General features: G+C 34.2%; 5 protein-coding genes and 3 long non-coding RNA genes across 17 annotated transcripts; 4 read left to right on the forward strand and 4 right to left on the reverse strand.

Annotated features, from left to right (window-relative positions):
• Positions 1-1,850: 1,850 nt before the first annotated feature.
• On the reverse strand, positions 1,851-128,722 carry LOC128206092 (uncharacterized). 3 transcript variants are annotated; one of them, XM_052908259.1, is made up of 20 exons: positions 128,276-128,722; positions 121,673-121,934; positions 78,394-78,537; positions 68,669-68,756; positions 65,865-65,936; positions 64,546-64,789; positions 63,049-63,396; positions 61,227-61,302; positions 60,748-60,854; positions 59,830-59,922; positions 39,209-39,265; positions 37,194-37,339; positions 33,309-33,333; positions 32,921-33,030; positions 29,682-29,841; positions 28,576-28,898; positions 28,145-28,338; positions 26,594-26,756; positions 4,485-4,653; positions 1,851-4,322 (listed from the first exon to the last, which is right to left on the reverse strand). In XM_052908259.1, exons 1-20 carry the CDS (start codon positions 128,283-128,285, stop codon positions 4,099-4,101), a joined length of 3,015 nt encoding a protein of 1,004 aa, XP_052764219.1. In that variant the 5' UTR covers positions 128,286-128,722; the 3' UTR covers positions 1,851-4,098. The 3 variants fall into 3 exon arrangements, with proteins under 3 accessions (XP_052764219.1, XP_052764220.1, XP_052764221.1); XM_052908260.1 differs by lacking the exon at positions 65,865-65,936; XM_052908261.1 differs by lacking the exons at positions 78,394-78,537; positions 121,673-121,934.
• LOC128206095 (uncharacterized) lies at positions 8,188-22,814 on the reverse strand. The gene is made up of 3 exons (XR_008256386.1): positions 22,684-22,814; positions 11,954-12,060; positions 8,188-11,051 (listed from the first exon to the last, which is right to left on the reverse strand). It is a non-coding gene; the product is annotated as an uncharacterized LOC128206095 (long non-coding RNA).
• On the reverse strand, positions 42,675-56,236 carry LOC128206094 (uncharacterized). Of its 3 annotated transcripts, none has more exons than XR_008256383.1 (7): positions 55,706-56,236; positions 50,911-50,997; positions 50,026-50,169; positions 47,782-47,892; positions 46,688-46,765; positions 45,584-45,686; positions 42,675-44,784 (listed from the first exon to the last, which is right to left on the reverse strand). It is a non-coding gene; the product is annotated as an uncharacterized LOC128206094 (long non-coding RNA). The 3 variants fall into 3 exon arrangements; XR_008256384.1 differs by lacking the exon at positions 55,706-56,236 and adding an exon at positions 55,471-55,681; XR_008256385.1 differs by lacking the exon at positions 55,706-56,236 and adding an exon at positions 51,199-51,236.
• Positions 101,210-114,775, forward strand: LOC128206093 (uncharacterized). Of its 2 annotated transcripts, none has more exons than XR_008256382.1 (7): positions 101,210-101,974; positions 106,451-106,537; positions 107,279-107,422; positions 109,557-109,667; positions 110,686-110,763; positions 111,765-111,867; positions 112,667-114,775. It is a non-coding gene; the product is annotated as an uncharacterized LOC128206093 (long non-coding RNA). The 2 variants fall into 2 exon arrangements; XR_008256381.1 differs by having other exon boundaries at positions 101,210-101,740.
• A 47,020-nt stretch (positions 128,723-175,742) lies between the features above and the next one.
• Positions 175,743-194,660, forward strand: LOC128204475 (F-box only protein 9-like). Its single transcript, XM_052905888.1, has 15 exons — positions 175,743-175,814; positions 176,066-176,184; positions 176,436-176,488; positions 176,652-176,659; positions 177,475-177,532; positions 179,453-179,564; positions 180,708-180,804; positions 181,587-181,688; positions 184,391-184,452; positions 185,169-185,254; positions 185,641-185,754; positions 186,233-186,351; positions 193,006-193,113; positions 193,988-194,067; positions 194,525-194,660. The coding sequence occupies exons 1-15, from the start codon at positions 175,743-175,745 to the stop codon at positions 194,637-194,639; spliced, it is 1,305 nt and encodes a 434-aa protein (XP_052761848.1). The 3' UTR covers positions 194,640-194,660.
• A 7,308-nt stretch (positions 194,661-201,968) lies between these two features.
• On the reverse strand, positions 201,969-210,845 carry LOC128207041 (kelch-like ECH-associated protein 1). Its single transcript, XM_052909851.1, has 6 exons — positions 209,990-210,845; positions 208,668-209,173; positions 207,859-208,087; positions 207,021-207,161; positions 206,200-206,392; positions 201,969-206,028 (listed from the first exon to the last, which is right to left on the reverse strand). Exons 1-6 carry the CDS (start codon positions 210,387-210,389, stop codon positions 205,806-205,808), a joined length of 1,692 nt encoding a protein of 563 aa, XP_052765811.1. The 5' UTR covers positions 210,390-210,845; the 3' UTR covers positions 201,969-205,805.
• A 5,804-nt stretch (positions 210,846-216,649) lies between these two features.
• Positions 216,650-257,335, forward strand: LOC128205113 (multiple epidermal growth factor-like domains protein 10). 5 transcript variants are annotated; one of them, XM_052906549.1, is made up of 25 exons: positions 216,709-216,734; positions 217,553-217,606; positions 232,126-232,263; positions 238,393-238,476; positions 238,796-239,042; positions 243,591-243,705; positions 244,060-246,198; positions 246,426-246,558; positions 247,207-247,256; positions 247,459-247,590; positions 247,875-248,167; positions 248,780-248,867; positions 249,063-249,127; positions 249,371-249,407; positions 249,994-250,097; positions 250,285-250,410; positions 251,580-251,728; positions 252,184-252,319; positions 253,378-253,509; positions 253,816-253,915; positions 254,199-254,272; positions 254,558-254,803; positions 254,964-255,112; positions 255,946-256,081; positions 256,344-257,335. In XM_052906549.1, the coding sequence occupies exons 6-25, from the start codon at positions 243,654-243,656 to the stop codon at positions 256,416-256,418; spliced, it is 4,416 nt and encodes a 1,471-aa protein (XP_052762509.1). In that variant the 5' UTR covers positions 216,709-216,734; positions 217,553-217,606; positions 232,126-232,263; positions 238,393-238,476; positions 238,796-239,042; positions 243,591-243,653; the 3' UTR covers positions 256,419-257,335. The 5 variants fall into 5 exon arrangements, with proteins under 5 accessions (XP_052762508.1, XP_052762510.1, XP_052762511.1 ...); XM_052906548.1 differs by lacking the exon at positions 232,126-232,263 and having other exon boundaries at positions 216,650-216,734; XM_052906550.1 differs by lacking the exons at positions 217,553-217,606; positions 232,126-232,263 and having other exon boundaries at positions 216,676-216,734.
• A 12,806-nt stretch (positions 257,336-270,141) lies between these two features.
• LOC128204476 (receptor-type tyrosine-protein phosphatase kappa-like) lies at positions 270,142-279,601 on the forward strand. Its single transcript, XM_052905889.1, has 14 exons — positions 270,142-270,330; positions 270,484-270,603; positions 270,785-270,981; positions 271,321-271,373; positions 272,267-272,541; positions 273,689-273,778; positions 274,115-274,240; positions 274,677-274,825; positions 275,389-275,524; positions 277,112-277,243; positions 278,225-278,470; positions 278,637-278,785; positions 279,069-279,204; positions 279,527-279,601. The coding sequence occupies exons 1-14, from the start codon at positions 270,142-270,144 to the stop codon at positions 279,599-279,601; spliced, it is 2,073 nt and encodes a 690-aa protein (XP_052761849.1).
• The last annotated feature ends 8,757 nt before the right edge of the window (positions 279,602-288,358 follow it).

The following is a 288,358-nucleotide window of genomic DNA, read 5'->3' on the forward strand; positions in this document are numbered from 1 at the left end:
GAGGACTATTGGCCCTAGCGTTCTTTTAGTTATTTTGATATTAAACGTCACAGTGACCTCATAACTTATAGGGACCATGAGTAACTTATCAACAAAGATTAAGGCCAAACCTTAAGTAATTGATCGGATGTTTGGTCTACAGTCTGACCGACGAACACGTGCAAAGCGACATACCCCTGATTCTTTGTTGGGGGGGGGGGGGTGATAATTAAAGTGAAGTTGGGCAAGATTTTAGTTGAATCAAAGTTTCACGTTGTTTTGATACAAATCGGAGGCCGTACTCTTTTCCAAATTCATCCATACAGGAATTGATGGAAAATTCATAAGAGTGGTACGTATTACATATTACAAAGTCCTGCGTCCTATTCCAAGGTCGAACATACTCTTTTTATGTTTCAAACTGTGATGAGTTATAAGGAGAAAGCGAGAACATGTAATATGGCTGTTTTGGGTGAAATAGGTAGACACCAATTATAAGTAAATATATATGCTAGAATTATAAATTTGGTCTATTCCTTCAGACAACATTACCATAAATAAGTTATGTTAGAAAGTCTTGATAAGCGTAATAATTGGGCAAATAATGTAAAAACCTTGTTAAATTTGTATTGTGATTGTGCGGATACATCCAAACTAATTTAAATAAGTTACATAATGTGTTTAAAAAGTGCTCGATATATTAAACATTAAAGTCGTGGTATGAAAAAGTTAACAAAATACCTTAAATAAGCATAACAACATTAAGGAATGATTTGACATTGATATATCTAGATGATTTACCAAAATAATGAAGAATGCTTTGTCGAAGCTAAGATTGTCGTCTAATACATTAGCACGTGATGTTATCATTGTATTGTAAAAAGGTCAAAATATTCATCGACTGTTGATTATGTCTTATGTCCTAGTGGTTAAGGCTTCGTTTTTTCAAATTTTCTATTGACTTAACCGGCATAGTTTGGCACCCCACTAAAACCACAATATATTTTTATACTTAAAATACTTACTCTGTTTGCAATTTCGGTATTATAGAGTAACATAATTATACAAGAAGTGTGTTCAGATGTATGATCGGGAAAACTTATTGTTGGTTCAAAACCTAAGCGAGTCCCTTTAAACATATGGTTCACTATTTATGCGTGCTGTTACTAGTATGTACATGCTTTTGATATGAACTGGCACAAATAAGTAGCTCATCCAACTTATCTGCTTACTACAGTTTCTGTTTTCATATGTTGAACATGAAACTTTTTCAGCTAACCCAAACACAAAACGTTCAAAGTAAACTTTAAGTAGGTTGCCTATTACCCGTGCATACATGCTCTGGATTGAAAATGACCATAAGAGCTATGCCAGTAGAGCAGATAAAGACAGAAAAGAAAATAATTTATTTGTCGTATACCCACATTGTACATAAGTACTTTTATGTAAGGGGAATACAACATGCCGCAGAGTATTAGATTAGATAAATGCAATGTCAATATGTATACATAAATCATTTTTCATACGTGAATAAAATATATGTACTTGCAAAATAAAGCTGATAAAAATTAATCACTTTATGTAATGGAAGTTCTATGTTCAAGAGATTTTTTATGATATGTATTTGGATAATTAAAATACAGAATTTTAGCAGTTCGATTATTTTATACATGCTTGGTGTAGCATAGAAATATTCTTAAGTTATTTCCTATTTATTTAAGCTTATTTACAGGAATGTTGTTATTTGCATATCTACCAGAGTGGAATCTTAATGAATAAGCAGACACTCTTGATCTAGTAATATAACATCGTAAGTTAAAAGTCCTCATGGTTGATTGTTGCGATATAAAGAAACGAATATCTGAACATAATTTGCTGTTTTTTTATTAAACTGATATAAACATCAAGAAGAAAGTTATGTATATGTTTAAAAATGTTTTGCCCAATCGAAGTGAACTTAATTGAAAAACGCTGTTTTTTTTGTAGCAAATAACCATAACAAAGCTTGTGACTTTCATCCATTGAGACAGCATTAAACCAACATAACATGTCTGCTATGCATTTAAGAAAACATTTAAGATTTGGAAAAACATACTAACATAAAAACATGGACAAACATTGACTTTAACATACCAGATGTAGTGTGGAACTCGTCATATTAATTTTGTCAACACAATTATACTTTAAAATAGTTAACTCAAACAGATATGAATTATATTATTACATTTTAAGAAACATATTCTTGGAAACAAATCTGGTTTGACTAATGAAAATAGCAATTTACAACCACATTTGTAGACAGTAAAGGCATAGATGATTTAAGCAAAATAGTTAAATAAGTGACAGATAAACTCTGATTTAAAACACTTGCGTGAATAAACTAGTTTGGTTTTCACAGTAAGAAATAGAATTTGTCCATAATCTAACACATGCCTAGAAATGGAACAAAACAGTACATGAAGAATAAAGCTAAAGTAGACTATAGTCTAGACAAGCTTCATAATTTGTTCACATTTGTCAAGATTTTAAAACCAGGAGGCTGAGGTTCACAAAAGTCCTGCATTCATGAAGGGTCACCTCAGTGTCAATATGGAAGAAATAACTAATAAATTGCAACTCGATGAACACTTTTGCTGAAATTATGAACACTATAACAATTCCTATAAATATCTGTTTTACACATAGTAAACCATGCAATGTAAAACAAATCGATGCGGCTAAATCTACACAACCCAAGATAGTCACTATTCTTACCTTAAATAACAGCTAAATGCTGGTGGCTTTGTATGCATTGATGTAAATCAAGTGTTCACACATTATTTACAATACTAATGTATTTGATTTTCAACATGTCTTGAGTATTCCGTGTATTCTTGAGCATTATATGATGTTGAGTTATTGATTTCTTAAGTTGATCCATCTTTATAATATCCAATAAAATACTTTATACTCTGTCAGACTGACCATGCAATACAATAGGGTTATTACTACTGCGCTTTGATCCTTGAGGTTATATTCGGCTCGAGTGGATTCCACGAGGCGAAAGCCAAGGGATATCAAAATCTGCAAAATTCCACGCGAGTCGAACATGACATCCGTATCAAAACGCATAAGTAATAACCCCTTCAACTATACTTTACTGGTTTAAATCACTGAAGACACATGATATCACGATAAATGATTTTTTATGACGCTCTCTTTTTTATGACGTCAATTTAAAACGCGCAATGATACGTGTTATGACTTTACTTAATCGGAGTTGAATACAGGCGTATTGCAATGGAGTTGAATACACTAGATGTCTAAGGGTTGAAAAATCTTTGTTTTTAGACGGGTTTGAACTATTATGGGGTTGAAAAGTCCTGCTCCCAATACGAGTTACTTTATGTGCGATATGTATTGGGTTTGGATTTATGATGAATATATAATGAAACATTATATTATACACAGTCAACAATATAACTGTAGCTTGTTTTTTTATATTTCATGTGGAAATGTACTGAAAATGGCAAGATATTGTAATTACTTCATCATTCTAATGCATTTGATTCGAATACGAGTCTGTGTTTAATTTTAGCGTCAGCTGGGACGTAGAATAAAACAATACAACAAATGCCGAATACAGAATAGGTCAATACATGTATATAAAAATATGAATTTTGAAGTTTCAAATCTGTACATTTAATTCTAATTGAATAAATTTTCTGATGATATTGTAAAACAATTACAATATACTCTACCCTGTACCACGTAGCAACTCCAAAACACCGTCTGTGCTTAATAAATAAACAAAACATGACACCATCGTTATATCATTTAAACTTGAAAAGAAAAAGGTATGCAATCGGTGGGTTAACAAATGAAAATGCTTAACCATCGAGGTAAATTTTCGAAGTCCTGAACCATTTATTTTCAACTAATTTTGCATTTAAATATATCTGGATTTTATCAAGAAGACAAATCATTATGATAAAGTCAATTGTTTTCGATTTCTGTTGACAGGCAAATGGGTGAAAGATTTTGCAACGTGAAACTTTCAGCACTCGTAACTATTTGGGTGAACATTCTTTTAATTCGAGCACTCCAACACTGAAATAACCAATAGTTCTCTTTGTCATATCAATCAACTTTAAACAGTGGCACAATGTGATTCATTCTTCCACTGACTCCCTTTAAACTATCTAAACTAGTCCAAAATATATGAAGCTGTTGTTCATTTGTTTGTTGGCCTTCAATGATGGGGATCCATGGTATGAAGCTTGTTGTAGGGACTAAATCGATTTGGTAGAAGGACTTGATATCCCTTTTCAATGCGCCACACAAGAAATCCACTTGGAAAGGACCTAAATAAAAAACATTAAATTGATAAGTATGAAATATTTCATGTTGTTGCAACATGCAACTTGTTTTTACCGATAAATGCATGTCATTAACGTAAAATTTCAAGTTCTGTCATTTCATGCAAGGCATTAAAGTTACTGAATACATCATCATAATGTTCTTACTACTATCGCATCCTAGTTGCGCAGTTTGCTGTACTAAAACGTTCAATCCGTGAGTTATTCCTTCGGCGATGTTCGAAAAGTTTGATGACTTTATATCAATATCACTTTGCAGGAAGTTGGTAACAACCTGCAGTTCTTTTTCTGCATCCATCATGCCGTACTTTATTACCTATATAGTGAAAAACAAGCATATTTTAACATACTTTGAATGCAATTGAATACATAATTCGACTTGATCTTTCTGTGTATAGCAATCCGCAATATGCGCTGCCGCATCAACAATTTACTTATGATAAGGCCAAATCAAAAATAATATATATGCAAAAAGCTAAGTTGCATTCCACGCAATTACCATTCCTATTTTTCAGAAAATGAAACAATACTTTTCAAACCAAAATCAGAAAAATGTCAAACAACGTTTATATTGGAACATGGAAATTAAGATATTGTATTTATTATATATCCGGTAGACTGAAACAGGTAAAAGAAATGAATAGTTTGTGGAGTATTTCGTGAAGCTTACACTCATAATGGTGAATAAGGTTGTTATTGTTCAGTATTAACAGCATCCGGTATAAGTTTGCAAATCCGGTTTACTTGCAAACTTAGTTTTTTTATTATCTTAGATATCAACTTCAAAAGCGACACATAGAAAGTTTGTCCATTAAATTAGAAATATTTTAAGTAAAATTAAAAAAAAAGTTTTAAGAAATATGAAAATTTTAATTCCAAAATTGATTTCTCCCGTTGGCCACCAATTGGATTTTAGGTCCCCCGCGGGGTTTTGGCAAACTCCAATTGGAGAATTTTCCATATGAGCCGAAACGGGGGAAAAAATCAGCAATTTGAAAAAAATCAAATATTACAATTTGGAACAGAAAATTACATTTCTATTTATGTTTTGAGTACTAGAGTTATTAACTTTATTAAAATCTAAAAAAAAATCAAAAATTATGATTTTGTAAAAACGGTTCTCCAATTGGAGAAATTTCCAATTGGAGAATTCCACAGTCAATTTCTATTGATAAAATTCACCAATTGGAGAATACAGAAGTTGGAGAACACAGAAGTTGGAGAAATCACCAGTTGGAGATTTCCACAGTATTACAGCTGCTGGGTTAAAAAAAGTTGGGATATATACATGTCATCATATAATTGCTAATTAATTTAATATTGATAGAATATTCAAGAAAATAACAAATGCAAGATGTTAGTTGTTACCTGATTTCGCGTATACCATCGGCATTTTCAACTTGTGTGTAATCTAAAGCAGTTTTATTATATACAACTGCGTCAGATGTGTAGTTTTATTATTCCTTTTCAGAAAACTGTTTTATCAAAATGCATATATTTCACTAATAAATCTAAAAAATCAAACTGTTTGCTTAATTTTGCATTTTCCAAAGATACTTCCTGGTGGTACTTGGTTATAATATTGAAATTTTAATCGACTTTAAGGTTAGAGAACACTGAATGTATTCCTTAAGACCACTCGGTCAAGGATTACCCGTGAAAGCGCAAGCACTTGCTTCAAACAGGGTCCTTTAATTATTTTTCAAAGCACCGATGAATGGGTACAACTTTCATTGGTTAAATCTAACTAAAATAAACAAGCTCGATTTTGCTAAAGGTGATTAGCTGATAAAATCACTCTCTAGTCCGTTTCCTGGCTAGAAACTGTTACTGTGTCATTTTTGAGAGGCCATCCATGAGATAGTAGCCCTGGTAGGGATCGAACCCACATAGTCATGGGTAAGAAGCAGAAACCTACACCACTAAACCACTTTCATCCTTAAAGTACCGAGAGGCAGGCATCACGCGGCAAAGGGATCGAGCTAAATGGACCATGGAATGAACCCACGACTACGACTTCAATAGGCTACGTCTTAACCAATAGGCTACGGAGACGGTATTAATGCATGTACTCAATTGCAGATTCAGTGGGGGGGGGTCAGTCGTCCGTTTATACATTCTTAGTCAATATCGGGGAAAATACAATATGAAGATAAAAATGCCCTATTTCGGACTATAAATTAGAGGAGTACACCTACCCCGGCCCAACATTTTAAGCCATTCAATTTCTGTTCTGAAGGAGTGGCGGATGTGGAAAGATTGAGCCAATGCGTTTCTGTAATCAGAATTGTTGTTTCATAATGTTATAGTTCCTCGAACAGTTTAAACGTTTTAGGACATCGAAATAAACAGACGCATGTTCAGTTTAATTATACTCTGTATACAACGTTCTCGTACTCCAGTGCGATGATGCTATGCATTATATTTATCATCCGACCTCTGATGAACAGGAATGACGACGTTTAAAAGCTATTATTTATACAATTATGATCATCTGACTGACTATCTGCCAAAACTTTTCTGTTTAAAGAGACTCTCTCATGTTTTAACACCAGACATATTTTTTTCTCGTAATGCATCTGAACACTTATATTTATTTTACTCCTTGGTACTGAATTTGCAGAAATAATAGTAACCAGGTTGATTTTCTTTTATACTTCAATTGCATTTTTAAAAAAAGATGGGAGCAAGCCCATGCCGGTGCAGATAACACATACTCGAAGATTATGTCAATCAATTGATTGTGCAACAGCCTTTTGTTGAATCGTGTTTGTAACGCATTTCAAAATTTTGGACTTCAAAGACTATATATTTTAGCACATATCAACATTTAGGGTTCCAGCCATCAATAGCTTAGCTTTAACACTTAGTTTGATTCACAATACTTTATTTCGTAATAACAAGCTATAAAATCCAAGTAAAAGATGCATTTTCAAAACCCTGTACGCTTCACTTAAATTCACTCAAATACTCAAGTGAGAAAGATTTAAAAAAGTATGTCATAAACATATCCCTTTAGCGGCTGAGGAAGCCGGTCCAAACCATTCACATACTAAAAAACTGAGTTTCTTAATATATAAATCTCTAATAAATTTGCCAAATAAAATTCAACATGGGTGAACAATTATAAAAAAATAACGTATTTTATGTATTGCAACATATTTATAAAAAGATAAAGTCAATTGAATCAAATGAATATTTTAAATGTACTTTCTTTCCCGCGGTAAGTGGACTTTTCATCTTACTCCAACAAGTGAGGAGTATGGTTGATTCTCTTCGTGACTGAAATCAACATTTTTAAACACTTGGTGTATTTCAAATCTAGTCCATATAAACATCCCCTTTAGATTCTTTGACGATTGCATTTTCCATGGGAGATCACTGCGTAGGATAATCATACAAGTGTTGTTTAGCCACACTGTGGTTTCAATAATGTCAGGGGCGTAGCTACCCCTCTATTCGTGTGGATTCATAAATGTGCTGGGGGGTTCGGGGGCATGCCCCCCTCAGAAAATTTTGAAAACCATGGTGCAATCTAGTGCATTCTGGAAAATAACCAGTTTTTGGATCATGTAGTCAAGTTCGCATACTGCTACTTCAGTTTTTTTTTTTCAGAACCATGTTTTTTTCAGCCGCGTATTCACGTATAGGTGGCTACACGCCTGTATGTTGTGCATATGAATGTATAATTTGGTTTATATGATGCATCCTTAATGTAACACCTCCTTGCTGCTACACCAATAGAAACTTCATTGAATATTAGCAGTAAAAGAACTAGCACTGACGCTCCCAATTTTCGTCTGGGTCATTTAAATAATAGAAAACAAATTACAAGATAAACAAATTTGTTTTGACTTCTTTAATGAATTATATAAACACATTGTACAAACATATCATGACACTTTTAAACAAAAAGTATGGCTGTCAATTAAACAGTATGCTAGCTTTAAAGATTGAGGCAAACCATTGGAATTTTACAGCGGACTTAAAAAGGTGTATTTAAAGCTGCAATCTCACTAATTGATCGTTTTGACTACCGGCACTCTTTTATTGTTGGTCTATAAATAGACCATTTTTTGCATAGACCCAATTTTAAGTGATATAAGACTTCTGAAATAAGATCAGATTGCATTTTGTCATATTTATGGCTAAAATGATGTTTTATGGGTATAGTAGCATTACGAACAATTTAATGTAAATGAACTTTTCGGCAGTCTTACCAAACATTTTTGATTGGTTCTATTGTGAATTATCTAATATGACTGAATTAAAGGAATGATAACCAAATCAGCTTTTGAGACAAAATTTTTAAAGTGTCTAAAATGACAATCTGTGAAAGTGCAGTTTTAAGTTTTGATCATTTACACATTGTTAAATTATAAATAACTGTTTAAAAGGTCTCATGTACAAAATAAGATAATAATTTTCATACAAATATCTAAAATTGATTAAAATAATAAAGTACCATTAACATATTTCTTAATAGTGCTGTTTCTCAACTGACAAAACCATTCAAAGCCATCATTTCAACTATAAGTTATTTTTAACTTTCAACTTTTTTATAGCATATATGCAACAAAATATACCAAAAATACAAGCCATGAACAATATGATTGTTCAACTTGCATTGTCCTTGACCTTTTAAAATGACCATTTTCCTGTTCTGTCTATTTGTAAGTTGTGCCCTGGGGAATGAAGTATGACTGTATGAATCACAAAAAGCAATAAAAACACTAAAAAAAATCCCCCATTACCCCTGTAATTTCTAATACAGCAGTAAAATCAAGCAATGTTCAAGATTGATTGTGCTGCCAAATCAAAAACATGTTTGCCAAAACATTTAGAGCTGCATTCTCACAGATATGCCGTTTTAACAACTTTTGTTTTGTCTTGGAATGAGCAAATTTTTGCGTAAATATCAGCAAACCAATGGTAAAAGATTGCTGACAAAACATCAAATCCCAGATTTCATATTTTCTTCGAAGATTAATGTTACTAACGGTTTAAGAAAAGTGCATAAAACATCAATGTTTTAACTTAAATAAAAAAGTCTGCAATTGAATTTTTTGTCAGTAGTCTTATATTACTGGTTTCCATGCATTTTTCGCAAAGACTGGATGGTACCAATCCAAAACAAACAAGAGGCCCAAAAGGGCCTATGCTCTACTGGCTGGGTTTGTGTGGTCAACATCACTGTTTTCGAAAAGAATCAACCCCTTATGGGTATCTGAATACTCAAAACTGAAGACTGTATCATATTCGCAAGCATTTATTACAAAATAGCATTTTTTATACTATCAAGGCCCATCATCTAATAATTTCAAGGCCAATAAACCAGGAAACATGGGCAGATCAGGTTTTTGAAAGGAACTGAGCTCTAATGGATATACTGGACAAGTTTCATCAAGATACAATCAAAACTGAAGACTGTATCGTGTTACATAGCAATTGTTTACTGACACACTATTTTTTTTTATTATCAAGGCCCATAATCTTGGCATGCATGGGCGGATCTGGCTGGTTTTCGAAAGGAACCGAGCTCATATGGATATGTAGATACTGTACAAGTTTCTTTGAGATACAATCAAAAAGGCTGTATCATGTTAACGAGCAATTGCCTACTGACACACTGATTTTTGTATACTATCAAGGCCCATAAACTAGGCATACATGGGCGGATCTGGCTGGTTTTCGAAAGGAACTGTAGGCTGTATCATGTAAACGAGGATTGTTTACAGACGCACATACTACGTACACATTACCATCGCATTAGCTCTTCTGGCCTTTGGCCAGTAGAGCTAAAAATGAAAACAGTTGTCAAAACATCCAAAGTGTGATAGTGCATCTTTAACATTTGAAAGTAACTCTGTTTGCCTCATGCCCCTAAACAAGGTTTAATCATATTAGCAGATATGAGCAGTGGGCTTGTCCCTGTATTTTTTATTGTATGATTGCAGTAATGGATACTGGTCTCATTACCTTCTGACAATTTTTCATCAATTTTAAGGAAACAGAAAACACATATTAAGCTCATATAACGCTTAATCTATTTCATTACGTTGAGAAATAGTCCCTAAAAATATTAATTGTGGAAACATATCTTATCTAAATACATACAGGAAATGGTGACATCATTTACCAATTTAGTATGAAAAATGCAGTTTCCTGATATTTGAATAGTGGTTCTTTATTTAAGCATCTCAATTCATTCAACATACACATAGTATGTATCAAGTTTCAAAGGAAACCAAATCATTGTAACAATTGTTTTCAAAGCAAATATTCACACTCTTGACAAACTTCTTTTCCTAGTTTCAACTTTGAGACTTTTTGATGAGTCTGCACCTTCCCTCCTCTTATACAGTGGCTTCAAGCAATAAAGCTAAAAGCTCAAGTTGCACAGCTGGTGAACAAGACTGCTGTGTTGATAGTTAGTTGACAAACTGCACACTTGATGCCATAAATCATGTCCATCAACCTCTAGAATAAAGAAATGACGCAGCACAGAATTGATTTCAATTGGACAGGTCTCTGTACTTTCATCCCCTAAGGCCTTGTTGTAGTCAAAGACTATGTCTTAGTGTGCAGTGCCTGATCTTGAGAAGCCTAAATCTGCTCGTCTGAGGAAGTAAGTCTGGCAGAGTGTGAAACTCCTGTCTACTCATATGCTATACGCCTGTGATCTATGTCTTCTTGTTTGTGCCCAACCATCACCTGAAGAGAATTTAGAGGAAGTTAGTGCTTGATTACAAGTTAATGTGACAAAACAAGGTCTTTTATTTATGCCACCAAGATCTAGTATTCCAAGTGTCATATCTTGTATGTTAACTCAAAGCAATTGAGCATAAACTGTTTGGTAATTTATTTTAAGTCACTGCTTCCACTTATACTATCAGTAATATTGAACATGAACCGACTGACCCAAATATTATTCTAAATATTTTTATGTGCAGAAACCATAATCCTATTAACCCAAAAGTAATCCAATTGTATGTCTTCACAAAACATTTTACAACAATATTTGTCAATTTAACTCAAATATTGATTATTGTTTTTTTTGTCAGACAAACACAGAGATGGCCCTATATATATTGCTCACCTGATTTGAGAAAGGATTCTAAATTAGTTATTGTTTGAACACTTACTGGACACTTTCGGTCTGACTTTATAATGCAGCTGGTGAAAATATTAAATGTCCCTTTATAATGGGCTTACAAAAACATAAACAAAAAATGTATTTGTTTAAAAATTACAAAGGGCCATAATTCTTACAAAATAAGTTTGTATTGAGCAGAATAAAAAGGCTTTGCCTAAAATACAACCTCAGAACTATATTTACAAGTAAAACAAAAAAATCTACAACTTGAAATATGTTTGCTATATCTGGTTTTGAGAGAGAATGATCAGAAGAAAACATCACACATTCACAATCATATTAAAAAATAATTTAGTTTTTTTTTTTTAATAAATTCTATTTCAAAAACACTGCAAAAGACAAGACACTTACATTCAATTTCTTGATTTAATACATTGATGATTATCAATTCTCATGAAGCGAGATGGGTCTTACACTCTAACCAGTGCAACTTGCATGTTCTTAGTTGCTCAGTTATTACCTTTTTTAAATTTCTCCTCTTGATCTGAGCCACGCCAAAATGATGGGAGATGCTTTTGTTGTCTTTTCCATCAGAAAGTATAGCACCTCTGTGTTTCTGTTTATCTCCTGAAACAGTAGTAGTTTATTAATAATAATAACAATAATAATAATTAGTGACTTTTATTGGAATTATTTTCACCGTTTGTGCCTTGCCCATTGGGGAACAAAATTGACTCTCGGAAAAATACAAATTGGACAGGCCAACATCGATAATATATTGGTAAAATATACATATTTTATTTATAACAGTATGCAGTTGTTGTTGTTTTCAAATCCTACATAATTATATTATCAATGATATTTCATAATACAATATAATTTATATAAAAATTGAAATAACACGGCATAGTTGTTGACAGAACATGAACAAATAAATGTGTAAGACTACTACTTTATGGGGTGTAAATAACTCAGGGCTATATTTCACTTTAGGGACTTTTGGTGAAGATCCACTACCACACCCACTAATCCCCCCCCCCTTCTGAAACCGTATTTTTTATGGATCACCATATGGTAAAGGAATTTGACAGATGGTAACCTTAGGAACATTTCTGTGACATTATTTTGAAAACAGGCCAGCAGGATCTGAGGAGAAGATTTTTCCATTTAGACATATAGCGAAAAGTAGCTCCGCACCCTACAGCAAGTTTTTTTATGAATCAATATCCGGTGAAGAAAATTCATACAGGGTATTGAAACATTTTTTTTGCTTCATATGAAGATAACTTAACTAGCTCTTCATCATATTAAATAAAAATTAGCACAGTCTATGCCGCACACACAGAGCCCCGCATTTGATCTTTTACCAAAGTTTGATTGAGAGTTTAGTTTCTTGGCACACTATGACAAGTCTTTACAGGTATATTAAAGCTGCACTCTCACAGATTGATCGTTTTTTAAAAAAAAATAATTTTTTATCTTGGAATGAGCCACTTTATGCGAAAATGAATGGAAACCAGTGATATAAGAGTGCTGAAAAAAAATCAGATCACCGATTTTAATTTAAAAAATGGATACTTGTGCATTTTTCTTAAACTGTTAGTAATGCTTTATGCCATTAAAATTAGTTTAGTCAGATCTTATGTCAGCAGTCTTATATCACTTATAGCAGATATTTTGGCAAAAATTGGCTCATTCAAAGACAAAAAAATAAAAGATTTGTCAAAATGGTAAATCCGTGAGAGTGCAGCTTTAAAGTGTTTGAGAAAAGTAATCATCTTATCAACACCGGTAAGAAAACAAATACAGGGCTCTTTGCAGCTGTATAGTCTGTCCTTTAGTTAATTCAAAATGGTGAAGAAAAATAAAAGTTGTCTTCTGTTTTAACTTTTAAGTCATTCAAAGGAATATTGCCTACTGTTGCAGCATTTGTGACTGCACATATCATGTGATATACACACACTGATATATAACAAAACCAAGTTCATTTGTCTCAGTATTTGCCAATTTTGGGCTTTCACTTCTTGAACATGTTTTGAGTTTTAGTGATCTGAATAGGCTAATGTTTTTTTATGACAATGATGCAGGTGATCTAAAACATATTTTTTTCATCAAAAGATCCAGGAATGAACAAATATTTTTTGTGTGAAAAAACAACAGTTCAATTCATTTTTTTATGTAATTTAGTTAAAAACAAAACTTATTTAAAGTAACTATATATATCTCTATATAATTCTATTATTTATTCCACAGAATATATTCCAACAGCAAATTTTAATGATATGCTTTTTTCAACCATTCCAATTTATTTTGTCAATAAGATCATTTAAACTATTAGCAGGCAAATTGACTATATTTAATAAATATCAGTAGGAAAATGGCCAACTAAGATCTTAATTATACACAGTAAAGACAGTTACCATGACAATACTTGGTGCTTTTAGATGAAGGCAAAGATAACAGTCAGAGAGTTGCTACTGAAAAATTTCTTATCAAAATTTGATCAGGGTCAGTAGCCTTCAATGATATATTGTCATGGACCTATAAACTATGGTTTATAGGTCTGTGATTTATGTATATTGAATTAAAAATAAATAAAAATGTACATTAATTCTTCTTTATATCTTAAATTCTGAACAATACAATTTTATTGTTTTATATGTCACTGAATGCATGACTTGTGTTCTTTTTTAGTTGCTAAACTTTTAATACTAACATGCCACACATATATATTAATGTTTTATGCAGTTTTCTTAAATCGTTAGTAAGGCTTAAGTCATTAATTATTAATTTCTGACCGAAATATGCCAATCTTTGATGTTAGCTTTTGTCAGCAATCTTCAATCATTGATTTGCAGATCTATATTTACCAAAAATTTGCTTTTTCCAAGACAAAAATAAAAAAACAGTTGTAATATTGGTAAATCTGAGAGTGCAGCTTTAATTTATTATAATTTGGCGATTAATTCACGTTTACATATCATATATGTGTTTCAAGAAATGGAACTTGATTGGATATTTTAAATATCAAAATATATATTTGATAATCCTATTTGAGTGTCAACAATTATTAAAGTGTGTCAACGTTAATATACCATCCTCCACAGCTCCAACCCTGAAGAACACTCGCACAATATTGTCCCCCACCGCCACTAAGGAAAGTCCCAATAAAATTTAAAACATATTGACCTTAAAACTACTTGTGAATAATAATTTATAATTAATATACTGTCATTTAAACCTTAAAGTTGTTGAAATTATAATAGCTGCATTTTCCACATACTGATAAGTCATTTAAATAGCATAATTCTAGGCACCACCATACTTGTAAGTTTTCTTTTTCTAAGTCTAAATTTAAGTTTCTATGAAATGGCCTTATTTATTGCTTTTCCTATGTATTGAATGACTTCGTTCTTTGAAAAAAGGCCTTTTAATTGTTTTTATGATCCTTGTGGGAAACAGTGACACCATTTTGTGTATATCATAAACTTGTCAGACACTTTTAAATGTCCCCACAGTAGGACTGCAGGAAAAACCTTGACACTACCTAGTACAGAAAAGATGCTACACTAAATATTAAAAGTTGTAAATTTCTGGTTCTCAAGCTCTTCAAATTTGTTTAAATTATTACATATAGCTCGATATTTTTAGAATCATTCAATTTTTAAATTATTATCAAAGTGAAGAGTTTGATAAAGATTTAATTTAATACTTTCAATCAATAGCCTTTTTGATACTATAAAATCTATTACTTTAATTATTTTTCCTCCAGAAACCATTCCCTTATATTATAAGAAATTGTTCAATGAGGGTATGATTAAGTAAAATCTCCTATTATAAAGAGTACCATATATATTCATAAAAGAAACACAACTTTCACTGCACTACAATTAAAAAGACAAAGCATTTGCAAAGCAAAGTAGAACATTAGGTCTCTGACTAACTGATACATTCACTTAATCATATGACTGAAAATTTTCTTTCTAAAATTTCTTTTTCTCAAGTTCTTCAACTTTCTTTAAAAATTCTAAAATGGAAAATATGACATATATATATCTGTACTTCAAGAATAAAAAAATAAATAAATAAAATCTTTTTCAGGTAAAGAGTATGATTTAGATTTGAATTTCAACAACTTTTTTTATGTAAAATGTATTATTTTTCATTGCCTTCATTCTTAAAGCAAACCCCTTAAATTTCCATTTCCAAAATCTCCAATTATAAAGAATTCCATATTCATTACAGAAACAATAAATAAGCAAAGCAATTATTTAAACATAAAATGATATGATGATGTAATAAGAAATGCTAACAGCAATACGGGATTTTATTTACATTTAGAAATGGGATCAAAAATGACACTTGACATTCTAAATGAACGAGAATGCTTAGAAAATATACAGAAATATGGAAGAGTTTTGTTTCTTAATGGCACAAATTCAAAGTAATGTTCCTTTCTTGATTGGGTGGGACTAATTTAGCTCCGCCTAAAAATTGTTTTGTCATCAGATTAGGTATAACACACAATGTGATTGGATCAAAATCCTGATATATAATAAACTCTGAATGGAGGCATCCAATCAAAATCTAGTAATATTTCCATTTGTTTCCAATTGATTGCACCATCAGTGATTTACACAGTCAGTGATTTATGGCCTTTTAACTTGTAATGGTCAAGTGGCAAGTGCATATATGACTTATGTTAAATCATGTTTTAAGAGCTAATTAGAATTTTAAAGTCTAAGCTATGTGACAGAAAATTAATACCAAAATCTTTTTTTTGAATTGTAGTAACTGATTCTTTTGTATTTGATGAGGTCAGACATTTTAAGATATATATATATAATATTCAGTGGATATGTGTTGATCAAGCATTTAATAACATGCCACAAAGCAGAATATTTATGAGGTCATTTTTTTTTTACTTCAGACCCTGGGGCAGGTTTGGAGAGTTGCACAGAATGCTTGAAGAACTAAAGTGTTGGGAATCAGTTCCTGTTTGCAGTGTGTGTAAACCACGTGATAAATTGCGTCATAAATGCTACGTCAGAAGGCAATATTTTGATTTAAAACAAGAGGGCCAAATGGCCCTGAATTGCTCACCTGTCATATATTGCACAGATTTTTTAAGTTTTCACTATAACACATATAGAGAAAACCCATCAGCCCCAGGGTGTGGCCAATTTTGACCCCAGGGCCATAATTTGAACAAACTTTGTAGAGGTCCACTAGACGATGAATCATGCCAAATATCTAAGCTCTTAGCCACGTAAGTTCAGAGGAGATGATTTTTGAAGTTTTCACTATAAACATATAGAGAAAACCCATGACCCCCCAGGGGGCGGGGCCAATTTTGATCTCAGGGCCATAATTTGAACAATCTTTGTAGAGGTCCACTAGACGATGAATCATTCCAAATATCTAAGCTCTAGTCCAAGTAAGTTCAGAGGAAAAGATTTTTGAAGTTCTAACTATAAACATATAGAGAATACCCTAACCCCCCGGGGCGGGGCCAATTTTGACCCCAAGGCCATAATTTGAACAATCTTTGTAGAGGTCCACTAGACGATGAATCATGCCAAATATCTAAGCTCTAAGCAACGTAAGTTCAGAGGAGATTTTTGATTTTTTTTACTATAACCATATAGAGAAAACCCATGACCCCCCAGGGGGCGGGGCCAATTTTGATCTCAGGGCCATAATTTGAACAATCTTTGTAGAGGTCCACTAGACGATGAATCATGCCAAATATCTAAGCTCTAGTCCAAGTAAGTTAAGAGGAGAAGATTTTTGAAGTTTTAACTATAAACATATCGAGTATACCCATGACCCCCCGGGGCGGGGCCAATTTTGACCCCAAGGCCATAATTTGAACAGTCTTTGTATAGGTCCACTAGACAATGAATCATGCCAAATATCTAAGCTCTAGTCCAAGTAAGTTCAAAGGAGAAGATTTTTGAAGTTTTCACTATAAACATATAGAGAAAACCCATGACCCCCCGGGGCGTGGCCAATTTTAACCCCAAGGCCATAATTTGAACAATTTTTGTAAAGGTCCACTAGACGATGAATCATGCCAAATATCTAAGGTCTAGTCCAAGTAAGTCCAAGTAAGTTCAGAGGAGAAGATTTTTGAAGTTTTCACTATAAACATATAGAGAAAACCCATGACCCCCCCGGGGCGTGGCCAATTTTGACCCCAAGGCCATAATTTGAACAATTTTTGTAAAGGTCCACTAGACGATGAATCATGCCAAATATCTAAGCTCTAGTCCAAGTAAGTTCAGAGGAGAAGATTTTTGAAGTTTTAACTATAAACATATAGAAAATACCCATGACCCCCGGGGTGGGGCCAATTTTGACCCCAGGGCCATAATTTGAACAAACTTTGTAGAGGTCCACTAGACGATGAATCATGCCAAATATCTAATCTCTAGACCAAGTAAGTTCAGAGGAGAAGATTTCTTAAGTTTTCACTATAAACATATAGAGAAAACCCATGACCCCCCGGGGCGTGGCCAATTTTGACCCAAGGGCCATAATTTGAACAATCTTGGTAGAGGACTATTTGGTGATCCTAACTACCAAATATCAACGGCCTTAGCTTTGTGGTTTGGGAGAAGAAGATTTTTAAAGTTTTTCCTTTTGGTTGCCATGGCAACCAGAGTTCTGCATGGAATTGAATTCTTTGAACAACTTTGATAGAAGACCACCCAAGGGACATCCCTATGAAGTTTTATTAATATTGGCCAAGCGGTTAAGGAGGAGATGTCTTTTAAGTAAATTGTTGACGGACGACGCACGATGCATGCCGGACAAAAGGCGATCACTAAAGCTCACCTTGTCACAAAGTGACAGGTGAGCTAAAAAGACTTTAAACAAAGATAACTTTACTATTTCTTCACCATTTTAAATGAAAGAAAGCGCAGTCTACGCCACCTACGGAGCCTTGCTTTCGGCCATTTACCAGAGTTTGATTGCGAGTTTAATTGCTTTAAACACTTCGACAAACCTTTTCACAATACGGCCGTCGGACGGAGCACTGTCAAAACATGATTTTGAAAACGGGCGAAGCGTTTGATGAAACTAATGACTTTATCAAATGTCGGTAATAAAACAAATGCGGGGCTCTTTAAGCGGCATAGACTGCCCTTTGTTTCATTTATAATGGTGGTGTAAAAGAAAAGGTATCTTTAATTTAAGTGTTCATTTTAAGCAAAATGTTGCCTTCCGACGTAGCATATGTGACGTAATTTATCACGTGGTATACACACACTGGTTTGACTATTGGTAATCAGTTCCACTCACGTTGCTGTTTATTAATAGAAGAAATATTTTTTGACAATACCTGGTACCGTACTTGTAATTTTATTCTTGTACAAAAACTCATCATCCTTTACTCTACTTATGTTAGGTAAAGGATTGAAAATATCTAGTTAGTGTATTTTATGGAATTATTTTTACCACCTGTACAATACAATTTGGGAAAAAAAGTTGACATTGGGAAAAATACAAAATCAGGCTTAAATATCTAATTTAGATTTTAATGGCAAAATATATCATCGAAATTGGAGTTCGGGATGAACAAGCCTGAATTATTACTCTATTGCTTGGCATATTTTTTTTTTCAAGCCCTGCTATATTAAATTCAGAATTAGAACAAGCCCCGATGACATAATTTTCACCAGTGCATGATTGTGGGCTTGTGCTAAAATATTCTATATACTACATGTTTTAAAGATTTTTATGCATATATTATTTTGTTAATTTATAGTCAGTCTTTTCAAGATTTTTTATTCATTAATGTTATGAAATCTCCACTTATCAAATTTGGAAAACATAAAATATGGTGAAAAATGGACAAGTTTTCACTAGGGAAGAAGGCAGTAAGGCAGTAAATTTCACCAAAAAAACCCACTATTAATGTTGTTGTTGCTTTAGCCATATTGTTAATGATTACAACTGAACAAAATTGACAAGATGAAAGAAGAAAAACTGATTTCAGGAACATACCAGTTATTTTTTCATTATAATTGATCATCAGAACATCACTAATTAGTATAGTCTATCTATATCATTATTAAAAAAAAAGAACATGGAAATTATATTGATATAGTATATGAAAAATATTACTTGAAACTTAATGAAATTTTATCTCAAAACGCTGAAGTATAAGCAATAGTGTTGTGCCGAAGATCAGTTATAATCGACAATTGATCGGAAAGGCCTTCATCAGCGACAATCGATAGTGAAATTTGAACAATCGATTATAGAAACAAGAGACGTAACCACTACCGACTACCAGTTAAAAGATTGTCTTGAAAATATATTTTGTTTCTGGTCAATACATGTTAATGTTGAAATGTTCATGTGGTACTATATTGTGTTATCTAGTCATATTATCATGTCAGTAGCTCACTACAGTACCTTATTACAAATTTTCTTTGTAATTTAACTGCAAAAGGATTGGTTCTCAACATCACACTTTTGTGGTTTTAAAATGTTACCGGTATTGTTTACTTCTTAAATCATGTAATAATTTAGTTTTCTCAGTTTTCTGAAAGAAAATGTTCTTGTAAAACACAGAATATTCAACTGTTTGTTTTACTTGTTACTGACTGATTATCAAAACGAAATTGATATTTTTCTTTGTGTTTACTTTACACATGTATTCAATACCGTACACAAAATTTAGAGCCTGCAGTCTCATGATCTGTAATAGTAACTTGTAAACACTAAAGTATAGTTGCGTTCTGAATAAATAATGTAATTTATACAAATAAATGTACAAATAATATTGTAAGGGAACATTTTTTCTTAAACTGGTTCATGTAGTTTATCTATATGCCTTATATATGATGACCTAAGATAGTTAAATAATGATTAAAACGATTAATAATCGATCATTGATTGTTTTCATAAACCGATTATCTATAGTAATATTTCAGTCCGATTCCCAACACTAATAAGCAATAAAAACAGTCAATTGTATATATATATAATATATATCAACATCTACAGATACTTAGCCATAAGTTTTCAATTTTGGATAAAATTAACAAAATTAGAACTGCATACCTTCTTGTGTACATCTGTTTAATAAAATGAATAATTTTCCTTTATCATTAAGTAAAACAGTTTTTAAAATAACAATTGAAGGATTAAAATTTTGAGCTACTAATTGCATTACCATAGATCTACTCAAATTTTGACACTTTTTAAAGAATAACCAATAATAATTTCCAAATCTTCAAATGTAAAAGATCTACCGCATTCTTCCAAAATGGAAATATTTCATACTTGACTGAGTTCTTATTGAAAAATTGTCCTGAGGTAAAATGGTATTATTAAAACATGTGCTAACAATATTCCCAAATAATTTGGTACAGTATGACAAACAAATAAGCACATGATTGTAAAGAATCACTGTTTCTATGTACAATTGACTGGTGCAATAGTTAGCAATAGACTTGGCGTCAATTGAATTTAGTTTGAAGGATAAACAATAACACTTTTTTAACACTTTTTTACCTTTTTTTTCAAAAAAATGATTGCAGTCAATTGTAACCATGAACTCCCCAGGTCCGGGGAATAGTGGGATTTTCGGTTCAGCCAACCCCGGCTTTATAAAGCTACAATAATTAGCAATCAGCAGACAACGCGAAAACTTTTTCTTCTTCACAGGACATTGCGACAGGTAAACACTGAAAGTTTACCTGTCGCACCAAATTTTTACCTGTCGCAATGTTACAAACAGTATTCAGTTACATCAGCCTAAACCTTGATTTTAAGCCTCTTTTTTAAATAAGTTTTGTAATTTCCCATTATAACAGGTTTAGATCATTTTGGTTAGATTTGTCTTACAGTACAATAATAAATTACAAAAAAAAGCCAAACATAATGTAAAAAAATCAATATTCGGATCTTATAAATGTCATATTTTTTTTCTTCCCTTGCCTCCCAAAAAAAACCTCATCTGGTTCGTCTACCCATGGAACAGCTAGATCTTACTCTTTTTATTCATCTTTAAATTAAAGATACAATACGGTTAAAAAATGTAACGAATTGTACTACAAGTCAAACTCAGGCACACCATTTATGCAAAAACGAAAGTAGAGTTCTTGTTATTGGCAATGTTCAACTGAGCGGAAAGAAAGTCAGCTCGGTATATTAATCATCATATTTAAATTAACACGATTGCCGGGAACCACTACATACGGAATTTTGTAATTTCCGAACATTTCCGTAAAATAAAAGTATAAGAGTACGAGCTGAAATCGGAACCTTACGCCTTTTATCGGCTTTTACGGAAACATGTCGAAACGGGGTTTACAAATAGTGAAACACGGATTAACACGCTGAATAATCATGATATAACTAGAAATGTGTCCATAGGACATGGATGCCCCCACTTCGGTTTTTTGTCACAGAAAATAAGCCATAATGATTTTTGAAGTATTTTTGACAAAAAAGGGCCGTAACTCCTAAATGACTAAAGCGATTTCCATGACTATCGAACTTGATCAAGATATTATGGTCACAAACATGTGTTTAAAGTTTGGTGAGGATTGGACAAACAGTTTTCAAGAATTAGATCGGAAACAATCTTCGGGACGTATTTTTCAAGTCTTTTTTGCAAATAAAGGGCCGTAACTCCTAAATGACAAAAGCGATTTCCATGGCTATCGAACTTGATCAAGATATTATGGTCACAATCATGTATGTAAAGTTTGGTGAGGATTGGACACATACTTTTCAAGAATTAGATTGGAAACATATATTTTTGAAGTATTTTTGGCAAAAAAGGGCCGTAACTCCTAAATGACTAAAGCGATTTCCATGACTATCGAACTTGATCAAGATATTATGGTCACAAACATGTGTTTAAAGTTTGGTGAGGATTGGACAAACGGTTTTCAAGAATTAGATCGGAAACAATCTTCGGGACGTACGTACGTACGTACGGACAGACAGACAGACGTACGTACGGACAAGGGCAACCCTATATGCCGCCACTTTGTGGGGGCATAAAAATAACTCTAAACATTTATTTAGAAACTGAAAGTAAATTTTCCGAAAATTAAACGGTGCTGACTTTAATTTTTCACCGGACATTGTGACCGACCAAAACAAAAGTTTCGTCGGTCAAAATTGAAATATACCGGACATGTCCGACTGTCCGACGGACATTCGCATTGTCTGAATCAGGGATACTTTTTTTTTATTTTGACATTTGTTATTAAAGTTAACCTGGGAGGAAAAGTGCGCCCGGTGTGGGGCTCGAACCCACGACCGCCGGAACACTAGCATGGCGCTCTAACCAACTGGGCTACCCGGGTGGGCGGCTGGTTCTAACCGACACTAACTACATTATGTATCCCAGTCTCGAGTCTGCCATAGTCTAAAAATCTTCAAAAGACTGAAGGCCATTTAGGTGGACTAACCCCCGCTTAAATTCCTTCCCTGCAGGAATGAACTGATGGTAAAATGTCCTCGCACCAAAGGGAACCTAGGTTACGCCCATTCCCGAGGAAATTTTGCGGGAAAAAACAGACAAAGCTTTGCGGAGTAATGTCACTATGTGGGGAGGGGGCATACCTGTGCGTGATCAAAAATAACAAACAATTCTTATCATTTAAACCATCATGAAAACAAACGGCATTTAGACTTACCATACAGTTGTCTTCAATAAGTCCATAGCCCAAAAGTTTATGATTGTCCATTTCAATCCATTTTTTACACGAATGTTCGTCTGAGGTCACCGGAGTAGGTCCTACTTGATTTGACTGCTAAACCGGTTTAAGAAAATGTTCGTCTCCTACGCAGTAACCTCCCCTATTGTACAGTAGCAAATATAAAATCCATCACAAAATCTTCGCCTAACTCTCATAAATGTGATTTAAAAATATGTTAATATTTAATCAACGTGTTTAACGATATTCATCTTTGAAACATTATTACAGTATCTTTATCCTCCATTCACAAACACGTGGACATGATATTGATAAGCAAAGTACATGCGTATATTTGATAAACGAACAAAAACATGCAAACAGGTAGCAGGATGAAACAATATGATTAATATCATTCCTAATGCTTAGAACGTATACTTGATCAAAGATAATGTCATTCAAGACATGAGTTTTTAAACTATCATGAATTGCGTGAAGGGCTATACACTTTTGCAAAAAAAAATACCCCTTGCAATAGTATTTGGATATATTTACTTCTTATTTATCAATGTAAAGCTATCATTCAGTTATGGCAGGTGTTCAATGTAACTGAGCACAATTTAAGAGTGTAAACGAATTTCGTCACTGCTTTTAGCTACAGCTCCTAAACCCTGACAATAAGTGAACCGAGATAATGGCTCCTTTTCAAAGAATCATTTGAAATGGATGAATTCTGAAACAAAGAATGATTGTTGAGCTTATTTTTTTACGAAGTATTAAGTCAATACACAATGTTATAGAACATTTATAAATAATATCACTGACTTATAAATAATTGTTTAACCTATACTGGTAATAGGTTCGTGATAGTGCTATCATACATATATGTACCCATTTCATATGACAAGAAAAATAACATACCGTGAGTGATGGAAACGAAATAATAAAAAGAAGCCACTTTTGCATAGGATAAAAGATACACATCGAAAGGTTTTTTTCTTTAAATTGGAGTGATCAAATTAAGTTTGTCACTAAGTCAACATAGTTTAATGTACCTACTGACAATATAAGATGGTGTTCTCGACCTATTCGATTAACTGAAAGACACAAATTGAGCCCACCAGGAAATGAAAATTAGTAAGTTATTCTTTTTAAAAGTATTTAATATTTTCGAGCATCTAGGACCAGAAGGCTTCAGAAAAGGATAAATAATTCGCAAATCTGACGCAGTTGTATTTAAGATCACTGTTTTAGATTGCACACAACGTCACAAGTGAAAACACCGATGTAATACTCGAAATCAGGTAACATCTTGCAATGTTATTTTCTTGAATAATCTACAATATTAAATTAATGAGCAATAATATCATGACATGTATATATCACAACTTTATTTCTCCCCAGCAGATGTTATACGGTGAAAGTCTCCAACTGGTGATTCCTCCAACTTCTGTGATCACCAACTTCTGTGAACTCCAATTGGTGGCTTTTATCTATAGAAATTGACTGTGGAATTCTCCAATTGGAATTTTCCCCAATTGGAGAGCCGTTTTTACAAAATCATAATTTTTGATTATTTATTAGATTTTAATTATGTTTATGAATCTAGTACTACAGACATACATAGAAATGTAATTTTCTGTTCCAAATTGTAATATTTGATTTTTTTCAAATTGCTGATTTTTTCCCCCGTTTCGGCTCATATGGAAAATTCTCCAATTGGAGTTTGCCAAAACCCCGCGGGGGACCTAAAATCCAATTGGTGGCCAACGGGAGAAATCAATTTTGGAATTAAAATTTTCATATTTCTTAAAACTTTTTTTTTAATTTTACTTAAAATATTTCTTATTTAATGGGCAAACTTTCTATGTGTCGCTTTTGAAGTTGATATCTAAGATAATAAAAAAACTAAGTTTGCAAGTTAACCGGATTTGCAAACTTATACCGGATGCTGTTTATTATCGTTCTTAATATTTATAATATAAAATATATATATGCCTTTACTCACACCTGTTTTTAAACGAAATTTAAAAATTGTATTCTTATTTTTATTTCGCTCGCGCGCTAAAAAAATATAATCGGTAAATATCGTAAAACAAAATACAAAATGGTGTGGATTAAAGTGGTCTATTCTTAGCTTTGTTAAGTTCATTAATTTTGTTCATATCCAGGAATGAGAAAATAAACAAAAGGGCCATGGTGGCTCTAAATCGCTCTCTTGACAGAAGACATTTGCTGCTTATTTGTTGAGTAGTATGCTTTATTGATATGTTGTAGGCATTAGTCGGCATGCTCTTTAAGCATTTAGTTTGATCATTGAGCAGAACAACACTAGCATATTAAAAAAGAAAACACTTTGTATAAAACTTCTGTGATTGAAAATAATAATGATACTCATATGTTTCATTCATATATTTATCAAGCTTAAGTGTCGTAGATAAAAGAAAGTATACACCATTACTTTTTTTGAAAATTAACAACGCAGTTTCTTGATGTTCATTGATCTGTCCTCACACAGTTCATTTGCACAAAGCATTAACACCTGACTTATTTGTACGATTGTAGTAGCTAATTGAATAAATCGGATATATTGAAATTTTCGCAATTTTAAAGAAATCCGACGATTCTTAGGAATAAAACTTACCAAGCATTTAAACAAAAATACATAATAATATTTATGTTTGTATCACGAGTGTAAGTGATAACAACCTATTACGAATTCAATTTTATCTTTGGAAAATATTGTTATTTTTGTCTTACAAATAAATTGTCATTATGAGTTGAAAAAACAATCTTAATGGAAATCTCAACTTTCTAGCAGCTAAGAAATAAATCTTGAACTATCAAACTGGATAAGAAATCGTATTGAAACTGAGATTCTAGTACAAATGTGACCGGTCAAAAGATAAACAAAATACTGCTGTATAACCAAAGGGCATGACCTCAGAAATTTTAGCCGATTTCGTTTCACAATGTAGTTCCCCTATCATAGTTTAACAATATGGAATGTTCTTGCACAATAAAAACATCTAGTGTAAAAGTTTCTCAGAATTGTTTGACCATTAAGAAGGTATAGACATTTATATGCCGTTTTAACCAATACTCGTATTCGTCTTGTGCTGTGTAAAAATAAAATATTGACAATTTTTTCAAGTGTATGAGATATGATGCTTCTGTGATCTCATCTTTTTGATGTGTTTGACAGTTTGTAGTTTTGTGTTGTTTTTCCATGTTTCTCGTTTGTGATTATTTGTTTTTGTGTTACCGTATATGTCTTTGGCGTTGACCCTGTGTCATTAAACGGGGTTAATGTTTAAGATTTCGACTTGTTTCTTTGTTCTTTCATATAAATATAAATCTTTGTACGTAGGAATGTTATGTACACTGAGCTTGTTGGGGTCAAAATCACACATAATATATGGATAAAACAAATGGGCAATTTGCTAAATAATGTGAAGAAATAAAAGCATCAATCTGACATGTCTTACTTGCTGTCTGAAGCTTTTAATATTTTGAAGTATAAAAACAAAGGCTGCCAATCTAAGCCTGCACTGCAGACTTTCATTTCCCTTTAACAAGACACTTATACTCTGGTAAAGGCAGGAGTTCTCGGTACCACTTGACTTGCACGCAACAAACCCATCTGGAACTCTGCGGGGAAAAAATTGACAACGTCTTATATATATAAGTACAAAATAAGTCCATGGAAGCCAATGACAAGTTTATTGAAACTATTGCATGTATAAACTATTTCGGTCATAAACAAGGATGTTCCATCAGTAAGTACATACATAACGTATGGACCAAGCCTTAACACATGGGCATGCATTTAATAAACATTGCAGACAGGCAACAGACAAGGCGAACCTCAATTGCATTTTATTCCAGTACAAGCCCATAAACATGTTATATTTCAAAAATACGGTCCCTGGGTTAGGGTTTGATGTGAACTAACAACTTCGAAAAAAGACAAATCACACTGTGTTCCATCAGTAAGTACATACATAACGTATGGACAAACCCTTAACACATGGTTGTACGTTTAATAAACATTGCAAACAGGCAACAGACAAGGTGAACCTAAATTGCATTTTATCCCAGTACAAGTCAATATACATGTTATACAACAAAAAATACGGTCCCTGTGTTAGGGTTAGATGTGAATTAACAACTTGGAAAGAAGACAAACCACAAGTGATACTATTTATACCGATGTTTGCTAAGGTCTGCCGCTAATATTATGGGTACTTAATGCTCCGTGAGTCTACTGAGAAAAGAAAAGGAGTCCAAGGGCTCTGCTTACCCTGTCACCACGGATAGCAAGTTTACAATCTTCATAAAAGACATAAAGGTGACGCTTCCTTCCAAATAGCTTAGTTCTGTGCTTATTGGTTACAGACAGGTTTACTTGTTGTTTATGTATATATAAAACTATGAGCCTCGGGACGTGATCAGATCATGATCCTAGGGCAATGATTTGAAATATCTAGCTGATACCACATGCCGAATAAACTTTTTGATCTGCTATATAAGTGTATACAGACACAATGAGCAGAGATTTTTATGGACAAATGTATAACTATGAGGCACAAGCCTTGGACAATGTGGACTCCAGGAGCAGTGTTTAAACAATATTTTTGGAAGACCGTAAACTGGTGCTAAATTATCTAATTTGTGTTCTCTCTGATCCTGGATGATTTGGATACATAAACATATGAGCCGCGAACGGGGCAAACGCTGACTAAACGGTCAAGATTTAAACAAACTTGTTAAAAAAATCTTTAGCTTCTAGTTCTACATAACCAAATGTTTCAGCTCTGTGCCTTGTGTCATACAAGCTATATATATATATATAATTGTAAACAGATTCTACCGACAAAATTCCTATCAACAAATAATCGTCCAGCCAATTTATAAACTACAGACTGATTTTTAAAATTTCATTTCATCTAATAAAAAATAAAATTAAGTACCAATTTATGAACCTTAACGCCAGTAACCGATTTGTTTGCAAAGGTGTTCAAATGATAATTTCTTACCCTTCATAATGTTGTTGCTCTTCTTTATGAACTGTAAAAGGAACAGTATCTGTTGGGACTTCGGTCAACTCTGATAATTCCATTCCACGGATATGAGCCATATGTTGCAACGTTTCCAACACTTCAGACCATTTAAATGAAGACACACAAGGCTCCAGTTTGATTTCTTCCAGTAATTCACGTGCAAGATCTTCCTAAAAAAAGTAAGGTATGTATTGTAATGAATAAGGGTAGATTATAACATACACTCATTTCCATTTCAATACCACTTATTCTGAGGACTGGAAAGCTTAGTATAATGGTCAACCATGTATTAGAAAATGTTCAATTCACGCAATGTTTGGCACCATATTTAATTAAAAGGTATTTTTATAAAATTAGGAATCATTGTATAGTAGTTTATAGCATTTCAACGATTTAACGCTTTATACCATAAACTCATCCGTTCTGACATCAGGTTTATCCATTTTAATGCTCCTCTCCTGTGGTATATCGGGTATAGGGGAAACTGTTCTTGACAACCCACTTCCCACCCTGTGCATACCCTCTGTCTCACCAGCAGGAGGCAATCTGTTTTGTTCATTATCTTCACCTTGTTCAGTGACATTTACACCTATATTTTCATCTTCATTTCCACTTTGTTCGCTGGGTATTTTGTCATCCTGTATAGGCCGGGAAATTTGTTTAGGTTGTGCAAAATGTGAACTAAATCTATCTTCACCATTCAAGTCAGACTTCTTGTGTGAAAGTTTTTCTGGAATAGAGAGTCAGAGCATCACATTAATAGAAAGCGTCATTTATTTCCACGAGTCATAACACTAACTTCACTTGCTGCAAGAATGCATGTGTATGATATGCTGAGGGCAAATGAATTATTCCCTGTGAAATGTATAGAAAATGTAATAGCTTTTATAACTGTTCAGCTCTTTACAAAATACATAAGAAATACATGTTATATTAGTTTCTGATGCAAACAACTATTTGTGTTTTAGCATTACCTAGATAATCTTATGGAAATAATAAGTCCTACGATATTTTCATTTTGACGTCTGATGTAGGCATTATGTATGAAACAAGCAATTTTATTGAATTAATATCATCTGCCTAATTAGCAGATGGAATGGAAATTAAGTGTTGGTGAAATATTCCAACCGACACATTCAACATGATGGACCCTCAAGATTAATATGAGTTTGTTTGCAATTGCTTGAAATAAAATAATAATTAATACAGTGTAGCATTAAGATTTGCCCTAGTTACCTAGTTTTTGACCCAACGTTCCCCAATTTCAAACTAATAAAAAACTCATCAAGGCACACTTTCATTAAGTTCCATTTCGATTTGGCAAGAACTATTGCAAAACTATAATCTGTTGAGTGTTCATAAGGATTTTTTTAAGATCTGACCTTGTGATCTAGTTATAAATAACACAAACTTTTTCTTCTAGAACCGACCAGCGGACCAACAGACAGACAAGTGCAAAACAATATAACCCCGATTTTTTTGGTGAGGAACAAAGCAAATAGAAATCCCTTACCCTGCTGATCATTAAGATCATCTCTATCTTTTTCAGGGTTCAGATCTTTCTGGTTCGGCTTATGAAGTGAGCTGGATTGCTTGGTAGGTGGTGACATAAATGGCTCGGCCTCTTCATCATCAGAACAACCTTCATATTTAGCACGGCCTGAAGCCTTACTCTGAAAGATACACAAAAGAAACTATGAATTCAATTGTAATGTAAATGGTATATTGTGTTTAAAACAATCTGACTATTGTAAAGAGCAAGACCTTTGTTGTATAAGCTCTACCTACTCAGCTGTTCCGGCTAGTGAGCAAGAGAGTGAAGAAGAGTTTACTGCATATATTAAATCTCTTGAATTATTTGGGAATACATTTTTCTCCTCTGTTACTAACTTAGTGTAGGCCTCTGATTAGCTGACAGAAACTGGTCACCAAAAATGACATTCTTCAGCTAATCCTATTAAGATCCTAATGACAGATTGCATATTAGGATACAATTGTAATCAAATTTGTGTTCCAAATCATATAAAACAAGAAGATATCGTCACATTCTTTTGAGAACAATTTTAGTTCACGGATAGGAGTGTTGTACCTCTTTTTGAAACGTGAACTAAATTGCATACATTTGAACATGAGATGTATAGGAAAACCAAAACAAAATGAAAAGTGGTGAAACTGACTTAACACAAACCACGTGAGTGATTTTTAAGCGATGTATTGTGTACTTGTCAATAGAGCATTCATGCCAAATACGTCAGCGAGGGGATATCTCCCTCATTGTAACCGGAGAAATAATCAATGATGGACAGGAAATATGTTATTCTGGACTGGAGACAAACCAGCAGTAATCTTTGCAGTTCAGCCTATTCACCCCTATTCAATAGTGAATATAACCATTAAATTTGACCTACTGATTGAAAAATCAATAAAGCTCATCTACTAGAAATGACTAACTGGCATACAAGAATGAAAATCCCTGGTGCAAGAGCTATTGAGAAGAAATAACTTTTCAGCTTTAGGTGACCACCAGCATACGTTTCCACCTGGAGGTCACCGTGACCTTGACCTTTGACAAACTGATTTCAAAAGCTATATGAAGGATGACTATTTCTCCCACCTCAGATAGATAGATCTTAAATTTGGCTATGCTGAAAATTCTTATCTTGCCCAATGGCAAAGAAAGATGAAACAGGTACCCGTATGTAACTCCCATTTTATTGTCATCACACAATAACATTCCTTGTTGAGGACCGTCGTTTATAGCATATTGGAGACCTAGTATTGTGGCAATATTTAAATTCGAACATTCATCATTTCTCGCTTCAAATGGCACCATAAATGTTTTCTTTACGCTGCATTCAAGAAACAATGCTGGACTCTCCTCAGAACAATTACAAGAAAGATTTGACTATATACTATAAGTATCTTCCATGGCCGAGAGTGTAAGATAGATTTATCCCGACCCGAGCGTAGGATGTTTTGCGGAAACGAGGTTCGGGATGAACCTGTCTTACACGAGCGGCTATGGTAGATGCTTTTTCTCCCACCTCAGTTAAACAAAATTAAGAAAAGATGTATTTTTAGCTAGAACTTTTTTGTGCGTAGTGATTTTAAATGCGTATCGATATTTGATAATTCGTGTTTGTCATGGATATGCGCGCAGTGATTCAGTTTATGTTAATAGTCAAATCGGTCTTTAAATAACTCTGATGAGAGAGAAGCATTATTTCTTGAAAGGTGCGTGAAAACTGTTTTATGGTGACATTTGAAGCGAGAAATAATTAGTTAGCGTTTTTAATATTGACACAAGACAAGGTTCCATGATGCTTACAGACGACAGTCTTCGACAAGGGAGGTAATAACAATGTGGTGACAATTAAAAAGGAGTTGCATACTCGCATTTTATCTTCGCCCGTGGGCAAGATAAGAATTTCTAGCATGGTTAAATTATTGGATCTACTTATCTAAGGTGGGAGAAATAATCTGAACCACTGCGCGCATATCCATGACAACCACGAATCATCACATATCCATACACATTTATTTTCACTACGCAAGAACAGTTCCAGTGAAAACATTCATTTTGGCATTGTTTTGATTAACCGAGATTGGAGAAAAGGCATCTACCATTACCACTTGTGTTAGAATCATCCAAACCGTCAAGCAGGCTGTTTTGCGAAACTCGGTAAACATCGTTTCCGTTTAAAACTCTACGCTCGGGTTGGGATGAACCTATCTTACACTCTCGGCCATGGAAGTTGTTATAATATCTTTTGGTTATGATCAACCTGCATACAAGGTATTATGTTCCTTGGTCCAAGTGTTCTATAGTTATTAAGTGAAAACGAAGTGTGGCGTACGGACTAACGGACAGGTCAAAAACAATTATTTACAGAATAAGGTTCGTCATGCTTTGCCTATATTTTTACATACATGCCGTTAACATTTATCCGAAAATGACAAAGTAAAACTGAAACAAAAAGGAAACCTTTTTATGAACTTTTATTAAAATGAACTGATGAATTTACTTCTTAAAATGATCAAATGCAAACAAATCGGGCTATTTGGAAATTGGAAGAAATGAAAAAATTGGTAGTCATACTAATCTCACTATTAATCTCTCTCTATTAGTCTTAAAGTCATCATTCCTGATAGAAGGCGGATTTATTTAATCAACTTAAAAGAAAGATGAGCCGACTAAACTGTCTCTGATATGTATTTGACTATGAACTAATTTTTATGCAAGTGAATCATATTTGAACTGACGTGTAAACAAGAAATGATTTTCAAACATTATTCCCTCCTCAGTCCTGAGACGGCATGTTGTCAGGAATATTTGGACAAATTAATGCATAGACCGAAAAGCCGGCTGATTTGACCTAATGACTTAGAAATTATTTTAGGTCAACCAGAGTTCTACATGTAACCATTTTAGTTTAAGGAATCCGGAAGAGGATCATGCAAGGAACATTCATATGAAATCAGGTTGCAATTAGCCTAGTGTTGAAGGAGTCGAAGTTGTTGGACGGAAAATGTTGGCGACTAAAGCCGGACAACTAACAAGTACTTACAGCCCCCATCACAACAGCTCTTCCTTAAGCTCTTCCTGCTAATAAAGGTTGTTATTGCTGTTGTTACATGGTATAACATTACAAGACAGCATGCAGTCGCAGCCATCTATCACAAATGCAATATTATAACTTCACAAGTGCAATTGATGTTTGCAAAATGTGAACAAAAACTATTCAAACCTACCTGTTGGTTTCGTTTCCTTCTATCTCTCTCAGGAGTGGCATCAGAAGTCTCATCCATCATACTGAAATCACTAAGCTCCATCTCTTCAATGAGTGTCTTTTTCCTTTGTCCTGAATGATTTTAAACATGTTGCGTCTAGGAAAATGTTATGGAATACAGCAAAGGCATAGAATTGCATTAATTTTCTGTTAATTTTGTGATGATAGAGGAGAGAAATGAAACATGGTGTAAAACACTGACTCATGCACACCAATAGCTATAGGCATACATTAGAGAAACAAAGCATATGATCATATCTGTATATACATGTTAACATAGCTATTTAATTTCTAAAAAGAAAACTTGTATCACAATTCATCCTTGTTAATGCTATTAAGATTTCACTCACCATTCCGTCCCCTAGTCCCAGGAGTCTGAAAAAGATTTGTAAAATATATGTTGATAACATAGAATATGCCCCAGTCATTTTAAATTAATTTTGTATAAAATGAAAGGTTAATGATGCTAACAATCAGGGCCCAGTTTGGGCCACATAAGTCATGGTAGTAAATAGGGATGCAAAGGAATGTTTGAATATTTGATCGAGTGTTTGGTATTAGAATGTCAAAATCGTTATATTCGAATTTTCATTTTTTGTTGTTAAATACATGATCAAATAAACCTTGTGTTTGCAGCTTTGTTGCTGCGTATAAATATCTAAAGGCTTAATTTTAGAACGATTGGCACAAATAATGCCAGAGATGACAATATACTGCATGCGCATCATACGTAATAAGGAACCCATCATCGGTTACTATAAATAGTTTTCAAGATAACACTCGAGTCACTGAAATGATAAGACCAATTTTAGGTAATTGCTTTAATTTAAATGAGATAACTCTCGAGTGACTGGATCAATATGGTCTGAGACTGTATGCCTGTACACAATTGGACCAAATTCGGAGATGATCGGTCGACACACTTGACAATAATTTGTCCCATTCTGTGAAGGGGCGTATAAAAATGCTACAAACAAAGAATGCCCAAATTAAAAAAAAATAAATAAAGAAAACTAAGCAAAATTGTTTGGGAAATATTCTGTTTGAAATAAAATGCTGTTAGACATTTTTTGAGAGTATTTCAAAAATCTTGGTATAAAAGTTAGACTGTACAAATGAAGAAGCTCATATTTGTGTGACTTTGATCGAACAAAGGAATCATTCTCAGAAGTATCAGCTTGATTATTGTGAATGAAATCTAAGTGCAGCTAAATCATTTCAATTTAAGGCGAAATGATTGTGGTAAGCATAGATATGTTACCAGCAAATCTATATTATATATTAAATTGTATTTTGAATTGAAATGTAAATAAATGAAACATAATTTTGGATGCAAAATTCGGACGTTGCAAAGGAAGTATACAATAAATGCAAAAGTTATTGCTTTATTAGTTCAAAAATAATACTTATTGAATATGGATGAATTACAGTTTAAAATACAGGTGTGATGTGAAATCCCATGAGATGCTAAGAATAAAAAGCAATATGTACCAAAAAATGTCAAATTTTGTGTAAAACCTTGTTCAATTTAATTAAATTGATGCTTGTGCCTTACACAAAGCTCGCAGGTAATGTCCCTTCTTTAGCCTTCTGTCCTTGTAGGTGACTTCTTGTTGTATTTGCAAAATAATTTTGAATCAGTTTTACAATTAGATCATATAGTCAGTGTTGATATTATTGCTGATCACAGATTGCATGGCAATTGTGGGGAAAAATGCAGAAATAGAACATTAAGAGACATTCTATGATTATTGTTAAACATGGAGACTAAAAATAAAAAGTTCTAAAACTTAAATAATGTTTTTTTCGTAGGTATTAGCTACTGAGAGTTGGACCTACAATGGAAACATTATCAATGTGATGTTTGATTTTAACTATCTTTGAAACGTTTTCACTTATACAGGAAAATTTTCTCTTACTTAAGAGCATAAAATTGTAAAGGTACTTATGGCTATGAATGTTCTCTTATGCATACACAGAGAGTTAAAGACCTTATGGCAAAAACAGTATGTCCATTGTTTGATGCTTTCGTAATGTCTTTATTGAATTATGTCTGTGAAATTTGGGGAAATTCTAAATCTGAAGAAATCTATAGAATACATCTAAAATTTTGTTAAAGATTGTTAAAGGTACAACCAGGGAAATCATAATAATTATTTCTTGAGTGAGTTAAAAATATCAGAATTGATCATTACTATATTCAAATTACTATTATAAAACTTAATTCTATAAAACTGTTTTATTACATGATACCGCATGATATATTATGACGTCATATGCTAAACAGTTTCGGGTCTTTAAACAGACAGGTCAATAGGCATTTTTGAAGTGATTTTCAATGTTATTATGATGCTAAAAGATGAACTGTTTCAGGTCAATAACAAAACAGGTCAACTTAGCGGTATATTTTGTTGACTGAAATTGGCTTTTGTCCAATCATTTGCGATTCATTTAAAGATCATGTTATAATCACATTTATTGATTTTTTTACAAGAATGAAATAAAAAAACAAGAGGCCCAAAAGGGCCTATGCTCTACTGGCATGGCTTTTGTGGTCATATCAATCCAGAGCATGTATGTATGGGTAAAAGGCAACAGACATATAGTTTATGTTTTTTGTTTGGGTTACCTAAAAACGTAGCACGTTCAACATCTGAGCCCAGAAAGTATTGTAAGCAGATTAGTTGCACGAACTATTTTAATATGTGCCAAGTATAGGTCATCTGACAAAAAAAATGCTTTCAAAACTGTACTCATAGTAAAAAATTCTGTAGTTTTAAAAGTTAAAAAAGTTGGTCAAAGTCAAGGGCATCTTAGGACAACAATGATCAATTTGAACAAACATTCACAATCAATTGTGCTGAGATGGATGCACGAACACACAAAAAGATTTTCAAACCTTTCCAGATTTATGATTACCAAACCTGTGAACCCTGGGTGTGGCCAGTAATGACACCAGGTGCATAACTTAAACATTCACAACCAATTTTGTTAAGATGAATGCGCAAACTACAGAACTTAAAGCTAAAAAATGGCCTTTGGGCTTTCAACAAGAACAAGGCAGAGTAATTCACAAAATCAGCTGCAGAAACAAAAAGCAAATTGTCTCTCAAAATCCTAGACTTGCAAATTGTCTCCCTTAACTCTAGACTTGAATTTACATGTACATGTAAACTTGGCTAAAAATAGAATTCGCTCATGCAGACCTGGCTAAAAATAAGAAGCATTTCTTTGAAACTTTCATGGCCCATAATCTAGGCATTCATGGGCGGATCTGGCTGGTTTTCGAAAGGAACCGAGCTCTAATCTATATCTAGATACTGTAAAAGTTTCATTGAGATACAATCAAAACTGAAGACTGTATCGTGTTCACAACCAATTGTTTACACAATAGCATTTTTTTATACTATCAAGGGCCATAATCTAGGCATGCATGGGCGGATCTGGCTAGTTTTCGAAAGGAACCCAGCTCTAATGGATATCTAGATACTGTACAAGTTTCATCAAGATACAATCAAAACTGAAGACTGTATCGTGTTCACAAGCAATTGTTTACAGACGCACGAACGCACGACCGCACGGACGCACGGATGCACATACTACGTACACATTACCATCGCATAAGCTCTTCTGGCCTTTGGCCAGTAGAGCTAAAAATAGAAGAAACAGTTGTAAACAGAAATATTTTGCTGTTGAAAGCTTAAGTTTTAGTTCAACCTCCTATTTAAATGTTGCTGTTGTATTTATATAAACATGGTGTATAAAAAAAACATTTTTGTTAATGGACATGTACTTTGTAAAAGTATTGATATCACTGTTCTATTTCTCTAAAATGATCAATTGAGACTACCGGGTAAGAATGCAGCAATCGTCTTTTATTTCTTGAACACCTATGCAAATAGTAGTTGATACATACAATTTAAATTCAAACACATTACTTCAAGGACGATTTATTTAAAGATCATGTAATAATCACAATTATTGAAATCTTATGACAAGAATGAAATCATTAAACTTTCTTTACATGATAAAAAAGCTCTTGCAACATCCAATATTACTTGACCACTAAAAAAGGCAGCTGACAAAGAGGTATGTCTGTATTTATGCTGAACATCTTCAAACAGTTCCAACCAAATTTCTTTAAGCAACATAAACATTTTAAATCTGGAAGTATGTCATTTTTAATTAAGTTTCAAAATTTGAATTATATGCTTTTAATAATGATGCAAATCTACCTCAATATTGGTAGTGCCACCCTCTATTTGAAAAAAGTGTCCTTTATGAACATGTATCTCTGTTTTATGATGTACTGTCTGCGCTGTTGCGTTAACAGAACCTTGCCCTGTAGTCACCCCACTTTGTAACTGTTCTGCTTCAGGCTCTGAAAATTTGGTAGTGTATGAAGATATGACAAGTGTTTAAACATCTAAATATATATCTATGAGAAAGTTTGTTATAATTCAATGTGCATTACGTAGATATATTTATTCATGCAATGTCATAGCTTATAAAACATACAGAACATAAAGCATAAACATGAGGGCCATGACGGCCCTAAAACGCTCACCTGAGTAAAAGTTTTTTACCTTTGTTACAAATATACAATGTTACACAACTTTATCTTACTTTTTATCTATATATCTCTATTTTTGACACAGGGGTATAATTTCAACAATCTTGGTAGAGGAAAATTAGACAATGCTGCACACCAAATATATAAGCTTGTTTTTGTTCTTAAAATTGAGCGCATGGTCCAAATGTCATAGCTTTAGCTCCAAAAATAAGAAAGTATGTCAAAAGGTCACATGTCAATGTCATTATTGATATTTGTTGGCAAAATCGTTCACATGGTTGAAATGTTATTGTTGTACCTTCAAAACTGTACACATTGTTTAAATTTTACTGCTGTAACTTTCAAGACTAAGTCAAAAGGTTGCAGTCAAGGTCATCCAAGCCAACTATTGATATTTGTTTTACAAGGCTACATATGTTCCAAATTTTATTGTTGTAGCCAAAAATAGGAAACTAGGTCAAAAGGTCAGAGTCAAGGTCATCTGAGTACATCATTGATATTTGTTTTCAAATTTGTAGACATGATCTAAATGTCATTGCTGTACCTTTAACAATAATGAATGTATGTCAAAGGTCATAGGCAAGGTCATCCAAAAGCTACATTGATGATTGTTTTCAAAATTGTACACATGGTCAAAATTTCATTACTGAAATTTTAAAAACAGAAAGTAGGCCAAAATGTCATCTGAGCACATCATTGATATTTTGGCCACAAGGGTATGATTGAAACAAACTGGGTAGAGAACTACTTTATGATGCTAAATACAAAAAATCAAGGGTCTTGGCCTAGCGGTTTCAGACATTCAAGAATATTTTTCTTTTATAAGTCTGTAGGAAGATTGTAACCCCTTGGATTGGGCCAGCTTTGACCCAAGGGGCATGATTTGAACAAAGTTGATAGAGGACTTCTATATGATGCTACATACAAAACATCAAGGGTTTGGGTCTAATGGTTTCAAACAAGATTTCCCTATACATGTATATCTTAATGTTAAACAGGTGACCCCCCCCAATGCATGGTCAATTTTAACCCTAGTGGCTTAATTTGAGCAATGTTTAACGCCAGATATCTATGCTCTCTACTTCTTGTCAAGGTTTTAAAAGGAAAATAAAATTGAGGAAAATGAAAATAAATAAAAATTATACTGGATGTTCTGTTGTGAGGAACTTTAAACAGGTGTTCCAGTCGCCATCCCTAGGGCATCATAGGCAACCCCTGTACTTTATTCACTTCACACAACATTAGTACTGTGGGAAAATTGACTGTCATAACCCTCGTTTCCGTGAATATTAAGGAGGACAGAGATAAAACTCTTCTTCCAATAAAATCACATTTTTCAATTTAATATTCTTTAAAACTTATAACATTAAGCATGACGTCAGAGTTTTATTGGCTTACATTTCGAAGAAGTCCCTGTTCTGCACATCATCAAACTGCCCTATTAATTATTCCCGATTTTGAGATTTTCAGGTAACTATATAAATGTTGGTCACATCTTTGTTTCTAGTGAATCTCTCAAATAAGTTTTCCTTTAAATTCATTTTGATCAATTATCAATAAAATGTCGTCAGATGTACAAAAACTTTCTAACACCAGTGTTTACAGTAAAATATGTTTGATTCAGTAGCATTGTCATTACCTTATGAATATCCTTTTCTAGAAGAAGATTTGACATACCTATATTCTCTTCTGAAAAGTTCCTCTCCCTTCGCTGCCACCATAAAAAACATATTACTGAAATAACAAGTTGTTAATAAAAGCAAAAGTAAAAGAGACTGGATATTCAAGTGTTAATCTGGTAACTATGGAATAACAGCCCAAAAAACCTTCCTTTTTTGTTTGTCTACATACTTTAATGATATATCTGGCTCAATTTTACAATTATTCTTTTTCATTTTTAAGTACTAAAATTCAAGGCTTGTAAATGAAAACAAGCAAATTCGTTGAATTGATATCCCCTGCCTGATTGTGCTAAGTCAAGGAATGGAAATCAATTGTTGATGAAATATATATATATATATATATATATATATATATATATATATATCTACTTAGGGCATTAAGGAGACCGTATGTATTTTACGGCATTAAGGAGACAATTTGTATATTTTTTGTTTTATACTTTATTTTGCTTTTTTGTTGATAATTTAGTATTGAAATGATCATTTATTATGTGTACAAGATTTAGGCTTCTTAAATTAATTAACAAAAAATATACGTAATTTGCGGTCTCCTTAATAATTTGTAAGTATGTTGCAGGTTTTAAGGGGACAGGTATATATGTCGAAGGGTTTATGGAGACCAGTGTATATATTATATTATTTTTGAGGCATTAAGGGGACCATCCATATTTTATGGCATTAGGGGGACAAATTATATATATCTTACTTTTGACAGTGAAGGCTCCCGTAACCTTAAGAGACAACTTTGTAATAGTATTTTTATATAATTGTGTGTAATAAATCCACAAACAATGACCGGTCGAAACGGGAGGACTGCAAATTTCATAGGATATTCATCGGAAATCTTTTACAGACCATCTCATTCATTAAATGAAATTCAGCTTCAGTCACTTGGTATGTGTACCGTTTGATAAACAAAAAATATAATGGCCAGGGGCGGATCCAGGAATTGTCGTTAGAAGGGGGCGTTACTAAGGGGCGTTTGCAGGAGGATTGAGGGTTACTCAATCAAGAAATTTTTAACAATTTGTAGTCGGAAATGATGCATTATGTGCGTATTTATTTTCTTCTCATATATTGACACAAAAAGTAAACTTGGACGATTTTAAAGACAATTGCGCCCCCTTCTCAATCCGCTAGTGAATGGTGACTTAATATTTGATATATTATGGTTAAATAGAACTTTCAGTTGAATTATATAGAAACTGTAAATGCTAAATACAAGTTCTGTGCTTGTAAAAACAATAAAAGTTTCGTCTGCACAGAAATGTGTCTGTTAACGCTTGAACAGTTAGCTCATGATAAAAGAACATTGTTCATTGGGTTCATTGTGACCCATGGAAGTTTTATTTATTAAATTCCAACTTCCCCTTAAATTTTACTTGCCTAAAACTTTAACCGAAGTCAATCAGGGGCCATAACTTGTATTATGGAGTTATGTAACCTCATTGGCTGATGGTCCTGAACAATTGTGTGAAGTGTTTTAAGTCAATTAGATGAAGGGTATAGAACGCCTTAACCAATAGGCTACGGAGACGGTTTTAATGCATGTACTCAATTGTAGATTCAGGGGGGGGGGGGTCGGTCCCAGCGCGCGCGCCGTCCCCCAATCCCTTTGAATCGTCCGTTTATAATACGTTCTCAGTCAATATCGGGAAAAAATACAATATTAAGATAAAAATGCACTATTTCGGACTATAAATTAGGGGAGTCTAACCCCCACCCCGGTCCAACATTTTAAGCCATTCAATTTCTGTTCTGAGGGAGGGGCGGATGTGGAAAGATTAAGCCCATGAGTTTCACGTACCCCTTCTTAAGTCAATTCCTGGTTCTGCCACTGATATCTGTAATCAGATTTGTTGTTTCATAATGTTATAGTTCCTTTAAACAGTTTAAACCTTTTATGGCATCAAAATAAACAGACGCATGTTCAGTAAAAACATTCTCTGTATACAACGTTCTCGTACTCCAGAGCGATGATGCTATGCATTATATTTATCACCATCTGACTGACTGAGTAACTGCCAAAACTTTTCCGTTTAAAAAGACTCTCTCATGTTTTGGCACCAAACATATTTTTCCTCGTAATGCATCTGAAAACACTTACATGTATATTTATTTTACTCCTTGGTACTGAAATTGCAGAAATAATAGTAACCAGGTTGATTTTATTTTATACTTCAATTGCATTTTACAGTAAAGTATTAAAAATTAATCTTGTTCAAGTTGGGAGCAAGCACATGGGGGTGCAGATAACACATAGAATAAAAAACGGAACGCTTATCCACTCGCCCACAGGGACTCATACTAAGGTGTTGAATATTTTAACCTTAATGGAAGTTATTGATTTATCACGTGATTATGTCAATCAACTGATTGTGCAACAGCCTTTTGTTGAATCGGGTTAGTAACGCATTTCAAAATTTTGGACTTCAAAGACTATATTTTAGCACATATCAACATTTATTGAAGGGTTTCAGCCATCAATAGCTTGGCTTTAACACTTCGTTTGATTCGCCATACTTTATTTCGTAATAACAATCTATAAAATCCAAGTAAAAGATGCATTTTCAAAACATTCGCTTATATTCACTCAAAAACTCATGTTCGAAAGATATAAAAAAAAGTATGTCATAATCATATCCTCTTTAGCGGCTGAGTTTCTTAATATATAAATCTCTTATAAATTTGCCAAATAAAATTCAACATGGGTAAACAATTATAACAAATAACGTATTTTATGTATTGCAACATATTTATAAAAAGATAAAGTCAATTGAATCAAATGAACATTTTCAATGTACTTTCTTTCTCGCGGAAAGTGGACATTTCATCTTACTCCAACAAGTGTGGGGTATGGTTGATTCTCTTCGTGACTGAAATCAACTTTTTAAACACTTGGTGCATTTCAAATCTAGTCCATATAAACAGCCCCTTCAGATTCTTTGACGATTGCATTTCCATGGGAGATCACTGCGTATGATAAACATACAAGTGTTGTTTAGCCACACTGTGGTTTCAATTATGTCAGGGGCGTAGCTACCCCTCTATTCATGTGAATTCATAAATGTGCTGGGGGGTTCAGGGGCGTGCCCCCTCAGAAAATTTTGAAAACCATGGTGCAATCTAGTGCATTCTGGACGTTCCGATGTGCATTATTTAGTACTGGAAAATAACCTATTTTAGATTCATGTAGTCAAGTTCGCATACTGCAACTTTGGTTGATTTTTTTGTCAGAATCATGTGGATTCAGTGGCGTATTCACGTATAGGCGGCTACACGCCTGTATGATGTGCATATGAATGTATAATTTGGTTTAAATGATGCATCCTTAATGTAACACCTCCTTGCTGCTACACCAATAGAAACTTCATGGGATGTTAATAGTAAAAGAACTAGCACTGACGTTCCCATTTTTGTCTGAGTCATTTAAATAATAGATAACAAATTACAAGATAAACAAATTTGTATTGACTTCTTTAATGAATTATATAAAAACATTGTACAAAGATATCATGACACTTTTAAACAATAAGTATGGTTGTCAATTAAACAGTATGCTAGCTTTAAAGATTTAGGCAAACCATTGGAATTTTACAGCGGTCTTAAAAGGTGTATTTAAAGCTGCAATCTCACCGATTGATCGTTTTGACTACCGGTACTCTTTTATTGATCGTCTATTAATGGAGTATTTTTTGCAGAAATGTCTAGACCCAATTTTAAGTGATATAAGACTGCTGAAAAAAGATCAGATTGCAGTTCATCATATTTATGTTTAAAAAAATGATGTTTTATGACTAAAAGCATTACGAACAATTTAATGTAAATGAACTTTTCGGCAGTTTTACCAAACATTTTTGATTGGTTCTATTGTGAATAATCTAATATGACTGAATTAAAGGAATGATAACCAAATCAGCCGATTTTGAGACAATTTTGTGTCTAAACTGACAATCTGTAAGAGTGCAGCTTTAAGTGTTGATCTAAAGCTTCATATACACATTGTTATATTGTCAATAACTGTTTAAAAGGTCTCATGTACTAAATAAGATAATAATTTTCATAATATCTAAAATTGATTAAAATAAATAAAGTACCATTATACCTATTTCTTAATAGTGCCGTTTCTCATCTGACAATACCATTCAAAGCCATCATTTCAACTATGAATTTATTTTTAACTTTCAACTTTTCTATAGCATATGCAACAAAATATACCAAAAATACAAGCCATGAACAATATGATTGTTCAACTTGCATTATCTTTGACCTTTTGATATGACCATTTTCCAGTTTTGTCTATTTGTAAGTTGTGCCCTGAAGAATAAAGTATGACTGTATGAATCAAAAACAAGCAATAAAAACACTAAAAATATACCCCAATCCCTGTAATTTCTAATACAGTACTAAAATCAAGCAATTAAACATTTAGAGCTGCACTCTCACAGATATACCGTTTCCACAACTTTTTTTGTCTTGGAATGAGCAAGTTTTTGCGTAATTATCTGCAAACCAATGATAAAAGATTGCTGACAAAAGATCAGATCGCAGATTTCATATTTCCGTTCGAAAATTAATGTTACTAACGGTTTAAGAAAAGTGCATGAAAAACATCAATGTTTTAACTTAAATAGAAAAATCTGGGATTTAATTTTTCGCAAAAATTGGATGGTTCCAATCCAAGACATAAAATGAAAAAGGTTGTCAAAACATCTAAAGTGTGAGAGTGCAGCTTTAACGTTTGAAAGTAACTCTGTTTGCCTCGTGCCCCTAAACAGGGTTTAATTATATTATATGCCCAGTGGGCTTGTCCCTGTATATTTGATTGTATGATTGCAGTAATGGATACTGGTCTAATTATCTTCTGACAATTTTTCACCAATTTTAAAGAATGAGAAAACACATATTAAGCTCATATAACGCTGTACAATTTAATCTCATTCATTAGGTTGAGAAAAATTCCTTAAAAATATTAATTGTGGAGACATATCTTATTTAAATACATACAGGAAATGGCGACATCATTTACCCTTTAGTATGAAAAAGGCAGTTTCCTGATATTTGAATAGCGGTTTTTTATTTAAGCATCTCAATTCATAGTATGTATCAAGTTTCAAAGGAAACCAAATCATTGTAACGATTGTTTTCAAAATAGATTCACACTCTTGATAAACTTCTTTTCCTAGTTTCAACTTTTGAGACTTTTTGATGAGCCTGCACCTTCCCCCTCTTGTGCAGTGGCTTCAAGCAATAAAGCTACCAGCTCAAGTTGCACAGCTGGTGAACAAGACTGCTGATAGTCGGCAAACTGCACACTTTATGCCATGATAAATCACGTCCATCGACTTCCAGAATGAAGAAATGACGCAGCACAGAATTGATTTCAATTGGACCTCTCTGTACTTTCATCACCTTGTTGTAGTCAAAGACTATGTCTTAGTGTGCAGTGCGGGATCTTGAGAAGCTTTCTGCTCGTCTGATGAAGTAAGTTTGGCAGAGTGTGACACTCCTATCTACTCATATGGCTAGACACCTGTGATCTATGTCTTCTTGTGTGTGCCCAATCATCACCTGAAGAGAATTTAGAGGAAGTTAGTGCTTGCTAACAAGTCAATGTGACAAAACAAGGTCTTTCATTTATGCCACCAAGAACTAGTATTCCAAGTTTCATAACTCGTATGTTAACTCAAAGCAATTGAGCAGAAACTGTTTGGTAATTAATTTTAAGTCACTGCTTCCACTTATACTGCAAGTAATATTGAACGTGAACCGACTGACCCAAATGCAATTCTAAATAATTTTTATGTGCAGAAACCTTAATCCTATTGACACAAAAGTAATCCAATTGTATGTCTTCACAAAACATTCTACAACAATATTTGTTCTAACTTATTGTTTGGACACTTACTGAACACTTTTGGTCTGACTTTATAATGCAGCTGGTGAAAATATTAAAAGTCCCTTAATAATGGGCTTACAAAAACATGAAAAAAATGTATTTGTTTAAAAATTACAAAGGGCCATAACTCTTACAATATTTAAGTTTGTATTGAGCAGAATAAAAGGCTTTGCCTAAAATACAACCTTAAAACTATATTTACAAGTAAAACAAAAAAATCTACAAATATGTTTTTAGTATCTGGTTTTTGAGAGTGAATGATCAGAAGAAAACATCACACATTCACAATCATATTAAATAATTTAGTTTTTTTTTAAATTATATTATATTTCAAAAACACTGCAAAAGACAAGACACTTACGTTTCAATTTCTTGATTTAATACAGTGATGATTATCAATTCTTATGAAGGGAGATGGGTCTTACACTCTAACCAGTGCAACTTGCATGTTCTTAGTTGCTCAGTTATTACCTTTCTTAAAATTCTCCTCTTGATCTGAGCCACGCCAAAATGATGGGAGAAGCTTTTGTTTTTCAATCAGAATGTATAGCACCTCTGTGTTTCTGTTTGTCTCCTGAAATAGTAAAAGTTTATTAATAATAATAACAATAATAATAATCAGTGACTTTTATTGAAATTATTTTCACCGATTGTGCCTTGCACATTGGGGAACAAAGTTGACTTCTGAGGAGAAGATTTTTCCATATAGACATATAGCAAAAAATAGCTCCGCACCCTGGAGCAATGTTTTTTTATGAATCAATATCCAGTGAAGAAAATTCATACAGGGTATTGCAACATATTTTGCTTCAAATGAAGACTTTTAACAAAAATAACTTAACTAGCTCTTCATCATATTAAATAAATATTAACACAGTCTATGCCGCACACGGAGCCCCGCATTTGATCTTTTACCAAAGTTTGATTGAGAGTTTAGTTTCACATCGACAAGTCTTTACTGGTCTATTAAAGCTGCACTCTCACAGATTGAACATTTTGAAAAAGGTTATATTTTTTATCTTGGAATGAAACAATGTATGCGAAAATGATGACAAAAAAATGTCTTTAAATTCCCGTCAAACATGTCCGAACCAAATTCAAACTATGGATAATCAATGTCATTCACGATGAAATTCAGCACTTCTTGCCCAGTATATATACCCTTACTTTAAGCAGAAGGCAAATTTAAACACACACATTTGTCCGAAATTTAATCAAACTTTAAATGGTAGTAGGATTGTCATTTGTTCACATAATTTTCAAGAATCAGGAAGTGGGGAACATTATAAAGCCATTTAACGATACAAACAAGACGATTTTCTATTGAATGTACAATAGTAGTACCGGGGTAATATGCAAATAGTTATTATCTCAAGAAAAGGACATCAAGACCAGTTCATTTACCAGTAGCATCAGACAGTCAATAATGGTTCTGAGTTTAAAGAGCATAATTTCCATTTTATTGTTAGTTTAATCATTATATATTTAACACCAGTTGTGAAGAAGGAGTTATCATTATATAAGATTATATTATCTGGCAGTGGTTGAAAATGTAAAGTGAGACCAGTTTTTTACCTGTTATTGAACAAACTGTTATGTTGGCAGGACTGTCCTCCTCAGCAATGAAAAGAACAGCAATGACTGGCTGGCACTCTGTAAAATGGCGATTAAAACATTTTGTCCTATTAAAACTGTCCCTTTCTAAACAATCCATCAGCAATATATATAAATGAGCTGCGCCATGTGGAAATGTATCTTGGGAAGTTTCCATTCCATGTAATGATGTCATAAAGATGAGCAGAAGACATTACTTACTATGCAGTAAAAGTTCTTACTTTAACAGTAAAGATATCTTTCTCTGAGAAAATTTATCAAAGTGAGCTCTTTTATGTCATGTTTCTAAGTCTTGTACACATCTATGTTACATATATAAATAATAAACAGGAATAAAATGAGGAGTTGTGTACACACTTATTCCTCCTTATGTACTGTGTAACTCAAGAAAAACAATCCATAATTCTAGTAAATCTCTAGAATTCCCTTACTTTTCTCGCTGTACAAAAATGAATGAGGAGTTGCAAACAAGCAGGGCCATAAAACTTTTGCTATTTAAACTGTACCGCAACAGCAATTTAAAGACAGTGATACTCATTGATGGAATAGGCACTTAGACAGCTACATTTTCTGAGAAATGGAGATCAGACTAAATTCTCCAGAGATAATTTATAGATTTATTTGAAATAAAAAACATGTTACAGTGTTTGTGTTAAACTTGTTACTTATCCCTGATTTAACACAATCATTACCTTCAAAATGGTGATAAAATAAAAACAAATATACCATATTAAACACTGTTTACTATCACATCTGTACCCCCCCCCTTCTTACATACTTAAGCGGCTGTTACCAAAGTAAAGAATGAAAGGTCCACAAGGCCAATTATAAACCATGAACCACGAGAATCCTGTTTACTAATTTGATTTTAAATCACCCAAAAGGCTTTCTACACATAATGGTTCCTTAATTTAAATCTAGTCTCCAAAGGTGTCACAGTTGTGATTTCATTGAAAGACTTGAGATACGTTATTTAAAAAAATGACGAAAGGAAAGCTTAAACGCAGAAGCCTGGCCGGGTATATGAGCCTGGAAATAAATACGCAAAAGCTCACCATGCTGCTAAGGAGTCTTATATAATTCCCGGCCCCAGTTCAGCTGGAGATGTTGATTCCACACGGCTGGAAAACCGGCCCGGTGCACCCAAGCTTCACCATTGGCAGTATCTGCAAGAGGAGGGTGTAAATCTGGGAAAACGCATTTATAATCAATTTGCGAAAGTTCTTATCCGTCATAAGTAGTGAACATGTATGTGGCTTATAGAACATCTGAAATTAAGTTTAATGAAGGAGACAAAGTTCGGTCTGGGATCTTAACCTGGATTTTGATGCTGAAATTGTAAGGGCCGAAATCAGAACATCCACTCCCACTCACACTCCAACCACATTCCCGTAAGGGACACTCAAATGATCACTTGAGTGGAATATGGGGAGTGACACTCAAGTGATCTGTTCGTATTCACACGCCTCGCTAACACTCCACTTCATCAAGTGAGCAATACAGTATATAATTATACACGTATGTTTACATGATCATATCGGATTATCTGTTTGACTATGGTGATGTTTACATTATACATTGTAAACATATGTTTATTTGAGATTTGAGTACCTTATTGTTAGTTATAGCAACAAACAAATGATAATAAGTGTTATTCTGAAACTGAAATTTACATTTAACAATTGGTTAATAAAAATAAACGTTTTGGGTTGTAAATAACTGTTGCAAAATACGTTTAAATGCATGTTTTTTGTTGTCGTTGTTGTTGCTGTTTTAAATATGTAGCCGTTTTCCATTGTATCACGTAATTTAAATATGTATTCATATATAATCTTGCTTTTGTATTCTACATAAAGCGGTCTTGGGCGTTTGAAAATAATATATGGAAGTTGAAAAAATGGAAGTTGAAAAAAATAGCAGATGGATAGAATTAGCGAATGAATCTACTTCTTATGGGGAAATAACACCTCGGAGTGAAAAACAACTCAAGAAATGTAGGGGAAAATGGATGAAAATGACGATAATAATAATAATAATAATAATAATAATAATAATAATGATGATGTTGATGATGATTTGGTGGTGTTGGTGGTGCTGCTGCTGGTGGTGGTGCTGCTGATGATGTCAGATGATAATGAAAATGATAATAATAATAATAATAATAATAATAATAGTAATAATAATCCAGCTGAATGTAGGCTGGAAAATACATATCAATTCCCTTACCACGCTATGAAATGGCCTAGTGGCGTCAAGTTAGCAGCCTGGCGGCCTAGCCGCCTCATGTGACTAGCGGCCTAAAATTGTTTCCTATTCCAAAGCATTTTATATGCGTTCTTTTCTAAAACAATGATAAATTAAATGTCCTTTTCATAAATCAACATCCTTTAGCCAATATCAGCATTTCCCCCTTTTCCTGGGCTTCTGGATTGAGTTTTGGGGATTTTTAGGCCGCCAGGCCACCAGGCCGCCAAGTTCACGCCGCAAGACCGCTCAAGCGTGATGTATTTTGCATAGGAAAACAATTATTTTAGCATTGATTTAGAAGAAAACTCATATAAAAATGCTCTGAAGTAGAAAACAATTTAAGGCCGCTATCGTACGACTAAAAACATTGATTTATCATATTTCCCATTTAAACCATTGAACCTTGAAATAGATAACAAATTTAGGCCGCTAGTCCGCCAATCTCACGCCACTAGGCCGCTAACTTCATGCCGCTAGGATGCTAACTTCACGTACCTTTAGCTGCCTGTCTTTGCAGCCATTGATGAATTGCAAACATCAACATTGCTGGGGGTTCAAGATCATTGCGAAACAAAACAAATATATGATAGGCGCATCCTTTTGAATTTGTTTTGTTTATAGATGGCCACGTTATTGAATGAACATGTACTTCAATGGATTATCCCATTCTCTTAAATATTGTCTGGGAACGAGCATGTCCCTTATTTGTTCCAAATATTTGATATATTTCATCTTTTCTACTTGCCATGTACTTTTTTCACATACACTCATTCAATTCCTATTCACAACCAATCCTCAAGGGCGGTTCAAATGGCCTAGCCGAGCACTCACAAATGTCCCACTCACGCAAAACACTTGAGTCTCACTCACACCTGTGAATACAGATATACCTTTCACTCGAAAATATCTCGACCGTTATGTGATTACAGAGGATTAACTCATTGAGTGTGAGTGAGAGTGATTGTTCTGAATTCGGCCCTATGTTTTGTTCAAATGAAGTATAAACTTACAGTGAGTACAGAGATATCTTGAAGTCCAGATTTATCGCTTACCTGATGTTCGTAGGGCTACAATTGAGAGCTTTTCTGTAAATTGCAGGAACTGTCCCCATGAGCCTATTGTCTGTTAGGGGAATGGTGGCTTAGGTGATTGGTGGTACCACTCTGCATTTCTTATCCACACAAAACACAGTGTATCTGAAAATGACAGAGAATGGCCATGCACTTATGAAAGCTATGCTAGAAATACGCCGTTATGAGTGTATCAGATGACATTTCCACACAGAAATTGTGAGGCCTCCAATACAGCAGTACTGACATCATTGACGAAAACATATATATCTGTCATGGAGCTATGCTGGTTCTGTGGCGTCAAAACCACTGCAACTGGGCAATTCACTAGAAACATCTTTTCAGAAAAAAGAAACAACCAATACTGGGTAGCCTTTGTCACCCAGTGAACACCCAGAGCATCTAGTTACTTTGAGCATCTATTTAGTTAGAAGTAGCCACATTAAGATCTCAAATTAACAAAAAAGTGTATCCGTAAGCTTTGAAATACTGAACGAAGTGCAACTTTGAGGGGGGCTGCGAGCAAATATTGTCAAGGGCAGAAATCTCGCAGAAGTTTGAAAAAGATTATGCAAAGCTCTAGCTTGATGATTTTGGCCCAATTTCAAATTGTTACTCAGTAACACGGCGGCGTAAATTTAATCTAACATCAATATAGTTACACAGGAAAATAAGAAATAGCTTTAAACTCTCTAACATTCATGGCAGAGTGTCTGAGTATCCAGTATGCCAACCAGGACGGAGAATATGTGAAACATGCACATACACACCTTTACAGCCCAACATTTGGTTATGGTTTCACAGTTATTCATTTACACAAACTCACAATCAATCAATCGATCAATCAATCAATCAATGCACACCCACCTGGAAAGGTACGACATCCTTTGGAAGAGATGAATCTTGCAGTCTGGTAGACGGTTGCTGACTTAACTTTATTGTCCCAAGCAGCAACTGCAATTAGATAAACATGTTGATGTTCGCACTAAAACAAAGCTTAGTATTGAGTAAAATTAAACATGCAGCCTGTTGGCTGGGGTAACATATCTAAATCCCCAAATGGATGATCTGATCCCAGCCAACAGATCAGCGAAACACGAATTGTATTGCGTGTCCAGGGGGGGTGGGTCCCAAGGATATCTTGACGCAACTTACCATAGCCGCCTTGCGTTTTTGTTCACAAAGCCGGCACACACAGTTCATTCTCAGTTTGCATGTTGTGTACTGAAAAGTTCCAGCTTTCCATGACACTCGCAATAAACCTATCCATGAATTAAAACAAATAAACAAATAACTACCAGGTAATTATGGAAATATAAATGTCATTTTTACTTGATTGATAAATACAACTTATATTGCAATCAAACTGGATAAAATATCAGAAAAATGTGTCCTGTTCAAAAAAGTGTGTTTTGAAGTTGCAGACAATAGTCCAAAGACCAAGAATTAAAGTGTTTAGACAGGGGCAGGCAAATCTTAAAAAAAATGTCAAAATTTTAAAATTTAAATAAAACTAAAATTGTACAAACCTTATATAAATCATGTGTACACTTGAAAATACATACAAGGATACAATGTACACATAATCAAACGCTACCTGACAGAATAATTTTTTTTCAAGAACTACTTGAAGGGGTACTGTGACCCGCAAGTATTTCGTTGTGGGCGGACACCTTTAAACCTCTTTCCCGCACATTAATTAAACACATCTTATGTTTTGTCAGTGCCGGTTTTGATGACCAGTATAAATCTAAAAGCAGTTTTTCTGCCAATATTTACCCAAATGATTTGGATGAATGCTTAACAAGAAAGTGCAGTGTACACAATCAAATAAAGTATTTAGTGTTCCAGAAATAATGAGCAATCTGAAATCTGACCCCTTACATTCCTTAAATATTCACAAAGAGTTAAGTTCAAATTTAAGCAACATAAATCACATTCAAGCAGAATAATTTCAAGCAAAAATGAGCAAGAAAATAGAAACCAACTGAATTGTATTTTCAAATGTTCCATCCGTGTTTGTTTGTTATCTTTTTATGATTCAAATGGTAAAAAATGGTGCAAATGTGAGAAGCTCTGAAGAAGAAAACTGATATTTAAATAGAAATAGTGATGAAATCACTGACATTATGTTTACTTAGCATCTAAAGCAACAGACCAACCAGACCTACCAGTATGCTAATCTATATTTAAATGCTAAATTTTAAAAACCCTAAACATACAGATAAGATCTGTGGCGCAGTTGTTTACATTGTGTGATTAAAATGCATATATTTTTGTTGGTGATTAGTTTAAATCCAAGATTTGTTTTCAGAAGATCAGCAATAATGTTTTTTCTTTGTCTCAATGAAAAATGTAATGTTCAAGTTCATAAGCGCTGTTTTATCTGAGAATTTCCCTTGGTGTGAACCGTTTACTGTGTCCAAGTTATCCAAGCTGGATCTAAGACATTACTACAATATGGGCAATTTGCACTGCCATTTTTATAGATAATTGTGTATTCCAAAGGTATTCTTTTGGTACATTGAACTCACAACAATATTTGAACTCCTGACGTCCAGCACCGCTGTCAGATTATCTAATCCAACCACTATGCCATTGCATGCTCTTTACTGAACGAAAGATAAATGAATACTCACAATTTTGAACAGTTTTTTTTTGGTCACACTTTGATAGCAACCTTTTAACCCCACTTAAACCTGTCTTCCCTATTTGGCAAACAGAGAATTTTTAGAAAATTTGTTATCTGATGATCCTGTAAATTTTGTGTGGATAGACTAAATACTGTTCGAATTTAGCAATTCAAAACTAACATTTTGGGTTTATTCAGTGTAGACCCTAAAATATCAATTTTGATTTATAAGTATGTAGGTTTGTTCAAAAGCTCAGTACAGTTTTCTTTACTTGTTAAGTTATCCAATTTCTGTAAATAAATGTTACTAAACTTGACTATAAAATACTGTAGGGGGGCGTGGCGTAAAGTTAAGAAAAAATCCAAATAATGCAACAGTCAATTGCAGCATGGGCCCCCAAGGTCCTGCTTATAGCGGGGACTTTGACTTTCGGTCCAGCCAATCCCAGGTAAAATTCCCGCTCTGCACAGACAAACAGCTGGTAAAAGCCCTGTCAAATGAATTATGGTCATTTCGTAACCGCTCACTGTTGGTCATTTCGTAACCATTGTGTTAGTCAATTCGTAACCGTTAAGAAATCGAATGGTCATATCTTAACCGTTGACTCCTATAATTATGAGGAATTAATTTAATACCATTTGAATTTACAAAATAAGTTTACTGTAAGTATAAAACATAAAAATAACAACATAAACAAAGTTAAATCTAGTAGATGTATTCCTTCTTTATTCCTAATAGTGTAGTGCGATTTGCCAATAAACTCTGAAACTATGACAAATAGAAACATTCACACTAGCTATTTTTTTATGTTGCGAAGGAAATATTATAAGTAGGCTGAATATTAAATGTAATAATTTTTTAATTCATAGATATTCTACCATTGAGAGGAATTGTGACCTTAAGCCAATATTTTTTAAATATATAGACCATATAACTTTAGAATTTCATTTTTTTAAATTGCATAGAAGTATTGTAAAATGTAGTGAGTTTGCCGAATGAGAGTATGCGCTTTTTATATGCTTATTGTATTAAAAATGTGTCGATATGTTTAATTTTGTATCTTGTTATTGGAAATTAATACATTGGAAACTCACTAAACCGGACAAGGTCCGGACTGGGCAAAATTTCCGGTTTAGTGAGGATTCCGGTTTAGTGGGGATTCGATGTACAGAGTAAGTTTACTCAATATATTAACTGAGTTAACCTTTAAAGGCTTTTGTCCTCTAGGGACAGTTCAATTCTCCGACGTTTAGACGGAGGTTGAGACATGATTAAAGCACTTGCAAAAGTGATAAGCATAATTAAACATTTCTGCGTTTTTATAACCATCTTTTTTCCAAGTCTTGAAATAAAACAACTCTCGTAATTTAATGCTTGTTTAGTATGTTTGATAGTTTAATTAAAGCACCGCTCTAATTTGATTCAATCATAGAAGTCTTAAGATAAAACAACCCTTCAAAATGATCACTAAAAAAACGTTTCTAGTTCTTTATTTTCTGCAACAAACAAATAAATGTTTTAATCAATTTTCTTTTCACAAGTTTGATTATCGTTTGATTATCGCGCGACAGTCAATCCACAGCGCAATCATCATTATCGATTATCGTATTAACATAACATCACAGGTGTAATATTTAATGACGTACCGGCTGTCAAAACAAAATGACACGTGATTCGCGAATTCCTAATACACAGAATTATTTTGACACGTAATTTTACTCAAAAATACATCGCGATCAGTCTTAAATTATTGTTTACAAGTAAGCAAAATGTAAGAAAATAATTAACATATTTTGGTAGTATACCTTTTGTCATCTAGGGAACTTCTTTAGCCCTAAAAGGCTAGTAAATCCCTTTAAACTGCTTCGTCTGTAAGTTCTCCGCCTTCGGTATGACTTAATATACTTCAGATGTATCAAATCGTTTGTTTTTCCAAAGTTTATCAAGACCTGCCTTGAAGGCATTCACAGATGTGGTGTTCACTAATTCATGTGGCAAATTATTCCAAGTTGAAACTATACGATTGCTGAAAGAATTTTGACGTAATGACAAATCATTTCTAATTTAGCATGATATATATATATCTAATAACTATTGAGTAACATAAATTATTGGCTTGTTACTAGTGAGAATTTGAGTAATGTCTTCCAATTGGTGTCTTGGTTGCTGTGCCATATACATCCAGGTTCGAACAATACACTTAACGAGGTGCTAAGTGTACTATTTATCACCTTGTTAAATGGTGGTTACCATATGAGCAATTGATTTCTTGACGGTTACGAATTGACTGACAAAATGGTTACGAAATAACCAAGATTCAGCAGTTACGAAATGGTAAGGTTACGAAATGACCAGATCCCCGTCAAATGCCCCTGGGGACATCCTAGGTTAGGCCCATTCCCTGTTTTCAGCGCAAAAACAATAACACGCATTCACTCAGCACTGCCGGTCCACCTGGAACGTAAAAACATGGCCCATTTCCCCTGCTATCCCTGGTATAAACAAGACCTGCCTGGGGGCCATGGTTACAATTGACTGGTGCATAACTGTGGCAGAATAAGGGAAATATTTTATTGTTGCATTTATTATCAAATATGAGAATTTAAGACACATGCAAAAAGCCACAATACGAATTGGTGATAGTGTTCGTTCTGTTCTGCTATTTAAAGGTGGTGAGAATGACTAATGACATGACATTGACGAACAAAATGTAAGGCATTTGTATCATTTCGTCTTTTATTTATTAAAATCTGAGATGTTAAGGGAGCAAATCCCTTTTTAGATTGGAACATACCAAATAATAATAAGCGACGATGTAGTGGTAAACCAAGTTTGTTAGAAATCAATCGAGTTTCTCCAAAATACAAGCAAAAATTACACCGGATGTTGATACTAGTGATTTAGTTTCGGATGAACAAAATCCGGATAAATCATTTGCTTTTCATCCAAAGGGTGGACGATTTATACTACTGTACAAAAGTCATAAAAATAAACGAAAAAAACGTTGAATATGTATTTTAAACACTTACCAAGTTACCATTCTCTTTCCGTAAGAGATGAACGCCATACTGCATAATTGCACGGAGATGGTACCACGGAGATACCCAAAAATTTCCGTTATATTCCGGAAAGTTAAATTTCTGTATACTTGAAAATTTGGATGTTGATGGTACACGAAATATCGAATTTCCTTATTTCTGTATTTTATGGAATGAAACTTCGGGATATTATACAATAGGCTTTAAATAAAGTAAAACAAATAAAAAATGCTTAGTATATAGCTATTTTTGACCAAAATTATGATTTTTTCCCTGGTCGCCTTAATAGCTATTTTTATGGATACACAAATATACACACACAAAAGTTTAAGAATATTTTTTTTAATATTAAAAGATAATAAGATTTAAAACAATGAAATGATCTCGTAAATAAACATTCAAGCTTATCAACTTACTGTCAATGGACATTTTTATTGACATTTGATACATCAAATCTGGACTGAAAATATTAAGGAGACCAATTTTTGTCGCCTTAATCCAGCGGTCCCCATAATGCCTAGATTAATATATATATGGTCACCTTAATATCTGTAGTAGATATATATATATATATATATATATATATATATATATATATATATATATATATATATATATATATATATATATATATATATATATATATGTATGTATATGAGTTTGAGTTTGATTGCAACTGTTTGAAAAAAAAAAAATATTGAATATATATAACACTTAGAATTGACCAAGAAACCTAGTTTATGACTCCATGCTACCCAGTTCCAAACTAATCTAAGATTGCATCAAGGAAAACATTCTGATCAAGTTTCATGAAGATTGGTCCAGATATATGCAAAAAAAATACAGCCTCTAGAGTTTCCACAATTTTTTTTTAAGATTTGACTCGGTGACCTCATTTTTGACTCCACATGACCTACTACTTTTAAACTATTCCAAGATTTCATCGAGGCATTCTGATTAAGTTTCATGGAAAATAGAGCAGATGTATTGCATTGTGTTCCAAAGATTTCTGTAAGATATGACCTAGTGACCTAGTTTTTGAACCAATAAACCACTTTTAAAACGCAGTCGAAATTCAACATAAGGAAACATTCTGACCATGTTTGAACTTAATCAGACCAATCACCACCATAAAATAGTTTCGGACAAGATTTTTGAAAGATTTGACCTAGTGACCTAATTTCTAATCACATGTGACCCAGTTTAAAACATGTCCAAGAGTTCATCGAGGAAAACAGTCTGATCAAGTTTCATGAATATAAGACCATACATATTGCCTCTAATGTGTTTCAAAGATTTTTCTTAAATTTGACCTAGTGACCTAATTTTTGACCCCATATGCCCCACTTTTACAAGCGGTCCATATTTCATCAAGGGTACATCATGACCAAGTTTGAACATAATCCGACCAATCATTTCCATTCCAGACAAACAAATTCTTAGATTTGACCTTGTGACCTAATTTTCAATCATATGTGACCCATTTTAAATAAGTCCAAGATTTCATCAAGGAAAACATTCCCATTAAGTTTTATAAATATTTGATCATGTATAATGCCTCTAGTATGTTCCAAAGATTTTTCTAAGATTTGACCTACTGACCTAGTTTTTGACCCCATGTGACCCACTTTTTTAAGTAGTCCATATTTTTTCAATGGGTACATCATGACCAATTTTGAACATAAATTGACCAATCATTACCATGATATGGTTCTGGACAAGATGTTTCTAAGATTTGACCTAGTGACCTAATTTTCGATCATATGTGAACCAGTTTCATTTACGACCAAGAGTTAATCAAGGAAAACATTCTGATTAAGTTTCATGAATATTTGACAATGTAAAATGCCTCAAGTATGTTCCAAAGATTTTCCTAAGATTTGACTTAGTGACCTAGTTTTTGACCCCATGTGACCCACTTTTAAAATAGGTCGAGATATGATCAAGGGGAACATTCTGACCAAGTTTGAACATTTTCTGATCAATGCCTACCAAGATATGGTACCGGACGGACGGACGGACGGAAGGACGGATGGACAACGCCAAAACAATATCCCCCTCCCGAAATCTTCGATTCGGCGGGGGATAATCAGATAATTCAAATCATAAGGAATGGAGAACTTTCACTTTGAACTTCATATTTAAACTACAGCTATCACTGGATGTGATTAATTCCCCCCCCTCTCCCACTATGCCACCTTCTTGTAATAAGAAGAATCACTTGGAGTGATAAATGTTCCTTGAATGCCCTTTGTCCGTTCAAGGCATCAATTAAGATAATGGTCCTACTATATAGAATAAGAACTTAATACTATTTGTGAAATAATGCATGTAATTTTCTTTTGGTTTTCAAAAGCATACAACAGTTTTTGAGCTGAAGGAATCTTGTGAATTGTGATGATAAGCACTCATTGATATCACTATTTGTAATAAATAAGACTTTAAAACTAGTGTTTAGTGGCCAAGATCCAGTAATCAGATGTTCATCAGATTTGTGAGTACAAAATAATAATTTGTCACTTTTAGGATATTGTTCTTTTGTGCATATTTCATCTTTAATCATTATTTTAACAAAATAATGTTTCTTTGTACAGTTGAAGTTAATTATGATATGGTGGGAAGAAGTATAACAAGAGCTGAGTCACAGACAGCCACATCTACCGACGGGAGAAATTGCTCCCCATATGCCAATTTTCTATGGAAAGGCAGAAATTGAAATACAATTGTGCTGGTAGAAGGTAAATGGTTGTAGCATTAGTATACATAAGTTGGATAGTTCATAACACGTAAGATATGGGCAGGTTTGAGAATTAAATTCTGAAGTAAATTTCAAGAAAAAAAGCAGCAATTGAAATTCACAAATATCCAAGATACGGCCCTTCAAAAGCAATCCAATAAGGGAAGTTTCAGGGAAGATATTTAAAGAAAATGCAAGGAAGGAGTATGGTTCTTGTGAAATGCACTTCCTCTCATTGCCATCTATCGACTTTTTAAGTTTCATTTCAATCCATTTAGAATTTTCAAGATAAGGCCCGGACAAGTACCTTTGTTGGTAAAGGGGATACTACTTAGTAATATGCAGGGCAGGATTATGGTTCTTAGGCACTGCACTTTCTTTCATTGCCATCAATCTATATTTGAAATTTCATTTCAATCATTTAGTATTTTCCAAGATATGGCCCGCAAAAAGCACCAATCATAAACATATGGTTAAGAGGAGAAAACTAACTGTATATGCATGAAAGGATTATGGTTTTTGTGCACTGCCCTTCCTCACATGACCATCTCTCTATATACCAAGTTTTATTTCAATCCCAACAGTAGTGGCCCAGACAAGCACCAATTATTAAACATTTGTTAAAGATGCACTCTTACTCCCAAATAAGATTTACCACAATTAATAATATTGTTTTAATATTCCAAAAAGGATGAATAAATGTCGAAAACAATGGTTCTTACGAAGGATACCGAGTTTAATTTGAAAGAAATGAGTATAAAACACGTTATTTCTACCTCATGAGACTAAAGTAGACCAGAGTATTTATTTTAGCATTCACCAATCATTTATTATTTTAGGGATTTCTGCTTTTAAATACACGGTTAAAATATTGTTATCTGTAATTAATATTTTCCATAAATGTATTAATTAGCAGGTAGTTAAAGGTTTATCAGTCAAAATTGATGCTTGTTATACATGTATATGTATTGATTTGAATAAGAGTGTCACTTTAAGGGGAGATTTCTTAAAAAGTATGCGTGATAGAATTATGGTATATCTCATTGCCATCTACCTATATACCAAGTTTTATTTAAATCCCATCAGTAGTTATGCTCCGGACAATGGTGTGACGGACGTACGGACGGACGGAAAGACAAAGTGGCAACTATATGCTCTCCCTATGAGAACATTAAAAATACTGCAGTTATGGTTCTTTTGCAATGCACTTCTCCTAAATGAAGTCAATACCTCAAAAAGCAAACGGAGAAATGAAGAAAAACAGACTTGTTCCAATGTCTCATGATGAAAGGACAAGGGGAAGGGACTATGTGATTCCTACATAGCCCACACTACCAGGTGGTGGTGGGGGGTATATTAATGGCTTACGTGTACTTACCAACTACTGCGACAATGCATATTGTCGCGACACAGCTTATTATAATAATAAAGGTCTCTTTGTTCGATTGAACTGCAGGCGTTGGTTGTTTGACTGAAATAAAAATGAGTACATGAGACAATTAGATTGAACATGGTCTGTCTGTAAGATCGCCTGCATATCTTGCCATATCTAATAGATCGCCTTCTGGCCTTTAAATGTTGCCTTGCCAGAAATTATTCAATTCAAACAAAAACAAGAGCAAAATTAAGTCTGTATTTATCCCATGTAACTATAGATCTGTTTGTTCCATTAAGCCGTTTACAACACCGCATAAATTTTGAAACCATTGATTTAAGTAAAAATTGACTACTTTTGCATGAAGATGATGGAAGCTTGCAAGCAAGGCTTTCACCAAGGTGCACAATTTTTGTTGCAAATACTCTGACATACAGATCAAGCATATTGTAATGATAGCTCACAGACCAAGAGAATCAGTGGAGACAATTCAACATTAGGCTACTAGAAAAGATCAGCCATTCACATGCAAAGAGTAACAGATAGATCTTAAACAATAATTTAGTTTAAAATCTGTAAGTTTATATTATTTATAAGCATAAACATATACATTCTGTGATATTTCGGCCATTTTGATTTCAGAGCACATCCAGAAATTTCATTGGTTGATGACTGTCAACACATGCTCTTGTTCAGATCGATATAGAAAGAAATGCGCATGCGATGTGAAACATTTATTTTTATTTTAATGATTTACATCGTCTAATATTTAACTTTGGGTTAATAGAGGTACTTTTGCATACATATTTTCGCTTTACGACCTTTGTCAGGATTGCGCAATCAATGTTCTATCCCTTGTCAGTAGAATATATATTATGTACAAAAATCAAGAGAAACCCATAATTATTGTTGAACACCTACCTTCAGTTGTAGAAGGGGAGGTAACTAATAAAGGATGATGGGTGGACTGGCTCGGAGTTTTAACAGTGGTGGTCAGGGTTGTAGGTGCCACAGATGGCATAGGAGGACTAAAAAATATGGATTTATAGCCACACTATCACAATGTTCAAGTGTGTAAATATTTATTTTATTCATCAACATGAAATCGAACCCCGTTGGCCTAAAATCGCTTGTCTGGAATTCCTCGTTGGCTCAAACTACATGTAAAGGACCAATTTATTTATACTGAAGGTGAACAATCCCACCTGGCTCAATGTTTTCGAAATTCGAGGTCTTTTCGCCGGTCCCCAAGAGTTTGAGACACCAGGGTTCGACTTTACAAATAAATAAAGGTAATACATCAGAACTCTGAGTTTCATGATTATTCCAAATCAATTCAGCTTAAGGGTAAACAACCATAGTAGTATTATCATCGCAGTAATTTCAAATCATACACTTACTTTAAAATGGGCACACACTGTCCTGTGGTCTTGTCACGGTAATGCCCTTCTGAACAAACAGGAACACAACTGTAGTCTGTGAATATCAATTACACTTTTTGTAGTTTAATTGATAACTATAACAATATGTTATTGAGGAGTCAAGTTAAAAAACTTTATGTTGTGAAACAAGTTTCACGGATAAAACTAGTTTCTATATAAGAAATTATCAGTGAAAGTAAATTCTACCTGTTTTCTGTGTTACAAATTTCAAGTTTTGAGAATAATGATATATTCATGTGTTTTCTTGACCTTAGGTCACGTGCGTTGCCGATAACTCTGCAAGCCTTTTACAAGCTTATGCATGTGCCCTTGGGTCAGATTTTTCAATCCACACTGGAAACACATGATTGATCTTCTTTCTTGCAAACCTCAATTTATACTTCTGTACATTCACCAAATAGCATGTGCGACAATGTTTGCTGACGTCATAAGGTGTACTTATTTCAGTTCAATGCTGACTTCCAAAATCATCCTTCTTCTAAAATCACATTTTCTGATAAGATTTTTTGATCAGGCTCTATCTTTCCGTAAACTAAGCACTAAAAACAACGATAAGACAGTGATCTTGTGCCCAACTTATCTGGCATTGGGTAGCCAGACTTCTTCTATCTATCATGTGTTTCTTTCTGGATCTCTGGTCTATGTGCACTTGTGTAAGCCAGTGTTAAGTTAAAGGCCACGTAGCATGCCTGAGGGTCGGATTTTTCTATCTCGAGCAAAAGACATGATTGATCTTTATTCTTCCATACCTTGAATGGTATATCAATTTATCAATTGGTGTAAAAGGTTGTTTTTTTTAATATTTCACCAAAATGCGTGTGCAACATTGTTAATCGACATTATGACGGGAACTGATTTATATTTGATGTCAAAAAGATCCTCCAAAAATCATGTTTTTGAGAATAATTTATTTTCATTTTTAAAATAAAAGTGAATTGTATTTAGTCTATTTTGTATGTATTAATTGAGCTTAATCAAAATATCATAATATTATTTCGTGAACCATATAGCAAAAATATGGAAAGTGGCGTGTCATTGCGTGGACTCGTCTGGCATGGAGGTGCTAGATGAAACTTTCTAGCACACCAGAAAAGTATTTCTGGTGAATTTAGCCATGCTAGAAAACTCTATCTAGCACCTCCCATGGTAGATGAGTCACGTGCTATGACGCAATTCTTTTTAATATATATTTTTCTTATTTTAGCATTTATGTAATCATAATAATGATTTTGTAATTATATATGATTTCTATCAACATTAACTTCACAAAAAATACCGCTTAAAAACTTAACAAAATAACCTTTAAAAGACGTGATCTTGACATATGCAGTGAATAAAAAATACTGCAGGTCATGATGACAGTAAATATCATCGCACGCGCGTTTTGGTGAAATGTACAAAAAATGTGTTTTTGTATGTCGTTTATTTCACAAAAAAGTTAATTAAGGTATGCTAGAAAAAATAGCAATCATGTGTGTCCGATCTGGATAGAAAAATTGAACCCTTGGGAAGGCTGCGTAGCTGGTAACTCAGCAAGCGTCGTTAAATGGACATGCAGAACAGGGAACTTGCATTTGTATACATCAAAAAGCAACTTAACATACATTATTATAAGATACAATGTTTTTGTTCTGTTTTTACAGTCGGGCATATGATAACGAAACATGTTGGCTCAATGAGCCATTTTCCGATATGAAAGTTACCCAATTAAAACACATCTATAGATAACAAAATGCATTGAAATTATAAACATTTTTTAATTGGAGTAAAGATGCCTTACTTGATACCAACTCGTTCTCTGATGGACAATTCTTTCTTATACAATTTTCATTTGAGGAAAAGCACATAGGAACATCCACACCAAAAGGTGCATAGCCATGTTCATAGTCACATCTACAGAATCCATCAGATTCTGTTCTGTCCTTCCATGATATGCCACAATTGAGTTTATGGTTGTCAGGAGTGCATAGATTCCATTTCTGAAGCGGACACCTATAATAAGTGTTTGAAGGAGTACTTTCTTTGTTGTTGTAGTACCTAGTGTCATTACACTTGTCACACACTATTTTCCCATTGTTTGGTGGCAACTCTCGTGTATTTTCGTAAAAACTGATGTATGGCTGCTCTCCTATCAAAGATAAAAATAAGATTTGCGCAAAATTACAGTCAAAACCCTTCACAAAAACAGTGTATTAAATGCGCATTAAATGCATTAAAAGCAATGGTATTGGCACCTTAAGGGCATTTAATCCACACTTAAAGCAGATTTTTTTGAAATTTCATTTATGCACTAATCTGCATTTTTTTCTGCATTAAAAACACATTTTGTCTGCGATAAAAAAGCATTTTGTCTGCATTAAAATCGCTTTTTTTCTGCATTTTAAGTGCATTTTGGTAAAAACTGTATCATTTTTTGAGAAGGGAAGTATTCAGAGATGATATATTGCAGTAATAAACGAGAGCATCGCCAGGCAATGGCCAACACTTGTCTGTTCTTTTTCAGTGCATCGAATGGGCATATATCAACATCCATTATAAAGGCCTTCTTATACATGTGTTTAGTCTCTGGTATCATGCGTACCATGTTTCGTTCGAATATCTTGGACTGCTGTCTGAGGGGAAAGTTCAAATTTATCACCACTGCAAATGATGAAGCTGCTGTTGATGACAACAAGGTCTAGGCCAGGATAACCTTTTATTTCAAGATTTACCAGTTTCATTGTACACAGGGTGCAAGTATAAATAAACTTACACACCAATGGGAAATCATAATTTGTTATATTGTTCAAAAAGTTTTTTAAAGAAGTTGACACTGTTCATAACACTTGCTCTATATTTCATACATTGTAGATGCAGTTTTGAAGCTGCACTCTCAAAGATTGACCGTTTTGACATTATATACAGCCAAACCCCACTGGCTCGAACTTCCAGGGACTTGCAAAAATACCTTGAGCCTTGGAAAATTTGAGCAGAGGGAATGCTCACCTTTAGTAAAGGGAAATCAGTCCTTTACATCTAGTTCGAGTCAACGAGAAATTCGAGCCAAGCAAGCTCGAACCAAAAAGGTTCGACTAGATATATATAGCATCTAATAACAATCTTTATGTGTCACAACATTGTTCTAGGGAATCAAGTCCCTTAAGGGCTTGCCGTCCACTATCCAGGGCCAAACATTTAAAAGGGAAGAAAGACAATGTTTTTTAGTTTGATTAAAATTTATGCTTCTTCACTAGGGATGACCTGAATTACTACGAAATATTGAAAATGGAGTACAAACCTTTCGAGCAATTTTGAACCACAGCCCAAGTTTCGTTGTACTCAGTGGGTTTATTGTGATTAAGAGCACAGTGGTATTCGGTTCCATCAGGGAAACCAACCCGGTTAGCGAAGCGTTGGGCGGCGCATTCATAGTCACAGTGGGTTAGTGGGCAATCTCCAATAAAGTTGAAGTCCCTCTGAGCAACACATATATGGGTACAGTTGGGGTCAACTGCTTTGAACACTCCTTTTGTGTGGACACTCTGAAATTGAAAGCAAATAACAAATTCAATAAGCACATGTGTAGAACATACTTATATAAAGAAAATAAGCTAATGTGGTTTTAAGATTATTTAAAAACTAGCAGATGTTTCGAAGACCTGAATACTTATCAATCAGAATTTATTTTATACAATGTAACAATTTCAGGCGCAAACGTTACGGTTGTTTTATAATAATTTATTTTTCAGAGGCTTTAAACACTCATGCCCTTATAAAGCTTACCCTTAACCAGTAAGCGCAGTGTCATTTAATGTGCTAAAGAGCTGAATGTAATTTATTACAGAAATATGATAACTTAAGCCCTTGTCACAGATAGTTTACAACTAACTTAAAAGTGGCCTCCGTCAACAAGAGTTTGCGCCAACCAAATACAAACTCTCGTGATCAAAAACCAGAAAATGCTATGAAAATTTAGTCTGCGACTGGTTGGCAGTGTATTGTATGACCAGTTGATGACTGTCATGCAACTATCAGAGGCTGTCCTAACACTTTTGGCTACTGCTTGGCAGTTATAGATGAAAATTTAAGACCGGTTGGCAAGTGGTTGCCGATGATTGAACAGTGGTCTGATTGTACAGTGGTTGTCAACCTGCACACAATTATTTAAGAACATCCTCTTCACTGCCCTCTCCCTTCTATGACTTTAATCTGCATTTGTGGTAGAATGTTAGCTGGCTGTTGGGTACAAGTATTTAATGAAATGGTGTGATGAAAGCAAATCGGCGATTTGTTGTAAAACGGTTAGTAATCAGTCTGTGACCGATTGGCATTTAATTGCTTATCGTTCAGTTGCTGATAAAAATACTGGTAGGCGACAGTCAGACTGACAGGCAACAGCATGAAGACAACAGAAAACCCTTTAAGACCAGTCTAGGCAACTTAATTATATCATAAAAACCAGTCTAAGATAAAAGAAAATCTGTAAAAGACTTCACATCCATTTCATATAGTTTTTACATGTATATAAAGATTTCTAGCAAACACTGATCATGAGTTGGTCATAAGCTATGTTAAACGATGGTTTTATACAATTAGATAGAAAACCAAACTACTTACATAGAAATTCAGACTAAAGATTAATAAAAATGTCATCCATGTAGAAAGGTTGCATCTAATGCTGCATTTAGCCTGAATAAAAACAAAAAAACTAAAGTGAACAAAGATAAATATGCACATGCTAACGGCTTACTTTAGTCATCAAACTTTATCATATGATTACAATTTAAAGTTTCGCTTCAAACCGTCCAGTACTTTCCTAAATACTATGTACAAGATAAGTGGAGTTTCAGGGGAGATAACAAAAAAGTGCAGGGCAAAATTATGTTTCTTAGGGGTACTACGTTTCCTTTTATTGCCATCTGTCTACATTTCAAGTTTCATTTCAATCCCTTAAGTATTTGGCTATGACAAGAACCCATTTCATAAAATATCAGGTAAAGGGGATAATTAGAAAAATATACAGGGCAGCTGGACGGACAAAGAACACCTATATGGTCTCCCTTACAGGCACATAAAAATGAATGTCACAGAAAACAACATATCTCAATTGAGCAAACTGTTTGTCATATTTACTGTCCTGGAACATGTGTACTGTCCTAGAGCATTGCATGTCTGTACTACTACATTGGGTGTAGTAACTTTATTGGTTACACAGTGATAAATGCCTAGAACCCATGTGCATCTCTTTTTCTATATAAATGGTGTAAACATTGGGGTCGTGAAACCATAAACATAAGTGTTCTTTTGCAAGCAAAATGGTCAGCTCACTGTACAATATATAGCAAAATTTATTTATCAGTTTCTATTTAACCTGCGAAATGAATCAAAATGGCAGCATAATTTTTAAAATGAGTTATGGTCAATTCCTCAATGAGTGCAGTCCACATGGTTTATGAGTTATGGTCAATTCCTCAATGAGTGCAGTCCACATGGTTTATGAGTCATGATCAATTCTTCAATGAGTGCAGCCCACATGGTTTATGAGTCATGGTCAATTCCTCAATGAGTGCAGTCCACATATGGTTTATGAGTCATGGTCAATTCCTCAATGAGTACAGCCCACATATGGTTTATGAGTCATTGTTAATTCCTCAATGAGTGCAGTCCACATATGGTTTATGAGTCATGGCCAATTCCTCAATGAGTGCAGCCCACATATGGTTTATGAGTCATGGTCAATTCCTCAATGAGTGCAGCCCACATGGTTTATGAGTCATGGTCAATTCCTCAATGAGTACAGCCCACATATGGTTTATGAGTTATGGTCAATTCTTCAATGAGTACAAGCCCACATATGGTTTATGAATCATGGTCAATTCCTCAATGAGTGCAGCCCACATGGTTTATGAGTCATGGTCAATTCCTCAATGAGTACAGCCCACATATGGTTTATGAGTTATGGTCAATTCTTCAATGAGTACAACCCACATATGGTTTATGAGTCATGGTCAATTCTTCAATGAGAGCAGCCCACATGGTTTATGAGTCATGGTCAATTCCTCAATGAGTACAGCCCACACATGGTTTATGAGTTATGGTCAATTCCTCAATGAGTACAGCCCACATATGGTTTATGAGTTATGGTCAATTCCTCAATGAGTACAGCCTACATGGTTTATGAGTTATGGTCAATTCCTCAATGAGTACAGTCCACATGGTTAATGAGTTATGGCCAATTACGCAATGAGTACAGTCCACATGGTTTATGAGTTATGGTCAATTCCTCAATGAGTACAGTCCACATGGTTTATGAGTTATGGTCAATTCCTCAATGAGTACAGCCCACATATGGTTTATGAGTTATGGTCAATTCCTCAATGAGTACAGCCCACATATGGTTTATGAGTTATGGTCAATTCCTCAATGAGTACAGCCCACATGTTTAATGAGTCATGGTCAATTCCTCAATGAGTACAGTCCACATGGTTTATGAGTTATGGTCAATTCCTCAATGAGTACAGCCCACATGTTTTATGAGTCATGGTCAATTCCTCAATGAGTACAGTCCACATGGTTTATGAGTTATGGTCAATTTTTCAATTAGTGCAGCCCACATGGTTTATGAGACATGGTCAATTCCTCAATGAGTACAGCCCACATATGGTTTATGAGTTATGGTCAATTCCTCAATGAGTGCAGCCCACATGTTTTATGAGTCATGGTCAATTCCTCAATGAGTACAGCCCACATATGGTTTATGAGTTATGGTCAATTCCTCAATGAGTACAGTCCACATGGTTTATGAGTTATGGTCAATTCTTCAATGAGTGCAGCCCACATGGTTTATGAGGCATGGTCAATTCCTCAATGAGTACAGTCCACATGGTTTATGAGTCATGGTCAATTCCTCAATGAGTACAGCCCACATGGTTTATGAGGCATGGTCAAGTCCTCAATGACTACATCCAACATGGCTTATAATTCATGGTCAATTCCTCAGTGACTACATCCAACATGGCTTATAATTCATGGTCAATTCCTCAGTGACTACATCCCACATGGCTTATAATTCATGGTCAATTCCTCAGTGACTACATCCAACATGGCTTATAATTCATGGTCAATTCCTCAGTGACTACATCCAACATGGCTTATAATTCATGGTCAATTCCTCAGTGACTACATCCCACATGGCTTATATGCCATGGTAAAATCTGCAAAGGCTAAGGTGAATAAGGCATACAAGTCAATGTCAATTCCTAATGATACAATAAGGTAAGACCTTTTCTGAGACAAAATGGAAAATATGTTTCCTGATCTCACAAGTAGGTTGAAAATTCACTGATTAATTCTGTAAATAATTATGTTTATCTCAACAGCCAAATAAATATTTTAGACGCTCAACAGTATTATTTACTTACTGTAACAACTTTTTGGAATACTGGCACATCTACCGGTATATCACAGGCATTGGTATCACAGCCTCTTATCACAGAATTGCACGAGCCGCTGAAAAAAGTGTGTTTGCACATATTATAAAATAATATATATAAATCATGATTTATAATTATCCAATCCTACTTCTGTAAATTTGATCATTAAAAATCATTTTCAAAAACAAACTAAGAATACTATAATCATAAGTAACAAATATTACAAAGCAGTCAATATCATCTACATTTAGGTGAAACTCATAAAAAATTGTCAACCCTTTGTGCTTGTCTGACCGCTTCAAATCAGTTTGATATATCACTATTTTCAATTCATTGTCCCTAATCTTGCAAAGTGCTTTTTTGGACGATATTTTTTAATAATAAATAAATATATAGATAAATGAACAAAAAAGTTATGGCATGTCACCTTATGGCAATGAAGTCTATGGTAACATGTGCAAGTGCATCAATCTTTTACAGAGCATACACAGTCATGAATACCACAAAGTGAAGGATTAGAAATATTATTTTATATATCATATCATATAAATATAACACACAAAATGAATAAACGCATAAATCTTTGGCAACCAATAATAAATTTTTCAAAACTAGAACTATCACTGAATGTGATGAATATCCACATATGTCGGCTTCATAGAAAATGGCAGTGAAATATTTAAAATTCAAACTTATAATTGACAATGCTGTGGATAAAGTTATGGTTCACAACCTCTCATTGTGGTTTACCATTGTATGAAGTTTTATTAGGTTCCATCTTGTAGTTTTCCAGTAATGCTCTGGATAAGAAAAAGTAACACAGGGCAATTACTCTGTAATTAGCTGAAAAAGAGTTATGGTCCTTATACACTGCACTTCCTCATGTTGTTTTTACCATTGTATACAGTGAAATTAAATTCCAACAAGAAGTTTTCCAGTTATGCTTTTTTTAAGAAAAAGTAACAAAGGGCAATTACTCTGTAATTAGCTGAAATAGAGTTTTGGTCCTTTTACACTGCACTTCTTCACATTGTTTTTACCATTGTATAAAGAGAAATTAAATTCCAACAAGAAGTTTTCCAGAAATGCTCTGGAAAAGAAAAAGTAAAAAATGGCAATTACTCTGTAATTAGATGAAATAAAGTTTTGGTCATTGTGCCCTGCACTTCTTAATCTCCTTGTGCTATACAATTGTATGAAATTTAATTTAATTTCATCCAGTTGTTTTCCAGTGATGCTCAGGACAAGAAACAGAGCCAAAGAGTAATAACCCTTTAGCTTAAAAATAGCTTAAAAATAGAGTTATGGTCCTTGTACACACTTTCTCTATTGTGCTTTACCCTTGTATGAAGTTTAGTTAAATTCTTACAAGTTGTTTAAATGTTATTCTCCAGACAAAAAGTAACAATGGCCAATAACTCTGTAATAAGCTGAATAAGAGTTCCTCTCATTTCGCTTTGCCATGGATTTAAATGAAATTTAAAAGAATCCATCCAATAGTTTTAAAATTATGCTCCGGACAAGAATAAGTAACAAAGAGCCAAAGGGCATTTACTTTGCAATTAGCTGAAATTGTGAACTGCACTTCCCTTCATTTCGTTCTACAATTGTAAACAGTTTAATTGAATTCCATCCAGTAGTCCTCAAGTTATACTCTGGACAAGAATAATTTATAATGCTCCGGACAAGAAAAAGTAACAAAGGGCAATAACTATGTAATTAGCCAAAGTAAAGCTATGGTCCTTCTGCACTGCACCATCATCCTCTCATTGTGCATCATCATTGTATGAAGTTTAATTGAATTCCAACAAATTGAATTAGTTTTCAAGCCATGAATTGGCAGTGTATATTATGATACTTACTTTTTCAAAATTGAATAAAAAAAAATTATAACTACATTAAATTTTACAAAATGTTCAAGTTTGTGTACACTGACACTTGACAAAATTACTATGTTCTTCATAGCATTTCGGAAGTAAAATAAAAAATTCAGTTATGGAATACCATACATGCCATATTTCTGAGAGACTTTCCACAGGATTTTGGTCTGAATTCCAGTCGATTTTGATATTACACTAAGAATTTTTACGCAGCCAAATTTAGCGCAATATCTACATTTACAATACAAGACTGAATACCGAAGCACACTCTAATTACAACAATTTTTGGACTTAGTCTACATGGTCTTTGATGGAACAAAATAGCTGCAAATTGTGTGTTCATTGAGCGCAGCAGATTTTTTGGCGCTTTTTTCCCACCTGAACGGTATATATTTTTTCTTGACCCAGGTAAAAAATATCCCCTTATGTTTTTTTAAGGAGCATTGAGCTCTTAACATTTAGCAAATGTCGCTTTTTTGTTCCATTCATGAATATGTTTGATAGGTTTGTTGAATAAAAGGTTGGAAAACAAGTTAAACATTATATGAATCAACTGTTAGTATTTCCCACTTTTTTCCGAAATGATGCTATTTTTGCCATATCGAAGGGCCCAGCCACAATTCCCTTAGAAGTGGAAAATAAAACTGGCGTGAAAAATGATCAGATAATATGAAGACAGGATTAAATTAGAAGGGACCTGTAGTAATGGAATTTAGATATGTACTGGTTGGAGAGCAGTAGCCGGCGGAAAGTAGTAGCCGGCAATCGCTTTTTATTCGTGTTTTTTTTAAATCTTCTTAAAAAAGGTGAGAATGGTAAAAAGAACCGTATCCATGCAACACCATTTGCATCGAATCCAACACAAAGCGTACGTTTAAACATTTTATTTACAAAAAGTATTGGAAATGTCAAAAATTTCGTCAACTTTCTCGTGGGGGATGCTCACGTGAATGTTACTGCGCATGCGCAATTGAATAAATTTGCATATCTAATTATAGCACTAGCATTTACCGACAGTCAAGTGTTGGTTATGAATGATTATTCGTCGATGAATCACAGCACAATGTATTTTTAAAAAAGCCTGTTGAAATGATATTTTCATATTGCCCGTCAATCGCTTTCAAACAATATTGAGACACAATTCAAAATTTTATGTATCCATGGTGTGGTTTTAGACGCGTTGTTAAAGCGAGACTACTCCAGCGATTGGTTACCAGTATTACTTCCCTGTTCAATAGAGGCGCCCCATGGGGAAATTATACTTAATAAGCCGATAAATATCGGTTTTATAGTCAAGGAGCGGTACTGAAATAAAACTGCCGGGTACTGCTTCTCATAATCCGTAAATTGGCACTAATTGATTACCCCCTTTGTGGCCCCAATTAGGCACGCGCTTCGTGACGACACAAACTTTAATATTGTAAGGTTAGTAGACCTTGACCCCTAGTTTAATAAAATGAAAAGATTATTTCCGTTACATTTCGATCTACCGAGAAAATCTTCAAAAACATGCAAAAACTGCCGGTTATTGCTCTCCAACCAGTATAGTGAGATGAACCAGAGATTTTCAATAAGGCAAACTGAGGTGACTATAATTAATTGCTAGATTTTCATCCTCACCCAACCTCTCTTTTTCCACTGCCCCTTAAATTTTATTGACTCAAACAAAAATGTGGATCTAGGGTGTCTTACTTGTGTATCGGTCCGGAACCGCCTGGGAACAGCGTTTATTAATACTTACAGTGTTGATGTATAACATTCCCATGTAAAATAGGGAAATTGTAACAATTGTGTTCGTGGTTCGTCTAGAAACACATGAATGTGGTCCCTGGAGCAATAAGAAAGAGCATGAACCAACATATTCAAGGGTAAAACAGTCATCTAGATTTTACCCCCCCCCACACCCCACCTCCCAATTTAAAAAATAAATGGATGAAAATCTAGCCATTAAGACTAATTTATATAGGCCTTAAATAAATATGTAAATAATATTTCAAACATCTGATACAAAAATACTGAAGGCAACAAGCAATTAGTCAACAGGCAAACATCAACTAAATTCCATGCTGTATTTTATGAGAGGCAACAACAACCATACAACAATAATTAATACCTTTCCAACCAATGTTTTGTGAATATATCTGAAAAAATTCACGAACGGCATTTATGATTCTTTCATAACTGTGTACGGGACTTTAGGGGAGATTTTAAGTATCTTCAATGGCCGAGAGTGTAAATTAGATAGGTTCATCCCGACCCATGCGTAGGGTGTTTAGTGGAAACGAGGTTTTTTAGCGGAAAACAAGGTTTAACTTTTTATGGTGACATTTGCAGCAAGAAATAATTAATAATTTTTAGCATTCTAAATATCGGCACAAGACAAGGTTTCTATGATGCTACAGACGACAGTCTTCAACAAGAAAGATAATTACAATGTGATGACCATTAAAAAAGAGTTCCAAACGGGTACTTGTTTTATCTTTGCCGATGGGCAAGATAAGAATTTCAAGCATGGTTAAATTTTTGGATCTACTTATCTGAGGTGGGAGAAAAAATGGTCTATGTTGGTTCTAAAGGCCTTTTTAAAATCAAAACTTTGTACGAACTAGACCCGAAATCTACGATCACTTTGTACATTGTGTATGAAGATTTCTGCAACTGTTTTATTAACACTTTTAAACATTAATCCATACGCGTCCTTAAAGCTTTTGTAGTATTTTTCATAGATCTACAAAAAACAGGTGCTTGTCAGTATAAAAAAAATCTTTAAAAAACGGTCTGAGGTACTTTGTACAAAGTTTGAACGCCACAAAGACTTCATACAAAGTTGAATGAAACTGGCCCTAAATCTAACATTGCATGTACTGTTATCAAATTTGATATAACCTTTGTAACATAATGGACGTAAGACAAAATTAAACATGCAATTAAATACATGCTCTCGAGCTTGAACTCAAACTGGAAAAGTGATTGGAACCATGTGACTTTATCATGATATGGGTATGCTTTTAAAGGCATACAACAGGGTGTTAAATTGAATTAATTTAAAAATAAATAATTAAAGTTGTATCCATGCACCTTTTAATGATTATATAAAAATCACAATAACAAAACTAGTGTGGGTTTACAAGTGTAAATACGTGTGAAATAACAACATCTTTACATACAAGCTGGATCCGAAATGTTCCATACGCAGTTAGCTAAAATACATCATAGAATTCATGTGCCAATTTCTTGCAACTTCTTAAGTTTAACAGGCTTAATTAGTAGCTAATTTCAATATGCCTTAATAAATACTTCAAATTTTATGTTCATAAATGAAAAATGGTTTATTGTGATTATCATACACCAGTAGATTATTGCTATTTAAAGCCCAAAAACTCTTTAAGATGAAAATATTATGTAAACTATTGAAACACAAAAATATCGAGCTTTAAGCTTAATCTTATTATATGCATCATAGGGTACCCCCGATACACACTATGTTATGCTTCATTGTGTACCGTGGGCAATTTGGCTAGGAAAATCTCGTAATCATGAATAATTAATGGGGCAGTTGCATTGGTTCCGCAAAGTACTTTACAGTTGAAAAATATTCTGGCGATTACCATTCATTGGAGGATGAGTTGTCTTTCCGGCCTCATGCATATTCATTAAAACGAGATTTTGTAAGTCAATTGTCCCACGGTATGTATGAAGTGCAACGGTTAAAAGTACCATGGTTGCCGATGATGATTATAAGGAACTTAAGAAGTTTGGAGAAATTGAAGCCAGGTAAACAACTAATTAGTGAATGGGCAAATCAGCCTAAACATGGCCTATTGAATGTCAGAAAATTAAAAAACGGTGCAGACCAAAAATTTCAAGAATAAGATGGTTGCAATAAATTGCCAATCCAGTAAAAATGTTGTATGAATATGGCGATTTCAATTGAACCGATAAAGATCAATGTTAGCATGGATTTTATTACCTCTAATATTTTTCAAGTTGACATAAAAAATGACCACTTAAAGGTCAAGGTTAATGACTACTTCAAGGTCAAAGGTAGTAACCACTTCAATGTCAAAATTAATGACCACTTCAAGGTCAAAGTTAATGACAACTTCAAGGTCAAGGTTAATGACCACTTCAAGGTCAAAATTAATGACCAATTGAACTAAAGGTACAAAATAATGACCACTTTAAGGTCAAAGTCAATGACCACTTCAAGGTCAAAGTTTATAAGTTAATGACCACTTTAAGGTCAAAGTTAATAACCACTTCAAGGTCAAAGTTAAAAAGGACTATGTCTTTCCTGGTACTTTTCTTTTTAACAGTATATTTTCAGTTGAAATTTATTCATAGCTTTGCAATTATGCTAAATTTTGTATTTTTGATGTAATCTAGAGATCAAGATTGCTTCTTTTTCTGCTTAACTTTACTTCAGTTTTTGCAAGACATCTTTCGAAATTGTTTTATAGTAAAAATGCTGACAAAAGCGACCAGAGTTGCATTAAACAGTGCATATTTTGCCGTAATATTCACTGCATACAATTGATCTGACCAGGGCTTCTTAAAACTGACAATTTGCTTGTTTGGAACGACTTTCATTTGACCTTGACAGACCGATTTCAGTAACAAAAAATGGCTTAAAATTGGTTCAAAACTTGTTCATTTTTTTTCCATTTCGGTCCAAAACTGCTAAGTCAGTAAAAAATGTAGAAATTGTAATACACAAACAGTGACTGTCATTCACACATCCCCAAATACCAGGGGACATCCTTGAGGGCGATAACTTTATTCTTATAATGGTTTGTGCTAATTGACTTTGCTGTTTTTATTTCATCAAAGGGACAGTCGAATTCGTTGTCTTTTTCTCATGTAAACCAGTGATTTTTTTGGAATTATTTTTACCGCCTGTGCCTTGCAAATTGGGAAAAAAGCTGACATTGGGAAAAATACAAAATCAGGCAAAATAGCTAATTTAAGGCCCAAAATAAAAAGTTCTTCTTTCTGGTCACCCGACAGTCCATACTTTTTTTTTGCCCCAAACTCAATTTTTGTAGACCCGAGTCCCGGGAGAACGGTACTGGATACGAAAAATAAACCATGCTATCCGACAAGGATATTTAAACAGGGCTTTCAATCGACCCTTCGTCTTGTGAGATATCATCAATGACCCGAGGTTCGCAAGTAAGTGTCACCTTTGACCTGAGAGAATTTCAGTGCAAGAGTCGTTAGTCCTGAAATGGGGGCTGCAAACCATGTGCTGAATGTTTGTTTATTCAATTAAAGTGTTTTTAAAGTAAACACATGTCAATAGCAATTAACGCTCTAAGTGACAAGTGAACAACCCTGTCCATTCACAGCAGTCAAACTCAATGTCGTGAATAACGCCGCCATTATGTAAATGGATACCTGTGGCAGTTTTAGCCCTACTACGAACAACAATGTTTATATATCAACAATTGAAATGTTATTTAATTCAATTTCATCTATTAGCTAAAAATAAAAGATTAATCTTGGAAGTTTGTAAATGCGTAAAAAAACAAAAACAATTTTCGTCTAGCTCTCCTGCGCATGGTCCAAAAAGCGCGGGAAACAGGTGCTTTTACGTTTACTTCCTGTCAATTTTAATGAAAGTGAAAGAAGAACTATTTGACGTAAATCCTGGTCTATCTACAGTTGAGTTCTATTACATAACATGTTATAAAGGAACAATAAAGGGATATTGGCAATAGGAACGCTGAATGTTTTTGTTTACTTCCGGAAGAATCCCCAGGTGAAAATGAAATTGAAAGTATAAGGCGAGAAAAATGTCATCGCATATTGGATTTTGACAAGGATGCATAGGATTACATAACAAGTAATACATGCATCCTTTTTAACTCAACACTTATATATCGGAACAACTTCGATAACATTGAAATATATTGCCAGTCTTCGTAACAGATTGCTAAGAACATCTAACATATTTGGGTGGCCAGTACAGGATGTTGCTATTTTTAGTAACGAAAGGTATTCCCTCGCTATTTATAGGTTCTACATCATAGTATTTTGAACAAGATGATTAATTTTATATTGTTGTTTATTAAATAACTTAAATAAATAAATTTGGATATTTTTACAACAAACAAGTCTTAAGTCATTTGATCCTACTCAAGGGAGTTTATAGTACTGTGCTAATGCTTACAGACAATACATTTAACATTCCGATTCAAAAGTTTATTAAAAAAAAATATAATAATAATTCCCTACCTACCGACCCTTTCGATTTTGAGACCCGTGACCAGAAACAAGAACTTTTTTTTTTGGCCTAATGGAAAATATAGATGTTTTAACTTTTTTTATGCATACATAACTATGCTTCTTGTCAAGATTTTGTTTATATTTCAAGAAATTCATTGCCTTATTATTCATTAACGTAATCTGCATTTATCAAATTGGGAAAAAATTATGAAATTTTGGGAAAAATGGACAGTTTTTCGCAAGGGGAAACAGCCTTCAGAAGGCAGTAAATTGCACCAAAAACAAGAGCTGTCACAGAGACAGCGCGCTCGACTATTCCGCCACATTTCAGTGTAAGGATTGAAAAGTTTTGGCGGAACATGCATGGATCACTGTTAGATTAGATTTCAATGCAATACATGATGTGTGGAGATATTAGCATAAATGTGGTTACATGCAAAATTTTAACCAAAATTTTGAAGTGTAATAATAAAGGGTCATTATTTTAAAAACACAGTTATCTTACTTGATTATTCAATTAGGTTGGGTGGTTGAATACCATTGAATAAAGTCTCAATGCAATACATCAAGCAGTTGCTGAGATATTATCCTATGTGTGCTAACATGCGAGACCTTAACCAGAATTTCTAAGTAGCTTAATAAAGGGGCAAAACTTATATAATATGAAAGATAGAGTTATCTTACTTGATTAAATAAGAAGGTAAAATGGTTGGGAGCCTGTGTGTAAAGTTTCAATGCAATACATGATGTATTTGCTGAAGCATTGACTTAAAAGTGGTTACATGCAAAACCTTAACCAGAATTTCTATGTTGAATATAAAAGGGGCAATTATTAGAATTTAATGCAAACTAGAGTTATCTTACTTGGTTATTTAAGTAGATTGGATGGTTGAGTACCATTTTATAAAGTCTCAATGCAATTCATCCAGTAGTTGCTGAGATATTAACCTATGTGTGCTTACATGCAAAACCTTAACCAGAATTTCTGAGTCGAATAATAAAGGGCCATTATTTGCATTAAATGCAAACTAGAGTTATCTAACTTGGTTTATTGAGTAGGTTGGATGGTTTAGTACCATTGTATCAAGTCTCAATGCAAAACCTCAAGTAGTTGCTGAGATATTAACCATGTGTGCTTGCACGCAAAACCTTAACCAGAATTTCTAAGTCAAATAATAAAGGCCTATTATTGGCAATAAATGCAAAGTAGAGTTATCAAACTTGGTTAATTAAGTAGGTTGGATGGTGGAGTACCATTGTATAAAGTCTCAATGCAATACCTCAAGTAATTGTTGGAATATTAACATATGTGTGCTTGCACGCAAAACCTTAACCAAGGGATGACGCCGACACCGACGCTTGGGTGAGTAGTATAGCTCTCCTTATTCTTCGAATAGTCGAGCTAAATATCACTGTAAACAGTTGTCACATTTTTACTATGAAGATTATCATTAAAGGATGTTATTATTAATCTGCAAAAGCCATAAAATTTCAATTAATTAAGCTAGTCGTGCCATATTCATCTGACTATATTTCAAATGCATCTTAAGACTGAGTCAAGGAAACTAAAATCAAAATTAAAGCATTAAAACTAATGTAAGTTACCTAGAATTTTTTGATGAAGAAATCTTGGATTTCTGTAGTGGTTGAGATGAACTACTTAGACGCCTGACTGGAGGGTTGGACCCATCAATATATGCATCTGATTTTATAAATGTTGAGTAGAGATCATGGTTCCGTGAGCAATTTCTGAAACAAAAACAACAAGAGTTGTTTACAAAATATCATAAAAATTTATCTTAGAGCTTAAAAGAGATGCATCATTACCCTTACAAATATTTTTGTAAGTATTTAAATAGTAACATGAAAAGAGTAACAGTTAACCTTGCCTTAAAGTACTTTCAGAAAGTTAATCAAATATCAATGAAAACCTGGTTTCGTCGTATTGTGGTGTTTCTTGTTTATTAAATATTTGATTAACTTTCTGAAAGTACTTTAAGGCAAGGTTAACTGTTACTCTTTTCATGTTACTATTTAAATACTTACAAAAATATTTGTAAGGGTAATGATGCATCTCTTTTAAGCTCTAAGATAAATTTTTATGATATTTTGTAAACAACTCTTGTTGTTTTTGTTTCAGAAATTGCTCACGGAACCATGATCTCTACTCAACATTTATAAAATCAGATGCATATATTGATGGGTCCAACCCTCCAGTCAGGCGTCTAAGTAGTTCATCTCAACCACTACAGAAATCCAAGATTTCTTCATCAAAAAATTCTAGGTAACTTACATTAGTTTTTAATGCTTTAATTTTGATTTTAGTTTCCTTGACTCAGTCTTAAGATGCATTTGAAATATAGTCAGATGAATATGGCACGACTAGCTTAATTAATTGAAATTTTATGGCTTTTGCAGATTAATAATAACATCCTTTAATGATAATCTTCATAGTAAAAATGTGACAACTGTTTACAGTGATATTTAGCTCGACTATTCGAAGAATAAGGAGAGCTATACTACTCACCCAAGCGTCGGTGTCGGCGTCATCCCTTGGTTAAGGTTTTGCGTGCAAGCACACATATGTTAATATTCCAACAATTACTTGAGGTATTGCATTGAGACTTTATACAATGGTACTCCACCATCCAACCTACTTAATTAACCAAGTTTGATAACTCTACTTTGCATTTATTGCCAATAATAGGCCTTTATTATTTGACTTAGAAATTCTGGTTAAGGTTTTGCGTGCAAGCACACATGGTTAATATCTCAGCAACTACTTGAGGTTTTGCATTGAGACTTGATACAATGGTACTAAACCATCCAACCTACTCAATAAACCAAGTTAGATAACTCTAGTTTGCATTTAATGCAAATAATGGCCCTTTATTATTCGACTCAGAAATTCTGGTTAAGGTTTTGCATGTAAGCACACATAGGTTAATATCTCAGCAACTACTGGATGAATTGCATTGAGACTTTATAAAATGGTACTCAACCATCCAATCTACTTAAATAACCAAGTAAGATAACTCTAGTTTGCATTAAATTCTAATAATTGCCCCTTTTATATTCAACATAGAAATTCTGGTTAAGGTTTTGCATGTAACCACTTTTAAGTCAATGCTTCAGCAAATACATCATGTATTGCATTGAAACTTTACACACAGGCTCCCAACCATTTTACCTTCTTATTTAATCAAGTAAGATAACTCTATCTTTCATATTATATAAGTTTTGCCCCTTTATTAAGCTACTTAGAAATTCTGGTTAAGGTCTCGCATGTTAGCACACATAGGATAATATCTCAGCAACTGCTTGATGTATTGCATTGAGACTTTATTCAATGGTATTCAACCACCCAACCTAATTGAATAATCAAGTAAGATAACTGTGTTTTTAAAATAATGACCCTTTATTATTACACTTCAAAATTTTGGTTAAAATTTTGCATGTAACCACATTTATGCTAATATCTCCACACATCATGTATTGCATTGAAATCTAATCTAACAGTGATCCATGCATGTTCCGCCAAAACTTTTCAATCCTTACACTGAAATGTGGCGGAATAGTCGAGCGCGCTGTCTCTGTGACAGCTCTTGTTTTTGGTGCAATTTACTGCCTTCTGAAGGCTGTTTCCCCTTGCGAAAAACTGTCCATTTTTCCCAAAATTTCATAATTTTTTCCCAATTTGATAAATGCAGATTACGTTAATGAATAATAAGGCAATGAATTTCTTGAAATATAAACAAAATCTTGACAAGAAGCATAGTTATGTATGCATAAAAAAAGTTAAAACATCTATATTTTCCATTAGGCCAAAAAAAAAAGTTCTTGTTTCTGGTCACGGGTCTCAAAATCGAAAGGGTCGGTAGGTAGGGAATTATTATTATATTTTTTTTTAATAAACTTTTGAATCGGAATGTTAAATGTATTGTCTGTAAGCATTAGCACAGTACTATAAACTCCCTTGAGTAGGATCAAATGACTTAAGACTTGTTTGTTGTAAAAATATCCAAATTTATTTATTTAAGTTATTTAATAAACAACAATATAAAATTAATCATCTTGTTCAAAATACTATGATGTAGAACCTATAAATAGCGAGGGAATACCTTTCGTTACTAAAAATAGCAACATCCTGTACTGGCCACCCAAATATGTTAGATGTTCTTAGCAATCTGTTACGAAGACTGGCAATATATTTCAATGTTATCGAAGTTGTTCCGATATATAAGTGTTGAGTTAAAAAGGATGCATGTATTACTTGTTATGTAATCCTATGCATCCTTGTCAAAATCCAATATGCGATGACATTTTTCTCGCCTTATACTTTCAATTTCATTTTCACCTGGGGATTCTTCCGGAAGTAAACAAAAACATTCAGCGTTCCTATTGCCAATATCCCTTTATTGTTCCTTTATAACATGTTATGTAATAGAACTCAACTGTAGATAGACCAGGATTTACGTCAAATAGTTCTTCTTTCACTTTCATTAAAATTGACAGGAAGTAAACGTAAAAGCACCTGTTTCCCGCGCTTTTTGGACCATGCGCAGGAGAGCTAGACGAAAATTGTTTTTGTTTTTTTACGCATTTACAAACTTCCAAGATTAATCTTTTATTTTTAGCTAATAGATGAAATTGAATTAAATAACATTTCAATTGTTGATATATAAACATTGTTGTTCGTAGTAGGGCTAAAACTGCCACAGGTATCCATTTACATAATGGCGGCGTTATTCACGACATTGAGTTTGACTGCTGTGAATGGACAGGGTTGTTCACTTGTCACTTAGAGCGTTAATTGCTATTGACATGTGTTTACTTTAAAAACACTTTAATTGAATAAACAAACATTCAGCACATGGTTTGCAGCCCCCATTTCAGGACTAACGACTCTTGCACTGAAATTCTCTCAGGTCAAAGGTGACACTTACTTGCGAACCTCGGGTCATTGATGATATCTCACAAGACGAAGGGTCGATTGAAAGCCCTGTTTAAATATCCTTGTCGGATAGCATGGTTTATTTTTCGTATCCAGTACCGTTCTCCCGGGACTCGGGTCTACAAAAATTGAGTTTGGGGCAAAAAAAAAGTATGGACTGTCGGGTGACCAGAAAGAAGAACTTTTTATTTTGGGCCTTAAATTAGCTATTTTGCCTGATTTTGTATTTTTCCCAATGTCAGCTTTTTTCCCAATTTGCAAGGCACAGGCGGTAAAAATAATTCCAAAAAAATCACTGGTTTACATGAGAAAAAGACAACGAATTCGACTGTCCCTTTGATGAAATAAAAACAGCAAAGTCAATTAGCACAAACCATTATAAGAATAAAGTTATCGCCCTCAAGGATGTCCCCTGGTATTTGGGGATGTGTGAATGACAGTCACTGTTTGTGTATTACAATTTCTACATTTTTTACTGACTTAGCAGTTTTGGACCGAAATGGAAAAAAAATGAACAAGTTTTGAACCAATTTTAAGCCATTTTTTGTTACTGAAATCGGTCTGTCAAGGTCAAATGAAAGTCGTTCCAAACAAGCAAATTGTCAGTTTTAAGAAGCCCTGGTCAGATCAATTGTATGCAGTGAATATTACGGCAAAATATGCACTGTTTAATGCAACTCTGGTCGCTTTTGTCAGCATTTTTACTATAAAACAATTTCGAAAGATGTCTTGCAAAAACTGAAGTAAAGTTAAGCAGAAAAAGAAGCAATCTTGATCTCTAGATTACATCAAAAATACAAAATTTAGCATAATTGCAAAGCTATGAATAAATTTCAACTGAAAATATACTGTTAAAAAGAAAAGTACCAGGAAAGACATAGTCCTTTTTAACTTTGACCTTGAAGTGGTTATTAACTTTGACCTTAAAGTGGTCATTAACTTATAAACTTTGACCTTGAAGTGGTCATTGACTTTGACCTTAAAGTGGTCATTATTTTGTACCTTTAGTTCAATTGGTCATTAATTTTGACCTTGAAGTGGTCATTAACCTTGACCTTGAAGTTGTCATTAACTTTGACCTTGAAGTGGTCATTAATTTTGACATTGAAGTGGTTACTACCTTTGACCTTGAAGTAGTCATTAACCTTGACCTTTAAGTGGTCATTTTTTATGTCAACTTGAAAAATATTAGAGGTAATAAAATCCATGCTAACATTGATCTTTATCGGTTCAATTGAAATCGCCATATTCATACAACATTTTTACTGGATTGGCAATTTATTGCAACCATCTTATTCTTGAAATTTTTGGTCTGCACCGTTTTTTAATTTTCTGACATTCAATAGGCCATGTTTAGGCTGATTTGCCCATTCACTAATTAGTTGTTTACCTGGCTTCAATTTCTCCAAACTTCTTAAGTTCCTTATAATCATCATCGGCAACCATGGTACTTTTAACCGTTGCACTTCATACATACCGTGGGACAATTGACTTACAAAATCTCGTTTTAATGAATATGCATGAGGCCGGAAAGACAACTCATCCTCCAATGAATGGTAATCGCCAGAATATTTTTCAACTGTAAAGTACTTTGCGGAACCAATGCAACTGCCCCATTAATTATTCATGATTACGAGATTTTCCTAGCCAAATTGCCCACGGTACACAATGAAGCATAACATAGTGTGTATCGGGGGTACCCTATGATGCATATAATAAGATTAAGCTTAAAGCTCGATATTTTTGTGTTTCAATAGTTTACATTATATTTTCATCTTTAAGAGTTTTTGGGCTTTAAATAGCAATAATTTTTCATTTTTCATTTATGAACATAAAATTTGAAGTATTTATTAAGGCATATTGAAATTAGCTACTAATTAAGCCTGTTAAACTTAAGAAGTTGCAAGAAATTGGCACATGAATTCTATGATGTATTTTAGCTAACTGCGTATGGAACATTTCGGATCCAGCTTGTATGTAAAGATGTTGTTATTTCACACGTATTTACACTTGTAAACCCACACTAGTTTTGTTATTGTGATTTTTATATAATCATTAAAAGGTGCATGGATACAACTTTAATTATTTATTTTTAAATTAATTCAATTTAACACCCTGTTGTATGCCTTTAAAAGCATACCCATATCATGATAAAGTCACATGGTTCCAATCACTTTTCCAGTTTGAGTTCAAGCTCGAGAGCATGTATTTAATTGCATGTTTAATTTTGTCTTACGTCCATTATGTTACAAAGGTTATATCAAATTTGATAACAGTACATGCAATGTTAGATTTAGGGCCAGTTTCATTCAACTTTGTATGAAGTCTTTGTGGCGTTCAAACTTTGTACAAAGTACCTCAGACCGTTTTTTAAAGATTTTTTTTATACTGACAAGCACCTGTTTTTTGTAGATCTATGAAAAATACTACAAAAGCTTTAAGGACGCGTATGGATTAATGTTTAAAAGTGTTAATAAAACAGTTGCAGAAATCTTCATACACAATGTACAAAGTGATCGTAGATTTCGGGTCTAGTTCGTACAAAGTTTTGATTTAAAAAGGCCTTTAGAACCAACATAGACCATTTTTTCTCCCACCTCAGATAAGTAGATCCAAAAATTTAACCATGCTTGAAATTCTTATCTTGCCCATCGGCAAAGATAAAACAAGTACCCGTTTGGAACTCTTTTTTAATGGTCATCACATTGTAATTATCTTTCTTGTTGAAGACTGTCGTCTGTAGCATCATAGAAACCTTGTCTTGTGCCGATATTTAGAATGCTAAAAATTATTAATTATTTCTTGCTGCAAATGTCACCATAAAAAGTTAAACCTTGTTTCCGCTAAAAAACCTCGTTTCCACTAAACACCCTACGCATGGGTCGGGATGAACCTATCTAATTTACACTCTCGGCCATTGAAGATACTTAAAATCTCCCCTAAAGTCCCGTACACAGTTATGAAAGAATCATAAATGCCGTTCGTGAATTTTTTCAGATATATTCACAAAACATTGGTTGGAAAGGTATTAATTATTGTTCTATGGTTGTTGTTGCCTCTCATAAAATACAGCATGGAATTTAGTTGATGTTTGCCTGTTGACTAATTGCTTGTTGCCTTCAGTATTTTTGTATCAGATGTTTGAAATATTATTTACATATTTATTTAAGGCCTATATAAATTAGTCTTAATGGCTAGATTTTCATCCATTTATTTTTTAAATTGGGAGGTGGGGTTGGGGGGGGGGGTAAAATCTAGATGACTGTTTTACCCTTGAATATGTTGGTTCATGCTCTTTCTTATTGCTCCAGGGACCACATTCATGTGTTTCTAGACGAACCACGAACACAATTGTTACAATTTCCCTATTTTACATGGGAATGTTATACATCAACACTGTAAGTATTAATAAACGCTGTTCCCAGGCGGTTCCGGACCGATACACAAGTAAGACACCCTAGATCCACATTTTTGTTTGAGTCAATAAAATTTAAGGGGCAGTGGAAAAAGAGAGGTTGGGTGAGGATGAAAATCTAGCAATTAATTATAGTCACCTCAGTTTGCCTTATTGAAAATCTCTGGTTCATCTCACTATACTGGTTGGAGAGCAATAACCGGCAGTTTTTGCATGTTTTTGAAGATTTTCTCGGTAGATCGAAATGTAACGGAAATAATCTTTTCATTTTATTAAACTAGGGGTCAAGGTCTACTAACCTTACAATATTAAAGTTTGTGTCGTCACGAAGCGCGTGCCTAATTGGGGCCACAAAGGGGGTAATCAATTAGTGCCAATTTACGGATTATGAGAAGCAGTACCCGGCAGTTTTATTTCAGTACCGCTCCTTGACTATAAAACCGATATTTATCGGCTTATTAAGTATAATTTCCCCATGGGGCGCCTCTATTGAACAGGGAAGTAATACTGGTAACCAATCGCTGGAGTAGTCTCGCTTTAACAACGCGTCTAAAACCACACCATGGATACATAAAATTTTGAATTGTGTCTCAATATTGTTTGAAAGCGATTGACGGGCAATATGAAAATATCATTTCAACAGGCTTTTTTAAAAATACATTGTGCTGTGATTCATCGACGAATAATCATTCATAACCAACACTTGACTGTCGGTAAATGCTAGTGCTATAATTAGATATGCAAATTTATTCAATTGCGCATGCGCAGTAACATTCACGTGAGCATCCCCCACGAGAAAGTTGACGAAATTTTTGACATTTCCAATACTTTTTGTAAATAAAATGTTTAAACGTACGCTTTGTGTTGGATTCGATGCAAATGGTGTTGCATGGATACGGTTCTTTTTACCATTCTCACCTTTTTTAAGAAGATTTAAAAAAAACACGAATAAAAAGCGATTGCCGGCTACTACTTTCCGCCGGCTACTGCTCTCCAACCAGTACATATCTAAATTCCATTACTACAGGTCCCTTCTAATTTAATCCTGTCTTCATATTATCTGATCATTTTTCACGCCAGTTTTATTTTCCACTTCTAAGGGAATTGTGGCTGGGCCCTTCGATATGGCAAAAATAGCATCATTTCGGAAAAAAGTGGGAAATACTAACAGTTGATTCATATAATGTTTAACTTGTTTTCCAACCTTTTATTCAACAAACCTATCAAACATATTCATGAATGGAACAAAAAAGCGACATTTGCTAAATGTTAAGAGCTCAATGCTCCTTAAAAAAACATAAGGGGATATTTTTTACCTGGGTCAAGAAAAAATATATACCGTTCAGGTGGGAAAAAAGCGCCAAAAAATCTGCTGCGCTCAATGAACACACAATTTGCAGCTATTTTGTTCCATCAAAGACCATGTAGACTAAGTCCAAAAATTGTTGTAATTAGAGTGTGCTTCGGTATTCAGTCTTGTATTGTAAATGTAGATATTGCACTAAATTTGGCTGCGTTAAAATCCCTTAGTGTAATATCAAAATCGACTGGAATTCAGACCAAAATCCTGTGGAAAGTCTCTCAGAAATATGGCATGTATGGTATTCCATAACTGAATTTTTTATTTTACTTCCGAAATGCTATGAAGAACATAGTAATTTTGTCAAGTGTCAGTGTACACAAACTTGAACATTTTGTAAAATTTAATGTAGTTATAATTTTTTTTATTCAATTTTGAAAAAGTAAGTATCATAATATACACTGCCAATTCATGGCTTGAAAACTAATTCAATTTGTTGGAATTCAATTAAACTTCATACAATGATGATGCACAATGAGAGGATGATGGTGCAGTGCAGAAGGACCATAGCTTTACTTTGGCTAATTACATAGTTATTGCCCTTTGTTACTTTTTCTTGTCCGGAGCATTATAAATTATTCTTGTCCAGAGTATAACTTGAGGACTACTGGATGGAATTCAATTAAACTGTTTACAATTGTAGAACGAAATGAAGGGAAGTGCAGTTCACAATTTCAGCTAATTGCAAAGTAAATGCCCTTTGGCTCTTTGTTACTTATTCTTGTCCGGAGCATAATTTTAAAACTATTGGATGGATTCTTTTAAATTTCATTTAAATCCATGGCAAAGCGAAATGAGAGGAACTCTTATTCAGCTTATTACAGAGTTATTGGCCATTGTTACTTTTTGTCTGGAGAATAACATTTAAACAACTTGTAAGAATTTAACTAAACTTCATACAAGGGTAAAGCACAATAGAGAAAGTGTGTACAAGGACCATAACTCTATTTTTAAGCTATTTTTAAGCTAAAGGGTTATTACTCTTTGGCTCTGTTTCTTGTCCTGAGCATCACTGGAAAACAACTGGATGAAATTAAATTAAATTTCATACAATTGTATAGCACAAGGAGATTAAGAAGTGCAGGGCACAATGACCAAAACTTTATTTCATCTAATTACAGAGTAATTGCCATTTTTTACTTTTTCTTTTCCAGAGCATTTCTGGAAAACTTCTTGTTGGAATTTAATTTCTCTTTATACAATGGTAAAAACAATGTGAAGAAGTGCAGTGTAAAAGGACCAAAACTCTATTTCAGCTAATTACAGAGTAATTGCCCTTTGTTACTTTTTCTTAAAAAAAGCATAACTGGAAAACTTCTTGTTGGAATTTAATTTCACTGTATACAATGGTAAAAACAACATGAGGAAGTGCAGTGTATAAGGACCATAACTCTTTTTCAGCTAATTACAGAGTAATTGCCCTGTGTTACTTTTTCTTATCCAGAGCATTACTGGAAAACTACAAGATGGAACCTAATAAAACTTCATACAATGGTAAACCACAATGAGAGGTTGTGAACCATAACTTTATCCACAGCATTGTCAATTATAAGTTTGAATTTTAAATATTTCACTGCCATTTTCTATGAAGCCGACATATGTGGATATTCATCACATTCAGTGATAGTTCTAGTTTTGAAAAATTTATTATTGGTTGCCAAAGATTTATGCGTTTATTCATTTTGTGTGTTATATTTATATGATATGATATATAAAATAATATTTCTAATCCTTCACTTTGTGGTATTCATGACTGTGTATGCTCTGTAAAAGATTGATGCACTTGCACATGTTACCATAGACTTCATTGCCATAAGGTGACATGCCATAACTTTTTTGTTCATTTATCTATATATTTATTTATTATTAAAAAATATCGTCCAAAAAAGCACTTTGCAAGATTAGGGACAATGAATTGAAAATAGTGATATATCAAACTGATTTGAAGCGGTCAGACAAGCACAAAGGGTTGACAATTTTTTATGAGTTTCACCTAAATGTAGATGATATTGACTGCTTTGTAATATTTGTTACTTATGATTATAGTATTCTTAGTTTGTTTTTGAAAATGATTTTTAATGATCAAATTTACAGAAGTAGGATTGGATAATTATAAATCATGATTTATATATATTATTTTATAATATGTGCAAACACACTCTTTTTTCAGCGGCTCGTGCAATTCTGTGATAAGAGGCTGTGATACCAATGCCTGTGATATACCGGTAGATGTGCCAGTATTCCAAAAAGTTGTTACAGTAAGTAAATAATACTGTTGAGCGTCTAAAATATTTATTTGGCTGTTGAGATAAACATAATTATTTACAGAATTAATCAGTGAATTTTCAACCTACTTGTGAGATCAGGAAACATATTTTCCATTTTGTCTCAGAAAAGGTCTTACCTTATTGTATCATTAGGAATTGACATTGACTTGTATGCCTTATTCACCTTAGCCTTTGCAGATTTTACCATGGCATATAAGCCATGTGGGATGTAGTCACTGAGGAATTGACCATGAATTATAAGCCATGTTGGATGTAGTCACTGAGGAATTGACCATGAATTATAAGCCATGTTGGATGTAGTCACTGAGGAATTGACCATGAATTATAAGCCATGTGGGATGTAGTCACTGAGGAATTGACCATGAATTATAAGCCATGTTGGATGTAGTCACTGAGGAATTGACCATGAATTATAAGCCATGTTGGATGTAGTCATTGAGGACTTGACCATGCCTCATAAACCATGTGGGCTGTACTCATTGAGGAATTGACCATGACTCATAAACCATGTGGACTGTACTCATTGAGGAATTGACCATGCCTCATAAACCATGTGGGCTGCACTCATTGAAGAATTGACCATAACTCATAAACCATGTGGACTGTACTCATTGAGGAATTGACCATAACTCATAAACCATATGTGGGCTGTACTCATTGAGGAATTGACCATGACTCATAAAACATGTGGGCTGCACTCATTGAGGAATTGACCATAACTCATAAACCATATGTGGGCTGTACTCATTGAGGAATTGACCATGTCTCATAAACCATGTGGGCTGCACTAATTGAAAAATTGACCATAACTCATAAACCATGTGGACTGTACTCATTGAGGAATTGACCATGACTCATAAAACATGTGGGCTGTACTCATTGAGGAATTGACCATAACTCATAAACCATGTGGACTGTACTCATTGAGGAATTGACCATGACTCATTAAACATGTGGGCTGTACTCATTGAGGAATTGACCATAACTCATAAACCATATGTGGGCTGTACTCATTGAGGAATTGACCATAACTCATAAACCATATGTGGGCTGTACTCATTGAGGAATTGACCATAACTCATAAACCATGTGGACTGTACTCATTGAGGAATTGACCATAACTCATAAACCATGTGGACTGTACTCATTGCGTAATTGGCCATAACTCATTAACCATGTGGACTGTACTCATTGAGGAATTGACCATAACTCATAAACCATGTAGGCTGTACTCATTGAGGAATTGACCATAACTCATAAACCATATGTGGGCTGTACTCATTGAGGAATTGACCATAACTCATAAACCATGTGTGGGCTGTACTCATTGAGGAATTGACCATGACTCATAAACCATGTGGGCTGCTCTCATTGAAGAATTGACCATGACTCATAAACCATATGTGGGTTGTACTCATTGAAGAATTGACCATAACTCATAAACCATATGTGGGCTGTACTCATTGAGGAATTGACCATGACTCATAAACCATGTGGGCTGCACTCATTGAGGAATTGACCATGATTCATAAACCATATGTGGGCTTGTACTCATTGAAGAATTGACCATAACTCATAAACCATATGTGGGCTGTACTCATTGAGGAATTGACCATGACTCATAAACCATGTGGGCTGCACTCATTGAGGAATTGACCATGACTCATAAACCATATGTGGGCTGCACTCATTGAGGAATTGGCCATGACTCATAAACCATATGTGGACTGCACTCATTGAGGAATTAACAATGACTCATAAACCATATGTGGGCTGTACTCATTGAGGAATTGACCATGACTCATAAACCATATGTGGACTGCACTCATTGAGGAATTGACCATGACTCATAAACCATGTGGGCTGCACTCATTGAAGAATTGATCATGACTCATAAACCATGTGGACTGCACTCATTGAGGAATTGACCATAACTCATAAACCATGTGGACTGCACTCATTGAGGAATTGACCATAACTCATTTTAAAAATTATGCTGCCATTTTGATTCATTTCGCAGGTTAAATAGAAACTGATAAATAAATTTTGCTATATATTGTACAGTGAGCTGACCATTTTGCTTGCAAAAGAACACTTATGTTTATGGTTTCACGACCCCAATGTTTACACCATTTATATAGAAAAAGAGATGCACATGGGTTCTAGGCATTTATCACTGTGTAACCAATAAAGTTACTACACCCAATGTAGTAGTACAGACATGCAATGCTCTAGGACAGTACACATGTTCCAGGACAGTAAATATGACAAACAGTTTGCTCAATTGAGATATGTTGTTTTCTGTGACATTAATTTTAATGTGCCTCTATGGGAGACCATATAGGTGTTCTTTGTCCTCGGCCACCTGCCCTGTATACTTTTCTAATTATCTCCCCTTTACCTGATATTTTTTATAAATGGGTTCTTGTTATAGCCAAATACTAAAATGATTGAAATGAAACTTAAAATGTAGATAGATGGCAATCAAAGGAAACGTAGTACCCCTAAGAAACATAATTTTGCCCTGCACTTTTTTGTTATCTCCCCTGAAACTCCACTTATCTTGTACATAGTATTTAGGAAAGTACTGGACGGTTTGAAGCGAAACTTTAAATTGTAATCATATGATAAAGTTTGATGACTAAAGTAAGCCGTTAGCATGTGCATATTTATCTTTGTTCACTTTAGTTTTTTTGTTTTTATTCAGGCTAAATGCAGCATTAGATGCAACCTTTCTACATGGATGACATTTTTATTAATCTTTAGTCTGAATTTCTATGTAAGTAGTTTGGTTTTCTATCTAATTGTATAAAACCATCGTTTAACATAGCTTATGACCAACTCATGATCAGTGTTTGCTAGAAATCTTTATATACATGTAAAAACTATATGAAATGGATGTGAAGTCTTTTACAGATTTTCTTTTATCTTAGACTGGTTTTTATGATATAATTAAGTTGCCTAGACTGGTCTTAAAGGGTTTTCTGTTGTCTTCATGCTGTTGCCTGTCAGTCTGACTGTCGCCTACCAGTATTTTTATCAGCAACTGAACGATAAGCAATTAAATGCCAATCGGTCACAGACTGATTACTAACCGTTTTACAACAAATCGCCGATTTGCTTTCATCACACCATTTCATTAAATACTTGTACCCAACAGCCAGCTAACATTCTACCACAAATGCAGATTAAAGTCATAGAAGGGAGAGGGCAGTGAAGAGGATGTTCTTAAATAATTGTGTGCAGGTTGACAACCACTGTACAATCAGACCACTGTTCAATCATCGGCAACCACTTGCCAACCGGTCTTAAATTTTCATCTATAACTGCCAAGCAGTAGCCAAAAGTGTTAGGACAGCCTCTGATAGTTGCATGACAGTCATCAACTGGTCATACAATACACTGCCAACCAGTCGCAGACTAAATTTTCATAGCATTTTCTGGTTTTTGATCACGAGAGTTTGTATTTGGTTGGCGCAAACTCTTGTTGACGGAGGCCACTTTTAAGTTAGTTGTAAACTATCTGTGACAAGGGCTTAAGTTATCATATTTCTGTAATAAATTACATTCAGCTCTTTAGCACATTAAATGACACTGCGCTTACTGGTTAAGGGTAAGCTTTATAAGGGCATGAGTGTTTAAAGCCTCTGAAAAATAAATTATTATAAAACAACCGTAACGTTTGCGCCTGAAATTGTTACATTGTATAAAATAAATTCTGATTGATAAGTATTCAGGTCTTCGAAACATCTGCTAGTTTTTAAATAATCTTAAAACCACATTAGCTTATTTTCTTTATATAAGTATGTTCTACACATGTGCTTATTGAATTTGTTATTTGCTTTCAATTTCAGAGTGTCCACACAAAAGGAGTGTTCAAAGCAGTTGACCCCAACTGTACCCATATATGTGTTGCTCAGAGGGACTTCAACTTTATTGGAGATTGCCCACTAACCCACTGTGACTATGAATGCGCCGCCCAACGCTTCGCTAACCGGGTTGGTTTCCCTGATGGAACCGAATACCACTGTGCTCTTAATCACAATAAACCCACTGAGTACAACGAAACTTGGGCTGTGGTTCAAAATTGCTCGAAAGGTTTGTACTCCATTTTCAATATTTCGTAGTAATTCAGGTCATCCCTAGTGAAGAAGCATAAATTTTAATCAAACTAAAAAACATTGTCTTTCTTCCCTTTTAAATGTTTGGCCCTGGATAGTGGACGGCAAGCCCTTAAGGGACTTGATTCCCTAGAACAATGTTGTGACACATAAAGATTGTTATTAGATGCTATATATATCTAGTCGAACCTTTTTGGTTCGAGCTTGCTTGGCTCGAATTTCTCGTTGACTCGAACTAGATGTAAAGGACTGATTTCCCTTTACTAAAGGTGAGCATTCCCTCTGCTCAAATTTTCCAAGGCTCAAGGTATTTTTGCAAGTCCCTGGAAGTTCGAGCCAGTGGGGTTTGGCTGTATATAATGTCAAAACGGTCAATCTTTGAGAGTGCAGCTTCAAAACTGCATCTACAATGTATGAAATATAGAGCAAGTGTTATGAACAGTGTCAACTTCTTTAAAAAACTTTTTGAACAATATAACAAATTATGATTTCCCATTGGTGTGTAAGTTTATTTATACTTGCACCCTGTGTACAATGAAACTGGTAAATCTTGAAATAAAAGGTTATCCTGGCCTAGACCTTGTTGTCATCAACAGCAGCTTCATCATTTGCAGTGGTGATAAATTTGAACTTTCCCCTCAGACAGCAGTCCAAGATATTCGAACGAAACATGGTACGCATGATACCAGAGACTAAACACATGTATAAGAAGGCCTTTATAATGGATGTTGATATATGCCCATTCGATGCACTGAAAAAGAACAGACAAGTGTTGGCCATTGCCTGGCGATGCTCTCGTTTATTACTGCAATATATCATCTCTGAATACTTCCCTTCTCAAAAAATGATACAGTTTTTACCAAAATGCACTTAAAATGCAGAAAAAAAGCGATTTTAATGCAGACAAAATGCTTTTTTATCGCAGACAAAATGTGTTTTTAATGCAGAAAAAAATGCAGATTAGTGCATAAATGAAATTTCAAAAAAATCTGCTTTAAGTGTGGATTAAATGCCCTTAAGGTGCCAATACCATTGCTTTTAATGCATTTAATGCGCATTTAATACACTGTTTTTGTGAAGGGTTTGACTGTAATTTTGCGCAAATCTTATTTTTATCTTTGATAGGAGAGCAGCCATACATCAGTTTTTACGAAAATACACGAGAGTTGCCACCAAACAATGGGAAAATAGTGTGTGACAAGTGTAATGACACTAGGTACTACAACAACAAAGAAAGTACTCCTTCAAACACTTATTATAGGTGTCCGCTTCAGAAATGGAATCTATGCACTCCTGACAACCATAAACTCAATTGTGGCATATCATGGAAGGACAGAACAGAATCTGATGGATTCTGTAGATGTGACTATGAACATGGCTATGCACCTTTTGGTGTGGATGTTCCTATGTGCTTTTCCTCAAATGAAAATTGTATAAGAAAGAATTGTCCATCAGAGAACGAGTTGGTATCAAGTAAGGCATCTTTACTCCAATTAAAAAATGTTTATAATTTCAATGCATTTTGTTATCTATAGATGTGTTTTAATTGGGTAACTTTCATATCGGAAAATGGCTCATTGAGCCAACATGTTTCGTTATCATATGCCCGACTGTAAAAACAGAACAAAAACATTGTATCTTATAATAATGTATGTTAAGTTGCTTTTTGATGTATACAAATGCAAGTTCCCTGTTCTGCATGTCCATTTAACGACGCTTGCTGAGTTACCAGCTACGCAGCCTTCCCAAGGGTTCAATTTTTCTATCCAGATCGGACACACATGATTGCTATTTTTTCTAGCATACCTTAATTAACTTTTTTGTGAAATAAACGACATACAAAAACACATTTTTTGTACATTTCACCAAAACGCGCGTGCGATGATATTTACTGTCATCATGACCTGCAGTATTTTTTATTCACTGCATATGTCAAGATCACGTCTTTTAAAGGTTATTTTGTTAAGTTTTTAAGCGGTATTTTTTGTGAAGTTAATGTTGATAGAAATCATATATAATTACAAAATCATTATTATGATTACATAAATGCTAAAATAAGAAAAATATATATTAAAAAGAATTGCGTCATAGCACGTGACTCATCTACCATGGGAGGTGCTAGATAGAGTTTTCTAGCATGGCTAAATTCACCAGAAATACTTTTCTGGTGTGCTAGAAAGTTTCATCTAGCACCTCCATGCCAGACGAGTCCACGCAATGACACGCCACTTTCCATATTTTTGCTATATGGTTCACGAAAATAATATTATGATATTTTGATTAAGCTCAATTAATACATACAAAATAGACTAAATACAATTCACTTTTATTTTAAAAATGAAAATAAATTATTCTCAAAAACATGATTTTTGGAGGATCTTTTTGACATCAAATATAAATCAGTTCCCGTCATAATGTCGATTAACAATGTTGCACACGCATTTTGGTGAAATATTAAAAAAAACAACCTTTTACACCAATTGATAAATTGATATACCATTCAAGGTATGGAAGAATAAAGATCAATCATGTCTTTTTGCTCGAGATAGAAAAATCCGACCCTCAGGCATGCTACGTGGCCTTTAACTTAACACTGGCTTACACAAGTGCACATAGACCAGAGATCCAGAAAGAAACACATGATAGATAGAAGAAGTCTGGCTACCCAATGCCAGATAAGTTGGGCACAAGATCACTGTCTTATCGTTGTTTTTAGTGCTTAGTTTACGGAAAGATAGAGCCTGATCAAAAAATCTTATCAGAAAATGTGATTTTAGAAGAAGGATGATTTTGGAAGTCAGCATTGAACTGAAATAAGTACACCTTATGACGTCAGCAAACATTGTCGCACATGCTATTTGGTGAATGTACAGAAGTATAAATTGAGGTTTGCAAGAAAGAAGATCAATCATGTGTTTCCAGTGTGGATTGAAAAATCTGACCCAAGGGCACATGCATAAGCTTGTAAAAGGCTTGCAGAGTTATCGGCAACGCACGTGACCTAAGGTCAAGAAACACATGAATATATCATTATTCTCAAAACTTGAAATTTGTAACACAGAAAACAGGTAGAATTTACTTTCACTGATAATTTCTTATATAGAAACTAGTTTTATCCGTGAAACTTGTTTCACAACATAAAGTTTTTTAACTTGACTCCTCAATAACATATTGTTATAGTTATCAATTAAACTACAAAAAGTGTAATTGATATTCACAGACTACAGTTGTGTTCCTGTTTGTTCAGAAGGGCATTACCGTGACAAGACCACAGGACAGTGTGTGCCCATTTTAAAGTAAGTGTATGATTTGAAATTACTGCGATGATAATACTACTATGGTTGTTTACCCTTAAGCTGAATTGATTTGGAATAATCATGAAACTCAGAGTTCTGATGTATTACCTTTATTTATTTGTAAAGTCGAACCCTGGTGTCTCAAACTCTTGGGGACCGGCGAAAAGACCTCGAATTTCGAAAACATTGAGCCAGGTGGGATTGTTCACCTTCAGTATAAATAAATTGGTCCTTTACATGTAGTTTGAGCCAACGAGGAATTCCAGACAAGCGATTTTAGGCCAACGGGGTTCGATTTCATGTTGATGAATAAAATAAATATTTACACACTTGAACATTGTGATAGTGTGGCTATAAATCCATATTTTTTAGTCCTCCTATGCCATCTGTGGCACCTACAACCCTGACCACCACTGTTAAAACTCCGAGCCAGTCCACCCATCATCCTTTATTAGTTACCTCCCCTTCTACAACTGAAGGTAGGTGTTCAACAATAATTATGGGTTTCTCTTGATTTTTGTACATAATATATATTCTACTGACAAGGGATAGAACATTGATTGCGCAATCCTGACAAAGGTCGTAAAGCGAAAATATGTATGCAAAAGTACCTCTATTAACCCAAAGTTAAATATTAGACGATGTAAATCATTAAAATAAAAATAAATGTTTCACATCGCATGCGCATTTCTTTCTATATCGATCTGAACAAGAGCATGTGTTGACAGTCATCAACCAATGAAATTTCTGGATGTGCTCTGAAATCAAAATGGCCGAAATATCACAGAATGTATATGTTTATGCTTATAAATAATATAAACTTACAGATTTTAAACTAAATTATTGTTTAAGATCTATCTGTTACTCTTTGCATGTGAATGGCTGATCTTTTCTAGTAGCCTAATGTTGAATTGTCTCCACTGATTCTCTTGGTCTGTGAGCTATCATTACAATATGCTTGATCTGTATGTCAGAGTATTTGCAACAAAAATTGTGCACCTTGGTGAAAGCCTTGCTTGCAAGCTTCCATCATCTTCATGCAAAAGTAGTCAATTTTTACTTAAATCAATGGTTTCAAAATTTATGCGGTGTTGTAAACGGCTTAATGGAACAAACAGATCTATAGTTACATGGGATAAATACAGACTTAATTTTGCTCTTGTTTTTGTTTGAATTGAATAATTTCTGGCAAGGCAACATTTAAAGGCCAGAAGGCGATCTATTAGATATGGCAAGATATGCAGGCGATCTTACAGACAGACCATGTTCAATCTAATTGTCTCATGTACTCATTTTTATTTCAGTCAAACAACCAACGCCTGCAGTTCAATCGAACAAAGAGACCTTTATTATTATAATAAGCTGTGTCGCGACAATATGCATTGTCGCAGTAGTTGGTAAGTACACGTAAGCCATTAATATACCCCCCACCACCACCTGGTAGTGTGGGCTATGTAGGAATCACATAGTCCCTTCCCCTTGTCCTTTCATCATGAGACATTGGAACAAGTCTGTTTTTCTTCATTTCTCCGTTTGCTTTTTGAGGTATTGACTTCATTTAGGAGAAGTGCATTGCAAAAGAACCATAACTGCAGTATTTTTAATGTTCTCATAGGGAGAGCATATAGTTGCCACTTTGTCTTTCCGTCCGTCCGTACGTCCGTCACACCATTGTCCGGAGCATAACTACTGATGGGATTTAAATAAAACTTGGTATATAGGTAGATGGCAATGAGATATACCATAATTCTATCACGCATACTTTTTAAGAAATCTCCCCTTAAAGTGACACTCTTATTCAAATCAATACATATACATGTATAACAAGCATCAATTTTGACTGATAAACCTTTAACTACCTGCTAATTAATACATTTATGGAAAATATTAATTACAGATAACAATATTTTAACCGTGTATTTAAAAGCAGAAATCCCTAAAATAATAAATGATTGGTGAATGCTAAAATAAATACTCTGGTCTACTTTAGTCTCATGAGGTAGAAATAACGTGTTTTATACTCATTTCTTTCAAATTAAACTCGGTATCCTTCGTAAGAACCATTGTTTTCGACATTTATTCATCCTTTTTGGAATATTAAAACAATATTATTAATTGTGGTAAATCTTATTTGGGAGTAAGAGTGCATCTTTAACAAATGTTTAATAATTGGTGCTTGTCTGGGCCACTACTGTTGGGATTGAAATAAAACTTGGTATATAGAGAGATGGTCATGTGAGGAAGGGCAGTGCACAAAAACCATAATCCTTTCATGCATATACAGTTAGTTTTCTCCTCTTAACCATATGTTTATGATTGGTGCTTTTTGCGGGCCATATCTTGGAAAATACTAAATGATTGAAATGAAATTTCAAATATAGATTGATGGCAATGAAAGAAAGTGCAGTGCCTAAGAACCATAATCCTGCCCTGCATATTACTAAGTAGTATCCCCTTTACCAACAAAGGTACTTGTCCGGGCCTTATCTTGAAAAATTCTAAATGGATTGAAATGAAACTTAAAAAGTCGATAGATGGCAATGAGAGGAAGTGCATTTCACAAGAACCATACTCCTTCCTTGCATTTTCTTTAAATATCTTCCCTGAAACTTCCCTTATTGGATTGCTTTTGAAGGGCCGTATCTTGGATATTTGTGAATTTCAATTGCTGCTTTTTTTCTTGAAATTTACTTCAGAATTTAATTCTCAAACCTGCCCATATCTTACGTGTTATGAACTATCCAACTTATGTATACTAATGCTACAACCATTTACCTTCTACCAGCACAATTGTATTTCAATTTCTGCCTTTCCATAGAAAATTGGCATATGGGGAGCAATTTCTCCCGTCGGTAGATGTGGCTGTCTGTGACTCAGCTCTTGTTATACTTCTTCCCACCATATCATAATTAACTTCAACTGTACAAAGAAACATTATTTTGTTAAAATAATGATTAAAGATGAAATATGCACAAAAGAACAATATCCTAAAAGTGACAAATTATTATTTTGTACTCACAAATCTGATGAACATCTGATTACTGGATCTTGGCCACTAAACACTAGTTTTAAAGTCTTATTTATTACAAATAGTGATATCAATGAGTGCTTATCATCACAATTCACAAGATTCCTTCAGCTCAAAAACTGTTGTATGCTTTTGAAAACCAAAAGAAAATTACATGCATTATTTCACAAATAGTATTAAGTTCTTATTCTATATAGTAGGACCATTATCTTAATTGATGCCTTGAACGGACAAAGGGCATTCAAGGAACATTTATCACTCCAAGTGATTCTTCTTATTACAAGAAGGTGGCATAGTGGGAGAGGGGGGGGAATTAATCACATCCAGTGATAGCTGTAGTTTAAATATGAAGTTCAAAGTGAAAGTTCTCCATTCCTTATGATTTGAATTATCTGATTATCCCCCGCCGAATCGAAGATTTCGGGAGGGGGATATTGTTTTGGCGTTGTCCATCCGTCCTTCCGTCCGTCCGTCCGTCCGGTACCATATCTTGGTAGGCATTGATCAGAAAATGTTCAAACTTGGTCAGAATGTTCCCCTTGATCATATCTCGACCTATTTTAAAAGTGGGTCACATGGGGTCAAAAACTAGGTCACTAAGTCAAATCTTAGGAAAATCTTTGGAACATACTTGAGGCATTTTACATTGTCAAATATTCATGAAACTTAATCAGAATGTTTTCCTTGATTAACTCTTGGTCGTAAATGAAACTGGTTCACATATGATCGAAAATTAGGTCACTAGGTCAAATCTTAGAAACATCTTGTCCAGAACCATATCATGGTAATGATTGGTCAATTTATGTTCAAAATTGGTCATGATGTACCCATTGAAAAAATATGGACTACTTAAAAAAGTGGGTCACATGGGGTCAAAAACTAGGTCAGTAGGTCAAATCTTAGAAAAATCTTTGGAACATACTAGAGGCATTATACATGATCAAATATTTATAAAACTTAATGGGAATGTTTTCCTTGATGAAATCTTGGACTTATTTAAAATGGGTCACATATGATTGAAAATTAGGTCACAAGGTCAAATCTAAGAATTTGTTTGTCTGGAATGGAAATGATTGGTCGGATTATGTTCAAACTTGGTCATGATGTACCCTTGATGAAATATGGACCGCTTGTAAAAGTGGGGCATATGGGGTCAAAAATTAGGTCACTAGGTCAAATTTAAGAAAAATCTTTGAAACACATTAGAGGCAATATGTATGGTCTTATATTCATGAAACTTGATCAGACTGTTTTCCTCGATGAACTCTTGGACATGTTTTAAACTGGGTCACATGTGATTAGAAATTAGGTCACTAGGTCAAATCTTTCAAAAATCTTGTCCGAAACTATTTTATGGTGGTGATTGGTCTGATTAAGTTCAAACATGGTCAGAATGTTTCCTATGTTGAATTTCGACTGCGTTTTAAAAGTGGTTTATTGGTTCAAAAACTAGGTCACTAGGTCATATCTTACAGAAATCTTTGGAACACAATGCAATACATCTGCTCTATTTTCCATGAAACTTAATCAGAATGCCTCGATGAAATCTTGGAATAGTTTAAAAGTAGTAGGTCATGTGGAGTCAAAAATGAGGTCACCGAGTCAAATCTTAAAAAAAAATTGTGGAAACTCTAGAGGCTGTATTTTTTTTGCATATATCTGGACCAATCTTCATGAAACTTGATCAGAATGTTTTCCTTGATGCAATCTTAGATTAGTTTGGAACTGGGTAGCATGGAGTCATAAACTAGGTTTCTTGGTCAATTCTAAGTGTTATATATATTCAATATTTTTTTTTTTCAAACAGTTGCAATCAAACTCAAACTCATATACATACATATATATATATATATATATATATATATATATATATATATATATATATATATATATATATATATATATATATATATATATATATATCTACTACAGATATTAAGGTGACCATATATATATTAATCTAGGCATTATGGGGACCGCTGGATTAAGGCGACAAAAATTGGTCTCCTTAATATTTTCAGTCCAGATTTGATGTATCAAATGTCAATAAAAATGTCCATTGACAGTAAGTTGATAAGCTTGAATGTTTATTTACGAGATCATTTCATTGTTTTAAATCTTATTATCTTTTAATATTAAAAAAAATATTCTTAAACTTTTGTGTGTGTATATTTGTGTATCCATAAAAATAGCTATTAAGGCGACCAGGGAAAAAATCATAATTTTGGTCAAAAATAGCTATATACTAAGCATTTTTTATTTGTTTTACTTTATTTAAAGCCTATTGTATAATATCCCGAAGTTTCATTCCATAAAATACAGAAATAAGGAAATTCGATATTTCGTGTACCATCAACATCCAAATTTTCAAGTATACAGAAATTTAACTTTCCGGAATATAACGGAAATTTTTGGGTATCTCCGTGGTACCATCTCCGTGCAATTATGCAGTATGGCGTTCATCTCTTACGGAAAGAGAATGGTAACTTGGTAAGTGTTTAAAATACATATTCAACGTTTTTTCGTTTATTTTTATGACTTTTGTACAGTAGTATAAATCGTCCACCCTTTGGATGAAAAGCAAATGATTTATCCGGATTTTGTTCATCCGAAACTAAATCACTAGTATCAACATCCGGTGTAATTTTTGCTTGTATTTTGGAGAAACTCGATTGATTTCTAACAAACTTGGTTTACCACTACATCGTCGCTTATTATTATTTGGTATGTTCCAATCTAAAAAGGGATTTGCTCCCTTAACATCTCAGATTTTAATAAATAAAAGACGAAATGATACAAATGCCTTACATTTTGTTCGTCAATGTCATGTCATTAGTCATTCTCACCACCTTTAAATAGCAGAACAGAACGAACACTATCACCAATTCGTATTGTGGCTTTTTGCATGTGTCTTAAATTCTCATATTTGATAATAAATGCAACAATAAAATATTTCCCTTATTCTGCCACAGTTATGCACCAGTCAATTGTAACCATGGCCCCCAGGCAGGTCTTGTTTATACCAGGGATAGCAGGGGAAATGGGCCATGTTTTTACGTTCCAGGTGGACCGGCAGTGCTGAGTGAATGCGTGTTATTGTTTTTGCGCTGAAAACAGGGAATGGGCCTAACCTAGGATGTCCCCAGGGGCATTTGACGGGGATCTGGTCATTTCGTAACCTTACCATTTCGTAACTGCTGAATCTTGGTTATTTCGTAACCATTTTGTCAGTCAATTCGTAACCGTCAAGAAATCAATTGCTCATATGGTAACCACCATTTAACAAGGTGATAAATAGTACACTTAGCACCTCGTTAAGTGTATTGTTCGAACCTGGATGTATATGGCACAGCAACCAAGACACCAATTGGAAGACATTACTCAAATTCTCACTAGTAACAAGCCAATAATTTATGTTACTCAATAGTTATTAGATATATATATATCATGCTAAATTAGAAATGATTTGTCATTACGTCAAAATTCTTTCAGCAATCGTATAGTTTCAACTTGGAATAATTTGCCACATGAATTAGTGAACACCACATCTGTGAATGCCTTCAAGGCAGGTCTTGATAAACTTTGGAAAAACAAACGATTTGATACATTCTGAAGTATATTAAGTCATACCGAAGGCGGAGAACTTACAGACGAAGCAGTTTAAAGGGATTTACTAGCCTTTTAGGGCTAAAGAAGTTCCCTAGATGACAAAAGGTATACTACCAAAATATGTTAATTATTTTCTTACATTTTGCTTACTTGTAAACAATAATTTAAGACTGATCGCGATGTATTTTTGAGTAAAATTACGTGTCAAAATAATTCTGTGTATTAGGAATTCGCGAATCACGTGTCATTTTGTTTTGACAGCCGGTACGTCATTAAATATTACACCTGTGATGTTATGTTAATACGATAATCGATAATGATGATTGCGCTGTGGATTGACTGTCGCGCGATAATCAAACGATAATCAAACTTGTGAAAAGAAAATTGATTAAAACATTTATTTGTTTGTTGCAGAAAATAAAGAACTAGAAACGTTTTTTTAGTGATCATTTTGAAGGGTTGTTTTATCTTAAGACTTCTATGATTGAATCAAATTAGAGCGGTGCTTTAATTAAACTATCAAACATACTAAACAAGCATTAAATTACGAGAGTTGTTTTATTTCAAGACTTGGAAAAAAGATGGTTATAAAAACGCAGAAATGTTTAATTATGCTTATCACTTTTGCAAGTGCTTTAATCATGTCTCAACCTCCGTCTAAACGTCGGAGAATTGAACTGTCCCTAGAGGACAAAAGCCTTTAAAGGTTAACTCAGTTAATATATTGAGTAAACTTACTCTGTACATCGAATCCCCACTAAACCGGAATCCTCACTAAACCGGAAATTTTGCCCAGTCCGGACCTTGTCCGGTTTAGTGAGTTTCCAATGTATTAATTTCCAATAACAAGATACAAAATTAAACATATCGACACATTTTTAATACAATAAGCATATAAAAAGCGCATACTCTCATTCGGCAAACTCACTACATTTTACAATACTTCTATGCAATTTAAAAAAATGAAATTCTAAAGTTATATGGTCTATATATTTAAAAAATATTGGCTTAAGGTCACAATTCCTCTCAATGGTAGAATATCTATGAATTAAAAAATTATTACATTTAATATTCAGCCTACTTATAATATTTCCTTCGCAACATAAAAAAATAGCTAGTGTGAATGTTTCTATTTGTCATAGTTTCAGAGTTTATTGGCAAATCGCACTACACTATTAGGAATAAAGAAGGAATACATCTACTAGATTTAACTTTGTTTATGTTGTTATTTTTATGTTTTATACTTACAGTAAACTTATTTTGTAAATTCAAATGGTATTAAATTAATTCCTCATAATTATAGGAGTCAACGGTTAAGATATGACCATTCGATTTCTTAACGGTTACGAATTGACTAACACAATGGTTACGAAATGACCAACAGTGAGCGGTTACGAAATGACCATAATTCATTTGACAGGGCTTTTACCAGCTGTTTGTCTGTGCAGAGCGGGAATTTTACCTGGGATTGGCTGGACCGAAAGTCAAAGTCCCCGCTATAAGCAGGACCTTGGGGGCCCATGCTGCAATTGACTGTTGCATTATTTGGATTTTTTCTTAACTTTACGCCACGCCCCCCTACAGTATTTTATAGTCAAGTTTAGTAACATTTATTTACAGAAATTGGATAACTTAACAAGTAAAGAAAACTGTACTGAGCTTTTGAACAAACCTACATACTTATAAATCAAAATTGATATTTTAGGGTCTACACTGAATAAACCCAAAATGTTAGTTTTGAATTGCTAAATTCGAACAGTATTTAGTCTATCCACACAAAATTTACAGGATCATCAGATAACAAATTTTCTAAAAATTCTCTGTTTGCCAAATAGGGAAGACAGGTTTAAGTGGGGTTAAAAGGTTGCTATCAAAGTGTGACCAAAAAAAAACTGTTCAAAATTGTGAGTATTCATTTATCTTTCGTTCAGTAAAGAGCATGCAATGGCATAGTGGTTGGATTAGATAATCTGACAGCGGTGCTGGACGTCAGGAGTTCAAATATTGTTGTGAGTTCAATGTACCAAAAGAATACCTTTGGAATACACAATTATCTATAAAAATGGCAGATGCAAATTGCCCATATTGTAGTAATGTCTTAGATCCAGCTTGGATAACTTGGACACAGTAAACGGTTCACACCAAGGGAAATTCTCAGATAAAACAGCGCTTATGAACTTGAACATTACATTTTTCATTGAGACAAAGAAAAAACATTATTGCTGATCTTCTGAAAACAAATCTTGGATTTAAACTAATCACCAACAAAAATATATGCATTTTAATCACACAATGTAAACAACTGCGCCACAGATCTTATCTGTATGTTTAGGGTTTTTAAAATTTAGCATTTAAATATAGATTAGCATACTGGTAGGTCTGGTTGGTCTGTTGCTTTAGATGCTAAGTAAACATAATGTCAGTGATTTCATCACTATTTCTATTTAAATATCAGTTTTCTTCTTCAGAGCTTCTCACATTTGCACCATTTTTTACCATTTGAATCATAAAAAGATAACAAACAAACACGGATGGAACATTTGAAAATACAATTCAGTTGGTTTCTATTTTCTTGCTCATTTTTGCTTGAAATTATTCTGCTTGAATGTGATTTATGTTGCTTAAATTTGAACTTAACTCTTTGTGAATATTTAAGGAATGTAAGGGGTCAGATTTCAGATTGCTCATTATTTCTGGAACACTAAATACTTTATTTGATTGTGTACACTGCACTTTCTTGTTAAGCATTCATCCAAATCATTTGGGTAAATATTGGCAGAAAAACTGCTTTTAGATTTATACTGGTCATCAAAACCGGCACTGACAAAACATAAGATGTGTTTAATTAATGTGCGGGAAAGAGGTTTAAAGGTGTCCGCCCACAACGAAATACTTGCGGGTCACAGTACCCCTTCAAGTAGTTCTTGAAAAAAAATTATTCTGTCAGGTAGCGTTTGATTATGTGTACATTGTATCCTTGTATGTATTTTCAAGTGTACACATGATTTATATAAGGTTTGTACAATTTTAGTTTTATTTAAATTTTAAAATTTTGACATTTTTTTTAAGATTTGCCTGCCCCTGTCTAAACACTTTAATTCTTGGTCTTTGGACTATTGTCTGCAACTTCAAAACACACTTTTTTGAACAGGACACATTTTTCTGATATTTTATCCAGTTTGATTGCAATATAAGTTGTATTTATCAATCAAGTAAAAAATGACATTTATATTTCCATAATTACCTGGTAGTTATTTGTTTATTTGTTTTAATTCATGGATAGGTTTATTGCGAGTGTCATGGAAAGCTGGAACTTTTCAGTACACAACATGCAAACTGAGAATGAACTGTGTGTGCCGGCTTTGTGAACAAAAACGCAAGGCGGCTATGGTAAGTTGCGTCAAGATATCCTTGGGACCCACCCCCCCTGGACACGCAATACAATTCGTGTTTCGCTGATCTGTTGGCTGGGATCAGATCATCCATTTGGGGATTTAGATATGTTACCCCAGCCAACAGGCTGCATGTTTAATTTTACTCAATACTAAGCTTTGTTTTAGTGCGAACATCAACATGTTTATCTAATTGCAGTTGCTGCTTGGGACAATAAAGTTAAGTCAGCAACCGTCTACCAGACTGCAAGATTCATCTCTTCCAAAGGATGTCGTACCTTTCCAGGTGGGTGTGCATTGATTGATTGATTGATCGATTGATTGATTGTGAGTTTGTGTAAATGAATAACTGTGAAACCATAACCAAATGTTGGGCTGTAAAGGTGTGTATGTGCATGTTTCACATATTCTCCGTCCTGGTTGGCATACTGGATACTCAGACACTCTGCCATGAATGTTAGAGAGTTTAAAGCTATTTCTTATTTTCCTGTGTAACTATATTGATGTTAGATTAAATTTACGCCGCCGTGTTACTGAGTAACAATTTGAAATTGGGCCAAAATCATCAAGCTAGAGCTTTGCATAATCTTTTTCAAACTTCTGCGAGATTTCTGCCCTTGACAATATTTGCTCGCAGCCCCCCTCAAAGTTGCACTTCGTTCAGTATTTCAAAGCTTACGGATACACTTTTTTGTTAATTTGAGATCTTAATGTGGCTACTTCTAACTAAATAGATGCTCAAAGTAACTAGATGCTCTGGGTGTTCACTGGGTGACAAAGGCTACCCAGTATTGGTTGTTTCTTTTTTCTGAAAAGATGTTTCTAGTGAATTGCCCAGTTGCAGTGGTTTTGACGCCACAGAACCAGCATAGCTCCATGACAGATATATATGTTTTCGTCAATGATGTCAGTACTGCTGTATTGGAGGCCTCACAATTTCTGTGTGGAAATGTCATCTGATACACTCATAACGGCGTATTTCTAGCATAGCTTTCATAAGTGCATGGCCATTCTCTGTCATTTTCAGATACACTGTGTTTTGTGTGGATAAGAAATGCAGAGTGGTACCACCAATCACCTAAGCCACCATTCCCCTAACAGACAATAGGCTCATGGGGACAGTTCCTGCAATTTACAGAAAAGCTCTCAATTGTAGCCCTACGAACATCAGGTAAGCGATAAATCTGGACTTCAAGATATCTCTGTACTCACTGTAAGTTTATACTTCATTTGAACAAAACATAGGGCCGAATTCAGAACAATCACTCTCACTCACACTCAATGAGTTAATCCTCTGTAATCACATAACGGTCGAGATATTTTCGAGTGAAAGGTATATCTGTATTCACAGGTGTGAGTGAGACTCAAGTGTTTTGCGTGAGTGGGACATTTGTGAGTGCTCGGCTAGGCCACTTGAACCGCCCTTGAGGATTGGTTGTGAATAGGAATTGAATGAGTGTATGTGAAAAAAGTACATGGCAAGTAGAAAAGATGAAATATATCAAATATTTGGAACAAATAAGGGACATGCTCGTTCCCAGACAATATTTAAGAGAATGGGATAATCCATTGAAGTACATGTTCATTCAATAACGTGGCCATCTATAAACAAAACAAATTCAAAAGGATGCGCCTATCATATATTTGTTTTGTTTCGCAATGATCTTGAACCCCCAGCAATGTTGATGTTTGCAATTCATCAATGGCTGCAAAGACAGGCAGCTAAAGGTACGTGAAGTTAGCATCCTAGCGGCATGAAGTTAGCGGCCTAGTGGCGTGAGATTGGCGGACTAGCGGCCTAAATTTGTTATCTATTTCAAGGTTCAATGGTTTAAATGGGAAATATGATAAATCAATGTTTTTAGTCGTACGATAGCGGCCTTAAATTGTTTTCTACTTCAGAGCATTTTTATATGAGTTTTCTTCTAAATCAATGCTAAAATAATTGTTTTCCTATGCAAAATACATCACGCTTGAGCGGTCTTGCGGCGTGAACTTGGCGGCCTGGTGGCCTGGCGGCCTAAAAATCCCCAAAACTCAATCCAGAAGCCCAGGAAAAGGGGGAAATGCTGATATTGGCTAAAGGATGTTGATTTATGAAAAGGACATTTAATTTATCATTGTTTTAGAAAAGAACGCATATAAAATGCTTTGGAATAGGAAACAATTTTAGGCCGCTAGTCACATGAGGCGGCTAGGCCGCCAGGCTGCTAACTTGACGCCAGCTAGGCCATTTCATAGCGTGGTAAGGGAATTGATATGTATTTTCCAGCCTACATTCAGCTGGATTATTATTACTATTATTATTATTATTATTATTATTATTATCATTTTCATTATCATCTGACATCATCAGCAGCACCACCACCAGCAGCAGCACCACCAACACCACCAAATCATCATCAACATCATCATTATTATTATTATTATTATTATTATTATTATTATTATCGTCATTTTCATCCATTTTCCCCTACATTTCTTGAGTTGTTTTTCACTCCGAGGTGTTATTTCCCCATAAGAAGTAGATTCATTCGCTAATTCTATCCATCTGCTATTTTTTTCAACTTCCATTTTTTCAACTTCCATATATTATTTTCAAACGCCCAAGACCGCTTTATGTAGAATACAAAAGCAAGATTATATATGAATACATATTTAAATTACGTGATACAATGGAAAACGGCTACATATTTAAAACAGCAACAACAACGACAACAAAAAACATGCATTTAAACGTATTTTGCAACAGTTATTTACAACCCAAAACGTTTATTTTTATTAACCAATTGTTAAATGTAAATTTCAGTTTCAGAATAACACTTATTATCATTTGTTTGTTGCTATAACTAACAATAAGGTACTCAAATCTCAAATAAACATATGTTTACAATGTATAATGTAAACATCACCATAGTCAAACAGATAATCCGATATGATCATGTAAACATACGTGTATAATTATATACTGTATTGCTCACTTGATGAAGTGGAGTGTTAGCGAGGCGTGTGAATACGAACAGATCACTTGAGTGTCACTCCCCATATTCCACTCAAGTGATCATTTGAGTGTCCCTTACGGGAATGTGGTTGGAGTGTGAGTGGGAGTGGATGTTCTGATTTCGGCCCTTACAATTTCAGCATCAAAATCCAGGTTAAGATCCCAGACCGAACTTTGTCTCCTTCATTAAACTTAATTTCAGATGTTCTATAAGCCACATACATGTTCACTACTTATGACGGATAAGAACTTTCGCAAATTGATTATAAATGCGTTTTCCCAGATTTACACCCTCCTCTTGCAGATACTGCCAATGGTGAAGCTTGGGTGCACCGGGCCGGTTTTCCAGCCGTGTGGAATCAACATCTCCAGCTGAACTGGGGCCGGGAATTATATAAGACTCCTTAGCAGCATGGTGAGCTTTTGCGTATTTATTTCCAGGCTCATATACCCGGCCAGGCTTCTGCGTTTAAGCTTTCCTTTCGTCATTTTTTTAAATAACGTATCTCAAGTCTTTCAATGAAATCACAACTGTGACACCTTTGGAGACTAGATTTAAATTAAGGAACCATTATGTGTAGAAAGCCTTTTGGGTGATTTAAAATCAAATTAGTAAACAGGATTCTCATGGTTCATGGTTTATAATTGGCCTTGTGGACCTTTCATTCTTTACTTTGGTAACAGCCGCTTAAGTATGTAAGAAGGGGGGGGGGGTACAGATGTGATAGTAAACAGTGTTTAATATGGTATATTTGTTTTTATTTTATCACCATTTTGAAGGTAATGATTGTGTTAAATCAGGGATAAGTAACAAGTTTAACACAAACACTGTAACATGTTTTTTATTTCAAATAAATCTATAAATTATCTCTGGAGAATTTAGTCTGATCTCCATTTCTCAGAAAATGTAGCTGTCTAAGTGCCTATTCCATCAATGAGTATCACTGTCTTTAAATTGCTGTTGCGGTACAGTTTAAATAGCAAAAGTTTTATGGCCCTGCTTGTTTGCAACTCCTCATTCATTTTTGTACAGCGAGAAAAGTAAGGGAATTCTAGAGATTTACTAGAATTATGGATTGTTTTTCTTGAGTTACACAGTACATAAGGAGGAATAAGTGTGTACACAACTCCTCATTTTATTCCTGTTTATTATTTATATATGTAACATAGATGTGTACAAGACTTAGAAACATGACATAAAAGAGCTCACTTTGATAAATTTTCTCAGAGAAAGATATCTTTACTGTTAAAGTAAGAACTTTTACTGCATAGTAAGTAATGTCTTCTGCTCATCTTTATGACATCATTACATGGAATGGAAACTTCCCAAGATACATTTCCACATGGCGCAGCTCATTTATATATATTGCTGATGGATTGTTTAGAAAGGGACAGTTTTAATAGGACAAAATGTTTTAATCGCCATTTTACAGAGTGCCAGCCAGTCATTGCTGTTCTTTTCATTGCTGAGGAGGACAGTCCTGCCAACATAACAGTTTGTTCAATAACAGGTAAAAAACTGGTCTCACTTTACATTTTCAACCACTGCCAGATAATATAATCTTATATAATGATAACTCCTTCTTCACAACTGGTGTTAAATATATAATGATTAAACTAACAATAAAATGGAAATTATGCTCTTTAAACTCAGAACCATTATTGACTGTCTGATGCTACTGGTAAATGAACTGGTCTTGATGTCCTTTTCTTGAGATAATAACTATTTGCATATTACCCCGGTACTACTATTGTACATTCAATAGAAAATCGTCTTGTTTGTATCGTTAAATGGCTTTATAATGTTCCCCACTTCCTGATTCTTGAAAATTATGTGAACAAATGACAATCCTACTACCATTTAAAGTTTGATTAAATTTCGGACAAATGTGTGTGTTTAAATTTGCCTTCTGCTTAAAGTAAGGGTATATATACTGGGCAAGAAGTGCTGAATTTCATCGTGAATGACATTGATTATCCATAGTTTGAATTTGGTTCGGACATGTTTGACGGGAATTTAAAGACATTTTTTTGTCATCATTTTCGCATACATTGTTTCATTCCAAGATAAAAAATATAACCTTTTTCAAAATGTTCAATCTGTGAGAGTGCAGCTTTAATAGACCAGTAAAGACTTGTCGATGTGAAACTAAACTCTCAATCAAACTTTGGTAAAAGATCAAATGCGGGGCTCCGTGTGCGGCATAGACTGTGTTAATATTTATTTAATATGATGAAGAGCTAGTTAAGTTATTTTTGTTAAAAGTCTTCATTTGAAGCAAAATATGTTGCAATACCCTGTATGAATTTTCTTCACTGGATATTGATTCATAAAAAAACATTGCTCCAGGGTGCGGAGCTATTTTTTGCTATATGTCTATATGGAAAAATCTTCTCCTCAGAAGTCAACTTTGTTCCCCAATGTGCAAGGCACAATCGGTGAAAATAATTTCAATAAAAGTCACTGATTATTATTATTGTTATTATTATTAATAAACTTTTACTATTTCAGGAGACAAACAGAAACACAGAGGTGCTATACATTCTGATTGAAAAACAAAAGCTTCTCCCATCATTTTGGCGTGGCTCAGATCAAGAGGAGAATTTTAAGAAAGGTAATAACTGAGCAACTAAGAACATGCAAGTTGCACTGGTTAGAGTGTAAGACCCATCTCCCTTCATAAGAATTGATAATCATCACTGTATTAAATCAAGAAATTGAAACGTAAGTGTCTTGTCTTTTGCAGTGTTTTTGAAATATAATATAATTTAAAAAAAAACTAAATTATTTAATATGATTGTGAATGTGTGATGTTTTCTTCTGATCATTCACTCTCAAAAACCAGATACTAAAAACATATTTGTAGATTTTTTTGTTTTACTTGTAAATATAGTTTTAAGGTTGTATTTTAGGCAAAGCCTTTTATTCTGCTCAATACAAACTTAAATATTGTAAGAGTTATGGCCCTTTGTAATTTTTAAACAAATACATTTTTTTCATGTTTTTGTAAGCCCATTATTAAGGGACTTTTAATATTTTCACCAGCTGCATTATAAAGTCAGACCAAAAGTGTTCAGTAAGTGTCCAAACAATAAGTTAGAACAAATATTGTTGTAGAATGTTTTGTGAAGACATACAATTGGATTACTTTTGTGTCAATAGGATTAAGGTTTCTGCACATAAAAATTATTTAGAATTGCATTTGGGTCAGTCGGTTCACGTTCAATATTACTTGCAGTATAAGTGGAAGCAGTGACTTAAAATTAATTACCAAACAGTTTCTGCTCAATTGCTTTGAGTTAACATACGAGTTATGAAACTTGGAATACTAGTTCTTGGTGGCATAAATGAAAGACCTTGTTTTGTCACATTGACTTGTTAGCAAGCACTAACTTCCTCTAAATTCTCTTCAGGTGATGATTGGGCACACACAAGAAGACATAGATCACAGGTGTCTAGCCATATGAGTAGATAGGAGTGTCACACTCTGCCAAACTTACTTCATCAGACGAGCAGAAAGCTTCTCAAGATCCCGCACTGCACACTAAGACATAGTCTTTGACTACAACAAGGTGATGAAAGTACAGAGAGGTCCAATTGAAATCAATTCTGTGCTGCGTCATTTCTTCATTCTGGAAGTCGATGGACGTGATTTATCATGGCATAAAGTGTGCAGTTTGCCGACTATCAGCAGTCTTGTTCACCAGCTGTGCAACTTGAGCTGGTAGCTTTATTGCTTGAAGCCACTGCACAAGAGGGGGAAGGTGCAGGCTCATCAAAAAGTCTCAAAAGTTGAAACTAGGAAAAGAAGTTTATCAAGAGTGTGAATCTATTTTGAAAACAATCGTTACAATGATTTGGTTTCCTTTGAAACTTGATACATACTATGAATTGAGATGCTTAAATAAAAAACCGCTATTCAAATATCAGGAAACTGCCTTTTTCATACTAAAGGGTAAATGATGTCGCCATTTCCTGTATGTATTTAAATAAGATATGTCTCCACAATTAATATTTTTAAGGAATTTTTCTCAACCTAATGAATGAGATTAAATTGTACAGCGTTATATGAGCTTAATATGTGTTTTCTCATTCTTTAAAATTGGTGAAAAATTGTCAGAAGATAATTAGACCAGTATCCATTACTGCAATCATACAATCAAATATACAGGGACAAGCCCACTGGGCATATAATATAATTAAACCCTGTTTAGGGGCACGAGGCAAACAGAGTTACTTTCAAACGTTAAAGCTGCACTCTCACACTTTAGATGTTTTGACAACCTTTTTCATTTTATGTCTTGGATTGGAACCATCCAATTTTTGCGAAAAATTAAATCCCAGATTTTTCTATTTAAGTTAAAACATTGATGTTTTTCATGCACTTTTCTTAAACCGTTAGTAACATTAATTTTCGAACGGAAATATGAAATCTGCGATCTGATCTTTTGTCAGCAATCTTTTATCATTGGTTTGCAGATAATTACGCAAAAACTTGCTCATTCCAAGACAAAAAAAGTTGTGGAAACGGTATATCTGTGAGAGTGCAGCTCTAAATGTTTAATTGCTTGATTTTAGTACTGTATTAGAAATTACAGGGATTGGGGTATATTTTTAGTGTTTTTATTGCTTGTTTTTGATTCATACAGTCATACTTTATTCTTCAGGGCACAACTTACAAATAGACAAAACTGGAAAATGGTCATATCAAAAGGTCAAAGATAATGCAAGTTGAACAATCATATTGTTCATGGCTTGTATTTTTGGTATATTTTGTTGCATATGCTATAGAAAAGTTGAAAGTTAAAAATAAATTCATAGTTGAAATGATGGCTTTGAATGGTATTGTCAGATGAGAAACGGCACTATTAAGAAATAGGTATAATGGTACTTTATTTATTTTAATCAATTTTAGATATTATGAAAATTATTATCTTATTTAGTACATGAGACCTTTTAAACAGTTATTGACAATATAACAATGTGTATATGAAGCTTTAGATCAACACTTAAAGCTGCACTCTTACAGATTGTCAGTTTAGACACAAAATTGTCTCAAAATCGGCTGATTTGGTTATCATTCCTTTAATTCAGTCATATTAGATTATTCACAATAGAACCAATCAAAAATGTTTGGTAAAACTGCCGAAAAGTTCATTTACATTAAATTGTTCGTAATGCTTTTAGTCATAAAACATCATTTTTTTAAACATAAATATGATGAACTGCAATCTGATCTTTTTTCAGCAGTCTTATATCACTTAAAATTGGGTCTAGACATTTCTGCAAAAAATACTCCATTAATAGACGATCAATAAAAGAGTACCGGTAGTCAAAACGATCAATCGGTGAGATTGCAGCTTTAAATACACCTTTTAAGACCGCTGTAAAATTCCAATGGTTTGCCTAAATCTTTAAAGCTAGCATACTGTTTAATTGACAACCATACTTATTGTTTAAAAGTGTCATGATATCTTTGTACAATGTTTTTATATAATTCATTAAAGAAGTCAATACAAATTTGTTTATCTTGTAATTTGTTATCTATTATTTAAATGACTCAGACAAAAATGGGAACGTCAGTGCTAGTTCTTTTACTATTAACATCCCATGAAGTTTCTATTGGTGTAGCAGCAAGGAGGTGTTACATTAAGGATGCATCATTTAAACCAAATTATACATTCATATGCACATCATACAGGCGTGTAGCCGCCTATACGTGAATACGCCACTGAATCCACATGATTCTGACAAAAAAATCAACCAAAGTTGCAGTATGCGAACTTGACTACATGAATCTAAAATAGGTTATTTTCCAGTACTAAATAATGCACATCGGAACGTCCAGAATGCACTAGATTGCACCATGGTTTTCAAAATTTTCTGAGGGGGCACGCCCCTGAACCCCCCAGCACATTTATGAATTCACATGAATAGAGGGGTAGCTACGCCCCTGACATAATTGAAACCACAGTGTGGCTAAACAACACTTGTATGTTTATCATACGCAGTGATCTCCCATGGAAATGCAATCGTCAAAGAATCTGAAGGGGCTGTTTATATGGACTAGATTTGAAATGCACCAAGTGTTTAAAAAGTTGATTTCAGTCACGAAGAGAATCAACCATACCCCACACTTGTTGGAGTAAGATGAAATGTCCACTTTCCGCGAGAAAGAAAGTACATTGAAAATGTTCATTTGATTCAATTGACTTTATCTTTTTATAAATATGTTGCAATACATAAAATACGTTATTTGTTATAATTGTTTACCCATGTTGAATTTTATTTGGCAAATTTATAAGAGATTTATATATTAAGAAACTCAGCCGCTAAAGAGGATATGATTATGACATACTTTTTTTTATATCTTTCGAACATGAGTTTTTGAGTGAATATAAGCGAATGTTTTGAAAATGCATCTTTTACTTGGATTTTATAGATTGTTATTACGAAATAAAGTATGGCGAATCAAACGAAGTGTTAAAGCCAAGCTATTGATGGCTGAAACCCTTCAATAAATGTTGATATGTGCTAAAATATAGTCTTTGAAGTCCAAAATTTTGAAATGCGTTACTAACCCGATTCAACAAAAGGCTGTTGCACAATCAGTTGATTGACATAATCACGTGATAAATCAATAACTTCCATTAAGGTTAAAATATTCAACACCTTAGTATGAGTCCCTGTGGGCGAGTGGATAAGCGTTCCGTTTTTTATTCTATGTGTTATCTGCACCCCCATGTGCTTGCTCCCAACTTGAACAAGATTAATTTTTAATACTTTACTGTAAAATGCAATTGAAGTATAAAATAAAATCAACCTGGTTACTATTATTTCTGCAATTTCAGTACCAAGGAGTAAAATAAATATACATGTAAGTGTTTTCAGATGCATTACGAGGAAAAATATGTTTGGTGCCAAAACATGAGAGAGTCTTTTTAAACGGAAAAGTTTTGGCAGTTACTCAGTCAGTCAGATGGTGATAAATATAATGCATAGCATCATCGCTCTGGAGTACGAGAACGTTGTATACAGAGAATGTTTTTACTGAACATGCGTCTGTTTATTTTGATGCCATAAAAGGTTTAAACTGTTTAAAGGAACTATAACATTATGAAACAACAAATCTGATTACAGATATCAGTGGCAGAACCAGGAATTGACTTAAGAAGGGGTACGTGAAACTCATGGGCTTAATCTTTCCACATCCGCCCCTCCCTCAGAACAGAAATTGAATGGCTTAAAATGTTGGACCGGGGTGGGGGTTAGACTCCCCTAATTTATAGTCCGAAATAGTGCATTTTTATCTTAATATTGTATTTTTTCCCGATATTGACTGAGAACGTATTATAAACGGACGATTCAAAGGGATTGGGGGACGGCGCGCGCGCTGGGACCGACCCCCCCCCCCTGAATCTACAATTGAGTACATGCATTAAAACCGTCTCCGTAGCCTATTGGTTAAGGCGTTCTATACCCTTCATCTAATTGACTTAAAACACTTCACACAATTGTTCAGGACCATCAGCCAATGAGGTTACATAACTCCATAATACAAGTTATGGCCCCTGATTGACTTCGGTTAAAGTTTTAGGCAAGTAAAATTTAAGGGGAAGTTGGAATTTAATAAATAAAACTTCCATGGGTCACAATGAACCCAATGAACAATGTTCTTTTATCATGAGCTAACTGTTCAAGCGTTAACAGACACATTTCTGTGCAGACGAAACTTTTATTGTTTTTACAAGCACAGAACTTGTATTTAGCATTTACAGTTTCTATATAATTCAACTGAAAGTTCTATTTAACCATAATATATCAAATATTAAGTCACCATTCACTAGCGGATTGAGAAGGGGGCGCAATTGTCTTTAAAATCGTCCAAGTTTACTTTTTGTGTCAATATATGAGAAGAAAATAAATACGCACATAATGCATCATTTCCGACTACAAATTGTTAAAAATTTCTTGATTGAGTAACCCTCAATCCTCCTGCAAACGCCCCTTAGTAACGCCCCCTTCTAACGACAATTCCTGGATCCGCCCCTGGCCATTATATTTTTTGTTTATCAAACGGTACACATACCAAGTGACTGAAGCTGAATTTCATTTAATGAATGAGATGGTCTGTAAAAGATTTCCGATGAATATCCTATGAAATTTGCAGTCCTCCCGTTTCGACCGGTCATTGTTTGTGGATTTATTACACACAATTATATAAAAATACTATTACAAAGTTGTCTCTTAAGGTTACGGGAGCCTTCACTGTCAAAAGTAAGATATATATAATTTGTCCCCCTAATGCCATAAAATATGGATGGTCCCCTTAATGCCTCAAAAATAATATAATATATACACTGGTCTCCATAAACCCTTCGACATATATACCTGTCCCCTTAAAACCTGCAACATACTTACAAATTATTAAGGAGACCGCAAATTACGTATATTTTTTGTTAATTAATTTAAGAAGCCTAAATCTTGTACACATAATAAATGATCATTTCAATACTAAATTATCAACAAAAAAGCAAAATAAAGTATAAAACAAAAAATATACAAATTGTCTCCTTAATGCCGTAAAATACATACGGTCTCCTTAATGCCCTAAGTAGATATATATATATATATATATATATATATATATATATATATATTTCATCAACAATTGATTTCCATTCCTTGACTTAGCACAATCAGGCAGGGGATATCAATTCAACGAATTTGCTTGTTTTCATTTACAAGCCTTGAATTTTAGTACTTTAGGGCAAGTTGGGATTTCACTTATAACTCCAATACCCTTAACGTATTAATTAATGATAAAAATTCTTTGTTTTGGTCATTTAAAGCCATTTTTGCATTATAACTATTCCTTCAAGACAGGGCTTTAACTTTCCTGGGTCGCAATTTATTGAATTGCTTGTCATATTAGCTACACCTAGTAGCATGCAAGCATGCTTTAATTGCATTAGGAATCAAATTCGTATTCTTCACCTTTTTAGCTTGACTATTCAAAGAATAAGGAGGGCTATACTACTCGCCCCGGTATCGGTATCGGCATCGGCGTCCGGTTACAGTTTAGGGCAAGTTGGGATTTCACTTATAACTTCAATACCCTTCATTCGATTCACTTAATACTTCACACAGTTGTTAAGGTCTATCACACAATAAGGTTAGATAACTCCAGATTATCCTTTATTCAAATTATGGCCTCTTAAATTGACTGGGGAACTAAGGTTAAAGTTTTAGGGCAGGTTTGGATATTTATTAATAACTTCTATACCCTAATTTCAACTTACTTAATACTTCACACAGTAGTTCAGGGCCATCGCACAAAGATATTAGATAACACCATATTTATTTTAAGACAAGTTATGGCCCCTGATTGACTTTGGAACTTAGGTTAAAGTTTAAGGGCAAGTTTGGATTTTAATAAAAAAACTTCTAAACCCTTCATTCATTGACTTAATACTTTGCAACTTATTATTGACGACCATCTTACATTAAGGTAACATAACTCCATTTTAAATAGAAAAATGGTTAGTACTGAATAACTTTAGTAAGGGTTGACATAGTGTGACTAAACTTGGTATATAGGACAAGATTACGGAGACCTTTCATTGGATTGCCTTCTGCCCCCCCCCCCCCCCAGGGTCATGATCACTGTTCCTAAAAATAGATTACTGTTTGGTACTAAAAAACTTAAGTTATGGTTGACATTCTGTGACCAAACTTGATATGTAGGAAGAGTTTGTAAAGGACTTCCATGGGATTGTGTTTGGGGCCCCTAGGATCAAAGTCACTCATAGTTACAAAAAATAGAAGAAAGCATTTGAAACTGAATCTCTTCTGCCAATCATTAAAAACCTGGTTTTGTCACATCATGGTTCTTGTTTACTTTTTAATGCTTTTGACAGGCACATATTACATCATTATTGTATTCACTTCTACACTCTTTAAGTCGGCTCTTGTTTATGTTGGTCTGGTATTTCACGCTGGCGAGGATGTAAAAGATTCGATGGAAGAACTAGGTGTATAAAGGTGTATAAATATGTATATTTCATTGCAGGATCATACTATTTATTGTAATCAGTTTGTCCAGAGAATGTACATGTAGTCTGACAATGTATTTATGCAGCGAGTGAATAAATTGATAATTTAATTTTCAGAATCAGAACATGCGCCTATAGCAGATCCCCTACTGTGCAGAACAATGGGTGGGGAAAGTGTAGCTGGGTGCCCACAGCGCATGGAAGGAGGAACTGGTGATGATCAATGCCCACAGCGCATGGAAGGAGGAACTGGTGATGATCAATGCCCACAGCGCATGGAAGGAGGAACTGGTGATGATCAATGCCCACAGCGCATGGAAGGAGGAACTCATGGTGATGATCAACGCACCAGTTACTGTACCTGCTTAATTTCTCCAAGGTAAAAACAAACACATACTTGTACACTGTATCATAACAGTTATGGTATATAACTATTTAATTACTATTGTTATATGAGGATTTTTATACTCCATGCAAAACAAAGTTATAAGAGGTGGATAAACTAGATTCAGTTTGTCCATCTGTCTGTAGACACAGTCTTGTGCCTGTTTCATTTTTTTTACAGAGTTACAGTCCTTTGTTGATTTTTATACAATACCTTTAACTCTGACTCTTTTTCACAGAGTTATTGGACTTTTCTTTACAATAAAATGTACAAAGAGATTTTTGTGCTTTTCTTCAGCATCAAAACCTCTGGCCTGATCTTAATAAAAATGTCACAGGAGTGTTTAATATCAAGGATGGAGGTGAAATCATCATTGATCAAGGGTTATGTTTTCAAAGTGTTATGGCCCTTTGTTTTTATACTCCTGTTTTAAAAACAAACAAACTGTGACATATTATAGTTTTACCTGTGGCATATGTACAGGTGGTTGGGCTAAAGAACTTCGGCTTTCATTGTGAGATTCAGTTGCAACTGTTTATTCATTTTGGTAACAGTCACCTTGACCTTGACCATAGGGGCCCTTACTGCAGTCACATGAAAGTACTCTGCAAACACTTCCTTCATATGAAGCTTCGTGGCAATATGTCAACCATAACTTAAGATATTCAGTACCAACCACGTTTCAATTTTTAGAAACAGTGACCTTGACCTTGATCCTAGGGGCCCCATACATGATGATGAAAGGTCTCCATAAAACCTTCCTATATACTATGTTTGGTCGCAATATATCCATCCTTAAATATAACTAAAGTGATTCAGTAAAACCATTTTTTCTACTTTTAGTAACAGTGACCCTGACCATAACCCTTGGGACCCCAAACACAATCCCTTGAAAGGTCTCCATAAACTCTTCCTAAATACCAATTTGGTCACTATATGTCAAACCTAACTAAAATTATAAAAAAAACTATGTACATCATTCTAATAACCACCTTGTGAAAACCTGGTTAATAAACAAGGAAATGACGCCCTTTTTGAATTTAGGACACCAAGTTTGGTGAATATTTTTAAGTGGTTGTACATTGAGCCAAATTTAAAGAGCAGACACTGTAAATAGAGTTTTTGCCACTTCAAGGGTCATAATTCTGGAGCGACTGAGGCTATATCACAGACACTGGTTATCAAACCTGACAAAGATAACCTGAACATTCACATTCTGACAAAATTTGGTGATGATTTGAGAAAGGCTTCAAAATTATTGATCGGACAAGACAGATTTGAGGCAACTCTTGAGTGACTACGTACAGCAATATGACTGGTTATCAAACATGTCCAAGATATAATGCAAATGCACATTCCGCAATTTGTTAATAAGCAGACATGAACAATTTTAGGTAAATTATACAATTAAATAGTGATAACTTTAGAATGATTTGAGCGATATGGTTTGTTATCAAACTGGTCTCAAGTCTTACCAGACGCCCAACCACCTGTACATATGCCACAGGTAAAACTATAATATGTCACAGTTTGTTTGTTTTTAAAACAGGAGTATAAAAACAAAGGGCCATAACACTTTGAAAACATAACCCTTGATCAATGATGATTTCACCTCCATCCTTGATATTAAACACTCCTGTGACATTTTTATTAAGATCAGGCCAGAGGTTTTGATGCTGAAGAAAAGCACAAAAATCTCTTTGTACATTTTATTGTAAAGAAAAGTCCAATAACTCTGTGAAAAAGAGTCAGAGTTAAAGGTATTGTATAAAAATCAACAAAGGACTGTAACTCTGTAAAAAAAATGAAACAGGCACAAGACTGTGTCTACAGACAGATGGACAAACTGAATCTAGTTTATCCACCTCTTATAACTTTGTTTTGCATGGAGTATAAAAATCCTCATATAACAATAGTAATTAAATAGTTATATACCATAACTGTTATGATACAGTGTACAAGTATGTGTTTGTTTTTACCTTGGAGAAATTAAGCAGGTACAGTAACTGGTGCGTTGATCATCACCATGAGTTCCTCCTTCCATGCGCTGTGGGCATTGATCATCACCAGTTCCTCCTTCCATGCGCTGTGGGCATTGATCATCACCAGTTCCTCCTTCCATGCGCTGTGGGCATTGATCATCACCAGTTCCTCCTTCCATGCGCTGTGGGCACCCAGCTACACTTTCCCCACCCATTGTTCTGCACAGTAGGGGATCTGCTATAGGCGCATGTTCTGATTCTGAAAATTAAATTATCAATTTATTCACTCGCTGCATAAATACATTGTCAGACTACATGTACATTCTCTGGACAAACTGATTACAATAAATAGTATGATCCTGCAATGAAATATACATATTTATACACCTTTATACACCTAGTTCTTCCATCGAATCTTTTACATCCTCGCCAGCGTGAAATACCAGACCAACATAAACAAGAGCCGACTTAAAGAGTGTAGAAGTGAATACAATAATGATGTAATATGTGCCTGTCAAAAGCATTAAAAAGTAAACAAGAACCATGATGTGACAAAACCAGGTTTTTAATGATTGGCAGAAGAGATTCAGTTTCAAATGCTTTCTTCTATTTTTTGTAACTATGAGTGACTTTGATCCTAGGGGCCCCAAACACAATCCCATGGAAGTCCTTTACAAACTCTTCCTACATATCAAGTTTGGTCACAGAATGTCAACCATAACTTAAGTTTTTTAGTACCAAACAGTAATCTATTTTTAGGAACAGTGATCATGACCCTGGGGGGGGGGGGGGGGCAGAAGGCAATCCAATGAAAGGTCTCCGTAATCTTGTCCTATATACCAAGTTTAGTCACACTATGTCAACCCTTACTAAAGTTATTCAGTACTAACCATTTTTCTATTTAAAATGGAGTTATGTTACCTTAATGTAAGATGGTCGTCAATAATAAGTTGCAAAGTATTAAGTCAATGAATGAAGGGTTTAGAAGTTTTTTTATTAAAATCCAAACTTGCCCTTAAACTTTAACCTAAGTTCCAAAGTCAATCAGGGGCCATAACTTGTCTTAAAATAAATATGGTGTTATCTAATATCTTTGTGCGATGGCCCTGAACTACTGTGTGAAGTATTAAGTAAGTTGAAATTAGGGTATAGAAGTTATTAATAAATATCCAAACCTGCCCTAAAACTTTAACCTTAGTTCCCCAGTCAATTTAAGAGGCCATAATTTGAATAAAGGATAATCTGGAGTTATCTAACCTTATTGTGTGATAGACCTTAACAACTGTGTGAAGTATTAAGTGAATCGAATGAAGGGTATTGAAGTTATAAGTGAAATCCCAACTTGCCCTAAACTGTAACCGGACGCCGATGCCGATACCGATACCGGGGCGAGTAGTATAGCCCTCCTTATTCTTTGAATAGTCAAGCTAAAAAGGTGAAGAATACGAATTTGATTCCTAATGCAATTAAAGCATGCTTGCATGCTACTAGGTGTAGCTAATATGACAAGCAATTCAATAAATTGCGACCCAGGAAAGTTAAAGCCCTGTCTTGAAGGAATAGTTATAATGCAAAAATGGCTTTAAATGACCAAAACAAAGAATTTTTATCATTAATTAATACGTTAAGGGTATTGGAGTTATAAGTGAAATCCCAACTTGCCCTAAAACTGTAACCGGACGCCGATGCCGACGCCGATACCGACGCCGATACCGGGGCGAGTAGTACAGCCCTCCTCATTCTTTGAATAGTCAAGCTAAAAAGTTGAAGAATACACATTTTGATTCCTAATGCAATTAAAGCATGCTTGCATGCTACTAGGTGTCACTAATATGACAAGCAATTCAATAAATTGCGACCCAGGAAAGTTAAAGCTCTGTCTTTAAGGAATAGCTATAATGCAAAAATGGCTTTCAATGACCAAAACAAAGAATTTTTTCAAAAATGAAGTTTTATCATTAATTAATATGTTATCTAAGTATTTGATCTTATGCAAGCATAAAACATTTCGTACATCTAAAGGTGTTTTAGAGAACTTCATGAAATGTTGTTGTTACAGAATTTAATTTCCAATGCTTCAAGAATAGGGAATATTTTTGAGGTGTGAAAAAGTTTGACACAGTCTCAAAAATAATGTATAAGTGGCTTTGTGATGATTTGATTTTTTTGCATTATAGTAACCAGGAAGTAAATTTAAGTTTTTTTTTTTTTCAATATCCATTTTATTTGAAACATATAATCAAGAGGCCACAATTAATGTATACATTGTTCATTTGGAACAAAAAGATATTGATATATTGTCAAAAGACTTGCCAAATTTGAAAGCAAGCATATTTTCAATTAATTTTTAATAAAATATCCCTTTGTATTCAAAGTTGACTCAACTCCAAAAAATAAATTCTCAACACACCATTACATGAAGCAAACAATATCTGTTTTTACAAACGACTGTGATGACACTTGGCCACCAGTAGGCCATGATCACATTATAAGAAAAAGATTGATGGTTGGTAAGAACACTTTAACATTATCTGCAGTAAAAAGAGCCCAGCTGGGAGGCAATGATAAAGGATCCGGGCCAATGCTTCAAGGCGGATTTCCACTCTGCATGAACACTTTGAAGATGATTGTTGAGTATGGGACACATTTACCAGGTGATATCCAGCAACAAATAACATTGATGGTGTGCTTAAATGCATACGGACAATTTGTCCCGCCCCTACTCATGTTCCCTGTTGAATATTCCCGGGATACTGGCACTCACGAGTTTCCAGAGGCTATTGATGGTAAAACACCAAACAAATGGAAGGATGGTGAACTTTTCATGGTTTTAAACACATTTGTTGCCGAGGAAAGCATCAAGAAACCAGTAATATTGTATGTGGACCGCCATTCCACACACATGTCCCTTGCTGCTGCAACATTATATTGCCATGAAACTGTCATTATAATATACTGTCTTTGTTTGTGAAATGTGTGCTGACCATTAACTAACATGTCATATTTTGTGGTGAATCGATTTACGATAACAAGTACATACAAGTGTAAACACTATCATTTAAAATCATTGGAACTTTTTTGTTTAATGATTAAATTCTGACATGTTGATGGCATGAATATCTGAACACTTCTTCAGTCTTTTGACGATTTGCTAACATTGATATTGATGCTAGTTGATTGATTAAATGATTGATTGTATTGTTTTAATGTGATTTTTTCCAAAAGTTCAAAAGGGTGTAGGGTTTTGACAAAATGTGTAGGGATTGGACGCCACAACTTTTAACACACTTTGCATACACCTTTTACTTATTAGTATAATAAGAGGTACAGTACTGTTAAGACCAAACTTGACATTTAGTGAACTTCTTGTTCACAATCAGTTCACCATCAGTGCACTTCGTAGTGCACTAGGGTAAGACAAGGGGAAGACTAGGGACAGACTAAATGCAGACAAGGGGCTGACCAGATAAGGTTTATTCAGTCTATAATAAAGGCTATCTTTACAGTGAAACTTAGAATGATGGGTGTAGTTTAAACAGATGTTTTAATGTTAATTAATTTATAGAGAATACTTATAATCCATTTGGATCTTTCATGTAAATGATATAGATTTATTAAATTAAAAAACTGATGTTTTGTAAAAAAAGAAATTGTCAAACAAAGATATTTAAATGTTTTTTTTTGTTTTCTTTATTAATATGCATTGCATTAATTTGATAGGTATAATGATATAACTTTGGTTCTGGGTAAAAGGGTTTCATCTTCAAACACTTATTGTACATAATGATGAAATGAATTCATAAGCCTTTATTTTAACAATAACAATACATTTCACAAGGCTATAATAAAGTTGTTCGTTATTTAAAATAGGTAATCATCAAGGTTCATACCTTATTGATCCAAGCTCAAACTGTGAAATTGTTGTGCCATTGTTGATTCATTCAAAGGTTATATAAAACAAGATTTTCTTCCATCTATTCTAAAACTTATAATTTTATGTTTATTTTTGTTTAACAAATGTATTGTGATTTAAGGTGACAGCCTAACAGCAATCATTATCAAATAAGTACAACATTAATTATTATAGTATATTTTCTAAATTGTACCCAGATTTATTGATTGCATTTCTAATTTGAAACACATTAATAGATAAACATATATTTTAGAAGTATTGTATAATTGGTTCTGCTGCTTCATTATTAAATGAAATACTATCCATTGAAGGCTACACTAAGCCTTCTTTAAGCACCCCCACCCCCCATAGTACACAATTCTGTGTATTGATCTTTATCTTTATTGCCTCCTGCTGTCTTTTAAATCTCAGATCTATCAGTGTTTGACTTACCGTTTCATTTTGATAACTTTTTAAATCATATTAAAAGCATTATAACAATGCTTTAGAGTAAGAATAAGAGTATTGTTAGATATTATTAATAATATACCATTTATATGATTTATATCCTACAACATAAATGTAATGTTACTTTATTTGTTTATTATTTACTTCTCATCAGTCAAATTAATACATTGGCTATGCATATATTGTTTATGCAAGAATTGGTTGTGTATTAATAAGACAATGCTATTTTCTACTCTAAATGGTGTCACCTCCAAATGGCCCCTAGCCAATAAACAAATACACAGAAAATTGGCCCCTGCAATGACACTAGTGCAATAAACAAGGGATACACAGCAGAGAATTAACATGACAATCTTCTTAAAACTAGGCAACTCAATATTTTCTTACAAATTTGGTTTTAGAGAAGAGATGTTAACAAATATGTTTTTATAAAAGATGGAAAATAGTTTATATTTATTAATTATATTTTGCAATTGCATTATAAATTTAAAAAACAACAACACTATTTCTTTAGGACACTTTTCATCATTTGTTAATCAAATTGTTAAGAGTAGAGATATTTAATTTTAACCATGCATATCATGTATTTTAACATCAACTAGTAAGTTTAATAGAACTCATATTCATTGTAATGCCTGGTTAATGGTTGAATGCATAGGATAATTCCCTTTATTTGTCATTTTTAAGTTATCACAGCAGGGTCCCTGATACTTCCTGTGTATTGTTTATTGTCCCGACCTATTGGGGCTAACATTGTTACAATGGGTAATCTCGTTACAAAAGTATGAATAAGCATTTTATCATTTTTTAAAATTTCAAATTTAATGCCTAGTTAGTGGGTCATTTGGTAGGATAATTCCCGTTGCTCTTTTTATAGATAAAGATAAATAGATACATTCAGTATCAAATGCTCAAACTAGGCTTTTAAGATGTTTATTTATGAAAAGTAATGAATTAATCATGAATATAGTTACGTAACATCTATACGGGAAAGTTACAGACAATTGCAATATCATCTAGATAAGTATTTATAAACTTTTTGATGAAGTTATAATGTAATGCATATATGAAAAGTCTGTTTCTGAAGAAATAGCCTGAGCTTCTATTTTTAAATCTAATTAAGGCAAGGTATTTTTTTCAACACTGCATGCATTTTTTTTCTACTTTTAAATTACAATTACCTTTTTTATCATAACCATTGGTTTTGCATTCACTGTTTGAATATATAATAGTGCTGTTCACTTATATACTTAGGATTCAGAATTATTATTTTGTAATCACTAATTGACTTTAATTAAATGTCTGAATTACCAAAACAAATGTTTGGATGTTACAATAGTAGCACAATTATATTGATAACACCCCTATTTTCAAATATTGGCTTACAAAGAATATTTATTGGATTTATTTAAGAAATGTTTCATTCTTATTTCACCAACATTAGAATTAAAAAGTTGACAAATATGACCAGTAAATGCTGGGTAGAAACCCCTTGTCTTTAGTTACTGGCCCATTAAATGATGACCATCATAAAGTCATCAATAAATGCAGTATACTAAAATGTTTTATCTCCTAGAGGAAATGATCTTATCAGTTAAATTAAATCAGTATAGTTAAGCCAATCTGAGTGGACCAGGAAAATCTATACTGGCTTATCTAATAAACTACGGACTACATTAGTTTATACATAGTGCACAAATTGTTCACTACTAGTGCACTCCTAGTGAACAAGAGTGTAAAGTTTGGTCTTAACAGTACTGTACCATACATGTTAGGTGTTAAACAATTTTTTGTGTCAGAATTACCAGAAGTTTAACTTTAAAGAACCTGGATTAAAAAAATATATCGGGCACTATGCTGCCCAATACCATAACATTTTACACTTCCACATACATTCTGGTCCAGCTATGCCACCTGTCAAGTACGATGATTATCATCACGGCAACATCACAAAGCAGAGAAAAGGTCATTCGCATTTGAGGAACAAAAGAAGGTTTTAGGCTTTCAAATAACGCATTATACTGTTGATACAATCACAGAAGCCTAGATGTAATAAATAAAAACATTTGTCCTTTAGAATTGGAAACATTGCTTAGACATAGGAAGAAGACAGTTGTTAGTCCAGGTGCCAAACAGTTTTCTCTCAAGAACCAGGCAGTTCTTTTTGACAAATAATGAACATGAAAGACCTACCAGTTATATATATATCGTTCATAATATAACAAAGTAAAACATCTTACCTGAAACCATGTTATCAGTCTCTGTGTGACACTGCTCAAGGTAGGCAAGGGAGTACTGTAGTATTTGTTATTTAAGTCCCAGAGTGTAGTCAATACAAAACTTAAAGTAATTTATATTTGCACAGCCATGGTTCCGCAGTTAATTTGTGACTAGAAGGGAAATAAAGAGTAACTCCGAAATGGTTGGAATGGAAAATGCGCGAAAATGTCTGGCTCAGTTGCTGATACATCGATATATATATACTGGTTTCCCGATCTGATGTCACTCTCGCTGGGAATCCACTGGGATGATGCAAGTACTTAGATAAGTTATATAATTATTAACATAATACGCTAATAACGTATTATAAAATAATAATAAAGATAATTAGACATCTGCAGATTTATATCGGCATCCGCGTCATCAGCTATGTACAATCTGCTATGTACTTTCGTTTTGTTAGCTGGGAAAACCAGATTTGGAAAACGGAAACAGGTACTGGGTATGTATAAAATCCGGCCCTATAGCGCCTCAACTGAGGCATAGGTAAGAAAAACACGGTCCTAGGCCCTAGGGTCTAACTTTTTTTAATTCTTAACCAATTTAATAAAGTTTGGTATTGTTGGAAAGAAAAAACAACCAGCTTTCATAAAATGTTGTGTTGTTTTTATTTCTAACGTGATAAATTATGCTAATATTGTGTAAGTTGTCGTTTAAAATCGCATAATATCGCTCAGAGGCGCAGGTATTGAAAAACACGGCCCTAGGGTCTAGATTATTTAATTTTTAACCAATTTAATTAAGTTTGGTATCGTTTGAAAGAAGAAACAATCTGCTTTTTTCAGAAAAAAATTTGGATTTTAAATTCTAACGAGGTTATTTATGTTAATATTATCTTGAAGTCATCGTTGAAAATCAAGTAATATCGCACTAAGCAGCATGCATGGAAAAGCACGGTCCTAGGGTCTAAATAATTTAATTCTCTATCAATTTAATAATATTTTATATGATTGCAAAGAAGAAACAACCAGGTTTTAGAAAAAAGATATAATTAATTTTCAAGTATGTTAAAATGTAATAAAAGTACCTTAAAGTCGTCGTAGCTATTCGCACTGTACTGCAAAGGGACGCTGGTGTGAACAGCAGGGCCCTATGGATTTAATTATTTTATTCTTTATCATTTAAATAATTAAATGAATGCATAACGTGAAAAGACCACCAGTTTGCGAAAAAAAAGATATTGTATTAAATTTCTATCCTGTTTAATAATACTAAACTCGTCTTGAAATTGCACATAATTGTACAGGAACTGTGGTGCTGTTTTAAAAACACGGCCCTATATAGTCTGATCTGAATTATTAAATCTAAAGATGCAAAAATATACAAGCAGCTTTCATATCTATTTCTATCATGATCAATGATACTATAATTGGTTGGAAATCATCGCTTATACAGTCACAATAACCATAATATGGAGTAGTGAGAAAATCACGGTCTAGTTATATTATTTTTTAATAATAATAATAATAATAATAATAATAATAATAATAATAATAATAATAATAATAATAATAATAACAAAAATAATAACAACAAAAACAACAACAACAAACACAGCAATAACTCAGTTTGTTCCAGTTTGTCAGAATTTTACATGCATATGGTACAATTTACCGAATCCATTCAATCATTACCATGAACACTGTGTACACAGTCATTTGTCTGGACATTTTACATTGTCAGTACAGCTTTGGTGGTGCCACTTGTTCGTACAGTGTTTGTGTTCACATTTGATCATATTGTATATAAGGTCCGGCATTTTACAGGATCTATATAATTTGATAATGGTTGTTTTAGATTCTTGTTGAGGCATTTTGGGCATTTTATTTACTTTGAAACATTCCATTTAGCCCTTATTAATGCAGCAAAGAAGATGGCTTCTCATAGTCGACTGAAGAAATCGCAAATTTGATGCATCTATTTCAAAGTTTTTTAATACAAGTTCAGTTGCAAAGGCAATAGCAAACACTCCGCAGTCAAAACAATTATCTTGCCTCTTTACGTTTAATACATTGACGGGAATATTCTTGTTTAATTTATTTCCATATATTTGAGATATTTGAATGGTACGGTTTGTATTTAGAGTCCCATTCGATTTTAAACAGTCAATTAAAAACACCGGTCCGTTGTCTTCTTTTTGGAATGAAACCACCCAGTGGTTACTTCCATTATAATATATTTGGACGGATGGTGCATCCTGGGCTCGAAGATTTTCATAGATATTCCATTTCACGTTATCGTCGTTAAACACGGGGGCAAATAAAGTATTTTGTAGCCCATTGACGTTTGAAATATTTTTAAAAAGTTTTTGACAACAATTTATTACACGGTCGTTCAGTCACGACTCTTTATTTTCAATGTCTTTTTTGTCTGATTCTGAAATCGTGTCTACGGGCACAGTCAAAGTAGGAACCGCTTCCCTTTTGGGCGAACACACACTGATTTCCTCACATAGCAATTCTTCTGCTATAGTTGAAAGGTTGTTAAGGCTGTCATCAAATTTTATTTTATTTTTGGCCATGGACTACATGCTGGCAGATTAGTTTCCTTGTGCTGGAACTGGATGTTTTCTGGCTTAAAACTACTGAACTAGGAGACCTCTTATTTATTGAGGTTTCGAGCGCGGGTGATGGTGCCATTGATTACATGTATGTTGAACATTTGTTTACTTACACTGAATCTGGAGCGAGATTAACTTCGAAAACTTTTTTTTTTTTTTTGGGGGGGGGGGGGTCTGTCCGGTCTTCTGTGCTACTACGGACTTGCATTATTTCGTAACATTGTTAAGTATTTAACAGTCTTCTTAATCTGATCTGTTTGTAAATTCAATGTTTTCTTTACCGCTTAAATATGATAACAAACGCCCACTGAAGGGCACGTACATTCTTCTTTTGGTGTCAATTTTACCACCCGTTTTTTTGCGCTTTTACCCCTGGACCATGAACGAGTTCAGTGATGACACAAACTTTATCAAAACATTTTCAATTACATAACTGGCTAACATGTCTTGGCTCAAATTAGTTTCCTGTCCTTTAAGTTCACTCTGGCTTTTGCCATCAATGGTTGTAGGGTTTTTATTTTCTAACATGTCAAACATTGATTGGTCATTTCCAGTATTTGAAATAGTTTCATTTAGATTATTTTGCCCTATATCATCGCTTTCTTCGCTTTCATTATTTTTCGGACTTGATTCTGAATTCATCCTTAATGCGTTTATTTTGTTTTAACTGAACATAAAATATCAGAAGGGTTTCCACTGAGTTGAGACAGCTTTATATCGGACGGCTCTAACTTGGCGTAATGATACGCTTCTTTCAGAATAAAATTTCCAAAATTTTCCGGCTCTGCCACATTGAATGTCAGTGTAAATTGATATTTGCAAAAGAAACAGATGCAGAAAGAGAAAATCAACAGGTAATTCTTTATGCTTTTGAATATACTTAATCTATTGATTTGCTGATTATGCGGGGTTGTTTGTTATTCCGCTATATGCATAGAAACATTTTGATTTTTGAAGGATCCACTGGCCTGAACTTTCGAATACACTCTGCTTAATATGTTATGTCCAGCTTTCTTCAAATGTTTCTATTTTCGAAATACACTCTTCTTTTGATGAAGACATCAAGATATATCTGGCATTTGACGAGTCGTAATGTCGTCTTGAGTGTCATTCTGTGTTTAACCCAAACTTTAACATCAGTGTTAATGTGAACCCAACAATGTTAAATAGGAATATATGGGAAAGTATGAGTTTTGCCTTTTTTATTCCTGCCTCTCTGCCGCATATGAATGGCACAGCTGTTAAAAATAAATTTGGAACATGCTCTTCAAGGACCCTAAAATGAGTTCATGAAATTTAGCGTCACGTTTGTCGTTCGGCATAAAAGATACAGGATTGATCTTGTTTCCTTCGAATATAATATGTTGGAAGGATAACACACTGACAAATAATCCTCTTAGCTCATACGTTGTGTCATAGTACATTTATATCTTTTCGTCAGAGTCAAAAACCAGTAAATGGTTGAAATCCTTAATAATTTCGTCATGGTCCGATATACAAACAAATGACGGGTAAATGTCTATTTGCTCTGGGACCATGATTACGAACAATCTTAAGTCGGAGTTCAAACTCAATGGTAGAACTGCAAATCTTCATTCTTAATGAGTTTTTATGATGAAATTTCCTGAATTTTATAACTATTCAAATTTGTACAATTATTTACATTTATTTTCGTAAAACGAATGGAATAAAAACGATCCTTCGAGATTAAATGTATGTCCGAGTCTAGACTTGGACCTGAGACTGTTCGTTATCATGGCCCTGCAAGCACGTGTGCTATCAGCATGGTTTAAAATATGTACGACGCTCCATTTAAATAGTGATTAAGTTGTCATATGGAATTCCAGTATTTGAAGTTTGATCAAATTCATTGATTTATAAGCGTTTCGGCAGACTCTTGACTTCCTGGAGGTGTTGACAGCGAGCCGGCCGGGAATGAGACTACATGAGTTGAAGTTACTGAGGTTAAAACAGGCGGCCAGTGTTGGAGCTACTAGCCTTGGAGCTCTGGCCGTTGCGTTTACACTGCCACTGGACAGTTTATTTTATGAAAAAAAGTGAATGCTTCCTTGTCAGAAATATCCCCCTAACCACCAGTTGTTATCATGATAAAACATTCCAGAAATTAAATAACAGTTATATACGTTGTATTTGTGAGTGTTTTTTCTATATCTCACATAAGTTTTCCATTGTAGGATGTGCAAGTTTCATAGCCATAATTTCATCACCCTAAGTGGGTTCCTAATATATGTGATTTACTTTTACGATGTAACTATTGATATAAAGATAAGATATCTGGATAAATCTACTATTAGGGGCCTAAAATAAGGTGAAAAACAGCTTTTTGATGATTCTGTTGCAATTCCCTTTGTTGTAATTCCTTGGATATTTCCCTTTAATTGTAAACCGCATGTCTGCATTCTTTAGATGTATGATACAATGTCACTTCATGAAAAAAATATACCGTGTTCAATTCTTTTTATTGTCAACTGCAAAATGTATTTAAATGGGAAGGGACAAATTCTGATTTTGCTGATGCTGCATTAAGTGTTATTTTATCATAGAAACAAGCGATGTGGCGATGGTCTTAAATAGCTCTGTATCCACGATATTATGATTTGCAGTTTTGTGTCGTGAATGCTTTGTAACATAAAATCGTTACTTGCAATTTTTAATATCATATTCAATATCATAGCTATTTGTTTGAAATATATCTTAAGACAACCAAAATATAGGAATTAAAGAAAACACTTCTCCCGATACGTTTCGGTGATGAGGTGAACCCACTGATGATATAGAGGATATTTGTTCATCTCAGTGTTAGATCGTATTTTGTTTCACGAGTGTTATTTTGTTATGACTACGAATGAAACAAGAGGCACATCAGTGCCTGTGCTCCACTGGCCAAAAGGTTCAAGCAAAGACCACCTAACAAACATTTTCGTCAAGTTTCATAGAAATACAATCATCAATTTTTGAGGAGAAGTTATTTAAAAAATTTTTTACTTTAATAGCTCTGGCTGCCATGTTGTGCAGTGGACCGAAATGATTTGGGCAATTTGAGTAAAGGAGCACCAAACAAACATTTCTGTCAAGTTTTATCGAAAAAAGGTCATCGGTTTCGACGACAAGTCGTATAAAGTTTTTTTTATTTTTTAGCTCTGGCAGCCATGGTGTGCAGTGGACTGGAACCATTTAACAAATTTTGGTTAATGACCACCCAAGGAACATTTCTGTCAAGTTTCATCAAAATCTGATCATCGGTTTCTGAGGAGAAGTGGTGTAAAGGTTTTTCCTATTTTTAGCTCTGGCTGCCATGTTGTGCAGCAGACCAGAACTGTTTGGGCTATTTTGGTTAAGGACTACCCAAGTAACATTTCTGTCAAGTTTCATTGCAATACGATCATCGGTTTCTGAGGAGAAGTCGTTTAAAGGTTTTTCTATTTTTACCTCTGGGGGCCATCTTGTGCAGTGGACCGAAACCATTGAAGCAAATTTGATAAAGGACCATCCAAGGAACATTTCTGTTAAGTTTCATCAAAATCTGATCATCGGTTTCTGAGAAGATGTTCTTTAAAGGTTTTTCTATTTTTTTGCCCGGGCAGCCATGTTGTGCAGCGGACCGGAACCATTTGAGCAATTTTGGTTAAGGACCACCCAAGGAACAATTCTGTCAAGTTTCATCAAAATCTGCCTATCCGTTTCAGAGGAGATGTCGCTTAAAGATTTTGCTATTTTTAGCTGTGGCGGCCATATTGTGCAATGGACCAGAACCATTTGAGCAATTTTAATAAAGGACCACCCAAGGAACATTACTGTCAAGTTTCATCAAAATCTGCCGAACCGTTTCAGAGGAGATGTCGTTTAAAGATTTTGCTATTTTTAGCTCTGGCGGCCATATTGTGCAATGGACCGGAACCATTTGAGCAATTTTGGTAAAGGACCACCAAAGGAACATTCCTGTGAAGTTTTGTCAAAATCCGCTTATCAGTTTCAGAGGAGATGTCGTTTAAAGTAAAAGTTTACGCACGCACGCACGCACGCACGCACTCACGACGGACAATCTGTGACGACATAAGCTCCATGGCCTTCGGCCAGTGGAGCTAATAAAATGTGATATTGTACTAAAATCAACCATTTTCTGTTTAATGTTTTTTCGAGCTTTTTCACATTTTTTTCTCCGAGGATGTGGTGAATAAATCTCATAAAATACCTCCCTCTCCGGCCAGGAAATAAACACAGCAAAACATTACATTTTAACGTTTTTTATTATATTTATCAAAATCAATAATCCAGGATATAAATGATACTTAAAGCTAACAAAATGATTTTATTTATCCCTAAGTTGACTTTTGAAAGAACACAACAAAAGTTTCACATCAAACTGTAAGGTTTGAATGCAAGTTGTAAGGTTATTGGCAACTGCTGTAGCAGGCATTCTATCTTTGATTAGTATGGCATGACCTCCCTTGACAACTGTATTGGTATTACTTGTCAGAAATGCGTGTTGCTACTGTAGAGCGTGTTCTTACTGAACAGAAGTTAAGAAAGTATGAATTTGATATCTTGATCGGCTGTTATTAACTTAACACGATAAAAAAGTGTGTATGGTCGGACAGACGGACAGAAATCAAACTAGTAGATATTACGAAAACAACAACAAACTGTATCAAAATGATTCAAGGATTTTGCTCAACGGAATATTACAAACAACACAAAATGCTTTCACCAGACATGTAATAGTGTCAAAGGCAAGCAGGCAAGCATGTTCAAAATATAAGTATGTATTTGTTGTATTAACTTCTTAGCAATCTAAACACAAAAACAAAACATTCTCAGCTGTTGCTGAAAACGATTTTCTGGAAAAATGAAAATAATTTTATATCATTTACATGTATCTTTATTAAGAGAATAATCACTCGAGAAAATACAATTCAGTGTTTCAGAAATAGTAAAGAATATGGAAAATGCGTTCAATGGTGTGTTATATATCATAGTTAATTCATAGTATAAAATAATCGATAAATTCATAAACGACCGATTTGAAATCATAACTTATAATATAACACTTTCTGCATTAATTTTTTTAAGAAAGGAAAAAAAATGTCGCATCAAAATCAGAACGTAAAATGTTACATCAGTTGTCAATCGAATAATGTCGTTTCAACTTAAGAATGCAAAGCTAACAATGGAAGAAATTCAATAAAAAAATAAATGAAAAAAAAAGTTTTATTAATCAGAAATGTAAAAATGTATTTTCCATTCAAAATAGAAAATGTCACATCAAATGGCATGGGAGCATCGAATGATAAAAACAGTTGTTACATTAACTTAAGAATGTCAAATAAAAATGTCAAATAAATATAAGGTTGTCACCTAAAAATGAGAATGTGTTATCAATATAAGGTTGCCAGCTAACAATTATAATGTCTCATTACTTTAGAATGTCTCAACAACAAAAAGTTGCCACATCAACATAATCATGTCACATCAAAATTTAAAAGTCAAGATGATATAAGGAAATCACATAAACTTAAGAATGTCCCATTAACATTGGAATCTACATCAAGAACAGCTTGTCACATCAAACATCAATTTAAACCTGTTGTCTCAATCAATGTATTGGAAATTTCCTTTTCAATCGGGTTTCCCTCCAAAAGGCATCCATTTTCTTCTCTAAAAAAAACAATGAAAGTATGTATAATGTATAACAACACATCTTAATTAAAAATTCATTTCTTCTTTTTCTTCCTCTGTCATTATCATCATCATCATCATCATCATCATCATCATCATCATCATCATCATCATCATCATCAACATCAACAACAACAACACCACCACCACAAATACCAGCATCATCACCAGCAGCAGCACACATAACCAGTAACAGAAGCACCATCATCATCATCATCATCATCATCATCAAAATATTCTTCTTCAGCAGCAGACGCATTCTTCTTTTTCAGCCTCATTTTCATCCTTATCCTCATCGCATCATAATAATCATTTTCTTTTTTATCAAGATATATATATGAATAAGGTTTCAGGATCTATTTGACCTCATCCAGTCCCGCTATGAGCCATCTACTCATTTCTGGGTTGCCATCAGTAGCCAACTCCACTGCAAGGGGCATCTCTTCGGGTGGATGGTTGGACCCTCCGGAACAGCAGACGCTGAAACATTTGAACAGAAGCAGCATCATATGTTCCTAAAGAAAGTTTATATATAATTAAATCAAGTACAATAACAATAATAATACAAAATTATATTAAACATATAAATAAAAGTGCTTATGAACTAGTATTATCTAAAAGAATAAAACATCGGGTTTTCTTCAGCCTTTCTATGTGATGAATATATTATTAATAGCATTCAATCTAAGAAACACAATGCCCCATCCAATTTACAATACTATATTTATTCAAATACACGAAAACTAAATAAACATTTTCTACTACACGGGTTCGGTTAAAGAGATCTTGGGAACAATGCTGGTGCCTTTTAGCATGTTCACTGTAAGATTTCAAAAACCAACAGAAAATGCCTATTTATTTATGTCTATTTCTTAAAAAACAAAGTTTGACTTATTGATTGAAATAGATTTTCGGACGTTCAGCAAATTCTAAAAACGCGAGCAAATTAAAACATAACTTTGTTGAAGGTGTTGTCCACAGCAGCAGAGGAAGCGAACTCCAATGCTGGTAAAGCTGCATCCTGCCGCATCCCGCCAACCTGAGTAAATTTTATCAATTAACTTTGAATTGGCAAAACTTGAAAGGAGTAAACGAATCGATTCATCAGACTTTTTTGAAGTATGAAATATCTTTAATGCCCGAGTATGCAATAATCTTTCTTCTTAATGCCCGAGTAAGGAATAATCTTTCTTCTTCTTCTTCTTCTTCTTCTTCTTCTTCTTCTTCTTCTTCTTCTTCTTCTTCTTTTTCTTCTTTTTCTTCTTCTTCTCACCCCTCTCTTCATCCTCATAACTATCATCATCGTCTTCAGCTGTCATCATTTTATATGTCACCATCATCATAAGCAGCAGCACCACCAGCAGTAGTAGCACCAGTAGCAGCAACACCATCATCATCACATGCAGCAACACCAGCAGCACCAGCAGCAGACGCATTCTTCTTTTTCAGCCTCATCTTCATCCTTATCCTCATCGCATCATAATAATCATTTTCTTTTTTACCAATATATATATATATGAATAAGGTTTCAGGATCTATTTTACCTCATCCAGTCCCGCTATGAGCCATCTCCTCATTTCTGGGTTGCCATCAGTAGCCAACTCCACTGCAAGGGGCATCTCTTTGGGTGGATGGTTGGACCCTCCGGTACAGCAGACGCTGAAACATTTGAACAGAAGCACCACCATATGTTCCTAAAGAAAGTTTATATATAATTAAATCAAGTACAATAATAATAATAATACAAAATTATATTAAACATATGAATAAAAGTGCTTATGAACTAGTATTATCTAAAAGAATAAAACATCAGGTTTTCTTCAGCCTTTATATGTGATGAATATATTATTAATAGCATTCAATCTAAGAAACACAATGCCCCATCCAATTTACAATACTATATTCAAATACACGAAAACTAAATAAACATTTTCTACTACACGGGTTCGGTTAAAGAGATCTTGGGAACAATGCTGGTGCCTTTTAGCATGTTCACTGTAAGATTTCAAAAACCAACAGAAAATGCCTATTTATTTATGTGTATTTCTTAAAAAACAAAGTTTGACTTATTGATTGAAACAGATTTTCGGACGTTCAGCAAATTCTAAAACGCGAGCAAATTAAAACATAACTTTGTTGAAGGTGTTGTCCACAGCAGCAGAGGAAGCGAACTCCAATGCTGGTAAAGCTGCATCCTGCCGCATCCCGCCAACCTGAGTAAATTTAATCAATTAACTTTGAATTGGCAAAACTTGAAAGGAGTAAACGAATCGATTCATCAGACTTTTTTGAAGTATGAAATATCTTTAATGCCCGAGTAAGCAATAATCTTTCTTCTTAATGCCCGAGTAAGCAATAATCTTTCTTCTTCTTCTTCTTCTTCTTCTTCTTCTTCTTCTTCTTCTTCTTCTTCTTCTTCTTCTTCTTCTTCTCACCCCTCTCTTCATCCTCATAACTATCATCATCGTCTTCAGCTGTCATCATTTTATCTGTTAAGCAGCACCACCACCAGCAGTAGTAGCACCAGTAGCAGCAACACCATCATCATCACATGCAGCAACACCAACAGAACCAGCAGCAGACGCATTCTTCTTTTTCAGCCTCATCTTCATCCTTATCCTCATCGCATCATAATAATCATTTTCATTTTTACCAATATATATATATATGAATAAGGTTTCAGGATCTATTTTACCTCATCCAGTCCCGCTATGAGCCATCTCCTCATTTCTGGGTTGCCATCAGTAGCCAACTCCACTGCAAGGGGCATCTCTTTGGGTGGATGGTTGGACCCTCCGGTACAGCAGACGCTGAAACATTTGAACAGAAGCAGCACCATATGTTCCTAAAGAAAGTTTATATATAATTAAATCAAGTACAATAATAATAATAATACAAAATTATATTAAACATATGAATAAAAGTGCTTATGAACTAGTATTATCTAAAAGAATAAAACATCAGGTTTTCTTCAGCCTTTCTATGTGATGAATATATTATTAATAGCATTCAATCTAAGAAACACAATGCCCCATCCAATTTACAATACTATATTCAAATACACGAAAACTAAATAAACATTTTCTACTACACGGGTTCGGTTAAAGAGATCTTGGGAACAATGCTGGTGCCTTTTAGCATGTTCACTGTAAGATTTCAAAAACCAACAGAAAATGCCTATTTATTTATGTGTATTTCTTAAAAAACAAAGTTTGACTTATTGATTGAAACAGATTTTCGGACGTTCAGCAAATTCTAAAAACGCGAGCAAATTAAAACATAACTTTGTTGAAGGTGTTGTCCACAGCAGCAGAGGGAGTGAACTCCAATGCTGGTAAAGCTGCATCCTGCCGCATCCCGCCAACCTGAGTAAATTTAATCAATTAACTTTGAATTGGCAAAACTTGAAAGAAGTAAACGAATCGATTCATCAGACTTTTTTGAAGTATGAAATATCTTTAATGCCCGAGTAAGCAATAATCTTTCTTCTTAATGCCCGAGTAAGCAATAATCTTTCTTCTTCTTCTTCTTCTTCTTCTTCTTCTTCTTCTTCTTCTTCTTCTTCTTCTTCTTCTCACCCCTCTCTTCATCCTCATAACTATCATCATCGTCTTCAGCTGTCATCATTTTATCTGTTAAGCAGCAGCACCACCAGCAGTAGTAGCACCAGCAGCAGCAACACCATCATCATCACATGCAGCAACACCAGCAGAACCAGCAGCAGACGCATTCTTCTTTTTCAGCCTCATCTTCATCCTTATCCTCATCGCATCATAATAATCATTTTCATTTTTACCAATATATATATATGAATAAGGTTTCAGGATCTATTTTACCTCATCCAGTCCCGCTATGAGCCATCTCCTTATTTCTGGGTTGCCATCAGTAGCCAACTCCACTGCAAGGGGCATCTCTTTGGGTGGATGGTTGGACCCTCCGGTACAGCAGACGCTGAAACATTTGAACAGAAGCAGCACCATATGTTCCTAAAGAAAGTTTATATATAATTAAATCAAGTACAATAATAATAATAATACAAAATTATATTAAACATATGAATAAAAGTGCTTATGAACTAGTATTATCTAAAAGAATAAAACATCAGGTTTTCTTCAGCCTTTTTATGTGATGAATATATTATTAATAGCATTCAATCTAAGAAACACAATGCCCCATCCAATTTACAATACTATATTCAAATACACGAAAACTAAATAAACATTTTCTACTACACGGGTTCGGTTAAAGAGATCTTGGGAACAATGCTGGTGCCTTTTAGCATGTTCACTGTAAGATTTCAAAAACCAACAGAAAATGCCTATTTATTTATGTGTATTTCTTAAAAAACAAAGTTTGACTTATTGATTGAAACAGATTTTCGGACGTTCAGCAAATTCTAAAAACGCGAGCCAATTAAAACATAACTTTGTTGAAGGTGTTGTCCACAGCAGCAGAGGAAGCGAACTCCAATGCTGGTAAAGCTGCATCCTGCCGCATCCCGCCAACCTGAGTAAATTTAATCAATTAACTTTGAATTGGCAAAACTTGAAAGGAGTAAACGAATCGATTCATCAGACTTTTTTGAAGTATGAAATATCTTTAATGCCCGAGTAAGCAATAATCTTTCTTCTTAATGCCCGAGTAAGCAATAATCTTTCTTCTTCTTCTTCTTCTTCTTCTTCTTCTTCTTCTTCTTCTTCTTCTTCTTCTTCTTCTTCTTCTTCCCCTCTCTTCATCCTCATAACTATCATCATCGTCTTCAGCTGTCATCATTTTATCTGTTAAGCAGCAGCACCACCAGCAGTAGTAGCACCAGCAGCAGCAACACCATCATCATCACATGCAGCAACACCAGCAGAACCAGCAGCAGACGCATTCTTCTTTTTCAGCCTCATCTTCATCCTTATCCTCATCGCATCATAATAATCATTTTCATTTTTACCAATATATATATATGAATAAGGTTTCAGGATCTATTTTACCTCATCCAGTCCCGCTATGAGCCATCTCCTCATTTCTGGGTTGCCATCAGTAGCCAACTCCACTGCAAGGGGCATCTCTTTGGGTGGATGGTTGGACCCTCCGGTACAGCAGACGCTGAAACATTTGAACAGAAGCAGCACCATATGTTCCTAAAGAAAGTTTATATATAATTAAATCAAGTACAATAATAATAATAATACAAAATTATATTAAACATATGAATAAAAGTGCTTATGAACTAGTATTATCTAAAAGAATAAAACATCAGGTTTTCTTCAGCCTTTCTATGTGATAAATATATTATTAATAGCATTCAATCTAAGAAACACAATGCCCCATCCAATTTCCAATACTATATTCAAATACACGAAAACTAAATAAACATTTTCTACTACACGGGTTCGGTTAAAGAGATCTTGGGAACAATGCTGGTGCCTTTTAGCATGTTCACTGTAAGATTTCAAAAACCAACAGAAAATGCCTATTTATTTATGTGTATTTCTTAAAAAACAAAGTTTGACTTATTGATTGAAACAGATTTTCGGACGTTCAGCAAATTCTAAAAACGCGAGCAAATTAAAACATAACTTTGTTGAAGGTGTTGTCCACAGCAGCAGAGGAAGCGAACTCCAATGCTGGTAAAGCTGCATCCTGCCGCATCCCGCCAACCTGAGTAAATTTAATCAATTAACTTTGAATTGGCAAAACTTGAAAGGAGTAAACGAATCGATTCATCAGACTTTTTTGAAGTATGAAATATCTTTAATGCCCGAGTAAGCAATAATCTTTCTTCTTAATGCCCGAGTAAGCAATAATCTTTCTTCTTCTTCTTCTTCTTCTTCTTCTTCTTCTTCTTCTTCTTCTTCTTCTTCTTCTTCTTCTTCTTCTTCTTCCCCTCTCTTCATCCTCATAACTATCATCATCGTCTTCAGCTGTCATCATTTTATCTGTTAAGCAGCAGCACCACCAGCAGTAGTAGCACCAGCAGCAGCAACACCATCATCATCACATGCAGCAACACCAGCAGAACCAGCAGCAGACGCATTCTTCTTTTTCAGCCTCATCTTCATCCTTATCCTCATCGCATCATAATAATCATTTTCATTTTTACCAATATATATATATGAATAAGGTTTCAGGATCTATTTTACCTCATCCAGTCCCGCTATGAGCCATCTCCTTATTTCTGGGTTGCCATCAGTAGCCAACTCCACTGCAAGGGGCATCTCTTTGGGTGGATGGTTGGACCCTCCGGTACAGCAGACGCTGAAACATTTGAACAGAAGCAGCACCATATGTTCCTAAAGAAAGTTTATATATAATTAAATCAAGTACAATAATAATAATAATACAAAATTATATTAAACATATGAATAAAAGTGCTTATGAACTAGTATTATCTAAAAGAATAAAACATCAGGTTTTCTTCAGCCTTTTTATGTGATGAATATATTATTAATAGCATTCAATCTAAGAAACACAATGCCCCATCCAATTTACAATACTATATTCAAATACACGAAAACTAAATAAACATTTTCTACTACACGGGTTCGGTTAAAGAGATCTTGGGAACAATGCTGGTGCCTTTTAGCATGTTCACTGTAAGATTTCAAAAACCAACAGAAAATGCCTATTTATTTATGTGTATTTCTTAAAAAACAAAGTTTGACTTATTGATTGAAACAGATTTTCGGACGTTCAGCAAATTCTAAAAACGCGAGCCAATTAAAACATAACTTTGTTGAAGGTGTTGTCCACAGCAGCAGAGGAAGCGAACTCCAATGCTGGTAAAGCTGCATCCTGCCGCATCCCGCCAACCTGAGTAAATTTAATCAATTAACTTTGAATTGGCAAAACTTGAAAGGAGTAAACGAATCGATTCATCAGACTTTTTTGAAGTATGAAATATCTTTAATGCCCGAGTAAGCAATAATCTTTCTTCTTAATGCCCGAGTAAGCAATAATCTTTCTTCTTCTTCTTCTTCTTCTTCTTCTTCTTCTTCTTCTTCTTCTTCTTCTTCTTCTTCTTCTTCTTCCCCTCTCTTCATCCTCATAACTATCATCATCGTCTTCAGCTGTCATCATTTTATCTGTTAAGCAGCAGCACCACCAGCAGTAGTAGCACCAGCAGCAGCAACACCATCATCATCACATGCAGCAACACCAGCAGAACCAGCAGCAGACGCATTCTTCTTTTTCAGCCTCATCTTCATCCTTATCCTCATCGCATCATAATAATCATTTTCATTTTTACCAATATATATATATGAATAAGGTTTCAGGATCTATTTTACCTCATCCAGTCCCGCTATGAGCCATCTCCTCATTTCTGGGTTGCCATCAGTAGCCAACTCCACTGCAAGGGGCATCTCTTTGGGTGGATGGTTGGACCCTCCGGTACAGCAGACGCTGAAACATTTGAACAGAAGCAGCACCATATGTTCCTAAAGAAAGTTTATATATAATTAAATCAAGTACAATAATAATAATAATACAAAATTATATTAAACATATGAATAAAAGTGCTTATGAACTAGTATTATCTAAAAGAATAAAACATCAGGTTTTCTTCAGCCTTTCTATGTGATAAATATATTATTAATAGCATTCAATCTAAGAAACACAATGCCCCATCCAATTTCCAATACTATATTCAAATACACGAAAACTAAATAAACATTTTCTACTACACGGGTTCGGTTAAAGAGATCTTGGGAACAATGCTGGTGCCTTTTAGCATGTTCACTGTAAGATTTCAAAAACCAACAGAAAATGCCTATTTATTTATGTGTATTTCTTAAAAAACAAAGTTTGACTTATTGATTGAAACAGATTTTCGGACGTTCAGCAAATTCTAAAAACGCGAGCAAATTAAAACATAACTTTGTTGAAGGTGTTGTCCACAGCAGCAGAGGAAGCGAACTCCAATGCTGGTAAAGCTGCATCCTGCCGCATCCCGCCAACCTGAGTAAATTTAATCAATTAACTTTGAATTGGCAAAACTTGAAAGGAGTAAACGAATCGATTCATCAGACTTTTTTGAAGTATGAAATATCTTTAATGCCCGAGTAAGCAATAATCTTTCTTCTTAATGCCCGAGTAAGCAATAATCTTTCTTCTTCTTCTTCTTCTTCTTCTTCTTCTTCTTCTTCTTCTTCTTCTTCTTCTTCTTCTTCTTCTTCTTCTTCTTCTTCTTCTTCCCCTCTCTTCATCCTCATAACTATCATCATCGTCTTCAGCTGTCATCATTTTATCTGTTAAGCAGCAGCACCACCAGCAGTAGTAGCACCAGCAGCAGCAACACCATCATCATCACATGCAGCAACACCAGCAGAACCAGCAGCAGACGCATTCTTCTTTTTCAGCCTCATCTTCATCCTTATCCTCATCGCATCATAATAATCATTTTCATTTTTACCAATATATATATATGAATAAGGTTTCAGGATCTATTTTACCTCATCCAGTCCCGCTATGAGCCATCTCCTCATTTCTGGGTTGCCATCAGTAGCCAACTCCACTGCAAGGGGCATCTCTTTGGGTGGATGGTTGGACCCTCCGGTACAGCAGACGCTGAAACATTTGAACAGAAGCAGCACCATATGTTCCTAAAGAAAGTTTATATATAATTAAATCAAGTACAATAATAATAATAATACAAAATTATATTAAACATATGAATAAAAGTGCTTATGAACTAGTATTATCTAAAAGAATAAAACATCAGGTTTTCTTCAGCCTTTTTATGTAATGAATATATTATTAATAGCATTCAATCTAAGAAACACAATGCCCCATCCAATTTACAATACTATATTCAAATACACGAAAACTAAATAAACATTTTCTACTACACGGGTTCGGTTAAAGAGATCTTGGGAACAATGCTGGTGCCTTTTAGCATGTTCACTGTAAGATTTCAAAAACCAACAGAAAATGCCTATTTATTTATGTGTATTTCTTAAAAAACAAAGTTTGACTTATTGATTGAAACAGATTTTCGGACGTTCAGCAAATTCTAAAAACGCGAGCCAATTAAAACATAACTTTGTTGAAGGTGTTGTCCACAGCAGCAGAGGAAGCGAACTCCAATGCTGGTAAAGCTGCATCCTGCCGCATCCCGCCAACCTGAGTAAATTTAATCAATTAACTTTGAATTGGCAAAACTTGAAAGGAGTAAACGAATCGATTCATCAGACTTTTTTGAAGTATGAAATATCTTTAATGCCCGAGTAAGCAATAATCTTTCTTCTTAATGCCCGAGTAAGCAATAATCTTTCTTCTTCTTCTTCTTCTTCTTCTTCTTCTTCTTCTTCTTCTTCTTCTTCTTCTTCTTCTTCTTCCCCTCTCTTCATCCTCATAACTATCATCATCGTCTTCAGCTGTCATCATTTTATCTGTTAAGCAGCAGCACCACCAGCAGTAGTAGCACCAGCAGCAGCAACACCATCATCATCACATGCAGCAACACCAGCAGAACCAGCAGCAGACGCATTCTTCTTTTTCAGCCTCATCTTCATCCTTATCCTCATCGCATCATAATAATCATTTTCATTTTTACCAATATATATATATGAATAAGGTTTCAGGATCTATTTTACCTCATCCAGTCCCGCTATGAGCCATCTCCTCATTTCTGGGTTGCCATCAGTAGCCAACTCCACTGCAAGGGGCATCTCTTTGGGTGGATGGTTGGACCCTCCGGTACAGCAGACGCTGAAACATTTGAACAGAAGCAGCACCATATGTTCCTAAAGAAAGTTTATATATAATTAAATCAAGTACAATAATAATAATAATACAAAATTATATTAAACATATGAATAAAAGTGCTTATGAACTAGTATTATCTAAAAGAATAAAACATCAGGTTTTCTTCAGCCTTTTTATGTAATGAATATATTATTAATAGCATTCAATCTAAGAAACACAATGCCCCATCCAATTTACAATACTATATTCAAATACACGAAAACTAAATAAACATTTTCTACTACACGGGTTCGGTTAAAGAGATCTTGGGAACAATGCTGGTGCCTTTTAGCATGTTCACTGTAAGATTTCAAAAACCAACAGAAAATGCCTATTTATTTATGTGTATTTCTTAAAAAACAAAGTTTGACTTATTGATTGAAACAGATTTTCGGACGTTCAGCAAATTCTAAAAACGCGAGCCAATTAAAACATAACTTTGTTGAAGGTGTTGTCCACAGCAGCAGAGGAAGCGAACTCCAATGCTGGTAAAGCTGCATCCTGCCGCATCCCGCCAACCTGAGTAAATTTAATCAATTAACTTTGAATTGGCAAAACTTGAAAGGAGTAAACGAATCGATTCATCAGACTTTTTTGAAGTATGAAATATCTTTAATGCCCGAGTAAGCAATAATCTTTCTTCTTAATGCCCGAGTAAGCAATAATCTTTCTTCTTCTTCTTCTTCTTCTTCTTCTTCTTCTTCTTCTTCTTCTTCTTCTTCTTCTTCTTCTTCTTCTTCCCCTCTCTTCATCCTCATAACTATCATCATCGTCTTCAGCTGTCATCATTTTATCTGTTAAGCAGCAGCACCACCAGCAGTAGTAGCACCAGCAGCAGCAACACCATCATCATCACATGCAGCAACACCAGCAGAACCAGCAGCAGACGCATTCTTCTTTTTCAGCCTCATCTTCATCCTTATCCTCATCGCATCATAATAATCATTTTCATTTTTACCAATATATATATATGAATAAGGTTTCAGGATCTATTTTACCTCATCCAGTCCCGCTATGAGCCATCTCCTCATTTCTGGGTTGCCATCAGTAGCCAACTCCACTGCAAGGGGCATCTCTTTGGGTGTAAGGTTGGACCCTCCGGTACAGCAGACGCTGAAACATTTGAACAGAAGCAGCACCATATGTTCCTAAAGAAAGTTTATATATAATTAAATCAAGTACAATAATAATAATAATACAAAATTATATTAAACATATGAATAAAAGTGCTTATGAACTAGTATTATCTAAAAGAATAAAACATCAGGTTTTCTTCAGCCTTTCTATGTGATAAATATATTATTAATAGCATTCAATCTAAGAAACACAATGCCCCATCCAATTTCCAATACTATATTCAAATACACGAAAACTAAATAAACATTTTCTACTACACGGGTTCGGTTAAAGAGATCTTGGGAACAATGCTGGTGCCTTTTAGCATGTTCACTGTAAGATTTCAAAAACCAACAGAAAATGCCTATTTATTTATGTGTATTTCTTAAAAAACAAAGTTTGACTTATTGATTGAAACAGATTTTCGGACGTTCAGCAAATTCTAAAAACGCGAGCAAATTAAAACATAACTTTGTTGAAGGTGTTGTCCACAGCAGCAGAGGAAGCGAACTCCAATGCTGGTAAAGCTGCATCCTGCCGCATCCCGCCAACCTGAGTAAATTTAATCAATTAACTTTGAATTGGCAAAACTTGAAAGGAGTAAACGAATCGATTCATCAGACTTTTTTGAAGTATGAAATATCTTTAATGCCCGAGTAAGCAATAATCTTTCTTCTTAATGCCCGAGTAAGCAATAATCTTTCTTCTTCTTCTTCTTCTTCTTCTTCTTCTTCTTCTTCTTCTTCTTCTTCTTCTTCTTCTTCTTCTTCTTCCCCTCTCTTCATCCTCATAACTATCATCATCGTCTTCAGCTGTCATCATTTTATCTGTTAAGCAGCAGCACCACCAGCAGTAGTAGCACCAGCAGCAGCAACACCATCATCATCACATGCAGCAACACCAGCAGAACCAGCAGCAGACGCATTCTTCTTTTTCAGCCTCATCTTCATCCTTATCCTCATCGCATCATAATAATCATTTTCATTTTTACCAATATATATATATATGAATAAGGTTTCAGGATCTATTTTACCTCATCCAGTCCCGCTATGAGCCATCTCCTCATTTCTGGGTTGCCATCAGTAGCCAACTCCACTGCAAGGGGCATCTCTTTGGGTGTAAGGTTGGACCCTCCGGTACAGCAGACGCTGAAACATTTGAACAGAAGCAGCACCATATGTTCCTAAAGAAAGTTTATATATAATTAAATCAAGTACAATAATAATAATAATACAAAATTATATTAAACATATGAATAAAAGTGCTTATGAACTAGTATTATCTAAAAGAATAAAACATCAGGTTTTCTTCAGCCTTTCTATGTGATAAATATATTATTAATAGCATTCAATCTAAGAAACACAATGCCCCATCCAATTTCCAATACTATATTCAAATACACGAAAACTAAATAAACATTTTCTACTACACGGGTTCGGTTAAAGAGATCTTGGGAACAATGCTGGTGCCTTTTAGCATGTTCACTGTAAGATTTCAAAAACCAACAGAAAATGCCTATTTATTTATGTGTATTTCTTAAAAAACAAAGTTTGACTTATTGATTGAAACAGATTTTCGGACGTTCAGCAAATTCTAAAAACGCGAGCAAATTAAAACATAACTTTGTTGAAGGTGTTGTCCACAGCAGCAGAGGAAGCGAACTCCAATGCTGGTAAAGCTGCATCCTGCCGCATCCCGCCAACCTGAGTAAATTTAATCAATTAACTTTGAATTGGCAAAACTTGAAAGGAGTAAACGAATCGATTCATCAGACTTTTTTGAAGTATGAAATATCTTTAATGCCCGAGTAAGCAATAATCTTTCTTCTTAATGCCCGAGTAAGCAATAATCTTTCTTCTTCTTCTTCTTCTTCTTCTTCTTCTTCTTCTTCTTCTTCTTCTTCTTCTTCTTCTTCTTCTTCTCACCCCTCTCTTCATCCTCATAACTATCATCATCGTCTTCAGCTGTCATCATTTTATCTGTTAAGCAGCAGCACCACCAGCAGTAGTAGCACCAGCAGCAGCAACACCATCATCATCACATGCAGCAACACCAGCAGAACCAGCAGCAGACGCATTCTTCTTTTTCAGCCTCATCTTCATCCTTATCCTCATCGCATCATAATAATCATTTTCATTTTTACCAATATATATATATGAATAAGGTTTCAGGATCTATTTTACCTCATCCAGTCCCGCTATGAGCCATCTCCTCATTTCTGGGTTGCCATCAGTAGCCAACTCCACTGCAAGGGGCATCTCTTTGGGTGGATGATTGGACCCTCCGGTACAGCAGACGCTGAAACATTTGAACAGAAGCAGCACCATATGTTCCTAAAGAAAGTTTATATATAATTAAATCAAGTACAATAATAATAATAATACAAAATTATATTAAACATATGAATAAAAGTGCTTATGAACTAGTATTATCTAAAAGAATAAAACATCAGGTTTTCTTCAGCCTTTCTATGTGATAAATATATTATTAATAGCATTCAATCTAAGAAACACAATGCCCCATCCAATTTCCAATACTATATTCAAATACACGAAAACTAAATAAACATTTTCTACTACACGGGTTCGGTTAAAGAGATCTTGGGAACAATGCTGGTGCCTTTTAGCATGTTCACTGTAAGATTTCAAAAACCAACAGAAAATGCCTATTTATTTATGTGTATTTCTTAAAAAACAAAGTTTGACTTATTGATTGAAACAGATTTTCGGACGTTCAGCAAATTCTAAAAACGCGAGCAAATTAAAACATAACTTTGTTGAAGGTGTTGTCCACAGCAGCAGAGGAAGCGAACTCCAATGCTGGTAAAGCTGCATCCTGCCGCATCCCGCCAACCTGAGTAAATTTAATCAATTAACTTTGAATTGGCAAAACTTGAAAGGAGTAAACGAATCGATTCATCAGACTTTTTTGAAGTATGAAATATCTTTAATGCCCGAGTAAGCAATAATCTTTCTTCTTAATGCCCGAGTAAGCAATAATCTTTCTTCTTCTTCTTCTTCTTCTTCTTCTTCTTCTTCTTCTTCTTCTTCTTCTTCTTCTTCTTCTTCTTCTTCTTCTTCTTCCCCTCTCTTCATCCTCATAACTATCATCATCGTCTTCAGCTGTCATCATTTTATCTGTTAAGCAGCAGCACCACCAGCAGTAGTAGCACCAGCAGCAGCAACACCATCATCATCACATGCAGCAACACCAGCAGAACCAGCAGCAGACGCATTCTTCTTTTTCAGCCTCATCTTTATCCTCATCGCATCATAATAATCATTTTCATTTTTACCAATATATATATATGAATAAGGTTTCAGGATCTATTTTACCTCATCCAGTCCCGCTATGAGCCATCTCCTCATTTCTGGGTTGCCATCAGTAGCCAACTCCACTGCAAGGGGCATCTCTTTGGGTGGATGGTTGGACCCTCCGGTACAGCAGACGCTGAAACATTTGAACAGAAGCAGCACCATATGTTCCTAAAGAAAGTTTATATATAATTAAATCAAGTACAATAATAATAATAATACAAAATTATATTAAACATATGAATAAAAGTGCTTATGAACTAGTATTATCTAAAAGAATAAAACATCAGGTTTTCTTCAGCCTTTCTATGTGATAAATATATTATTAATAGCATTCAATCTAAGAAACACAATGCCCCATCCAATTTACAATACTATATTCAAATACACGAAAACTAAATAAACATTTTCTCCTACACGGGTTCGGTTAAAGAGATCTTGGGAACAATGCTGGTGCCTTTTAGCATGTTCACTGTAAGATTTCAAAAACCAACAGAAAATGCCTATTTATTTATGTGAATTTCTTAAAAAACAAAGTTTGACTTATTGATTGAAACAGATTTTCGGACGTTCAGCAAATTCTAAAAACGCGAGCAAATTAAAACATAACTTTGTTGAAGGTGTTGTCCACAGCAGCAGAGGAAGCGAACTCCAATGCTGGTAAAGCTGCATCCTGCCGCATCCCGCCAACCTGAGTAAATTTAATCAATTAACTTTGAATTGGCAAAACTTGAAAGGAGTAAACGAATCGATTCATCAGACTTTTTTGAAGTATGAAATATCTTTAATGCCCGAGTAAGCAATAATCTTTCTTCTTAATGCCCGAGTAAGCAATAATCTTTCTTCTTCTTCTTCTTCTTCTTCTTCTTCTTCTTCTTCTTCTTCTTCTTCTTCTTCTTCTTCTTCTTCTTCTCACCCCTCTCTTCATCCTCATAACTATCATCATCGTCTTCAGCTGTCATCATTTTATCTGTTAAGCAGCAGCACCACCAGCAGTAGTAGCACCAGCAGCAGCAACACCATCATCATCACATGCAGCAACACCAGCAGAACCAGCAGCAGACGCATTCTTCTTTTTCAGCCTCATCTTCATCCTTATCCTCATCGCATCATAATAATCATTTTCATTTTTACCAATATATATATATGAATAAGGTTTCAGGATCTATTTTACCTCATCCAGTCCCGCTATGAGCCATCTCCTCATTTCTGGGTTGCCATCAGTAGCCAACTCCACTGCAAGGGGCATCTCTTTGGGTGGATGGTTGGACCCTCCGGTACAGCAGACGCTGAAACATTTGAACAGAAGCAGCACCATATGTTCCTAAAGAAAGTTTATATATAATTAAATCAAGTACAATAATAATAATAATACAAAATTATATTAAACATATGAATAAAAGTGCTTATGAACTAGTATTATCTAAAAGAATAAAACATCAGGTTTTCTTCAGCCTTTCTATGTGATAAATATATTATTAATAGCATTCAATCTAAGAAACACAATGCCCCATCCAATTTCCAATACTATATTCAAATACACGAAACTAAATAAACATTTTCTACTACACGGGTTCGGTTAAAGAGATCTTGGGAACAATGCTGGTGCCTTTTAGCATGTTCACTGTAAGATTTCAAAAACCAACAGAAAATGCCTATTTATTTATGTGTATTTCTTAAAAAACAAAGTTTGACTTATTGATTGAAACAGATTTTCGGACGTTCAGCAAATTCTAAAAACGCGAGCAAATTAAAACATAACTTTGTTGAAGGTGTTGTCCACAGCAGCAGAGGAAGCGAACTCCAATGCTGGTAAAGCTGCATCCTGCCGCATCCCGCCAACCTGAGTAAATTTAATCAATTAACTTTGAATTGGCAAAACTTGAAAGGAGTAAACGAATCGATTCATCAGACTTTTTTGAAGTATGAAATATCTTTAATGCCCGAGTAAGCAATAATCTTTCTTCTTAATGCCCGAGTAAGCAATAATCTTTCTTCTTCTTCTTCTTCTTCTTCTTCTTCTTCTTCTTCTTCTTCTTCTTCTTCTTCTTCTTCTTCTTCTTCTTCTTCCCCTCTCTTCATCCTCATAACTATCATCATCGTCTTCAGCTGTCATCATTTTATCTGTTAAGCAGCAGCACCACCAGCAGTAGTAGCACCAGCAGCAGCAACACCATCATCATCACATGCAGCAACACCAGCAGAACCAGCAGCAGACGCATTCTTCTTTTTCAGCCTCATCTTCATCCTTATCCTCATCGCATCATAATAATCATTTTCATTTTTACCAATATATATATATGAATAAGGTTTCAGGATCTATTTTACCTCATCCAGTCCCGCTATGAGCCATCTCCTTCATTTCTGGGTTGCCATCAGTAGCCAACTCCACTGCAAGGGGCATCTCTTTGGTGTGGATGGTTGGACCCTCCGGTACAGCAGACGCTGAAACATTTGAACAGAAGCAGCACCATATGTTCCTAAAGAAAGTTTATATATAATTAAATCAAGTACAATAATAATAATAATACAAAATTATATTAAACATATGAATAAAAGTGCTTATGAACTAGTATTATCTAAAAGAATAAAACATCAGGTTTTCTTCAGCCTTTCTATGTGATGAATATATTATTAATAGCATTCAATCTAAGAAACACAATGCCCCATCCAATTTACAATACTATATTCAAATACACGAAAACTAAATAAACATTTTCTACTACACGGGTTCGGTTAAAGAGATCTTGGGAACAATGCTGGTGCCTTTTAGCATGTTCACTGTAAGATTTCAAAAACCAACAGAAAATGCCTATTTATTTATGTGTATTTCTTAAAAAACAAAGTTTGACTTATTGATTGAAACAGATTTTCGGACGTTCAGCAAATTCTAAAAACGCGAGCCAATTAAAACATAACTTTGTTGAAGGTGTTGTCCACAGCAGCAGAGGAAGCGAACTCCAATGCTGGTAAAGCTGCATCCTGCCGCATCCCGCCAACCTGAGTAAATTTAATCAATTAACTTTGAATTGGCAAAACTTGAAAGGAGTAAACGAATCGATTCATCAGACTTTTTTGAAGTATGAAATATCTTTAATGCCCGAGTAAGCAATAATCTTTCTTCTTAATGCCCGAGTAAGCAATAATCTTTCTTCTTCTTCTTCTTCTTCTTCTTCTTCTTCTTCTTCTTCTTCTTCTTCTTCTTCTTCTTCTTCTCTCTTCCCCTCTCTTCATCCTCATAACTATCATCATCGTCTTCAGCTGTCATCATTTTATCTGTTAAGCAGCAGCACCACCAGCAGTAGTAGCACCAGCAGCAGCAACACCATCATCATCACATGCAGCAACACCAGCAGAACCAGCAGCAGACGCATTCTTCTTTTTCAGCCTCATCTTCATCCTTATCCTCATCGCATCATAATAATCATTTTCATTTTTACCAATATATATATATGAATAAGGTTTCAGGATCTATTTTACCTCATCCAGTCCCGCTATGAGCCATCTCCTCATTTCTGGGTTGCCATCAGTAGCCAACTCCACTGCAAGGGGCATCTCTTTGGGTGGATGGTTGGACCCTCCGGTACAGCAGACGCTGAAACATTTGAACAGAAGCAGCACCATATGTTCCTAAAGAAAGTTTATATATAATTAAATCAAGTACAATAATAATAATAATACAAAATTATATTAAACATATGAATAAAAGTGCTTATGAACTAGTATTATCTAAAAGAATAAAACATCAGGTTTTCTTCAGCCTTTCTATGTGATAAATATATTATTAATAGCATTCAATCTAAGAAACACAATGCCCCATCCAATTTCCAATACTATATTCAAATACACGAAAACTAAATAAACATTTTCTACTACACGGGTTCGGTTAAAGAGATCTTGGGAACAATGCTGGTGCCTTTTAGCATGTTCACTGTAAGATTTCAAAAACCAACAGAAAATGCCTATTTATTTATGTGTATTTCTTAAAAACAAAGTTTGACTTATTGATTGAAACAGATTTTCGGACGTTCAGCAAATTCTAAAAACGCGAGCAAATTAAAACATAACTTTGTTGAAGGTGTTGTCCACAGCAGCAGAGGAAGCGAACTCCAATGCTGGTAAAGCTGCATCCTGCCGCATCCCGCCAACCTGAGTAAATTTAATCAATTAACTTTGAATTGGCAAAACTTGAAAGGAGTAAACGAATCGATTCATCAGACTTTTTTGAAGTATGAAATATCTTTAATGCCCGAGTAAGCAATAATCTTTCTTCTTAATGTCCCGAGTAAGCAATAATCTTTCTTCTTCTTCTTCTTCTTCTTCTTCTTCTTCTTCTTCTTCTTCTTCTTCTTCTTCTTCTTCTTCTTCTTCTTCTTCTCCCCTCTCTTCATCCTCATAACTATCATCATCGTCTTCAGCTGTCATCATTTTATCTGTTAAGCAGCAGCACCACCAGCAGTAGTAGCACCAGCAGCAGCAACACCATCATCATCACATGCAGCAACACCAGCAGAACCAGCAGCAGACGCATTCTTCTTTTTCAGCCTCATCTTCATCCTTATCCTCATCGCATCATAATAATCATTTTCATTTTTACCAATATATATATATGAATAAGGTTTCAGGATCTATTTTACCTCATCCAGTCCCGCTATGAGCCATCTCCTCATTTCTGGGTTGCCATCAGTAGCCAACTCCACTGCAAGGGGCATCTCTTTGGGTGGATGGTTGGACCCTCCGGTACAGCAGACGCTGAAACATTTGAACAGAAGCAGCACCATATGTTCCTAAAGAAAGTTTATATATAATTAAATCAAGTACAATAATAATAATAATACAAAATTATATTAAACATATGAATAAAAGTGCTTATGAACTAGTATTATCTAAAAGAATAAAACATCAGGTTTTCTTCAGCCTTTCTATGTGATAAATATATTATTAATAGCATTCAATCTAAGAAACACAATGCCCCATCCAATTTACAATACTATATTCAAATACACGAAAACTAAATAAACATTTTCTACTACACGGGTTCGGTTAAAGAGATCTTGGGAACAATGCTGGTGCCTTTTAGCATGTTCACTGTAAGATTTCAAAAACCAACAGAAAATGCCTATTTATTTATGTGTATTTCTTAAAAAACAAAGTTTGACTTATTGATTGAAACAGATTTTCGGACGTTCAGCAAATTCTAAAAACGCGAGCAAATTAAAACATAACTTTGTTGAAGGTGTTGTCCACAGCAGCAGAGGAAGCGAACTCCAATGCTGGTAAAGCTGCATCCTGCCGCATCCCGCCAACCTGAGTAAATTTAATCAATTAACTTTGAATTGGCAAAACTTGAAAGGAGTAAACGAATCGATTCATCAGACTTTTTTGAAGTATGAAATATCTTTAATGCCCGAGTAAGCAATAATCTTTCTTCTTAATGCCCGAGTAAGCAATAATCTTTCTTCTTCTTCTTCTTCTTCTTCTTCTTCTTCTTCTTCTTCTTCTTCTTCTTCTTCTTCTTCTTCTTCTTCTTCCCCTCTCTTCATCCTCATAACTATCATCATCGTCTTCAGCTGTCATCATTTTATCTGTTAAGCAGCAGCACCACCAGCAGTAGTAGCACCAGCAGCAGCAACACCATCATCATCACATGCAGCAACACCAGCAGAACCAGCAGCAGACGCATTCTTCTTTTTCAGCCTCATCTTCATCCTTATCCTCATCGCATCATAATAATCATTTTCATTTTTACCAATATATATATATGAATAAGGTTTCAGGATCTATTTTACCTCATCCAGTCCCGCTATGAGCCATCTCCTCATTTCTGGGTTGCCATCAGTAGCCAACTCCACTGCAAGGGGCATCTCTTTGGGTGGATGGTTGGACCCTCCGGTACAGCAGACGCTGAAACATTTGAACAGAAGCAGCACCATATGTTCCTAAAGAAAGTTTATATATAATTAAATCAAGTACAATAATAATAATAATACAAAATTATATTAAACATATGAATAAAAGTGCTTATGAACTAGTATTATCTAAAAGAATAAAACATCAGGTTTTCTTCAGCCTTTCTATGTGATGAATATATTATTAATAGCATTCAATCTAAGAAACACAATGCCCCATCCAATTTACAATACTATATTCAAATACACGAAAACTAAATAAACATTTTCTACTACACGGGTTCGGTTAAAGAGATCTTGGGAACAATGCTGGTGCCTTTTAGCATGTTCACTGTAAGATTTCAAAAACCAACAGAAAATGCCTATTTATTTATGTGTATTTCTTAAAAACAAAGTTTGACTTATTGATTGAAACAGATTTTCGGACGTTCAGCAAATTCTAAAAACGCGAGCAAATTAAAACATAACTTTGTTGAAGGTGTTGTCCACAGCAGCAGAGGAAGCGAACTCCAATGCTGGTAAAGCTGCATCCTGCCGCATCCCGCCAACCTGAGTAAATTTAATCAATTAACTTTGAATTGGCAAAACTTGAAAGGAGTAAACGAATCGATTCATCAGACTTTTTTGAAGTATGAAATATCTTTAATGCCCGAGTAAGCAATAATCTTTCTTCTTAATGCCCGAGTAAGCAATAATCTTTCTTCTTCTTCTTCTTCTTCTTCTTCTTCTTCTTCTTCTTCTTCTTCTTCTTCTTCTTCTTCTTCTTCTTCTTCTTCTTCTTCTTCTCCCCTCTCTTTCATCCTCATAACTATCATCATCGTCTTCAGCTGTCATCATTTTATCTGTTAAGCAGCAGCACCACCAGCAGTAGTAGCACCAGCAGCAGCAACACCATCATCATCACATGCAGCAACACCAGCAGAACCAGCAGCAGACGCATTCTTCTTTTTCAGCCTCATCTTCATCCTTATCCTCATCGCATCATAATAATCATTTTCATTTTTACCAATATATATATATGAATAAGGTTTCAGGATCTATTTTACCTCATCCAGTCCCGCTATGAGCCATCTCCTCATTTCTGGGTTGCCATCAGTAGCCAACTCCACTGCAAGGGGCATCTCTTTGGGTGGATGGTTGGACCCTCCGGTACAGCAGACGCTGAAACATTTGAACAGAAGCAGCACCATATGTTCCTAAAGAAAGTTTATATATAATTAAATCAAGTACAATAATAATAATAATACAAAATTATATTAAACATATGAATAAAAGTGCTTATGAACTAGTATTATCTAAAAGAATAAAACATCAGGTTTTCTTCAGCCTTTCTATGTGATGAATATATTATTAATAGCATTCAATCTAAGAAACACAATGCCCCATCCAATTTACAATACTATATTCAAATACACGAAAACTAAATAAACATTTTCTACTACACGGGTTCGGTTAAAGAGATCTTGGGAACAATGCTGGTGCCTTTTAGCATGTTCACTGTAAGATTTCAAAAACCAACAGAAAATGCCTATTTATTTATGTGTATTTCTTAAAAAACAAAGTTTGACTTATTGATTGAAACAGATTTTCGGACGTTCAGCAAATTCTAAAAACGCGAGCAAATTAAAACATAACTTTGTTGAAGGTGTTGTCCACAGCAGCAGAGGAAGCGAACTCCAATGCTGGTAAAGCTGCATCCTGCCGCATCCCGCCAACCTGAGTAAATTTAATCAATTAACTTTGAATTGGCAAAACTTGAAAGGAGTAAACGAATCGATTCATCAGACTTTTTTGAAGTATGAAATATCTTTAATGCCCGAGTAAGCAATAATCTTTCTTCTTAATGCCCGAGTAAGCAATAATCTTTCTTCTTCTTCTTCTTCTTCTTCTTCTTCTTCTTCTTCTTCTTCTTCTTCTTCTTCTTCTTCTTCTTCTTCTTCTTCACCCTCTCTTCATCCTCATAACTATCATCATCGTCTTCAGCTGTCATCATTTTATCTGTTAAGCAGCAGCACCACCAGCAGTAGTAGCACCAGCAGCAGCAACACCATCATCATCATCACATGCAGCAACACCAGCAGAACCAGCAGCAGACGCATTCTTCTTTTTCAGCCTCATCTTCATCCTTATTCCTCATCGCATCATAATAATCATTTTCATTTTTACCAATATATATATATATGAATAAGGTTTCAGGATCTATTTTACCTCATCCAGTCCCGCTATGAGCCATCTCCTCATTTCTGGGTTGCCATCAGTAGCCAACTCCACTGCAAGGGGCATCTCTTTGGGTGGATGGTTGGACCCTCCGGTACAGCAGACGCTGAAACATTTGAACAGAAGCAGCACCATATGTTCCTAAGAAAGTTTATATATAATTAAATCAAGTACAATAATAATAATAATACAAAATTATATTAAACATATGAATAAAAGTGCTTATGAACTAGTATTATCTAAAAGAATAAAACATCAGGTTTTCTTCAGCCTTTTCTATGTGATGAATATATTATTAATAGCATTCAATCTAAGAAACACAATGCCCCATCCAATTTACAATACTATATTCAAATACACGAAAACTAAATAAACATTTTCTACTACACGGGTTCGGTTAAAGAGATCTTGGGAACAATGCTGGTGCCTTTTAGCATGTTCACTGTAAGATTTCAAAAACCAACAGAAAATGCCTATTTATTTATGTGTATTTCTTAAAAAACAAAGTTTGACTTATTGATTGAAACAGATTTTCGGACGTTCAGCAAATTCTAAAAACGCGAGCAAATTAAAACATAACTTTGTTGAAGGTGTTGTCCACAGCAGCAGAGGAAGCGAACTCCAATGCTGGTAAAGCTGCATCCTGCCGCATCCCGCCAACCTGAGTAAATTTAATCAATTAACTTTGAATTGGCAAAACTTGAAAGGAGTAAACGAATCGATTCATCAGACTTTTTTGAAGTATGAAATATCTTTAATGCCCGAGTAAGCAATAATCTTTCTTCTTAATGCCCGAGTAAGCAATAATCTTTCTTCTTCTTCTTCTTCTTCTTCTTCTTCTTCTTCTTCTTCTTCTTCTTCTTCTTCTTCTTCTTCTTCTTCTTCCTTCTTCTCACCCCTCTCTTCATCCTCATAACTATCATCATCGTCTTCAGCTGTCATCATTTTATCTGTTAAGCAGCAGCACCACCAGCAGTAGTAGCACCAGCAGCAGCAACACCATCATCATCACATGCAGCAACACCAGCAGAACCAGCAGCAGACGCATTCTTCTTTTTCAGCCTCATCTTCATCCTTATCCTCATCGCATCATAATAATCATTTTCATTTTTACCAATATATATATATATGAATAAGGTTTCAGGATCTATTTTACCTCATCCAGTCCCGCTATGAGCCATCTCCTCATTTCTGGGTTGCCATCAGTAGCCAACTCCACTGCAAGGGGCATCTCTTTGGGTGGATGGTTGGACCCTCCGGTACAGCAGACGCTGAAACATTTGAACAGAAGCAGCACCATATGTTCCTAAAGAAAGTTTATATATAATTAAATCAAGTACAATAATAATAATAATACAAAATTATATTAAACATATGAATAAAAGTGCTTATGAACTAGTATTATCTAAAAGAATAAAACATCAGGTTTTCTTCAGCCTTTCTATGTGATGAATATATTATTAATAGCATTCAATCTAAGAAACACAATGCCCCATCCAATTTCCAATACTATATTCAAATACACGAAAACTAAATAAACATTTTCTACTACACGGGTTCGGTTAAAGAGATCTTGGGAACAATGCTGGTGCCTTTTAGCATGTTCACTGTAAGATTTCAAAAACCAACAGAAAATGCCTATTTATTTATGTGTATTTCTTAAAAAACAAAGTTTGACTTATTGATTGAAACAGATTTTCGGACGTTCAGCAAATTCTAAAAACGCGAGCAAATTAAAACATAACTTTGTTGAAGGTGTTGTCCACAGCAGCAGAGGAAGCGAACTCCAATGCTGGTAAAGCTGCATCCTGCCGCATCCCGCCAACCTGAGTAAATTTAATCAATTAACTTTGAATTGGCAAAACTTGAAAGGAGTAAACGAATCGATTCATCAGACTTTTTTGAAGTATGAAATATCTTTAATGCCCGAGTAAGCAATAATCTTTCTTCTTAATGCCCGAGTAAGCAATAATCTTTCTTCTTCTTCTTCTTCTTCTTCTTCTTCTTCTTCTTCTTCTTCTTCTTCTTCTTCTTCTTCTTCTTCTTCTTCTTCTTCCCCTCTCTTCATCCTCATAACTATCATCATCGTCTTCAGCTGTCATCATTTTATCTGTTAAGCAGCAGCACCACCAGCAGTAGTAGCACCAGCAGCAGCAACACCATCATCATCACATGCAGCAACACCAGCAGAACCAGCAGCAGACGCATTCTTCTTTTTCAGCCTCATCTTCATCCTTATCCTCATCGCATCATAATAATCATTTTCATTTTTACCAATATATATATATATGAATAAGGTTTCAGGATCTATTTTACCTCATCCAGTCCCGCTATGAGCCATCTCCTCATTTCTGGGTTGCCATCAGTAGCCAACTCCACTGCAAGGGGCATCTCTTTGGGTGGATGGTTGGACCCTCCGGTACAGCAGACGCTGAAACATTTGAACAGAAGCAGCACCATATGTTCCTAAAGAAAGTTTATATATAATTAAATCAAGTACAATAATAATAATAATACAAAATTATATTAAACATATGAATAAAAGTGCTTATGAACTAGTATTATCTAAAAGAATAAACATCAGGTTTTCTTCAGCCTTTCTATGTGATAATATATTATTAATAGCATTCAATCTAAGAAACACAATGCCCCATCCAATTTACAATACTATATTCAAATACACGAAAACTAAATAAACATTTTCTACTACACGGGTTCGGTTAAAGAGATCTTGGGAACAATGCTGGTGCCTTTTAGCATGTTCACTGTAAGATTTCAAAAACCAACAGAAAATGCCTATTTATTTATGTGTATTTCTTAAAAAACAAAGTTTGACTTATTGATTGAAACAGATTTTCGGACGTTCAGCAAATTCTAAAAACGCGAGCAAATTAAAACATAACTTTGTTGAAGGTGTTGTCCACAGCAGCAGAGGAAGCGAACTCCAATGCTGGTAAAGCTGCATCCTGCCGCATCCCGCCAACCTGAGTAAATTTAATCAATTAACTTTGAATTGGCAAAACTTGAAAGGAGTAAACGAATCGATTCATCAGACTTTTTTGAAGTATGAAATATCTTTAATGCCCGAGTAAGCAATAATCTTTCTTCTTAATGCCCGAGTAAGCAATAATCTTTCTTCTTCTTCTTCTTCTCTTCTTCTTCTTCTTCTTCTTCTTCTTCTTCTTCTTCTTCTTCTTCTTCTTCTCTCTTCTTCTTCTCACCCCTCTCTTCATCCTCATAACTATCATCATCGTCTTCAGCTGTCATCATTTTATCTGTTAAGCAGCAGCACCACCAGCAGTAGTAGCACCAGCAGCAGCAACACCATCATCATCACATGCAGCAACACCAGCAGAACCAGCAGCAGACGCATTCTTCTTTTTCAGCCTCATCTTCATCCTTATCCTCATCGCATCATAATAATCATTTTCATTTTTACCAATATATATATATATGAATAAGGTTTCAGGATCTATTTTACCTCATCCAGTCCCGCTATGAGCCATCTCCTCATTTCTGGGTTGCCATCAGTAGCCAACTCCACTGCAAGGGGCATCTCTTTGGGTGGATGGTTGGACCCTCCGGTACAGCAGACGCTGAAACATTTGAACAGAAGCAGCACCATATGTTCCTAAAGAAAGTTTATATATAATTAAATCAAGTACAATAATAATAATAATACAAAATTATATTAAACATATGAATAAAAGTGCTTATGAACTAGTATTATCTAAAAGAATAAACATCAGGTTTTCTTCAGCCTTTCTATGTGATGAATATATTATTAATAGCATTCAATCTAAGAAACACAATGCCCCATCCAATTTACAATACTATATTCAAATACACGAAAACTAAATAAACATTTTCTACTACACGGGTTCGGTTAAAGAGATCTTGGGAACAATGCTGGTGCCTTTTAGCATGTTCACTGTAAGATTTCAAAAACCAACAGAAAATGCCTATTTATTTATGTGTATTTCTTAAAAAACAAAGTTTGACTTATTGATTGAAACAGATTTTCGGACGTTCAGCAAATTCTAAAAACGCGAGCAAATTAAAACATAACTTTGTTGAAGGTGTTGTCCACAGCAGCAGAGGAACGAACTCCAATGCTGGTAAAGCTGCATCCTGCCGCATCCCGCCAACCTGAGTAAATTTAATCAATTAACTTTGAATTGGCAAAACTTGAAAGGAGTAAACGAATCTATTCATCAGACTTTTTGAAGTATGCCCGAGTAAGCAATAATCTTTCTTCTTCTTCTTCTTCTGGGCGTGTTTTTACTTTCTAGGTGGCCCAGCAGTGCCGGGTGATTGCGGTGGTTTTGCACTCGAGCCAAAAATAGCGGGAAATGGGCTTTACCTTAGGCCCCTTTGGTACGGGATTTTACTAGCAGTTCGTCGGGGATTTTACCCAGGCTTTGCTGGACCGAAAGTGTAAGTCCTCGCCATTCCCCGGACCTGGACGAAGGGCCTTGTTACAATTGACTGGTGCATTACTCAGACTTTAAAACAGTCATATAAAATTAAAAAGAATTACAAAACAAGCGACTGGCTTCTGTTAAACATTCGAAGACACAAGTACACAGTATGAACACAAGCACTCTTTTCTTTATAATAAGTTGTACATCCCTAATGGGCACCATTTCAAACTATGATCAGCTTGAAAATTTCTTAATGTGTATCTTTTCCAGGATTCAAAAACAAGATTGATAAGAAAATACTTTCAAATAACAATTTTATTTAAATTTGAATTACCCTACCCCCATTTCAGAATTCCCGATAAAAAACGAAATCACCCGAGAGACAAGAAAAATCCTTTTCAACATTTTGGTAATAATTTGGTATCAGAGTAACAAAATATATTTGCTTTCAGAAGTGATACATTATTGACACATCACCAACAATATAGTCATACTGTACTGAAATAGCCAATTTCAATTTTAACATACTGCCGTGCCTGCAAGATATAAAATCTTCACAGAAGCTAATATTTAAAAATGTAAGCAAATGAATACAAAGAATAAAAAAATGTTTGTGCTTCTGACTAGATTCGAACCACTGCCTTAAGACCTCAAAAGATTTGTAGTCCTGTACTCAACAACATAGGCTAAAGCATTAAAATTGAAGAGTTTCAAGTGGAGGTTTTCACTAGTGGTGTGCTACCTTAACATCCGGATCTTGGTCAACGGAGGGGCGTGAGAGATAACTGTGGTTACGAGCCATATAGAGAGTGCATCCTAGACCACATACGGGTACTTGACATTTTGTTATAAACGTACCTTTATTTATTACTTTTCATAATAATAATTTTCATTTTATATTTCATAAGCCTTTCCTAAAATAGTATCAGTAATCTCATTGAAACGAAGTCCGCTTCGGAAAATGTCTTCACTTATGTTCATCATATTTATGACAACATGTAAACAAGGACTTAAATTTAAAAAAAAATTGACACTCGGTTAAGAGGTCTTTGGACAGATGCTAAGACGTCTAAGACCAAAAGAAAAATGTAGTTTTATTCTCGTGTATATCTTTATGACCTAATTAGTGAGACATGCGTTTTGACTTTCTGATCTTTATTGTGCAAAACGTTTTAATTGTTTTAAATACTTCCGCCGTGAATTAAAATGCCAAAGAGATTTGGCGTTCAACACATTCTAATTTTGGCAAACCTGGAAAAACTCGCACGGCTCTCTGGTTCTAACCAACACATTACATAATACTAAAATGTGAGCAAAATTAAAATTACCTGTAAATCACAGTGACGTCATAAAGCAGTACAGTGATAGGATTGACAACTTGACGTGGGGTGAGGGGTGACTATGTTCGATCCTGCGAGGTTTCCTTGCGATGAGGAAACAATGGACGATCATAAGTTTCGCTTCGGATAATAAATCATTTATACATATTCCCACCAATCGTAATATCAAGAAGAAAAATGCATTTAAAACACACGTCTAAACCTATTAACAGAAACGTTTGTCCTGACGACAACCATTAAGAAACATCGTCTTGTGTTGCTCCTAACTTCCCCTGACCAATATACATACAATGCTGACCACACGACACTATTCACTCAAACCTAAATAAACTCATGTCCAGGGGCTATAATTCATTGTTCAAATACAAAATAATATCATAACACGTTCTATTGTGTTGTTATACTTTAATTTAGAGTGTGCGCTTCACTGGCACGGATTACTTGAAATAAGTACTGTTCTAGTGGGTGCTATACTCGCGGGGCGTTGTTAAATTATGCATATATTGTATAAGTATTAAAGTGGATACTGTCCTGGTGGGCGTTGTTAAAGTTTGCATATATTGTATTTGTATTATAGTGATGATGTCCCGGGGGGCGTAGCTAAAATATTCATATATTGTATTTGTATTATAGTGGATGCTGTCCTGGTGGGCGTTGTTAAAGTTTGCATATATTGTATTTGTTTAATAGTGATGATGTCTCGGTGGGGCGTAGCTAAAATATTCATATATTGTATTTGTATTATGGTGGATGCTGTCCTGTTGGGGCGTTGTTAAATGTGTATACATTATATTTGTATTTTTGTGGATGCTGTCCTGTTGGGGCATAGTTAAAGTATGCATGTATTATATGTGGAACAGTAGTTCCTTTTAGTGTTCAGTATGTTTATGCATGTTTTATTAATTGAATGTTTTATAAATGCAGAGTGCAAAATGACCAATGACAGTACTATTTGTGACGAAGGTAACGCGTCTGCTATAGTTTTAATTTACAAGACCAATTTTAGATATCTCTCTTACGCACTCAGGGGCGAAGCTAGAACCGAATAAAACGCCCTGCTGGGGAGGTCAGGGATCAATCGGAACATTTTGGCATTTTTCCACAAAAAATAACGTCGGACTATATGGACGGTTTACAATGTCAGAATGTTTTCATTTAACTACGCTGCATGTAGATTTCGTAGTAATTTTAAGTTTGCAATTTAAGCAAAATACTTTACTCTTATAGGAATTTTGATAACCATAGGTCCGGGTATTGGTGAGTTAAAACTTGGACAAGCGTTTACAACCTTTTCACGTTAAAGTGAAATAAATATATGCATCATGTAACATGTATTTACATTTTCAATATATACCGAGCAGAATTGTTGAAAAGAATCATATAAACAATCAGATACAATGTGTAATCAGTGTTTGGTACAATTATTCCATAAAGGTGTTTATATACCATCGTTCCATAAAAGTATCAGTATGAACAGCAACTAGTAAAACCATGAGTTATTTGCAAGCACTATTGGCATGACGAGTTAGGAAAAATATAAACAGCAATAAGATTAAGAAAAAATACATGTGTTAGCATTATCAATCATTCTAGAATAAGTTGTACAATGTGTCAAGTGATTTAAGCAAGCACTATTGTCAATATCAGGAAAATATCAACATGATTAAGTATGAAATAGCAGGTCAGTCTGTAAAAATATATTTTAATACGATTTTCAATACATGTTATTTCCCTTCGTTATGGATGCAGGGCATTGTTGTCCCTATCTTTAAAAAGGGCAACGATAGCAATGTGAATATTTACAGAGGAAATACCCTATGCAGCTGCCTGGTCAAAACTTTTCACATCGGTTTTAAATAATAGGCTGAAGAGTTGGGCCGAAGAAAATAGCAACATATCAGACGCACAGTTTGGATTTCGTCAGGGATTATCAACTACGGATCCTGTTTTATGTTTGAATAGTATCATACAACATGTATTCTTTAAAGGAAAGCGCCTATATGCGGCATTTATTGATATGTCAAAATGTTTTAACAGTGTATATAGAAATGGTCTGTGGTACAAGATTTTTAAACAACTTGGTTTACGGGGCAAAATGTTTAGAAATATTAAGAACATGTATGAAAATGTACGAGTACAGGTACGGCACTGCAATAGTTACTCCGATTTCTTTGATATAGCTACCGGCTTGAAGCAGGGAGAAATATGCTCACCTTTGTTATGGGCCATGTTTATCGAAGATCTAGAATTATTTTTACAATCTAATCCAGACAGTGGAATCACGTTGAAACAGATAACTTTGATGTTATTTCTTTATGCCTACGACATGGTAATATTAGCGGAAACGGCCGAAGATTTACAACGAAGTTTGAACAGTCTATCCGATTATTGCAAGCGTTGGGGTTTGCAAGTCAATGTCGATAAAAGTAAAACCATGGTTTTCAGAAAACAAGGAAGGCTGAAACGTGGCGAAAGTTGGACCTATAACGATAAAGTAGTAGAAATAGTTGACCAATTCACGTACCTAGGAACGATATTTAGTAGTAACGGCCAATTCAACAATAACCAGCAAATGCTAGCGGGAAAAGCTTTAAAAGCTATGTATACTTTAAGTGGAAATTCAAAGGGCTTTGATTTGAGCCCAAAGACACAGTGGGACCTTTTTGACGCGTTTGTTGGTTCGATAGTAAGTTATGGGTGTGAAATATGGGGATATTCCAATGCTAAAGAATTGGAAAGAGTACATCTGAAGTTTTACAAGCGTATGCTAGGTGTAAAGCTTTCAACAAGTAATGTAGGTGTTTATGGTGAATTAGGGCGCTACCCATTACATATTATAAGACAGACTCGAATGGTGAAATATTGGTTTAAAGTCATCAACACTAACAACTGTTTAATTAAGGCACTTTATGACGAATAAGTTGCTGACAACATATTAGACATTTAGATAACTGGTCGTCAAAGATAAAGGACCTACTCTACAGACACGGTTTCGGGAATGTATGGGAAAAATCCATCCACTTTAAATCCTGACTGTTTTGCTCAATCTTTTAGGCAGCGGCTTGTTGATCACTTCGGCCAAGAATGGCACACTTCCCTCCAAAATAATAACGTACTGACTCAATATAAATATGTAAAACCAAATATTGAATATGAACATTATTTTGACGTAAAAACTCGACATGTGTTAAGTCAACTTCGACTATCATCACATAAACTCAGAATTGAGACTGGTCGTTCCGGGAGAAACCGAGAAGAGAGACGTGATCGAATATGTGTATTTTGTGAAAGCAGGGACATTGAAGATGAGTTTCACTTCATGTTCAAGTGTGATATATATATAAAAACATAAGAAAAAGATACATAAGTCGTTATTACTGGCAAAATTCAAGTATGTTTCAGCTTATAGGACTGTTACAAAGTAAAAATAAGAATGTATTAAACAACCTTTTTTTGTTATATAAATTGTGCGATTAAAATTAGAAATAATTTAAACAATACCTAATTAAAATACGTTTTCTGTTTATGTTTATTTATACATATATGCTATAAAAATGTAATAACATAATAATAAAGGGTTTGTTTTTGTGTGTATATACATTTCTGTGATTGTTTGTGAGATGAAAGACTATGAAGTCTAAATCAAAATAAACTTCTGTTCTGTTACGTTCTGTAAAAAAATATGCACAATGATCGTAAGGATTCTTAAACATCTTACTTTTAACATGTTATATACATAGATGTTTGAATGTTAAAATAATCCACAACGATACCGTATGTGAAAACATAATTATGAATAAAAATCAACTTTATAATGAAAATGTGATAATCATGATACAGGTGAAAATATTTTTAATAAGAGCACCGCCTGCAGGTGCTGAACGCTCGTCTGATTTTATCCTTTTATGGTTTATTTATTTCATTTTGTACATTTGATAGTGAACAGGTATTCCAATGTTTGAAAGTGATTCTTTTGATAGTTTGCTTGTTAGTGACCCAAACACTAAACTTAAAAAATCAGAGATTCAGATTCAAACATATTTATTAAGTAACATAAACATATTGTTTCTTGTTACATGATAAGTTTAATTTACATTATATATCACGTGACATAATCATTTCTAATCAATTAATTGCATATTAAGATATATATAAATGTAAGAGAAAATAAATACACATATGCATGATAAATAACAATATCAAACGAGATTGGACTGCTACGTTATTCACCCAACAGAGAACAATTTAAATCCATTTCTATTAGTGCACTACATTGTTAACAATATTAGAACGTATAACAAATGCTTCATGAATAAATTTACACAACCGTAGGAGAACATAAGTATTAACTGTTTGTAAAAGTTCAATGAGTTTGACAACACTTGGTTTTACATAGTAGGTTTTCGAAAGATACTTTTTCTTTTTCTAAATCACCAGAACCACATATTAAACAATATCGATGCTCATGATTTATTCTATCATTGCCGTATCGGCCAGTTTCAATACGTAAAGGGTGTGAAGATAACCTTAATTTTGTAAAAGCAATGCGGTATGTTTTCGGTACATTGTCCAAATAAACAGAAAATTCAAATATATGTTTTAACTCTCTATACATAAATAAAACAGGGCTGATCTGTACAGAGTTAAACCATGTTTATTTGAACTGGTCAATCAATCTTTGTTTATATAATACATGGAAATATTTTACTTCGTGCCATTGGGGTCATACAAACATCCGTCAAACCTGCATTATCTAATAAAGTCTTTACATTTAATGCCCAATTACTTTTACCTCTTGCAACATCAACCAACATACTTTCATATAAACGCTGTACAATAATATTATTACTTCCTAATATTTTACACCAAAACTTGATAATTCTGACATATCTTTCTTATACAAGGGGTATCTATCTGGCTCGCATACACAGCTGCTGTACAAGTTGAGGTTTTAACATGCAATATTGTTTTACAGAATTTCAAATGTATACGTTCTATTTCCTTATTTTTACTAAAACCCCATATCTCACATCCATATTTAATATTGAAACACAAAAGAATCGAATAATTGACAAATAGTACTTGGCTTAAGTATAAAAGGTTTGACATTCACTAACAAAGTATTTAATGCCTTTAGACCTTTACCAGCTAAAGTGCTTTGATTTAGTACGAAACTTCCGGTGTAATTGAATACAGTGCCTAAGTAATTAAAATTATCTACAACTTCTAAAGGTTTATCTCCATATAGCCAGTTCTCAGTAATTTTAACATTGCCTCTTTTTCTAAACACAATGACTTAACTTTTATCAGGGTTAACTTCTAGTCCCCATGTTTGGCAGTATTCATATCAAATATTAAGACTTTTCTGTAATTCTTCAACACGTTTGCCAAGTATAACCATATCGTCAGCAAATAACATCAATATAAATAATATGTCATCTATTGTAATACCACTATTGAAATCATCTTGCAAAAACATCTCTAAATCTTCTAAAAACAAAAGAAAACAGAAAGGGGACATAACTTCGCCTTGTTTTAAACCAACAGAGCATTCGAAAAAATCACAATATGAAAAACAACATCTGACACGCACTTTGACTTTTGCATACATATTTTTATAATATGTAATACTTTTCCACGAATTCCTAACTTGTATAATTTTAGCCATAGACCATTTCTGTAAATACTATCAAAGGCCTTTTTAGAATCTATAAATGCACATGCTAATATTTTATTGTCATTTAAACATTTATTAACAACAGTATTGGAACAAAAATAGCGTCCACAGTGGACCGTCCCTTCCGAAAACCAAATTGTGCGTCACTTATAACATCATTATTTTCGGCCCAATCTGAGACTCGTTTATTGATAATACCAGTAAAAATCTTTGGAAAGCAACTAACAAGAGTAATACCCCGATAATTATTCACATCACTGGGGTTATTTTTCTTAAAAAGTGGTATAATTATACCTTTCATCCATTGATCGGGAAAATAACCGGTATCCAAAATACCGTTAAAAATATCAACTAAATGGGAAGCCAAAATATCACACGATGCAATAAAATATTCATTAATCAACTTGTCACCTGCAAAGTCTTTATTTTTCTTTAATTGTATTACGATAGTCTTAATTGCCCCTACAGTAATTGGAAAATCTAATTCTTCAAAACAACAATCATCGTCATCAAAGTTATGGCTATTACAAAAATCTTCAGCATTTACATTATCTGCGTTACGCATGTTATCATTCAAATTAGAAAAATATTCATAAAACTGTTCGACAGAAATATCATTATTAACAGACTTTTTTTATTAAAATGGCAAAAGTATTTTGGCTTTTGATGCCGAAGACGTTCAAGACTTTTCATTTTATTTAGTTCATATCAAATAGTATAGAAAATACAGGTAAGTTTGTGGTGCGAAGAAGTAATTGGGGATAATTTGTAAATGTAAAAAATAGCGGTTGGGAAAGTGGGAACAAACCCAATAATCAGTGTGGGGAGGACAATGCGCCAATAAGTGTCATGCGACGAATCGGCGAGGACAGACTTCTTTCCCTAAAATGATTTACAATCACTCGTACTGTATTTTTTGTTTAATGCTACCCTTTTAAATATCAAATGCATAATTACATTGCGAAAACATGAATTATTTTTCAGATACATCGACATATATTTGATATGCGATCAAATGCATATTTCCATTTAACAAAATCACATTGAAATTAAATAAAAATAAACAAAAGCAAATAATAGTTCGATTTATCTAAGTGTCGTATTTTGTGCTTATTAATCTCCCATTATGTACAACATGGTGTTTTGCATTTAGTTTAACGTCCAAACATATATAATATATATTATTTATACTGTATACATACTAGTTATCATGTTAGAAGTGAGTTTTGTTCATATCACATATATAGCGTCAAACATCAACAAAGTCAATATATTCATGCTCCTTATGTAAAGGTCATTTAAAAATTGGACATGTTTGTATACTTTAATAAACTTGCCCCCTTCATTTAACACTATTTGTCCCGACCCGGGATCGATATTAACTGTCACTGAAATCGTGGTCCCTGCTGTGATTGTCCCGGAAAATAGCATTTTATTGGCCCCGATCCGGGAACAATATTAATAGTCCCGGCTAAAAAAGTACCGGGTCCCGGCAAATATAATGCCCCGATTTTGGCGTTCGGAGCTCCTCGGTCATTTTTTTCGGTTTTCGATAAAAATGGCCGAAAAATTCCGAATGCGATTTTGGTTCCCTTTTCACTGGCGTGAAACCACTTCCTAAAACAAAAATGGCAGCTGTCAGAAAAGCACTCTTATTTGGTTCAGTTATTTCTTATACCTTCCGTGAACTATTCGTCTGAAAAACTGCTGGGTACAAGCAGTGTGACAATGGTTAGTAAAAGTTAAATATTTATATCCTACATAGGTTTGACATTCGCTATTGACTGCAATAAATCGATTCAAATTGACCCAAAAATTGTTCCACAGTCTATGCCTATGGTGTGGAAGAGGAAGTCGTTTTCTTCATTATTGTTATTTTTGTATTGACCTCGTTATAAGGGATACAGAGTTATTAGTTTTAAGAGCTATTCAAATGCTTATAAGTTATAATAAATCTAAAAAGCACGAATCTGTGTATTGTATTGTAGTGCTGACAGTAGTCCAAATAATTGTACGTTGACAGATTTTTTTTTTATTTTTTGATATGGCAAATCCTTCACGTACAAATTGTTTAGTATCAAAAGTGGGTAGTTGTTCCAATCAGGATTCCGGGTTAAAGCATATAGCGTCTATAAAATATCATAAAAACAAGAAATATTACCAGATAATGTTATTTATATTAGTTCCTTATACAAAAAATAAACATCCAACTAATAATTACGAGTTTGACGGCTTTTCTTCATTTCATTCTGTCAAAACATAACGATATATACATGAAGGGCACCTGCAAGGCTTTAGGGCACAGTTTTAAATCACTCGGAACATTTCGGCCATGGCCGAGTTGTTACGATTGTATAGCGAGGTCTATCTCGAAGCTTTGTCGGATGAAGCCGAGTTATTACGATTGTATCGAGTTGTTCCCCTTCGCATAATTGTTGTCTGTGTCAGTCATCTTTCGTTTTATTGGAAAGGTAAACAACTTGTTTTAATGCATTAAATGCTTGTTTAGTGCAAAATAACATTTTACTTATATGGTAAAATATGAATATAACTCTTTATGATCAATTTCAACCATAAAATACTTCACTTAAAACAATTTCAATATTTTTAAAACACCCCCGTTTTTTGCACATTCCCGTTTAGATGTTAGGGATTGGAAGAATCCCGTATAACACGTCTATTATTTTAGACTACCGTATTATATCATGTATAGGACGCTAGCATAGATAGGACGCAGGCCAAAAAATAGTTGAAAAAACGGGTTAAACCCCTTAAATATAAGATATAGCGGAAAAATGTCAAAATCGGAGCCGAAAAAATGAGGTTATAAAGTATTTATAACATATATTGAAGTAAAAAAAAATGTATATAAGGCATATTTTGATAACTGTCTTGTGTATTTCGATAATTATCGTCATATTTCGGTAATTTAGTGTACACAACAATGATATAAGTCTTGACATTTTGAGAACATTCACGCATATTATAAGACTTATACAAATGCCATAATAGTCCCGAAACGCTTTCTGACTGATAGTCAACCGTTGCAATAGTTCGACATGCCTTCTGAATGACAGTCAACCGTTGCAACCGTTGCAAAACTGTGTATTGTCAAAACTGATGATTGTTTTGATAAGGCTTGTTGCTGCATGGATAAAGGCATGTCAGGCATAATTAATGCCTGTCGGTAATTATCCTTGCCAGCGGAAGGCACGATGGATAAAGTGCGAACAAACAACCATACGGTATTAGCATTGCAATAGTTTGTTCTTTTGATGTTTTTCTAATGACAGACAGCGGGTGTTTTCACACCTTCGCACATTTGAAAAGATTTGATAGGGACAATAATGCTACTTTGCGTTATGCACATTCCTTTATTAATTTTTTAAAACAGTAACATACAACAAAATGTTTTGTAAAATATCGAAACATTAAAATCATGAACAACGATTAATTGATATTTACCTCCTTTCCCGATTTTCCGTTGCCGTTATAACTCAATCCTGTTAAAGTGCTGACTCACATCAAGTTTTTGTGAGTAGCGTCCCTTTTGTAAAAAAGCAAACACTCGTATGTTTGTTTTCAATTTATTTCTCAATAAATCATTTTAAAGTAAACATTCAATATATTTCTGCGTGTGTTAACTTGCGTGATTTTACCTATGTCAGTTGTTCTCTCTGGTGACGCAGTACAGATACTTACTATTACCGCGTTCTTCCCGGTCCGATATCTTTGACCCGAAATGGACTTGGAAAAAAACAGATGCAATTATAATAGCATAGAAAGGAAGCAGGCACCTTTTAAGACGAGAATTGGAGGTAAAAAAGTGCGTCCTATGCATGATATAATACGGTATGCTGACAGTATCTATCGGCGTAATACAATGGTTATGAGACCCCAAAACTATGGGACAAACTTACCATCCATTTGGTAATCTGGAGCGTAAAGCTTGTCTACTGTTTGGTTCTGTGGTCTGGTTCTGTGTGATCTCTTGGGAGGGAGCTGTGTCTCACTTTTGGCACGGTTACATCTCCTAGCCAATCGGCAGTCGTGTCGCTCCAGCCAGCCAATCCGGACTCGACTCGCAGCGCCCCCACATCCCAGATCATGTGACCCTCACGTGAACACAACATATGCAATGGAAAAAAAATACCATCACCTACAATGTGAACACTTTTCAATCACAGCTAGCAGTGATTTTTTTTGGTTTTTTAGCGAAAAACTGATCATTTTTCCAAAAAATGATGATATTTTTCCAATTGATTGAATACAAATCTAGTGAATGAATAAAAAAGCAATGAGTTTATTAAAAAATAAACAAAATCTTGATATGAAGTAAGCTCTTTTACAGTATTATGTATGCATTAAAGAGTAAAAAAACAAGTATATTTGCTATTATATTTGCTTTTTTAGAATGATTTTTGTATATTTCCCCAAGTCGAGAAAAATTCCCAATTTGGAAGGAACAGGCGGTCAAAATAATTCCAAATAAAATCACTGAGCTGGGACCAATAACTAAGTTATCCTACTCCCAGATCACAGGGCATTTTTTTTAATTTAAAAGTGGAATTTTCAAACCAGTCCGTAATCGATATATTTTATAACTTTTCATTAAAAACTAATCTAATTGTACATATATATACATATAACATGAAGCTCATTAACATGAAATTAGTGGTATCTTTTTCAGCACATGTATGTGTAATGTAAATGCTCAACTAAGCATGAATATTAATTTATTACATTGGAAAATGCTGAATATAAAGATGTTTCTTAATTGTTGTTGACATTGAAGCTAGTAAATCAGTGGAAAAAAGCATAGGTATTTAGCTCTCATTTGATTGTGCAGTGTCAGTGTGTCTGTATACAATTGCTTGTGAACGTGATCAATTTTTCAGTTTTGATTGTATCTGAATCAAACTTAAACAGTAGTTAAATATTCATGAGAGCTCGGTTCCTTTGGGAAACCAGCCAGATCCACCCATATATGACTGCATTATATCATTGGTCGAAATTAGCACAAGTCTGCAAGCCCTGCTCTGGTAAAATGCTTTCCACGCTTGCTCAAATTTAGATTTTATACAGTAGGGCTTGTTCAAAAAGTAATGCTTGGCAGTAGTTCATGAGTTCAGGCTTGTTCATATAAAAGACAATTTCGATAACTATTTTATCCCTTGAATTACAAAATAATTTTCTAAGGGAGAGTTCAAAGTTTTTTATTATTGTAGTGTTTGTCTCCCTTTGAAACATATGGTTACATACTCTGAATGACCAAAAGCCAAGGGAGACAACTTTGTACAGAGTTGTGCACTGGCGTAATGTTTATCTCCCTTTGAATCATATGGTTACATGTCGTGAATTGAAAATAACCGAACGCCAAGGGAAACAATTTTGTACAAAGAGTTGTATACTATTGTAGTGTTTGTCTCTGAAACATGGTTACATGCTCTGAAAAGTGCCTTGCCAGAAGAGCAGAGGCTCTCTGGGGCCTCTTGTTCTTTAATTACGTTCAAAGTTTCATTTTCTAATTTAGGAATTTGATCTGATTTGATTTCACAATAGGAATTTGATCAGCTGCCTTTTTATATGATAATCTTTTAAATTAAAAATCAGTGTACAAAATATATTTTTATCAGCCTTTAAGAAAAATCTGCTGTTCTCAATGTTTATAAGCAATGGTTATTCAATGTGAATGCAGATTTTCTAACAATTACTAATCAATCTTTCATCAATCTTTTATTGATCTTGTTTTCTACAGGAACTTGAAGAGGTAGACAGTGTTCCAAGTTTGCTTGGAGATGAGGAGGAGACAGTTGAGAGGTTTGACAAAGATGACGTGGAGTATGCTGATGCTGAACAACAGCTAGAACAGTTCAGGTACGTGTTGTATGCATAGATTCCTTTCAAAACTAGTATCGGTTGTAAAGTAAAGGAAGATAATGTAAGTTTTTAATATGAATATTCAAATGCAGATCTATTTATTTTTTGTTTTATATAGCTTTTAAAAACCTTATAGTATTCTGCAACATGCCAACACTTTGACCATGGTCATACATCATGAAGTGTTCATTTAAATTGTCCACATGAAATTTAGTACAAATGTTACTAATTATTGTGCACATGTGTAGCAAGGCCCATAACTCTGGTTTGAACAATTGTTGTGTTACTGTTACAACCCTTGGTGAAGAGCTTTGGTTCCTGCTTACAGTGCTTCAGCACAAAATGGACATTCCAATTATTGTTTGCTTTTTTTACTATTATTTGTTTGCAGGACACAGTGGAAGGAAGAAATCCAGGGGAACAGTGTTGGCAAGTCTGCAGCTGGACAGGAAGCGATGGATAAGAGAAAGAAGTGAGGCATTGTTTTTATAATGTAACATTTCTGATCATATCCCACCACATAGTGGTGTGGGCTATATAGGTATGATCTTGTTCTGTCCATTCGTCTGTCTGTCTGGACTGAACCTTGTCCAGGCTGTATCTTGACCATGCAATATAGGATTTTCAAAAAGCTTGCCATGAAGGTTGACCATGATGAAGTGGCTGTCACGCATGATACTCAGGTCTGTACATAAAAGGTAAAGGTCATGCTTAGAGGTTAAGGGTTAAAATGATCCTTGTCCAGGCTGTATCTTAACCATGCATTATAGGATTTTAAAAAAAGACGGTTCACCATGATGATTATTGATGAATGTTGGGCTAAAGACCCAGATCTGAACCTCAAAGGTCACGGTCTAGCTTAGAGGTCAAAATTTGAAATGATTGTTATTGGGACTTATATTATAGATTTTTCAAAAGCTTTGCAATGAAGGTTAAACATGATGCAGAGTGTCCCAGGTTTCACATTATGTGTCCGTGTGTCTGTCTGGAGTGAACCTTGTCTGGGCGGTATCTTTTCCATTAAACAATAATCATCTGCTTATTGTTCAACTTTATGTTATTCTGTGTTGCAGTTGCATGGAAGAACATTATGTCAGTGTCAAAGACTATTTCAACGGGCTCGACATGTTGCCATATGACGTCTAGTAACATTATTCTCTGTTGTTTTCATGCATCTACAACATGTACCAGTTGTCATGTAAGAGTAATGCAAATTCCTGAATTATATCTATGTATATATGGTGAATGTACTGTAAAATAATACCTGTAATTTGTTTGTACATGTAGGCAGCAGCCCTATTTCTGATGGGTTCCAAATTGGAGCAGGAAGGAGCCCTGTATGAAGGTAAGCACCTTGTAAACAATGGTCAATAATAGAACAAGCCCGTAGGTCCTGATCTGTTAAAAATGCCTTTTAGGCTTTCTCAAGTTCTGGATTATATGTAGCAGCTTGTTGAACCGGCATCCCGACAAGCACTGATGTAAGATTGCTAGTTTTGATGATTGTGTAAAAATCTTCAGGATTTTGTGTATGTTTAACACAGTTTTTTTCTTTGTTTGGCGAATTTCTGTGACATGAAATTTGGTACAAATCTTAACAACAATAATATGCATATTATGTGTGACAAATCTCATAACTCTTAAATACTTGTGAGTTATACCCACAGATAAATTTCAGTTGAACCTTGGAAATAGGAAAAAATGATTTCCATGAAAATTGTCATGGCTTTTTCTGCCAAAATTGGGAAGGGGCATAGTCTTTTCATATTGGGGAATTCTAATGCGTAAAGTCTTCATATTGGGAAATTTTATCTGATAAATGCTTCAAATTACCCATTTAAAGTTAAATGGGAGGTTGGCATACAATGGCTCAATTGCTCAGAACTTTGTTAAAGTTAACAACGGGATTAACGACATCGTTGTTGACTTTTAAAGATGAACTATTTGATTATGTGCTCATATATTTAAATAAAACAAGAACAGCTGAACCTGTTGTCTCAACTTTTTGTGAAGAATACTGCAGATCATAAGTGTGTCTGTGAAACTTACAGAGCAATATTGACTTGAAAGTTAACAACAATGATGTTAATAACGATGTTAACTTTAATAAAGTTATGAACAATTGACCCAATATGAAACAAATACACTTATAACTTGAACACAACCCTTGACACCCTGATTCTAGTATCTCACAACTTGTCAGACTCAATATTTCGATTATTTTGAGTTGAGGTTGAGTTTGATTTAGAGGAAACAAATGTCAACGATTTTGGGGAAAATCCTTTCTTCTGCTTTGGAAATAGTTGAACTGTTGACTACTGCTGAAGAAAGTGAAAAATGCCCTGCATGTTAAAAATAACAATGTCCATATGTAAAGTCCAGTTATTCAAGCTTATCTAATTTATATGATTTGTATGTTATTCCTTAGTGACATGGCATACAGCTCGTACCCTTTATAGAGTTGAGGGTCAGTTTTCAGTCCAGCAGTCTTTTGGAACTTAGGAGTTTATCATCATGTAACTATGATACTAAACATATTTCTCAACTTATAATTTCTTGCACACCAAATACCTGGCAGGCATTTCCAGTGAATTCAGTCATGCTGGATTATCCCATCTAGCAACCCTCATGACAGATGAGTCACAGGCAACACCCATCTTATTTAAGGTTTATTTTATGGTTTATGAGAAGTAAAATCATGTACAGCACAATCAAATATCTAAGTATGCAAGACTTTAATTAAGAAGGAAAATAATTAACTGTCAAAAATTAAAAAAAAATGAGGAACCATTTGATGTCAAAGGATATCTAAATTTACTGCTGGTCTTGACGTCAGTAAACAACGTTGCCTGCGTTTTTTTTAACGAGTTATCTACTTCAAATTTCCAATAATTTTAGGTATGCAAGAAAAAATATCAATCATGTTTTACCAGTCCCAATAGAAAAATCCAACCCTTGGGCAGACTGCGTTGCACAAAATTTGGCAAGCCTCTTCGCTGGCTTAATTAAGTGCCTGCCCTCGATTCAGATTTTCTGTCCGTGCCGGAAACACATGATAAATTATGTTATTATACATAATATATACATATTCATTGATCAAAATTAGAAGGTTTTATATTAGCTATGCACTGGTAAAATGCTTGCTGTATTAAAGATTTTGTATAGCAGGACTTTTTATACAAATTGATGCCATGCACAAGTAAAAGAACTCCGGCTTGTTCATCCAGAAACCCAGTTTCTCTGACTGTATATATTTGTTTTGCAGCTGTTAACTACTACAGGCGTGCCATGCAGCTGGTGCCAGATATTGAGTCAAGAGTCAGTTTTCAGTCCAGGGGTCCAAGAGAAAGACAGGAAAGTGAGAGCTCGGTAGATAGGTGGGTGTTGTGACTATGTACCTGGGGTTTCAGTATTGTTGCTCCTGTACTCTGTCACTGTTGTGCTTCACACAGAAACTAGAAACAATTGTTTTTTTTGTTAAAAATGTGTTAAAATTAATCCCCGTTAGCCTGTTTCGTGACTGCAATTCAAGGACATGTTCATTTAACAAAAAAAAAAATTGAGGGCCAAAGTTGGGCCAAATTCCAAATGCATAAACAGACACTTTTTTCCCAAATGTGAAAATAAAATTCCCACTTTCTGTTTTGTCATAAAAAAATAATACCCTCCAGTCATTGGCAATATTGGTGTATTCTTAAAACTTCATCACAGTCTTTTATCTTTTCTTTATATATTATAAAAAAAAATCTGTGAAGAAGGAACAAAAGCTTCCATTAAATTAGACCTTATGTGAAATTTTATGTTAATTTTCACTTATGATAAACGTCAAACTGTGCCATTAGCCAGAATACGTATTAAAATGAATCAGACGAATGGGGGTGCCCAGGACCCAACAGCTTGATGCCTGCACATCAAAATTGGTCAGGCTATGCCCCTGTATTTTAAGCATTTTTGCATTCCAATTCTCAATTTGGTTAAAAAGGAACACTTTTCCCAATCAGAAATGACCCATCCCCATTTCCCAAAATGGTGTAAAAAACAACAATGAACTAGCTTTCAGAAAAGTATGATTTTATTCAGTTGCATTGTGTACTTAATGTACACATGGGATTAGAGGGGGTTCTTCTGTTCAGTATTAATTCTGTAATCAGAAATGAGAGCTATTAACTGCAGAATTTTGTACACATGTAAAGATTGCTTTATGCTCTGATATTTGCATAAAAAACTGTAAGAAGGGCATTGAAATGACTTAAAATGTGTTTTAAAACAATTTAAAAAGGAGTCTAAAGCCCCTAAACCTGCTTTGGGCTTGAAACCCTGATACTAAAACAGACCCCTGGCTATTTTCCGTATTGACCATTGTCATCTGTTAGAACCCCTGTGATTATAATAATTTGATCGTGTTTGTCAAGTGAAAGTAACTACTGCATGTCATAGTTTAGGTAGATAGAAATATATATGCTGCAGTGGAATAAAGTGCACCTATAATGTGAAATTGACAAGCCAATGATTATTTCCAGTTACGATGGTGAGGATGAAGCAGAGAAACTTGCAACACGGTTTCAACAGGTTCAGATCAACGAGAACAGGCTCTGTCATCCGGAGTACCCACAGAGGGTAGGTATTTCAGCCACTTTCTTAAAGATCTTTCTGATAGATCAAATTACATGTATATTAAGTAAAAGCGGAAATAAAATCCTCAAAGAGAATAGGGTTTGTCATTCAGAGTTCTCACAGAGGACAGGTATTTCAGGGACATTTCTTTCAGTCAGATCATTACTATTTGTGTAAGTGAAAATAAACACCTCAGAATCAAGAGAATATGCTCTGACAGCATGGGTTCTTACAGAAAGTAGGTATTTGTTGTATTGTTTTGTTTACAGGGGCTGTATATAAAACGGCAGTTGACATTGTCTCCTTTAGCATGCAAAAGTTTGGACCTTGGCCGCAACACAAACATATATTCAGGATATTAATGAAATTTGGCCATAACTAAAAAAAACAAATATTCATGATATTAAAATCCAACTTTGTATACATATTGCTAGAGGACTATTTCAGTAAAACATAAAAAAAACACGGGCGAAGGCAATTATTTTAATAGTAGTAGGTGGGTTTCTTTTTTCACTTATTTGGACCCCAAATTGGTTTATTTGCTTCTGTAGGGGAGTAACATAATTTGAAAGTGACTTCCCCTGGGGTTTATATGATTAAATGGAATAGCCCAGAGACAATTTGCATGTATGTTAAAAAGAAGAGCAAGGTTCATATTATAATTACTCTGGCTTTAATTATTGTCAGGTTATGGCAGAAAGAGCTGGAAATAGACCAATGATCATTTGTTGTTCACTCGGTGGCAGTATTGTTCGTACAAAAAAAAATGTTCCTTTTGTTTTCAGACATGTCATATTTCTGCTTTGCCAGTTGAGTTGCTCATCTACATCTTCAAGTGGGTGATCTCCAGTCAGCTTGATATGAAATCCCTCGAACACATTGCACTGGTAATATATAGATAAAAAAATTACAGACTAATATATTATCAACAGGCTTGTAGCACAAGATGTTTTGAATCTTTAATTCTTCGTTAAAATATATTCTGAAACAAACACTGTTTTGATTGAAATGATACACAAGTTCATTTAATTTTTTAAGTTGAAATTGTAACAATGCAGCTTTGGAAACATGCTTCTTATCTTATTGAATATATTGGGGCTGTACTTAATGGCTGCCTTAAATTTCACTTAATTTTAAGATGGAAATACAAGTGTTTTGTTTGGCCTGTAACAATTACTCGCCAATGGTCTGAATGTAATCATTGAGGCGTGTCTGAGTACAAGGATAAGAACACTTCACAATACGTCCCCAGTTTGCAATATTGTTGTACACTCATTGATAAGGTTGATCCTCAGAGTATAGCAAGCCAGAACGCTGTAGTTGTTTTTTGTGGTTGGATATACAAACATGATTTTAGTTACCCCATGTCTTAAAAAATAGTTAAATATCAGGCATTTTAATTATTTTAATTAAAGAAATATTAGGTTTCAGCTGCAAAATAATATAATAAATTTGTATGTGTTAGTAATCATATATATTTTTATTCCCCCGAAGGTGGGCATATTAAAATCGCACCGTCCGTCCGTCCGTCCGGCTCAGTAACTTTCCCTTGTATGGACAGATTTTAAAATAACTTGCCACATGTGTTCCACATACCAAGACGACGTGTGGCATGCAAGACTCGTGTCCCTATCTCAAAGGTCAAGGTCACACTTAGTGTTTATTCACAATGGAGTGCTGCATATAAGGACATAGAGTATAGGTTGTCGTGTCCGGGCTGTAACTTTCTCTTGTATGGACAGATTTTAAAATAACTTGCCACATGTGTTCCACATACCAAGACGAGGTGTCGCGTGCAAGAACCGTGTCCCTACCTCAAAGGTCAAGGTCATACATAGTGTTTATTCACAATGGAGTGCTGCATATAAGGACATAGAGTATAGGTTGTCGTGTCCGGGCTGTAACTTTCCCTTGTATGGACAGATTTTAAAATAACTTGCCCCATGTGTGTCACATACCAAGACGACGTGTCGCGTGCAAGACCTGTGTCCCTACCTCAAAGATCAAGGTCACACTTAGTGTTTATTCACCATAGAGTGCTGCACATAAGCATAGAGTATAGGTTGTCGTGTCCGGGCTGTAACTTTCCCTTGTATGGACAGATTTTCAAATAACTTGCCACATGTGTTCCACATACCAAGACGACGTGTCGCGTGCAAGAACCGTGTCCCTACCTCAAAGGTCAAGGTCACACTTAGTGTTTATTCACAATGGAGTGCTGCATATAAGCATAGAGTATAGGTTGTCGTGTCCAGGCTGTAACTTTCCCTTGTATGGACAGATTTTAAAATAACTTGCCACATGTGTTCCACATACCAAGACGACGTGTCGCGTGCAAGACACGTGTCCTTACCTCAAAGGTCAAGGTCACACTTAGTGTTTATTCACAATGGAGTGCTGCATATAAGGACATAGAGTATAGGTTGTCGTGTCCAGGCTGTAACTTTCCCTTGTATGGACAGATTTTAAAATAACTTGCCAAATGTGTTCCACATTACAAGACCACGTGTCGCGTGCAAGAACCGTGTCCCTACCTCAAAGGTCAAGGTTACACATAGTGTTTATTCACAATGGAGTGCTGCATATAAGGACATAGAGTATAGGTTGTCGTGTCCGGGCTGTAACTTTCCCTTGTAAGGACAGATTTTAAAATAACTTGCCACATGTGTTCCACATACCAAGACAACGTGTCGCGTGCAAGACCCGTGTCCCTACCTCACAAGACGACGTGTCGCGTGCAAGACCCGTGTCCCTACCTCAAAGGTCAAGGTCACACATAGTGTTTATTCACAATGGAGTGCTGCATATAAGGACATAGAGTATAGGTTGTCGTGTCCGGGCTGTAACTTTCCCTTGTATGGACAGATTTTAAAATAACTTGCCACATGTGTTCCACATACCAAGACGACGTGTCGCGTGCAAGACCCGTGTCCCTACCTCAAAGGTCAAGGTCACACTTAGTGTTTATTCACAATGGAGTGCTGCATACAAGAACATAGGGTATAGGTTGTCGTGTCCGGGCTGTAACTTTCCCTTGTAAGGACAGATTTTAAAATAACTTGCTACATTTGTTCCACATACGAAGACGACGTGTCCTGTGCAAGACCCATGTCCCTACCTCTAAGGTGAAAGATACACTAAGTGTTTATTCACAAGGGAATTCTGAATATAAGGACATAACAGTGTAGGTTGTCAAGTATGGGTGGTATTTTTTTATGTTCAGAGGAAATTTAAAATAACTTGCCATATGTATTTGACACATAAAGGCAAGATCAACTTTTCATGTACTGACCTTGTTCGTAGGTCAATGTCACATTCGGGGGCATTCGTCACATACTGTGACAGCTCTTGTTTAAATAAAAAATTATAAAATAATTGATTATGTTAAGCATAAAGCTTACTCATATGAAGGCAGACAGATGAAAATGATAGTGTTGCATAACTCTTCAAAAGAAACCACTTCAAAATTAATAGTTGCTTTTATCTGCTAGACTTTTAGCTACATAAATGATCTATCGAATACCTTTATTTATGATTCACTTTGTCATATCAGATCAGCAAATTTTACTTTATAATCCCTTGGTTTAAGGTGTGCCGGGGGTTCTACCTATGTGCCCGTGATGAGGAGCTGTGGAAACTGGCCTGTGTCAAGTATGTTTATTTTGTCTGTTTTAGAAAGCGTCTTAGCCTTGCTTACATTAGTTGCATTGTCAACTTTCTGCAAAAACACACTATCTGAGATATTTAGATGAAACTCGGTTTATTTGATGCTAATAATGACTTCACAGGGCTTTTCCCGGGCCATTTTAGCGCCCCAATACGGAACCGTCTGTTACAAGCTTTTTAAAAAAATCATTGTCTGTACAAGAATCTTCATCTTGTAAACCATGTAATAATAGCATATATTTTGTTGTTGTTTTTTGAAAATATTGGTTATTTTATTTTTGTGTGTGATAAATAATCGGGTTTAAATCAATTTTGGTATTAAAAAAAAATGACAGAAGTGGGGGTAGGGGAATGGCAAAAGGGTGGGTCCTGTCAACATTTATTTGACGCCTGTGATTCTGATGGTGAATATTAATTCAAATATTGAATCTTGTACACCTTTCCAAGCGCTACATTGAATGGACCTGAATTATTTACCATCATATGAAGGCTGTTTCAAATCTATTAATTGTAACCCTGAGTAGTGATGATATTTTTTTCAAAATTATCTGTCAGATTGGATACCCAAGACAATGATTAGTGAAACGTTTCATTAAATGTGTGACATAAAGTATATCAAACCAATATCTCAATCTTATGATAATTATGTTGTCCATATATGCATGTTTGATATATTTCATTTTTATATTTTTGTCATTCAGGACATGGGGAGGTAACCTTGGAAAAGTGAAGCGCTTTGGCTCATACAGGAATATGTACCTTGAGAGACCCCATCTGCAGTTTGTTGGTAAGTCATCTGTGTTTCCCTATTTCCCTGCATAATCTATATATGTTACAATGCAAAGATTATGTGGAAGCTGTACCAGTAAATCGATCGCTATCTTTTGGCATGTTATATAAGCTTTTAATTATTCTGTTCTGGGCTTATTCCGTATTGGGCTCAAACTTACTAATATCCAGAGTCCGATTTTCAGACTTAATCTTATTTTTATTTTATAATTGCTGCCTTAAAGCTGCACTGAAACATGGATGATGTCTGTGTATGATAAGGGAAAAAAAGCTCAGTTTGGATAAGGGCACGGACCTGGTTTATAGGTCCGTGATAAGGGGAAATAACTAGAATTACTACAGTTCCTGCCATAAAATTCATACATGTTCTTCTTTCATTCCCAGGATGCTACATCAGTAAAATGTCATACCTACGACAAGGGGAGAAAAGTTTGGACGGCTTCTACAGCCCCTGGCATCAGATCGAGTACTACAGATATATTCGCTTCTTCTCTGAGGGTAAGCCTCAACAACTTTTGACCTTTTGTCTAAATCCAATGCATTAATAGCTAGCTCAATCCTACATTCAGTTGTAAAGACTGGTTCATTAAAGGGTTTTTATCGGCTTTGGTAAGCTTGTTTGTTTATATTTAGGAATAAAGAAATAAATAACAGTTTGAATTTGACTTTTTGAAAATTTTGTATTTACCATAATTTCTAATAGCAAAAAGTGCTAATACAGACATGATGAGGTAGACATACATATGAAGGACAAGTTCGGTCTGGCAAGTCTTAAATGAAAATTTAATTGTTAGTAATGTAAGATCACTTAGAAGACTAGTCACATATCTACTACAACATAACTAACAATTTATCAATCATCAGGGGTCTCAGACGTGTGATGGGGCTTTGAGAAAATGACATAAAAATACCAGTTAAATGACTATGTACCTATTGCAGGCAAAATACCAGTTAAATGACTATGTACCTATTGCAGGCCGCATGTTTATGGTTTCCACTGCGGAAGATCCCTACGTGACCCTACCTCAGATGAAGTATAAAACGTCCCGTTTACCTGGCATGATGAAGGGTGTTTACAAGCTCTTAGGAAACAGGGTATGGAAACCGACATAATACATAATAGTATACAGTGTGTGTATACCACGTGATAAATTGCGTCATAAATGCTACGTCGGAAGGCAATATTTTGCTTCGATTGCTTTTCATTTTCTTTACCATTTTAAATGAAACATAGCGCAGTCTATGCAGCTTACGGAGCCTCGCCTTCGGTCTTTTACCAAATTTTGATTGAGAGTGTAGTTTCTTATAACACTTCGACAAACCTTTTCACGATACAGCCGTCGGACGGAGCACTGTCAAAACATTTGTTGAAGTGTTTGATGAAACTAATCACCTTATCAAACTCCGGTTATAAAACAAAGGTGGGGCTCTTTAAGCTGCATAGACTGGCCTTTGTTTCATTTAAAATGGTGAAGTAAGCGAAAAGTAATCTTTGATTTAAGTTTTTATTTTAAGCAAAACTTGCCTTCCGACGTATCATATATGATGTAATTTATCACGTGGTATACACACACTGGTATAAGATCGGGCGAAATGATATACTTGAATGTTTTGTGCTGGTATTTTGAGTACCGGAAACATAATTGGCCATGGGCATGGTAGTCTGATAAGATAGATGTACAGGTATACTGAAAAAACTATGGATTTGAAACGCAATTGTTAAATCTACCAAACTGGAATCATTACACAAAACTTGTTTAAAAAATGCGTCCATCAAAAGTATGTGTGTACCGGACACCCTTTGTGGGTCAATTGTGTATATCCTTTCGAATACCGCTACCGTACATCGACGCGCTACCGTAGCCGCCTAATGCAGACCAATTTTTCAAGGGTGCTGGTTACCGCTACTGTTTTACTGTAGGAATACTGTAGACGACTGAAACGTACTGAAAAAGTAGGTACGTCCAGTTCCACAGCCGCAAAATGCACATTTTCCACAAATTTGTGGTATGTTTTTCATTAAAATAAGAAGGATTGTGAATTTTAAAAACAGCATTAATACGCTATGGTACTTTGTCTTAGAAACAGTTACTACACTACGGAATTTCTCTCAAATATAATAACCATGCAAAAATGAGCAACGGTATTTCTTTAAAAATCGTCATTCAACATTATTCGCCTCTGGCATTTGTAAATTTGCTTTAATAAAACAGCATGCTTATGCTTTTCCTCTTGTATCAGAAGTACGCTGTGGTATCACTGTTAAATTTAAGAAATGAGCAAAACTGCGCAGTGGTATTACTGTGATATTTGTTTTACGGACTGTGTGTTAACTTCGATAAGGTAAACATTTTTTTGAATTAAACTAAATCAGTCACTTAAGTGCACTCTGGTAGCGTTCTTGAATCTAGAAGTATGCAAAACTACGCAGCGGTATTTCCTGTTTAAACATTATACGTAATCAACACAACACAACCCATTTCAAAGGCAACGTTGCCTTTGAAGGTCATTTAACGCTAGTTACGCTTCCTTTTAAAACTGTTGAACTATATGCTATAACTTTCTTATAAATCCAACCGGACATCTATTACGTGATCGCTATAAAGTTATCATGGAAACCATAGTGACTGCAAATATATCAACAGAACATCCATTACAAAATAGCTGTCACACTTGCCATGAAAACCACTGCAATAGACAATAAACCAACCGACAAATATCACAAGGTCGCATCAAGGTTACATTGAAACCACAGTGACCCCTGTTATGAAAGTTGTATGGGAAAGGAGCATGACTTTATACAACATGCTCAATACATATCTGTTGATGAAGCAATGATCAAATGTCACGGTCACCATTCAAGAAATGTTGGTGCTCCGTGTGTCATGGGGTATCTCAGGAATTACCAGGAGTACTTAAGTCGAAAGATAGAAGTAGGGTTGACTCAAACAGCTGTAGAGAACTGAAGAGAAAACATCACAGGATGATCATGTTGTATTTGCCGACAAGTTTAAAACATCAGTATCTCTGGCTTTTGGAAAAAATCTATACATTCATGTCAAGCATTAAACACCGGAAGGACATATTGGTCAATCGCAAAATCAGTCCACGAAAAGAGATGGCAAAGTTAGAGTAATGCTCAGCAGAGGGGAACACATGGCATGAAATATTTCGGACTGGAAGCCTATGTCCACTGCATGGGAATAATCAAAACATGTGTGCAACCCGATGACAGGTTTCAATCCTATTATAAATAGCCGACAGAACAAGGTTTTGACGGAAGATGTAAATACAAAATGAAAGTGGGAAAAAACATGCATCAAAGTTATTTTTAATTAAAAATGAACATGGGTGTTGTAGACAGTCAACATTTACAGTGTACCAACACAAAGTGCTTATTTGTGGACCTAATCTGTGTGGTTTGCCGTGGACTTCTCGCTTATGATTCATCATGTATAAAACGTCAACCCTCCGGCTACCTATAAGCTGTTTGAGAGAATGGTAATTCTTTTTTACAGTATATTACAAACATGTTGTAGAATGTTAAATAGTAACCATGATCAGGTTTAATAACATATTGATCGTTGCATGTACCACCTAAATGAAACATGAACAACATATTTTAAAACCAATCAGCTGTTTAATGGTTTATGTTTCTAATGTTAGGTTGCAGAACAACTTATCGGAGGGAATAGCACACGTATAAGGAAATCCAAACAAAAAAGCGACATTTTTTAACTTGACCTCTTTGGCAATGTGCAGCGGCAGAGTCAGTTTGCATGAGTATAATTCTAATGTTTATAAAATAAAACTAAAATGAAATATTATAAAAGAGAATGTTTTATTTCGTATCGTGGCATTACCTCTATGAAAGGTCGAATGGAGTTCAAGTCCAACAAGACTATGGCTCCAGAAACACAGAGGAACGGGAAACAACAGCTCATGTATGTAAAACATTTTCAATAATATATGTTTTTTTTTAAATAATTGCATTTTGAAATGACCCTTAAATCGAAACAATGAACGGCCTCTGAAGTTCATGAAAATGCATACATTAAATTATTTCTACTGTTCAATGACACATCTTGAATTTCAGAGTCTAGTAAAGAAAGCGCCGTTTAGATCAATCATGTTTTAAAATAAATTTTCAATATAGTATTGATGAAATAATCATAACATAATGTTGTTCAGGTGTTTTTTTTATAGAATTTAACATTTCATGCTTAAGATGAGGACATATTTTTTCGAAATTACACATATACAATGTAATTGTTGCTAACAACGTGTCTTTATAACAAATATTCATCAATATGTGATTTATTTTTACAGACCGATGATATTGCATTGCACAGAAACTCCACTAGACTCTGTTGCCGTTTCGTTAATCGCATGCTGTGATTATACTGGTGTAATTTCCCGTGACGAATCTTGCGATATTTTTAGCAATATAATAGTTACAGTCAAATACTTTGATTTATGTTTTGGTCTATGTTTTTCTATTATATAATTATGTGTTCTTTGTTGATTGGAGAAAAATTATTATCATTATTGAATTTCGTCATGTTTGATTTTATCCCTATGTATCCCTCAAGTTCCTATGATGTACATAATTGCACTATACGTTTTATAACCTTGATGTATGAATGAATAGTGAATCTGTATTTGGATTTTAGTCCTTTAAGTATACATTTATATAGGAAATGAATGAACATGTGTGTAAAATATCATGATAGAGAATGGTTATTTTAATTCCTTTCTGATTTATTTGATAAAAAACATATTGTTTTGTAATCGCTCTATGCATGTGTAAATACTAAAATATACAAACCTATGTATAATATAATGAAAACTACAGGGACAAGCCCATTAGTTGAATAGTAAAACATAGGCCCTGTTAAGGGGTACACGTCAAGGACCCAAATAACAATGAACTAGAGACACAAACATTGTTAAACCACTTCTTAAATCATAAGTTTCACTTTTTGTTTTATTACTGAATTTTACATAGAATGACACGTGCCTGGAAAACTGTGATTATATGATGTCTGCATTAAAATTAAGCACGGCTAAAATAGCGTATTTATACATACATAGTTTAGTCACACATGGCATTCCAGAGAGTGTTTATGTTGATTTTTTTTAATTTACTCCGATTCAAGCACACACATAATATGATTGAAAGAATAAAAAATCGCAACGTTGCCTTACAAACATCTTTTCAAGCATTGTACTTTTGAAATAATTGGAAAACCTTTTCCTGCTATTGTAGTACAAAATTGCTGTTTTAGAAATATCAAATACTAGCCGTAGCGTATTTATGAGGAAAACAACAGACATAAATATCGAGTTACTACAAAAGTTAAAACTGCCATAGTGTATCTATGCATGCACACGTGGTATAATTCCAAGATTGATCATAACATTAAACGTCTCCGGCAATTTTGAAATACATATACCTGAACTGTTTGTACTAAAACTACCAGAGTGTACTAATGCATAATATTATCCTTTATGTGCTAAACAAATTGTTCAAAGAAGTAATTCCTATCTACAAAACTCGCTTATAGTAGTTTTATAAACATTAAAAAGTAGCCAATACCGAAGATGAAAATTACCACAACCTACATATCACAGGATTACCATTGCGCTGTTTTGCATGTGCGTTTACCTACTGATGATTGTCTTCAATCAAATTACTACAACACACGTCTACGGTTATTCCTACATTTGTTCAAAATTCATCATATCCGTAGTGTATTAATGAGAGTTTTGTATTTTTCCGAAGTCAACCAGAGCGTAGTTATGCCGAAATGTCATATATATTAATAAGTGAATATTTTAATTGCCGTTACATAATAAAATCAATAAAATGCATTTTATTGTATTAATGTGTCTATTAAAGGGTTTAAGTAAAAGGAAAAATGTACATTTTCACTAGAACATTACCTAATTAGGGATAATGTATATGTCACTAATTCGTGAAATGCAAACTTGATTTATAAGGGTGTTATGTTATATAATTTTATGTACTATATAATGTTTGTACTTAATTTCTTTAATTGTGTTATAAATATATACTGTTTCGAATTTGATAAACATTTTACCTAATTGCTAACGCATTTTAATCGGGAGATTTAAGTCTCTGCTTTTAGCAAAACATGTACAAGATTATAAAAATTAGCGGTATTCCCACGCTGTACGATAGCGGTAATCAGAAGCCGAAAATCTGAGTACGGTTTACACTGCTGTGGTAGTTCGCCGGTGAATGATAGAGGTAATGGGGACACCCGAATTTAGGGTCTGCATTAGGCGGCTATGGTAGCGGAAAGGATATAGAGAAAACTGGGTTAGTGCTGTGGATAGAGGAATTTATAATGAATTCCATAGCTGAGCCAGATAAACTCTCCATCTACAGCAATTCTAGTATTCTATTTATCGTGTTACTTTGTTTATAAATTAAAAAAGATAAACTACCTTAAAATTTCCTTGTTCTAATTATTAACCTTCCTACACATTAGAGAGCTCACAGTTGACAAGAAAAACAGCAATTTTCTTCAAGCAAATCAACAAATATAGTTGATAATTGATTGTTCAGCTTGAACATTATCACAGATTTGTTATTATCACAGACTCTTATAAAACAAGTCTATATAAAAAAAAACAGAAGTTAGTTGGTTAACTTATAAGCGGATAGCCTTATAGGAACGAAAATACAGTTATTTAGTTCTGCAAATTTCACCATCAATGCTTAGCTAGAATGAAATGAAGATTTACCATCAATGCCTGGCTAGAAGGAAATGAAGATTTACCATCAATGTTTTGCTAGAAGGAAATAAAGATTTGCCATCAATGCTTAGCTAGAAGAAAATGAATATTCACCATGAATGCTTTGCTAGAAGGAAATGAAGATTTACCATCAATGCTTTGCTAGAAGAAAATGAATATTCACCATGAATGCTTTGCTAGAAGGAAATTAAGATTTGCCATCAATGCTTTGCTAGAAGAAAATGAATATTCACCATCAATGCTTTGCTAGAAGGAAATTAAGATTTGCCATCAATGCTTTGCTAGAAGAAAATGAATATTCACCATGAATGCTTTGCTAGAAGGAAATTAAGATTTGCCATCAATGCTTTGCTAGAAGAAAATGAATATTCACCATCAATGCTTTGCTAGAAGGAAATTAAGATTTGCCATCAATGCTTTGCTAGAAGAAAATGAATATTCACCATCAATGCTTTGCTAGAAGGAAATTAAGATTTGCCATCAATGCTTTGCTAGAAGAAAATGAATATTCACCATCAATGCTTTGCTAGAAGGAAATTAAGATTTGCCATCAATGCTTTGCTAGAAGAAAATGAATATTCACCATCAATGCTTTGCTAGAAGAAAATGAATATTCACCATGAATGCTTTGCTAGAAGGAAATAAAGATTTACTCTCAATGTTTTGCTAGAAGGAAATAAAGATTTGCCATCAATGCTTTGATAGAAGGAAATGAAGTACTGAGTCTTGGGTCTGAACTTAGACTTGAGACTGCTTGTAAACATGGCCTCAGAGCTACACAGGGGGATCTTTCTCATGGACTGACAAAATAGTCATACGCACTGGCTTTGCCCTTGAAACAGACTCTTAGCATGATCAGCTTAAATAAGCACACTGTCTTTGAAAATCATTCCATACTTCCTTTGTGTATGATTTTAGCATCAGCATTTGAATATATGTTATATTATGTTGATTTTTTTCCAGGTGACAGGAGTGTTAAAGCGTGTGCAAGCTCCCGACTCGACAATCGGCTACAAGTACAAGCGAAACAAAAACCAGAAAAGCAACGAAATACAGTACACCTACTATGTGGTATGTGCATTATCTTGCTAATTTATCATTTTAAGCATAAAAGATTTATTGTTTAATAAAGCCTCTAGCCCATACATATATATATATATACATATATAATGGCTTTTTCATTTATACATATAAGCCCCCAGGGGGAAGGCAGTTTTAAAATATACCACCCCCTACAGAAGCAAATATACCCTTTCGGGGTCCAAATTAGCGAAAAAATCACCCACCTTTTACTATTTAAATAATTGCCTTCCCACCGTGGGTTATATGTTTTACTGGAATAGCCCTAAGCATTATCTTGATTATATATCATATTTAACATAATAAGGAAATACCAACAGTAAATATTTATTGTTTTATAAGGCCTCTAGCCCATATATATATATATACAGAACCTGGAATCATTACGATTACATTGTAAAAAATGATAAGGTTTGATGAAAAAACCATGTATGTAAGTTTTGTATATTTCATTGTGATTAAAGTTATATAACCCATTATATTGCTTTATATATAATTATGATTTGTGTTGATTTCAAATTCATTTTATAACTTATATGACCTAAACCGAAAAGTGATATTAAGAGCCTTTAGCTTCAGACTATTGTACAGTTGTAAAGAATGTGTTTTTTTGCCCCAACATTTGCATTAAAAACAGTAACAGGAAGTACCTTGAAATGAAAATAAATGACTAAAGAAACAGTTTCAAAAGGGGCAAGTCAATCTCTCATACTCAAACAGACCCCATGCTTTATCTGAGGACTTACAGTTAGTAGCTTTAAAATCCCTGAGAGTGAAATGCAGTGTTTTTTTTAAAGAATAGTTTGATATGTAAAGTAATCATTACCTATAAGAAACAGTATACAAGTGTGTACATATTTTTCAGGAGCTTGAAATCCAAAGCAGTGGGAAGAAGAATGGCAATAAACTGGTCTGGCTTAACTACTCGGTCCGCATTGTGAACAAGTATGGATCAGTTTTAAATGTTTATGAAGGCCACAGAAGCAAATTATTATAATTTTATATACTTTATATATATAAATACAGAGTATATAGTATATTTGGCTAGGAAAAAACAAAAATAGTTAGTTTCTGCCCCATGTGATGTAGGCTCTCTGCTTCTCGGTCCAGGTTGTGAACAAGTATGAATCAGTTTTACTAAATGTTTATGTAGGCCGCAGAAGCAAATTATAATGATTTCATATACTTTATATATATAGAGAGAAAGTATATAGAATATTTGGGTAGAAAAAAAGAAAATAGCTTGTCTTTGCGGCGCAGCTTGTTTGGCTACCCCACAGGAATTTGACTCAGTGTTTGGTCTATAATGATATATGACCAAATACTGACAAAAAACAACAATTTCGGACAAAGACCTGGTCACTCATTAGAAATGATCTCATGTTATTTCCTTTACCTTCAGGAACAGGAACGAAGACACCGAATCCAAGTTTGGGCTTACAAATCAGACTTATCCGCCATTAGTGTTTTCCCGAGTGAAGAGCTTCGCACAGGCAGCTTTTGGGCCCTTGATTTGAGAGGGGGGGGTGGGAGTAAGACGGGAGGGGGAAAAGGAGAAGCTGCTGGGGGTTGGTTGGGTGGGGGGTGACAAATTTAACCATATGGAAATCAGTAGAAACTACATTTGGGCAGTGTCCTTACTTCTTCTGCTCCAATTTGGAATCAAAACAAATTTAGTTCACTAACGAATACTCAGATACATTTATAATGAAACGAATTTCCTTCTGTGAAGATCTGCAGGCATGAACCATTGTTATGCATCCTGTTGTTTTATTTTTTTAACTTTTCTTTTTATCTTATCTTTTTCAAAGTTCTGATTTTATCAACTTTTGAAAAGTGGTAGCCCTATTTTTCGTTATCTCATAATATTTATGCTATTTTTATGGGTAAGGATTATTGTTGGATATTTTCTTTACTAAAGTTATTATTAAAATTTGAATACAAATGTGTCATCTTTGAAGTTTAACTTGCATCATTTGTATTATTATTATTATTAAGAAATCGTGTTTTTATAAAGATATTTGTGGTTAAATAATCTTTATTAGGCAAAGTTTTATTGTCAGAACTAAAATAGGATTAAAGCTGCACTCTCACAAATTGAACGTTTTGACAACTTTTTTTAATTTTTGTCGTGGAATGAGCCATTTTTGCGAAACTGCATGAAAACCAGTTATATAAAACTGCTGACAAAAAAAAAGATCGCAGATTTATATATTTAAGTTAAAAATTTGATGTTTTATGCATTTTTCTTAAACTGTTAGTAACGGTTTTAGCCATAAAACATAAATTTTCAAACGGAAATATGGAAATCTGCGATCTGATCTTTTGTCAGCAGTATTTTATCACTGGTTTACAGATAAATAGGCAATTTTAGATTTGCTCTTTCCAAGACAAAAAATAAAAAAGTTGTCAAAACCTTCAATCTGTGAGAGTGCAGCTTTAAGATAAACAACACAATCATCATGACATCATAAGCTTGACATCCAGAATGCTGCTACATCAATGTTTTATGCAAACTTTACACCAGCTTAATGTCAATTTAAAAGCATTGTGTTGTCTTTTGCTTTGTAAATGAATGTTTTAAGAATATTTTACATAGAATATGAATATTTTACATCAAAAGTTATCTTATGTTCTCAGTATTATACCGGTACTTTCAAACATTTGAAATCTTTTACAATGAATGTATCCAATATGTAATATTTCGTATGCCTTTGGACATCTGTTATAAAATGTATGTAGTCTCGAAGAACTGGAAAACTAAGCAATTCGAGGCGTGAATGCGAAAAGGTTCTAAGTGACATTAAATAAGGGAGAAGATAGAACCTTTTCACTTTCACCCCTCGAATTGGACTATTCAAAACATGGTGAAGGGGTGGGGAGGCTGATAATTGATCAATAAGTTTTGCTGAAACATGTGTTTATATCTTTGCGCATAATTGTTATACAATAAAAATTCTACCAGTTTATAACAGTTTATAATGACATAATTAGAAAATTTGTAAATAAAATACATCTTGTATTTGTGCGTGTGCCTACCTGACAACATTTCAGTCAGCATTTAAAGGGACTAGACACCAGATGATTCAATTGCAAGAAAAAATAGTGGAAAACTTACATAAAATTGACATGGTTTTGTACAACGCAATGAATCTTCCTTACTTATGTATCATATCACTTACAACACACAAAAAAAACATGTAGCTTGCGCCTTTTTTGCCCATATTTCCAATTCAAAATCTAATGAGGTTTTCTATCATGTAAAGCTGCACTCTCACTCTCAGATTGACCATTTGAACAACTTTTTTTATTTTTTGTCTTGGAAAGAGCAAGTTTTTGCTTAAATATCTGCAAACCAATGATATAAGATTGCTGACTAAATCAGATCATAGATTTTCATATTTCTTTTCCAAAATTAATGTTTTATGGCTTAAACCGTTACTAACAGTTTAAGAAAAAGGCATAAAACATCAATTTTTCAACTTAAATATAAAAATATGCAATCTGATTTTTTTGTCAGGGGTCTAATATCATTGGTTTCCATGGATTTTTGAAAAATTGGCATGTTTGAAGACAAAAAATAAAAAATAAATTGTCAAAACGTACAATTTGTGAGAGTGCAGCTTTAATAACATTAAGTTTAAAAAAGAGTCAATACATTTATCTAAACTTAAAGCATATAAGATTTAAACTGGGAAACCATTTTGCTATATTTTTATATGAGGAAACTCATAGATGAGAAAGCAACATCATCGTCTTTTAATCATGTAAAAGAATGTATTAGCAGCCTCCTACTAGCTAGCATTGACAATTCTAAGCTTGTTTTCAGGGAATACTGTATTTGCCAATTTACCATCTGGTGTCTAGTCGCTTTAAAGTTATTTGTGAAATCTATCATGAACTTCCAAAAAGTGTTTGTCTTAATTTTGTAGATCAATATCATGACTGTACACCTTGCTTAAGTCTTTTCTTACATGTACAATGTAGATCACAATCTTAAAATGTGTCGTAGATAATTATAACATTCGTCACTCTGTGGGCTGACCGACCTTTGCAAAAAGCGCCTTCCTCATGATTTTGCAAATATTGTTACCATTTACCTTGCAAAAGCCTACTAATACATGTTTGATGTAGATTGCAAGTTTAAAAAAGTGTCAAGATAATCATAACCTACTACACTATGTAAGCTTTTATACAATACGCATTTTGGTTACATATGATGTAACACACAGAACGTAGTTCACACACTATACATATATACATGCATGAGGGGTATAGCCTCTCTAATATGTAGGTACTGCAGATAAACAACAAGGGATGTAAATGCTTCGTCACAAAAACCTCTGAAAATGGGGTCACACTCATTAAACTAACAAAACATTAATCAATTTTGAACAATTCGGACCAGCTCCAACACATGTCTTGGCAAAATGAGCTGTAATCAGCTGATCCATTATGCCTGACATGTAGCATCGTTCTGACATACTGTGCTCTTATTAAGCTGATATTTTCTTTGATTTTGTTTGAAGAAATAGTATGGTTTTGTTGTTTGTTTGTTTTTCAAAAAAAGAGTCATGTTTTTCACTGACATTATGTTTTTGTCATCACCTGCATCACTTAAATATTGGCCTTATTTTTTATATAACAATTCTAGGTGTTCAGATGATACTTGTGGTCATGTCCAATATTATAACAGCACATGTATTTGTATGTGTTACAAGTGCAATCTTAATTGCTTAATTAAATATTGTTCTGGTTATTCATCTTGCCGAAGATGTACGACCTTTTGAAATTAAGATGCTTAGATGCCTTGGGATCCCATAACGATTTGGTATACATCAATTGAAATAGTTTTGTTAGTGGAAAAAGAATTTGTAAAAATAGATTTAAGACAAATATTGGAAAGTTTGGGTTTTATTGCCTTGAAAGATTGAAAAAAATACCATTCATTTCTGAGTTCAGTTGAAATAAAGAACAAAAAAACAAACAAAAAAAGTTAATGTCAGGCGGTTAGCTGCCTTTATGCGATTAGGTGGCTGTATTCACATGATTCTAACAAAAAAAATCAGCCAAAGTTGCAATATGCCTACTTGACTACATGCTCCTAAAACTGTCCATTTTCCAGTATTAAATAAAGCACCTCAAAATGCACCACAAAGTCATGGCACCATGGTTTTCGAAATTGCCCCCGAACCCTCCAAACACAGTTATGAATCCACATAAATGGAGGGCTAGCGTGGCCACTGAATGTTACCAAGGACATTCATTTTTACATATATTAAATTGGTATACAATACCATTTCAACTCATTTTCAAAATTGTATGGGTTCCCCAGGCATCAGAATTTTACATTACAGCCAATGGTTCGATAAAACGACAAGCTTATTTGGCCACTGGACACCTTTACTGAGAAATTAGTTTTCTGTTTATATGCAATTGTTTTCAGTCTAAATATCTGCTTTATTATTGTTATGTAAACATTTCCAACTTTTTTTTTATCAATTTTTTCCTAATGGTATTGTTATGTTTGAGATGTTATTTCATTATGAACGTTTTATGCCTTATTAGCTCGACTATTCGAAGAATAGGTGTTCTATACTACTCGCCCCAGCGTCGGCATCTGGTTAAAGTTTTAGGGCAAGTTGGGATTTTCACTTATATGTCCAATACCCTACATTCAATTGACTTAATACTTCACACAGTTGTTCAGGGCCATCACATGATGAGGTTAGATAACTCCATATTATTCTTTACACAGATTATGGCCCCTGATTGACTATGGAACTTAGGTTAAAGTTTTAGGGCAAGTTGGAATATTTATTAATAACTTTTATATCCTTTGTTCAATTGACTTAATACTTCACACAGTTGTTCAGGACCATAACACAATGAGGTTACATAACTCCATATTATCCTAAATATAAGTTATGGCCCCTGATTGACTTAGGTTAAAGTTTTAGGGCAGGTTAAAGTTTTAGGGCAAGTTGGGATTTTAATAAAAAAACTTCTATACCGTTCATTAAATGCACTTAATAAAATTGAAAATTATTTACGACCATCTTACAATAAGAAACATAACTCTGTTTTAAGCCTAAATAAAAATTATGGCCCTTGAATTTTTTTTTTTTTTTTAATTTCCTTTGAAAGGCATATTTGTATATTCTTAACCACATTTTCGTAATGGGAAATCAAGTTATTTGAATGACTTGTGTCATTGTTTGAGCGGGCTGGTGGGAGGGCAGCATCGAAGTCATCTTATGTATTGAATAATTTTAGTTAGATTTGACATAAAGAGACCAAACTTGGTATTATTACATCGTTATTGTATTCTAAGTCAAAGCAGCGTAGTCGAGCGCGCTGTCTTATGACGGCTCTTGTTTTATTTTGTTATGATGAATGGGTTTTTTTTTTACATGTCATAATGCACGATTTGAAACAGAACTTTATAGCACATAATCTGTTACTTGTAAAAATCTTTACAGGCAAAAACAGATATGATTTATTATATCTTTTCAGTAATGTATAGATGTATCAGCGAAATAAAAGTGATATTACACTGTTCAATAAATTAAGCCCACTTTGTTTGGAAATTTTAGCTTGTTTTGCTATCCAATTCAAACGTCAGCGAGGACTGGGCCAGAACATAATATCAATGACAGCATTTCAGAAATGACTTGTTGCGCATACAGTTTGGAACATGTTTCTAAGAAAATGCAATTAAAGGTCTTTTAATTCCAATTTAAGGCATTTGATACAAAAAAAGATTGTTTTTCAGTGAAAGATCGCAATATATTTCATTTCAAGAACAACAAAGTTGATTATTTCATTTGTGGCTCCTAAAATATAACTTTTGTTGCTCATTCAGTAGAATATATTACCACCTTACATTGAAACAAACAATTGTCCTCTTAAATAGCTTTTTCATTACCGGTAAACAAATGAAGTTGATAATTAAATGCATACCAATCAGCCACAATTTATAAGGTATATAAATTATTAAAATTAAACAGGGCTGAAAAACTGATTCTTATGTTATAATAATATTCCATTTTAAAAAGCCATGTAATAAACTTAACTACAGTGAGTAGGAAAATTGGAGTTTAATTTTTTTTATATATTTATGTTATGTAGCCAGAAATACTATGTTATATTGTAAGTACCATTTTCATTGTTTACATATTTTACTTTCTAAGTGGCATTGATGTTTTGGACTTGCCACAATGGATTATGTGTACAGATTATTTTGATTTTTTTGTTTGTTTTAGTTCCTTTTATTCTGTTCCTTGGGATTTCTGTGCCATGAGGATTTCTATACGGTTATTTTGTGTTCTGGTTTTGCCTATGTATTATATCTACCTTCTAAAATACTTATTTTAAATTAACATTCTGTTGATATAGATGGAAGCACAATTTGATTACACTGTTAGTTAACCATTTATAAGCCACCATCGAAATGATAATCGCTTACAGTTGACATTAAATTTTGTACTTATTTTTCATCTTAAATGTTAAATATTTTAACAATTTAAATTATGCAGAAGCCATTTTCTGTAGGAACAGACTGATTGAAATCAATATTTGTGAAATGACAGAGTCAAAATAATACACCTGCACAATAAAAAATGTATTGATTGCCGATCAATTATGGTCATTTTTATATGCTTTACTCTATCAGTGGAATGTTTCTGATGTAAACTTTATCTAACATTCTGGTAAACCAGTGGGGAGATTGTTAAATATGATGAATTTGTTTGTTAACGCACCTTGAATAAATATGGAAAACATTAATTCTTGACTTTTTTATCGTTGAATTAAAATATGCTGACAAGGCCAGCTTTGATGACTATTTTGAACAAAAAAATTTAAGTGTTTTTTAGTAGACCCCTGGCATTGGACCAAGAATTTGTTGTTTTTTTCCAATTCAAAACACATAAATCCTCCAATGTTTGTAAGTTGAATGCTGCACATAAAGCAACAAATCTATATCACTAATAATTTCTATGTTTTAAGTCCAAAAGTTGGCATGATTGTAACAAGAGAATGTGGTCTTGGGGAGTTGAAAAAAAACGGAGTACCTGGAGGAAACCCACTTTTTTGAGCTTTGTGACCACAAATGATGAAATTGAATTTTGTGCATCTAGGCCAGAAATTGAGTCTTGGATGCCTTGGCAGAAACCACTGCTAAAAGGCTACCTTAAAGGGGTTTAACACCAGATTGCCACAAAATTGGCAAATACCATATTTCCACAAGACCTGAGCCTTGACTTGTCAATAAAAGCTAGTATGAGGCCTTTAAAACATCATTTTACTGGATTAAAAGAATATTTGTTCTGTTTAAAATGAGCTCAAAATGTTTTCCCAGTGTATAGTGTGTAAATTTAGCATGTGAAAGCCACATGATAAGTGCAGATATATATATACAGACGCTACTTTTAAATGAACTGGGAATTATGTGCTAGACATCCCCAGTAAATTTTGAATTGGAAAAATACACAAAAAGCGTGGAAGATACATTTGTCGTTTACAAGCGACATGATGCAATGCATAAGTAATTCAGATGCAATGGGTTGTTCACAACAATATCAATTTTCTGTAAGTTTTTCCTTTTTTTCTTGCAATTGAATCATCTGGTGTCTAATCCCTTTAAGGAATCTGACCCACAACAATGTGAATTTTAGATGCCTACCATATATTTCTTCGGTATTGCTTTAAATGGTTTTGCGTAAAGAAAAAGAAAATAAACATTTTACACAAAATACTTCAGGCAAAAAATATATTTTGCCTCCAAAGATCCAGATTCTCTTGAATAATTATAGTATTTACATAGTGAATTGAAAATACAAGCATGACTTTAAATACATCTTTATTCTTCAATTAACCATTTATAAGCATAATTTCACCTTTTTGTAACATAAAAATCTTGAGTTGCATAAATGGTGCAATAAAAACAAATGCAAATATCGAGGGCTCAGTGCTAGCCAGTTGTAACTGCATATAAATATAGGTGTTATAATTGTTTATTAGGGCTAACAAAAATTGATAGACAAGTAAAATCTGTCAAAAATTATGCAAGTATCGGGAATGATATTAAGACTTTAGCTACCAATCCCAATAAACCTAGTCTAACATTTCCTTACTAGGCTCGAACTCCCAGGGACCATCGAAAAATACCTCGAGCCTCGAAATATTCGAGCCATGCAGGATTTTTTTGCCTTTAGTATAAAGAAATCGGTCCTTTGCATCCAGTTTGAGCTAACAAGAAATTCGAGCCAGGCGAGGTCAAGGGCCAATGAGGCTCAAACGTATTTGTTTTAAAATTGTGGACAAAACATTGACAGGTAATTTATATAGAATGCAAACTGTCCATGAACAAGGTGTGGATGTCGTAAACTTCAGAAAGAAGAAACCGGTACCATGCAGTAAAAACTAAAACAACATCTACATATATTAAATGCACTGTGGATTTGATCAGCAGTTTATATATATTTGAACAAATTTACACCCCCAAAAAAATCCAAGCTTTAAAATAAACCCCATGTTCCGTATGTACATATCATACCGGTACTAAAATAAATTCCATGTAATGAAATACTGTGTAATTTTGATCAAGGGCTAAATATTAAGTTACAATGTAGTAACACTACTAATCACTAGAATAGCATAGTTTGAAGTTAATAACTCTATTTACATTAGCAATACACCAAATTATCATATTGTGTACACTGCATTAAAGCTGCACCCTCACAGATATACCATTTTTACAACTTTTTTTTTGTGTCTTGGAAAGAGCAAATTTTTGCGTAATTAACTGCAAACCAATGATAACAGACTGCTGACAAATAATGAGATCATAGATTTTCATATTTTGTTGGAAAATTAATGTTTTATGACTAAAACCTAAATCTAATTTTTTGTCAGCAGTCTTATATAACTGGTTTCCATGGATTTTCGCAAAAATTGGCTCGTTCCAAGACAAAAATTAAAATAAGTTGTCAAAATGTTCAATCAGTGAGAGTGCAGCTTTAAGTGATTATCCCAAACAGATAATTGACAAATAATGTTAACAAAATACCTTTAATAACTTTATAAAGTTTGATTAACAATGATGAGATAAATGACCTGAATAAATACAGATAATTAATGCTGACCAAAAACATGGCAAGTTTTCACAAATTTCAAGCTAGGGACTACCATTTTATAATTACTATGCAATACAAAGTAACATGCATTGAGTGTACACCATTCTATTGGAACCCTATTTAATTACCAGAGAAACTCAATTTTTTCCACCATGAGTCATGGTCATAGGAACCCAACTTGGAAATCCCAGGGAAAACCCAGGGGCGTTATTCATAAAACTTCTTAAATCATTTCCTAACTTTCATGTTTGTCACTTTCCTAAATTTATTATCTCTTTAGTCATATGAAATAAAAAATCAAAAATACATTATTTCTATTGACCTTATTAAAAAAACATACTTTAATGTTAAAAACACTTATACATTTCTTTTTATTTGATTTTGAAAATTTTTAAGAAGTTGACTTAAGTTAGGAAATGACTTAAGAAATTTTATGAATACCGCCCCAGGTCTCGTCCATAACAAAAAGTGTCAACTACAAGTATATAAATTCGGACTTGAAGTACAACTGCTACAAGTCCATTAATTTCATAAATCATTTTTCAACCATAAGAGACTTAAAAACTTGACCTGGGAAATCCTAGGGAAAACCCAGGTCACCTTTGTAACAAAACGTGTCAACTACAAGTATATCAACTCGGACTTGAAGTACAACTGCTACAAATCCATTAATATCATAAATCACTACAGGGGTATATAGTTTTAATGTAATTTAATAATAATAATAACAAGATGATAAATTTAAACATAACATTGTAAATTATTAACAAATTAAACTGTCAGCGTTATAAAGAGACTATAAGTATCTTCCATGGCCGAGAGTGTAAGATAGGTTCATTCCAACCCGAGCGTAGGGTGTTTTGCGGAAACGAGGTTTACCGAGTTTCAGCAAAACACCCTGCGCGAGGGTCGGGGTGAACCTATCTTACACGAGCAGCTATGGTAGATGCTTTTTCTCCCACCTCAGTTAAACAAAATTAAGTAAAAATGTATTTTTTTTTTGCTAGAACTCTTTTGTGCTTAGTGAAAATAATTGCGTACGGATATGCGATAATTCGTGGTTGTCATGGATATAATAAATCGCGCAGTGATTCAGAGTATATATATGTAAATGGTCTGATCTGTCTTTAAATAGTTCTTAGAAGGGTGAAGCATTATTTCTTGAAAGGTGCGTGAAAACTGTTTTATGGTGACATTTAAAGCGAGAAGTAATTAACTAGCATTCTAAATATTGCCACAAGACAAGGTTTCCATGATGCGTTACAGAAGACAGTCTTCAACAAGGGAGGTAATTACAATGTGGTGACTATTGAAAGAAGTTCCATACGGGCATTTTATCTTCGCCCTTGGGAAAGATAAGAATTTCTAGCATGGTTAAATTAATGGATCTACTTATCTGAGGTGGGAGAAATTTTATATATCTAGTGCTATAAATAATCAAATTAGTATTTTTAAGATATAAATACATTTATCACATTTTGGTTCATTCATTACAAAATTTATTAAATTCATTTACTAAAGTTAAAAAAAAAACTTGCAAAGGAATTCCCACTCATGAATATATCCTCTATTTATTTCATTGGATTTAATTGTAACAAACTTAGTAGCATAGTTGTCAAATTATTTGGGGCATTCTAAACAGTCCATAATACCGGTATGTTTGAAAATGAAAGCTAAGGTTCTTTATATCAAAATTATTTGATTTGTTTAATTTACAACAACATAACTTTAATCACTCTAATGTTTGCATGATGTTATGCAAGAGTGTGGTCTTCTTTTGTTGTATGGGGAAAGGAGTATTAAGGGGGAGCCAAGGTTGGGAGCCCACTTGTCCGGCTTGTTGACCAGTGACAATCTCATATATGTCAATGAGTTCAGATTGTCCCAAATTGATGTTTCCAACTGGGTGTACATGAATCATCAATCCAGGACACTTTTGATAATGAATAATTTCAAAATAGAATAGTCCCTCTAGATTTGCATTTTATGAATTCCATTTCAGATCAAAAGTAGTGAAACATACCAATGATGAATCTACAATTTGTATCAATTAAAACAAAGTTTTTTATAAACCTTATGGTAATACAACAATACAAGATTATATAAAATTCATGATCTTGATTACAAAATGGAACCTGTAATAAGCCACATCTATAACCTCATCTAAAGTATACAATCCCAATCTATAACCTCGTCTATGAAGATAATGATTTAAGCAAAAAGCATACCAACCCATCAGTAAAGTTAACGTAATAACACCATCCCCAAAACTCTCATATAAATATCAACAATTCATTAACATTATCCGTAATTAATTGCCTCACCTAAATCAACATCCAGTATGATTCTTCTTTAAATAAGTACTCAATTTCCTTTCTTAACACAAATTTTGTCAATACCCGATTTACTTTAATAAACTCAATTTCTTATTCTGACATAAAACTAACAGTCCAATAAGATTATTTAACCATATTCAATGTCTTAAAAAAAAAATAGGGTATCAGTAAGTTTTTTATCATCTTGTAGCAAGAATATTCTTCCCAATCACACAACAGCCGCCCCGCAACCAGCACGAGACACAAGCATGTTGCTAATCGGAGTCCACTGGTCAGTTTCTGCATCGTAACTTTCCGCACTACGTAATCGGTATCCCCCATCAAACCCGCCAAGGACGTAAATCCGTCCATCAAAAATGGCAATGCCCGGCCAGGCCCGCGGAGTGTTCATCTGAGCTAGAGTGGTCCATTGTCGGGTCAAAACATTAAACCTGTGAAAGAAATGAAACGTCAAGTTATAATCTATAAAGAAAATTTACAGGCAATACTAGTATGACTGTTTGTATACACCTCAGTCAATACATATAAGCCAGCAGCCATTGTATAAAACTTGGTTAAGTTGTACAAATGTATCATGATATTCTTCTATAAGTTGGTCTCACCTTTCTACCATATCATAATACTGGTCAGTGTGTCGATAGCGGCCCCCGAATGCGTACACGTTCTGGTCAATGGTGGCCATAACAAGACCGGAGCGAGCCTTTTCCATCTCGGACATGAACGTCCAGTCATCAATGACAGGGTCATAACACTCCATGCTGGCACGGTCCATGTGTAAGGTACGGTCATAACCTCCTAAAAACAACCAACACACCAACAATATTTTTGGAGATATATTATTCCATGCTTTAACTACACAAATTGAGCGCAAGAAAACACTAGAATTTCAAACACTTGTTGTGCAGTTGGTAAGTTTTTGAAAGTCTTGAACCAAAAGGTATAGCTAGGAAGTTCTTCCACAATCTTTATGGAAACCCAATAATATCCTGTGACAATTATTGAAATAGAAACAAATAAAATCTAGGTGGGTACTTGTTTACAATTTACCTCTTAAAAGATGTTTTAGCTGACGCCCAAATAGTTTATCATGCATTATAATAATGTTTATGTGTTCTGCAATTCATTGATACATAATATAAAGATAATGTCACAAGAACATATTTCTTTAACTGATGAAACCTTTCAGTGTAATATGTTTCATACCTTAATGTGAATGAATCTTTCTAAATTGATTAGCCTGTAAAAACAGACTTCAATTTGTTCAAAAAGTACTTAATTCTTGTGATATCATACAAATAATAGTATGCTCAGATAATTATGTGAATCATATTTTTTATTACAATTCATACAATCATAAAATTGGTTTTAATACATACATCTGTTTTGTTATACGAGACCAAAAAACACATATTGAACTACCCACCTGCCACATATATTTTCCCCTCACACACAGTGATGCCTGACCCAGCCCGTCGACGTTTCATACTGGCTACAAATGACCATTGGTCAGCTCTGGGGTCAAACCTCTCAACAACATTGTAGCCACATGCCCGGTCCTCCCCACCTGAAAATCAGATAAATATACTTATTATATGCCTTCCCGTGATTATAGAGAATTATGAGTAAAATAACAATGATAGTACACTGTTTAAAACACTGAATTTTTTTTTTATGTTTTTCACTTTTTTGAGATTTTAGCCAGCTCTAACTTCCAAATGCACAAGACTGGGAGACGATTTCAATGACATCATTTTTGAGATGATGTTACGTTAGCATACAGTTTGGCACACTTTTCTGAAAAACTACATTTGTCATATCTAAATTCTATTGATCCTTATTTAGCAAATACATTGTTAAAAGAAAAATAGTGTTTTAAACTGTGTAAGATTGCGATGTGAACACCAAAAGGAAATAATTTCCTTGTGGCTGCACCACTCGTGAAATATAGCTTCTGGTGCTCACAGATATATTACAATCTTACACTGAAAGAAACAATTCTTCTTTTATAAGTTTGATTAGTGAACTTTATTGAATAAGGATGTCATAAAATCATTCTACATGTGTACTTCTTTGAAGTATAGACGAATTAAACATTTTATACAGCATACATAGTAGAAACACAACAACAGAAAATTAAAGGAAAAGTACATCTATTATTCATACTTACTTAAAAGCGAAGACATTTTCCATTTAAATCATTCACTCACGCTTATACTCTCAAAATGTGCATCATTAACCTAAATTCAACAAAAAAGATTTACCTATTGCATACAGATAGCCACCAACTGCAGCCAACGCCACAAATGATCGCGCGATTTTCATCTCCGGTTTGGGCAGCCATTGTCTCTGTACGGGATCATAACACTCCATACAGCGGAGGTAGAGCGTGTTCTCCTGTGTGTCTATCAACGCACATTCCCCACCCACCGTGTACAACAGCCCATCCAGTGTGGCAGAACCTATAGCTGTCCGGGCAATGTTCATTCCTGGCTGAAATAGAAATATTTTACAATTAAATAAAAGTTAAAATGCATAAAAGTTTCATATATAAATGATTCAAGAAACATAAAGTATACATGTATGATATAATATAATTGGTTAAAGTTGTGCCATTTTATCCCATTTTGGAGATATCGATGCACTTGAGAATTATTGGCAATTGTGTGATTATACTGTACTTAAACCACTTAAATTAAATCCGGATTGCAGTCTTCCTTTGAGTCATGAGGTTAACATAACATCCAATTATTGTACATAATGGTCTAAAAAAAACACTTTTGGTTCTAATACTCCAACCCTTAGTAACCAACGGAATTGGCGCTGACCCTTCTGATTTTATAGGCTGTAAAAAATATTATCTTTTTTAGTGTGTGTTATAATTTGTAGTTTAAAACCTTTAAAGATATATATACACAGAATATTACATTAACGCCATTTCCCAATGTTGATGATAAAATTCTTACATATTATATAAAGCCCAATAAAACAATAATAATAAAAAAAAAACCTGCCCTACCTGTTTTTTGAAAAGGATGTAACCCAAACCAAACTGTTTATTTGCCTTACTCACCATAGAACTCCAAGTATCTGACAGAATGTCATATCGCTCCATACTTCTCAACTGACAATCCTGGCTATTTCTCCCCCCGACCACATAAATACAAGGGGGGTGAGCCCTGGGAGTCAGCAGTTCCATGTTCTTTCTCTCATATTGCGAACGTATGGCTGAGCTTATCAGGGATTGGCACTTGTGACAAGTTCGGAAGAAATCAGATTTTATCACAACGTTTTCTAGCATAGGTAATTCAAGAAGACCTAGTTTGATATGTTTGAGAATGTTGCAAGCACTCTCAGTCCGAGATTTATCATACGTAAGCCAGCTGTATGCTGCGTCAAAGACCTGAGATTCTGACATGACGTGGAGCTGGTCACTACGAAGAAGGGAGATGATTTTCTCCTCAGATAACTGAAGGAACTCTTCTGTATGAGCCACTGGGAGAAAGTTTTGGTAGATAAATTGCCGGGCTGCTCGTTCCAGCTCAGCACACATGTACACATCTGCAAATGCTTGAATACCTGCAATTACCATACATATTCAAATATTTCTGAGATATAGTGCTTTAAATTTAAAATGTATGTTCACACTTAAACTAAAAACAATAAATTCCAATACAAATTCATTTGGTAAGACATAACTCAAGTTCTTCAAGTTCTTCTCAGATTCATACTGAATCATTCAAAATCTATCAATTTGTCTAAGAAGATAAAATAATTAACTATATCATTGAACATAATAGAACAATAAGAATTTAGATGAAACATACATGAACATAAGGAATTTAAAATTAACGTAATAACAGTGGTCAAAATTAATTCAAGCCCTGCACTGGTAAAATGTCTTCCGGGCTTGCTCAAATTCTAAATTTTATATCATAGCAGGGGTTGTTCAAAAATTTGATTTCAAGCCACTAAGTATAAGAATCCGGGCTTAATAATCCAAGTCTAATTTCGATTACTTAATGCACCAGTTAATTGTAATTTGTAACCACGGCTCCCCCAGGTCAGGGGAATAGAGGGGACTTGCACTTTCGGTCCAGCCTGTAAGTAAGATTACATTGGTCCCAGGTCCAGCCAAGCCGGGGTAAAATCCCCAAATGCCCCCGCACCCCAGGGACCCTAGGTAAGGCCCATTCCCCGCTACATTTGGCATGGAGACAAAACCACCGCATTCACCTGGCACTGAGGGGCCACCCGGAAGATAAAAACATGGCCCATTTCCCCACCTATCTCCGGTATACCCCCGGAACTGGGGGGGGGGGGGGTTACAATTGACTAGTGCATAAAATAACCTGGAATGAGCAAAAAGTTTCAAGTCATAATTTTGTATCATACCTAAACAGTTGCTGGGTGTGAGCTGCAACTGAAGAAATTGAGCACTGAGTACTCTCAGCTGTTGAAGACCGAATAATGATGCTCCCTGTAGAATACTTTGCACATTGTTCACTGTTATCTCGATAGTGCTTGTGTACATGAAGTCCAGGAGGCATTGCATAGTTGGAGCATCAAAGTCCTTTATTTCCACAACGTCCTGTTCAGTTTCCAACATTCCGTTCGTGAACATTGCCTTGAGGTATGGGCTTGAGCCAGCAAGTACAATCTTATGGGCCGGAAACCGCTCCCCATCAACACAAAGTATCACATCGCACAAGACGCTTTCCCGTCGAAGTTCATGCATAGTTTGAAGTGCAGTTCTCCCATGGTTGGGAATTGAGCATGTCCGTGATTCAATCATTTTTTATTTTATTTTATTATAATATATTGTATCCACTTTTCACGTAATTTTGTAAATTCTTAAGACATTAAAGTTAAGTTAAACTGTCAAATAAAGCATTGCCTTGGATTGTCAATTACCTATGAACAAAGTGTATTTGTTTATGTCGTAATCTACTATCTTAGTTAATATAGTATGCCCGTAGCGGAGGCTAGTAGTGTAGCAGTTGCACGTTACTGTACATGTAGATCTTGACATCAACAGTTCAACAAATCAACTTCAAGTTCAATGTTGACGAGTTGCAAACCATAAATAATCATAAGTCGATTAACGTTGATGTTTTGATGCCAATCAAAGGCCAGTCATGTTGTCTTAATTATATATATACATTACATTGTTTGTATTCCATAACAACAGTTTACTTCTGTCATTCATAAAATGACATTAAATAAAAATAAAAATGTTTGTAAACATGACCCATCCGGAAGTACTATCTTTAGGCAGTTACTTCCCTTAGATTTCCACTCATCATGGTCTTGAACGAAGTTTTCATCGTTTTCGATTCACTTTTTAACAGAGGCTACATATCACTATTAAATCAGTAGCGTTGAAATTCAAAACATTATTTATGGAATAGCGATAATCAATATAAAATTTGCTTGATATTTAATTTGGTCAATAATACATAAGATACTTGAAAATCAAAACATTATTTATGGAAAAGCGATAATCAATATTTAATAATCAACTCCTATTGGTATGGTTAATGGAGCGGTGCCCAGGTATCAATCCTGTTATATTACAAGTTATATTTAGACTTCTTTCCTTTTGGGTAATGGTACTTCAGTTATAATGACAACATTTGTGTACATATTTTGTATGTAAAATTATAAATCAGTGTCCGTAATGTTCTCCAATATGGCATGTTATGAATCTAAAACAAACTGTGAATAAAAGTATAGTTCATGGTCCGTAATGTCCCGAAATATGGTACATTATAAAGTAAAAACAAACTGTGAGTAAAATTATATATCATGGTCCGTAATGTCCCTAAGTATGGTCCGTTATGTCCCAAAATCTGGTACGTTATCTCCGGTCCGTAATGTCCATGGTCCGTAATCTTCGTGCATAAGTTTTGTCAAGAATACATTAGATACTTAAGGTATGTCTGATCATGTCATTAACCGAAGTGTAGATAATGTTAATCATGTTATAGTATTAACAGTGACGTGTTACAGTTGTACCATGTTCTTTGTCAATCAAGAAGCAAAACATTTATATTGAGTCTAAATGTGTTTGATGAACTTTTTTTTTTGGGGGGGGGGGGGGAGGGATTATCCTTTCAAAGTATTATAAATAATCATTATCAAATTACTTGTACATATTTTTTTATTCAATTTGTCTTTTATCCTAACAAAGCTTAAAGTGTACTACAATTTCCTTATAATTTGATCTCAGATTAGATTTAGTAGTATATGCTATGATAACCTATAGTATGTATATAATAATGTTCTAATGATTTAAGCAAAATCATATGTGTTGCCATTGGCTGTTTATTTTTGAACCTGTTGTTATCACATGTATATTATATACGTCGATATGAATAATGTTCTAAGTAACTTCTAAACAATAGCATAACTTATATCTTTGATTGTCACATATAAATTTGATCCATTTTATCAAACCTCGTCACAGCCATATAAATTCATTGGTTGTCCGGTTAGGACAGTGGTTAGCGCACTTGCTTCTCACCAAATCGATCCGGGTTCGGTCTGGCGCATGTGAGTTTAGATGGTGGTCACCAAGTTGGATAAGTAGGTTTTCCCGGGTTCTCCGGTTTCCACTCTCACGCAACATCGTGCCAACGAGAGTGATTTAGTATAATTAATGTAGCGCCTAAAATTCTCTGGGCAGGATAAACAAGAGAAATACAGTCTAACATTCAACCACGTTTTATTTGGTAATCCCCTAACAGAGTGTCATGATGTATATTTACTCAATCCAAAAACTATTCTGTTATCAAAACATATTCCTCTCCATTTATATCGTTCGTAACATCCAATAAGTCCATAATAATCCAACAATCCGTAAGTTCCACCGAATCCAATATTTTCGAAACATCCATTTCCGTAATCATTAATACATAATTTTTTTCACAATCGTTGAAAAAAAATACAGTTTAAACCAGATATATAAATACATATGGTATATAACAAAATCAGCCGGACGTTATAGTCATCATGTCACCGTGTTTATGCTTGTTGCATGAGATAAAAAGGCAAGGGTAAATGATGTATATGTACTTTACTATATATATATATATATATATATATATATATATATATATATATATATATATATATCTATATATATATATATATATATATATATATATATATCTCCGACGGTGTTGATTGCGCGGTTCCTGATTATCCTGGAGATGCATTTTTAATACCGAAAAATAATAATGACTATGGGCGGATTGTCCAGAAATTTGTTAAAGTAAACAAGGTTGTTAATGTTCAAATCTCCATTGCTCTGTAAGTTAAATGGATACACCTGTGATCCGCAGCATTTCCAAGAAGCTGATAGACAACTGTTTCAGTTGTACTTGTTTTGTTTAAATATATAAGCACATCATCCAATACGTTACTTTAAAAGTTAACAACGATGTCGTTAATCACGTTGTTAACTTTACCAAAGTTCCGAACAATGAGCTCATAATTATAAAAAATATGTAATCTCCCTTGTTAAGATCTGTTGTACCATAGATTATAAGTATCTTTCATGGCCGAGAATGTAAAATAGGTTCATCCCGACCCTCGCGTAGGGTGTTTTGCGGAAACGAGGTTTACCCTGCGCGAGGGTCGAAAATACTTTACACGAAAATATTTTTCTCCCACCTTAGGTAAGTAGATCCAATAATTTAGCTATGCTAGAAATTCTTATCTTGCCCACGGGTGAGGATAAAATGCCCGTATAGAACTTCTTTTTAATGATCTCCACATTGTAATTACCTCCCTTGTTAAAGACTGTCGTCTGTAGCATTATGGAAACATTTTCTTGTGGTAATATTTAGAACGCTAATTAATTATTTCACGCTTCAAATGTCCTATAAAACAGTTATCACGCACCTTTCAAGAAATAATGCTTCACTCTCCTCAGAACTATTAAAAAACCGATTTGACTAATAACATCATCTGAATCGCTGCGCGCATATCCATGACAACCACGAATTATCGCATATCCATGCGCAATTATTTTTACTAAGCACAAAAGAGTTCCAGCAAAAAATACATTTTTACTTAAATTTGTTAGGTGGGAGAAAAAGCAACTACCATAGCCGCTCGTGTAAGACCCTCGCGCAGGGTAAACCTCTTTTCCGCAAAACACCCTACGCGAGGGTCGGGATGAACCTATCTTACATTCTCGGCCATGAAAGATACTTATAATGTTAACTTGAAGAGTTTGTAAGGATTTATCAGGCAATTGTACATGTTTTTGGAACGATGGAAGGAGCGTGATGGATTATATTCTAGCGAGTACGGAACTTTTTAGCTGTGTCAGCCAAGGTATAAAATATCATTATTTTTCAGACAAATTCCTCTATATAGAACGTTAGAGGAAGTGTACCAGAGGCAGGGGAGTATATCTCGGAAACTTTCTGACTTTTCTTTTCAATATATCGACATTGCAGCGATAGCTGAGGATATTTAAAATATATTTTACTGTATAAGAGAACATACGTTTGAACAAATGTATCTCTTTCTCAACAGATTTCGCTTTTAGACAAAAGGTTAGCAAGAATTGTTCGGATCAAGAGGCCAACTTCAATCAGTATTTTGCTTCTTTATTCGTTAATATAAACAAATATACTGTACCGAATCCGAGATTGTGGCTTTATAATTATTATATTTACCAGACCAGTTTGTTAGAGTTGAACACGAATGCTATATGACGATGCAGAGTATTACCTTTAACATCTCTAAATGCAAGAGTCAGAGAGACATTGGTCCAAGTAAAGATAACTTATTAAGTACGATGCGTCTTACATCACAATAAAGATCATATCCGAATCAGTAGTGAAAGATGTCTTCAATTTCTGCGCGCTGACAAGAAGGATTTTTTACACTATGTTTTGAAAACAAATGCTCGCTTTTGATTGATACATTGCGTCCAATGCCTTACGTACGTGATAGACATTCAACTTCCGATCACCGTCGTAGAAAAACTGTGGCACAGCTTTTTTAGTCTTGTCAAGGCAATGTTTAAAAGCTGGCATAGAGGGAGCAGAGCGAACGTCGAGATAACTAGAATTCCGAAGGTGATGATGAAGTGGTTTCGCCAACACGTAAGGCAATCAAACACGATATATATATATTATGTTTTATTTTTATTTCTATAAGATGGTGCCATTCAATTGGATATTTTATAAACCAGGGTAAGCTTGTGTTTACGTCTTCTATACTTAAGAGACTCTACAGGAATTCGGTGTGCATGTTGTTAATGGATTGAAGACGTGACGCGCCTCAAATTATTCACTTGCTCAATGTTAAATTCAGGTTTAAAATACCGCCGATGTAAGATTAACTTAATCACATTTGCCAGCAACTAGGCGTTTGCATATACAGTATCATCGTTTTGTTGCTTGGTTAAGATAAAGATGAAAAAGGTATAATTAAAGTACACACCACTCTACTGATTGTGAACTAAAAAACGAAAATTCAATTTAACTTCAGTAGTTATATCTTCGCTTCATGAGAAAATATACATTCTTCCATCATCCATATCTGTATGTTAATTACGACATCGTTTGGTAACTTGCCTGGCTGCACACGACCCTATTGAGAAATGATGCATGCAGAGTGACTGCTTGGTCGAAAATACTTCCTCAATTTCAGTATATATTTCGAAATACGGATCAATGATGTTGAAAGCTTTTCAATTCAAGCATTATTTAAATTGTCGATTTCAAACCGCGACTTCCTCTTTTCATGGGGCATGACTTTTATCGATAATACACTTGACAAAACTTCTTAAACCAGCTTAAGACTTTCTAATTTATTTTACATGATAAAGCGGCAATACAATTTAGAAACGTAAGTATGTAGAAATAAATTGCCAGTTTATCATTGTTTAAAATGCGAATATAATGAAAAGTAACGTCTTTACGCATTAACATTTTGTTAATTAGAGTCACTTAATAGGATGCAAAGGAGTAGTATTAAAAATTCATGCTTTTGAATTTCAAACTTCAAAACACTTAAACTCAGCCTCTACGTATTATCACATTTCTGTGAACGATCATTACAGACATTGTTTTTATCGAACATTAACATCCGGCGTGTGACTCCGATGTTTATCATTATCATTGACTAGCTTTCTACTGTTCTCCGTTAACGTTATTAAACAAAGTGTCGAGCCTTTAAGAATATTTTGTGCAAAAAAGAGAATGATGCACACATGTTTGAATCTAGTTATGTTGTGATGGGTATGGTAGCTAGATTTATTTCAGTAAGGAATGCACATACATGGACAATTAAAAAAATATGTAAAAGAAGGAAATAACACATAATACATACACGATATTATAAATACCCATGACAGGCACACCGAACCAAGGAGTGCACAAAAAAGAGAACAGTCTTATTTCCTTTTGTGGTCCTTTAATGTTTAACGTCCTTTAACGTTGGTAAGAAGTTGCTAAAATGTGTTTGCATAAGTTTATAAATAACACCTTAATTAAATGTCTGCACTTTTGTTTTATATTTCTGTGGAAGCTATGGGGATACGCACAGTAGCCAACCATGTGAAGAAGACTCTTTTTAGATAAACAATGCTAAGGCATAACAGACAATAACGAGACACACACAATGTCCCCAAAACAACATAGACAAACTACTAAGTATCAAAATATCTTCGTCAATTAATGTTTGGTTATCCTTTGAAATATGGAACGGGAAGAGAAAGAGGAATTCACTGGTAGGGTTGTTAATATCTTTTATTTACAGCAATCAATATTGCAAAGAAGATGATCTTTATTAGATTTAAGCTTCCGATCAAGTTCTTAAATGTTTAGTATGAAATATATGTTGTTATTTGTATTTATTTCACGAAATTATTATGTTTAAATCAAGATTTTGTTTAATGTACTTAGAACAGATGTGTTATGGTGCATGTAAACAATGAACCAGACGTATTCACTTTCAATTTTAGGATTTATTTCAAAGCGTTCACAAATAAGTTTGGCCAAGTATTAACATGTCAAGCGTAACAAAAATAAACCCGCAGCCTTTTTATATAACATCGACAGGAGTAGACCAATATTGTGATGCTGCAGCAACGAGAGTGTTTATTCGGAAAAAGGTATGTGTTATACAACTGTGGATTTATTTGCAATGTTTATGATATTTTTGTCAGTAGTTAGTTCATGATTGCATATGAATTAATAGCCTTTGACCAGTTTCAAGATATATATTAAGCCGAATTAATCCGATATTAACAAAATGTATACAAAGTTGAGGAGAAAAGACACATTTGTTGCTATTTGTGACGTTTACACATATTTAAGGTTATTGTTGTTACGACTAAGGTCCTTTAAAGGGACACCAGATGATATAATTGCAAGAAAAAAAGAAAATTGTCAAAAACTTACATAACTTTGATATCGGTGTGTACAACGCATTGAATCTTTCTCACTGATGTATCACATCGCTTACGACGCATGTATCTTTCGCAGTTTTTGCGTATTTTACCAATTCGAAATTTACTTCGGAATATCTGTCTGTACTAATCACGAGATCTTCATATGCTAAGTATACACACTATAACAATTAGGCGCTTTTTAAACGGGTAAACTAAGCTTAGACAGCGACAAAATGCACTTTTTATTATGACAAAAGATGTATTATCGACCTAATACTAGCTCGTATAGACAACTTTAGGCTTTTTGTGTGGAAATAATGTATTTGCCGATTTGGGGACCATCTGGTGTCTAACCCCTTTAATGAAACGGGCCCCTAGTTTATTCAATAACAAGCCTTAGACTGTTGTCAAAGCAGCCTCAAAAATCAATAAGTCGTTGCTAAATATCATTAGTCAATACAATTGTCTAGAAAACATAATTAATCTGCAAACTTTGACATAAAATGTTATGATATGGTTCATCTATTTCTTTATTTTAGCATCATACTCTTCGGCAGTGCCTATCTCGCGGTGTTCAGTCATCCGTAATTAAGGTATAATCTACTGCGCAATTATTTTGTTATATCATATTCACTATTTAATAAATATTCATATTCAGCCAACGTCTTTTTCTTCAAATTAATTATGATTTTAAGGTAAATAGAATTTCACCTAATTCAAAATTCAACTGTTTCACGGTAATTCTTTTTGTAGCGTATTACTGTGTTAGACAAATAAAATGGAACTTATGCGAATGATAATGAATTGTCAAAGTGTTAAATGTATGCACTTCTAACATCATATGGCTGATCTTGTAATATTTTTTGTTGGAAAAAGTTGGTGGTTTGCTGTTAAAACTACATGTCATTTGCTAGTATATAGATAATATATTATTTTCCGTTTGTATAACAATACTATTCAGTTTCGAGTAACAATTGATATATCAGACACACTGGAAACGTTTTTTTTCTCCTGGTCATGTATGTGGTGATCATTATTCGAATAGTTTTAAAATGATGTGAAATAATGTCGTTGTGTGAAAATATGACATAGACACATTCAATACTATCAATTAGATAAACAATGGAAAATGCAGCTCAGTCGTCTTTCATTCTCACATTAATTCTAAAACAAGAAAAAGGTTGATGCATAGCATCAAGTCGGCGCAATGAAAGTAGAAGAAAAACGTGCATGCAAATAACCAAAAATGGTTATTATTTCAATGATAATATTTTGTTTTATGTTTGGTGTACATATGCTCGAATGACATTATGGTTAATAATATTGTTACAATAGTTTAAGCCCGGAATTATAGATTTTCTGTTTTTTCCCCAAGCTAATCCTCCGGTTAAAACTAAATTATAACAAAAATATACATACGTTTCTTCGGATGAAATAGAGTCAATGGTCTAATACATAGATTTCAATAGCATGAAATTCACCTTTTACTTGTACCGGCATGTTATGTGAATTCCTTGCTTTATATTTTGTATAAGTTTTTGTAACACATTTCACTCATATGAGTATATAGAACGGGGATAAAAATACTATACATCAAAGGGGAATTATCTGGAATTCATTCTTTCGAATGACATTTTCAAAACAAACAATTAAGCTCAAGGTTCTTTTTTTTTAAACTCGGCATTTTTGCTGTCACCAAGGGAGATTACTGCGTAGGAGGTTTACAAACATAAAGGATATTTTAATAGTACCGTGTAACCTTCATCTATTTGATATCAATCGGAGGGGAGCAGGACTTTTCAACCCCAAGACTTTTCAATCCCTTCTCAAAACGAAGACTTTTCAACACTTAGACTTTTCAACCCCTATTTCAAAGACTTTTCAACCCCTACCTGTTTGGACTTTTCAACCCCTATATCAAAGATGTTTAACCCCTAGTTGACATATTTTAATTGCAATATTGAAGACTTTTCAACCCCTATATCAAAGACTTTCAACCCCTATTATTTTTTTGTCAGCCAGGTGTTGTCTTTTTCATTGTTGTTTTTTTGGCAAGAAACTTTACAAATCAACAAATTGTTTTTGAAATACATTTAAAGATTTGTTAGTATTATTTGTTACTCTTTACTACAAAGTATTGGATAAAATTTAGACAAAGGTGTTGCATTGATTTACTAATCACTTGTTTGCTGAAGGCAAATGATACCATCGATGATTTTTTTAAACAGTGGATTTGTTTAACTAGAATATATATTACTCTAAATGTGCTCTAGCTGACATCTAGCCATTAGTTGCAATACCTCACTTGATGATGTGAGCATATATTTAAATAATAGAATTGAGAAGAAAATTGCAAAAGAAAATAAATGCATAGAAGGATTTACGGAGCAATCTCCATAATTTGCTAGTAGAACACCCATTAAACCTCTACTTGAACATTTGTTAAACTTTTATTGCTTTTAAAAAAGGTCAGCAGTCAAAAGATTTTGTTGTAGTACCATATTGCTATTTCAGTACAGTTCAATTTTAGTTGCTGATAATGAAATCAAAGTATTATCTAATAACTCTGAGCACTAGGGTAAATAGGGGATAGGGTAAATAAGTTAAAATTATTTTTGTTCAGTTTTTAAATCCGGATATCATACACAACATTTAACAAGCTGCTCATGATTTAAAATGATGGCCATCAGGGTATTACAACCTTAATTTGAACTGTCATTTTCAAGTCACTATAACCTAAATAAAAAGGTGTCATGAATCCCTTAAGAATTTATGACCATGTCACACTTGCTGCCCATTAATGGATGTGCGACCTTCATCCCATTCTTTAATTGCAAAAAACGATACAATGCTTATAGCGTTTTTTACATATAAACCACTTTAAGCTGCACTCTCACAGATATACCATTTTCACAACTTTTTTTTTATTTTTTGTCTTAGAAATAGCAAATTTTTGCGTAAATATCTACAAACCAATAATAAAAAATTGCTGACAAAAGATCAGATTTACAAATTTTCGTTTGAAAATTAATGTTTTATGGCTTAAGCCGTTTCTAACGGTTTAAGAAAAATGCATAAGATATCAATTTTGGAACTTAAACATAAATATCTGCGATCTAATTTTTTGTCAGCAGTCTTGTATCACTAGTTTCCATGGATTTTTGCTAAAATTGGCTCGTTCCAAGGCAAAAAATAAAATAGTTGTCAAAACGTTCAATATCTGAGCTTTAATAATAGAATGATTCTTTTTAATCTGAGAAAAAAACGTTAATAAAATCTTATGTCACACTGAGTTACGTTTGTAACATTTGATCAACACATTTTAAAAGCATTTAGCACTAAGTGATAAAACCCCTTTTACTCTTCAGGCCATAATGTTGTTTATTCACGGTTTAAAACTGTTTCATCTAGGCTTGATATAATTATTATTCTATGTTATTCTATTTGTAATTTGAAAGCATTTGAAACTCTATGTATACTTTTGTATTTCTGCTGAATATAGATATTTTGAAAAATTGTGAAGAATTTTATTTGAAGTTCAACACATTTAGGTGTATTTTTTTTATTGATGAAACAATATGTTTTAAAAAATGCTTATTAATTCTATGTATTTTGGACAAACTAAAAGAAAGAAATATATATTCTGTTTCAATTATTGTGGGAGCAGTACCATGCACATTATATAATGTGTGAGAATTTCCTTAGGGAGATAGATTTATTGCTATGCGACTAAACAGCTTTAAATGAACAGTCATTCTTTTTATATTTCCATGTAATATTTTATGAAATATTGTATGAGCATGTGTTCTTATGTATTTTTTTTATATGTATTTCATATTTGTTATGTATTTTATTTGAACTGTTTGTTGCATTTTTATTCTAACTATATTCTTGATTTTTAAAATAAATTTAAAAATAAATTGCTTATTGTTGTAGGTAGTATATAAAAAGGTGAGAATTTAAGGGGTTGAAAAGTCTTCGTTTATTAGGGGTTGAAAAGTCTTTGTTTTGAGGGGGGTTTAAAAGTCTTAGCACTTTTAGGGGTTGAAATGACAAAGGGGTTGAAAAGTCTTTGATTTCACAAATCACAAAGGGGTTGAAAAGTCTTGGGGTTGAAAAGTCTGACAGCCAATCGGAACACCTCGGCCTGTATCTATCTCGGAGATGAGTTGGTATTTTCAAAATGATAAGCAGGGCTATTATAATTTAAGGTTTCATTATCAATTAAAGTGTAAAGTTTTATTAAACAAACTAAACTTCATATTTTATCATACAACGTGGAAACTATTGAAAGCATATTGTTCTGCAATTTATGAACTGGTCCCTAAGTTGGAATATTTCTAAAGCCATATCAAATATAGTCGCCGCCCTTCTGGGCGCCGACTAATAAACTATCCAATCGCCTTTTGGATTAAACCCTTTCTGTAGCTACGGTGTATTAAATTACTGTTAGCTTTTGATTACCTTTCATTTCCAGGATGTTTGACTGACCCGTTAGGAAAGATAAGCGCTGCTAACGGACTCCTGTATTATGTATTTTACAAATACATTTGTACTTAGTTTAGGTCAAAGTCAGACTTTTTAAATTGCTTGGGCTGAAAAAATAGGCACAATGCCAACGTGAAAATGGCACATAATTGCAATGAAAATAAATTGAATATCATGACTTTAAAATTGTGCATTATCGTAATTTTAAGGAATCAACGGTTTGTTTTGTTAAGTTTGCCGAATTTTTAAAGGGCAGGGGGCAACACATAAAGGCCGCCATGCGAACGAGAAAATGTCACATTATCGTGATATAAATAACTTGAATATCATGATGTTTAAGATTCTGCTTAATTGTAATTAAATGTATCAACACTATTTAAAGTTTGTATGAATCTATGATCGTACAATTATATGTTTAACAAAATATTAAAAAAATATTGGATTGTCATTAGCATTGGATTATGTGAAGGGCAGTGTATACTCATGTTGGTTTCATAAGATTAATGTAAAATTCGCAAGTAAATTTGTGATACTCCCGTCAGACGCCCCTATAAAATTATCCATCTTAAGTTTTTTATGTCAATTTGTATAGTTTTTCAACCGAATAGGCCAAAATGCACGATTTCAGACTGAAAATAGCAAAACTTAACGCATATACATTCAGGTTCTAGGTGAGAGGGGTGCATGTCGAAAATTGGGTCCACAAGTTGCGCTCCCTCGACAATGAACGCGAGAACACCAAGACAACCCTTCATAACACCAATATTTTGTCTTGCAGTGTGTTGTGGTTTGTGTAATGCATTTTTGTTACCTGTGCCTTTAAATAGGCTCATATGTTGGCTCGTTCCTAGCTGTAGTATCCATTGATGAAATGTAAGAGCATTTTCGATCGAGCTGTTTAAGATCAAAAGCATCAATCGTAGCGCCATTGTTTTGACTTTTCTTAAGACCTATCGAAGGAATAGTCGCAAATGTCACACATTGACAGAACGCCCCACTCGTCACTAAATAAATAATGAGGTCTCATGATCAGTTGAACGGCAGATATGAACTATCCGTAACCGCTATATACGTCCAAGATCGTCGTCCGCGAATATGGTATAATTAATCTTACAACAGAGCCAAAATATCTCATAGTACCTTTTTGGGTTTATAACCCCGTCTATTACGACTGATGGAACAGAAAAAAATACTCTGAACTCGTTAATTGCTATAGAAACGTTGATAAAAACAGCCTAAGTATCACAAGCGCTAAGATAGAGCTAATTTTGTTATAACATATATTACATTAACAAAATTAGATTCCTTTGCATCTCCATTGATTCAGTTTTATATCCGCATTGGAGAGTGTCACTCGAGAGCCCTGTTTACCTAAGCTGCAACGAGCTGAATGAAAATGGCGCTGTCCGGTTGAAATAAAATGAAATAATATAACCAATAAGAAAGAGCGGAGAAGCATTTTATTACAGAGCAGTGTTCTTATGCAAGCCCTTTTTAGGCTGTAGGCCGTAGGCCTGCAGACTTTTATAACCGTATCTCGGAAATCGCATCGGCAGATCGACATAACATTTTTAACTTTTGACGAATGAATGCGCGCACGGGCGTATCAACCCAAGCGCTGTTAGAACTCCGGTGGTGAACGACCTAATTTACATTACCAATCTACTCTAATATCTGCTATACGGAGCTGCGTTTTGCATATTAATTTGCTTGCTAAAAGTAGCGCTGAAATGAACATTCATACTATTTTATGCGGTTATTATAGTGCAAATAAGCTGCGTTTTTGCGTATTTACGCAATTAAAATCATAGTAAACGCAATTATTTTAATATCGACTTGTTAGAAAACGCAATATAAAAAGCAGAATACGCAAATAGTTTTGAAATGAACGCGAACTGAATCAAAATAAATACATGTGTATCTGTGTTTACATTTCGGCCGCGGCCGGGGAGTTAGATACTGTAATGTTGTCAGTGTAATGTATATAACAGACCCAAAACGGGATGGTTTATTATGGCTTTATTACATTCATACTCATACGCACATGATCTTGAATCTAATCAATAACTGAACTATCAACATACATGCAACTGTTAGCCAGAGGCGGGCTTATCATACACAGAGGCGGGTTTACCAAAAATGGGTTCTGATTGGCTACATCCCTCCTTTACATGGATTTGATTTTACTTATATGAAAAAAGATTAATAAATCATATAAACATATTTTCATGAATTATTCATAACACATTGTATTATTTCTTTTTAACAGAAACTATCATTTTCTTAAATATCATTGCAATAATCAAATCATTTGCAACCATGTATTAAAATAATCAAGATTACTGTCTGTCTATAAATTAACCTCTGACCCTTTTTCCTGACAAATTTAGAAAATGTCAGGTAATAAAACTATCTAATAGCACACACATTATAGATCATTAAGAACAAGCATTAAGTTCGAATGTTAGATAATCCGGCTTGTCTTTATAACATTAAGATGATATCATGTAAATGGTTTGGCGGGAAGAGATTTCCCAGCAAATGTCCGTTTAATTATCATGATGTGGTTGTAAATCCGTTTCGGATCTCTGCAATGTTCTGGTCCATCGGACGCTCCCAGAATTTTGAAGTTAATTGTTATTACTCCACTGAATTGGTTAACACACTTCACGGATTAAGTTTATTAGCATTTTGCATGGGAATAGTTTTTTTGTTTGTTATCAACACTCAATTATTATCTAGAAACTCATTTATACTATGCAGGCATTATTATGACATGGATAAGAAAATCACACAATTAACACTCCTTCAATCACGATAACGTATCGGCATCTGACGACGTCTGTTTGGTCGCTGTTGTTCGTTTTCGTTGTTTTGCTGCTCGCGCGGTCCTGAACGCTGTTTATGTTGTTGGCTGTGTGTGGGCGGTACAGGTACCAACTTAAAGTGTGCGGCGTCGCGTGTCATTTCACGGCCACCATAGCGTACTGTGACCATGGATCCCTTTCGTCTGACGACGTATCCCCATTTATGACTGAATGGCGTTGTTAATTTATTTTGTTTGGGTTGTTTAACGAGGACCGGATCGCCTGGCTGTTATGTACATGGTTTTGCCTTCCGTTTCTCATCGACATACTTTTTGTTCTTTTGCTTTGATTTAGTGTCCCTTTTGCGTATATACATATCATTTCTCGGCACAGTAAATGTTGGAAGCTTTGTCTTCATTTTGCGATTGAACATTATTTCAAATGGCGAAAGTCCTGTGCTTTGATGTGGGGTTGATCTGTCATTCATTAGAAAAATAGTAAGTTCAGATTTAAAGTTCTTTCCAGACGCTGTCGCAGTTTTTATTGTTTTACTAGTGGCTTCATAAATGCTTCTACCAATCCGTTGGCTTGTGGGGCTAGTGGGGTTACCTTCCGGTGTTTGAACCCGATACTGTTTGCAAATTGCGTAAATTCGTGGCTATTGAACGGCGCTCCGTTGTCGGATTTTACCACACTTGGAATTCCAAAAATTCTTTCAAGGTGCGATATGACATTTTGTGCAGTCAGGCTTGTTAACTTTTCAACTAATGGGTATCTACTGTAGACACAGATAACTACCATAAAATATTCTCCTGTTGGAAACGGCTCACAAAAATCAACTGACACTTCATCCCACGGTTTCTTTGGTAATGGGCTTGGCTTGATCGGTTCTTCCGTCGTTTGTGGTGATGCAGACATGCATGGTATGCAATTCTTGCATAGTTCGTCAACTAATTTGTCCAGATAGGGGGAACCAGCAGGTTTCTCGTAAGAGCGCTTTTGTTCTGTTTCTCCCTTGGTGACCTTCGTGTGCTAGGCTAATTACTTTTGATTGCAGGCTGTTTGGGATACACAGCCTGATTCCTGGTAGAAGAACGTTTCCATGCTCTGTTGACAGGACGGTCAATTCGTCTGCAAGCTGCTGATAACAGTTATAGCTGCCATCACCGGCGCATGTTTGCTTAATCCATGTGTTGTTTTGAAGCGCGGATATTATGCATGTCAACACACAATCTTGGGTTGTGGCACTTGCCACGTCTTGGAGATTTAATGACTTGGGCACTGCGGCATTGGCAATAAAATTCACATATTCCTCAGCTGTGTTTTCGTGTGAGTAATTATTTACTGGATGTCGGGAGCAGTAATCTGCTATCATTTTATTTCGAGGCATGTGCTTGACTGTAAAGTTGTAGGTGGTAAGTCTCAATCGCCATCGTTCAAGTCTAGCTGACTGTATTTGTTTAGAGTTTGTGCATATTGAGAGCAGGGGTCTGCAGTCGGTTACTAGCTGGAATGCCTTTCCATACAAGTAAATGTGAAAATGTTTGCAGCCCCAAACACATGCAAGCATTTCCCGTTCTGTTTGGCTGTAACGCTTTTCCACTGGCGTCAATGACCGGCTTCCATATGCGATAACTTTGTTTTCTTGTATTAATATCCCTGATATTCCCTCGGGGCTTGCATCTACCCAGAGTTCTGTGTGTTTTTTCGGGTCAAAATAGCTCATCACTGTATCGCTGCATAGCGCTTGTTTCAGCTGGTCGAAAGCAGTCTGCTGCTGATTTGTCCATTTAAAATCGCTGCTATCTTTCAATAAATCGCGCAGGGGTGTCGTAATTGTAGAATACTTGTCAATGAACTTTGAGAGGTAATTGGTCATACCTAAGAATGACCTTAATTCACCTGTAGTCTTCGGCTCGGCTATATTTTGAATTGCTGTGATTTTGGCCGGATCGGGACTTATGCCTTTGTCCGAAAAAACAAAGCCATAGAATTTGACAGAGGTTTTACCAAATTCGCACTTCTGCTTTTTGAGTGTGAGATTTTTGTCTTACATTCGTTGCAGTACGGCTTCGAGTCTCCGATCATGTTCGTCACGGTTTGGTGCGTGTATTATAATGTCATCCGATATGTTCAATGTTCCCTCGAGACCTGTTAGCACTTGTCGTATTCCATTTCTGAATATTTCTGGCGCTACGTTTACACCGAAATTCAGTCGTTTGTACCTGTATAATCCGACATGTGATGCAAACACTGTCATGTTGCGTGACTCCTCGGACAGTTAAAGCTAGTGAAATCCTTTATTAAAATCCACTTTGGAGAACACCCTTGATCCGTTTAATTCCAGGATTATGTCATCAGTTGTAGGCACTACATGACGCTCGCAATGCTTGATTTGCTTTTCTCATATCTACACAAAGCCTTATTTGGTCTGGAACGTTCGGCTTTGGTGCTACAACAATGTTCGAAACCCAAGGTGTCGGCCCGTCCACCTTTTCAATGACATCTTGCTGTTCAAGTTGTTTTATTTCCTGTTTCACTTTTTCTCGCACGTGGAATGGAATACTTCTAGCTGGTTGTGCTATAGGCACGACGTTTTCATCAACATGGAACTTGATTTGTTTGTCTTTTAATTTGCCTAGTCCAGTGAACACGGACTGATATTTGTCACATAATTCCTCGTATTTGTTACTGTTCACTGAGTTTATTACTGGCACAATACCGAGTTCAACAGATGTCTGATAACTGATTAATGTCACTGATGATCCCTGAACAACGTGAAATTCTGCTGCTGTCACTTTTGATTTAGTTTCCACTGTAAATGTATTTTTGCCTTTTATAGTTAACGGTTTATTTTGTGCAAATGCGAACACTTTTATGTTTGTTTTCTTCAGCATTGGCCTTGGTTTCATTTTGCTAACAACATCTTGGCTGATTATGTTTATTGAACTTCCGGTATCAATTAGAGTTTTCGTTTGAACACCATTTATGCTTAATATTATCTTTGGCACTTTGTTATGTGTCAAAACGTTGACTCCAAATAATGTGTCTGTATCCGACACCGAATGCTCTTTATGTGCCACATTTTCCACCTGGTCAATTTCATGAACCTGAGCCTTACGCGTTCGTTTTCTGCATACGCCAATAAAGTGGTTTGGTTATACGACAATAATTACATGTCGCTCCATAGGCTGGGCACTTGGTATGGTGTGGATATATTCCGCCACAGTTTCTGCACGTTTGTCTTCATTGTGACTGTTGTTGACGTTTTCTTTGTGCTGATGGTGGATAGCTATAATTTACATGTTGCGATTTAGTGTGTCGCGGTGTGGCTTTAATTTTGTTTACGTCGCTGTGTTGCGGTTCCATTGCTTTGGCTTTTCTGTCTGCAATTTCCATTGTTCTTCCCCTTGTTAAAATATCTTTAAGCGGCTTGTCTTCTTCCAGACATTTAAGTCGTAGTTTCTTTGATCCGCAGCCTTGGATGATTTGGCTCTTTATTTCACCGTCTTTGTCCGAAAATTCACAATTATCTGCCTTTTGGCGGAGGCGAGTTGCAAATTGGTCTATTGTTTCGGCGTGATGTTGTTTTAGGTTCCTAAATTCGAACCGCTCGAACTCTGTTTTTCTTCGGTTGGAAATAGCCTGTTAACCCTTGCTTGACATCATCGTAGTTTGAATCGCTGTCTCCAAGGTTCAATGTTTCGTATATTTCGAATACTTCATCTCCGGCATAATGAAGTAATAGCGCTTTCCTCCGTTTTTTGGAGTCAATGCTAAGTCCTGTGAACAAATTGTCCAACTTTGTCACGTATTTAGTCCATCGTGTGCCAAGGGACGTTTCCTCCCCGTACACATCAAATTTCGGGAACGGCGCTAATCCAGCCATTGTGCGTTAATCCTGACACTGACGTATTTCATATGTTAATCTACTAGCACTTGAATCCTCAATCCTCGTCGCCAATGTAATGTTGTCAGTGTAATGTATATAACAGACCCAAAACGGGATGGTTTATTATGGCTTTATTACATTCATACTCATACGCACATCAATAACTGAACTATCAACATACATGCAACTGTTAGCCAGAGGCGGGCTTATCATACACAGAGGCGGGTTTACCAATAGTGGGCTCTGATTGGCCATTACAGATACTATCGGTTAAAAATAGAATCTGGGTCATCGGATTAGGACAGGTTTATTCCCCGGAAATTAACCCTGAGCCATTGATCTTATTATAGATGCAATTAAATTCTCATTTGGTGTTAGATATCACACCAAATTGTTTTAAATGAAATTGAAATATTTCCTTTTAACCTATAATCAGTTTTTTGGTGATTGTAATTCATTTATTAGTATATTTTCTATGTTTAACATAACCTAAATCGGCTCTTACTTGACAATTTTTTTATTAAGATTGTTAGTATGTACTTACACAAAATAGTTGGTTATGCAGCTGAGTCGCATCAAACCATTTACTTGTAAGAATATACTAACAACCTTTAACCATCATACTAATTGCTTAACATACAGAACAGAACAGAACAGAACAGAAGTTTATTTTGATTTAGACTTCATAGTCTCTCATCATACAAACAATCACAGAAATGTACATACACACAAAAACAAACACATACACATACAAATAATACATTCAAAAAATAAAACAAAACATATGATAATACAAAGAAAACAATGTGTTTTACTTTGTAACAGTCCTGTAACTTGTAAGCTTAAACATACTTGGATTCTGCCAGTAACAACGACTTATGTATCTTTTTCTTATGTGTTTATATATATCACACTTGAACATGAAGTGAAACTTATCTTCAATGTCCCTGCTATCACAAAATACACATAATCGATCATGTCTCTCTTCTCGGTTTATCCCGTAACGACCAGTCTCAATTCTGAGTTTATGTGATGATAGTCGCAGTTGACTTAACACATGTCGATAACGCTTTGAGTTCATAACGTCAAGATACTGTTCATATTCAATCTTTGGTTTTTACATATTTATATAGAGTAAGTACGTTATTATTTTGCAGGGAAGTGTGCCATTCTTGGCTTAAGTGATCAATAAGCCGCTGCTTAAACAATTGAGCAAAACAGTCAGGATTTATAGTGTATGGATTTTCCCATACATACCCGAAACCGTGTCTGTAAAGTAGGTCCTTTGTCTTTGACGACCAATTATCTAAATGTCTAATATTGTTGTCAGCAACTAATTCGTCATAAAGTGCCTTAATTACACAGTGGTTAGTATTGATGCCTGTAAACAAATATTTCACCATTCGAGTCTGTCTTATAATATGTAATGGGTAGCGCCCTAATTCACCATAAACACCTACATTACTTGTTGAAAGTTTTACACCTAGCTTACGCTTGCAAAACTTCAGATGTACTCTTTCCAATTCTTTAGCATTAGAATATCCCCATATTTCACACCCATAACTTAATATCAAACCAACAAACGCATCAAAAAGGTCACACTGTGTCTTTGGGCTCAAATCAAAGCCCTTTAAATTTCCACTTAAAATATACATAGCTTTTAAAGCTTTTCCCGCTAGCATTTGCTGGTTATTGTTGAATTGGCCGTTATTACTAAATATCGTTCCTAGGTACGTGAATTGTTCAACTATTTCTACTACTTTATCGTTATAGATCCAACTTTCGCCACGTTTCAGCCTTTCTCGTTTTCGGAAAACCATGATTTTACTTTTATCGACATTGACTTGCAAACACCAACGCTTGCAATAATCGGATAGACTGTTCAAACTTCGTTGTAGATCTTCGGCCGTTTCCGCTATTATTACCATGTCGTCGGCATAAAGGAATACTATCAAAGTTATCTGTTTCAACATGATTCCACTGTCTGGATTAGATTGTAAAAATAATTCTAGATCTTCGATAAAAATGTCCCATAACAAAGGTGAGCATATTTCTCCCTGCTTCAAGCCGATAGCTATATCAAAGAAATCAGAGTAACTATTGCAGTGCCGTACCTGTACTCGTACATTTTCATACATGTTCTTAATAATTCTAAACATTTTGCCCCGTAAACCAAGTTGTTTATAAATTTTGTACCACAGACCATTTCTATATACACTGTCAAAACATTTGGACATATCAATAAATGCCGCATATAGGCGTTTTCCTTTAAATAATATGTGTTGTATGATACTATTCAAACAGAAAACAGCACCCGTAGTTGATAATCCCTGACGAAATCCAAACTGTGCCTCTGATATGTTGCTATTTTCTTCGGCCCAACTCTTCAGCGTATTATTTAAAACCGATGTGAAAAGTTTTGACAGGCAGCTGCATAGGGTAATTCCTCTGTAATTATTCACATTGCTATCATCGCCCTTTTCAAAGATAGGGACAACAATGCCCTGCATCCATAACGAAGGGAAACAACCTGTATTGAAAATCATATTAAAAATGTCCGTAAAGTGTGCAATGATTATGTCCCCCGCTTCGATGAAAACTCATTAATCAAAAGGTCGGTCCCATAAGCCTTTCCCCGTTTTAGTCCCTTAATAGCCCGTCTAACCTCGTCAACACTTATTTCCCTATCTAGCTCAGGAAATGCCGGTGTGTCAGTCGGGTGCTCCGTAGAACAAAAATTCTTCGAATCTCTTCCATACTGTGGTCCGATTTGGCTCGCTAAATTTTCAAAATGTTCTTTGAACTCATTAACGTCTACATTTTGTGCTTTCATTTGCTTTTTCTTAGCAAAATATTTCCAAAACTCTTTCGGCTGTTTGCCTTTCAATCGTTCAGTTTATTTAATCTTTGCATGCCTGTAACGTCGTTTTGTCCTCTTCGTAATGCTCTTGAAGGCCTTTTTAGCACCGACCAGTCGTACTCTATTATCATTATTTCTAAGGTTATTAAAATCCCGTAATGCATTCTCATATGAACGTTTTGCAACTCGGCAATTACCATCAAACCATTCATTTGTATACATAACCTGCGTTTTCGCTAGACGGGTACGTTTAACCGTGTTTCGCTCTTTGCAGAATAATGGTTGCGTAACCTCGTTCATTACATTTACAAAACAGTTTAAAACATTGTCCATATCGTCACTACATTGAATTGAACAATCATTTATGATATTATTAAAAATTGGCAATTTCGATATCATATTTCGTCTATATAATTCTTTCTTATCAGAGTCCCACATAATATAGTTCGATTTTTCTGTGCCCGCATCACTGGTCCTTTGAGGTTGCCCCTTTAAGCTTATCCCTAGCGGCGCGTGGTCCGAAAACGGATTAAAATCTAGTACTTCGACATTGTTAATACATTTAAAAGCAGACTCTTTACACAAAAGATAATCAATGACCGAACATCCCGCATTACAAAAGTACGTATGTTTGCCATCCTTTTCAATACGTCCGTTGCATATTCGCATTTCCGTTGATTTACATAGATCAAGTAATTGTAATCCTTGTCTATTATGAACCATGTCCATACTGGTGCGCAGTAGCCGCCTATCTGGAACATAATCGTCACTATCTATGTATTCGTTGAAACAGTCCGATTCGATATAATCTATATTTTGGCCAACTCGTGCGTTCATATCACCAACAGCAAAAACGACCCCTCAATCTTGATATTTACAAATGTCCCTTTCAAGAATTTCAAACAAATTTGTATTAACAACCAGGTAAGCCGGTGAGTCTTCACAACAAATATATGACACACATATAAATAGGTCTTCTTTATTTTGAAAGAAAGTCTTTTTAATACATTCTAAGTTCAATCCATATTATAGTGTCGAAAAGGGTTTCTACTATTTCTATTCCAGGCATCATAGTGCTTCTACAATACAAAACAATGCCACCGCTGTTTCTTTTCGCTCGTCTATTCTGAAATTTACGGTAAAAATTTAGTGTTTCGTAACCTTGTATATCGGATGGCCCACGCTGATCCGTCCATGACTCAGGTAAGATCATAGTTATCAAAAATATTTAAAAAATCGTCATTTTCCTGTTTATCTTTAGACCAACCATTGCAGTTCCATACTAGCACGTTAATATCACCCTCCGGTCCGTCCTATTCGACCTTACCGTACTTGCCATTGCTGTACGCTTTGCCGTCCACATACAACTTGTTGTACTTAATGTACGAGTCTTTGCCATCCTTTCTGGCTGCTACCATTACTGGAATCAGCTTTCTCCTTTGGCTAACTATCTCGGGTGGGTATTGGTCGTGCATGAAAATTCCAGTATTCTTGGAGTCATTATTGTTTCGGTTTGATTTAACACAGTCTTTATCCGACAATGTTTTGAACACAGCAAGGATACTACTATGTTTTCCTTGCTGTTTAGTACCTATTCTCGACAGTTTTTCAAACATAATCGCACTTGCCCTCTCTTTAGGAATTTTCAGAGTGGTCGTCATAAAACCATGCATGGCGTCATGAGTTTCCTTTGAGTTCGGGCGTCCAGCTCCCTGTTCGTGTATGCCGCCTATAATCAGATTGTTTATCATCGCCTTAGCGTTAATATCTATCATGGACTCTTTCAATTTCCGGCTTTTTTCCTGCAAAGTTTTTACGTCCTTTCGCATTGCATCGAAATTGAAATCCGTCACGTCACACTTTTCTTCTATCGAGGTAATAGTCTCTGTGTATTTTGCCACACGCTTATCAGTATCAGTAAAGAGTTTATTAAGCTTGGTGTCGACGTCGGTAATCTTTTTTTCAAGGCTTTCTTATTTGTCAAGTCTTTTATATATATGATCAAAATTGGACGACATAAATTGCATAAGCTCTGCGTTCGATACACTCCTTCCCTGTTGGGGAGTCGCCGGCATCGCAGGCGTGGAAGTAGCGCAGGCCATGTTCTGGGGTAGGTACGCCCCGACAGGCGTTCCGGTTTGCTGCATCGGTCCGAAGTTCATGTTATATGGGAATTGAGGTAATACGGCATACGTACCGTTGTTCGTTGCTCGTGAAGCGGATAGGTTTATTGTATCAAGCGGGGTATAATTTCGACAATTAGTTTCTGGGCTGAGATCTTCTGTAAAAAGGCAAGTTATGATCCGTTAGCTTGAGAAGTGTTCACGGCATATCCCGGAGCTAAATCGGACAAGTAAATCGCACATCTAGCCTCTTTGTTTGGCCTCGATTTTGAATATGAATTATTTGACAAAGAAGAATCACTTTGATCACCTTTTTTCTTTTACCACTTTTGTTCTTTCCCATCATAACACATCCTCATGTCCAGCAATAAATCCTGCACATGTACATACATGTATACATTTTGTCACATTCACTACAGGAAGTCCATAGATAAATCCATTTTTGAAGAGCTCTCAAAAACACGTCCGATCAACGCTTTCACGGACGGTCATCTATGCACTTTTACAATTGAAATCAAAGCGCTTAAAGCGATGAAAGGCTTTCGACCTGCTACAATTTGTGAATATAGTCACGTAATGCCGAATGGAATGGAAAGTGTGTGAAAATTTCTCAGTTTGTCTTAGAAATTTCAACCAAGACTCTTGAGCATGTTGCATATGCAGATTTATAAACCAATGATATAAATCTGTTCATTTTGTCCACGAGTGACATAGGTTGAGGGCGATATATTAAGATACATCAATACATACAGGGAATAAATAGAATGTGGGTGATTCGATCCAGATGAATTTTGCGAGAGGATCCTGTCATTGTAGAAAGAAACCTTAAACATAAACTTAATTAGCATGTCCAATGCATTTTGTTGGATGCATTTGGTTAAACGGTCATACCCTGGTAGTAAATTAAATACGACTCAGTCAGTGTAGGGTAAATTTAAAAATGCCTAAATGCGTTATTCATGGCAGTGCATTGTTGTTTATATAACCAAAGTTCCAGATAAGGTATCATATGCAACTGAGTATTACTCCATACTTTAGTAATTATTTGGGTATTCCACATAATAAATGATTATTTCAAGTGGCTGATACTCGATGATTTTGATTTAACTGAGTATCAGCATAATAATCTTAAAGTATTTCCGAAGGAATTCGGGAGCATGCATATTCTATCTTAGATGTTTATGTTAATTAGTAGTCTAATGTGCCCGTCCAGTCCAAAACGCACTCGATGACCCCACTATAATTATGTTTAATGTAAATCCGCCATCTTGGACGGAGTAGAAAATGAGGGAATTTTCGGAGGCGCTCGGTCGTAACAATATTGATCCGGCGTTAGACTTCTGGATCTAACCGGTCGTTGGCGGTCAGCCTAGCAGACGATTTTTAGGTGACTTTTAAACCGCCACAGTCCATATGTTTATGTTTTACATAACCCGCAGCGTCCGTCATACCGATAGCAGACGACAGTGTTTAAATTGTCCGATAGTCCGCCATTATAGCGGGATAACAAATTGCTGTATATTTCATTAGCATACGATGTTTTCTTCCGATTTTTTTCCATTATAGCGGGATCGCAGTTCGCTGTAATATTGGTTAGTATACGACATTAGTCTACTTTAATTTTGTTTTACAATTACATTACTATACTCACAAAACGTAGCAGGCCGAAAGCCTTTTAACGCTTTAAGCGCTTTGATTCAAAATGAGGTTATCCGCCAGGCAACAAAATACTAGCCACGGGGACCAGATGGCGCTCTATTCGAACGTACCGTTGCAAACCACTTTCGATAGCTAACGCAACGTACTAACCACTTTAAAGAGTGATTTATTTCAGATAATCTAGTTCAAGAGATAAGCAATTTATCAAGGGACTTGATTTTTCATGTGTTATAAGGTCAGGCACTCTTTTTATTTCATGTGAAATTTGAACAAAATGCTTTATTCAATGTGAAAATCGCCCAAAGTTTAAATTAGAGCTCTAATATTAAAATTTTCTTTCAAATGTGACAGAAAATGCTCTATTTTGCCGAAAGGCTTAGTAACGCGATTGAAAATTGAATCTTTCTAATTCGAACGCATAATAAAATTTATAATTTAAAATTTGGATTTATAAAATGCCGTTCAAATGAGTGTCTGACAGTTTCTGTTTGGTGTTTTTCATTAAGATACGCATAATAACAAAGTTAAAACAAATGTTGCCAACAGCCAATCTGTGAACAAGTACTTTGGGTCGGATAAGTGATAAGTTGATATCGGATGGAAATTCGTTGAAGAACAACTGAGGACTGTGGGATATTTTAGACTTTTAAATAAAACATCAGTTTCAACAAATGCGCGAAATGCTCTCGTGTTAATGATGTATCGGAAGTCACATCAGTTTCTATCCTATCCGCATCGGCCTAGCAAAGACATCCAAACTATATTTGGAATTCGTAATTTTGACTAGCACAATATGCGATAAGTAGATGCAAACACTGATTTACAGTGTTATTTGACTGTTTAGTGTATGTATATTATACAAATCATATTGCATTTATATGAGAATAATTCTATCGAAACATATGCACTTGTGTTGGCGCAGATAAATAGAGAGGTTGCGAAACGCTACTTCTGAACATTTTAAGTATCTTCCATGGCCGAGAGTGTAAGATTTTAAGGTCCATCCCAACCCGCGCGTATGGAGTTTTGCGGAAACGCGGTTGACCGAGTTTCCGTTGAACAACCTGCGAGGGTGTTGGTATGAACCTATCTTACACGAGCGGCTATGGTAGCTGCTTTTTCTCCCACCTCAGTTAAACAACATAAAGTTAAATTTATTTGTTTCGCTGGAACTCTATTTAGAGAAGTGAAATTTATTTGCGTACATATATGTGATAATTCGTGGTTGTCATGGATATGCGCGCAGTGATTCAGATTATGTAAATAGTCATATCGTTCTTTAAATAGTTCTGAGGAGAGTGCAGCATAATTTCATGAATGCAGCGTTTGTTGGGTGCCATATGAAGCGATAAATAATTAATTTGGATTTTAAATATTGCCACAAGACAAGGTTTCCATGATGCTACAGATGTCGGTCTTCAACAAGCGATGTAATTGTGTGATGGCAATTAAAAAAGGAGTTCTATACGGGTACTTGTTTTATAATTGCCTGTGGGCAAGATAAGGATTTCCAGCATGGCCATTTTTTTATCTCCTTATCTGAGGTGGGAAAAATGTTTTACTATGACACTGGTGAAATAAAATACGATCTAACACTGAAATCAACAATTATCCTCGCCTTTTTTCTATATTTAATGAAAATGCCACCATGACATTTTTAACTTTTCACCATCGTACCCATTCGTTAGTTAAAACATGCAAACACACTGTTCCTCAACGTGACACCTTGTTAGTTCAGTAAAGACACCAATGCTACTTGATTCAATCACAGCCTCATACAATGTCACTTGAGTTGTCTCATTTTTATGACAATATAAACATTAAAAGCGCATTTAGGTTTTCAACAAAAAAGGTACATGTTATTCCCATATATGACGATCTATAAATTTGAGCAATTGTCAGTTTGCAGAATATCTTTCACCACAACACCATGTTTGTCTTTAATATGACCAATACTCTTTTCTTCTCCAACTTGATAACATTTTGAATGGAAATCTCCAGACACTACATATTCAATAAAAAATGTTACCATGAATATTTCCTAACAACCGATATGTCCGCTTAGTGAAGTAATTTGCGACTAAAACTTTCTTTAAAAGCACATGTTTGGGTTCTTTATTAATAGGAACACTTTAATACAAGTCACTGATGGTATTTTACCTTCTACGAAATGGCAAAACATCGACATCTGCTATGCTGTTCAAACACTACACACAGTAACGCTTACAGTACGATACCTATTGTTGAAGAACAAAACCTTTATTTCGCGAGTTAAATCACTTCAGTAATTTGTTATAGCACGTATTCCCATGTGCAGAAGGCGGTCTTATCACATGTCGGCCCTTAAATCCGCTAAAGAAAACGTCCGTAAGTGGTCAGTGGTTAGTGGTCACCAAGCCGAACAAGTGGGTTTTCTCTGGGTTCTCCGCCCCCCCCCCCATACCACAAGACCACACTCTCGCGCAACATCGTGCCAACGAGAGTAACATAGTATAAGTTAACATAACTGTCTTCACAATCGTTGTAAAATATATAATGTTAAAACTAAACGTCCGTAAATCCTAAACGTGAATACATATTAATTCAACTGTTGCTATGAATTTCCTGGTTCATAGACTAATAAACATTGGTAAAATGTATAATCCATAGAGCAGTCAAAAAGGGTTCAGATCCGTTGGATCCGTCCCATTTACTCCTCATTTTGAGAAAAAGGCTAATCAGTCCATGAAATCACCATGAAATTGTACCAGTCAATTAATTACCACTTTGTGGGCCATCCTGCTGGGCTGTTGAATGTGTGTATTCCCAGATGATCTTTGTTTTGACTGATACTGCAGTGTTAAGCTTGTGGTGAGTTATTGCATGTATCAAAATGATCTTGAGAATGGGGTAAATATTTGCATACATAGAGAATTGGCCTACACTAATTGATAAATTAAAAGTTAAAACTGAAATCACAATGTTTTCATTACAGTTCTTGAAATTGATAAAGGGACCTCTAAGTCATTTTTTTCGTATCAATTCTTTATCAGCCTAACTGGCGATAGCTTGTGTTCGGTCTTCAATTTTGTCATACGAGGTCGTATTTAAAATGAGTTGACTTGGGCGTGTGGGGATATTCATGACATTTAGTGATAGCTCTTATTATTAAAAATATATAATATCCCACAAATAGAGATCATTCTAAACTGTTTATGTAAGTATAATGGTATACAACAAAATTATTCAACTTAAAGTTCAAGTTAACTGAATCAAATGAAATTTAATGAACGACAAAAAAAGTTAAAAATAAGATGTACAGCTCGTTTGAAACATGTGCATTGGAATTGAATACCAGCTGGGCAGTCAGGAGTATTTATAAGACTGTGGCTTATATGTTGCTTCAGATCATTATCACAGAAATGTTGATAAGCAGTGACCCTGTGTAACCTTTATTAGAATGATAAGATTGGAAGGCACAAACTCTTGACATTATATTTAATTTTGCACATAAAGAAGTAAAACTGGAAAAAAAGTCATGATACAATACTAACATGACGGTTTAATTCAGGAGTCCGATGAACCATTGGCTGTTGTTAGTCCAGAGGAACCCACACAGCCACTTCATACATCAACACCAAAGAAACCCATACATGTATGTATTCAACTGCCTGCAAAAATGGGAAAATTTGCTGCAGAAGACTGTACTTTTTACAATTAAGTTACCCCATAAAGTCATGCATTATTTTTTAAATAATAAAGAACAATAAACAAATAGATCATATTTATGCACCGTGTTAAATTTTAATTGCTTAAAAAAACAGTTCATAGATATGTTATCAATTATAATTATTTTTAAGACAAGTAAAACAGGAAAAGGCAGACCAGATCATATTTATGCACCGTGTTAAATTTTAATTGCTTGTAAAAAAAAGTTCATAGATAATGTTTAATCAATTATAATTATTTTTCAGACAAGTAAAACAGGAAAAGGCAGACCAGTTCGGAGGTTATTAAAGCTTAAGAAAACAGGGGAAGTGCAACGTCTACAGCCATGTAGGAGATGATGTTTTCATAGCAATGTATCCCAGAGCCAGATCATCAGGGCTAGAGAAAAAGTATAGACGAAGGATTTCAACTGTAGAGTTGACTGGATGTTGGAAAAGTTTGAAGAATCCCCGAATTGTTTTGGTTATGTTACCAAACCTCAAGATTTAGTTGGTAATATTCCCAGAAATATATTTAACTCTGTCAATAAATGTGAGCTGGTTAAGCTCTGCGATTATGTTAAAGAATCAGTATGTATTCGTAATGTTATTCCTAATAATTATTATTATTATTATCAATTTAGTTCATCCTCTGATACTGCTGCCTTTACGTCAACATATTTGTGTCTTTAACCATAGCACTAACCATGTACAAGCATTTGATATCAAAAACCTAAGTGTATGTGTTTAGAAAATGTTCTGATGTATATGACTTATAAACGTCTATTCTGTTCTTTTCTGTGTTTTTTTTTTAAATCATAATATGCGAAAGTCCACACTTGTATTTAAAATAATTATTGTCAAATTGTAAAATTGCAAGAGACATACCTGTACTACTGAAATAACATTCTAGTAGGTTTAAACAACCAGGAATATGTAATCTATGTCGTTCTATCAATCAACACTTATAAGAGTCAAACGTCATGGTCATATCTCATATTCGCCAATAAAATGTTGTCGTATTTACTTATTTCCTTCTAAGAGGACACATTTTATCTGCAAATATCTGTTATCATCTGAACACGATTGAACACTTTGTCTAATATCCTCACACTTTGAATGGTCATAATCTTTAAACTGCCTTAAAGTCATCCAATGGCCATGACCAATCAGCTGTCATTTAAGTCCATGCATATTTCGATTGTTCAAATAATCCTGACAACATGGCGCTCAGGGGGTGGTGGGGATTAATGTTTGACAAACATCTCTTATTATAAAATGTTTATATTTTTATTGGAAATATTATCAAACATTTGCGAATATTGCATGTTTTAGAAATGTTTAGAACAATTTTAGTCATACTATAGATTATTCTGGGAATATTACAAACATGCTGAAAAACCTGCTGTTAATTTTAATACTATTCAATGAAGATTTTGGTAATATTCCCAGAATAATTCATGTCCTACAGCAGCCCACGTGGAGCTTTTTCTTTTGGATTATTTTATTTCAATTCATCTTTTGATATGCCCAAAAAAGTTTTGGTAATGTTACCAAATATTTCAAGATAATATAATTGTATTCAGGATGAATTTGAGAACGATAACGGAAAATGTTCGTAATTCATTTTGGGAATATTACCAAATATTTGTGACTATTCCTAGTTTAAGAATGATATTGAAAATCTCTCGGCATAATATGGATTATTTTGGGAATGTTCTCAAAAATGTTGAAAAGCCCCAGTTTTCAATACTACACTATGAACTATTTGGTCCTACAAAAACTATTTGTGGAGTTTTCAAAGGCTTTTTGTTGAATTAGTTTGTTTCAGTTCATCTGGTAATATTCTCAAATAATTTTGGTAATGTTACCAAATATCACGATCAAATTGGTAATATTCCCAGAAAACCTGGACATTTTATTCAGAATCCTGGAAGAAAATGTTCATCATTTATTTTGGGAATATTACCAAATATTTATGACTTTTCATAGTTGAAGAATATTTTTAAAATCTCTGGGCATAATATCGATAGTTTTGGGAATGTTCCCAAAAATGTTAAAACGCCCACTACAACTTTAAATACTATACTATGAAATGTTTGGTAATATTCCAGAAAGGTTTTGGTAATGTTACCAGAAATTTCAAGATTAACTTTGGTAATATTCCCAGAAAACTTGGACGTTATTTCCAAGACGAATTTTAGAATGTTAGCCGAAAATGTTCATAATTCAGAAAAATACCCCCTAGTTTTTATTAACTTTTAGAAAACCTCTCAACATACTATGGATACTTTTGGTAATATTACCAGAAATGTTAAAAATACACCATAACTCTTCAATACTATATTACAAAGTGTTTGAAAATATTTTCAAAATGTTTTGGTAATGTTACCAAGTTTTCAAGATCAAATTGGTAATATTCCCAGAAAACCTGAACATTATGTTCAGAATCCTAGCAGAAAATGTTCATCACTTATTTTGGGAATATTACCAAATATTTGTGACTTTTCATAGTTGAAGAATATTTTAGAAAATCTCTCGGCATAGTATGGATTATTTTGGGAATGTTCCCACAAATGTTGAAACCCCCACCATAACTCTTCAATGCTATATTACAAAGTGTTTGGAAATATTTTCAAAATGTTTTGGTAATGATACCAAATTTTCAAGATCAAATTGGTAATATTCCCAGAAAACCTGGACATTATATTCAGAATCCTAGCAGAAAATGTTCATCACTTATTTTGGGAATATTACCAAATATTTGTGACTTTTCATAGCTGAAAATATTTTAGAAAATCTCTCGGCATAGTATGGATTTTTTTGGGAATGTTCCCACAAAAGTTGAAACCCCTACCACAACTTTCAATACTATACTACAAAGTGTTTGGAAATATTTTCAAAATGTTTTGGTAATGTTACCAAATTTTCAAGATCAAATTGGTAATATTCCCAGAAAACCTGGACATTAAATTCAGAATCCTAGCAGAAAATGTTTATCTTTTTTTGGGGGGGAATATTACCAAATATTTGTGACTTTTCATAGTTGATGAATATTTTAGAAAATCTCTCGGCATAGTATCGATTATTTTGGGAATGTTCCCACAAATGTTGAAACCCCCACCACAACATTCAATACTATATTACAAAGTGTTAGGAATTATTTTCAAAATGCTTTGGTAATGTTACCAAATTTTCAAGATCAAATTGGTAATATTCCCAGAAAACCTGGACATTAAATTCAGAATCCTAGCAGAAAATGTTCATCATTTTTTTGGGAATATTACCAAATAATTGTGACTTTTCATAGTTGAAGAATATTTTAGAAAATCTCTCGGCGTGGTATCGATTATTTTGGGAATGTTCCCACAAATGTTGAAACCCCCACCACAACTTTCAATACTATACTACAAAGTGTTTGGAAATATTTTCAAAATGTTTTGGTAATGTTACCAAATTTTCAAGATCAAATTGGTAATATTCCCAGAAAACCTGGCATACTATGGATACTTTTGGGAATATTACCAGAAATGTTGAAAACCACACTATAACTCTTCAATACCATACTATGAAGTGTTTGGTAATATTCCCAAAAATATTTCTAATCCTACAGAAATGCTTTGAGAACATTACAAAGGGTTTCTGTTGAATAAAAATATTACCATGCTGAAAAGGGAAAGTTGCGTTTTCCCTTTTCATTTTGCGGTTTGTTCGTAAATGAATACACATTGCTTCGCTTTACTGAGCATACACTGTTTTGGACGCGAAGTATGTTATTTTAAGATGTGAATACATATATAAATCCATCTCTACAGGATATAATTGAGGTTTTGAAACCAACTACATTGTATATTTATTTTTTATATTTATTTGTTTTTGTTTATTTAACTTTTAACATTTAACAGGTTAAAGCATTTATAACAGTTGAATACGTACGTATTCAATGAGTGGTGAAATCCGTGCAAACCGTTATAACATTTGTCATTGCAAAATAATTAACAAAACTAAAAATATATTAATTGATTTTATTTTTTATTAATATGATAAACACGAAGTGTGTGGTTGCTATATATTTCGTACATATTTCTGAGGAACTATAAAGTCCTTTATATAAAATCAGTTGATATATAATCACGTTTTATTTTCAACGCATGATAAGTCATACATATCTCAATTTTGACATATTTTGCAATAAAGTTGATTTTTTGTTCAATGTACATGTCAGAGTTGTTTTCATTTTTGCATAAACATACTTTATGTAGCCATATATTTCATAACGCTGTATTCAGCTGCTATTGTATTTGTTTACACGCCATAATGTTATACCGCTGTTTTTAAATATTGTTATTATATATTTGTATATAATGCACATTAATATCATGATTTATGGGGGATAATGTACATTAATATCCTCACTTATGGGGGATTTTGTTGATCTCCCTACTAATTTAGTGTGAAACGTTTTACCGATATATGAAAAAAACACATCTTTCTCATTTGGCGTCGAACGTGTGATGTAAAACTAATCTCCCATTCGTTACAATTTAATACATAATTTTTTAAATCTTGTTACGGAAAAGTTAAAATGGTCGCCAAAGGCTTGCTTTATATATTTTCTTTAACGCGTTCCTATTTTTATTTGGTTTTAAATTGCTTCTCATGAAAAGACCTATGTATAATTATGGACGGCATCATTATTTATTTGGAATTTGTTCATAGGGTGACAATAATATTCTCCCCTCTACATGTTAGTTAATATAATTCACCACGAACCTTTCATTTTATATACCTTTTTCAATCTTTCTAAAGTCTACACAGAAACAATTTCACATAATTTGCTTAGTTTTATGAAACATCACCTCACAGAAACGCGCTGTTTGTTATTTATTTCAAAATTTGGTGAAAACTAGGAGTGGTAAAAATAAAATAATAATTATAATATTGCATTTTCTGTTCACTATGTGCGGTAAATCCGTAGAAATGAATATTAATATTGTGATTGCATGATTGACAATTATTCTACTAATACAAAATCGAAACTGAATTATATTAACATCTCCAGGAAAAGACACAAAATATTGGACGAGCACATAAGAAGTACTATTAGAATGTTATTCAGATAAAGATGGCAGACGGATCAACCATTATTGCAATAACAACAATCATCCTTTCATTTGGTAAGTCTAATTCATTTCAGGTATATGAACGTATACATTAATTTAAATGAAATTCGAACACTGAAAACATGCTTTAAAATTTAATAAAATACTATTTTAAAATGTATTTACCTTATGGTATTATATGTGCTCGACTTTTAATCCTCGCCTTTGACAAATACTGTTACATCGTATTATCCGCGTGATTATTAACGTTGACTGCATTTTATTTGCAACTAATACAACTATACGACACGAAATGAATTAAAAAAAACTATCATACTAAACAAGAAACAACGTGGATATTTATCTACAAACATATATTAACTGCAACAATTACCAGTACCGCACATTTGTACTTTGTACTATTTGTAGTTGTCCAGACATGGTGTCAGGATTGCTTGCCATGCTCTTGCTGCAAACTAGGAACGGCATGCTCCGGGACCAAGGACGGGATAGACAACTACTGCTTGGGAGGATGTATGGATGGATACATGAGTTCTCAGTGTCAGAAACCTTGTGTTAATAAACTTTGTCAGAGGTGTTCAAAATCTGGTACATGTGACACATGTTATGATAACTATTACGGAGAACAATGCACAAGTAAGTGTCCATCGACCTGTAAAACATGCACTTCAAGCAATTCCTGCACATCCTGTAAGGACGGATACCACAACGGGTCGGAGACAACGTGTTTATATCCGTGTAAAACATTATGTTTATCTTGCTCCAATAGCACATCCTGTACAGCATGTAAAGTCCGTAGCGGTGTTGGATATTATGGAAGTGATTGCTCAATTCAATGCAGTAACAAGTGCAAAGCCTTCTTATGCGATATAAATGGAAATTGTCTGCAATGCGATGACCCTAACTTTAAAGGTGATAATTGTGATAGATGTGTTGACGGCAAATACGGAAATCAGTGTAAGAAAAATTGTCCTGTAAATTGTATATCATGCGAATCTGACACTCACTGTACTTCATGTACAGACGAATTTACGGGAATCACGTGCTCAACAAGGACGGAATGCCCAGACAATTGTTACAATAGTAGCTTTTGTTTAAGCACTGGAAAATGTGAATCATGTAAAGACGGATTGTATGGCGAATATTGCAATATGACCTGTTCACGAAATTGCAGGTATGGGTACTGCAATCAAGACGGGTCTTGTAAAGCAGGCTGTAAGGACGGGTTTAATGGCTCAATGTGTGAAATAAAGATTTGCCCACCGAACTGCACTTGTAATACCAGCAACAACTGTATAGGATGTAATAGTAATTATTTTGGGCCTTCATGTTCTCTAACCTGTAGTTCATGTAAAGTTAATGTATGCCCTGTAGATCGTTTAAATGCAGTGAAATGTGACGAATGTGCAGACGGGAAGTATGGTAATCTCTGTAACGAAAGCTGTCCGAAAAATTGTTTGAATGATAGCTGCAATCAAGACGGGTCATGTAAATCAGGTTGTGAGGACAGGTTTAATGGCTCAAGGTGTGAACAAAGGATTTGCCCACCGAACTGCACTTGTAATACCAGCAACAACTGTATAGGATGTAAAAGTAATTATTTTGGGCCATCATGTTCTCTTAGCTGTAGTTCATGTAAAGATATTATATGCCCTGTAGATCGTATAAATGCAGTAAAATGTGACGAATGTGCAGACGGGAAGTATGGTAATCTATGTAATGAAAGGTGTTCAGACAATTGTTTAAATAATAGGTGCGACCAAGACAGTGGGGCATGTACCTGCGAAAACGAATACAAATTTCAAAATGGTACATGTGTCCGTAGTATATGCCCAGCTAACTGCTCCACATGCACTTCGTCTGATAATTGTACTTCCTGTGTTGATGAATATTATCATGGAGATACCTGTGAGCACGAATGTAGCAACTGCAGGTCAGGAACAACCTGTGGGAAGAGTGATGGATACTGTCAGGATGAATGTGCAGACGGCTTTAGTGGGTATTATTGTAGTACTCCTTGCAATGATGGATGTGATACATGTACACGTAGCCAAACTAATGAATGCCGAGCATGTAGAACTGGAAGACATGGCTATGATGGATCATACTACACATGCAGTAACACTTGCAATTATACATGTGCGAACAATTCTTGTGACGCGTTGAACGGCCAATGTGACCAAGGCTGTGTAGATGGATATTTTGGACCGTTTTGTAACATTTCGTGTGCATCAAATTGCAAATCGTGCCACCATGACAACGGCCTATGTGATTTATGTGCATATGATTATTGGGGCGAATACTGCTTGAACAATTGCAGCGAAAACTGTACGCATATAAACGAGTCATTGTCAAGCTGTGACATTGCATCTGGTAAATGCAAATACGGATGCCAACATGGGACTCACGGCTCACTCTGCAGTATTGAATGTGACCAAAAGTGTATCGCTTCTGAAAGTGGAGTTCGTGAGTGCAGACATACAGATGGTCAGTGTACACAAGGATGCATTACTGGGTATAAGCAGGGAAATACAGGATGCATAGATGGTACAAATACATACACATATCAGCATATTAATATATATGTACACAAATTCATACGCTTTATAAAAGTGATGCAAAAAATATAAAATTAAATGAGTTTTTGTTTCGTAATGTGATGCCAGAAAAGGGTGAAATTTTACCAGCAGTTCAATTCATATTCATTCAGACGAACTTATGTTTGTGTTATCTTTCAAGAAATGACCGTATCTGTTCAGACACTATATGTTTAGTTCTCACATTTTCCGAAGCATCCGTCGGTGCTCGCACATCTGGAGCAGTTATAGGTGGCGCTGTTGGTGGAGTTGTCGCTCTTCTTGCAACTGCACTTGTCATTGGAGCTTTCATCTTAATAAGGCGGTCAAGGTATGCTAATCAAACATTCGTCAAATTTATCTAACTTTAAAATGACACTCTATTTCAAAATCAATACATACACACGTTAAACAAACATAAATTTGAGTGATAAACCTTTAACTACTTACTAAGTTATACATTTATGAAAATATAATAACTAATAACCATACATTTAATAGCTTAAAACGCAAAAATATTAAATGATTGGTGAGTGTTAAAAGATTTACCGTGATCTACTATTGTTCCATCAGGTAGAAATACCGTGTTTTCTGCACCTCTCTTTATAATTTTACCTTGGTATCCTTCATAAGAACCATTATCTTCAACATTTATTCATCCTTGTTTATATATTAAAACAATTGTATTAACTGTGGTAAATCTTACTCGGGTGTAAGAGTGCATCTTTAAGTAGCTTCTTGTTAATGAGAGTGATATAACGTAATCTTAACATGAATGTATAAATGGAATTGCTACCTAATTGCAAGTCGGTATAACACGTAATTAAATATTCAAACTATGCATTACTTCGTTGATTTTCCTCTACACTGAATTCGATTAATGGGGTTTCAGCTACATCCCATATATATATGTAAAACCATTGAACCATAAAGTTTTGCATTAAGTGTGTTTTACCTATTTGTACACAACTTTTTCTAGAAGAAGAAAAGACAGCACCGATAATCCAAAGACAGGCGGCTATGAAGCAGGTATTTTCTTTGATTTTATGTTCAGACTAATTATAAAATATCGTTATGCATATATAATTATAATCCGACTTTGTTTTTATACAGAAATGAACAAACAATACGGAATTGCAAAATGAATATTGCATTTAAAATGATTTGTTTTACATTTATTTTACTCAAGTAAAAGATTAATACCCATGTATTTAATAATTCTTATATTTAGATTTGGTTATTTCCAAAGAGGAGAATGGCGCAGTCTTTCAAAACGCAACTGCTTCTACCAGTATTTATCATGTTATTAACGATACGACCGAAAACGTTAAACCTGAAAATGGTTTTGAAAACAATCCTACAGGTCAGTAAGCAAATTGGATAAATTTTGTTTACATTAAACTTTGATTTTAGGGAAACATTATACGTTAAATGATAAGAATAAGTTTTGTTTAGATTAAACTTTGATTTTAGGGAAAAATTGTGCGTTTTGAATACTTTTGACCATTTAAAAATGTTGATAACTTGTCTCAATGAAAACGAATTCACAATTATGACCAACAAAAGTTGATAAAACAAAACTTAACGGCTTAGTTTGTTCCGTCTCAAGCAATGATAATAACCAATTTATTCGAATCGAATTGAAAGCTTCTAAGGATGAAAACAAAGAAGATCGTTCACCGGACTGCCAAGACACAATTGTGATAACAAAGGCGTCAACAGGGCAATCAAAGACAAAAAAGCTAAGAAACTCAGCAGGAAGATCAGAACAGTTGGAAAACAGCGTGAAAGGTCAAACACCTATTAAAGATGCGTCGAATGACATAACACATAACAAAGACACCGGTGATGTGTACTACAATATGAATGAGGTTGCCGTCAAAGACTTGGGATTATTCGTGGCTACAAAGGACAAAGCATATTTTCTCGAAGAGTTTAAGGTATAACACTGTGCTTCACACATTCAAATTTACATATAGATGGTGGTTCAACAACTTCGATATTCTTTGTTTTATGCATGTTCAGATTTTAAAAAAACTCACACATCCCGGACTTGTTTATTATCTTAAATTAAACTGACACTCTTATTCAAAATCAATACATGTATACACAAGTATAACGAACATACATTTTGAGTGATAAACCTTTAACTACTTACTAAATAATGCATTTATGGAAAATATTTATTACTGATAAAAAGATTGTAACTGAGTATTTAAAAGTTGAAAACGCAAAAATATTAAATGATTGGTGAATGCTTCAAGATCTTCTATCGAGTCATAAGGTATAAATACCGTGTTTTCTGCACCTTTCTTTCAAATCAAACTCAGTATCCTACATCAGAATCACTGTTTTCAACTTTTATTAATCTTTTATTCATCTTTTTGGAATATTAAAACAAAAGTTTTAATTGTGGTAAATCTTACGTGGGAATAAGAGTGCATCTTTAACTATTTTCAAGCACAAAATTTAGCATCATTATAACTTGCTTCGGCAGATTTGATATTGAGTATTATACATTATCATTTACAAGCGATTGAACCTAATTTCAGAAACTTCCTGAAGGTTTGGTAAAACCCCATCAAGATGCAATGAGGCCAGAAAATCGTCCCAGAAATAGATATCAAGGCATTTACCCATGTGAGCTTTATGTAGAATGTGCTATATAAACCGTTTAATGGGTACGAGGCTATCTTGTCCCTAAGAAATAACGTTACGTGTCTTTTACATTTACATTATCATTTTCATAAATATATGCAACGTTCGCTGCTGAAATATTTGGCTTATTTATTGAATAACCTTAATTGATTTATACAAATATGTCCAAAAATGCAGATGACGACACCAGAGTGAAATTGACGGGTGGAGATACAGATTTTATCAACGCAAGTTTTGTAGACGTAAGTGACATACTTGATATGCTTTTCGTAAGTATCGCTGAAAGTCGTATCATTTTAAAATAATAAAAAGGAAAGAAAGCTTAAAGATGTAAAGGAGTTTCGTGCCAAGCAAACTGATTATAATAATAACATTGTTTTGATAGTGTTGTGACATTTTGAACTTAGCTTGTTGCCTAAAGTACATATTATGATTGTTAAAACTTTGTCTTGTTTTACTAAAATTATTCGCGCATTTGTTCACAGGGATACAGGCAGGAAAATGCATACATTGCATCACAAGGTGAGTTTACCGACTAGTTATTTGTTTTTAAAGATGCACTATTACTCCCAAATGAGATTTAACACATGTAATTCAATTGTTTTAATATACCAAAAAGGATGAACAAATGTCGAAAACAATTGTGCTTATGAAGGATACCGGGTTTACTTTGAAAGAAATGTGCAGAACACACGGTATTGCTACCTTATAAAACGATAGTAGATCGCTGTAAATCTTTTAGCATTCACCAATCATTTATTATTTTTTTTGCATTTTCAGCTATTAAATACACTGTTATAATATTGTTATCAGTTATAAATATTTTTCATCAATGCATTAGTTAGTAAGTAGTTACAGGTTTATCACTCAAAATTGTGATATGTATTGATTTTTAATAAAAGTGTCACTTTAAACGTGCACAATTTAATTTTAAAAATATTTTGCATTCATACACAATGTAATTTTTTGATACTACATTTTGACATGATAATTACTTACTGCACAAAACGTAAATTAATTTTAGTTTAATGGCATTCTCAGATTATTAATTACATGTGATTGTAGTTCTGCATTGCTTTATCTTAACATATCCATGGTTTAATATCAGGTCCAACAGAGAAGACAATGCAGGACTACTCGGTGTTTTGGCGGATGATCTGGCAACAAAAAGTTGGCAAGATCGTTATGCTCACAAATTTAGTTGAAGACGGGGTATGTTTTTGAATTTTATATATTGTTGCTGTTGGTGCGATTTTCTTGTTTCCGAGAAACAACACTTGATATCTGAAACATATGAAACAAGTTGAAGGCGAATGGAATTAGAGTGCACACTATGAGTTTTAACTTAATTGTATCTTGATTTATTTCATGTTATATGTTTTGTATGGTTTATTCAAAGAAACCAAAATGCGACCAATATTGGCCGGATCATGGAACCACCAAACAGTATGGAGAGATACACGTGACGTGTTTAACTGAAGACATGTACGCCGACTTCTTGATGTTAACTTTTTCAGTGAAAATGGTACGTGCCACGTCATGTTTGTTTACATATTGTTAAACATAAGCGATTAGAGTTAAATCTTTAACAATCCCTTCATTTTCTAATATTTATGGGAAAAGGTACAGAAACAAGCTCAGTACCAAAAAGTTTAAATATAAATATTTATGCAAAAAGCTACAGAAACAAGCTCAGTAGCAAAAAAGTTTAAACATAAACCCGGTTTGATGGCACTGCGTAAACGCCAAAGACATAAAACATAGAATCACAAACAAGAAACATGGAAGAACAGCACAAAACTCCACAAGCAGCACAGTGCATACATACTATATATAAAAAAAACTAGGTATGTTTATCAAGGAATGTTAGGTTCCGCCTTGGAACGGTCAGTAAAATGTAAATTTACTGGGGGTTTAAACCAGTTTGTGTTCACAACCTCACTCTTATCCCAACAATCCCGAATAAAGTAATAAAGGAGATGGTTGAAAGTCATCAAATTCAATGTGCTTTTTAAACATTTGCCTTTCTAGTTTTTGCCAAAGTCTTGTGCAAAATAGGACTTCTTTAGTTTTCTATGCATATTTAAAAATATAGGTGTGTTTATCAAGATTTGTTAGGTACCGCCTTGGAACGGTCAGTAAAATGTAAATTTACGGGGGGGTTTAAACCAGTTAAGTGCACAAACCTCACTCACTCTTATCCCAACAATCCTAAATAAAGATAAAACGCAAAAGGTAAATCTTATCAAAGTACAACATGTACGCTTTAACTTGAGGAAACTTAACAATAAATCAAATATTAATAAACTTATAGGTCAACCCCAAGTATTTCTATGATTAGAGATCCCAATTCTATCTGGAGATGGAGGATTACAATTCAGAGCACCCAATGCAAAAACGTTTCAAAGATACGATGCAGTCATTGTTTGGAACTATGAACCTCAAACGCAGTCTGCCTTATAAACCGACTGAAAAAGAAACACAAACATTTATTGATAATCGATATTTTGATATTTAAGTGTTTTAAATATCTTTGTCTTGTCTTTAAGGACTAACTTTTGATTAAGCTGTTACTTAATAAAGAACATTTTTATTGTACCTAGAGTTTTTATTGCACAATTAACACAAGATAAAATGCTATATATGTGTTTTTGAATTCATTATCATCGATAAAACGTTCCTATTTGTTCCTAGGATAAAGAGGACAGGGCGGTACAACATCTTCATTTCACCAGCTGGCCAGACAAAGGGGTTCCCGATGATGTAACTTCCCTGGTAGATTTCCGTCACAGGGTTCTACAAACAAAATCTCCACTTGATGGACCTACTCTCGTTCACTGCAGGTATGTCTCTTTTAACACTGAAACATCGAAGACACACCAACATGCATCTAGCGCAGGGTATGGGGAGTAAAAATATGTTTAATAACTAGCATTCATAGATCTGAATAGCGATACTCTATCAAGTATATACTAAACATAAACTAAGCATTTCTTTAAGTGTTAGTTTGCCAATATTTCGTAACCTCTTGAAAAACCCAAAGCAAATAATTCGCTGGTGTTTTCTCTCGTGAAAAATAGAATTGTGTGCGTGATCAGTGAAATTATTCCGATCCTAATCACAAACAAGCAAGAACCCTTTATACAATAAAAATACTTGCGTTACTGCAGACCGCCATGCTGATTCCTCTAACGGAATCAATATTCGCAATCCTTTTGATTGCAACATTGTCGCCCACTTAATCAATGATATATTGTTTGACGAATGGTAAAGATAGCAAAGTCATGTTTGATTACAGTGCTGGCGTTGGCAGGACGGGAACTTACATAGCGATGGACGTGCTGACAAGAGAGGGTGAAGCGGAAGGATCCGTTGACATTCATGGCTGTGTCAACACCCTAAGACATCGTCGTACGCGTATGGTCCAAACCGCTGTAAGACCGCCAACGTTTCTCTAATAATAATATAGAATATCGTTTTCTGAAGATACAAAATCTTAACATATGAAGCTTTATATCAGAAACGCTAGAATTGTATATACATTTACATACTTACATAAATAGCAAATATCAGAAATAAGCTTAATTAATATTCATCACCAACTTTACCTTGTTTCCGGTGAATATCTTGTCTTAATACGCCTAAAAAGATATTAAAAGGATATACAAATACGTGATTATTATTACATATAACCATTACATATTTTTCTGTATAACACAATCATGGGTTATTAATACTATGTTTTATTACGGGTAGTTGTCATCGACTCCAGTGGATTTATGCAGATTCGGATTCACGTGGCTATTTCCCTTTTATTACATACATTACTGATAAAACCACTTGAAAGACACATGTTTTGTATTAAGTGTTATTTTAATGACGCAATATTCTAATGACTTAATTCTAATATCGTACAAAGATACTTGTAATGACATGACGTCAGCAGAGTAGAATACGACTGCACTACACTGGAGTGCATGGAGGACAGACTACCGTATTTTGCGTTTTGATATTTGTGTGGATTAATAAATTGTATATAATAAAACTATCTATCCGCTCTATTTTATGCTTAATTGACAATGTTCCAGCACGTATCACGTTTTTTTTCTCATGTGTTTTCTAAATGACATCGTCACAGTATTTATTTTACTTATAAATGCTATTAAAACGATTTGGATCATTTCTTGCCGTAACTTTGTCGGGTTATATGTACATTTCTGCAATGGGAAATGGCATTGCAATTTCACTTAGTGGTATTCCAGTCATCTTAAGTGCAGGTTAAACAGGTAGATGTTTCCTTATTACCTGAAAAAGCATGTGATAAAAGGTATCTTACAATTGCCATCATGCAATACACTCGTCAATGGTTCGGTTTTAAACACCTTTCTAAAACTCGTTAATAAAAATAATAATTATTACATAACGACAGATCGTTTATATACAAAACAGACCAAACATTAATTTTATTGTATTATAACTCCGTGTACTTCAGGACCAGTATGCTTTTCTGCACCATGCAATTGTCCACACGTTGACGTTAGACAGTACTCCCGTGACAACGGAGGGGTTTACAGCCTACTTGTCGGATTCGGAGAACGAACAGAGGCAAATCAAACAGTTCAAGGTTGAGTGAATTTGACATTGTAGAAATCGTAACAACTTAACGTCAATCAGATCATCATCAAAACGTTCCTGAACCTCACTATGTTTAGTCCTAAGGGTATCTACCTACAACCCGTTATTTCCTGAAAAGAAGACGTTATTAACGTTTTGACTTTGACAATATTTGTCTTAATGAAATTAGTATTATATTTCATGTTTGAAAATGTCAATTCATGTTAAAAAAGTATATATAGAAGAACGTCAATTGTATAATAAGAAATTAGATATACAGAAATTCATTATCCGAAACTAATTTTATTTTGAAAAGCAACTTGAAGATATCACGGAAAGATCTGAACATGAGCGACTAGCATCTGAGAGAAACGCAGCCTTAACTAATTCCAACAGGAAGGGCACTGACATTCCAGGTTATACTTATTCGGGGCCCTCTATAATTTTCATTTTTAGCGAAACTTTCCTACCTTGTGTAACTTTCCTTAACAGAAAACGATTATATCAACTACCTTCTACGTTTATCGCATATGCATTTCCGAACATTTTCCACTAAGTTACAGTGTAACTTAAGCTGCTATGTAAATACGTTTTAAGCACTGTTGAATTGTTTGCAAATGTTCTTTAAGCACTTTTACTTTCTGATTTGCTAGAATACATAGATAAAAATGCATATTTATGAGTGCCTCTTTTTCGTAGGTAACTTATACAGACCGAGACTGCATTTAGGTAAAGAACCGGGGCAGGATTATATCAACGCCATGTATGTAAATGTAAGTTGGACAGAAAAACTATATTAAACGTAATTTATATCATACATGAATTTTTCATACAATAGCAATTTGATGATTTTGCTGAGCGCTTAACATTAAAAAGGAAGTGAACTAAGATATTAAGGAACTATGAACCAAGGAATACATAATATTTTGTAATTTTTTGATCATGTGTCCAAATAAAACATAGTTTATATCCGATATAAAATTTATCAATAGGCTTTATATATTATATCTGTTATAGACTAATTTTTCACTTTTGTGTATTACAATACGTCGTTTCAGAGCTACAAACAAAGGAAAAAATTTGTTCTCGCTATGACCCCGCTTGATGAGACTGTGGCTGACTTTCTTTGCCTCACAATACAAGAAACAGCCGCCTGCATTGTCGATATGGAGAATGACAGTTCCCTGTACATTCCCGATGTTGGCACGCAAGCAAAATTCGGTTCATACACAGTAGACAATCTTCGAGAGAAGTCAACATCGTACAGTGTCAACCGGGTACTTAGAATAAGCTACAACGGCCGGGTAAGAGCTATCTTCCAAAGAACATAATGCCATATAATTGAAAAGCAGCAGTAAATACCTGAATCACTTTTAGATTCATTGTTTTGACATTTTCAAAGGGCTTCGTAAAGGCACTAGTAAACCAAAGTCAACTAAATACCCTGCATTATTATGCTTGCAGGGAGGACCTAAGGAGCATACGGTGTCACACTACGAATATACGGGATGGCCAGACAATGCAGAAGTTCCCGAGTCTGCTAAAAACTTCTTGCATCTTGTTAAGGAAGTAGAAACAAAGTCCGCATCTGGATCTGTCATTGCGCACTGCAAGTAAGTATTTGAAACCATATTTTGAATGTTCACATCCATTTCTTATTTTGTCGCTAACATGTTCAATACAAAGGAGAAACCTGTTAAAAACTGTTAAGGAATTCTTAATCATCCAAGATGAAGGTAGGGAACGAGTTTTATTAGCATCCCTATTTTCCCCGGATATTGCAAAGGATGGGTTAGGAAAGCGTCAGCGTGTACCGGTCGGTACCTTACATACTCTTTTAAAGTAGGCCATCATATAACCGGAGTGCAATGCAGGGCCATTCGAAACTCCTCGGCCATTTTTTTCCAAAACAACCTCGGACATATGCCGGTACATCTGTTGAAGTAGTTCGTATATGTTTTAATTATATCATAAATTAAATGTAGTGTTTTAAAGTTGTATTTATTGATCTAAGTTTAAATTGATTGCCAGTAAAGAGTATTATTGCAAACATAATTAAGATTCCCAACAGTTAAGTCATTAAGTTTATCTCCTAAATAAGATTACTACGCGATCTATTTGCAACGGACTTAAACGTACCACTTTTTGAGTATGTAAACCGCCAAATACATCCGAGGTTGTTATCGATAAAAATGGCCGAGGAGCTCCGAATGATGCAGGGCCAGTATCTAAGTAATTTATTGAATACGACACCAGGCCTAGAAGGCTAAATAAAATAGTATATCAAAGACAAACATAAAATTATATTGAAACGGTGGAAGACAAAGTAATTATTTGTTTCTTTGAAGCATTCATTCATATATGAGGAGGTTATTGTAGAGGTCTAAACGACTTTTGCGTTACACAAATTCACAGTGAGTTCATTGAAGGTTTACCTATTTTGTAGGACTGGAGGCGGACGCTGCGGCATGTTTGCAGCTGTTTGGACTATTCTGGAGAAGACTGGCATTGAACATGAAGTATCGATATTTAATACAGTTCGCCAGCTGCGGGCAAGGCGACCAAATGCCTTATGCACTAGTGTGAGTGATATTTGATAATTAATGTATCTATCTGTATTTGTAATCTATAGTAGTACGAGCTATAAGCCTTTATATATTTGTAAGAATCTCATGTGCCACTTTATAGGGATTGATATATATTCTTTTCTTCGCCTTGAAATAAAAAAAAAGATATTATCTTATGATTTCTTTCAATTTTATAATAGGTTTAAACATAACTTAGTTCGATCTTAGTGTTAGCTATATATGCTGAACTCGTGTTTCTTTGTACTCTTATTTGCAGGAGCAGTACTCATTTTGTTACGAATGTGTTCGCGAGTATCTTCAAACATTCGACATCTACTCCAACTTCTCGTAGCAACTTGAAATCACAAAACTTGTATAAAAATACCTATAATCATTCTACATATACGTACATAAAGCTGAATGACTCTATAAGTGATTTTGTATTGATTGTGTTCATGAATATCTACATCAATTCTACATATACTTACATGAATCTGGGTGACACCATATGTGCTCTTGCCTCGGGTGCGTCTATAGCTATATACAGTCATTCTACATATAAGTACATGAATCTGTTGACTCCACATGTGCTCTTGTATCGGACGCCTTCATGATTATCTACAGTCATTTTACATATCCATACATGAAGCTAGATAACTTCACACGTGCTCTTGTTTTTAGTGTTTATGAATATCAACAGTCTATCTACATATACGTACATGAACATGAATGACGCTTCGCGCGCTCTTGTATCGAGTGTACTCATGAATATCTGCAATAATTTGGCCCTTCTAGCAATTTTGTTACACAAACACGAACTCTAACCTTGTGCGATTTTTTTATATGGCTGAGTGTTATTATATTATAATATGTATATACAAATAATGGATGTAGTGTGAACAAGTAAAGCAAAATATTGTATTGTCATCATTTTATCTTTGCATATTTATTGCAATGCTTTTACACATGTATATCCGTTGTTGATACATTTCTTCATGCTGTGGTACAACCTATTTATTGATTATTTATAAAGGTTAACAATATAATGTTTGTTGAGCAGTATATAATGGTAAAGCCATGAATTTGATATTTTTTGATAACTGTTATTTACATCTTAAATATTGTAATCTTCGTTTCTTCTGATATCGTCTGAAAGCTTAAAGCACAATAATGCAGTAAAAAGGCGTATACATATATATTACCTAATGTTTTGTACACCTTAGTACTATACACCTATGTATACAATATGTAATAAAATGTTGAAAAAAACAACAAAGAGTTTGTTTTTTCTGGAGAGCAAGGGTCATGAGTTGGATCTCAACAATATGTTAACAGCTGTTATGAAATAGAGAGTGCAGGCGTATATGGAATACAATTGTCTGAAATTGCTTGATTTGTGTATTTTATAATGTTTGTATCTTTGCTTAAGGTATAAGTCGTGTAATACGCACTTTTATAAAAGCTTAAACCATGCATATAGTTATAATCATGGTACACAATTGGGTTTTAATCCAATTTTAAAGAATATTTACCATAAATTAAAACAGTTATTTGTGTTTTGTATTTTCCCCCTCTCCCTAACCAGTTAACAGAAAAATAAATTTAAATGTAAAATATTAAAAAAGAAATGGGGAAAACATAATCTCGATTGAACTTGTGACTTTTCGAAACACGACATTTTTTCCAATGTTTAAAAATATAAACCGGTTTGATCAAACTCATAAAAAATGTTAAGTCTACTGAAAATTGGTGCTGTTGTAACAACGCAAAATACATAAGGACCAAAAGTCGATTATCACGTCGTCATGCATAGGAAAAGTAGACTGAGATACATTAATTGTATTAATTTAAATAGTATACAAACGGTTCGTGTATACAATATTATATATTATTTTAAATGTTTTGATAAATAGTTTTTTTTCTTGAACAATATGTAATTTTAAGCTTATTTAGCTACGTTCACCATTTCCTATTTATGAAAAGTTTATCAATTATGTACATGAAACGTTGATTAACACGCTTGATAGGTTCATGTTTTTCCCGACATCACACGTTTTGTTGTACGAGTATACTGTCCGAAAATAGCGTTAGATAATATCCCTCGTGCGTCCCCGTATCAATTGGAGCCACGGCATTGCCGTCCTGAATCTCTATTCCCGGAATGGTATGTTGCAGATTTTGCCGTCAATGGATTTAAAGAAGAGTTATCCTTCTCTCGTTCAAACGTTTTATTTGTCTCCCTGCATAGCAAATACCAGTCTGTTTAGACTAGTTATGTCCTCATTAACGAAGATGTTTGTACCCTTTAGCTCTTTTCTACTCCTTAGTTAAAGTAACACATATAGCAACCATACATTATGAGTGAGTACTACATAATGCATTTATGAAAAATATTTATTACCGATAACAAGATTGTAACCGATTGTTTGATAGCAAAGAATGCAAAAAGATAAAATAATTGGTGAATGCTGTGATTTACCATTGTCTCATAAGGTAGAAATACTGAATTTTCTGAATCTTTCTTTCAAATAAACTCAGTATCCTTTATAAGAACCATTGTTTTCGACATTTATTTATCCTTTTTGGTATATTAAAACAATTGTTTGCATTGTGGTAAATCTTACTTGGGAGTAATAGTGCATTTTTAAGTACATCTGTCCACCCTCGATCTATCAATGTCTTATATTGTCATGTCCAGATGCTTTCATCCTTTCATCGAGTACTGTAATTACGTTTTCTGTCGTTTTTTGCCGTTTCATATTTTAGTCCGGTTTCTTATTTAATCTCAGATATAATGTTCTAGCGCACCAGATAGGCATTTCCTGTAAATTCAGCCCTGCTGGAAAACTGTTTCTGGCATCATTGTTAGGTGAGTCACGTGCACTGACGCAATACTTTTTACATCTTTTATTATGCACACTATGTAAGATAATTATGATATTTCAACAGATGATTTCCATAAACATTAACTTTACAAAAATATATGATATTTCAAAACAAAAACAAAATAACTTTTAAAAGACGTTAAATTGAAGGAACTTCTTGACGTATGCAGTAAAGACAATAACTGCGCGAATTGATGTCAGTAAACATTATCGCACGCGCTCTGTCCGTGAAATATACAAAATGCGTTTGTCAATTTTTCTCACATAAAAAGTAATTAAAGGTATGCTAGAAAAAAATATATCAATTATGTGTGTCCAGTCCAGATAGAAAACGTCGACCTTCGGGCACTCTGCGAAGCTGCTAACTTGACAAGTCAGGTAAGCTTGCAACGAAAATGCCTCTGGTCGGATATTTATTTCCAGACTGGAAACACATGACTCATATTATTAACATTGCTCCTTCTTCTGTAGTTTTCGATATGATTTATATAACCACTCTGTGTTACCACTGTTGTTTCAAGATCAACTTCGGCCTGTCTTGCATTATCTACCTTTTCTTCTCCCATTTTTCAAGTTCTTTTAATTTCCATTAAAAAATATCGTTTTCCTTTTCTGTTTCAGATACTCGTGATTCAAGTTTGTCGATTTTTACTTCAAACGCGATTGTGACATCTTCTTTGACTGTTTTCATTATTTCTGGAACGATATTTTGAAAGAAGTCATCTTTCTGTTTTTTTTTGCATTGTTATTTTTTTATTTATTTATAGAAGGACCTTCTGTATTTCGTACATTATGCAATTGTCGGTATTGATAACATTTATATTCTCATTTCATCCTTATATGAGCTTCATCTGATATAGGAGTGCTTATACGAGTGATATCTTTCCGTCCAATTTTCTTCGTCTGTTTGGTTACCTTGCGTTTTCCCATCATCTGTATCGCATACACTGCTAAAGCTACGTTCAATCCACCTTGTTTTTTTGCATTTTCACTTGTTTTTCATTTTGTTTTATGTTGTTTTGTGCGACAAACCAATATTGTAATATCGATACATTACTACAGGATAGTGTAGCTGGTTTAAGCACTCATGCACGAATTAATGATCTAAGCATGCCGATGAAAAGTATTTTCAAAGCCATTTTATTCTACTTTTCAAATGCAAAATGTAATTCAGCTTGCTTTACTTCACTGTCCAAAAATTGCTTTTTTCCAGTTTTAATGATTTTGAACACTATTTTTTTATTAATTTTCTAAACAAATAAAGACATAAACACGCCATAAAAGGGACATTACTCCAATTGAACCTACTTGGTATAATACTACTAGCTAATGTCAAACAGCCATCATCTATAAATCATAACAATTTGGATACAATATCAGTGTGTAATTTTCGTAAGGCACATTATGACATTTTCAAGAAAAGAACCATTTTAACAATATTGAGAGGTCAATGAAAAGTGGCTCCGTTAAACGAGTTGAAGAAATTGGCCAAATGGCTCTAGCTCTTTATAAGACAGATTATTTAAAGAAGTTAGTCACTTTGGATGCCGCACTCAAGTTAAAAAATATGTATATCATACAACAGCTCAATGTGAACAAAATGTGTTTTCTACTATAACCAACACGATGATCACCATGCAAGAAAGTTCAATTGCTGTTATCAGGAATTTTATTGGAAATGCCATAACTTGAAATTTCTTATAAACAGAGATATATGGCACATTTTATGTGACCTTTAATTTCACAATTCAATATCAAAACCTCATAAACAAGACTATTAATATGCTAAAAAATTAGTATGAACAGGAAGCACGATAAACCATCATACGGGTGTTTCTCAATTATTATTTGCAAACCACTGTTTATGGTTTTCTACAACTATCATGAACAATTAGATTTACACAAGTCGTCATATTGATTCATCAAATGTCGTCGTCACTTTTATCCCTGTTAATTATGCGTTCTTGAATGGCGATGTTCAAAACGATGTTAACCTTGAGTCACGTGTGTAGTCGTGAGTGGTTTAAAGTTGACAAACATAATCAATCTGAGGCTAAGAATCGAAAACAAAACGATAATTTCGTGACCAAGCAAATCAAGGTTATTTAATCTTTCATCATTACAATTAGTTAATTTTGATAACAACCATATAACCTACAAATGCCAATGTCTATATTAGTTGATGGGTAGAATGTATTAGGTAAGATCTGATTTATTAAGAAAAGGCGGGGCTCACTGACTTTCGCAATAACCTACATAACCTACATTTTCAGTTGTCGCCGTTAATGGCCACAACCTTGATTATGAATCGTGCGTGTGATGTGACTTGCATGTGTGTGTTTGATTAATGGTGTTTTTTTTTTCATTTCTGTTGCACAATAAACAGCCGTTTCAATGACAGGGTGCCCAATTCTATCGAAGGTGATTCTGAAAAAGATTGGCAAAATGATAGGGGTTGAATTTAAATGGGTGCTCTTTAGCTTGATCACTGTCAATATTCAAATATTCATTATTAATTTTCCACAAATAAACACAATGCAAAACACTTTAAATTGTAACGTGAACGTAAGCAAGTCGAAACTCTGACTTCCAGGTATGTCCAATGACGACAGTGTTTACATCGCTAAGGAAAATATGATTTATTGATGTTTCCCTAGATTTTTGGAGGACTTGAGTATATCGGTGCTTTGTACAAGTGTGTGCTTTAACTATGTGTTAGTCTACTTTTGATAATGGACAGGGAGTTGTTGAATAGAAACACTTTAACTGTGTAAACTGTGTAAGGTTGGTCTATCCACATGTATAGTTGTACTGTAGTTGTACAGTATATTGACTTCTATTGACAGGTCATTTGTATATGACACGTTAACACTGGCCTCGCTCGAATACTTCGGATCTTTAAAAGCGTGGATATGTAAAATATTCAATATCCAACATGAATATATATTCTTCTCTGTTATAATGAGTTTGTCTACTTCTACGCCGATCAGCACGGTTAAATCAACTTAAAGAGATTTTTCAGTTTTATCATCTCCCGAAGATTTTTTAGAAAAAATCGTATTGTAGCGGAACAAGTGAATCGGGAGACTTATATTACTATACGATTGTCGACCTGGCCGAGGCACGACTTGATACTGCTATCACTTCAATGATAACTAAAGTTGTACAGGACTCAATTGCTTCAAATATTAAGCCTTTGGTTAAATCTATTGTCACAGGAGTTAAATCTGGCTTATCAGCAAAAATATCTCAACTGACTGACAAAAATGAGGAATTAAGAGCCCGCGTTAATAAGTTGGAAAACAAAGCTATACAGCAGACGTAACAATTTGTGATTCTCTGGAGCGTCGGAGGAGAGAGGCGAGGAAATTGCCAATATCGTAATGTCGATTTGTAATGACATCGGCGCTCAGGTCACAAAAGTGAAAATTGACCGCTTTCATAGAACCGGCAGATTTGTTTCAAATGCTAGCCCCCGGTCAATTTTAGTCAAGTTTGCGACCTATCGAGCGAGGCAAAATGCATTCAAGTTGAAATCAAAACTAAAGGAGTGTGGCCATAATAAAGTATTCTTCAATGAGGACTTGACAAAAATACGTGCAAATCTGCCCTTCCATGCTCGTGGTTTAGCCAAGTCTGATCTCGTCAAGCATGGTGATTCCTTCGCTGTCAAACGGATTGACTGTATCGACGACTTAAACCAGTTTAAATCTTACGCAGATATTGCGAGGTCGCCTACACCAGTGGGTACTTAACTTTCTACCTGAAGTATACTGTCTGAACATCCATACGGCTAAGTGACTCGATTCAATAAAATTTATTTCTCTCCCCTGTTTTATAAGAGCCTTTGTATCATGACTAGTTAATACTTTAAAAGGTAACTGTTACATATATTATATATATACGTTCCTTAAACTAAAACATTATCTGAAAAATCTATTGAAGCCTTTTCAAATTTACTTCCATAATTGAAATTTTATCTTTGCGGCTCCTTAAGCAGAAATGATTGATAAACTATAATACAAATTGTTTTTGTAAGATATTTTCCATGATTTAACAATTTATGCTAGATTAAAGAATGTTAAAATTTCAACAAAATAGAAAAATTATTATAAGAATGTGTTATCTGTTAATATGATACTTTACATGCTGGCATATTTGTTGCATGAATATGATCATTTACATAGACTGATGTCCTTACTTTTCGTAGTAATCTTGAACTAATTTTTTTCTTGTGTCTTCCTAAACTCATAAAATTAATTCGTAGCGAAGTTATTTGATTTGTTAATATTTACCATGTTTAATTAAGAAGTGAAGTTCAGTATATTTTTTTTCTCTAAAATATGTACACATAAATTGTAAAATGTTAAGCATTAGTATTGAAATTCAGTCAACAAGGTAATGTCGTATGTTTTTGTTAATATGCATGCTAAAGAGCAATACTCATTTGTAATTAATTATTGTCTGTACATGGATTTCTTTTCTTAAATTGTTGTCATTAACATGAAACACACATTTAATGTCTACTATGGAATGTCATTGCTATCCCTAGGCATTCTTATTCTTCTTTCTTACATAATATATTTGATTACGCTTTCAACATCCTATAGGTTTTCCGTCTGTTTATTTGTACTTCAGACTATACGCCTTCTTTATATTTTGTCAAAAGTCATCTTATAGATATATGGCCATAGACAACTTTCTTCATAACTGGTACAAAAAAATCAGATATACTATGTCCTCCATACACACTATCATATGATTACTCATATACATGCTCATTGCTTTCTTTGTACTCTTTCTCTCACCTTCAGTGTTGTCGTGATGTGGTTCTGGATATTTTATGTTTTATTGAAGCAATATCTTGGTCGTAACGTGTTTATAGTATTGTGTCGCCGATAGTATTAGCATATCTCTTTTTGTTAGTTCAATTACGAAAATAAACGACGTCCAAAATGCTAAATATATGGACAACGGCCAATTCCATCTTACTGTGAATCTTTTCTTTCTTCTGAACTTAGCAAGCGACGCAGGTAATATTTACTCTTTAAGGTTGAATCTCATAACTACAATCAACTTCGGTATTCTTGCACGTCAAATATTTCAAATTAAATTTGATTAATGTATGCGATCGAAGTGCAATTGGACATTAAAGTCACACAGCAATTGAAACGGTTAGTACAAATGCAAAATTTACAAAACAATGCTTGTGCTTTATGTTTTCCATGGTAGTTTTAACTTGGTTGCATATTTTTCTATTACTGTCAGGTGATATTCACACTAATCATGGTCCCAGTTCAAGACTCGACACTTCCCCTGGTAGTTCACATAGCGATATGTCCACTTATCATTAAACTTTTCTATGTCGTCCCAACTACCTTTCTATTATGCACTATAATATTCAAAGTCTTCTACCGAAGATTTATTTATTGTTGATCTTTCGATATTCTTACCTTTTCTGAAACTTAACCCTGTTCGATGCAGTTCACCTTTTTTTAAAAATGACAAAAACATTTGATAGCCAGTGACAACCACCTCCTATTACTATTAAATAACCCCACTCAGGATTGTCTCCTTTCTGTAAACATGTGATATTAAACACAACCAACCAGGGCTCACTGGAAGTAATTCATTAAAACCAACCACCCTACCTTCTTTTTTCTCGCTTCTCTTTTATACTCTTTTAACTTCTTATTCTGTTCTCAAACAGAGTTTACGACTTTTTATTCGATAAGTGAAAAAAACTAAGCTTACTATAGCATTGTTAATCACATAAAATGTTTCACTTGTAGCTACTATCTTGTCTCTGTACGTTGTCTGTAAAACAAATATTTAATAACATTAAAAAAGCCGAGTTACGCTAAACACTATCACTTGATTCAATTCAACATTATCAATATCATTGTGTCATCTACATTGTAAGCTTTACAATTGCCCGTCATTAAATATGTACTTTTGCTAAGGTTTGGAGAAGAACTTTTAAGATATATTTATCTTTCGTTCTTATCCTTTTCTAGATTGTACATGTGTTTTCTGTTTGTCTTTATGTTATGTGTGTATAAGCTGATGAATAAAATTAGTGTAAACTAAATAAGTCGACAGGGTTTTGTAACATATTTTTTTTTTAAGTTACACAGTTGAAGTAATTTAAAGTTTAATTTTGGGGCATTGTGTTAATAATAATAATAATAATAATAATAATAATAATAATAATAATAATAATAATAATAACAATAATAATAATAAAAATAATAATAATAATAATAAGTCAATAACTACAACCACCACCACTACTACAACTACTACTTCTACTACTACTACTACTAATAGTAATAATAATATAAGCAGCAGCAGCAGCAGCAGTAGCAGTAGCAGTAGCAGTAATAGTAGTACCCTCCGTGTTCAATCATCAGTTTATAATTCACAGCACAATAACTGTTATAAATTATTGTAAGTAATCATAATCAATAATAGGGTTGTCAATGTTTATCATTGTTTTACTAAGACAGCCAATGTAAATAGTTTTATTCAAACAAAATCGGTTTTAAATGATAATACAAATAATTAGTACAATCAAACTCAGCTTCTGTGTGTGGTATTTATCTGAGTAAGAAAAATACAAACTGACATAGCGTTCTAAACAAAGCCTATCTTTCATTGTGCTTAAATTGACACTCTTATTCAAAATCAATACATACACATGCAAAACGAACATAAATTTTAAATGATAAACCTTTAACTACTTACTAAATAATGCATTTATGGAAAATATTAAATAATGACAACAAGATAGTAAACTTGTAATTAATAGCTGAAAACGCTATTTTTTTTAAATGAATGGTGAATGCTAATTGATTTACTGTGATATAAGGTAGAAATATCATGTTTTCTGCACCTTTCTGACTTGGTATCCATCATAAGAACCATTGTTTTCGACGTTTATTCATCCTTTTTGGTAAATTAATTGTTTAATTGTGGTTAATCTTATTTGGGAGTACGAGCGCATCTTTAATTAGGTTTATTCATTGATTAACAATATATTATCGATTATAAGGAAGATAATGGTTTGCGGTCAATACTTTAAAACATCTGCCACTTTTGTTCAATATCTTTAAACAATGGTTTTCACTTTCTAGTCACAATTGATATATCAGTCAGACTTATAGAGTACTCCCTTGTGTGGTAATACACACACTCTTCCTCCTTGTCATAGCGGTGCCATTTTTAATATAAAAATGGACATAGGCGGCATCATGATTCACCAGCATTGTTTTTTCACAGTCAAGGTCATCAATGTCATTTAGTGAATTTAAATATTTCTAACACCAACAACATGGACTTAAATAGTTACTTGTGTTTTATCTTGTACCAGTAAATATTATTGGTATATTTTCTATTTAAGCCTGAAACAAAAAAATCTATACATTAAGTAGGGAATTATAACACTTACACGACAAAGTATACAAAATTAACTGGTTTGTACATAAACTGTCCTACTTTTCAAGAAATTAAAACACATTTGAAAAAAAACAACAACAGTGACCAAGCAAATTACATAAAAAATAATGTCACATATCATTTAGATGGAGATGACAGGCGAATCAACCAATATTGCTTTTTTAGCAGTTAGTCTTACATTTGGTAAGTATGATTCATTTTAAACATTCCTATACTACATTTTAAAGCTGTTTTCAGCCTTTGATATATTCTGTAAGTTAATCCATTAACCTAATGTTATTATTGTTTACAGTTTAACTTAACCTTTGAAAAGGGTTTATGGTATAGTTGGATTTATTTTTAACGTTGCAATTCGTTACTTCAGTACATAAATGACATGAAATACATTATATGTTGTCTACAAATGACTTTTCTTTTTAACAGAAACATTTATGAACATGTCATATGTATAGATATCTGCTTTTCATTTTACAAATATATATATATATATATATATATATTTGTAAAATGAAAAGCAGATATCTATACATAAGTTAGAATTTTAATTTTCACCGACGCAGGGTGACAGTGCATATTCGTCTTTAATTGAGATTTAATTCACAACTCCATTTTTGTTATACAATATAAGTCATAAGATGTTCTGCAAATGAAAATCCTATATAAAGAATGTACAACGGAAAGGTGCAACTCAGTCGTTTTACTTTATTCTGAAACTTAATGTCTTCTCAGCTTTTGATTAAACATGTTGCGTACCTACGGTATACCTTTATTCTTGTTAGCGTTTGAGTGATCCTCGTTACCTCGATTTTGACTGACCCGTTAGCAAATGGAAACGCTGCTAACTGAGCTAACTGTTTTGTTTATTTTAAAAAATGAATTTTATTTAGTTCAGGTTTAAGCCAGACTTTTTTAAGGACATAGACTTGAGAATTAGGGCACCATGCCACAGGAAAAGGGCACATTTTATCGCGATGAAAAACCCCATGAAATATCATCATGTTAAAAATTGTGGTTAATTGCAATATAAGGTTTCAACTGTTTTATATGAGAACTTTGTATGTATTTACAATCGTACACTAAGAAACAAAACATATTTGATTATCGCAAGCATTCAACTACGTTAAGGTCAATGGGTGCATATGTTAATCGTATAAGATTGATATCAGATTCGCTATTGACTTTTTCCAGTTGTATTGCACAAGCAAATATGGTCAAAGGGGCGCACTAAAGGAATTGGTTAAGAACATAGATCAAATAATGTATCATGTACCATTTGAGACTAAAATAATATCAACGTTCTTGGTAGAAGACCCACAACATACGAGGAACACTAAATACGCATTTATTTAGGTTCATAGGTTTTCGAGTAGCGCCCGCTTGACAATGAACTCTTTTACATTAAGACAACCCTTCGTTACACCAGTCATTTGTCTTTTTGGGCTATGTGGCTCGTGTTCAGGTTTGATCCTTGCGCCTTTAAGGTTGCTCAAATGTTAAAGTCTTGACTGTTTGGCCAATTCATTTAGTATCCATTGGTGTAATGCAAGACTATTTCAGTTGTGAAAAACCAGAAACATCACCTGAAGCCCCACCGATTTAACTAGTCTCAAGAAGTGTCGCAGGACTAGTTCATAATGTCATATATCGAGCCGGGGGAACACCAAACACATTTTAAAATAAATTATTAGATCTCATGATCACTCCATCGGCATATCACCTATCCGTGACCAGTTAAAGTCCCTGTACATTGACCGCCAATGTAAAGCATGGCTTGGACTAGATTCAAGATAAGTCTCACGATGCACATATTGATGCACTATGTCCTATTTTCGAGGCATCTCCCGTGATACATATTGAAATAAGTTGTCGCACGAGATTTTCCCACCAACTCGTATGTGACTAGAAGGTCGATTCAGTGAGTCGCGACGAGAAACATGAGTGGTCCAGAGCGCCTATATGATGTAAACGTTGGGCTTTTAACAGAGCCTTCCCACTGGTGTCAGTCGAGGATGAACACCTCCCAACAATATAATTGTATTGGTTATATATGATTTTAATGGAGAAGAAAGTTCACGTTTCCTCTTCCGATCCCGACAAGCAAGCGGCTGCGGACAGCAAAGGGCCATTTTCATGAAGTGTTACTAAGGCCATTGTAGCTGCTCTTTAAAATATGCCAATACGTCTCTGTGTATCTCGTTGTCTTTCTAATGTGTTTGTAAATCATACAGTCTATTTCGACAGAATGAACCGGTCGGTAAAATGCTCTGGAAGCGTTAATGAATACAGGTACATTGATCAAGATTAGTGGACGTTGATCACAAAACGCTTATTAATTTTATTTGTTTTAGAATCTAAGAATATAAGCTGTGATGGTTTAAGCTTAATTACGAGCATGAAAATGCTTATGCTTTGAAAATAAGCAATATCCATGGAAGACGAAAATAGCAAAACGTTGACTACTTGTGAGTGATAGGAAGCAAAATAAATAAAACATATCGCATTCTTAAATGTATGGATATCTGCATTTCGTTTACAAAATAAATCAACCTGCAAATCCAACCTGTTTATTGTTCTTTAATACGCTGTCTTTACTTCTAGTTATCCAGATTTGGTGTCAGGACTGTTCCCCTTGCTCATGCTGTTCAAAGAACGCCCTAGGCTCTGATTGTTCAAACAACACAGATCTAGGTATAGACAACTACTGCTGGGGAGGATGTTTAGACGGATTTATGAGTCCACAGTGCCAGGAACATTGTGTTAATAAACGTTGTAAGACATGTTCAACAAAAACTGTATGTGATACATGTTATGATGGCTATGACGGAGGAAATTGTACGATGACGTGCCCATCGAACTGTAGAACATGTACCTCAAATTCAAACTGCACAACTTGTGATGACGGATACCATGGCGAGTCGGGGACAACATGTTTATATGACTGTAAACCAGAGTGTTTATCTTGCACTGATGGTACAACCTGTACAGCATGCAAGGTCCGTGATAATGGTTTTGGATATTATGGAAGTAATTGCTCACATGTATGCAATATAAAATGCAAAAGCAGCTGCGATATAAATGGAAACTGCTTGAAATGTAATGAGCCATATTTTACTGGTAGCAACTGCGATATATGTATCGATGGTAAATATGGAAGTCGGTGTAAGCAGGCATGTCATGAAAACTGTATATCGTGCGTATCTGCTACTAACTGTACTGCGTGTAAATATATGTTTAAGGGTATCATGTGTTCAGTGAAGTCGGAATGCCCAGAAAATTGTAATAATCATAATTGTTACAGTTCTGGAGTATGCAAATCCTGTAGGGATGGGTTTTATGGCGTGTATTGTAATATGACCTGTCCTGAAAATTGCGGCATTTGTTATTTAGATAGTTCCCGGTCTGGATTTGGGGACGCGTTTAGTGGACCACGATGTGACAAAGAGATTTGCCCACTGAACTGCAACTGTGATACCAGAAATAAATGCATAGGATGCAAAGACAGTTATTTCGGGCCTTCATGCTCTCTTACCTGCAGCTCATGTAAGGACAACCAGTGCCCTGTTGATCGTTTAAACGCAAAGAAATGTGACGAATTTGCAAACGGGAAGTATGATAATCTATGTAATGAAAATTGTACGGAACAATGCTTAAATAATAAGTGCAACCAAGAAAGCGGTTTATGTACATGTGAAAATGAATATTATGGACATACATGTTCATTCAAATGTAAAAATGCAGACCCGAACTGCCTCGTCTGCACTTCGACTCAAGGCACAATCAGATCCTGTATTAAATGCACAAACGGGTCATATCCAGAATCAAGCGGGATGTGTGTTCAATGTGATTCGAAATGTTCCGGAATGTGTGATTCTTCTACGGGAGTTTGTCATGCTTGTTCAGATGGATATAGGGGACCGTTCTGTAATATTTCTTGTACACCTAATTGTAAATCTTGTCTACAAGACAAGGATGAATGTGATGCATGCAGTCATGGGTTTTGGAGTTTGGATTGCTCAAAAAATTGCAGCGAAAACTGTAATAACGAAAATAATTCAAGCTGTGTCATTACTTCAGGTGAATGTAAATATGGATGCAAACCTGGGTTTTATGGCTCAAAGTGTGGCATTAATTGTGATAGAAATTGTATCGCTTCTGCGGATGGGATACGTTGATGCAGACAAGCGGATGGTCAATGTATTATAGGATGCGATAGTGGGTACAGACAGACTGATATAGGATGTATTGCTGGTAAAAACCTATTCAGGATTGTAAGAAAACCAACGAATATTTAATGTGCATTGTTTTATCCAAGAATACGTGGTTATGAACTTTTTATTGCTAAACTTTATCGGTAGAAAAAAGTGACCTTTTTCAGGCCAATGCTTTTGAAATGTTGGAAGAAAGGGTTACACATTCGAACCAAATATCCCTTGACTTTCTTACATTTTCAGAAAGATCTGTCTTAAGTCCAAACAACAAAGATGGTGGGGACGGTGCTGGTGCTGATGGAGTTGTTGTAGGCGGCGCTGTTGGTGGAGTTGTCGCCCTTCTTATTATAACCCTTGTGATCGGGTTTTTTTATATTTATGAGGAGGTAAAGATATTTTTTTTTTGCTATTAGTAAGTCAAAGAACAAGTACCTGTTGGATGGTTTTAACGTTAAATGTATGCCTTTTGGTTGTATAGTTAACGTATTTAACAGAATGTCGAATTTAAGCATCATACTTGAATTGAAGTTTTTCAATTCCTTTATCTCTATCACTGAATAACTAAAATGTGGTTATAGAACCATTCTTTATAAAATTTTATCATTCTAAAATATTTTAACTATAAACACTTGTATGTTTGCGCGTTTGATTGATACTATTCCATCAGATTTACTTTAATTTGTTTTAAATATGATTATTAAAGAAGACGAATAAAGGACCGTAACGATGCACCTAAGAAAGACGGATATAAAGCAGGTTTGTACGAATAAGAATGAGCTGACTTATTCTAAATGTACAAAATGCCTATATGACATATCTTAATAGATAGTTCAGTGAAAAAATAAATACGATCGCGTTATCGTTTTTTAGCAAAAGTGAACAAAAGATATATATATATATATATATATATATATATATATATATATATATATACAAACGTGTATATGTTACTAAATCTTGTTTTTGAAACAAATTTAAAAAACCCCCACTAATACTGGATTACAGACTTAGTTTTTTCGAAAGACGAAAGCGGCGCAGTTTACCAGAATGCGACTGCTTCTACTACTATTTACCATGAAGGAAACGATCAAATGGATGAACTTAAACCTGGCGAGCATTTTGATATAAATGCTGAAGGTCAGTTTACAACACGGTGTTTAATGGATTCCGACTTTACATTTGACTTTAATTTTGGGGTAACTGTACGTTTGTACAATTGTAATAACTTTGGTATTAAACGGGTTTTCTAACACTTAAAATATGGTTAAAACAAACGCGTACGTAAATGTCTTTATTTGGTGTTAAATTGGCCTAAAAAACCGCATGTTGTTTTTCTTTCGCGCAAGACACTGATCAACATTTGGCATTTCTTCAAATGCCTAGTTAGTACAAAATACAATATCATATTTGTAAAACTAGTAAATACAATACTACTGTACATATAAATCAGATTGTATTGATAATTTATACATAATATTTTTGTGTCATGTAGTAAAAAATGGGATTTAACAACACAAATATACGTGAACAATATTGACTAACATACGGTGTAAAACATTACTGCTGAATTACATACGTATCTGCTTGTTCTTCTTTGCATACAATGATTATATTAATTTTATTAAAATCATCTAAACCTTTTATTGCAGACCACACACCAGGTCGTCCCCCCGATCCTAAAGACAAAGTTCGAAAAGTTTCAACAGAACAACCAAAGACAAAGAAGTTAAGAAACACAGCGGGAAACTCAGAACATTTGGGAAACGGCGTGAACAGCAAACCATCTATCACAGATGCATCCAACAACAAATCACAGGAGCAAAACACCGATGATGTGTACCACAATTTGAATAAGGTTGCTACTAAAAACTTGGGAGATTTTGTGGCTGCCAAGGACAGGTCATATTACCTTAAGCAGTTTAAGGTATGGTACTGAGCCTAACAAATTCAGAATTATTTTATGCTTGATGATAGAGCCTCTTCTATATTCGTTGTTTTTTCATTGTCCATTATTTCAGCAACAACTATTCCGTCACTGTATATAAACTATATCCACGCACAAAAGTCAAAATCAGGGAAATTTGTTCGAGAAGTTGATTTTGTATTTTTGTACTAAGATGAAAACGTGATCACTATAAATCTGATTTCCGAAACTTCCAGATAATATGCTAAAACCCCATCAAGATGCAATGAGGCCAGAAAACCGTTTTAGAAATAGATATCAAGGCATCTACCCATGTGAGTTCTATGTCGTATGCTTTATATGAACAGTTTTATGTCTGATTGTCCCTACAAGTTCAGCTTAGACTTATTTTATATTTGCAGAAAAACTGATATGTGATTCATGAATAGTTTGCTGATTAAATATTTGGCTTACTAAATGGATACTTTCTATTAGTTCATTATAAACTTCCCAACAATATCTCTACAAAATTGCAGATGACGACACCAGAGTGAAATTGACGGGCGGAGATACAGATTTTATCAACGCCAGTTTTGTAAACGTAAGTGATATACTTGATAATTCTAAATCTCATTGTAATTGATCTCTTATCGTATCATTTAAAAATTAGGCAGGCTATAGTGGGAAATTAAATGTACAGTATAACTGATATGATGGAAACGGAAGTTTAAAGAAGCAATGATGTTTCGTGCGAAGCAAAACTATATAAATTTATTGAACTGGTACTGTTGTGATATAAAAACTAATCTCGATGTTTAAGGTAAACGAAATTGTTATTGTAATTGATTTGGAAAATATTTTGTTTTATTAAAACGATTCACACGTTCGTTTTCCAGGGATAAAGAAACAATGCATACATTGCATCTCAAGGTGAGTTTACTGAATGGTAATTTGTTTCCGATTTACTGAAACATCTAAAATTCATTTTCCCAGGTTTGTTCGAATTGAGAAGTATACTGTTTGTTATACTTCTGCGACACACGTTACAAATATGAGATGTATTTGAGGTTCCGTTGTATTGACATTCTGTTATATGAATTATGTTATTTCATTTCCGCAATTCTTAAGCTTAACATGTGCATGGTCTATATCAGGTCCAACATATAAGACAATGCAAGACTACTCGGTGTTTTGGCGGATGATCTGGCAGCAAAATGTGGGCAAGATCGTCATGCTCACCAATTTAGTGGAAGACGGGGTACAGTTTGGAATTTTCAGTGTGTTTGGTGTTGGTGTTATTTGTTTCATGTTTCAACTAAAAAATCAATGATGTCTAAAATAATTGAAATCTATTGTTGCCAAAAAGATTGAAAGTACACATTATGGCTTTAAATTTTATATTTAAGATATGTAAATACTAACATGATTTATTCCATGTTTTCTTTTCTTGTATGGCTAATTTAATGAAAACTAATTGTGACTATGGAATTATGAAGTTACGGAATTATTCTTTAGCTTATGATCAAAATGCCGATGTAATATTTTTTATCTTTATTAAGTATGTTAGTAAATGTTTATTTATTTTTATGCAAAGAAACCGAAATGTGACCAATACTGGCCTGACCATGGAATCACTAAACAGTACAGCGAGATAAACGTGACGTGTTTAACTGAAGACATGTACGCCGACTTCGTTATGAGAACGTTTTCAGTGCAAGTGGTACGTGGCACGTCATGCTTTGTAATTATATTGTAATTCTTGCAGTGACTTAACATAAAACATCGAGGATAAGTTGATTATAATATAGCACGCCGATAAAATATTTTGAGTTTTTCAAAAATTTGGAAAAATGTATCTGGACAAACATTATGTAAGCTAAACAATCCTTTGTTTCCACATATTGAGCCAAGGCGGTATCCCCAGAATGAATTGATAAACAAAAGTCTTTTATTTATGTGGTTGTCCTCTTGGTCTTGTCAGTGTTGGTTTTACCATTGAATATTTTGTCATAAAACAGTAGTACAGTACATTTTAGGCAGCCACATGGTCTTGTAGACAGTGTAATAGTTTCCTGGGTTCTTTGTATACAAGTTAAAATGCTATATATGTGCTGCGAATTTACTACACTTGTTAAAACGTTACGGTTGTATTCTAGGATGAAGAGGACAGGACAGTACAACATCTTCATTTCACCAGCTGGCCAGACAAAGGCGTTCCCGATGATGTAACTTCCCTGGTCGATTTCCGTCACAGGGTTCTACAAACGCAATCTCCACTTGATGGACCACCAATCGTTCACTGCAGGTATAAGTAGAACTTTTATTACATTGACACACCTTCTTACCCAACAATTCAAAACACCCTACCAAATTAAGGGAAAACATACATTTCTGGCAGGGTATGGTAAATAACTAGCAGTCATATATTTCAATTGGCATACCACATCGCATCTATATATTCTACTATTTTAGAAAACTAGCAAATTACTTTTGAATAAAATGCCTCGATATTTTCTTGTGGGTTATAGCGGTATTTAACGATTTCAAACTTTTATTTGAACCCGTTACGTCCTTTTCAACAAAGCATAAGATTTGGGGCGTTTTCTCCGTTTAAGACATGTTATAAAAGGTTGTTTCAGTGTTAGATCGCAAATAATTTCATAACCCCCTGATTACCAAAAGTATATATTTCGTTCATGGCTTCACACGTGAATAATAGTATTTTGTGCTCACTCTGTGAAATTAATTGCGATCCTACACTGAAACAAAAATCTATATATTGAAATATTTGCGGTACTGCCGTTGCAATAATGTTGCCCTCTAGTACAAGGATATATTTTTATAAAGCAAAGCTATTTTTGATTACAGTGCTGGCGTTGGAAGGACGGGCACATACATAGCGATGGACTTGTTGACTAGAGAGGGCGAAGCGGAAGGATCCGTTGACATACATGGTTGTGTCACCAATCTCAGACATCGTCGTACGCGTATGGTCCAAACGGCTGTAAGATCGCCACACGTATCTCTTAAGATAAAAAAGAATAAAATGTCATTTAATTCTGCACAGTATCCGATGTGTTCGTATCCACAAATATAAATTACATAATTAATATGTTATAAAACCATCACGTATTTTTTTGTATTACACATTCAAATATAACTATATTACTCCGCATAGTTGTTATCGAACGCTCGCACACGCGCACGCACTCACGAAACACACGCACAGGCTCGCACGCACGCACGCACAAAAGATGAATTAAATAGATTTCATATTGTAAAAATGATAATATCAAGGTTTATGTCATTAGTGGAGTAAAATGCATTTTGTCAATCAACGCATTATGTTTCCCGCACTCCAACTCTCTGTTGTGCTTACAAGCAATTTCTTGAAACTTCCTTCAGCGATACATTCAATGCCTATGATAAAGACATAGCAACCTTATTCCGCAATTAAAGTATAAGTAATGACATGAAACAACATTTAGCGAAACGTTCAATATCCATGATACACCAGCCCACATATCAACCTTATCCCGCACTCAAAGTCTCTTCTGTGCGTACAAGCAATTCCATGAATCAACGTTTTGCGAAACGTTCAATGTCTAATATAGACAAGCCCACATAGCAACCTTACCCCCCACTCAAAGTCTCTTCTGTGCGTACAAGCAATTCCATGAAACATCTTTTAGCGATACATTCAATGCCCATGACACGGAAGCAAACATTGCAGCGATTGCGGTCATATAACAATAGTTTCAAATATCAGAAAAAGTCTTAGGTTATTTCAAAGAGCTATTCAATGTGTTTACTTATAATCAGTGCAATTCTGATTGAATCATGACTGTATTCTATTCGGACGTCAACAGAAAGAGAAATTATTAATTTAACAAAAATATGCAATTGCTAAAAATATGATTTATCATAGTTTTATACAAAACTTAACTGTCTTAAGTTTCTAATCTTTCCTTTTAATTAATATAAACAACATTTCGATTAACATCATGTTTAAATTTTAAAACAATAAGTATTGGATAATAAACATACAAAAGAGCTATATATATAAAGTTAAGATGAATTTAAATTGCGCAAAAATCATAGTCGGTAAGGTAAACATTTCTTGATTTCAGGCGATTTGTAATACAGTTTGGAATACATATAATTAAACAAATAAAAAATGAAGAGTTTTTAAAAATAAATAAAGATAGGCGCACTATTTTCAGCGAAACACGACGACGTTTCCCCGCGAAAAGTTACGTTATAGACGCATTCAAAATAAAATACGTAAAATGAGAGAAAGGCAAATATATGGGCGTGAATGTTTTCATAAGACGCATTGGGGTGGGGGGATTTGCAATGCATATAGCGTGGAAGATGGCGTGTCTTTTCAGTTTGTGTAATACGGCTCATCTTAGGCGCAATCGAAACAGGTAGAATTTTTGTATTTCATTAATTACACTCGCCAAAGATTACTTAGATCTTACCTGAGCTCGTCGAATAAATTTTATATTAGACGACGCCTCCTCCAGATCTCCACACAACACAACAAAGCAGAAATGAATTTCATTGTAATATTACTCCTGTTTTCCAGGACCAGTATGCTTTTCTGCACCACGCAATTGTTCACACGTTGACGCTTGACAGTAAACCCGTGCCAACGGACGGACTTGAGGCCTTCATGTCGGACTCCGAAAACGAACAGAGGCAAATCAAACAATTTAAGGTTTAGTAAATTTAACATTATGAAAATCATAACAGCTAAACGTCAATCAAAACATCATCAGTCCTAACGTTTATCTTCTTACAAACAGTTATAGGTATTTTCTTCAAAAGACAACGCAATCAAAATTTTGCCATAGGCAATATCCGTATTAATAAAATTAATATTATTTGTCATGTTTTAAAATGACGTCGGTTGTTTTATCTGAAATCAGAACTATACAATTCATTATCTTAAAACTGATTATATTTTGAAAAGCAACTGGAGGTTACCTCGGAAAGATCTGAAGAGGAGCTACTGCATCTGGGAGGAACGCAGCTTTAACAAATTCCAACAGGGAGGGCGGTGACATTCCAGGTTAAAATATTCAAGGGTCTTCCGTATTTATATAGCATCTTAGTGAAAAAGTCCAGTTTGGTAAAACATCCCTTACTGTCAACGGTTATTTCAAATAGCCTTTACGTTTTATAAATTGTTGCATGTTCATTTTATAAGTTCGACAATTTTCCACTTAATAATAGATTTAATCTACGAGGGTCTGTGAATACTGCTCGAGAACTGTTCAAATCTTTGCAGACGTCTATTAAGCATTATAACTTTTTGTTTGGCTAGAATGTATAGATATATATGTATATTTATATGTGCGTCTTTTTCGTAGGTGACTTGTACAGACCCAGACTGTATTTAGGTAAAGAACCAGGGAAGGATTATATCCACGCCATGTATGTTAATGTAAGTTGGACAAATGACGATGAAAATGTTATTTATATTATACATGTTAACAATTTATTAATCATGCTGAACGCTTAACATCTAGTAAAAATGACTACGATTTTGAAGAGCTATGAACACAGGAAAACATTTTTTAATATGTTTCTATACAAAACATATCTTATATCCGATATAAAGGAAATCAACAGTGTTAAAATATAATATAAGTTTGACTGATATCTTACTTTTGTATATTACATTACGTCGTTACAGAGCTACAAACAAAGGAATAAATTTGTATTCGCGATGACTCCACTTGAAGAGACCGTGGCTGACTTTCTGTGTCTCACGATGCAAGAAACAGCGACATGCATACTCGATATGGAGGAAGTTAGTTCCATGTATATTCCCGATGTTGGCACACAGAGAACTTTTGAATCATACACAGTAGACAATCTACGACAGAAATCAACACTGTACAGTGTCAACAGAGTGCTTCGAATAAGCTACAATGGCCGTGTAAGAACTTTCTTCGAAAGAATATTTTGCCGTTTAATTACAAAAATCGTCGTTAAATGCCATGTTGATATTATTAGGCAAACTAGGTTTTGACGTATTAAAATGGCCCTTAAAAGACACACGTAAGTCAGAATCTACTAAATAGTCGGACTTATATTGCTTCTAGGGAGGACCTAAGGAACAAACAGTATCACACTTCAAACTTACGGCCTGGCCAGACAAAGCGGAGGTTCCCGAGTCCGTTACACACTTCTTGCATCTTGTTAAGGAAGTAGAAACAACGGCAGCATCTGGATCCGTCATTTTGCATTGCAAGTAAGTATTTAAACACTATTTTACACATTCTCTCTTTGTTTGGATTTTTACAAATTCAGTTTAAATTCGAGAAAAACATTACAACACTGTTAATAATCGTTCGAAATTTTGAATGCCATTTAAAATGCACGCATCATAATAATATCATATTGGAGGCGGAGGAAGCGTTTGTATCGACTTTGACGCTTCTTTTTATACTGGACAAAGTTATTGAAGGAGTAATGATCTATTGCGTTTACACACGCATATTCAGTGCTTTCATTCAAATATAACCTATTTAAAGTTCTGGTGGGGGACGCTGCGGCCTGTTTGCGGCGATCTGCACGCTTCTGGAGAAAACAGGCATAGAACACGAGGTTTCAGTGTTTAACACAGTTCGTCAGCTGCGGGCGAGACGGCCTAATGCAGTACGCACAAAAGTGAGTTTTAATTCCTAATTAATTAATGTGGCTGAGTTTGTGAACAAAAAGTGTACAACCCATATGTGCAGATAATATTTTGCTGATCTATATACTTGATATTACTTGATATACTCGTGTGTAAATTATAAAGCTAAATATAGGAATAAAGGCTCTTTTAATTCGCTTCAAAATCGTATCAAAAATATTAGGTAATGATGGTTTTAAGTCCTTGACAATAGTTAGTTCGAGCTTAATTTCAACTAATGCCATTAGTGAATTAAATTCATAGGATATTGATATTAAAATATATATTGAAAATATTTTGTACTCTAATTTTTAGGAGCAGTACGCATTTTGTCACGAGTGTGTTTGCGAGTATCTGCAATCATTCGACATCTACTCCAATTTCTTGTAGCTATTGAATATCGCTATAGTTACGTTCATAAATACATAATATGATCGTTCGTAGCAAACGTACGTGAAACGACATACGGTACTGGTGTTCTTTTTACAAGTGTGTATATGAATACCTGCAATAATTTCAACATGGACCTGGATGACTCCAAATGTGCTCTTGTTTTGAATGTTGTCATGCATATCTCAAGTCATTATACAAAAACGTACTAGAACCTGGATGACTCCAATTGTGCTCCTGTCTCGTATGCTGTCATGAATATTTCCAGTCATTATACAAAAACGTACTAGAACCTGGATGACTCCAAATTTGCTCTTGTCTCGAATGTGGTCATGGATATCTCCAGTCATTCTACAAAAATGTACTAGAGCCTGGATTGTTCCAAATGTGCTCTTGTCTCGAATGTGGTCATGGATATCTCCAGTCATTCTAAAAAAATGTACTAGAGCCTGGATTGCTCCAAATGTGCTATGTCTCGAATGTGGTCATATATATTTCCAGTCTTTCTACAAAAATGTACTAGACCCTGGATTGCTCCAAATGTGCTATTTTCTCGAATGTGGTCATAAATATCTCCAGTCATTATACAAGAACGTACTAGAACCTGGATAACTCCAATTGGGCTATTGTCTCGAATGTGGTCATGAATATTTGTAATCATTCGGCACTGACGTACACTTTTGTTAATGAAACACTAAATACAACCTTGTACGATGTTTGTATGGTTAAGTGTTTTTATGTTATCATATATATATATATATATATATATATATATATATATATATATATATGTATATATATATATTTATTTTGTATTGTTTTTCTTGAATTTGATGACATCAAAGTTATAAAGTCTTGTTCCAAAGGCCAATGGCAAAGAAAGGTTTAAAGTATTCCTTCCCTAAATTATAATAATTGGGACACACTAGAAGGAAATGATATTCATTTTCTATGAAATTCACAAAAGCAAAAACAGAACATTATATCTGTTCTGTGGTTATTATGATGCCTTCCCTTTTCAATCAATAAAACTTGAGAGGAAACCCAAAATTATGTAAGTCCAATTCTAAATTGAGTCGTTTGTATTGCATCTAGATAATATTTTTGCTTAAGTACTAACTGAATCCATTATTACTGATCTGTTTGAGTCATTCATTTCTGTATTCCAAGATTATTTATATATTAATCATCCCTTGCTTTATGCATTTGAATGGTAGTATGTGTACATCGTGAGAATACATAATATCAGTCATTAATTTCATCTAATAAATATGTTTTTACATGAGAAGACTAATGTATTCCGTTTTATGTATGACTGTTATCGACATCTTTGTTTAACTTAATATGAACCAATATTGGCAATGTTAACTTTTGCAATTACTGCTTAAGCGAAGCAAATCTATATTGTTGAGGCAATAAAAGGACTATTAACTGTTTTTCTGAAATCAAAATAGAATTACATGCTACTTTTCAAGGGAACTATATTTGAATGACTTCTTTGATTTTACACCTTGCACCATTTTTCACTCATTCTTTTCAAAATGTTAAAATTAATAAAGCATTCGAAAAAAAACACACTGTAATTCATAACAAAAAAAAATGTTGAAAACTGGGATAGCTAAAGAGACCCCAAACTATAAATATTTTCATCATAACAAGATAAGGTATCAGCTAATGGTTTGGATAGTTATTCAAATTAATGATAAGAATGTTCTGTCTGAACAAAAATGGACATAATCTCATCGGAATGGAAACTCACACATGGTACTTTTAGTTTGCTTTGAGATAACAAATCCGTCAAATTACGACATATTCTGCATTGCCTGTATATTTAGGTATATCGTGGACCAAGAGAGAAGAAAGTAATTAGAAGTCGGGCATAGTTGGATTAGGAACTCTCCGGTCTCAAATATTGATTACCAACTTGAATAATTGCATAACAAATGATAAGAAATATCGGCCAAATTTAAGGACCGACGGTTTGGCCAGTTAAAAATAATTCAGCAATACTTAACATATTCAGAAAAGCTTAAGGTGAAGGTCGTATGTCTTAAATATGTGAACAGATGAGAGCTCTACTGGTAAACTACGAACTTAAAGGACATATTTAAATAAAAAAACCAAGCTGATCGCACTGTTTAATGACGAACTGTCGTCAGCTTTAGAAGTATGGCGTAGGTATATCGGCGGATTTGCAGGTAGTTATTGTGGATAGGTATATAACAAAGAGTAATGCGTTTTTCGCTTTGCGGGGCTTCATTTGGGCATAATAACACTTATAAATTTAGTCAATGTGTATCGCTTACCCTCCCTTGTTAAACGGGTCATATTGTTTGTGTTTTGTTTTAAACATCGCACTATGTCTATCTCGACTATTCGAAAATAAGGAGAGCTATACTTCTCACCATAGCGTCGGCGTCACAACTTTGTTACGGTTGTGCATGTAAGCATCTTTGAGAATTTTTTTCAGCAAGTTCATAATTCATTGCTACTTAAGTTATGTAGTTAGATAACACAATTTTGTATATAATGCAAACTGTGAACCTTGTTATTCGACCGAAAAAAATGTTAAGAATTTCATGTAAGCAAACAAAGAATAATATCTCAAGAAGTACTCGCTGTATTCCATTGAGGCATTTTATTACACGTAACGCAAATGATTGTCCTTTAAGTCTTAGCATGAAACCACATGTAAGTCAATATCTGAACTAAATCATCAAGTTTCGCATTGGAACTTTTACAAGGACTCCTAACTATCCAACCTTCCTAACTAATCTCGTAAGATACCTCTCTCTTGTATTTAATATAAATTTTGCCCCATTACTGTTCGACTAAGACATTCTGGCTAAGGTTTTTCATGTAATTACAAAGAGTCAGCAACTTCTTTATGTACTGCATTGCAACTTTCACAATGAAGTGATAGCTCTATTTGCATTAAACAGTTTCGACTTAGAAATTCTGATTTAGGTTATGCATGTACTCTGAATGTAGTGTTCTATTCATGTGTCACCAAACATTGCATCCTTAAAACTGGAAACGGCGTTAAAGTCAAATGCGTTGTTCATACACAAAAAAAACCACTGGGAGGACTTTGCACGTACGTCTCTACGTATTTAGTGCCTAATTTGTTGAAGTATTTACGTTTAAGGTGAAATATTGAGAAATATTTCAGTTTTACATATGGCCACGATCGGTTCCGATGCACATTGCTGTTTGGTTAAGAGTCGAAAGCCGTGGCCACAATCAGTTTTGAAAATGTCAGGCTGTCTCCGAGTTTTGATAACTTTGCTGCAGCTTTATCTCTGGGTTTTCTCACTAGCTAAGCACGTCTTCTATAGCGAGTGTGAACTTTGGTTGTTATTTAACGTAATTTGTTTGTGCTTGTAGTGCTTTAATGAAAGAGCTTAACCCAATAATAATAATAAAAAAAGAATCACGATTACGAGAACTAATTAATTATTCCCATACGCCTTAAAATTTAACCAAACTTTTTAATCACATAACAATTATGACCGGAGTTTGTGAATATTGCAAAAAACATGAACTACAAACCAGAACCTTTTTAATGTACTGGGAGTTTTAATAAAAGTTTGCAATCTAAATTTCATTTAACATTGATATAACTTTTATTGTGTTCTTATTTAGAGCTGCACTCTCACAGATTGACCATTTTTACAACTTTATATTTTGTCTTGGAAACAGCAAATTTTTGCGTAAATATCTACAAACCAATGATAAAAGATTGGTGACAAAAAATCAGATTGAAGATTTTCATATTTCCGTTCGAAAATTAATGTTTTATGGCTTAAACCGTTAGTAACGGTTTAAGAAAAATGCATAAAAGATCAATTTTTGAACTTAAATATAAAAATCTGCGATCTGAATTTTTGTCAACAGTCTTATATAACTGCCTTCCATGGATGTTGGCAAAAATTTGTTTGTTCCCAGTCAAAAAATGAAAAAGTTGTCAAAACGTCCAATCTGTGAGAGTGCAGCTTTAAAAACAAACATATTGTTGAAATGTATTAAGCATATACTATTGGTAATTAATAGAGAAATTGATAAACGCTAATTAAAGAAACATGTACATGCACGTGTAATCTACGTAAGTGCTACGTCATCCAGGATGCTGAACTCTTTATATCTTGTGCAAAAAAAAAACGATAAGGGACATCATTAAAATCATTCGGAACAAGTACTTGAACTATGAGGCAATTATTTTGCCAATCCTTTAAACGTGGAACGAAATTTATATAATGCAAACGACTTTCAAGGTAAACTACTACCTTTGGTTATACCGGCGAAAGTTATATATATCGAGGCCCCGGCACATGTACTCTATTGAGTCCGAAAAATGTGCATGTGTCTTATATACATTTTACCATTACTCGAATAATGCTCTGAAGCGTGTAAATACATTAATAATAAGAAAAAAAAACAACGTCACGCAAAGTATAATGGCTGGTCTAATATTATCATTGATTTCTTTATTTTGACCATGTTGTTGAGAGCTCTATAAATTCATTTTTATTTCTCCATACACATGGTTTACCAGGGGTTTACCCTTGGGACAATTATAAATAAAACGTAATCATCCTAAACATAACAAACATGATGAGTGCGTGAATAAAATAAACAATTAATGCATTGAATAATAATATTTCAATTTAGCAATCCGCACAACGAACTTACAAGTTTTGTTTCGGCATTTAGCTATTCAACGATCTAGTGTAGTAAGTTATGGTCCGATTAAACATAGAATTTGTTCCAAAAATAAATAGCTTAATATGTCTTTAACATGACCTTACATGGCCAATTTTAAATGAATTCTAAAGTTGAACAGAAAAGTTGAAAGAAATATTGTCCTTTATCGTAGCGAACATAAAATAACTTTAACTTAATATTTCTTTTAAGCCTGGCACCAATTTTATCTTAAAAAAAGATTGTACATGCTTAAACAATGTTTTTCTGAGACACAAATACAATGCATATGATAAATGGAGACAATGCTATAGCGAAACAACTCGGATAATATTTAAACAACTCCAAATAGAGTCATATAGAGTATTCACCAATTGTGTACGAGGCGAAGCCGAGGAACGAATTGGTGTTCGTCCCAGCGAAACGGTTTGTTACGTCTGTAAGAGGACACTTTTGAAGAAAACAGTAACTGTATTTAACTTATACGACGATAAGTATATTGCATACATTAGTGTGCAAATAAATGCTTTATTAAATAATGAAATACAGAATTAACAATAGAAATATTTTTTTCCGAAAGATAAACATTCGATTATAATCATGGCCTTTTTAAATACAATGTATCGGCTAGTGGGATTAATCCAAATTATCGTGCAAGGTCCGCTTACAACCGTAAGAAAACACTTTTTCAATAGCTCTGCTGGGGGTTTCGTCGTTTAACAAATGTCGGCTCTCGTATAATAGAAATCATAGACTTGATATAGCATTTCTTACTTTCAAGAAATTTCAAGTTTTATAACTACGTTTCGTTATGTTTTATATGATCTTTAAATATGTAATAGATTTGATTTAAACGTTATTACATATTCTCAGATTTTAACCGCATTGCAAAATATGTAGACTGACTAACTGTTTTTCGATCTCCAAAAAAGCTTTTTAAATTAGGCTTAACCCATTTGACTTTTAAACAAGGCAATAACTGAACTTAATTCTTCCATTACGGGTTAACTCTCGTCGACGTGTTTAATTACAACAAAGGCAGGACCTTTGATAATTCAATTCTTCGAGCCTGCTAAAGTGGTTGGCTGTTCCATCAATTCTTAGAATATCCAATTGTCATCTGCCGGCTACCGTAATGAAGCTCTTATGAAAATAATTGCCATTTCATGTTGACCTGTTGGTACCTGTTGGTAGCTAGATATAAATGAAACAATATTGGTGAGGGGCAATGGTGTTAATCATGGAACCCCAGTAATTTGTATATTTTTTACAGGAATATACATGTGAAGCATAACGTCAAACATGTACTATACGTACTACTTGTCAATCACCAAGTAAAATATATTTAAGGCCAGAATAAATACATTTTGGTCGACTTTATGCATTTATTTCGTACCATAGAAGAAAAGAAGAAGACAGTAAGCTTATGCTATGAATATAACAAACAATACATATTTAAAATAGGCCAAAATGAATATAATAAACGGATACACATTTGAAATAGGCCATGAAGCATTATTCTATGAATATAACAAACAATACATATTTGAATAGGCCAAGAAGCCCGGTATCCATTTCATGGAATATGTAACGGCTTATGTATGCACTTTATTCGAAAATCTACAATTTATACCACATTCAGAAACAATTCACGTATTTTATACCGCCTTAGATAGAAAATAACAAAATGATATATTAGAAGATCATACATCTATAACATTTAGATCGATTTAAGACCTTTCATCCCTGATTGCATTTGAACCATCTCGGGGTCAAGAACTGACGGTATTTGGCATTAAATACCAGATAAATAAAGGGATTGATGACACTATGGAGGAGCATTATGCCCATGGCAACAATGAGCAAATAATCCTGTTCATCTGTTGATCTGCTGAAGCGAATGATTGTGATCAGTAAACAAGATGGGAAAAAACATATAAGAAAGAAAACTGTCACTGTCATAACCATAAACACTACGCGTTTCTCTTTGGCGTTTGTGGTGGTTCTATTTGTGTCATCTGTTTTCTCTTTTGATTGCGGCTTTGTTTCTGTCGCTGGTTTGGATTGGCCAGATTGATCATTTGCCGGATGTACATCTACAGCTGTTCGCGATTGACCTTCATCGCTGATATTTGCCCTGTATGTATTAACTGCTGTTATGTTTTCAGTGTTACTCGGTTCATTAAGTGCAGTCTCATTTCCAGTGTCAATTTTCCGTGTCATAAGAGTCTTCTTTAAGTTTGCTTGTTTCCTGATGATATATATAATCATAGAATAACATACAGCAATGACAATACATACCACTAATATAAATAAAAGGTCAAAAACAATGAAAACTGTTGTCACAGTTCCTTTCGTTTCATTAGGCATGCAGGAGTTTATCACGGTTGAATTGCCTCTCCCAACCTTTATCTCGCAAATATCGAACATGATATAATAGCTCATGTTCCAAATACCACAAAAAAATCCACCGCATATGCTGATAATCCTTGCAGATTTTATAGTTATTTGCCATCGGTATGGGGCCCATATCATTCTGTGTCTGTCGATAGCAATGATTGTCAATATGAACATTGAGAAGCTCAACGCCCACAAGGAAAAGTTTAATGTCAGCTCGGACAACGGTAAACACGCGTACAGAAATATCGTGAAGCAAACACAAAAATCTGCAACAGCTTGTATACCAATTAAAAAAAATGTTGATGTCCGTTTGCATTTGAAAATAAAGAACATGAAAACCGATGTGTTTCCTATAAGTCCAATTAATCCTAAGATACACACTATGATGCCCACCACACTTAATTGCGACATCTTTATTGCTTAAAAATTGCCAAAGTTATTAATGTATCTTATAAATCACCTTTTATTTCACCTCATCATTGCACAGTTCTTTATAAGCCAATAACACACTTTTTTCAATCACCATTTCTTTAAAAGCAACTACAAGCACTCGCTATTGCTCCAAAATGAAGAATCACTTACTAGTTTATTCAAGCATACTTGATGCCGACTTCCTAAACAATATCCTGTAAATAGTATAATACTGATTCTGAGTTACATAATATACATATATCCGGGTTAGTAAAATGATGACTTAAAGTGTTTGTTTTTTAATTAGTTACTAGGCTCACATATTAGAAATATTTTACATGTCCAGTTATTAGTTATTTGAAATGGAAGAGTTAAACAAAAATCCATTAAGTTTGTAGAATTTTAAATGTCATAATAACCATGTTAAGCACTGTATTTAGAATTTTAACATATATTAAAAACATACGGCACTACGCTGAAATATGATCAAGAAAGTATCCATACAATGTCAAAAAAGGAAAAGGAAACCAATTTGAAATCTCAGAGGTATTCAGTGGATCGCCTCGGGGTGGGGGAGGGGGATGGTGGCTATGTGTATGTGAGTCGGGGGCGGGGGAGGTGGGGGCGTTAACAAATACTATCCGTCACACTTCTCCCTACAGATAACAGCAAGGCGTTTAAATGTACCATTTGCGTTATTTAATCAGTGTTTTCACCTATTTTTCATTGTTTATCTCCTTGGAATTCAATGTTTGCATATGCGTCTGTGTATTTCCTCGCAGTTGATATCAGTCATTTTTTCAACCACATACCATGACACTAGGCAATTAATGGTCCCTTCAGTGTTAGGGACATACACTCAGACTTTCTCTGTCAATACTACAACACTAGAGCGCTCGAATGGTGTTTAAATAACTTGATAACTTTGCGTGCGATATATAGATGACATTCCAATTATGTTGTTCTGTGTCAAATTAACAATTTTAGCTTAAATAGCCATTGTATCTTATTAATAACTTCTAGAAGAGAGATGGATTTTGAAAAATAATTTTGAAACAAAATATTATTATTATTATTTTATTTATTAGTATTGTTATTATTATTATTATTATTATTATTATTGTTATTATTATTATTATTATTATTATTATTATTATTATTATTATTATTATTATTATTATTATTATTAATATTAATATTAATACTATTATAATTATTATTATTATTATTATTATTATTATTATT

This window comes from Mya arenaria, chromosome 10 (genome assembly GCF_026914265.1).
Source record: "Mya arenaria isolate MELC-2E11 chromosome 10, ASM2691426v1".
NCBI lineage: Eukaryota > Metazoa > Mollusca > Bivalvia > Myida > Myidae > Mya > Mya arenaria.

What these genes read in the sequence shown, in the direction of transcription:
- LOC128204476 (XM_052905889.1), top strand. Translation starts at nt 270,142, where the DNA reads ATGCAGACCCGAACTGCCTCGTCTGCACTTCGACTCAAGGCACAATCA. An exon ending in TGGATATAGGGGACCGTTCT is followed by an intron (nt 270,331 to 270,483) that starts GTAATATTTCTT and finishes TCATTACTTCAG; the next exon opens with GTGAATGTAAATATGGATGC. An exon ending in TCCGTCATTTTGCATTGCAA is followed by an intron (nt 278,786 to 279,068) that starts GTAAGTATTTAA and finishes ACCTATTTAAAG; the next exon opens with TTCTGGTGGGGGACGCTGCG.
- LOC128206092 (XM_052908259.1), bottom strand. An exon ending in TGATCTTAATGATCAGCAGG is followed by an intron (nt 28,899 to 29,681) that starts GTAAGGGATTTC and finishes TCTCTATTCCAG; the next exon opens with AAAAACTTTCACACAAGAAG. An exon ending in GAGCAACAACATTATGAAGG is followed by an intron (nt 26,757 to 28,144) that starts GTAAGAAATTAT and finishes TTTTCCCCGCAG; the next exon opens with AGTTCCAGATGGGTTTGTTG.
- LOC128207041 (XM_052909851.1), bottom strand. Translation starts at nt 210,389, where the DNA reads ATGATTGAATCACGGACATGCTCAATTCCCAACCATGGGAGAACTGCA. An exon ending in GGGGAAAATATATGTGGCAG is followed by an intron (nt 206,393 to 207,020) that starts GTGGGTAGTTCA and finishes GGTTGTTTTTAG; the next exon opens with GAGGTTATGACCGTACCTTA. An exon ending in TATTATGATATGGTAGAAAG is followed by an intron (nt 206,029 to 206,199) that starts GTGAGACCAACT and finishes TTTCTTTCACAG; the next exon opens with GTTTAATGTTTTGACCCGAC.
- LOC128204475 (XM_052905888.1), top strand. Translation starts at nt 175,743, where the DNA reads ATGGTTACATGCTCTGAAAAGTGCCTTGCCAGAAGAGCAGAGGCTCTC. An exon ending in CAACAGCTAGAACAGTTCAG is followed by an intron (nt 176,185 to 176,435) that starts GTACGTGTTGTA and finishes GCACATGTGTAG; the next exon opens with CAAGGCCCATAACTCTGGTT. An exon ending in ACAAGCTCTTAGGAAACAGG is followed by an intron (nt 186,352 to 193,005) that starts GTATGGAAACCG and finishes ATTTTTTTCCAG; the next exon opens with GTGACAGGAGTGTTAAAGCG.
- LOC128205113 (XM_052906547.1), top strand. Translation starts at nt 232,234, where the DNA reads ATGGCCCACGCTGATCCGTCCATGACTCAG. An exon ending in TTTTGAAAACAATCCTACAG is followed by an intron (nt 247,591 to 247,874) that starts GTCAGTAAGCAA and finishes TCGAATTGAAAG; the next exon opens with CTTCTAAGGATGAAAACAAA. An exon ending in TGCATACATTGCATCACAAG is followed by an intron (nt 249,408 to 249,993) that starts GTGAGTTTACCG and finishes GTTTAATATCAG; the next exon opens with GTCCAACAGAGAAGACAATG.